At 40.7% G+C, this 288,358-nt stretch overlaps 1 protein-coding gene across 1 annotated transcript; it reads left to right on the top strand.

Moving 5' to 3' along the window:
* The first annotated feature begins 107,094 nt into the window (after window positions 1–107,094).
* Window positions 107,095–241,917, top strand: LOC126412130 (stromal interaction molecule homolog). The gene is made up of 14 exons (XM_050081572.1): window positions 107,095–107,520; window positions 108,426–108,571; window positions 109,174–109,293; window positions 126,456–126,568; window positions 132,706–132,821; window positions 132,901–133,070; window positions 133,154–133,306; window positions 133,394–133,561; window positions 133,645–133,745; window positions 133,830–134,002; window positions 143,356–143,421; window positions 216,711–216,849; window positions 229,771–229,864; window positions 240,260–241,917. The coding sequence occupies exons 1-14, from the start codon at window positions 107,310–107,312 to the stop codon at window positions 240,605–240,607; spliced, it is 2,118 nt and encodes a 705-aa protein (XP_049937529.1). The 5' UTR covers window positions 107,095–107,309; the 3' UTR covers window positions 240,608–241,917.
* The last annotated feature ends 46,441 nt before the right edge of the window (window positions 241,918–288,358 follow it).

Raw genomic sequence — 288,358 nt, 5'->3', positions numbered from 1 at the left:
GTGTGTGTGTGTGTGTGTCTAGAATCTGCAAGCTACCTGACGATGTGTGGCGTTCTTCGTTGGATCTTGTCTATCTCTTCTACTAATACAACTTGGTAAGAATCCCAGCCTGACGAGCAATACTCAAGAATCGATGTGACAAATGTTTTGTAAGCTACTACGTTTGTGGATGAATTACATTTTCCTGAGATTCTTCCTGTAAATTTCTGTCTGGCATATGCTTTTCCTAACTTTTTTTGTACAAGGTCGTTCCTTTTAAGTTCTATTCGGATGGTTACTCCTAGACATTAGACAGTTGTTACTGTTTCCGAGTCTTTATAACAACAGTGTAATTGTACAGCAGTGGATCTCTTCTCCTACGTACGCCCAACATCTTGCATTTATTTACGTTCAGGGTCAATGGCAGTCCCTGCACCATTCATTAATCCCCTGCAGGTCATTTTGCAAACCGCATTATTTGCGAATAGTCATAAAGAGATTCTGACGCTTTCTACTAGGTCACTTATATACATTGTACATAATAACTGTCGTATCGCATTCCTTGAGGTATTCCTGACATTACCTTTACATCTGTCGATTTTATTCTATTAGGAACGACTTGTTGAACTCTGTCTAAAAGGAAGTCTGAAGGAATCTAGCCCGATACTCGGTAAGCTCGTGATTTTTTCACTAAATGGCGGTGCCGGACGGTGTCTGATGCCTTCCTGAAGTCAAGATACGTGGCACCAAATTGAGCACCGTCGTCTACTGCGCTACGTATCTAATGGAGCAATAGAGCGAGCTGAGTTCGCAAGATTTCTGTTTGCGTAATCAATCCATTTTGGTTTTCAAACAGGAGATTTTCGTTCTCCAAAAATGTCATAATACGGGGGCACAAAATATGTTCCATAATTATGCAACAGATTGACGTCAGCGAACTCCATATATATTTCAAAAATGGATGTCCGTAGATACACTGCTCAAAAGAATTAGGGGAACATTACTCTGGGCGTCTGCCATACTCCACTGCACAATAATTGAGGACGAGGTATGTTACCGAATTCCATTCTATTGCTTCATTGTCCAGGCTTCGAAAGACATTCCTGATGACGACCGCCGCATAGCCCCTGGCATTAGAAGGAACTCAGGGCCACCATAGCATAGCGTGTATTTTGGTTCATTGAGTGAATAGTTGTAGCTATAGCTGGGGTTTGTGTTACCTTTCGTCTTAAGAGCCTTTCGTCTTAAGAGCAACTATTATTGTTCCATAACAGATCATTCAAATGCTGATCATCTGTCTCAGGCGTCGGACTTCGTTTTTTACAGCAGTTACCGGATGGTTATAATTAAACTTTCCCTAGTTAACACGTTATAACACAGAAACCAATTACCGCACGAGGACCAAAGTTGTTAGCATTAATGTCAAGGATATGGGGAAGAAAAATAACACAGAATCAATTCAGCTGAAACACTTTTAATGTGCTATTACGGTTGATCATACCATTACGTACCGATACTATGACTGTTACAAAAGGGGCTCAATATGGCGCCCATAAGTGTCCAGAAGAGTCTGAAAGCCAAAGATTGCATTCTGCACAGAAAAAAGAAGCATGTCCGTAGGTATGCCGGCTACCTATCTTGATATGCTGCACTTCAGATCAGAACATGTGTGAATGTTCCCCTAGTAAACCCTGTCCTTCAGGTAGCCCCACAACCAGAAATCACAGGGAGGGAGATCAGGCGATCGTGCTGTCCAAGAATTTGGAAACGATCGGCTGATTAATTCGATCGTTTCCAAATGTGTTTCGGAGAAGCACTTGAACTTAACGAGCGATGTGTGGTGGGGTCCCGTCTTGCATGAATACTGATGAGTTCAATGCGTCTCTCTCCTGTAGGGCGGGTATGACATGCTAGCGAAGCATATCGCAGTAACGCTGGCCAATCACACTGCACGTGTTTGGTCTTTGAGCGCCATTTTGTTCAAAAAAGAATGGGCCAATGATGAACGTAGCCGTGAAGCCACACCATACGGTGACACGATCACCATACAGATTAACTTCATCCACAGTGACTGGAGGTGAAGCCGGCCTGAGTGACAGAGCGGTTCTAGGTGCTTCAATCTGGAACCGCGGGACCGCTACGGTCGCAGGTTAGAATCCTGCCTCGAGCATGGATGCGTGTGATGTCCTTAGGTTAGTCAGGTTTAAGTAGTTCTACGTTCTAGGGGACTGATGACCTCAACAGTTAAGTCCCACAGTGCTCAGAGCCATTTGAACCATTTTTTGACTGGAGTTGAAGATCCCCACACTCGGCAATTCAAACAAACCAGTAAGAGAAAAATGTGGTTCCTCTGTCCATAGGATGGTCCTCAACATCAAAAACTGGAGAGCGAAGTCAACAAGCTGTTGTGCGTCCTGTGGTGCAAGCTCCTGTAGGATATGGATCTTGTACGGATACGATTCGAGAATGGTTCGATGCACCTTACGTACAGTGGACCACGAGATGTCCAACTGTTGTGACACAGCAAGCGCATTGCCCGACGATCGGGCTTGCGCGCAGCGTTGTCTGCCATAGCAACAGCGATTTCATCCAGCACCTGCGGTGCAACCGTCTTAGACCTCTTCCCGCAGCGACGTCCATTTCCCCAGTTGATTCGAACTTCTTCATCATACTCCACACAGCGGGTGGAGAAAGAGGATCCTTCCGTAATGCTTTCAGCCGGCAATATTCTCGAAGTGCAGATGCAGTATTGCTGTTGTTTTGATAATAGAGTTTCACCAATAATGCCCTGCTCCTTTTGTCCAATCTCATGTTGACACGTCAAAAAGTGCACTGCGACTGGTCACGTGTGTAAGATTATGAATCACGATGACTGATCACGGCACCTGGTGGCCATAGTTGGAACCGGACGGTGGCGCTGTGGCGCATGGAAATCATGCACCCCATACTCTAGACATTACTACCACCAAGTTTGTAACTCGTACGGTAATTAGTTTCCGTGTTATAATGTGTGAAATAGGAAAAGTTTAATTATAATCACCCGGTATTTCGTCGCCTAGTAAAGAACTGATGAAATTGACAACAGGGAAACTACAGACCAATAAAAGTCAGTATCCTCTAACAAAGAATCAGTTCAAAAACGGACACAGGAATTAGAAGTCGCCCACCTAACGTACCACTCACAATGGCAGCCACTTGACGAGCAGTGGACTTGTTGTAGGACAAGTCAAAAGAACAAAAGTTCACATAAACAATACTGTCTTCAGCATAAAGATCAGTCCCTAGAGAGAGCGCAGAATGAATCAATGCGAACCACTATAACAAAGAAGCGATCCATAGGACAAGAATGCGGTCACAAAAACAGGGCTCGGACAGCAGAGCCTACAACGCAGAGTGCTTGTTTGCGGCGCCCGTATCTCGCGGTGCAAATAAAACGACAGCACAGACGCAACCACTGTAGTTGCAGCGCCCTTCGTGATATTTAACATCACGAGCAGCTCGCGAATGGTTAACGCAAGCTGCCCCCAAGGTAACGGAAAAACAGCACTTGCTATACAATGGCGGTAGCTGCTGTACAATGAACCTCCTAACGTTGACGCCTGTAGTAACTGCAACGGAGTGGGGTGGAGAGCTGCCCTCCGGTCTATTTCAAGACTCGGTCTAAAAAACTACAGTGCCGCCTCCGCGGAATACCGAAAACCCGTTGCGGCCAACCAATAGAAGTGGCTTCAACGACGATTTGAAATAACGCCCAGGGAACCAAACTAGACTTTGCCAACTTGAGCATTTACTGTGTAAGTAGCGTGAATAAAAGGACACTATGTGCAAGAAGCATGAAGCGCCCTTTGAATGTATCCTGATAGCTAAAAGAGCCACGCGCACTTTGAATAAGAAAATGCTATTTGACACTGAAATCAGTATAAAAGATAGGGTCGCCACCAACTCTAGCCACACGACAAAGAAGAGGTAGCACTGAGTCGGAAAATTACTTAATTTATTAATAAGAAAAACTCACAAAAGAACATTCATTGTAAAGTCATTGATAAAGAATGGGATGTAATTATTAATGTGATCCAGGCATTCTTCCCGTGAATCAAATATTGAGTAAAGTAAAGAGGGTGTGAACACCATGCGTAAGTGCAGCCTGCAGCAAGATTCGTAAAAACACGATCTATTCCAGAGCATTTGTTTCAGATAAAAAAAAGGGACACTAATCACTACACCTGTGCACATGGAAACGCTATAGATGGGCCAACAAGGAAAACTACAAGGTAAATGGCGAAGGTAACGGCGACGTAACATCGCTACACAAGATAAGATTGAAGGCAAAATTATTTATTCCTTAAAACATTGATGTAGTGCATCTATAGACTGCTGTTGCATGCTAACTATGTACAATTGCTTGTGAAATACTATACGTTTCATAACAGACTCGCGTGCCCACTCGGTCCGCGGAGACAATTTCTATGGACCGTGGCCAAATTTTAATCACACGAGACAAAGAAAATTCACAAATACACAAAAATTTCCAAGATCCGGAAAAGATTAGAAGCATACACTCACAGTTGTAGGCACATAAACATTCACACTGAACCGAGGGCACTTCAACATTTGCAACTCCTTTGTGCTGCGTTCCTCTCACGGATCAAAGTCAAGACTGCATTGGGAATCAAACTGAAAGTCTACAAAAGCCTTGCATTCCCTGCTGCAACCCAGCAAGTAAATCTTTATAAGACGAAATTCGAGACCAAAAGCTAAAAGCTCCCCTCTCTATGTGACAACGCGCCACGCGGTCAGTCCAACTCACCCTTCTTCGACTGGAGCACAGCTGTGTACGCTTCCCGTACCGGCGGCAGACTGCCTCCCGCTTCTCCAGCCTCTTCCACGCTCCGCGTGGACCGGAAAACCCCAGGATGCCATTTCCGCCACCAACCTAACGCAGGTGGATTTCTCCCAAGTAGCGGAAACCTCTTTGCCGACTTGACCACTACGAGAGTTGGCAATGAAAGGTGGCTACAGGACCCTTTCATCACCCCAAACGTCCCGGAGAAGACTGTGCCGCGAATTTTCTCGCCATGCTAGGAGATTCGCCAACAGTCTTCGAAACAAACATACCCTAACGAGTAACAATTGCAACAGTAAACAGCAGCACAAAGGAGTTGATTAATCTCTTATATCCAAGTGAGCTTTATCCGACCTTAGTCAATAATTGTGACCTCATGCGGTCCGCAAAGCAAACAGAACAAATTAAATTAAGCGTGATATACTACGCTAACATCATGTCGTCTGACCTACTACGACCACAACCATGAGATATTATTTTAAAATTGCTTTAACCAACTATCAAAAGTTAACATAGAGACATAGGTGAACAGGTACATAATATATATAAATATATAAACAAATCAATGATGCAAAATCATTATCACGAACCAAAGCAGTATCATCTGGTGCTGACATACATAAAAACATGCAAGTGAAAGTGCAAAATACAATATTCACAACAAATACAGTGATACAAAATCATTAATGATCCCAGTGGTATGACAGCTGGTAAATAATCACCTATGGGAAATAAGAGATGAGTACAAAAACACATCCAGAAATCAACTCGTTGACACGCTGTCATTTTTCAGTTTCGCCACATGGTTTTTTCACTGGGTATTCTCTTTAGGTGCTGGGGTGGGCGACTCTTCTAAAGGCGACTTGGAGGATAAGCTACTAGGGGATCACAACACTGAACTGTGGAGTTCGCAGCGGCGTTGATTGTAACGTCCGTTGTAACCCAGGTTGTTCATCCTAGACAGCACCCCGCGACGTTGCCTCGTGCCCGTTTCCACCCTCTGCGTCCATACTGTGGGATGGTTCGGCGTTGCAGATTTGCAGGACATCGCCACTTGTGGGCCCTGCCTCATCATCGAGAAGGCGGCTTGGCGGTCGTCGTCCGTGTGTTGTGGAGGAATGTGTTTTACCAACACACGCACCCGTCTCCTGTCGTGTCAATGGGGAGACACGCGCTCTTCTGCGTCGCATCGAGGTCGACGTAAACTCGTGCGGGTGTCGGGCTTGAGACCCGCTTATCACCTCTTTGCACCGTCTCAGCTGATGCGTCAGTGGTGGGACCCGCGTCCGTCCGGGCAGTGGGCGTTACCTCACCGCAGCAGCCGTCTGGACTAGCGGCGCTCAGGGATCGGCGGCCTCGCCTGGTGTGCGTCATACTTTCCCTTTCGCTTGTCAGATGACTAGCGCATGGGGTGGAACGCCAGCAATCAGCTGGCGCTGCCGTGGTGACACGCCTGCGGGCTCCGGTGTGAGCCTGCGCCTGGGGGGGAAGACCAGCATCCCCTCCCCTCTGACGGGGAAACAGCTGTGACCGCTCGCCGCATCACTGCTTCGCCGTTGATACCAGGGTTCGGCAACGCTGTGTACGCTTCCCGTACCGGCGGCAGACTGCCTCCCGCTTCTCCAGCCTCTTCCACGCTCCGCGTGGACCGGAAAACCCCAGGATGCCATTTCCGCCACCAACCTAACGCAGGTGGATTTCTCCCAAGTAGCGGAAACCTCTTTGCCGACTTGACCACTACGAGAGTTGGCAATGAAAGGTGGCTAAAGGACCCTTTCAACTGTAATAAATAAACGGGGAATACCAAAATTATTCTGCCCCCTCCAACCGATATTCCTCAATTTATTACACTACTGGCCATTAAAATTGCTACACCACGAAGATGACGTGCTTCAGACGCGAAATTTGACCGACAGGTGGGCGCCGACGACGTTTGCAGCAGCACGGACTATCAGCTCGGAGACCACGGTTGCGGATACCCTTGACGCTGCATCACAGACAGAAGCGCCGGCGATGGTGTACTCAACGACGAACCTGGGTGCACGAATGGCAAAACGTCATTTTTTCGGATGAATCTAGGCTCTGTTTACAGCGTCATGATGGTCGCATCCGTGTTTGGCGACATCACGGTGAACGCACATTGGAAGCGTGTATTCCTCATCGACATAGTGGCGTATCACCGGGCGTGATGGTATGGGGTGCCATTGGTTACACGTTTCGGTCACCTCTTGTTCGCATTGACGGCACATTGAACAGTGGACGTTACATTTCAGGTGTGTTACGACCCGTGGCTCTACCCTTCATTCGATCCCTGCGAAACCCTACATTTCAGCAGCATAATGCACGACCGCATGTGGCAGGTCCTATACGAGCCTTTCGGTATACAGAAAATGTTCGACTGCTGCCCTGGTCAGCACATTCTCCATATCGCTCACCAATCGAAAACGTCCGGTCAGTGGTGGCCGAACAACTGGCTCGTCACAATACGCCAGTCACTACTCCTGATGAACTGTGGTGTCGTGTTGAAGCTGCATGGGCAGCTGTACCTGTTCACGCCATCCAAGCTCTGTTTGACTCAATGCCCAGGCGTATCAAGGCCGTTGTTACTGCCAGAGGTGGTTGTTCTGAGTACTGATTTCTCAGGATCTATGCACCCAAATTGCGTGAAAATGTAGTCACATGTCAGTTCTAGTATAATATATTTGTCCAATGAATACCCGTTTATCATCTGCATTTCTTCTTGGTGTAGCAATTTTAATGGCCAGTAGTGTAATTAAGATTGACGACTTGTTAATTAATTGACCAACCGATCTCTGTTTGGTATGAGTTCACTCGGAATTTTTGTGGGAGTTCGAATCTGTGATCAGAATTTAAGTATTAATTTTATTAACCTCTCGTCCCTTGTGGTGACGACTGGTCTGGACAGACGATATGGCCCGCCACGTGCCTTATGTGCTTGACGAAGCCACTGCGTTACAATCGTTTGCAGCAGCCACCAAAATGTCCAACAGGATCTGCTCTATGTACTGCCTGGCGGTAAGGCGACCAGCAACTGCAAGCTCCGTATGGCCGTCATCACTGAAGCAGCCCCACGATATCACAGAACCTTGGAGAACATTTGGCAGATACTGCTCACCACTGGTCTCCGCATACGAATACGGCCATCACTTGGATCAGAGGATATCTGGACTCATCTGTGAATAACACGTTTCGCCAGTGCGAAGTTGCCAGTTGACATGGGAACGGCAAAACTGAAGGCGAGCTGTAAGATGTCGTGTCAGATGGGGAGCTCGAACGGGATGTCTGGGTAGTAGAATGAAAGTTTCACTCTGATATGAAACTTCCTGGCAGATTAAAACTGTATGCCGGACCGAGACTCGAACTCGGGACCTTTGCCTGTCGCGGGCAAGTGCTCTACCATCTTTTTTCCGTTGTTGATCGTTGTCTTTGGTCGTTGCGCACGTCACTTGACATCCGTTCAAGCTCGTTGTTGATCCCTTCACTCAGTTCTTTATATTACAGAGGCCAAACAGCTCTTTGACCGAACACGCTGAGCTACCATGCCGGCGCCATCATCTGAGCTACCCAAGCACGACTCACGCCCCGTCCTCACAGCTTTAATTCCGCCAGTACCTCGTTTCCTACCTTCCAAACTTCACAGAAGCTCTCCTGCGAACTTGCCCGGCAAAGGCAAAGGTCCCGAGATCGAGTCTCGGTCCGGAGCACAGTTTTAATCTGCCAGGAAATTTCATGTCTGGGTAGTAATGTCCTTTCTCATAACCTGTTCATTACAATCTGATGGGACGCAGCGGATCCAGTGGTCCTTCTGGGATCGTCTTGTACTGCTCTGGTGGTATTCGTACGACGCCGCAATGCAGAGGTGGCCAGATATCGGATTTAGCGTGGGGTTGTAAGGCGTCGGCAACCTTGTCCAACTCGTTTTTTGTACAGAACTGTCTCTCTGTAGCGTGTCGACAATCTATGGATAACACATGGAAAGCCACTGGCATCTCAGCAATTCTAGCGAAAGTCCATCGTTTTTTAATCAAACGACCCCTTTTAACTTTCACTACATTACGATGTTGCATTCCATGTGCGTGATTGAATACAACGCTGTAATGCATAACACAGCCAATAGAGACGACGAATGATTTTTCTTGTTGCCCACACTGAAAGCGAACATCTCATGCCATGGAATAAGACCACACGTACTACCTGCATCAAAATAGATTCGACGTACCGGACGTTGATAAACGTGTTCTCCTAATTCTTTTGTACAGTGTATGCACGTATGTATGTTCCACGCCTCCTCCTAAACCACTGGACCAATTTCAACCAAATTTGGTACACATATCAATAACTGTCCGGAAATTGTCGCTGTGCTTCTCCGCCGTACGTTTGCTGCAGCTTTTAGTAAGTTTCAGAGGCTCTAGGGTTAGGAAGAACACAGAATTTTAATGCGCCGTATTGTTATTTCACACGACCGGTTTCGGCTTTTATATCAGACCATTATCAAGTACATCTGAAACTCTATATGTTAATACATATTATGATAGCTTATAGATATTCTCGTTTTTTATAACAGCAGATGAGAGACAATGCTGACATATGTACAGCACAAGTGCAGAAATAATATAAAACTTACATTATGCTGTAGAGAAGCCACGTCAGACGATAAAAACAGCAGAAATCAAGCGATTTAAAAAAAAAAAAAGTTTCACGTCCAATGACGTCATGAAAAAAATGAGCGTGTCGCAGTTGTAAATACAATCCCAAAATCTTTCAGCTGTTATTTTTACAAATGTGCAGATGTAATTCTGAAACTCATCAGAATATAACGCTTTTAAGCCACAGCATTTGAATAGATTTTAGGAGTGCACATTTTCCAAACACACTATAAAGAGAATAAAGTATGAGGGTGGGGGGGAGGGGACATACACTCATGCTCATAATGTAAGGATAATTGCAGAATGTGGTCCCACACAACGTGGCACTATACAAAACTGGCGCTAATAGCATAGGCACATAGGGAACACACACGACACAGATCTGTAAGTCCACGGTATTGATAAGTTGAGAAAACCGTCCCGAAACACATGTGCTACAAAACGCCACTGTTTCCTGCGCATGTACCCCAACATCAATATGGGATATGATCACCATGCACACGCACACAGGCCGCACAACGGGTTGGCATACTCTGGATCAGGTGGTCGAGCAGCTGCTGGGGTATAGCCTCCCATTCTTGCACCAGTAACCGTCGGAGCTCCTGAAGTGTCCTAGGGATTTGAAGACGAGCAGCGATACGTCGACCGAGAGCATCCCAGACGTGCTCGATGGGGTTTAGGTCTGGAGAACAGGCAGGCCACTCCATTCGCCTGATATCTTCTGTTTCAAGGTACTCTTCCACGATGGCAGCTCAGTGGGCCCGTGCGTTATCATCTGTCAGGAGGAAGGTGGGACCCACTGCACCCCTGATGCAAAATGACGTCCTGGTACATCTGACCTCTTATAGTTCCTCTGTCAAAGAGATGCAGGGGTGGACGTGCACCAATCATAATCCCACCCCACGCCATCAAATCACGACCTCCATACAGGTCTCTTTAAAGGACATTAAGAGGTTGGTATCTGGTTCCTGGTTCACGCCAGATGAAAACCCAGCGAGAATTACTGTTCAGACTATACCTGGGCTCGTCTGTGAACATAATCTGGGACCATTGTTCCAATGACCGTGTACTGTGTTCTTGACACCAGGTTTTACGGGCTCTTCTGTGACCAGGGGTCAGTGGAATGCACCTTGCAGGTCTCCAGGCGAATAAACCATGTCTGTTCAGTCGTCTGTAGACTGTGTGTCTGGAGACAGCTGTTCCAGTGGCTGCGGTAAGGTCCCGAGTAAGGCTACCTACAGTACTCCGTGGGCGTCTGCGGGCACTGATGGTGAGATATCGGTCTTCTTGTGGTGTTGTACACTGTGGAAGTCCCGTACTGTAGCGCCTGGACACGCTTCCTGTTTGCTGGAATCGTTGCCATAATCTTGAAATCACACTTTGTGGCACACGGAGGGTCCGTGCTACGACTTGCTGTGATTCACCAGCCTCCAGTCGCCCTAGTATTCTACCCCTCACAACGTCATCAATATGTGTTCTTTGAGACATTTTCAACACACAGTCACCATAAGCACGTTTGAAAACGTCTGCACACTTACTCGCTGCACCGTATTCTGACATGCACCAACACATCTCTGCTTATGTGGACTGCTGCCAGCGCCACCGTGCGACGACCGCAAGTCAAATGCACCGCATGGTCATACCCCGAGGTGATTTAAACCCGCAACCCGCCCACCAGAACGTTGTTTCGCCATGTATCAGCATCATCCTTAATTTATGAGCATGAGTGTAAACACAAGAACTTCCGAAGGTTTCAGTACTTCAGGAACAGGAAAGATATGGCAGAAGAAGACATTTTTGTTCTTGGGTTATACTGATGGACAGGTTGTCAGGGGAGCAACATATAATTTCCCCTTGGTATACTCGTACGTTCTTTGTTCTACATTGTCAGTGTCACATTAAGCATCGTTGTCCGCTGTACTTATTGTTTTACCCCCTTTTGTTTAATGAGCGGCACATGATCGGACTGTTTTTGCTTTGGATGTTTCTTTATTTAGACGACTTTTTCTTTTTCGGTACTCTAGTGGGAACTTTTGAACAACTACGAGGGCTGAACAACACATACTGAGACTGATTCTCTTTTACAGAAGTTTATTACTTCATTTCCTTGTTCACATTGAAACAGGTCTATTGGAAGTTTGTTATTTGCATGTGTGGACCAGTACATATTATGGATGACTCAAACGCTAAGCGACAATTTTGAATCGCTTATTATACGCGAGCAGTATGTGGCCAGAGTAGCTGTGTCTCTGCAAGATGTACAGTTTTTGTCATCGCAGCCCGATAGCGAGGAGCGCCGGAGTTCTATGGTTAGAGTAGTAGTGAGACAGGCGCAGGACTCGCGCCATGTAGATGAAAAAATAAGTGCATCGGTCTTTAACTATTAGTGATCTACAATGAAAAGAATAAGAAGAGGAATGAAGATAATATTTTCATTTATTGGCACTGCAGTCGTGAGTAGTTAGAATCATTACTGAATGAGATATCCATATCAGGGAAGTTTAGAATTTTCATTAAAGGTTGAGTAATTTTCACTGCATGGTATTTTTCATGTTTATTGATGATTCGTCTAACATTTGTGAGAGTAAGAGTTTGGTATCAATGTTGCCCTTTGTCAATGTTAATGAATGTTGTAACTGATTTGCACGCACGTAATAATATATCAGATGGTTTAAAAACAGTTTTTTAAAGGAATATTTCACTTAAGAGTACTGTCCACATCCTCAATCCAAGTCATTTTTAATTAAGGGAGTGTCTCACTCGATGATGTGTATAAAACAGTGTACTTATCGTCTGGAGAAATGCACTAAGCTCACAGCAACTGTATTTAGCAATTTGCAGCTGACGCACAGAGAGCAGCAAGAACGGCGTCTCCATGCAGTTACATTACGAGGTAAGATATTTTCGTTTCAGGATCAGTTTGATTCGAAAATTATCGACGTTCATAGACCATTTCATGAACAGCACTGTTACACAGATCATTAACGTACAGGGACCACTTCATTTGATTAAAGAGATTAATAGTAAAGTTCGGGATTTAATCAGTTTGCACATTTTGTTAAAATATTATAAAACAGGGGCAAATGCATGTTGTATTCTCGCAGGCAGATGTATTTGGTTCCTCTCGCAGTTGGAAATGGACGAAGTCACCCAAAACTAAACAAAAGCAGAGTTACAACCAACCGACCAAACCAGTGCTAGTTAAAAAAATAAAAAATAAAACAATATTTGAAGCTAACTTTCAACATATACTTTTTGAAAGTGCTCCCTTCCCACTCGAATGCAAACTTTATAGCGACCCCGCCTTTCATCGAACACATAGCGCAGGACCCTCTTCGTTGGGTCCTTCAGAATCAAAACGAATTTTTGAAGCAAACTTTCAACATGATCTTTTTAAATTACTCCCCTCCTACGAGAATCCATTTTTTAAAGCGACACTGCCGTTCTTTGAACACATGGTGCAGGAGATTCTTTGTCAGTTGCTTCAGAGACGCATCATTTTTATTCAGCGCTGCCACAAGTCGAATGGCTGGTCAAAGGTTTGCCTTTCGTGCTGGAAACTAAAAAGAAAAAAATAATTACAGCTACAAGATCGTGGCTATAAGGCGTATGCGGTGCACATGTAATATTGAAATGAGCCAGAAACTGCATGACTTTATTTGCGACATGGGGTCGTGCGTTGTGTGTGTATGTGTGTGTGTGTGTGTGTGTGTGTGTGTGTGTGTGTTGGTTTGTGTTGTGTGTGAATTCCTGAGGGACCAAACTGCTGAGTTCATCCGTCCCTAGACTTACACACTGCTTAAACTAACTAATGCTAAGAGCAACACACACACCCATGCCCGAGGGAGGGGTCGAACCTCCGGCGGGAGGGGCCGTGGAATCAGTGAAGTGGCGCCTCAAACAACGCGGCCACTCCGCGCGGCCCGTGCATTGTCATGAGGAAGTCACCACCCCAGTCTGATGAAGTTTTCGTCGTTTCCTTGCGATGTGCATCCTCATTTTAGCCAATACTGGCGTGTAGCATGCTGCTGTAACAATAGTGTGAGGGGAAACTCCACTTTGGTATATCATTCCGGGACAGTCAAAAACTGTGATCACTATAACTTTCACCTCAGATGGGACAACTTTCGCCTTTTTTGGTGTTAGAGAACCTGGCGGTTTCCACAACTTGCTGGTTCGTTTTCCTTCAGGATTATGATGATGCAGCCACGCCTCACCACCAGCGATAATCGATTCCAGAAGTGGATCCACTCCAACAGCAAAGCGACGCAGCGCCTACGCCTTGTCTCCAACCGCACAGCCTTTAGTTCAGGAGTTAACAGACGTGGCACGCAAAGGGCACAATTACAGTCATGTAGAGATGATCACGCATAATCGTAAAGACACTGCCAAAGGACATTCTCACCACTGTACTGAGGTTACGTAATATTATCATTCATGCCAAAGGATAATCACAGCAGATATGTTGATGTTGTTCTCAGTCACAGCAGAAGCCGTAAACACCAAGCCCAACTTAACACAGACAAGTCGGCCTTCTTTGAAGTGCTTGAGCCACCTTAACAATGTTGCACGAGGAAATGCTCTTTCATCGTACGCTTGCTGCGGCTTTTCGTTAAGTTTCAGTGGCTCTGTCGTTTAGAAAGAACACAGACTTTTATTGCGCCGTACCGCTCCTCTCGCGTCACTTCCACCGTTTGATATGCGAAATGCAAAGAGCGTCTATAAAATTGAGCATTACTACCAACCTACCGATACGAATTTGTTGTCACCTATGGACGCTATACATAAAAACCTGCTCTTTTCAAATGTTCATAGTACAGATAGGAAACTACCACGGAAACTACAGGGAAAAAAATCGGAATCTTTGTAGATCAGCCCTCTCAGCCCTCGTATATTTGTCGAATTATTGGTGGTGCTAATATAACCTGTTAAAAAGCTCTCTTGCAGATTCGCTATCTGTAGCTTATAAGATATGTAAGGTGTGCATTCGTGTTCAGGTTCTCATTGTCGAACTGCGCCGCTCCTAGTGTGCGGTAGCCGTTGTCAATGGAGCCCCGACCACTAACATTGTTCCCAATCCAACTGCGCCTTCTATGCGGACGCTGCCCAAGATATTTTGTGCGCTCTAACTGTTGGTTGCCAATGAGAAACGGAAAGATGTCTGTTAAGAATTACCAGGAGATACAGGAAACCCAACAAATGCACCAGCAAACTGAAATGGATGATGAAATTATGACTGAAATTTAAGCGAAATGGAAGTACTCAGAAGATTTAGTCTGGTGAGTGAATGACAGATGGACAAATTGAGTCTTCCACCTGATTGCAAGAGATGTGAACAGACCTAGAAGAGTACATAATCGAAGGCGAGTGGATGACATTAGGGCTCAAGAGCAACACTGATGAGTGCAACTTACACACTTTACGGTGTATGTAATGTTTCATTGTGACTCATTTACTTAAAGTCCACCGTTAGTGTAAACAAGGCACTGAATTCGAAGACAACTGCTTATCTGTAGAATAGAAATAGCTACAACATGATTGGTATCGCAAGAGTGTTTGTAACAGTTCACAACAACCAACGAAATGTGAAAAATGGTAATAAATTGAAGTAACATTGCAGTCAGCTGTAATTTTGAATAACATAATATGGTTTTAATGAATTTATATTGCGGAATAAAACGTTGCCCCCAACTTCAAAAAAGAGCAAAAATTAATTTTGGTAATCAAGTACATATCGTGTGAAAAGACAAAACAGCAACTGTATAAAATGCAAACGCGCTAACTTACGTGTAAAAGACACGTGTGACATTAACACAAAAGGCGTTAATTTGGATTTCAATTATGTTAATTGCCTACATGATGACAAGTAAGAACCAGTGACTAGCAACAATTTATGGAAACTGTACTGTCTTACGTAACTCACGATAGTGCTGTCTGTTTGAAAATATGCTTATTTGTGATAAAACCTGATTATTATTCCTTACTTATTACTCTGCAACTTATTGCTTTTCAAGTAAATGCAGTAATAACTTTCATTCAGTCAAACAACGGTTTTTCAGTATTAATGTTGCCTAGTCGTACATACGTAGTGTTGTTGTTGTTGTTGTGGTCTTCAGTCCTGAGACTGGTTTGATGCAGCTCTCCATGCTACACATACAGTAGAGCTGCATGTCCTCGGGAAAAATTACGGCTGTAGTTTCCCCTTGCTTTCAGCCGTTCGCAGTACCAGCACAGCAAGGCCGTTTTGGTTAATGTTACAAGGCCAGATCAGTCAATCATCCAGACTGTTGCCCCTGCAACTACTGAAAAGGCTGCTGCCCCTCTTCAGGAACCACATGTTTGTCTGGCCTCTCAACAGACACCCCTCCGTTGTGGTTGCACCTACGGTACGTCCATCTGTATCGCTGAGGCACGCAAGCCTCCCCACCAACGGCAAGGTCCATGGTTCATGGGGGGACATACGTAGTATCATTTACAAAACAGAACATACAATTCTAAAACTACTTTGACTACAGGTAAACCAGCATCTTTTTGTAATAGAAAATTAATTTCTATTAAATCACTTTTGATTTAATCAGATTGTCTACTGTAGTAATGCGATAGTACCTGAACCATTATAGTTGCTACTGCTTTTTATTACGATAATCATTCGACTGAAAACGAACTGTAAATTTAATTAGATTTGCCTTGACTATTTCTTTCACTTGTGACTTTCTCGAAATTTATGGTGAAAGAACTCTGACGGTGATTAACGTCTCGGGTCAATGAAATTTTCTCTCGACGAGTTTGTTCTTTGACCAAACACACTATAATGTTCCAAAAGAGTTATTAAGATCCTGCTATGCCTATTACGCAGCTACGAAATACTGGTTGGGTCTTACTTTGCGATGCGTTACTTGTGGTGTAGAGTAGTGCTTATTATGAGACCCATATTGGCAACAGGCCCTTCCTGATTAGCGACCAGCTTAAATAAATTTGGGTCGCACAGTGGTCTCCAATACTTCCAAAATTTTCTTGTGACCATAAATTGAGCCCACATACTTGCTCGCCCATTAATAATTTTCCTGGTCACTTATTACAACAATTCCGACGCAAAACTTTCTGCCGTTTGCACGCCAACACAGATGCTTCGTAAGAACTTTTCTGCCTCCATCTCTACGACTGAACCTACACTTGCCAACATTGTTTTTGTTGCACGAAAGATATTCTTCGTGTTTTCTACAGTAAACACTTCCCTGATACAGGCAGCGTGTTTACTACAATGATTTGACATAAATAATTCTTACTTATCCTATCAGCATACGTTATATTTTCATAAGTACTTAATGCATATATTTACAAAAAATGGTTATTAATTCGAGAAATCAAGTAGCTAAAAAATACGTGAGGCACTAGGTTGTGGTGTTGCAAACTGAATGCAGGAATGCATGTAAGAGCTTTTAAGAGATCGTTATCCTGCAGTGCATGTCGCAGGGCTAAGAATCATTCATGGTGATTGTAATCTTGACGAGCAAAGGCAAAAAGTTAAAAGCCACCGTGTGGGTGCAGTTTTTACTCACACGTGTCGATGCATAGCCCACTTCGGGCTCCATATCCGCAGAGCTTCTTATCTGGTGCACCTGATAGCAGGTACCGCAGCTGCAATATAATTTTTCAAATGAAAAGTGTCCAGTCACTGGTAATTCAGATAAAAGCCTTGAATGCTATTTAAAATCTCTTATTCACGCCGCTGCACAGAATTTAAAATTGTTTCTTAGCAAATGATAATCCGTTTCATGCACTTGTAAAACGATCGACTGAATTGGATTCTGCTGGAGACACTTTCACTGAGATTTCTCAATGTCTGTGGAGAAATGGCAGCCCATTCTTCCTCAAGAGCCGAATCCAGAGAAGATGGTGATGTCGGACGGGGATTTGGAGCGACGTTCCAGCTCATTCCGATGGTGTGCCATTGGGTTCAGGTCAGAACTGTGGGCAGCCAGTCCGTTTCAAGAATGGTTTTCTCCATAATCCATTACCTCATATATGCTACTTTATACAGAGTACATTGTCATGCTGATACAGTTGCGGTCTCTGAACTATTCCTCTACTGTAAGCACTACACAGTTTTGTAAAATGTGTTCATATCCTTCCGCGTTGAGCGTAATTTTTTTATGTGCAATAAGAGAACCATATCCTAACCACGAAGAATACCCCCATACCGTAACATCACCTCTGTACTTTACTGTTGGCACTACACTTAATGACAAGTAACGTTCTCCGGGCATTGGCCAAACCCAATCAACACCTTCCATCGGACTGCAGCAGGATATAGCGTGATTCATCACTACAAATCACTTGTTTCCAGTCACCCACTATGCAGCGGCGACGATCTTTACACCTCCTCAATCATCGCTTAGTATTGACTACAGAAGTACACTATGTGATCAAAAGTATCCGGACACACCCAAAAATATACGTTTTTCATATTAGGTGCATTCTGCTGCCACTTTTTGACAGGTATTCCTTCTCAGCGACCTCAGTAGTCATTACACACCGTGAAGAGCAGACGGGGGCGCTCCGCGGAACTCACGGACTTCTTACGTGGTCAGGTGGTTGGGTGTCACTTTTGGCATACGGCTGTACTCCTAAACATCCCTAGGTCCACGGTTTCCGATGTTATGGTGAAGTAGAAACGGGAAGGGACACGTACAGCACAAAAGCGTACAGGCCGACCTCGTCTGTTGACTGACAGAGACCGCCGACAGTTGAAGAGCGTCGTAATGTCTAATAGGCAGACATCTATCCAGACCATCACACAGGAATTCCAAACTGAATCAAGATCCACTGCAAGTACTATGACAGTTAGGCGGAAGGTGAGAAAACTTGATTTCATGCCAGTAAATGCGAAACGACGCCTCGCTTGATGTAAGGACCGTAAACATTGGACGATTGAACAGTGGAAAAAAGTTGTGTGAAGTGACGAATTACGCTGCACAATGTAGCGATACTATGGCAGGGTGTGGGTATGGCGAATGCCCGGTGAACGTCATCTGCCAGTGTGTGTAGTGCCAACAGTAAAATTCGGAGGCGGTAGTGTTATTGGTGTGGTCGTGTTTTTCGTGCAGGGGTCTTGCAACCCGTGTTGTTTTAAGTGACACTATCACAGCACAGGCCTGCATTGATGTTTTAAGCACCTTCTTGCTTCCCACTGTTGAAGAGCAATTCGGGGATGGCGATTGCATCTTTCAACACAATCGAGCACCTGTTTATAATGCACAGCCTGTGGCGGATTGGTTACACGACAGTAACATCCCTGTAATGGACTGGACTGCACATTTTCCTGATCTGAATCCTATACAACACCTTTGGGATGTTTTGAAACGCCAACTTCGTTCCAGGCCTCACCGACCGACATCGATGCCTCTCCTCAGTACAGCAATCAGTGAAGAATGGGCTGCAATTCACCAAAAAACCTCCCAGCACCTGATTGAACGTATGCCTGCAAGAGTGGCAGCTGTCAACAAGGCTAAGGAGGGGCAACACCATATTGAATTCCAGCATTACCGATGGAGGGCGCCACGAACTTGTAATTTTCAGCCAGGTGTCCGGATACTTTTGATCACGCAGTGTATGTGGCTTACAAGGAACAGCTCGACCATTGTAACCCATTGTTTTTAATTCCTTAAGCACAGTCATTGCGGTAAGTGGACTGCTGGCAGCACTTGGCAACTCACTAGTGATTTCTTCCGCTGATTTCAAGCGAATTGTTGTAACGTCGACCGGAACGGTCGCGGCGTTGAAGTTGTAACCTCCCCACAAAAAATAATAAAATAAATAATAATAATGAATAGTGATTCTAATTTTATGTAACCTCCCCACAAATTTTGTATAAATAATAATATGAATATGATTCTAATTTTTTTTGTGTAACCTCAGAACAAAATTGGTTCCCATTTATAACCTGCCTACAGAAATTCATTCACATTTAACCTCCATACAAAATTCGTTCTTTCACATTTAATGTACCCACAAAATTCTTTTTTTTATTTTTATTTAATGTAAGTTCGAAATAGAAAAATTCCTAAACCGCGTAATAAAAAATAAATTCAGTAACGTGGTGAATTTTGGACGACAGCAGTGCTGCGTCATGGCCCTGTATGATCATTCTGAATAAAAAAAAGCAAAAATTCTTACCTCAATAAAAACGGCGAATATATCTGCTCTTACCTAAAATTTTTCCGACACAGCTCTGTGCAATGCTGGCCGATAGATTTGTCATTTATGAAAGGAAGCAACTGATTTTTCTTTTGCAACAATAGGAATGATCATGGATTGAAGAAATTAGTAAATTCTTTAAATTGAAATGAATGCTTGTTAGAAATTACTTTATATCACAAAGATTATTATTACGACATTTTTTTAAAAGATTTACATGGGAGTTCACATAACATTACTAGATAAGCGCGAGGCTGATTTTTTTACCTTATACAATAATACTCAGGCTCCGGCATCGCTGCACCGCGACCGGCCCAGCCAACATGATACACTATAGCAGACCAGAGCAGACTCCAGACAAGTGCAGACTAGCGCAGACTCGCGCAGACAAGTGCAGACTAGCAACTTACTGCTACAGCTACACAGTACCTACTCAGACAACACTGCTCTCTGGTCAGCGATTCTCTTATACCTTGCATACTCGCGCAGACTAGCAACTTACTGCTACAGCTACACAGTACCTACTCAGTCAACACTGCTCTCTGGTCAGCGATTCTCTTATACCTTGCATATCACAGGCAGCGCATGAGCAATACATCGAAATTACATCTGCTCGGACCTCTTAGATAAAATTACATCTGCTCGGACCTCTTACATAACCCTCGACTGGGGGGGCAAAAAATTGGCAGCGATGGTGAGTCAATTGGACTTGCAATGAGCAACAAATTTTTCTATAATCTACTTAATTAACTAAGTTTACAGTCACAGAGTATATACATAAGTGCAGAACATGAAATAAAATAGAGTGCACATGCACTGAGTACAGAACATATCAAGAAATCTCAAAATGTATACGCAATGAGTACAAAACATATTAACAAATGACATAAAGTGCACACGAACTGTATATATTTTTTTACCATTTTACAAGAACTAGGATAGGAAAGGGAAGGATTGCATCATGGTTGTAGCACAGTAGGTTGCACGTAGCTGCACTGAAAGTCCATATCTTTGTACAAAAGCACAACACCAAGTGAGACAATCTGAAGTTCTCTTCCCTGAAGTATTAATCAGTGTAGCCAAGACACTGAAATGTCGTATTAATATTCAATGTTATCATTTTAGTAGTACATTAGGTACACCAAACAGTGGGACCATAATAACATTTCCATCGTTCAAGGTGGTGGACAGCATGTCGTGTCAACACCACAGTCTTGTAAGGTATACCAACGTAGAATTAGTGCAAAAACCAAATATAGTGCTCCATGATCATGAGGATGGACAGGACAAACGGATAGTGCAGTAATTTCTGGTAATTAGGTCAGAAGGTGAAGGACATTAAGTCTTAAGCTAGTCATCATTGAGAATTACACTAGTCTATCAACCAATTTGAGTAATTGGTGGCACTCATTGCCTAGTTACTAAACATTTCTGTACTATGTACGAGGTATTACAGAATATTATTCATAAGTCATCTGATTACAGTGAACATTGTCACTCATTGGCCAGTTACAAACCATTTTTTTATGCATTATTCAGAAGTGATCGTTCAAAACAAGAATTAATTAATGGCATAGCATTAACATAATTCATCTAGTTATAGTAATCATTGGCACTCATTGGCCAGTTAGAAACCATCAGAAGTCATCACTCAAAACAGGAGTTAGTTAATAGCATAGCATTAACATAATTCATCCGGTTATAGTAATCATTGGCATTCATTGGCCAGTTACAAAGTATTCATATAGTTTTATAAAACATTATTCAGTATTATTCAAAAGTCATCATTCAAAATGAGAGTTAATTATTGGCATAGCATTTATAGAGTATAACAAAAATATTATTTACAGAAATTATTGGCATAGTATTTATGCACTATTACAAAACATCATTCAGTATTACTCAGAACTCATCATTCAAGTGACATAGGACATATTTAAAAATGTAACACTCTGTAACTATTACTCAAGGTATCATTCAGCATTACTCAGAACTCTCTTAAACTGGTAGCATTATTTGGGACCAGTAATACATTTTTTTGTGCTAGCAATGCATTGCGTTGGGATCGATAATTAATTGCTGGGGCATGAAAATATTTGCTTTTGACTTATTGCTGTAAATAACGATTAGTAACATCATTCGTCATGAGTCAGCTGTAGCAAGGTTATGAAACAAGTAGAGTATATGTGATCACATTCATGAATTACATACACAAATGGGTAAAAAATGCAAGTACTAGAACAGGTTTAATAATTAACTGCTTATAACACATTAATTTCATGAATAACTTCTCCTGGAAAAAATACAAAATGGATTATTAAGCTGAAAGAAGAAACGCATATTATGCTGAAAAGTAGTGAACGTCGAATTAACAGGTAATGAAACGTGTACTCAATATGTATGTACTCTAGCTGTCCTTTCCAAAACATTCAGTCATTATACCATGCGACATAAGACATACTGTCAAAAAGAACTGCAACAAATACTTAAATAACTACATAGCACCTCTTAACTAGTAGTAAATATATAAACTTCATCATTATTCTCATCTGCAAAGAAAAACTTCATTATTCATATTACCATAACTTCATTACTAACATCACCCACAAAGAAAAACTTCATTATTCATATTAGCATATTCTTCATACAACTATTCATCACCATTCATTATCATCTGCAAAAAAGACACTTCATTATTCATATTACCATTTACTTCATACAACTATTCATAGTATAGAGTTTCTTATTTCTAGCATATTTGATCACTAAAACTAAGATGTGTAGTTCTGTCTGACAGCTTGCATCAATCGCCTCGTATTCTGAAAGAAAAAATTAGTTAAGACTGCTTTCATACGATGTGTATAGTATATTCTTGTTACTGCTTGTTAATTCCGATCCATTTACTCTTTATGACGAGGTATTACATCTTCTTTCGACCATTCCGAAGGTGAAATTCCCATTTCATAGTAATCCATTGTGGTTTGTTTAATTTATTTCTTTTACACGTTATTGCTTTCTGAAAATGATGAATAAGGATTAATATCTTGCATTTAAATCATATACCCACTAAATAAAAACTGGTTTCTAGTGATATAATTAAGCATACACCATAGCATGACAGAAAACGTATTATGTCAAAAACATAGAGAGTGTTCAGGTGCAAAAAATGTACACAGAGTATCATAATGTAGTAGCAAAAAAAATGTAAAATAGTCACGATGTTGAGATATCATAAGGCAAAATGTCAAAGACAACTGGTGTTTGTTATATCTTAAAGATTTCGTAGTGCATACAAACAAAACAGGAAAACAATCATACATACACGAAAAATGGAAAATGTGCGCGGTCTGATATATAACGACAAGAAAAGCGACCTATTAACCTTACCTTGCCAGGCACTTGCCAAGAAAAAATATGATAATCATCAGTAAGTAATCACATAAATATAATTGCATAAGTGGCCATATAAAAATCAGAAAATGGCATTACAGTGTGATAAATCATAAAGTATGTTCATTCAATAAAGGGTTTCATATTGGAGACATGGTGATTACCTTTACTTTCTCAGAGTTTCGACGTGTACTGCATTGGGGTGAGGAATGCTGCGAATTCGATATGGACGTGCGTATAGAAGCTCAAATTTACTACATCCAGTTTTTCCTCTGTTGGATAAATAGTGTGTGCGTACTAAAATCTTCTGTCCAATGTGAAAGTCACGGCGTGTAAAAACCTGTTTTTGCTGTCTTCTCCGGCGCTCTGAGGCACATTTGATGTTGTCGAGTGCAATGCCAATTATTTCATGGTGTCGTAGTCGACGAGGTGTAGGAAAGCATACTGATTCTTTAATTTTGTTAGGTAGTTCAACATTTTTCATTATAACAGTCGGAGATAGCATAGTAGATTCATTTGGTATTGAGTTAATTACATTCTGGAATGACAGTATGTGTGTATCCCAATCAATATGTTTTTTGTGGCAGTATATTCTACATAGTTTACCAATTTCTTTCATTAGTCGTTCACAAGGGTTCGAAGAAGCGTGGTACATGGATATATAGATGGGATAAATGTTTCTAGCTCGTAACATATGTGTCTATATAGCAGATCGAAACTGTGATCCGTTGTCGGAAATTACTTTAATACATGCCCTACATGGAATAAAAAATGTTTTACAAATGCATTCGAAATAGATTTAGCAGTAGCTTTGCGTAACGGAGTGAAGGTAACAAATTTTGAAGTGAGTTCAACAGCGACAAAGATGTAGCAAAAACCTCTATTAGTTCTGGGAATCGGACCAAAAATGTCTACAGCGGCCATGTGTCTCAATTTAACAGGTACAATGGGATCTAACGGAGGAATATGTGAAGTCGTGTCTGACTTAGCTTTCTGGCAGATTTTACATGACGCTAAAACTCGTCGAATACGTTTCTCCATGTTGGCAAAATAACAGTTCTGTCTCAGTATAAGAAAACATTTTCTGGCTCCGTAATGAACGTAACTTAAATGAGTATACCAAATTAATTTGTTAACAAGTTCGTCAGGAATACATAATAACCAATTGTTGCTGTCAGGGTGAGAGCGACGAAACAGAATGTTATTGCTTACAGTGTAATGGTTTCTAATGGTAACATTATTCCTATCTTGCCAAAGGTGTTTAATTTCTTTCCATACGTTGCCTTTGCTCTGCTCTTGTGCTATGTCTCGTAATGACTACGAAATGAAATTTTCAATTGCAACTTGTTGAATATACATGACGCTGAAATTTGCTTTGCAGAAGTTGGTTGCGATGTCTTGCTGATTGTTGCTGAGAGAACGGGACAGTGCGTCTGCTACAATATTTTGTGTACCGGGAATATGAACAATTGTAAAATTAAATTCCTGTAGATAAAGTTTCCATCTGCTTAACCTGTCGTGTGGAAATTTAGCGGAAAGTAAAAACTGTATAGCTCTATGATCTGTGTAAACGGTAGAGTGTCTTCCATAAAGAAAATGCCGAAATCTCGTAAATGCCCATACAACACATAATGTTTCAGGCTCTGTAACAGAACAATTACGTTCAGCAGGTGACAGAATGCGTCTCGCAAAGGCGATGTTTTTAATTACTGTACAACCATCTTCTTCAATTTCCTGAAAAATGTGTGCGCCTAAAGCTGTGTTCGAAATGTCGGTGGCAATGGAAAAATTTCTAGTAAGATCTGGGTGTGATAAAAGTGGTGCATTCAACAAAGCTTGTTTCAGATTAGCAAATTCAGACTATTGGTTTTTCATGTAAAAGTGTGTTTCCGATGTCGTCAAAAGTAATAACATTTTCGTGAATAAGTTTCTCTGTGTCAAAAGTATTGCTTGCGTTGCTGGAAGATGCAACCTGTACTGTATCTAGTCAAATTCTATTTGACGTGCTATTATTTGCGGGAGGATGCTGTGGCATTTCGACTATTTGTACTGTTCTGTTATTTCGTCCTGACGTATTACGTTCGGGATGATATCTACTGTCTGGTTCATTCATGATAATTTGTTGTTGCGGATGATTCTGCTGCTGGTAAGACCGACTGTTATTAAACGTACGCTGAAAATGTCATGATAGTCATTTCTATACGGTGCATTGCGATATGAGTTGAAATTGTGTGTTTTCTGTACGTACTGATTCCTTGTTGCTGTGCGTTACTATTCGGTGTGGCCGACGCTATACGTGTAGGCGGCGAAACATTAAAGCTTGGTTGACCTTGCACATTACATTGTTGGTTAGGTATGCTAACCGGCTGGCTTTGATGCTGTTGCGGGGAAAACCCTCTATTGTTGCCAAAAATGCGTCTGCGATAGCTGAAAATTTTGTACATACTGGTGATTACAGTTCTGTCTTTCATTAAAATCACGCTGATAGTTCTGGAGTGTCTAATGAAAATTGTCACTTTCGATAAAACTTGTCATATCAGATTTTCTTTACACATTCTTAATCCTAGATAGATCGATAGTTGAAGAGCTGTTTTGATAGACATAAGGGATAGTGGAAGAGAAGGCAGCAGTGCAGAAAACTAAAGATGAAATAGCACTACTACGGCTCAGGGCCCTGTGCACGCTACGGCACATATTCATCGAAGTGTAATGAATCCCCTGAGGTCAATTACACGCTACAAATAAATTTTAGTTTCTGCGTTACAGGCTATGCGGATGAAATTCAAAAGCAAGTTTTTGTATCCAACCCAATTCTAGTTTCTGCATTACAGGCCAAGCTGGAGAAAATACAAAAGCAAATTGTCGTATCCAGTCCAAAGGATGTATTTGTGTTCTGTCACTTTTAAATACTTTAAATTTTCTCACGGATAGAAAGTGCTTGTAATCAAAATTATCGTCTCTGTATGTTTGAACAGGTTCAGGATTGTATGATAATCTGTTTGTCTGTGACTGTTCGGAATCTAACTCACGTACTCTCTGTAAATTACCTGAATTATACATGCTGTGTGAGTGTGACAAATGTTCGGAAAGTGGCGTATACTGTGGTGTGTTAAAGGCTGAAATATTTTTCATCTCCGTCAATTCGTGCTGTAAAGATGACAATTTTCTACGTAATGTATTAGTAGACGAACCTATTTCACTGATTGCTGTAAATTTTGGAATTCGGGTGTTTGATGAAACGAAACAGGTGACGTATCGACTGATTTGGTGTCATTATTACTTTCGATAACGTCAATACGACTGGCCAATTCATCATATTTTTCAGTCAGTGCTTTTACCTGATCATCGTTTTTATTATCACAAGCATTAATTTGTTTTTGTATTTTACGTGTGGTTCCGTTCAATTTTTTAATGTTTGCTTTGATGGCATCGGGATCCTGTATTAGTTCTAATTGTTCAAGTCTGTCGGTCACTGTCTGAAAGTCGACTGTGTGTGTGTGTCTGTTTTTGTTTTAAGATCAGAGATTTCATCATGTAGTTCAGTGTTCAACTTTTTGATAGTATTAATTTCGTCTGATACTGTAGCAATATTGTTGTCTACCTATGTTTTTCCTTTCGTAAACAATTTACGCTTATCTTCCTGTCTCTGAGCAGTAATTGTTTCCATGACTTGTCGCTTTACTTTATTCTGTTCCTGTATAAATTTACGGTAACGCGTTTCACTGTTTTGTAGCTGGTGATTAAAACGTTTGTCAATTTGGCTGTTCTGTTGGTCAAATTTAACGTGTACTTTCGCATCCAGTGTGCGTGAAAGTTCTGCTGACATTAATTTAAACTCGTCACGTAACTGTGTTGCGTTTTCAGAGCATTGTTTAGCGACTGCACTAATTTCATCTCTAAGTAATTTCGTTGTAGCTGCTTGCGTATTCCTTAATTCTTGTGCCACAGATCTAATTTCTTCACTACTGTTCCTAGCACAAGCCTTAATTTCCTCACGTAATTGTTCCTTAGTATCATGACATTGCACAGCAATGGCTGTAATCTGTTCACTAAGCTGTTTGGAATTGTTATCTAGTTTTTCATTAATTTCATTAATTTGTTGTTTAAAATTTTCATTAAGTTGTTTGAAATTGTCGTCTTGTTCTTTCTTAGACTGTAGCAATACTGCCATAATTTGATCCAAGCCAAAATTACCGATTCTATTTTCTATGCTGTGAGATGGTGTATCTACATGTGCCACATTTTGTGTAACCATTTGGTCATCCTCTGATTCTTGAAAAGGTTTGCTAATCAGATGTGCACTATTGGTCGCTAAATCGGAATCAAATAAATTTGACGTACTTTGAGTACATTGTTCACCTATGTTAGAAACAATTATTTGCTCACAATTCAAATTTTGCAAACCGGGTGTGATAAACCGAGCAGCATTCATTGTAACGGAACGTGCCGCATCAACAATTGTCGTTGAATTAACAGAGGACACTATTGAATTTGTTTGCTCATCATTAGCATTAAAATCATTACTAGTGATCAGTACGCACTGATTGTCTGTATTTAGACGATTATCACTATTACACTGTGTGTCGCAATTATTATCGGTCAAATTATTTGAGTCGGCTATTTCACTCATTGCACATCGCAATATATTGTTAAGAGTTTCTCGCGCCATTTTCACAAATCAAAAATAAGCACAAAAATGAAACAAAGACAAAGCAAAAATAGAACAAACACAATTACAACAAAGAGCAATAAATTGCCGATGACCTGTGAAAGAAAAAGTGACAAATTAGTAAATGCGTTGCGCCAGATGCAAACTACATTAAGTAAATAAGAGCAGATATATGACTACTTCTCAGAGATTCACAAAGAAATCCGATCCTGGCCGGTTGTCGCCAAGTGTAACCTCCTCACAAAAATTATTAAAATAAATATTAATATGTTAATGATTCTAATTTAAGTGTAACCTCCCCACAAAAAATAATAAAATAAATAATAATATTATGAATACAATTTTTTTTAGTGTAACCTCCCCACAAAAATTTAATAAAATGAGTAAATAATATGAATAATGATTCTAATTTTTTTGTCTAACCTCAGAACAAAATTGGTTCCCATTTATAATCTCCGTACAGAAATGCATTCACATTTAATGTACCCACAAAATTCTTTTCTCATTTAATGTAAGCTCGAAACAGAAAATTTCCTAAACCTTGTAATAAAAAATAAATTCAGTAACGTGGTAAATTTTGGACGACAGCAGTGCTGCGTCGTGGCCCTGTATGATCATTCTGAATAAAAAAAAAGCAAAAATTCTTACCTCAATAAAAACGGCGAATATATCTGCTCTTACCTAAAATTTTTCCGACACAGCTCTGTGCAATGCTGGCCGATAGATTTGTCATTTATGAAAGGAAGCAACTGATTTTTCTTTTGCAACAATAGGAATGATCATGGATTGAAGAAATTAGTAAATTCTTTAAATTGAAATGAATGCTTGTTAGAAATTACTTTATATCACAAAGATTATTATTACGACATTTTTTTAAAAGATTTACATGGGAGTTCACATAACATTACTAGATAAGCGTGAGGCTGATTTTTTTACCTTATACAATAATACTCAGGCTCCGGCATCGCTGCACCGCGACCGGCCCAGCCAACATGATACACTATAGCAGACCAGAGCAGACTCCAGACAAGTGCAGACTAGCGCAGACTCGCGCAGACAAGTGCAGACTAGCAACTTACTGCTACAGCTACACAGTACCTACTCAGACAACACTGCTCTCTGGTCAGCGATTCTCTTACACCTTGCATATCGCAGACAGCGCATTTTACATTTGCTCGGACCTCTTACATAAAATTACACCTGCTCGGACCTCTTACAAAGTGACGGAAAGCGCGGCGGGACCCGCGGAACAGCCCGCGAACAACACAACGGGAGAGGACGGACACGACCATCGAAGGACAGAACGAACAACAACAGGCCAAACAACGGTGTCACAAGAAAACCCAACAACCACGTCCACTCGTACACAGAACAAGAAAGTAAATAAGCTGTCTAAGTCGAGGCGATGTGTCCAGAGACGTACGCAAGGTTAGACTGGTTCGCTGAGCGAGAGGCAGGCGCTTAAGTACTCTATAGGGGGCGCCCCTATTGGCCGCTGGAACCACGTGTTCCACTGTGGCGCCCTCACACTACATGCGGGCCAGGAGGCGCGCGCCGCCACAGCTTACGGCGCGATGGTGCAGAGACCTCTAGGGGTCTTCGACGTCCATGACGTCTGGCGGGGATTGAAACTCCGCGGCGCGGGGTACCAGACGAATTTTTTACAACCATCTTCCATGATGCTCAACGATCCCTGTCCATCAGGACTTGATATTTGCCTGGTCTTAATTTAACTATGGCTGTTCCTTCGCGTTTCCACTTCACAGTCCCATCACCAAAAGTCCACTTGGATAGTTTTAGAAAGGCTGAAATGTCCCTGACGGATTTGTTACTTAGGTGACATCCAATTTCTAATCCACATTCAGAGTCACTATGCTCTCCAGTTCGATCCATTCTGCTGTTGCTGCGTCTCTACAGACAGCACAATACTCCAAGCTTCCTTTTATACTGACGGGTCCATCTCTCATGACATCTAGTGCTCAGTTCCGCACTACGTACTGTTGTTGTCATAAAGAAGCCGGCGATGCATTGTGGACGGGCTTCATAAGACCCAAAACTCATTGCAGAGCCAATCGGATCCATGGCTACTCAACCACTGCACACTTTGGGCGACTGCTCCAAGCTGGCTCCAAGGTGCACAAATCTCTTTCAAAAGCGTTTCAAAGGAGAGCCGTAGGAATGAAGAGAGATTATCTGATAACACACTAGCTACTTCTTCTTCTTCTTCTTCTTCATGGAGTATTCCTCAAGCAATGCTAATATAACTCGGGGAGGATGCCGTAGTGTAGTGTCGTTCTGAAATTACAGTTTGCTGATGGAGTGCTGTAGGTGAATACACATATGTATGTGATGTCCACCAGATTCCTGTATAATTACGAGTGAAAAACAATGTCAGACCTCTCGCTGTTCCTTTTCATCACATTTTAATATCCCACAGAAGAGACACACCAGCTGCCTGAGTGGTGCCATCGGCAATGGGATGCATCACCTCCTGCAGTTTTTGGGCTATTCATACGCTACGCCGCCATTAACATATACTAACGGCTACTGCGACTATCAGTCTATACGATTTTTTTCCACCCTTCAATAGGCCAGCGCCCATAGTAATTTCTGTGGCTGTACCGCATCCTGTGGTATGAAGGTGGGACGTTGATTTCCGTCCTTTACAGTGGAAAGATGGTTGATTCTGGGTTGTATGGCGCTCACTGGTTTCCTTTCCAGCTTTGAAATGCTATGTGATTTGCTGCGAAAACGATCTTAGTCAGGCGTGGATCCAGAATTCGATTCTGGGTACCTTAACCCCTTGGGTCAAATTGAAACAGGTGATAGTGGATCCACAACCGATTACAATGAGACAGAGAACCAATGGTCGGAAACGCATATTTATTGTGTTATGGACATAACAGCGTATACCGCATAACAACAACATAGTTCGTAATAATCGTTCAAAGTGGCGAACGCCAGTCTCAGTTCGTGCAGGCAAAGGCGCATGAAGTTCCGCCTCACTCTCTAAAAGATTCCTGGCGTCTGTTGTACCAGAAGACAGGCAGCTTAGGCCCTGGCAACCAAGTCTTCATCCGCTCCTACGGAAGTTTCATACACCAACGTCTTGACAAACATTCGTGCTGCTTTACGGGTTCTACATCCTGCAGCCGCGTGTCGTTACATGCATATCTGCCAGTTCTCGTGACTAACGCGTCATGCACTATACACAGTAACACATCTCACCATGGACATATCACAAGCTGTCTGATGCAATGGACAACTGACACGGGGTAGTGGTGTGCCTGTGGGACAGGTTAATGCGCCGGTGCGATATATGCGGTGGTCATGCGGCGGGTTGGTTGGTCTCTCACTATCCTTTAAACAATAGGTTTCAGATTGTCTGCCCCTTAACTCTGCGATGGTACATACTGGTTTAGCCGACAAAAGCAGCGTTGATGAAAATTCGCCTAAATGCCTACCACACAAAGGCCACGTAACTGCAGTCCATAGGCAGTAGCTGAAAGTTGGTTAAACCATCGAGCGTTCGGGATTCTTGCATGACTCGTTTGAAAATATGTCTAAAATTTCCTTTACGTTGGTTTATTGTCTTTAAAACGCGGCAAATGGCAATCAAGTACGTATTTAATATCCCGACATCATTTATGCAATGTCACTGGCTGATCTGCTACAACTTCACACCCGAAAGCAATCAGAAGATATTTCGTCCGATCCCATATTTTGAACGACCTAAACTGTCGCTGCACACGACTAATTGCGAGTTAATGCATTCAGTCGTTCAGTAGGCTTCCTGTAAAGAAGTGCTAGCCATAATGTAATCTGCACGAAACACGTCATGCGGAGTTTGTGTACGACATGAAATGGTCACAGGCGAATATCTCCTAAAGCAAACCACTTACAAAACTCAAACTTTCTCAGAATATTTACGAGGCTTGCCCTGAAAGTAATGCACCGCTTTTTTTTCAGCATAAAAAAAATGCTACAAAAGCGAAACGTTACGTATGTATTATTTGAAGTCTCGTGAGTGAGCACGCCAAGTTTCCGTCGCTTCCGACTAATAGTGTAGCTGCAGGACAGTTTCAAAATGGCGTCGTTGCAAGCAACGTGCCATGGCCATCATTGAATTTCTCACTGCAGAGAAAGAAACTGTGGGGAATATTCACAAACGCTTGACCAAAGTCTATGGAGCATCTGCTGTCGACAGAAGTACAGAGAGTCTCTGGGCACGGAGTGTGAGGTCATCAGAAGGCGGTTCGGCGGAGCTCCACGATTTGAGCGATCTGGGAGACTATCCAGGGCTCTCGCGCCAGACATGTTGCAGGGAACTGATGTCATTCGCGAGGACAGACGCGTTATGACCCGGCAGTTGGTGCTGCATCTGTCATTCATCAAAGGAAGTGTGGACGCAATTATCCGCACTCTTGTATATTCAATAGTGTGTGCAAGATGGGTTCCGCGTTGTCTAACTGTGGATCACAAATCGCAAGGAAAAAACATTTGCCTTCATTTGTTGCAACATTTTGAAGCTGAGGGGGAGGTCTTCTTGTCTCGGATTGTGACAGGTGATTAAATCTGGGTTCAGTGTTTTGGACCCGAAACGAAAAGATAGTAGATCGAATGACGCCATTCCCATTCCCCACAGAAGAAAAAAAATTCAAAGCAACTACTTCCACCAATAAGGTCATGATCACCGTGTTCTGGACTGTGAAGATGTGATTCTCATTGATGTGATGCCACGAGGCGGTACTATTAATTCAAAAGCATATGTCAATACATTAACAAATCTCAAGACGCGCTTCCGGCGACTTCGGCGCCACAGCATCCCAGGAGATGTTTTACTGCAACACGATAACGCCCGGTCCCACAGAAGTCTGAGGACTGGACAAACAAAACAGGGTTGGACAGTGTTACCCCATCCATCCTACAGCCCTGTCTAGTCCCCTCCGACTTCCACTTGTTTGGGCCATTAAAGGAAGACATTTTGAGGATGATGAGGAGCTGATTTACACAGTGAAGCACTGGCTCCGCCACCACGGGAAGAATTGGTACCGACAGGGCATACAAGCGCTTGTTTCGCGCTGGAGGAAGGCCATAGAACTGGATCGAGATTACGTAGATTAATAGGATGCGTGATAAAACAGCATTATTTCGTGTGTCGAATTTTCACTATATTAATAAAGAATTGTTGAAGAAAAAATGCGGTGGATTACTTTCTGGGCGACCGTCGTAATACTGTAGTCGGTTTTCGTCAACGACACGAGAACCCGCGATGTCTTGATTTTGGTACAAATTTGACCAGCGTGGTTTAACTTAGGTGTTTACCAGAAGTCGGCTCCCAAGCGATTCTCTCGACTCATAGATCTGAGACACAAAGCCCGGCCCCCACGGGAAATGCTGAATTCCCATTGGCTAGCTAATCAGATCATTTCGAGCACTTCTATACTCACGGCATTTCTGATGTCAGCCAATCACATTACCACAAGTAATGACGACTATAAATCTCTTAATTTCGAAAGTAGATAAAATTTAATGAAAACAGAATACGATTTCTTTACACAAAATAAATTACTAATGAGTTTAACTCTCAACGCCCGTTCTGGCTGTCTTTTACAAAATCAAGCTCACTCGGGAATACGTCACAAATTCCCCTACGGCACAACAACCTTCTCACATCCATAGTTTTAATAAAATGTCACATTCTCACTTTACATATGTCCTTCACTCACTCTCTCAGTTTCTCCAAAACACCCGCACAACCAAAACACGACGAAATAATAATTATTCAAAGTACTTTTAATAACGTCAGAAGTCTGTTAATGAAACTAAAGAAAATTCCATAAAATTACATTATGTGCACCTATCCTCTTGGCTGTAGTTTCAATTGATACTATAGATAAATCCGTTAGAATCCCTGACTCAGTTTCACAATGTCAGCTTGGCTGTTATGTGTTTTAGGTAAAAATTTGTAGCTCCGAAAGTATCGAAGTTATTGATTTAAAATTTTAGCAATAGGGTCGTGTTACATACAGAATTTGGTATAGAAAGTATGAAGAAGATCGATTAATATTTAATAGTACTTCTTCAGATTCATAGAAAGTATGTGTAACGTATTGCACGTAGCATTAGGCAAATACACGGCTCGTTCGGCTCAGCAACCAGCGTCAGCTGTGCCAGCGTGAGAACCGAAATCAGCTCTCCTCCCTACTCCATGGCAAGTCAAGTTACGCTTTCAATGCAAGATGACAACTCGTAATAATTTGCTACGCTATAGTTACATGACATATGTACTACGAGCTAAGCTGTGTACAGTATGTCTGCTTGGTGGTAGAGAGTCTACCCTGTTCATAACCCGGTGCCCGTTCCAGTGTACAAGAAGCACCCAGGAGGTTTGCGAGAGTAACCTCCCCGTCATTCACTAATTGCGACACGCGAAGTACACCCTTTATTGCGCCAAACAGATGGAAGTCGGAAGGTGCGAGATGCGGGTGAACGAGGAAGAACAATCCAATGAAGTTTTGTGAGCTCCTTTTGGGTGCGCAGACTTGTGTGAGGCCTCACGTTGTCATGGGGAACGAGAAGCGCGTTTGCATTTTTGTGGCGACAAACATGCTGAAGTTGTTTCTTCAATTTCCTGAGACACGATACATATCAGAGTTGATCGTTGCACCATGAGGGAGGACATCAAACAGAATAACACCTTCAGAGTCCCAAAAGTCCGTCGCCATGACTTTACCGAACTTTTTCTTCGGAGGAGAGATGGTGTGGCGCCATCTCACACATTTTCGTTTTCGCTTCTGGTTCGCCTTTGACGACGTTCGACAAAAAATTGTCACGATCAACCTCGTAACTCGTACGACGGTCCTTTGTTGCTCTTTATGCGTAAGTAGGCTGTTTAGGTTTTTATGTTGGTAATGCCACGTAGTGGTGCGTATGAAAATCGCTGACTGCGCCGTGTGCAGTCTGCGGCTGGTTTGCATTTTTGGAATATTTGCTAGTGTGGTGTTGGGCAGTTGGATGTGAACAGCGCGTAGCGTTGGGCAGTTGGAGGTGAGCCGCCAGCAGTGGTTGATGTGGAGTGAGAGATGCCAGAGTTTTGAGAGCGGACGATCTGGACGGGTGTCCATCAGAAAAAGGAAATTTGTAAGACTGGATGTCACAAACTGATATATATATATATATATATATATATATATATATATATATATATATATATATATATATATATATATATATATATAATGACTTTTGAACGCTATTAAGTAAATACATTGTTTGTTCTCTATCAAAATCTTTCATTTGCTAACTATGCCTATCAGTAGTTAGTGCCTTCAGTAGTTTGAATCTTTTATTTAGCTGGCAGTATTGGCGCTCGCTGTATTGTAGCAGTTGGAGTAACGAAGATTTTTGTGATGTAAGTGATTCATGAAAGGTATAGGTTATTGTTAGTCAGGGCCATTCTTTTGTAGGGATTATTGAAAGTCAGATTGCGTTGCGCTAAAAATATTGTGCGTCAGTTTAGTGATGATCAGAATAAGTAAAGAGAAAACTGTCTGAATACGTTGAGTTTTGCTCAGCTGTTTGAAAATCAAATAACGTCGAGGTTTACCAGCACAGTCATTCATAATTTTTCAAAGGGGACGTTTCATGTGGTGGAACCCAGCGGGCATACACCTCTGAATACCCCAGGTGGTGGACGAGTGTGTCAGCACTATCAATAGAGACGTCCAGTTGTGCAGCGAGGTGTTTGATTTTGATCCGTCGATCGCCTCGAAAGAGTTTCCGCACATTCCAGCATTGCAGGACTCACAGCAGTGCGCGGCGGGCCGACACGCGAAAGATCGCAGGGTTTACGTGACCTTGTTGCGGTGATGACAAGACGCATCGCTCGACGACGCACCGTGCTTTTGTTCACTGTTAGGTCTCCACAGACATTCTACAAGCGCCTACGAACATCTGCGATGCTCTAGTTTACCGCCAAAAGAAACTCAATGACAGATCTTTTCTTGGAACGCATAACCGTTACAGATGCCATTTTGAAGGCCAAGTATAGCGCCGCCAGCCGTTGGAACTTCATGAAGCTATAGGGGCTGAGGCGGGAATATTCCACGACGACCCACAACAAATTCCACGTTTTTCCAAGTGAAAGTGACCGAGAAAAAAAAATGTGCTGCATTACTGATCGAACGCCCCTCGAAATTAGCTATGTTTTAGGCCTTAACTGATCCCGTACAAAATATAGATGAAAATTCTAAAAAGATTTTAGTCTTGAAATTACACTGAAATGTATCTCCGTGCATGAGCAAGGGGATGTGATGTAAGTAAAAGTTCTGGCACCGCGCACTGTCGCGATACAGCGTCAGCTGCGGCGCAGCTGTTGGCTTCTGCGCAGCCATTTGTCTGCTGCGCCCGCCGTAGCTGAGTTTCCAACGAAGATTAACCGCAAGCGTTTAGTCGCTTTGTGCTTTCATTGTCGACGACAGTGCCAGACATTCTATTGGGTTCATCCGATTAATGAAAAAAAAATCGTTCCGTGCTCCTAATCTCCCGTCTGAATTAGCTAACCAGCAACAAGAACAAGCTTTTAAATTTCAATAAGATGTACGTTGCAAGCTTCCACAAAATACGCTATCGGTAGAAGAAATGTCTAAAACTGCAAAATTTCAAGATGATGAACTGTATTCTGGTTACTGAAATATTGGCCACTACAACAAGGTACACGATAATATCGAAAAAGTTGTTACAGTACTGAAAGGATGATCACTTTCAAGGGAAGACTGAACGTTTACGACATGACAGAACTACTGTAAACTGACGCAGAAGAAACCAATGCAGAGACTAGTGTTGATGTGGATAGGTTGATTGGATCAGTGGCCACTTCATGTTCGCCGGCCGCGGTGGCCGAACGGTTCTAGGCGATTCAGTCCGGAACCGCGCAACTGCTACAGTCGCAAGTTCGAATCCTGCCTCGGGCATTGATGCGTGTGTTGTCCTCAGGTTAGTTAGGTTTAAGTAGTTCTAACTCTAGATCTGACTGAAGAAACTGCAAAAAGTTTCCAGAATGAGATTTTCACCCTGCAGCGGAGTGTGCGCTGATATGAAACTTCCTGGCAGATTAAAACTGTGTGCCCGACCGAGACTCGAACTCGGTCCCGAGTTCGAGTCTCGGTCAGGCACACAGTTTTAATCTGCCAGGAAGTTTCAAACTGCAAAAAGGTGGGAATTTAAGGAGATGGGACCTGGATAAACTGAAAGAACCAGAGGTTGTACAGAGCTTCAGGGAGAGCATTAGGGAACAATTGACAGGAATGGGGGAAAGAAATACAGTAGAAGAAGAATGGGTAGCTCTGAGGGATGAAATAGTGAAGGCGGCAGAGGATCAAGTAGGTAAAAAGACGAGGGCTAGTAGAAATCCTTGGGTAACAGAAGAAATATTGAATTTAATTGATGAAAGGAGAAAATATATAAACGCAGTAAATGAAGCAGGCAAAAAGGAATACAAACGTCTCAAAAATGAGATCGACAGGAAGTGCAAAATGGCTAAGCAGGGATGGCTAGAGGACAAATAATGTAAGGATGTAGAGGCTTATCTCACTAGGGAAAAGATAGATACTGCCTACAGGAAAATTAAAGAGACCTTTGGAGAAAAGAGCTCAGATGGAAACCCAGTTCTAAGCAAAGAAGGGAAAGCAGAAAGGTAGAAGGCGTATATAGAGGATCTATACAAGGGCGATGTACTTGAGGACAATAATATGGAAATGGAAGAGGATGTAGATGATGATGAAATGGAAGATACGATACTGCGTGAAGAGTTTGACAGAGCACTGAAAGACCTGAGTCGAAACAAGGCCCCGGGAGTAGACAACATTCCATTAGAACTACTGACGCCATTGGGAGCCATCTGGTGAGCAAGATGTATGAGACAGGCGAAATACCCTCAGACTTCAAGAAGAATATAATAATTCCAATCCCAAAGAAAGCAGGTGTTGACAGATGTGAAAATTACCGAACTATCAGTTTAATAAGTCACAGCTGCAAAATACTAACGCGAATTCTTTACAGACGAATGGATAAACTAGTACAAGCCGACCTCGGGGAAGATCAGTTTGGATTCCGCATTTCTAGCATTTGTAGACTTAGAGAAAGCTTTTGACAATGTTGACTGGCATACTCTCTTTCAAATTCTGAAGGTGGCAGGGGTACAATACAGGGAGCGAAAGGCTATTTAAAAATTTGTACAGAAGCCAGATGGCAGTTATAAGAGTCGAGGGGTATGAAAGGGAAGCAGCGGTTGGGAAGGGAGTGAGACAGGGTTGTAGCCTGTCCTCGATGTTATTCAATCTGTATATTGAGCAAGCAGTTAAGGAAACAAAAGAAAAATTTGGAGTAGGAATTAAAATCGACGGAGAAGAAATAAAAACGTTGAGGTTCGCCGATGACATTGTAATTCTGTCAGAGACAGCAAAGGACTTGGAAGAGCAGTTGAACAGAATGGACAGTGTCTTGAAAGGAGGATATAAGATGAACATCAACAAAAGCAAAACGAGGATAATGGAATACAGTCGTATTAAGTCGGGTGATGCTGAGGGAACTAGATTAGGAAATGAGACACTTAAAGTAGTAAAGGAGTTTTACTATTTGTGGAGCAAAATAACTGACGATGGTCGAAGTAGAGAGGATATAAAATGTAGACTGGCAAAGGCTAGGAAAGCGTTTCTGAAGAAGAGAAATTTGTTAACATCGAGTATAGATTTAAGTGTCAGGAAGTCGTTTCTGAAAGTATTTGTATGGAATGTAGCCACGTGTGGAAGTGAAACATGGACGATAAATAGTTTGGGCAAGAAGAGAATAGAAGCTTTTGAAATGTGGTGCTACAGAAGAATGCTGAAGATTAGATGGGTAGATCACATAACTAATGAGGAGGTATTGAATAGAATTGGGGAGGAGCTTGTGGCACAACTTGACAAGAAGAAGGGATCGGTTGGTAGGGCATATTCTGAGGCATCAAGGGATCACCAATTTAACATTGGAGGGCAGCGTGGAGGGTAAAAATCGTAGAGGGAGACCAAGAGATGAATACACTAAGCAGATTCAGAAGTATGTAGGTTGCAGTAAATACGGGGAGATGAAGAAGCTTGCACAGGATAGGGTAGCATGGAGAGCTGCATCAAACAAGTCTCAGGGCTGAAGACAACAACAACAACAAACAAGTCTAGGGGACTGATGACCTCAGATGTTAAGTCCCATAGTGCTTAGAGCCATTTGTACAATTTTGAACCACTTCATGTTCTCTGTACTTCAAGTGAACTTCAAATGAAAATCGGGATTTTAAGGCATTGTAACACTTACTACATTCGATTTACAACTACAAATAATACATAAAATTAAAGAGAAAATCGAACAGTTTTATTTTTACTCTTATGTGCAAAGGGAAGAATACGGGCGATCATGACTCATTTATGAAGGTGTTGAACGAGTGATAAAATCTTTCAATCGCAGTTCCAAGAAATCAGTTCGGAAGGCTAGTAGTGAATTATCAGTTCCAGTGAAATCTGTGTGGAGACTTTTGAGGAGACGCTTACAACTACGCGCTTATAGTTTGCAGCTGTTACAAGTTGGAAACACTGCAATCTACGGTTTACGTGCCCAGTTTGCAGACGAAATGTTGCTGCATGACAATGAAGATATTCTGGATCGTGTCGTCATCAGTGATGAAACGACATTTTACGTAAGTGGGAACGTGAACACATATAATGTGCAAATCTCCACGAGTTGGTACAGCTGCAACTAATCTCCCCTAAAATTTAATTTTTTTTTTTTACCGTATCCCAGTGGAAAGTTTACGTGCCTTTCTTTTTCGGTGAAGCAAAAGTAACTAATGTTTCTTATCTTGATGCGCTAGAATTATGGCTCCTTCCTCAATTGGAAGAAGGAAAACCAGAGAGCTTTATTTGGCAGAAAGATAATATAACTCAACAGGCGATTGGTTAAACTACGTTGTACCCGCCCGCTGAATTGGCCGTAAGAGGCTAGACGCCAGAGCTTCTCTCGCATAGTCTCCACCTTCAACCGATTTGACGTCATGAGATTTTTACCTGTGGAGGTTCATGAAGGATCATGTGCATGAGCCTTCGTTACCAGTTGATCTATCCAACTTAAGAAACAGGACTGAAGCATTTGTGCGACAATTACTCCAGACGCACTGATCAATGCTCAGGAAGAGCTCGCCTATCAACGCGCAGTGTGCCGTGTGACGAATGGAGCTCACGTTCAACTCTTGTAAGAAACACAGTTGCGTTGCTCTTTCACTTGAAGTATTATTTATAAGTTGAATGTATTAAATTCTAAAAACCCTTAATGACCAGATATTCAATTTGAAACACCCGGTACTATGAAAGATTCCTTGGGACCTGCTCTTTTAGAAGACGTTGCAGTTCAAGCAGCTATTCTTCTGGCCTTCTGGAAATGCATCTGTGATCTGGTTGCCCTGACAACCTTTTTTTTTTATATAGAGGAACCCGCCGAAAGCATCCTATTTGAAATCTTTTATTAGTTGCTCACTGTGTGCATTTTTTTCCCTGAATCTAGGTCTTCAAATTCTTAGTTTAAGACATACACTCCTGGAAATTGAAATAAGAACACCGTGAATTCATTGTCCCAGGAAGGGGAAACTTTATTGACACATTCCTGGGGTCAGATACATCACATGATCACACTGACAGAACCACAGGCACATAGACACAGGCAACAGAGCATGCACAATGTCGGCACTAGTACAGTGTATATCCACCTTTCGCAGCAATGCAGGCTGCTATTCTCCCATGGAGACGATCGTAGAGATGCTGGATGTAGTCCTATGGAACGGCTTGCCATGCCATTTCCACCTGGCACCTCAGTTGGACCAGCGTTCGTGCTGGACGTGCAGACCGCGTGAGACGACGCTTCATCCAGTCCCAAACATGCTCAATGGGGGACAGATCCGGAGATCTTGCTGGCCAGGGTAGTTGACTTACACCTTCTAGAGCACGTTGGGTGGCACGGGATACATGCGGACGTGCATTGTCCTGTTGGAACAGCAAGTTCCCTTGCCGGTCTAGGAATGGTAGAACGATGGGTTCGATGACGGTTTGGATGTACCGTGCACTATTCAGTGTCCCCTCGACGATCACCAGTGGTGTACGGCCAGTGTAGGAGATCGCTCCCCACACCATGATGCCGGGTGTTGGCCTTGTGTGCCTCGGTCGTATGCAGTCCTGATTGTGGCGCTCACCTGCACGGCGCCAAACACGCATACGACCATCATTGGCACCAAGGCAGAAGCGACTCTCATCGCTGAAGACGACACGTCTCCATTCGTCCCTCCATTCACGCCTGTCGCGACACCACTGGAGGCGGGCTGCACGATGTTGAGGCGTGAGCGGAAGACGGCTTAACGGTGTGCGGGACCGTAGCCCAGCTTCATGGAGACGGTTGCGAATGGTCCTCGCCGATACCCCAGGAGCAACAGTGTCCCTAATTTGCTGGGAAGTGGCGGTGCGGTCCCCTACGGCACTGCGTAGGATCCTACGGTCTTGGCGTGCATCCGTGCGTCGCTGCGGTCCGGTCCCAAGTCGACGGGCACGTGCACCTTCCGCCGACCACTGGCGACAACATCGATGTACTGTGGAGACCTCACGCCCCACGTGTTGAGCAATTCGGCGGTACGTCCACCCGGCCTCCCGCATGCCCACTATACGCCCTCGCTCAAAGTCCGTCAACTGCACATACGGTTCACGTCCACGCTGTCGCGGCATGCTACCAGTGTTAAAGACTGCGATGGAGCTCCGTATGCCACGGCAAACTGGCTGACACTGACGGCGGCGGTGCACAAATGCTGCGCAGCTAGCGCCATTCGACGGCCAACACCGCGGTTCCTGGTGTGTCCGCTGTGCCGTGCGTGTGATCATTGCTTGTACAGCCCTCTCGCAGTGTCCGGAGCAAGTATGGTGGGTCTGACACACCGGTGTCAATGTGTTCTTTTTTCCATTTCCAGGAGTGTACTTATACTTCTCTCTAGGTATTTGTTGTGGCATTGCGATTTTAGTATATGTCTGTAGCTTTGTCAGATGGCACAGGCTCTTGCCGTAGTAATATGTACACTGTCTATATCTACATCTACATGGTTACTCTGCAATTCACACTTAAGTGCCTGGCAGACGGTTCATCGAACCATTTTCATACTACTTCGCCGGCCTCTGTGGACGAGCGGTTCTAGGCGCTTCAGTCCGGAACCGCGCGCCTCCTACGGTCGCAGGTTCGAATCCTGCCTCGGACATGGCTGTGTGATGTCCTTAGGTTAGTTAGGTTTAAGTAGTTCTAACTCTAGGGGACTGAGGACCTCAGACGTTAAGTCCCATAGTGCTTAGACCCATTTAAACCATTTCATTCTACTTCTCTACCATTCCACTCTCGAATAGCTCGTGGGAAAAAGGAACACCTAAATCTTTTCGTTCGAGCTCTAATTTCTCTTATTTTATTATGAAGAACATTTCTCCCTACGTAGGCGGGTGTCAACAAAATATTTTCGCATTCGGAAGAGAAAGTTGGTGATTGAAATTTCTTAAGTAGATCTCACCGCTAGGAAAACCACCTTTGTTTCAGTGACTGGCACCTCAACTCGCGTATCGTATCAGTGACACTCTCATCCCCGTTGCGCGATAACACGAAACGAGCTGCCCTTCTTTGCACTTTTTCGATGTCCTCCGTCAATCCTACCTGGTAAGGATCCCACGCCGCGCAGCAATATTGCAACAGAGGACGGACAAGTGTTATGTAGGCGGTCTTTTTAGTGGGTTTGTCGCATCTTCTCAAGTGTTTCTGCCAACAAGGTGCACTCTTTGTTTCGCCTTCCCCACAATATTATCTATGTGGTATTTCCAATTTAAGTTGCTCGTAATTGTAATTCCTAGGTATTTTGTCGAATTGACAGCCCTTAGATTTGTGCGATTTATCGTATACCCAAAATTTATCGTATTTTTTTATTACCCATGTGGATGACCTCGCACTTTTCTTTGTTTAGTGCCAATTGCCACTTTTCGCACCATACAAAAATTCTCTCTAGATCATTTTGTAAGTGGAATTAATCGTCTGATGATTTTACTAGACGGTAAATTACGGCGTCATCTGCAAACAATCTAAGGGGGCTGTTCAGATTATCACCTAGATCATTTATGTAAATCAGGAACAGCAGAGGGCTTATGACACTACCTTGCGGAACGCCAGATATCACTTCTGTTCTACACGATGATTTACCGTCTATCACTACGAACTGTGACCTCTCTGAGAGGAAATCTCGAATCCAGTCACACAATTGAGACGACACTCCATATGCACGCAATTTGATTAATAGTCGCTTGTGAGGAGCGGTATCAAAAGCCTTCTGGAAATCTAGGAGCCGGCCGAAGTGGCCGTGCGGTTCTAGGCGCTGCAGTCTGGAACCACGCGACCGCTACGGTCGCAGGTTCGAATCCTGCCTCGGGCATGGATGTGTGTGATGTTCTTAGGTTAGTTAGGTTTAACTAGTTCTAAGTTGTAGGGGACTAATGACCTCAGTAGTTAAGTCCCATAGTGCTCAGAGCCATTTGAAGCGTTTTGAAATCTAGGAATATGGAATCGATCTGAGGTCCCTTGTCGAGAGCACTCATTACTTCGTGGGAATAAAGAGGTGGCTGTGTTGCACAAGAACGATATTTTCTGAATCCGTGTTGGTTATATATCAATAAGTCATTTTTTTTTAAAGGTGAGTCATAATGTTCGAGCACAATATAAGCTCCAAAATCCTACTGCAAGTTGAGGTCAGTGATGTGGGTCTGTAATTCAATGGGTTATTCCTGTTTCCTTTCTTGAATATTGGTGTGACCTGTGCTACTTTCCAGTCTTTAGGAACAGTCACTTTAATTTGTGCATCTGTCAAAAGCCTGAATAACTACCTTTTGCAGAGGGGGTCCTGGAAGGTACCGGCGGTGATCTGGAGCCAGGCCGAGCCCATTGCCGCGGCCAACTGCGCTAGGTGTCGGCTGAGGATCCGTGGCACCATCAGCCCGAAGGAGGTGTTCCACAGATTCTCGATTGGGTATAAATCGGAAGAGTTTAGTGGCCAGAGAGTACGGTAAACTCATCCTGGTGCTCTTCGAAATACACACGTAGTCTGCGAGATATGTGGCACCATATATTGTCCTGCTTGGAGATGCCGTGGTGCCGAGGAAAAACAAACTGCTTGTAGGGGTGGACATGCTCCCCAAGGATAGATGCATACGTGTAGTGATCCATTGCGACTTGCAGCATGACGAGATCATCCAGGGATGCCATGAAAAGATTCCTCGGACGACAACGCTCACTACAGATTGCAGGGTGCTTGCTTTTAGACGTTTCACGTCGTACATGCCAATGGCTATGTGTCCCGTGGCATTTAATACGTGATTCATCTGAAAAAGCCAGCTGTCGTCACTCTGTGGACGCGTAGTTGCGGTACTAATGCTTCAGTCCCAGCCTTCGCCGCCACGCCAGCCACGCTTCACGAGCCAGGCGTGTTCTGTGGAAGCCCGTAAGCAGCAGCTGAACGGTCATTGAGAGGGCACTGTTGCTAGCCCCTTGATTCATCTGGATGGTCAGCTTCTTAACAGTTGCATGTCTATTCGGCCGTGCACAAGTCCGCAACCGTCGTCCAGCCCTGTCATCAATGGCCCATGGTGCACCATAGTTGCCCCTGCGCCGGTTTCCGATAGTGCAGTCGCAACATAGCGCAGTTATGTAGTGATGTGTCACGCGTGCCGGATGCACATTTTACAAACACCACGCCGTCAAACATTTCGTGCCAGATACCAGAGGCACTGTGTTTTATATGTACATGTGTTTTAGTTTTGCTATTCTTTGATTATGTTTTTTATGTTTTTGTATCTTTTATGCTTGTAGGAATTCGTTCATAGTTCCGAGATAACTCTGATGTTTGCTTCGTTCATGTTAAGTTATTACGAACTGCAAGCCGGCCAGTGTGGCCGAGCGGTTCTAGGCGCTTCAGTCTGGAACCGCGCGACCGCTACGGTCGCAGTTTCGAATCCTGCCTCGAGCATGGCTGTGTGAAATGTCCTTAGGTTAGTTAGGTTTAAGTAGTTCTAAGTTCTAGGGGACTGATGGCCTCAGATGTTAAGTCCCATAGTGCTCAGAGCCATTTGAACCATTTGAACGAACTGCAATCCCGTAACGATCGAATAAGCCGTATATTTTTCGTCGTCTCCTGTGGCTTTAGTAAGTACAAACAGGTTCCAATTGTCGAACGACAGTCTGCACAGCTTGCACCGACGAAATGTTGACCCCGACATGATTTACCTGCGTACTACCACTGGATTAACGAGCGCTTGCGAAAGAGATTTGCAAAATGACGGACGCGAATCCCACCATGTCACGACTGGCTGTTGGACTACTACCTTTCTCGCCATACAATCCATTTCTGTGGCTTGCGCAAGTGGAGATCTTTTTTTCTATTCCGGAATTTCGGAAGATCCTCTCCAGTTTGCGCAGGTGGTAAGCCAATTAGACCATCAGTAAGCCACGGAAGTGCAAGATGTATTTACCTCGCCACCAGAGGCTAACTGCTGTGACCACCTTAAAGCAGAATTGATCCGGCGAGTGTCACCACTACAGGAGAAGCGAGACAGTCAGGTTCCCACTCAGGAAGATGTTAAGAAGCAGAAAGTCTTTGCAGTACTTACGGCACCTAAGAAGCAAAGCTGACATGGGAACCGTTCCGGACAGCTTACTGCGCACAATATTGAGCAGTCGTTTGCGACCAATCGTCATAGCAACCACAGTGTCACATTCTGGCACACCCTTGTGCGTAACAGCAAATTTGGCAGATAAAATCCAGGATGCAATGACTCCTGTTAGCACAATCACCGTGCAGTGCGCCAGCGCAACGCCAACTGTTCCTCGCGCAGTTCAAATGGTTCAGATGGCTCTAAGCACTATGGGACCTTACATCTGAGGTCATCAGTCCCCTAGACTTAGAACTACTTAAACCTAACTAACCTAAGGACATCACACACATCCATGTCCGAGGCAGGATTCAAACCTGCGACAGTAGCAGCAGCGCGGTTCCAGACTGAAGCGCCTAGAACCGCTCGGCCACAGCGGCCGGCCCTCAAGCAGTTTACGACGCATTGGCGGCCATGGTGGATCACAAACAAACAGGTGCAGAGATTCTGATCAGCAATCGGAGAAGGCCCTACTTTCAACCAGAGGTGCAATTTAAATTGGTGCAGGGGGTTGTCCATCTGCGCACTTGATACCCGAATTTACGCTGGGATTGCAAACCACTCAGTCATAACAACATACGGTACTCTGCACTTGGAACTAGACCTGGGTTTACGACGAGCCCTCGCATGGGATTTTACCGTTGCAGACATCGCCGGACCTATCATCGGAGCGGTCTTCTTCGCCCATTACAATCTACTGCCGAGCATAAAGAACTCACCCCTAGTTGTTAACACCACAGGCTTAAAAGCGTCCGGATTTCGGTTGGGTGCAGCCGTTCATACTGCCAAAGTAATTCGGGCGGCGGAGCTGCTACATGGATTCACGACCCCCTGGAGCAGCTGAGGAGGTAAGGTACCACACTGTCCACTACATAGAGACGACCAACGGTCAATTCACGTCTTGCAGTCCACGACATTTGGTTCCAGATCGTCTTAAAATTGCGAAGGTGCAATGCAGACTTCCAGTAGCCCATGATCCTCAACGCTACATTTGGTCCTGAAAAATGGTGGTGCATGGCGGCCTTGTGGTGATTACAGAGCCCTGATTACAAGATCAATGCCTGACAAACATCCAGTGATTCTGTTACGTGACTATAATAATGCACTGAGTCGTGCAGCTATTGTTAGCGTCCTGGACTGCGTAAAAACGTACACACAGATCCATGTAGCTAAATGAGACATTCACAAGACGGCGATCATCACTCTTTTGGCCTGTTTGACAGCAAATCTATGACCTTGGACTCAGGAACGCTTCTCAAACGTGGCAACGCTTCATTCACTCAGTGCTAGAGCCTAACTTTCCCTTTCGTATACCTGGACGATTTTTTAGTTTTCCTTATCATCGGCAGAGTAACATCGGGAGCGTCTGACGAAAGTGTTCAAGCGGTTGGAACACCATGGAGTCATTCTAAACACTGCTAAATATGACTTTGGCCAACCCAAAGTGGATTTCCTAGGGCGCAGAATAACAGCGATAGGGTCGCTACCACTGTCAGAGGAGGACGAAGACATCTTACGGATTTCACGCCCAAATACGTCCAAGGAATTGCGTCGATTTCTCGGTATGTTAAATTTTTATCACCGTCACTTGCCACACACTGCCGAGTTACAGGAGCCGTTAATTGCAGCGCTCACCGGCCCAAAGAACAAGGGTAACTTGTTTGTACCGTGGACTGATAGCATGTGCACTGCGTTTGAAGCAACCAGGGCATCGCAGACGCACAACTGCTGGCGCACCGTGAGCCTACCGCGTTTTTGGCACTAGAAGTTGACGCCCGCCAGACGGCGATCGACAACGATGTAGTGACTCACGGCAGCCACTCGCGTTTCTCTCGCGCCAACTATCGCCCTCACGAAAACAGTGGAGCACCTACGACAGAGAACTTCTGGTTGTTTATGAGTGCATCAAATACTTCAGGCCTCATCTGGAGGTTAGAGACTTTATTATCAACAATCCACAAACTGCCAACTTACACATTTCGCCAGAACAATACGATCTGTTCACCAAGGCAACACAATCAACTAATGATCATTTCGTAATTCAGCATGGACGTCCGGCACATCTCCAGCATCGACAATGTGGTGGCCGATTGTTTGTCTCAGGTCGGAAGCATTACTAGCACCATCGATCACATCAAACTCGCCGCTGATCAAAAGCCAGATCAAGAACTACAAGAACTTTTATCAGCAGGAACACCGGCGTTGCATCTCCAACTTATCCAGATTCCGAGGAGTGATGTCAAGCTGTATTGCGAAATGACCACTTCAAAACCGCGGCCGTTCCTACCTATTGCCTTCCGAAGGCACGTCTTCAGTATGCTGCACGATTTGTGTCAACCCGGTCATAGACCGACGACCCACTTGGTGACGAATCGTTACGAGTGACAGGAATACAGAAAGACTGCCGTGAATGGGCGAGGTGTTGTCTTAAATGCAAACGCAGCAAGATACACCGCCACATGCAAGCACCGATAGGGAATTTCCCTGTCACAAAGGCCCATTTCAATCACGTTCACATCGAAGTCGTTGGTCCATAGCCATCGTCAGACGGCCAACGTTACATACTTACAGTGATAGACCGCTACCCTCGCTGGCCGGGAGCTGCACCAGTGGACAAAGTTACAGCAGAAACTCTGGCTTCCGTTTTCGTGTCATATTGGGTGCCACGCTTTGGCTGTCCGTTACACATCAGTCACGACAGACTGAGGACTGAAATTTGAACCTGACCTGTTCAGACAACTAACAAAGTATTGATGCACAGCTCACAACAAACTGACGAGCTATTGGTCCATCATATTTCGTGCTTGCAGCCGGATCACGTTGACATCTTGGCACGATATTTCGGCTAACAAACATGCAGCCATCTTCAGGTGAGTACGAGACTGAAGATTACTGATGCGCATCGTTCTATATATACCGAAAATTGGCGCGGCGGCGCCTGCGCAGTGGAGAAGGCTAATACCGCGCCCCCTATCTAATTTGGCGCGCTCTGCAGCAGAAGCGGGCAGCGCATGCGTAGTGGTGTACCTACATTTGCGCTATCTGTCGTAAAGCGCCTTCGCGCAGCTGAGGCGCGGTAGTCGAAAGTATAAAATCAATTTTCGTCAGCCGTCGCACTAGATGCAGACCCATGTCTCTGTGAAGCGATTAAAGAAATTACAGGATCCCATGCTTTATCCATCCGAAAGCCGCCGTCTCGATTAATAAGATCTTTTGCCAATCGTATCTCCACGGACTCCTTGATAATGGATTCCCAAAAAGATCTAGTTGTCGCTAAAATTTTTGTTCCACAATAATCCATGGAGTGTCCCGTCGAAATACAGTGTTATGCTATGGCTGATTTGTTACACTGTAGTAGACGTGTGTGGCGCTCATGCTCCACGCATCTTTCCCGTAATGTGCGAGTAGTTTGGTCAATGTAGGATTTGCCACATTGACAAGGTATCTTATAAATACCCGCCTTCCTCAGACCCAGATCGTCCTCCACAGAGCCAAGCAAAGCCGATATCTTCGTAGGTGGTCGAAAGATCACTTTAACACAATGCTTCTTTAAAATCCTCCCTATTTTAGAGGAGAGGTTACCCACATACGGAAGAAACGCCCTGGACCTGACCACCTCTTTGTCTTCTTCTTCTTGTTTCTCTTTACATTTCTTCTTTGTTACAGCTGTGCGGATTTGGCGTGTAGAATGTCCATTCTCCCTGAAGACGGATTGCAAATGTTCTAATTCTTTAGGAAGGCTGTCCTTATCAGATACCACATGTGCCCGGTGCACCAGAGTATGCAGCAAACCCATGGTTTGTGCAGGGTGGTGGCAGCTTGTCGCCTTTAAATACAGATCTGTGTGTGTGGGCTTCCGGTAGACGGAGTGCCCCAAAGACCATCGGTTCTACGATTGACAAGGACATCCAGAAACGGCAGACACCTATCTTTTTCGACCTCCGTGGTAAACTGAATATTCTTGTGAATGAAATTCAGATGTTTTAAGAATCCTGCCAGTTTTTCTTCTCCATGGGGCCAAACTACAAATGTGTCATCCACATAACGCCAGAAGACTTTCGGTTTAAATTCAGCCGACTCGAGTGCCTTCTCCTCAAAGTCCTCCATAAAAAGGTTTGCTACCAGAGGGGACAAAGGACTGCCCATGGCAACACCGTCAACTTGTTCAAAATATTCATTATTGAATAAGAAATAAGTTGAGGACAGGCAATGATGAAATAATGCTGTTATGTCGGCTTTGAACCTTCTGCTAATGATTACCAGTGAATCCGTCAGTGGAACCTTAGTAAATAAAGAGACGACATCAAAACTCACTAATAAGTCAGAATTGTGGAGTTGGAAGGACTTCAGTCTACTACCCAGCCGGTAACGGGATAATCGAGAGATGGCACCGCTCACTTAAGGCAGCACTACTGTGCCGCGACAATCAGTGGACCAATGCCGTCCTCATGGTCCTATTCGGTCTCAGAAACGCTTTCAAATCAGATCTAGACGCTTCCTAGGTGGAACAGGTGCACGGCGAGACGGTGAGGCTCCCAGCAAAATTTGTGTAAACACACGATCTATCACAACAAAGGAATGATGAAACAGAATTCGTAAGCCAGCTGCTAGAGCACGTGGTCTGAATCCGCCCCGCCCCAGGCTCAGACACGGTACACTTATCGCCTGCGTTCACCAAGACTTGAAAATCTGTTCACACGTCATGTTACACACTGTAGGCATCAAATCGTCACGGCAGCCGCCATACTCAGGACCCTATCGTGTAGTCGCAAGCTGCATTTCAACTAACGGTAAGGCGACCACTGTTTCTGTTACAGGGTTAAACCGACTTACGTCTTCCAACTAGCAACAATACCAGAGCTTCCAAGACCACGCACGGCTTCGCCCAACAAACGCTTCACCACCACCTTCACAGCCACCAGCGCAGATTACATCAGAGGACCTGACAACACATACCTCAAGATCAAGTCGCCCGCTATTTGGAATAACTCCTCGCATCATCGAAAAGTTGTGTGCTGTATGCGTATGTTTACAGACACCACACCGTCAAACACTTCGCGCCAGACACCAGAGGCGCTGTGTTTTATATGTGTATGTTTTTAAATTTTTTATTATTTTATTATGCTTTTGAACTGTGGTTGAGCTAAGCTATCTTTGCTTTTCGCGTGTCTTATCTTCCAGGCCGACGGGCGAAGGGATTGGGGTTGTAAGCCTTCGAAGGATAACCCTCGAGATCTCGTACATTCGCTGGGAGACGAGTGTCAATGGCTGCCGGAAGAGCGTGATGACCATTATAGGTTGTGGTGTGAAATTGGTCAGACGTTTTAGCGACATGGGCAGTTTGGAGAAACAAGTTCTGTGACTTCGCTGGGAACAAAATTTGAGGTGAAGCGGTGAAGCTGTGTAACCCGCTCCTTCGTATTGTGTACGTGATATGAAGTAAGTGGTCGTAATTGTGTTTTGTTGACCGACGCACTCAGAGGCATTTAAATTTTATTATTATGGTGAGACTTTCATAATCTAACTTTAAGATGGTGTGGAAGAGTTCAGTTGGCGTTGTTAAATGGTGGCCATTATTTGAAAGTTTTCTCAGAAGTTTTACTAGTGCTCTGTGTTTCTTGTAATCAAATGCTTTTATGTTGGCGTTTTTAAAGCTTGCACTCTATTAATACAGTTATCCATGTGTAAAATGCTTAAGGTCAAGGTTGCGAATTTGTCAGTAATATAACGTGTTCCTTTACGCGCTTACTCATATATCGAGTGAAAGGTTCTGCCGAGTTCTGCCGATGTTTCAGAGTTATTGGAATGTCTTTGTGATTCGCGCAAAAACCTTCGATTGTGCCAGCACCTTGGCGGGGAGCGAAACGTAATCCGAGGTCTAGGTCTGCAAGTGTTTAAGAACCTGGCCACTACCAGGAGTTGTTCACATACCGCCTTCCAAAGCTTAGTATTTATCTTCCTTCAGCCAAGGCGGGTTAAGCTGGTAGATATATAAATGTATATTGTATGTAACCTGTTCTTATACGAACCCGTTTAGCGACTGGCAACTTCAAAAATGGTTCAAGTGGCTCTGAGCACTACGGGACTTAACTTCTGAGGTCATCAGTCCCCTAGAACTTAGAACTACTTAAACCTAACTAACATAAGGACATCACACACATCCATGCCCGAGGCAGGATTCGAACCTGCGACCATAGCGGTCGCGCGGTTCCAGACTGTAGCGCCTAGAACCGCTCGGCCACCCTGGCTGGCGACTGGCAACTGGCTAAACTTTAAATTGCATAGCATCTGCTGAGTTCCTTGCCCAGCTCTTTCTAGTAGTCTTTTATTAACACGTCTGAGCACGTGAACACTCATTTTTAAAGATCAGTGTTTCTGCAGTAGGTTTTTATGTAAGTGGTTCTATCATGTTATGTAATTGTATCCTACCTTGCCACTAGTGCTGAAGTGTCATTAAGTCACCCTTTATTGGTAACTGTTTTCATTATATGTATTTTGAGGGAAATCCTATATGGGAGCTTGAATTTCTGAAGTTTGCCAGTAATTCTGTTTTCTTAATAACGGAAAATAAAGCGAGGGGTATTAGTGCCCGGCAACGTTAAATTTGTTCAAATGGTTCAAATGGCTCTGAGCACTATGGGACTTAACATCTGTGGTCATCAGTCCCCTAGAACTTAGAACTACTTAAACCTAACTAAACTAAGGACATCACACACATCCATGCCCGAGGCAGGATTCGAACCTGCGACCGTAGCAGTCGCGCGGTTCCGGACTGAGCGCCTAGAACCGCTAGACCACCGCGGCCGGCGTTAAGTTTGTAATTGACCATTTAACAAGTGTTTCTTTAACGGACTGAAGTAGTAAGTTGATAAGGGTATTTTAGTGAAGAATGTTAAATGTGGCCATCTTAGTGTAACAACTGATTTTAAGGAGTTTGATGAAGTGGCTATGTGAAATAATTGATAATTAGCTATGTTTAAGGTTTCTATAAATGTCTGACACATTAAGTTTTTTATAGCTTTCTGTTAGGGGACAGTTTATTTGAGTACCGAGTACGTTGGGTTTCTAACTGTATTTTCGAAGCTTTTTCTAGTGGCTCGTCCATTATTTGTAAGTGTCAAATTCCTTAAAAGGCGTAATGTCAATAAACTGTCTTAATTATAAACTGTAACTACCAACCATGATTCCATCCCGCTTCCTCTTTTATGGTATCTAAGATATGGTGGGTGAGGTACAAATAGGGAACCACGTACCAGCTTTTTTAAAGTTTTGTAACTTCCATGCATGAAGTGAGTTCGTGACTAGTTACGAGATAACTTTGATGTTTGTTCCCTGCATGTTAAGTTATTTTTAATTGCAAGTTCGGAACGACCGAACAAGCCGTGTATTTTTCGCCATCTCCTGGGGCTGCGGTCAATAAAGACAACGTTAATTGTTCGAGGGAGTTTTTGTGGTCTTGTTCTATCGCATTAAGTACACACAAGTTCTAATGGCCAAACAACAGCCTGCAGAGCTTGTACCGTCAACACCATTTTGCCATGCACTGTATACTTTAACTACAGCGGTACGCGAACGGTTTACAAACTTACCCATATCGGTAAAGTTTCCACCCTTGATCCGAAGGCCAATAATCATGCCCTTTTTGCATGTCAGATAAATCGCACCGTTTCACTTAATGGCAACGGCTGCACTGATTTCTCCGAGTCTCGCCGACGCTCTTTATATACCCTCCGTTGTTAGAGCTGCTATCTACCGTCTGTGAGAGATTAATGCACTTTGACGTCGAACATAAGCGATGGTCACATGGTCACATTGATGTGACTGGACTGCGTAATTCCTCTGTGTCGATTTCATAGTCCATTTTCCCACAGAACCACCGTGCATACAATGAAGAACGCAAGCAGTGGTGCAGTGTGTGGCTTGACAACTGGTCCGCAGTCCAGTTTTCTTCACATTGTTTGAAATCTGACCGCCAAAACTGCCTCACTTACACCACTACAGGCAGACACAGCAACTCTGCAGTGAGGTGGCAGTGGTAAGACAGTGATACATTTGTTCTGGCCACTTGCCGTAGTCCTTTTAAAATTCGCATTTAACGCTGTGGGCTATCAAAAAGTCGGTGATTTGCTGCACAGTGGAAACCACTGCAAGTGAAACAGGCCTCAGTTAACTGACGGCTGTGATAGGAAAAGCATCTGACCACTTAATTTAAAAAGTTGCAAAATCAGGATAAAGTGAACACCGTATGGCGGACTAAACGCTAAGAAAGAGACAGAGGCTAGGTGCTCGAAAATAAGATGGCCCCTGCACAGACTCGCATTGTCATCACGAGCGCTGGGCGAGTCCAGTCCATTGTTCTAAATGGGAGGCCTCCTCGTTAGCTTGACGCCTACCAACCTGTGCGCTCGGAGCGTTCTCGTTGCTGTCTCGTTACTACAAAGCAAGGCACAGCAGTCTTCGTGCACCATAGGCACAGAGGAAGTTCTTTATAATCAGGCACATATGAGTATTAAGAATTCCATAAAATTTTTGTTCGAAGAAGCAAGCGAGAACGCAAAAGTCTCAATAAAAATTGAGCCTAAGAGGGTTGAAGGAGCATCTAGCGATTCCAGTCGTTCAATAGAGAGAATAAAGAAGAGACTACCCAAGATTTTTGAAAAGACATGGAAGAAGAGGAAGAAAATTTTATACACTACTGGCCATTAAAATTGTTACACCACGAAGATGATGTGCTACACACGCGAAATTTAACCGACAGGAAGAAGATGCTGTGATATGCAAATGATTAGCTTTTCCGAGCATTCACACAAGGTTGGCGCCGGTGGCGACACCTACAACGTGCTGACATGAGGAAAGTTTCCAACCGATTTCTCATACACAAACAGCAGTTGACCGGCGTTGCCTGGTGAAACGTTGTTGTGATGCCTCGTGTAAGGAGGAGAAATGCCTACCATCACGTTTCCGACTTTGATAAAGGTCGGATTGTAGCCTATCGCGGCTGAGGTTAATCGTATCGCTACATTGCTGCTCGCGTTGGTCGAGATCCAATGACTGTTAGCAGAATATGGAATCGGTGGGTTCAGGAGGGTAATACGGAACGCCGTGCTGGATCCCAATGGCCTCGTATCACTAGCAGTCGAGATGACAGTCATCTTATCCGCATGGCTGTAACGGATCGTGCAGCCATGTCTCGATACCTGAGCCAACAGATGGGGACGTTTGCAAGACAACAACCGTCTGCACGAACAGTTCGACGACGTTTGCAGCAGCATGGACTATCAGCTCGGAGACCATGGCTGCGGTTACCCTTGACGCTGCATCACCGACAGGAGCGCCTGCGATGGTGTACTCAACGACGAACCTGGGTGCACGAATGGCAAAACGTCATTTTTTCCGATGAATCCAGGTTCGGTTTACAGCATCATGATGGTCGCCTCCGTGTTTGGATACATCGCGGTGAACGCACATTGGAAGCGTGTATTCGTCATCGCGATACTGGCGTATCATCCGGCGTGACGGTATGGGGTGCCATTGGTTACATGTCTCGGTCACCACTTGTTCGCATTGACGGCACTTTCAACAGTGGGCGTTACATTTCAGGTGTGTTACGACCCGTGGCTCTACCCTTCATTCGATCCCTGCGAAACCCTACATTTCAGCAGGATAATGCACTACCGCATGTTGCAGGTCGTGTACGGGCCTTTCTGGATACACAAAATGTTTGACTGCTGCCCTGGCCAGCACATTCTCCAGATCTCTCACCAACTGAAAACGTCTGGTCAATGGTGGCCGAGCAACTGGCTCGTCACAATACGCCAGTCACTACTCTTGATGAGCTGTGGTATCGTGCTGAAGCTGCATGGGCAGCTGTACCTGTACACGCCATCCAAGCTCTGTTTGACTCAATGCCCAGGCATATCAAGGCCGTTATTACGGCCAGAGGTGGTTGTTCTGGGTACTGATTTCTCAGGATCTATGCACTCAAATTGCGTGAAAATGTAATCACATGTCAGTTCTAGTATAATATATATGTCCAATGAATACCCGTTTATCATCTGCATTTCTTCTTGGTGTAGCAATTTTAATGGCCAGTAATGTATTTATGCAATGTTGCCGAACAGGTTGTCAGGGGACTGACGCATAATTTCCGTGTGACACACATTCGTTGTAATTTTGCATTGTCAGTATTGTAGTAAGCGATGATGACCATTACACAACGTTTTTACCTGTTTCGTGTCTTACGTGTGTTATGAGAACCCTTTTGGCAGCAAGTAATCGGACTTTTTTGTCTTTCGGATGATTCTTTTTTTATCAGACTACTGCTTTTTTGCTACTCAAGGGAAAACTATTGTCTATGAACATTTGTACAGCGTGGTCAGAAACTGTCTGAAAAGCTTGTAAGGATGTTTCAGGGTAGGTTGTGCTGAGAAATAACAGTCAAGAAAAAATGTCGATACTTTGCGCCGTTTCTTAGTTAATTAGCACTGAAGTTAGCCAATCAGGCTGTAGCATGCGCAAATTCAAGCGGCCCACCAGAGACGTTAATACCAAAAGTGTTCCTCGTTTGGTTTCCTAAAACTGAACAAGAGAGCGATACAGAAATTGGACATGGGGTGGTAGTAAGGATTGAGCCAAAGGCTGAGCAGTCTCGGATGCTATCATGTATGCTATGAGAAAAACTGACACCAATTGTATCCGGTAGACCTCATGAATACGAATGCACAACGGCCTGATTGGCTAAATTCAGTGCTGATTAACTCTTTTAACAATTATTTTTCATCACACTCTACCCTACTACACCCTTACAAGCTTTTGAAACTGTTTCTGACCACCCTCCCCGCATTGCACAAATATAACTATTTAAAACGATCTTTTGATGACTTGCTAGCTGCATCTTACAAATTATATTATATATGAATTTTTTCGCAGGCTTTTTGTTGTGGAAATGTCCTTCCGCTACCGTGCGGTGGTCGCGTAGAACGGAGCCTCCAGCTCTACAGTTGTCGGCTCCCTTGCCGCTCAATCTTCGCAACTACGGACCATGAGAGTCACGACCCCTTGTCGGGAATAGTAACAGTCATTACTCCACTCTTTCTTAAAGAGAGTGTTTTAGTCTGCATGTAAGAATTCTACATGACGAGTAGATCACAAGTACTACACGCTACACAGGGTGTTCGGAAATTCCCGTTACAAACTTCTAGGACTTCTGAACAGGAAGCCATGTCCGGAAACGTCAAGTTTCCGTTCTACAATGGTTTCATTACAGATGTGTAACGCGCCCACGTCTCCTGATGGAAAGAGAAAACTTGAAAAAGTTGCCTGTCCTGGTATGCAATAGATTAGACAGGAAGACGTGTACTGCGTCAGACGGTCACCTGATGTCACTTAATGTCTGCCTTGCTGCGAGACCTATCCAATGGCTGTGCGTCTCCGATTCGGTAAACATGGTTCCTTACACGTTTTCTGAATACATAGACATGCTCCTCGTGTATGGTGAAACACGAAGTGGCGGAAGAGCTGCTAGTCGGCTATATCACGAACGTTTTCCGCAACGTAGCACGCCAACGCACGAAATTTTTGCCCAAATTACGCAGCTGCTAAGAGAAACACGTAACTTCACCGTGAGGAGGCAGGACTAGTTGCTCCACAGCAACGCCGCAGGTCCGAATTAAAAGAAGATGTACTGCATAGCGCTGAGCAGAACCCGTCAACGAGTACTCGAACAACTGCGCGGGCAGTAAGAGTTGGTCACTGTATCGTCTGGGACGTTCTGTGTGGTGTCACCGCCAGACACCACACTTGCTAGGTGGTAGCTATAAATCGGCCGCGGTCCATTAGTACATGTCGGACCCGCGTGTCGCCACTGTCAGTGATCGCAGACCGAGCGCCACCACGCGGCAGGTCTCGAGAGACGTACTAGCACTCGCCCCAGTTGTACGGACGACTTAGCTAGCGATGCAACACTGACGAAGCCTCGTTTATTTGCAGAGAAGATAGTTAGAATAGCCTTCAGCTAAGTCAATGGCTACGACCTAGCAAGGCGCCATAGCAATTGATAGTTATCGTATGATGCATGTCTCATCAAGAACGATGTATACAAATGATGGATTAAAGTTAAGTATTCCAGCAGCTACGTACTTTTCTTTATAGCATTCATTACGTACCCTGTTTCAGACCTCACGCCATCCTGCGTGAGCTTATAGCGTGCATTTCGGCCTTCTCTAGCAATATAGTAAGTGGCGACGAGGCTTAAAAGAGGATTTCGCGTTCGTATTGCTCTAATTTACTTGTGTCATGGCTTCGCCACAATCTCCAGATGTACTGTCCGAATTTTATCGCTTGCAGAATCAGCAGACGCAGGCGTTATTGGATGCCCTTGGACAGCTCGTACAGGGTCAACGTGCAATGCAAACCGATGCGGCAGCCGCCGCTTCACCGCTACTGCAGCCACAACATGCTGTTGCACCCCCGTTTTGGCACTACGATGCGGAGGTGGAAACCTGGACGGAGTGGTCACGCCAGTTTCGATTTCATCTCGCCGCCTACAGAATTCAAGGTAACGAGCGGCAGCCTCATTTATTGGCGTGTGTTGGGGTGCAAACGTACCGTGTGATAGTGAAATTATTTCCCTGACGCGACGTAGCAACTCTGTCCTACGAAGAAATTTTGTCTGCTTTAGATGCCTATTTCAAAGAAACGGTCAATGTAGTTGCAAAACGGTATACTTTCTTTCGTACAAAACGTACGGCCGGTCAAACTAATCGGGAGTGGGTTGCAACTTTGCAAGGCCTTACCAGGGATTGTGCTTTTGAGTGTGAATGTGGACTCCCTTATTCAGATACTATGGTGCATGATGCAATTGCACAGAACGTTTCTGATGTTCGTATACGGGAGCAAATTTTGAAACTAGTCAATCCCCCCCTTCAACAAGTGATAGACATATTGGATAGGCAAGACACACTTGACTTTGCTCAGGAATCATTTGCAACTTCGCCAGCTGTGTGTCACATTAACCGGCCCGCTGGGCGAGCTGCACGGAACTGTAAACAGCTCTCGCGCACGTCCGCGCAGCCCCGTGTCCCGCGCCAGCATGCAAATGCCGTGAAATCATGCCCGCGGTGTGCTACTAGACATTCGCGTGAGAATTGCCCGTCACGCCAAGCTATTTGCTTTTTCTGTAATAAAAAAGGACATGTTCAGAATGTTTGCCAGAAAAAGCTCAGATCGGACACTAAAAACCATTCCAGGCCCTTTGCTTCGCGCCGGAGCCGAACCAAGAATACTCAGGCTCGTGAACCTTCGCCCATGGACATTCATGTAGTTAATTCCACTCCGCCCAGTGCCACTCTCTCTAACAGTGACTGTGTTCGTCCCACGAAAAGTGTGCGTCGACATCAACGGAAATCACGTAAAGTCGCGAGCGATTCTGTACCAGTGTCTGTTCACGTTGCACAAAACAGTCGCTCTTGTCGTCAGCAGGACAATAAACTTTTTGTAGACTTGGACATTGATGGCAACGTGATCCCATTCCAGCTCGATACCGGAGCTGCAGTTTCACTAATCAATAAAGACACGTACAAACAACTGGGCAACCCTCCGTTGCGTGCCGCAAATGTTAAGCTCACTAGTTATTCAGGACAGCATCTCCCTGTGTTAGGACAGTGCGGCCTTCTTGCAACATACAAAGGACAAACAAAACTTGTATCAATTTACGTTCTTCGTTCTTCTTCTGCAGTGAACTTGTTTGGTTTAGATTTATTTCAGTTGTTTAACTTGTCTATAGTCAATCAGGTCCTATCAGTGAACCAGACTGTCCCTTCAGACAGTGTTTCTCGTCTATGTGAAGAATTTAAGAATTTGCAGACATTTTTGCACCGGGCCTTGGTTGCGCTAAGAACTATAAAGCACATTTGGAAATGAAAGTAAATGCGCAACCGAAATTTTTCAGGGCGCGCAATGTTCCCCTCGCATTGCGTGATGAGGTCGCAAGAACGTTACACGATTTAGAATCACAAGGTGTAATTGAATGTGTGCCGGCTTCTCTCTGGGCCTCACCCTTAGTAATTTTGTCAAAACCTTCCGGAAAATTGAGACTTTGTTTGGACTTCAAGGCAACAGTGAATCCCCAACTAGTGCTTGCCACTTTTCCTTTCTTCCGAACTTGCTTGCATGTTCATTGATTCGGACACCGATGACGTGGTCAAATCGTTTCCGATTGATTTTCGTCGTGTAGCTACAGCCACAGCTGCTGACCCTGTCCTTGCTACCGTTTTGCGTTTTGTTGCTACGCAATGGCCCTTGTCAAAGTCACGGATAGAGGATCCGTTGGTTCGCAGATTTTTTGCTCACAAGGTGACTTTTTGTGCGACATGGTGTTTTGTTGTTGCGTTCTGATAATGATCAGTCCAGAGTCGTGGTCCCACATTCGTTACAGTCCTCTGTCTTACGGCTTCTCCACCAAGGACATTGGGGTATAGTGCGAACGACACAGCTTGCTCGTCAGCGCTGTACTTGGTTTGGAATCGATGCTGCGATTACGAATATGTGCTCTTCTTGCGTGGCGTGTGCCGAACAACAATCCGCACCGCCACGGAACTTCTTTGCATGGCCAAAAGCCACTTCCCATTGGCAACGCTTGCACATCGATTTTGCTGGTCCATTCTGGAATGCTCGATGGTTGGTTGTTGTCGATTCATTCAGTAATTTTCCTTTTGTTGTCCGGATGTCCACGACGTCATCTGCCACCATCCAAGCGTTGTCTGCTATCTTTTGCATTGAAGGTCTTCCACAGACTATTGTTTCCGACAATGGCCCACAATTCATGTCCGCAGAATTTCAGTCATTCTGCAAGGCCAATGGTATTCAACATCTGACGTCCGCGCAGTTTTCGCCTCAGTCAAACGGTGCTGCTGAACGATTGGTCCGGACTTTCAAGTCACAGATGTTGAAGTTGAAAGAGTCGCATTCTCGGGAGGACGCGTTGTTGCTCTTTTAGTCATCATCTCGCTCTCAGCCCCGAGATGGTCGCTCGCCGGCTGAGTTGCTCCACGGTCGTCCTCATCGAACCTTGATGTCTTTGCTGCATCCGCCGCATCAGGTTCCTGTGCAGCGGCAGACTCCTGTTTTTGCTCCAGGCGACGTTGTATTCTATCGCAACTATCGAGGTTCACGGCGTTGGCTCGCAGGGCGCATTCTTCGCTGCCTCGGCCGCGCGATGTATTTGGTTTTGGGGGCCTCTGGTGAGGTGCGTCGGCATCTCAATCAGCTGCGCCTCTGTCGCCGCACGGGTTCTGCCGCTTCCCGTCTGCTTTCAGCGACGGTGCCGTCCGGTCCGCGCCCTGGGGACCCATCTACTGGCTCGCCTCATCCCCGGGTGTTACCGACGCTGCCTTCCATTTTGCCCCATGGCGACGCGCCGCCTGTTCTCCCGCCGACGCCGACCGCAGTGGACACGTCGCTGCAGCCGCCAAGCGCCTCCCTGGGTCACGCGCCGCCGATCGCTTCCCGTGACCAGCAGTCCTCCGCCATGGAACTCTTGCCCGCTCCGGACCACATGGCGTCTTCGCGCGTCGGGTACCCGACGCGATGGAGGTGGACCCTTCGGCCCCTCCTGTCTCTTTACGGGCGCATACACCGCATGTTGGCGTGCACCCTGGACTAGGTTTTCAGGCGTTTCCTAGCTCCCCTCGGACTGAATGGCCGGGTGCGGGTGGCACAGCCTCGCCTGTTGTTAGGCTCCCCACCTCATCGCATCCGCCAACATGGGGTCCTCCCCACGGCGGGCGGAAGCCTTATAACACGACCGTTCGCCGATTTGCGGGGGAGGCATGTGGTGTCACCGCCAGACACCACACTTGCTAGGTGTTGTTGTTGTTGTGGTCTTCAGTCCTGAGACTGGTTTGATGCAGCTCTCCATGCTCCCTCTACGATTTTTACCCTCCACGCTTCCCTCCAATACTAAATTGGTGATCCCTTGATGCCTCAGAACATGTCCTACCAACCGATCCCTTCTTCTGGTCAAGTTGTGCCACAAACTTCTCTTCTCCCCAATCCTATTCAATACTTCCTCATTAGTTATGTGATCTACCCATCTAATCTTCAGCATTCTTCTGTAGCACCACATTTCGAAAGCTTCTATTCTCTTCTTGTCCAAACTATTTATCGTCCATGTTTCACTTCCATACATGGCTACACTCCATACGAATACTTTCAGAAATGACTTCCTGCTAGGTGGTAGCTTTAAATCGGCCGCGGTCCATTAGTACATGTCGGACCCGCGTGTCGCCACTGTCAGTGATCGCAGACCGAGCGCCACCACACGGCAGGTCTCTAGAGACGTGCTAGCACTCGCCCCAGTTGTACGGACGACTTAGCTAGCGATGCAACACTGACGAAACCTCGTTTATTTGCAGAGAAGATAGTTAGAATAGCCTTCAGCTAAGTCAATGGCTACGACCTAGCAAGGCGCCATAGCAATTGATAGTTATCGTATGATGCATGTCTCATCAAGAACGATGTATACAAATGATGGATTAAAGTTAAGTATTCCAGCAGCTACGTACTTTTCTTTATAGCATTCATTACGTATCCTGTTTCAGACCTCACGCCATCCTGCGTGAGCTTATAGCGTGCATTTCGGCCTTCTCTAGCAATATAGCATTCTGCATGAGCAACAGTTATATCCGAACCATATACAAAGCGTAGACGTTATGGGTCCAGCCCATTCTCCATAACGCGTTGCCTACTGCAGGTTCTTGCACCGCTAAATCGACATACCCCTGTTTCCACTCGAGTTCTGTTCATAGATGAATGTGAGTTCACTAGGAACTGTGTTCTGAATTCGCGAAACAGCTATGTCTGGATAGACGAAAATCCTTGAGTCACGCATGTTCAGGGATTTCAGCATCGGTTTGGTATTAACCTGTGGGATGTCATGTTATTGGGCCATACCTTCTTCCACTAAAGCTAGTCGGTCCTGCATACTTTATCTTCCTACAAAATGATAAAATGTATAGAACCTGTTCTTGGAAGTTGTACGTTTGAATGTCAGGAAATATGGTTTCAGCATGATGGCGCGCCACCTCACTTGTCACGTGCGATTCGGAGACATCTCAACAGACGATATGTTGAAAGACAGATAAACCGAGGTGGTCCAACCGCGTGGCCCCGTGGTTACCGGATTTAACTCCCATGGACCACTTCTTGTTGGGTTGTATGCAAAATTTAATTTACAAGACACGTGTTGAGACAGAGTAAAATCTGCTGGGACGAGTTCTGGCCACTGCACTAGAAACTGAAGAGACACCAGGTGGGATGAAGGGCGTGTACCAGAATATGCTTCTTAGTTACAACGTCTGTAACAAAGTTGGTGGTCGCCATATAGAGCCGCTGTTGTAATGCATTGCTACTGTTATGTACATACAGTATGCTGGCTTTTTTGAAATAATGTAGCCACGTAACATTTAAGTGTTCACACAAACAAATGTTCTTAAGTGACAAATGGATGTCTCGTTAAGTTTCCTTTCGAATTGTTACCTGATTTTTTCACTGTGTCACACCTAATTCAGTTCCTCAAGCAGACGTGGATAAGCTAAACATCTGAACCGAAACGGTACGTTTCCGGACATGAGTTCCTATTCAAAATATTATGTACTCGAACCCCCCCCCCCCCCCCCCCAGCCCTACTAATTCCAGAAGTTTCTAACAGAAATTTTCAAGCACCCTTTATTTTCCATCATCACTTATACTGTACTTTACAATTATGCGCATGTACAGTCATCTAACAAAAAAATGGGTTGTTGGCAGTGTGGGACGCAGTGCGCTGCGCTGAGCAGAGGGGGGGGGGGGACTCATTAACTTTTCCATCCCTAACTGACACGGTCGCGGTTAGTGGCAGAAGATTACGAGCGAAAATATGTCTACAGAGTATGAAGTGCAGGAAATAGAGATGCTTATCGCAGTAGGGGCGCTTTACGAATTCCTGCACTTAGCAGTCTTCCTGGTCATACTGCTTTTCAGCTTACATAATACGTTCCGGCGGTGTTTTAAATCTATCTAGTTGAATCCATCAAATCCAGTTACAATCCAGAAGTAGCGATCGACCGTCTGCGAGGATTGGAGAACAGGACAGATTATGTAAAATAGTCTACGAAATTGAATTCCTTGACTATGGCATAAATTGTAAATCATTAAGGGTAAAGTGAGCTATAATCCGCTGAATAACCACCTTGAACTGACGAACATACAGCACATCTATTAGCTGAAGGTACGGCGTACTTCCTGGAGAGATGACGTATACACCAAGACTTCAGGTTGGATACCATCGGCATGAGTTCAGTCACTATCTGACCCGAGCAAATCAACCAGGAGAAGAGACGCTTTTGCTGCATATGGGAAGCAGACGTCTTAAAAGCTGCGTCAGGATTTGTCTTACGAGTAGACCGGGCTTTGTGTCTACTTGAACCAGTTGTTTGTAGGTAAATTACCAGCATCTTTGGAAACACATACCCACTTGCTGATGTAACAGGTTCGGTGGTGTAAGAATGAATTGTCGCATGATCACTCCGCACCACACTTTTTACTAAACTTTTTTTAATTTCTTCTAATGCTCAAACTAGTGTTTGTAAGTTTCAAGGTGGTATCTGAGAAATGTGTAAAACTTATTTTCATATCGAAATATGTAAATCTCCATCGAGGGCGACAAAATCATTAGAAAATTTAATTTTGAACTGAAATATGTGGAGCTCACGCTAAACGGTGCAAAATCCACACTAACCGGTGCACAAAACAATTCGCCTACGAGAAAGCAATCCGTTTTCAATGAAATTTATATATGCTGTTTGACGGAAAACAAATGACTCACTAAAATTCTGGCCCTGAATATTGCTAACCTTTATCTTAGTCATAGAGTAAATATCTCTCTCATGCGTTCTGCGCATGTTGTCAACATTAAACCAGGATTGTCACGTGTTTTCGGGACTTCGTTGTGCGTGTGTGCTTTCCGCAGCGTTTGAAGTTTGTAATATCAAGAGTTTTTGATGTATTTCACCGTTTGTTGATAGTGTAATAGCGATGGTGAATTACTGTTGTTGCTACGGATGCAAAGAAAAATATGTAGAAGGAGGGATAGTAACTTTTCATGGGTACATACCATGTAGCTCTAATTATAGTTATCATATTAGTAAGAGACACTGTATATGTTAAAAATTTCGAGACGCATTATAATTAAGGTTTGATTCTGTAGACCTATTTTTCTACCATTTTATGACTATATAATAGATAATACGGCTCGTACAAAAGCTTACAAACAATCGCTTCCTCTCGTAAATTTGCTAGTGGAACAGGAAAGGGAATGGTTAGTTGTTTCAGCAAATACTATCCTCCATGCATTTATCAGTGACTTTTCGATTATGTATATAGATTACTCAGTCTACTATTTATTTAATAAACTGAGAGCAAGTACGTAAAATGCGTTAAATAAATACTTCGAAGTGTCACCAGTAAGAAAAATTGCGCTTTAGGTCGCAAAAACGAGAAAATAAATACGCAGAAATAGCAGAATAAAGGACGAATTAGCAGGGATATAATCGCTAGTGTGTTGCAAATTCGGTGTTTTTACCAAAAATCGAGTCCATCTGAACTGTGACACCTATCGCAAAGAAGCAGAATGCAATATCACTTGCCCTTAAAAGTTACGTAGCTGGTTTATTCCCGATATCAAATGGATACTGTTAAAATGTCCGCGCAACATATATAAATAATCCACGACAAGTACGAAAAGAATCCGTCTGTACTAGGGATGTAGTGACATTCTAAATATACAGGGCACTATACGGACAAACACACGACGTCCCGAGAACACGTGACCAGGCTGGCAATGTATGTTGACAACACAAAATCTGTTCTGCGCATGTGAATGCTCACTCCAGAGATATTTACTCCATGATCTTAGTCTTGTAAATAATCAATTTACCAGAACCGTTTTTGTAACTACACAGCAAATGAACATAAAAATTAATGCATCTGACTTCCTGATAAACTGCTTGAAAATTGACAAAGTAGCAATTTACTGAATTATTTTATTGACATTAAGCCTCTGAACTGATACTGATATTTTCACAAAAACACTCTGATAATCATTGTGTCTTACAGTGTACATGAACTTTGATGGTGATTAAATTTATTGGCATACCTGTGCGCACAGAACGCTCGTCTGCTCTGCAACCTGTCACTATTAGGAATATTGATCTGACTGTCCAAAACCAAATTTCATTAGCCGTACTTGGCGATGTGCAGTGCGAGACGGTATCATGCCAATTTTCATGAAAATGCTTCTCAGTACACAGCTCGCGATGTGTAATGCGAGTATGCAAACACAGTCACGAAAGTAAATGATAATGAGGATCTAATCTCAGCGACTGATAAATGAGAACAAGACTCCCAATTTAACTATGCTTCATAAAGACATGACAACAATGCACTTTTTCACGAAGTTCTCACAACTAGACAAATTAGTAGAAATTTTCGTAATAACTTTCCTATGTATAATTGCCTTCCTTAACACTTGGTTCAACTATAAGATGCATAATGTCGCATTATATCTACAGCGAACTTCAACTATATGCAACCTTTTAACATAAGAAACTGCATAGTTATAAATATAAAAATAACTGGATTACCTTAAAATTTGACTTTTGTCATTATTCCAGTCATATCATCTCATTTCTTAATATTTTTCTTCAAAACATATTATTACAAAAATCTTTTTTAAATAATGCTGTTTCCACTTCACGGGAGACCCGTTTCCATCCTTTTCAAACCAAATACGTTTGCCAGCCTGTCTAGCACATACTGCTACTACTATTCAAAAGAAGCAACCTCTCTAATCTCTTACTAAGAATATAATATTACAGAGGTTGAGTACATTTATTAAATTCGCAGCTTCATTAAATTTATGGCCAAAACTACCTGAAAATTGTCATTACATACAGGACAGTACCCTTCCAACGTTTCTCCCTTGAAACGGAGAGTTCTTTCCTTACATCATTTTCATCAGTATTATCAATGTACCTATGTTCCATGGTGTTCATTAAGGAACACCTTGTACTCAAGTCACCATCTCTGCCGCAGGCTTTGGTGGCGAAGGGGAGGAAGAAACGAAATGAAATTTCACGAGATCAGATGGTATATGCTGTCAGTTCAGTGATTAAAAAAATCGAGTCAAATTTATATAGAACTTGGCAGTATGAATCGGCTTATCAATATGATGTGAACTCCCTCTGGCCTGAATGCGAGCACTGAATCCGCTGTGAAGGGCGTCATAAAGTTGATGAATCCTCTCTTGAGGCAAGTACGCCCACAAGTTTTCTAACTGGTCCCTGGCAAAGGCAATGGTACATAACTGACATCCGAACTGGACCAAACATGTTCTGTCGGGAACAGAGATGGGGATCTTCCTGCCTGCAGGTGTACGTCTATATCACGCAGACAGTTCATAAAGACACGAGCCTTCGGTGGACGACCACTGTCCTGCTAAAAAGTGACACCACGATACTGTCACATGAGAGGAAATACCTGAGGATGCAGGCAGTCCGTTGTGCCGTCAAAGGTCCCTCAGTCATTACTAGCCGCGACCTGAAGTCATATGCGATGGTTCCCACAGTATGATGCCAGAAGTAACATCACTGTGCCTATCCTAAACACTTGAAGAGTGGGACGCCTCCCCTGGTCGCACCATACTCGCCGACGATTTTCAAATGGTTCAAATGACTCTGAGCACTATGGGGCTTAACATCTGTGGTCATCAGTCCCCTAGAACTTAGAACTACTTAAACCTAACCAACCTAAGGTCATCACACACATCCATGCCCGAGGCAGGATTCGAACCTGCGACCGTAGCGGTCACGCGGTTCCAGACTGAAGCACCTAGAACCGCACGGCCACACCGGCCGCCGACGATTTTCACCATTGGTGGTGCAGAACCGCGATTCATCGCTGATCATAATGCGACGCCTTTCATCAGCAGCCCATGCTTCTCTGCCATACCCGCCTGTGCGGCTGTCAGGTCCAGTAGAAGCTGCTGTGGAATATCTCAGACTAGCCACTACAAATAACTACAATAATGAGTATGACCCTCACAACACTGGTAGAAGTAATGTCCACCATAAAACACTAAAAATCAAAAATATTCTAGTGGCTATGATAATATATCAACAAAACTGATTAAACAGTGTGTCTCTGAGTTCAGTGACATTTTAATTTATTTGTGTAACCGGTCTTTTATCAGTGGAACATTTCCTGAATAGTTGAAATACGCTGAAAGTAAGCCTTTGTATAAGAAAGGAGATAAGGAAATACCATCAAACTTCCGTCCAGTTTCACTTTTGCCCGAATTCTCAAAAATTTTAGAAAAAATAATAAACATCCGTCTCCTTAACCATCTGACCGCAAATAAAATATTATCCAAGTCACCATCCGGTTTTCTAAAGGGTTCTGGTACTGAGGAAGCTATCTACACATACAGTGAGAATATAATTAATTTATTAGATAATAAATTGTAGGCTGCTGGTATATTTTGTGATCTGTCACAGGCATTTGACTGTGCAAATCGCCGCGCGGGGTAGCCGCGCGGTCTAGGCGCCTAGCCACGGTTCGCGCAGGTCCCCCCGTCAGAGGTTCGAGTCCTGCCTCGGGCATGGGTGTGTGTGTTATCCTTGGCGTAAGTTAAAGTTAGATTAAGTGGTGTGTAAGCCTAGGGACCTCAGCAGTTTGGTCCCATAGGAACTTACCACCATCACTGTGTAAATCACAATACCCTTTTAAGTAAATTAGCACATTGCGGTGTAACGGGAAATGCTGCAAAATGGTTCAAATCGTATATCTCTGGCAGAAAACAAAGGGTATCAACAGGAAAGAGACGTGTATTAAGCTATTAGGCATCATCTAACTGGGAACCAGTACATGTGGTGTCCCCCAAGGTTGCATCTTAGAGCCCTTACTTTTCATTGTGTATATCAATGACCTTTCATCAGTAACATTACCAGATGCCAAGTTTGTTATTTTTACAGACGATATAAGCATTTCAATAAATAATAAATGAAGTATAGTCTTAAAAAGTCGGCTAATGAAATGTTCACAGTCGGTAATAAATTGTTCCCAATCAATTCTCTGTCAATAAACTTTGAAAAAATATACCATATGCAGTTTATAAATTGCAAAAGGTTTCCTGCCAGTATATGCCCAAAACATGACGACAAGCAGACAGAAGAAGTTGACTGTGTTAAGTTCTTGGGATTACAGCTTGATAAGAAATTTAACTGGGAGGAGTATATCAAAGAATTGCTGAAGCGCCTAAACATCTCTCTATTTGCTGTGCCAATATTGAGAGACATAAGTGACATAAAAATTATAAAGCTAGGGCACTACGGTTATTTTCATTCCATAAAGTCATACAGTATTAATTTTTGGGGCAACTCATCAAGCCAAGCTAAAGTATTCCGAGCCCAAAAACGTACAATACGAGTTATTTGTAGTGTGAACTCAAGAACGTCCTGCGTAGGACTGTTTAAGGAATTGGGGATAATAACTACTGCTTCCCAATGTCTTTATTTCTTAACGAAATTTGTCATTAAACATATATCTTTTTTTCAAAGCATCAGCTCAATACGTGGAATCAATGCTAGAAATAAAAATAACTTTCACAAAGATTTAAAGGCACATACTTTGGTTCAGAAAAGTGTCCACCATTCAGCAATACACATTTTCAATAACATGTCGGCAGCCATAAAAAGTTTAACTAATACTAAAGTTCAGTTTGAGAAGAGTCTAAAGGATGGCCAACTCCTTCTACTCCACTGAAGAATTTCTTAGCAGAACCAATTGATGCTTGTATGTTATTAATAATATCAAGTAACGTGAATATTGCGTAGAATCTGGCTTCTATACCAATTTTGTGCAGCAATTCGATGATTGTAAATAAGTACTGTAAAACGCTTTTTTTTAAATCTGATGATGCGAGACTACAAAAGCCGAAGAATTATCATATGCACCTAAGTGTATTGAACATTTAATATATGGTCACAAGTTTTGTATCCTTTTAAATGCAAATATGTATTTTTACCGATTCCATATCCACAAGGGCAATTTCATTTTGAATATATGGAAGATACATTAGCATATATGTTCTTCTTTTGTAAATATTTATTGTGTATGCACTATGGATCCATTGGAACGGAAAGTACAGCGAATCTAATCTACAGTATGTACGTGTATGTATGACCATGCTTTGTAGACACTTCACTTTTTTGTCTGGAATACTGAAGCTCATAAGACCAGTCTCATCATGAAACCACTACGGACGATCCAGAGCCTGACAGTGAAGAAGTGTCGTTAGTAAGTGATGGAAGCCAGACTTCCATTTATCTGACAAACCCATCAAAGCGGAAGGAGAGAGGTATTATTTCATAAGAAAAGTAAAGGAGGTCACCGCCATCGAGGACTCTGACAAAACGAAAAGACTGAGCTTCAAGAAAATACACAAATGGTACCGTATGGTGCATGCAGGTAAGACATTGACGTCACTTGGTAGAAAGAGTCGCGCGTCCAAAACTTCACTTGCTTGGCTATTACGTAGGTGAAAAATTCAGGTTGGCGAGAACTGTTCTAGGCGCAGATCTTCATTATTGGGATATCCGTGCTTGGGGTTGCAGAACGCCACAGGAGCAGACCTCACTCAATTCACTGGATCTGTCCGTGGTTGGCTTTCAAGATTTTATCAGGTAGTGTACTTTATTACCATTGTTTGAGAATGCTGCATCAATTACGTTGATTATAAATGCAGTCTCATTTCTCTCCTTTAATGTAATTTCTGTGAATCTCCTTTTGTATTTATAATCACTAATAATTGTGCTCACTATATTTACAGTATTTCACGTGTACTTTCCAAATCTAAGTTGGCCTTCCTTACGGAAAAATTAACTTAGAACCCGGACTCACCGTGCTACGTCCGCTAAAGATGAATTCAATACCTTAGCCCTGTGCCACAAAGGTAATTTTTCCCACCATCACAAAGTTGTGATGTCGTAAGACTAGGTGATGAGCAGCACCACCACGTCTCCTAGCGGTTACACGATGCGAGCCAGAGTACAACAGTCATACTGCACAGGTCATTTGGGAGTCAAATTCATTATGTTGCTTTTAGCAACGCAGGCCTACCTTTCGCAATACTTACTTGTCAAACGTCAAAGGAAGGTAAGAGTATTATGGTTTAACGTACCGCCGATGACGTGGTCGTTAGAGACAGAGGCCAAATTCTTTTTGGAAAAAGGTAAGACAGAAAATTGTCCGTGCCCTTTGAAAAGAACCATCGCAGCATTCGCTTTAAGTTATTCAGCGAAATCAGGGAAAACCCAAATCCGAATGGCGGTGTGGGTACTTCAACAGCTGTCCTCCCCAGAACGAGTTCACTTTTTTACCTTAGCGCCACTTCGAAGATTTAAACTTCGAACTTGGCCTGGCGGACAGGCTGTTCAAAATCTGCAGATCTTTCACTTTGGAACAGTTTTTGCTTTCAAAAACACAAAATTCCACTGTGAGATATTTAATACATGGCAGGAACATAAGAACTCACTGCTCCATTCTACTTAGTCTGTGGCGGTTCTCTTTTCTAAAAAGTGAGTAGATATTGCAACCAGAGGTCTAAGATCAAGTTTTTACCATTACAGTGAGTAATCGCTGTACCAACTATGTCTGAAAAGGCCGAGCGCAGAATCATGATTATTTTTTTTTTTTTTTTGGGGGGGGGGGGAGAGTCTTGGTTCTCGCTCCCTATTTCAGCTAGGAACATGGGGTGAAAAATTTTTGATTTAGCCCGGACCATCGGCCTTTTGTATAACCATTCGAACATCTGCCTTATGGTAGCTATGTTTCAGTACAGTACGCTAGATTTGAGCGACGAACCGGAGCTAGCGCCCAGGCAAATTGTGCGATTAGATTAATTCTTTTTGCAAAAGATTTTAATTGGCTGAAATTAATCATCACATCCAATGGCACCATTTGTATGTGCATGTTGTGTCATATTGCACGACGTGACAGATACCATGTTGCATGACAAGATGGAATGTATCATGTTATATGACGTGACATCATGTATTATGTTACTTTACTTGCCACGACGCATTACATTACATGACATAGGTACTAATACTAACAAGTAAAAAAGCGAGGATATATTAAGATGTTTTGATTCAAAAGTCTTTGAGTCTGCCAAAACATAGAAAAGCTACTTTCCTTCTTTTAGATCCCTAACTCTGCCCAAGACATATTCGCCTTTTTTATGCTATGATAGGAGCATTTTTCATTCCGGTATAGTATGGCTCCAGCTGTTAAGTGCCTACAATAAAAATCCACTATAAATGCTGACTAACCAGCATAAAAATCGTGATTGGTGCCCTATAGTACGATGCGGGGGAAAGGGGGGTGGGAGCTAGGCAAACGATACTCGCGTACGAACGACCTCGAGACTGCCCAATACGGCACAGAACTTGACACAGTATCGAGTGCTACTGGAACAACCACTTGACGTTTGACTCACGTGGCACGAGACCAAGCCATCGCGAGCAGCTACAAAAACTACCACACGAACAAGTTATAGCTCTGCTTTAAATTTGACAGTTTCGTGAAATACAGGTGGAAATGTCAATAAATCCTACCACCATACAAATTTCTGCTATATTTGAACTAATTTACAATGATAGAGAGTACTCTTGCAGTATTTATGGAACAGTATATTAACATTTATGTTTTATATAAAGCTAACAGTCAAAGCCGAAAGAATAGTTGCTCAAAAATATTACTCGATTCTGAACACAATACAATGTTCTATTTGGTTATCAGTGCCTATAATAATTTACCAGATGAGTTACAAATGAGCATTTCGATTTCTGTTCACATATTACAATAACGAGTGAAAAAAGTAAACAGTTTTTAATCATCTTTCAAACAAGATGATAACATTCATATGCAACAAGGAAGACCCTAAATTGGGAATTAAACGCCTAATATACGAAATAAATTATATTAAATGGGCTGTAATGGGGGTTGAGAAAGTAAATGATAGTGACATGACCCGTTCTGGAGATAGTATTAACATAAATTTTCGCTGGTGAGACATCTGCAATTGTTATATGTAACGGTCTTGATGAAGTCATCCGCTACAGTTGTAAAATTATTTATTGACTGAAGTCTTAACAACATTAGGTTTCACACGTGGCACCGGAAGAAGGGGTTGTGTCTCTGAAACCTAGTCCTGTATAGACATCAGTCAGTAAATAATTTTACACCTGTAGCGGTTGATTTCAATATAAACATAGTACCAACAGTCACTAAGTTGCAAGGCGAACGAAGACTCGAGGATTAAACTGAATCGTTATTGTGATAATTTATTTTCCTTATTCTTCTTCTTCTATTGGTTTGGGCCTAATTAGGACCACAGTGGTCCTCGCCCAGAGAGCTTTTATTTTAGGGCTGCGAGCAAAGTTCTTCTCCTCTGTCCACTCCAGCTTGCTGGTTCTTGTACTCTTTTTGCTGGTAAGGGACACCGGTAATAACACTTGTAGGGTGACCTGCCGGAATTTGGGCGGGTTCTATAAGATTTGTTATGGAATTTCGGGCTGCTCCGGGTTTGATATCACCGTGACAATCCATTTTCTCTTGGTGGCTTTCCCTCTACCTGTCGTCCTCTGGATCCTATTCATGAGCCTGCAGAAGTTCATGAGGGTCAAACGTCCATAATCTGATTATGTCTCCTTGGAGACTGTACAGCTCACAGTTGTGTCCGATTCTGTTGGTGTCATGCTCTTCTCTAATTGGCCCTAGAATTCTCCTTAGAACTTTCCGTTCCTTGAGCTCTAATTTCCTGAGTGGACCCTTCCTGTTCACAAAGAGACATTCAGATGCGTACAGTGCGGAGGTTCCTAACTACTGATTTGTAACGTTTGAGTTTAAGGTTCTTGGAAAAGTACTTGGAGATGTAAATGTTCTTGCAGGAATGTTAGGCCCTCTCCAACTTGGAATATCTGGTATTTGTTGCCAAGTTCGCACTCTCATTTGTTGAAATTCGCTGTCCGAAATATTTGACTGTAGGGCCTTCACGAATGGTGGTGCCTTCTAGTGGAATTGTAGATGGGGTTCCCTTTATAGGAATAAACTCAGTCTTTTGTATACAACTTCCAAATCAGTCTTAGCCGCTATGCTGTAGAGGCTCAATAGCTGACGAGTAGCCTCCTCTGCACTGTTGGCTAACAAGAGCATGTCATTAGCAATAGCTATTCACTGAGGTTGTCTTTCTTGTATCCATTGCGCTTCCCGATGGTTGTGTGCAAGTCCATTGCCGATAATGTTCTCCAGTACATAGTTGAAGAGTATGCACGAGAGGTCATCACCTTGTCTATAGGTAATTCCCGTTTGAATAGTGAAACTCTCAGAGAGCGCACTTCTAAGATTGATTTTGGAGATGGTCTTCTTCAGAGTGACGTGGAGTAGTCTGTTGGTCTTCTCTTCTACGCCCAATTATCGTAAGGTGGGGATCAGGGTCTCTCTGACTGTCGAACCATGTGCCTCTAGAAAGTCCTCTAGGATGGCTACACATGGATGTCCACTGCCACGCCAGTATGTAAGGATGGGCTAGAGGTTTTGTATTTGCTCTGTGATAGATCTACTAGCTCGAAAGTCAGTCTGCTATTCATCTAGTTGGGAGTCAAGATGGTTGATGACTCTAGTTACCATGGCTCTATCAGTGATATGCCTCTGGTAGCTGTCGACGTCGATCTTATTACCCCTTTGTGAAGAGGATTGATCATTTACTTAGTTTTGTGATTCAAGCGCATAATATATTTATAACATTATGACACGCTGCGAAGATCCTGCCAGAAGAAGTTACTAGGTAGTACAGTGATCGAAAGTTCGAGCAAAGTCCAAGGTTCCTTGAGCTGTGACGTGGACTGCTTGAACAATTGGACTCATGCTCAAGCGCAGCACTACTCATAACAATGTACCACTACACCTGGCAGTGCTAAGCTCCAAAGAATACTAAACGGCAAAATCCGACAAGTATATCTGGTTACCACAAAACACTAGATCGTCCAAAGTATTCGAGCGAATCGCCCTTCCCAGAATACGGCCACCTCTCGCTGAACACGATGTAATAAGCCTAAACCAGCTTTCATTCAAAACAAAGTTATCAGCACACCTACAACCGTTACGGATATCGGAAATTGTAGCATATAATATGAAAAGGGCGAATTCAGAGCGGTAGCGTTCTTGGACATCCAAAAAGCGATTGACGTAGTGAGAAAAGATCTGCTGCTGACTAAACTATACGGCACTGGCGTCATACATGATTGTTAACGGAAACTGACAACTTCCAGAAAGACAGAAGTATTTTTGTTAAAATGGATGGCTAAAAGTCAAGCACTAGACTCCTAAAAGGGGGTATTACACAAGGGTCTGTGCCTTCGTTGGCTTTATTTAATCTGCACGTCAACGACCTTCCTGTTCTACCTCTGATTTTTCTTGCCCAATTCGCGGATGATGTAGCCCCTGCAGAGGTGATGTGGTGGCCCACAGAATGTAATGACAATTGGCACTCATGGAACAATGGGCGACTGAAAAATCACATAACAGTGAAAGAAGAGAAGGCGAAGTCTGTTAAGTTCCCACGAAAGCGACTATAACTCAGAGATACACTCCGAAACAACAATAGAGACGTCAGCTGGGCTGACCAGGTTAAGTGTCTCAGAATAACAATTGACAAAAAGGTAATAAACAAAACACACATACTGGACAAACGGGTAAGTATGATCGAACTAATACACAGGTTGTACCCCTTCCTCGCAAATACAGATATGACCACCAGGACAGATCTGCGGCTCAATAAGGCACGCGTCCTCCGTCAGTATTTTACGAATGCTCAACATGGGGAACAATATGTCCATCTAGTATGAAACTGCCCCAAACAATAAAAAACCGATGCCTCCAAATCATATTGAAAGCACCTCGTTGGACGGGAACAAAGGAACAAGGTATTTGCACTAGGAATTAGGGCTACAATTCACCTAGGATTATATCAGAGAAAAGTTTATATATATATATATATATATATATATATATATATATATATATATATATATATTTTAGGCGAAAGTCTTCTGACTGGTTAGATACAGCCCGCCACTAATTCCTCTCCTGTACCAACCCCTTCATTTCAGAGAGTAGCACTTGCAGCCTATGCCCTCAATTATTTGCTGGATGTATTCCAATTCTGTCCTCCTGTACCATTTTTATCCTCTACGGATCGCTCTAGTACCGTGGAAGCCATTCTCTGATGTTTTAACTGATGATCTACCATCCTGTCCCTTATTCTTGTCAGTGTTTTCCATATATTCCTTTCCTCACCTATTCTGCGGAAAACCTCCTCATTTCTTACCTTATCAGTCCATCTACTTTTCGACGTTCTTCTGTAGCAGCACATTTCAAATGCTTAGATTCTCTTCTGTTCTGGTTTTCCCACAGTCCATGTTTCACTACCATACAGTGCTGTGCTCCAAACGTACATTCTTAGGAATTTCTTCGTCAAAGCAAGGTTTATATTTGACACTAGTAGACTCCTCTTAGTCAGGAAAGACCTTTTTGCCAGTGCTAGTCTGCTTTTTATGTCCTCCTTGCTCCGTCCGTCTTGCGTTATTTTGTTGCCTAGGTACCACAAATAACTTCATCTACCTCGTGATCACCAATCCTGATGTTAAGTTTCTCGCTGTTCTCTTTTCTACTACTACTTCTCATTACTCGGTCTTTATTCGATTTACTCTCAATCCATATTCTGTGCTCATTAGACTGTTGATTCCATTCAACAGATCTTGTAATTCTTCTTCACTTTCTCTGGGGATAGCAATGTAATGAGCGAATCCTATAATTAATATCCTTTCACCTTGAATTTTAATTCCAGTCTTCAGCCTTTCTTTTATTTGCATCATTGCTTCTTCGACGTATAGATTGAACAGTAGGGGTGAAAGACTACATTCCTGTCTTAGACCCTTCTTAATACGAGCACTTCGTTCATTGTCTTCCAGCCTTATTGTTCCTTCTTGGTTCTTGTACGTACTGTATATAACCCACCTTTCCCTATAGCTTTTTTTTTTTTTAGAATTTCTAACATCTTCGCCGTTGTACATTGTCGAACGCTTTTTCAATGTCGACAAATTCCATGGAAGTGTCTTGATTTTTCTTTAGTCCTGCTTCCATTATCAACCGCAATGTCTGATCTGTCTCTCTGGTGCCTTTACCTTTCCTAAGCCGAACTTATCGTCATTTAACACATCCTCAGATAAAAAAGACAGACTAAGTCCAACAACTAGACATCTCGAATACTCCGGTACTGTGGAATGCAGTCAGGGAGCCTCGAGCAATAATAGAGAACCCAATATGACCACACTGCTATGGAGAAATGACCCCAGTAGGCCTAAACAGCCGTGAGCCCAAAGATCTGCTAAAGCTGAAAAATGGAAGGGAAATCAAATACAATCCATTCAGAAAACCCAGCCACCGAAGCCGGCAGTACTTTTTAACAAATAAATAAATAAAAGAAATAGCTAATTTCCCAAAGAATACTAAATGGCAAAACTCTGTCCCGCTTCCGCTCAGTAATTAATTAAAAAATTGCGTTCTGCCCTCTATTACTGGAAACAAAATTTTCAATTCGGTCCGCTCGCTAAAGAAAAGGATCGACCACTGAAAACAAAACATCATACATTCTATAAACAATATCACAGGCACGGCGGCGCAAAAAATTAAACTTTCTGTCTTTCAAATCACGGATCACTTAACTTCAACAGCCCTAGCTTGGCGCGAAGATAACCACGGCAGTCCAAAACGGATACATAACAAAGACTGACGAATTCATAACTGAATCTGTCTGCGGCGCTTCGTGATAAAGACGGGTTGTATATGCTGTGTCTCGTACAAAGGGGCCATCGGACATGTTAATCACAAATTTTGATGAGTCTTGGGAATGTTGTACAGGGACCTGTCCTGAGTACCCGGATAGTGGCTTTTCATGAGACGACTCCTAGAGTCTGAGAAAACCTCCTACATCCGTAACGTTAACCACGCTTCAATTGAGCGAGCTTTGTGCACGAATTATCATTCGCGACTACCAAGCTGGTGATATGGGATCGAACCCTTGCAGTATTTTTTTTTCACTGCCATTAAATGTCATGCAAAATTATTCAAAGATAGCCACTTTGCCGCAGTAATTACGAGGGCTATCCACAAAGTACATTACGTTTTGGAATTAAAAATAAATTAAATATTGGACATTTTTTTTATTATATACAGATGAAAGCCACACTTAAATATTACTTTTCTACATAGTTGCCATTTAAATTAAGGCACTTATCGTAGCGATGGACGAGCTTGGAAATTCCTTCGTCGTAAAATTCGGCCGCCTGCGCCTTCAACCACGTGGTTACCTCTTCTTTTGGGACAGAAAAGGCGTGATTTTTGTGGATTTCCTGGAAAGAGGCACTACAATAAACTCTCAAGGGTATTGCCAAACTCTGCACAACCTCAGAAGTGCAATACAAAACAAGCGCAGGGGAAAGTTGGGCTCAAAGATCTTGCTGATTCACGACAACGCCCGGGCCCACACGGCAAATGCCACTCGTGAAGTTCTCGAATCTTTTAAGTGGGAGTTGTTTCCTCATCCGCCGTACAGTCCCGACCTGGCACCGAGCAACTTCCACTTTTTCCCAGCAATGAAGAAATGGTTGGCTATGGCTCTGAGCACTATGGGACTCAACTTCTGAGGTCATTAGTCCCCTAGAACTTAGAACTAGTTAAACCTAAGGACATCACAAACATCCATGCCCGAGGCAGGATTCGAACCTGCGACCGTAGCGGTCCTGCGGTTCCAGACTGCAGCGCCTTTAACCGCACGGCCACTTCGGCCGGCGGTTGGCTATGCAGCGTTATGATGACGACGCACAGCTTCAAGAAGAGGTAACCACGTGGTTGAAGGCGCAGGCGGCCGAATTTTACGACGAAGGAATTTCCAAGCTCGTCCATCGCTACGATAAGTGCCTTAATTAAAATGGCAACTATGTAGAAAAGTAGTATTTAAGTGTGGCTTTCATCTGTATATAATTTAAAAAATTTCCAATACTTTATTTATTTTTAATTCCAAAACGTAATGTACTTTGTGGATAGCCCTCGTACATTAATAAATCAGTTATTACAATACACTATCTACGAGTACAAATGTGTATTCCGTTTGTGGTTCGTTGTTAAAATTCCAGATATTTGGACTGCTCCAAAGATTTCCACATACAGATGAAAGTAATCGTCTCCAGTTTTGATAGCGATTATGTAATTAATACCTATCAAGCCGGTTGGCCGGTCGTTGTGGCCGAGTGGTTGCAGGCGCTTCTGTCCCGAACCACGCTGCTGCAACGGTCGCAAGTTCGAATCCTGCCTCGGGCATGGATGTGTGTGATGTCCTTAGGTTAGTTAGGTTTAAGTAGTTCTAAGTCTAGGGGACTGATGACCTCAGATGTTAAGTTCCATAGTTCTTAGAGCCATATGAACCAAGCCAGTTGCCAGTACCAATCAACGTACAATAGATCCCTTGAGGAATCAGGAGCTAAAACCGATGTGAACTAGATTAGTAATCCATTCACAGCACAGTATACTGTAACTGCGTCAGGAAAGATATCCATCATGTTTTCTTATAAACGCTGAAACCACTCTGGAAAATTTGGTCGGAGTGTTCAAAGAGGAGTTGACTAGTTGACTCATAAATTAAAACATATAATTCTGCAGTGCACGAAATCAGAGAAGTTCACGAAAGTGCTGCACGAAGAGCTTATAAAATTGGTCATTCTTCCGTACGTGGGACAAGAAAAACTTCTTTACGTTATTAATTCGTAGGGCGTACAGATTGATCTGACACTTTACGAGCCAATCTTTTTAGATGAAAAACAAGCATCCTCCTTCGCCGTAAAAATTATCCAACCCAAATTTACTCAATTTTTCCAACCTTAAGGTGGTTATTTTTACAGGCAGGTTACAATTTTTGCGAAAAAATTCAAAGTGTTCCCGACTTGTTAAAGACTAACAGAGAAATAGCTTTGAGTGTAGATTCCGCACAAATACTCGTACATTCTTTAATGCTGCATCAATTTCATGCACTTACTTTCACGAGAACGATCAAACACGTGTTGTTCGGATCGAAGTTGATAGAAGAAATAACAGTCTTTTCAAATCCAAGTGAACTGTGTTTTTCGGTAACGCTTCTGAAAAATCTGTGTACCTGCACGGAGGTAGCTTACATTAAACGTGCGTGGTGCTCTACGAATTTGTCTTTTTGGTTGCAATCCGGAATATTGTGTCCTACCACAACAAGGGATACAAGCGATAGCGAGTAAGACTTTTCTGTGTTCCATTCTGTAACAAACGAAAAATACTTCTGAAGGAAGTTTGCTGTAATTATTGATTTATTAAGGAAATTACTATGTTGAATGTGACTGTTCTTGAATAATTTTGCTTGATTTATGCTATTTGATGATATTATGTATGATGAAATTGAAAACCAAAGCTAGGTATACGGGCAGGATTTTAACACGTACTGCCAGCACAACGTTCCCTCAGTCGAAACACATTTCGCGTTACGAATATAGGGGATGCGCATAGAACATCAACATCGATTTTCTCGGAAGCTAGGAACTGTAGCACGAAAAGCCGCTAGCCAGGTACACAGAAAAGGCCACTCTACAAATTACCCAGGACTCTCCAGAATCAATGATTGACGGGGTCTGATGGCCCCTTATTACTTGATTGTTCCGCATCCCCACCGCTTTCACCTGTCACCCGGCTACTGCACTGCCCGGAGCTCGAAGTTGGGTGGCGGCTCTGAAGTTTTTTAGTGATGAGAAGTAACATTTTTTTAACAAATCATTTGTTGGGCGAACGCCAGGCGACGCCAGAGATATCAGGGCCCTATACATTCTAACGGAAGATTCAAGCAGCATGACGCAGGTACTTTCTTTTTTATGACTCAAAGAGCTGAGTGCGAGAGCCGGCTTGGTGCCCACAGGTGAGGCAAGTGTGCAGGGTGTTTATAATTAAAGTTAAACTTTTAAAGCGCTGTAGAAATAACACCACCTGTCAGAACGACGTCGAATTGCAACGCAATATTATCGGAGATGGGGGAAAACGTATGGCAGAAGAAAAAAAATAGTGTGAAAATTGATCAATAGATGGCGCTGTATGTGACTGTAAATGAAACACCTGTCATGCGCACGACCCATTTAAATTGGTATAAACACGCCGGGTTCACGGCTTTTCCTCCTTTCGCGTCTGCGACGTTCGCCATAACTGTATCAATGCAGGATCGCGCTCTGCTAGTAAAAGCTGTATTACAAGAATGATGACGGTACACACGTCGCTCTGCAGACGTTCGGGGCACAGAAGGGTTTGAAAAAAAGCATTGGTCCGATGACTGCCGTGGGCCTGGGGAAAATGATTCGAAAATTCGAATAGACACCAAAGTGTACAGCCTGGTAGAGGGAGGAAACGAACTGATTTGACGTCAGTGGTAGCAGTGGCCACAGCAATGCATGAGGAGACGAGTGGTGGTGTGCAAACGTGTAGTGCACGTGGAACTGCCCGAACATTGGACATACCCGTGAGCACGGCGCGTAAAGCCCTACGAAACATCCTTTTTTCCTATTCATTCAAAATTACCGATGTGCACGAATTGCTTACTGTTGACCAGCCAGCAAGAGAGACCTTTGCTTCAGAATTTCTTGCTCGCAAGGAAGTGGATAATGATTGGCCGCGGAGGATTTTGTGGACAGACGAAGCCCACTTCCATCTGACAGGACGTCAAAACACAGAATTGTCGAATATGGGCAACGGAAAATCCACGCGCAAATCAACCAGTACCACTTCATCCTGAAAAGGTCACTGTGTGGTGCGGATTTACGGGATCATTTATCATAGAGCCATATTTTTTTCGAAGAGACAGGTGCCTCCAGTCCTGTCACCCGTACCGTCACTGGGAGGCGCTATGAGTGTCTTTTGCGCAACCATGTCATTCCAGCTCTTCAACAGCGTGGATGTGTTGATGGGATCATTTTAATGCAAGATGGCGCACCTCCGCGCATTGCAAAACCAGTTAAGCAGCCGCTGAAGCTCCATTTCGGAAATTCTACAATTATCAACCGCCTTTTCCCTATAGCCTGGACATCCCGATCAGGTAATCTTAATCCGTGTGACTTCTGGCTGTGGGGCTACCTGAAAGATGTTGTGTTCAGTGTTCCGATTGCAAACTTAGCTGCATTGAAGGCACGCACTGCGCAACACATTCTGAACGTGACCCTGGAAACACTTCGATCAGATCGGGTTGACGGAGGAGATAGAGAAGATCCAAAGAAGAGCGGCGCGTTTCGTCACAGAGTTAACTGGTAAACGTGATAGCGTGACGGAGATGTTTAGCAAACTCAAGTGGCAGACTCTGCAAGAGAGGCGCTCTGCATCGCGGTGTAGCTTGCTGTCCAGGTTTCGAGAGGATGCGTTTCTGGATGACGTATCAAATATATTGCTTCCCCCTACTTATACCTCCCTAGGAGATCACGAATGTAAAATTAGAGAGATTCGAGCGCGCACGGAGGGTTTCCGGCAGTCGTTCTTCCTGCGAACCATACGCGACTGGAACAGAAAAGGGAGGTAGTGACAGTGGCACGTAAAGTGCCCTCCGCCACACACCGTTGGGTGGCTTCCGGAGTATAAATGTAGATGTAGATGTAGACATGTTGTTTCTCGATTTCAACTTCTTGCAGAAAACGGTGGACAGCATATTGAACATGTTTTGCGCCAGTCACACGGAAATTAATAATCTGATCTGAATTTGATTGATCACTTTTATGACGTTTTTAGTCTCCGGACAATTAAAAACCGATGTGATTGACGCTTTTATGCGGTTTTTGGCCTCAGGACAATTAAAAACCGATATGATTTATACTTTTTATGCGGTTTTTGGTCTCAGGACAGTTAAAAGCCGATGTGAGTGACGCTTTTTATGCGGTTTTTGGCCTCAGGACAACTAAAAACCGATTTTTCCCATCCGATGTGATATGACCTTGCCGTGGCGGTGGGCTTGCGTAACTAACAGTATCACACCTGTATACCCATGCACACTGAGTAGTACAGTTTGTTTAGCGTCAAACGTACACCTTAGGCGTTGTTGTATGATTCATTTGTCATTTGTAGTCGACTACTATTAAATTATGATGCTTACAGCGCCATCTGTTGCTATGTTTTGTATCCACTTATTTTTCTTCTGCCGTACGATTTCCCGCTTCTCCGATAATATTCCGTTGCAATTTGACGCCATTCTCACCAGTGGTGTTATTTCTACAGATGTTTGAAAGTTGAACTTTAATTATAATTACCCTGTATAACACACCAAAAGAGAGGTTCGTCGGAGGCACTTGTCTGTACCCTCGGTTTGAAACTAAATTGTTGAGCCAAGCGCTATCGTGAAACTTGCTCCATCTGCTGCGGTCTGTGGCGAGCACCTCACATCTGTTGCAGTTAATATTAAATGCATTCATATCACGCTCGACGCAACCTTTAAATCAAAAAGCAGGTCATCCAGGCGGTCCCATGGCAGATGCTATCTCATTAAGCAGTGTACATCACGGAACATGGGAAGGGTCCATACGACATAAGTGTCCTAGCCATCGCAGGCGACGTTCCTTGAGAGTGGCCGTGATTCTAGATAGATTCACAGCATTGAAGACCATCTCATTTGTCACATGGTCCCTCCACGTTATGCCTAGAATGCTTCGTAAGCACTGCAGATAAAAGATGTTGAGCTTATGTACTCGTTTGACGTATGACATCCAGTTGTCAGTACCATATAAGAGGATGCTCTGGACGCATGGTGGATAGACGAGTATTTTTGTGGTCACCGTAAGGTATTTATTGTCCCATACTCTTGTGCGGAGCTTCCCAAAAATGTTCGCCGCTTTGCCATTTCTTACGTTTACTTCGTTGTCTAGAGAAAAATCGTCTGACACTTGTGAACCGAGGTAGCAGAATTCGTCGACTACATTCAATAAGGAGCCGTCTAACATTATGGTAGGAAAATCTGTGTATGCTTGTGCCGTAATCACAGTCTTCTTTACGTACACAGACATGAAGGAGAGCTTGCATGCAGAAGCAGATCTGTTTACAAACCTTTGATGATCGTCTTGAGTATATGCTATGAATGCTGTATCATCAGCCAGTACTTACATATAAGTCCTAACGACAGAGCTTGGATCTGATTAACGAGATGTTAAGTTTCCCGTCGGCCCTGGTATGTAGATGGATGCCCAGGTATGTTTCTCCGAAAGAAACTTTGAGAAGTAACGAGAAGAATACACCAAACAAGGTAGGGCCCAGTACTCCTTTTCGCACAAAAAAAGATGATGTGTCTCCTACAAATATCACAGCACCCTTGAAAAGCCTTGATCATCTTCAGGAGTCTTGGAGACACCGTATCTTCATCGACAAAAGCAATGACAGTGCGGTCTTCTGTTCGCGGCTTTTTTCCTGAATCTGTCTGAGTGTGAAGATCATATCAGCAGTAGATCGCTGAGCTCGAAATCCATATTGAGACTCAGGGTACACACGCTCGGCAAGTTTCTCTAGTCTGCTCAGCACCACACGGGCAAACACTTTTCCAACGATCCTCAGCAGTGAAATTCCGAGGTAGTAATTGTAGTCACCGCGATCGCCTTTACCTTTGTTTGGGGTGACGATGTGGCATCCCGCGCATCCTGCGCCACGGTATCCTCAGCCCAACATTTCAACAAAAGTTTGTACAGCACTGGGAGGAGCGGTGTCACTTTGATAAGTTCGGTGTGCCATTTCCTCCGCTTAAGCGACACGACAGCTCTCTGAAGCTCCTCCCTAGTAGGCACTGCATCCAGCTCGTGGAAAGGTGGCAGTTGAGAAATTTCTCATACTGCTTTTGTGCTGACGTTGACGGGATGTGAGTAGAGATTAGAATAGTGTTGCACCCATCTTGCAACTGTCAACTGCAGTCAGTGATGACTGTTCCATCGATCTCCGTAAGTGAGGCAGTCCTCAGGGATTTCGCTTTCACAGTGCCAAATGTAGCGCAGGCCTTAATGGTAAGAAGTGTCTTGATTTTCAGCCAGTCTTCAGCAACGGGTTTGTTTGCATCACAGGTCCCAACTTCTTTCAGAACTCTGCCACCAAATATTTCTACTGTTATAGGGTCCATAATTTTGCAAAGACTGATCTCGGTTTTGCTAGATATTTTAGCAGGGTGAATCTTTTTAGGCATAAGCACGACACTAAATTTTGTCACTGCTAGTGTATGATTAGTGTCGCAATCCGTACTATGGAAGGAGGGCGTGTGGAAAAAATGGCGGAGATCATCTCAATTACAATAAGATCTAGCTGATGCTAATGTTTGGAACGACGATGCATTCAGGAAACCTTGTGCCTAGACTTGCCTTTGAAGTACGTGTTAGTAACCCACACTTGGTTCTTGGCACAAAATTTAAGTAGCCGTAAACCGTTTTTATTTATCTTGCCCACTCCATGTGTGCCTCGGCAGTCTGGCCAAGCAGCGGAATCACATCTGGTATGGGCTCTGAAGTCGTCTAGAGGAAGCTCCCTGCACCACTTCGCTGTGATTTTCATAAAACTGAGCCTTTAGGTCCGCAGTCGGGTGCCTACCCAGCTGTCAGTGTCATTCGTCCGCTGCTAGTTGACAAAAGCAAAGTCATAATACGAGGGTAAGTCAAATATTACCCGCAATATAGTTAAATTTTTGTTTATTTTGGTAGTACTGTCGTTTTGCGTTGATGACGCATGCTTTGTTTATTTGTTGTTATGTCTTTGAAATTTTCAAGCTTCTAGGTTAGTTTCGTTATCGCTGCCGTGCCGTTAATCACGGCTGCTCCGCTGTCTATTTGCACCAAAGAAGAGCAACGTTCAGTGATCCGTTTCTTGTGGTCGGAAGGCGTATCAGGGGCCGAAATTCATCGAAGACTTCCGGTACAGTACGGGAACAGTGTTTTGCCACAACGGAGTGTCTACGAACGGATTGAGAAATTCGGAAATGGTCGCAAAAGTGTTACGCACGATGAAGGAGCCGGACGACCATTTACCGCCACAAATGAAGAGACCATTGAGCGTTCACGTGAAATGATTCTCTTAGACAAACGATTAACTATTGACGAAGTGGCACATCGTCTGCAAATTAGTCACGGTTCTGCCTAAGAAATCATCCACAACAGACTTGGGTTTCATAAAGTTTGTGCAGGATGGGTCCCAAAACAACTCACACAGTTGCATAAACAAACGCTCTTGGACATCTGCAAAAAACATTTGGATCGCTATGGTAACGAAGGGGACAACTTTTAACACATGATCATTACTGGTGACGAAACATGGATCCATCATTACGAGCCGGAGAGTGAACGGAAGAGTATGGAATGGAAACATCCAAATTCGCCGTGCAAGCAAAAGCTCAAGACCCAACCGTACGCAGGAAAACAGCTGGTTACGGTTTTTGGGACGCACAAGGTCCAGTACTGGAACGTCATGCGAAAAGGGTCACAACAATAAACAGTGTATGTTACAGTGAGATGCTTACTGCCGGGCTAAAGCCAGCAATTCGAAGCAAACGCCGAGGATTGCTGTTAAAAAGTGTTGTTTTGTTGCACGACAATGCCCTTCCGCATACTGCTGCCCACACTGCTGAAACGCTCCAGAAACTCAAATTTGAAGTACTGGATCATACCACATATAGTCTCGATCTTGTCCCTTCTATCACTTGTTTGGTCCACTCAAACAGGCATTAAGAGTGCATTCCTGGCTCGCAGCTCAACCGAGAACCTTCTTTTATCATCAGGAAGCTTGTACTACGATGGACCAAGTGCGTTCAAACGCAAGTAGACTATCTCGGAAAATTATGTACTTGTAAGTTTGCTGTTTGATTACAATAAAATGTTATAACTACTTCGCGGATAATAATTGACTTACCCTAGTACATTCTGAGATCCCAATCTGGCTTTCAGTGGCGTGTGACCGATCGTTGTGAGTGGAAAAACCAACACCATGTTGTCTGGAACTGGCAACGTCCTTTCCAGAAAAATGTATAATTTGCCGCCCAAATAGAACCCTCATCTGGTAACATGGTTTCCTGCAAGGCTGTTACACGACCATTAAGCCTGGTTCATTGCAGGTAGATAATTTGTGGGGATCATAAGAGCTTCCACAGGTGTTTGGGAAGTATTGTGTCCATGTTCCAAAACACAGTGGTGCTGATTTATACTTCTTTTTTGTTTCAGCAAGTGTCGATCTTATAGTGACCACTTCTAGCGAGGCTGATGTTGCGTACAGCTAAGCGGAACAGTTGACGCCAGGACAGGCTATTACCTATTCGACTAGAGGCAGCACAACTTGGAGCGGGTGGTGACTGGCCGGTGGACCTACGACGGGCCTTCCCACTGTCGGTAGCGAACCCTGCCGCCCGCACATACCGTCGTTTGTGCGGACTTATAACCGGTAAACTGTGTTAATTCCACACGATTGCAGCTGGACGGAATGTACTCTCCTTGGATGCTACTGCTCCTGGGAAGCGTTGTTTTAGGTGTCGGCGAGCTTGCCCTCTACTCGTGCCACTCTCTCGGCATTGCTGACTGGTTCCATAGGAGTGAAAACACGCGACGTGTGGAGTCATGTGGGATGCAGGCCTTTGTCGCTCATTTCTAGTTGCATCGTACACACGTGTAACGGAAATGACAATTTCAGGATTTGCTTTGGAGTTACTAGTTTTATATCCGTATTGACAAAGACCATATCTCTGAAATAATGGGGTAGGAATCAGGATAGGATAAAGGAAGCAAGGGCGTTGTGAGACACATATTCTCTGACTCACCCGCCGAGACCCGTCCGGCGTGGGCAGTGTCGCCAGAGAAGCAGTCTGCAAACACTTAATCCTCTTTATTAATGCGTCTTGCCGCAACACTTTACAGGATGACTGCGACTAGGCCGAGGAATTTTTTGTTCCCTCGGGTCTTGTTGCCGCCCAGTCTTGCTGACGGAGCACGGCGTCGACTGACAGTGGCCTTCTTCAAGCAACCTCCTTGGAACAGGTCACAAAGGTCAACACACGAGGCTCTGGAGTGGGAGGATTAGTCCAGCAACAGCAACATCATTCACAGTTTGAGTAATGACTATTTATTTGTACAAGTTTAACCACTGAGTGCATGGACACAATTAAGCAAATTTCTTCCTGTAACACTCGAATGAAATGCTGATTGCAGAGTAAATAATTTGTAGTTAGGAAAAATATGTCACAACACTCACTAAAGCAGGTGTTCGTAAGAATTTCAATAAATTTTAGATTGAAGAAAATATCTACGTCTACGTGATTACTCTGCTATTCACAATAAAGTGCCTGGAAAAGGGTTCAATGAACCACCTTCAAGCTGTCTCTCTACCGTTCCACTCTCGAACAGCGTGCGGAAAAAACGAGCACTTAAATTTTTCTGTACGAGCACTGATTTCTCATATTTAATCGTGATGATCATTTCTCCCTTTGTAGGTGGGTGCCAACAGAATGTTTTCGCAATCGAAGGAGAAAACTGGTGATTGAAATTTCATGAGAAGACCCCGTCTCAACGAAATACGCCTTTGATTTAATGATTCCCACTCCACTTCACGTATCATGTCTGTGGCATTATCTCCCCTATTTCGCGATAATACAAAACGAGCCGCCCTTCTTTGTACTTTTTCGATGTCGTCCGTCAGTCCCACCTGATGCGGATCCCATGCCGCACAGCAGTACTCCAGAATAGGGCGGACAAGTGTGGTGTAAGCAGTCTCTTTAGTAGACCTGTTGCACCTTCTAAGTGCTCTGCCAGTGAACAGCAGTCTTTTGTTTGCTGTACCCACAACATTATCTATGTGATCGTTCCAATTTAGGTTATTTGTAATTGTAATCCCGAAGTATTTAGTTGAATTTACAGCCTTCAGATTTGTGTGACTTATCGCGTAATCGAAATTTAGTGGCTTTCTTTTAGTACTCACGTGAATAACTTCAAACTTTTCTTTATTCACACCGACGGCTGTGACCGAGTGGTTCTGGGCGCTTCAGTTGGGAACGCGCTGCTGCTACGGCCGCAGGTTCAAATCCTGCCTCGGGCATGGCTGTGTGTGACGTCCTTAGGTTAATTAGGTTTAAGTAGTTCTAAATCTAGGGTACTGGTGACCTCTGATGTTAAGTCCCATCGGGCTTAGAGCCATTTGAACCTTTTTTTTCTTTATTCAGTGTCAATTGCCACTTTTCTCACCATACAGATATCTTATCTAAATAATTTTGCAATTCGTTTTGGTCATCCGATGACTTAACAAGGCGGTAAATGACAGCATCATCTGCAAACAATCTAAGGCGGCTACTCAGATTGTCTCCTATGTCGTTAATATAGATCAGGAACAATGGAGACCCTATAACACTTCCTTGGGGGACGCCGAATATTACTTCTGTTTTGCTTCATGACTGTTCGTCTATTATTACGAACTGTGACCTTTCTGACAGAAAATCATGAGTCCAGTCGCACAACTAGGCGATATTCAAAATGGCTCTGAGCACTATGGGACTTAACAGCTGTGGTCATCAGTCCCCTAGAACTTAGAACTACTTAAACCTAACTAACCTAAGGACATCACACACATCCATGCCCGAGGCAGGATTCGAACCTGCGACCGTAGCAGTCGAGCGGTCCCGGACTGCGCGCCTAGAACCGCGAGACCACCGCGACCGGCTAGGCGATATTCCATAGGCACGCAGTTTGGTTAGAAGACGCTTGTGAGGAGGAACGATGTCGAAAGCCTTCTGGAAATCTAAAAATATAGAATCAATTTGACATCTCCTGTCGATAGCACTTATTACTTCGTGAGTATAAAGAGCTAGTTGTGTTTCGTAAGAACGATATTTTCTGAATCCGCGCTATTTTTCAATAAGTCGTTTTGTTCGACGTACTCCATAATGTTCGAATACAGTAATGTTGAAAAACCCTACCGCAAATAGACGTTAGTGATATGGGTCAGTAATTCAACGGATTACTCCTACCTTCTTTTTTGGGTATTGGTGTGACTTGAGCAAATTTCCAGTCTTTAGATACGAATCTTTCTGTGAGCGAGTGGTTGTATATAATTGCTAAATATGGAGCTATTGTACCAGTATAATCTGAGAGAACCTGACCGGTATACAATCTGGACCGGAGGCCTTGGCTTTATTAATTGATTTAAGTTGCTTTGTTACACCCAGGATATCTACTTTTACGTTTCTCATCTTGGATATTGTTCTTGATTGGAATTCAGGAATATTTACTTTGTCTTCTTTGGTGAATGAGTTTCGGAAAACCGCGTTTAATAGCTCTGCTTTAGTGGCACTGTCATCAGTGACTTCACCGTTGTTATCGTGCAGTGAAGGTATTGATTGCGTCTTGCCACTGGTGTGCTTTATGTATGACCAGAATCTCTTTGGGTTTTCTGCCAGATTTCAAGACAGAATTTCCTTTGGGAAATTATTAAAAGCATCTCGCATTGAAGTACGCGCTATATTTCGAACTTCTGCAAAACTCTGCCAGTCTCGGGGATTTTGCGTTCTTTTAAATTTGGCATGCTTTTTCCGCTGCTTCTGCAACAGCGATCTGACCCGTTTTGTGTGCCATGGGAGATCAGTACCATCTCTTATTGATTTATGTGGCATATATCTCTCAATTTCTGTCGATACTATCTCTCTGAAATCATTCCACAACTTTTCTACGCTTGCATGATCAGATCGGAAGAAGGGAAGACTGTCTCTTAAAAACACTTTAATCAGCTTTTTTTTTTTTAAATAGATATACTTTGAATTTTTAACATGTTTAAGAATTTTAAACATGTTGCAGCCCTGTCAGCAACTGTGATAAATTAATATATCAAAAATCTGTCTCAGTCGCGAAATGTTACTGGTCTTTAGCAGGTTTCAGCTAGAGTAATCTAGCCTTCTTCAGAAGCATAGAATAAACTAATACATGCCAAAATAAGGTACGGTCAAACATAAAAAGCTAAAGTACCGTGGTACCATGTCAAGCTGTATTACTTAGCTAAGGAACAGCTCCGGTCCCACTTCGTGGAAAGCGGTCGGTTAGCCGCGGACGCTACGTTGGAACTGACTGTGCCACGCGGATATGTACCGAGCAAGACGACGGATCCCGCCCATGCGCGCACGGAATATACTTACTTTGCGCTTCTTTTTGATGGTTGTAGGTGTTACGGTATTCAGCCTAGCAGCAAGTGCATTGTGGTCGCTTATCCCTGTATTCGTCACGTAACTCACTATTTGCTCACGATTATTTGTTGCTAAGAGGTCAAGTATGCTTTCACAACCATTTAAGCTTCGAGTGGGCTCATGAACTAATTGTTCAAAATAATTTTCTGAGAAAGTATTCAGTACAATTTCGGATGATGTTTTATGCCTGCCGTCACCATCGACTATGATTGTATGAGTGGGGTTGTTGCTGTTGTTGTTGTTGTTGTTGTGGTCCTCAGTCCCGAGACTGGCTTGATGCAGCTCTCCATGCTACTCTATCCTGTGCAAGCCCCATCATCTCCCAGTACCTACTGCAGCCTACATCATTCTGCATCTGCTTAGTGTATTCATCTCTTGATCTCCCTCTACGATTTTTACCCTCCACGCTGCCCTCCAATACTAAATTGGTGATCCCTCGATGTCTCAGAACATGTCCTACCAACCGATCCCTTCTTCTAGTCAAGGTGTGCCACAAGCTCCTCTTCTCCCCAATTCTGCTCAATACCTCCTCATTAGTTATGTGATCTACCCATCTAATCTTCAGCATTCTTCTGTAGTACCACATTTCAAAAGCTTCTATTCTCTTTTTGTCTAACCTATTTATCGTCCAAGTTTCACTTCCATACATGCCTACACTCCATACAAATACTTTCAGAAACGACTTCCTGAGATTTAAATCTATACTCGATTTTAACAAATGTTTCTTCTTCAGAAACGCTTTCCTTGCCATTGCCAGTCTACATTTTATATCCTCTCTACTTCGACCATCATCAGTTAGTTTGCTCCCCAAATAGCAAAACTCCTTTACTACTTTAAGTGTCTCATTTCCTAATCTAATTCTCTCAGCATCACCCGACTTAAGACGACTACATTCCATTATCCTCGTTTTGCTTTTTTTGATGTTCATCTTATACCCTCCTTTGAAGACACTGTCCATTCCGTTCAACTGCTCTTCCAAGTCCTTTGCTGTCTCTGACAGAATTACAATGTCATCGGCAAACCTCAAAGTTTTTATTTCTTCTCCATGGATTTTAATACCTACTCCGAACTTTTCTTTTGTTTCCTTTATTGATTGCTCAATATATAGATTGAATATCATCGGGGATAGGCTACAGCCCTGTCTCACTCCCTTCCCAGCACTGCTTCCCTTTCATACCCCTCGACTCTAATAACTGCCATCTGCTTTCTGTAAAAATTGTAAATAGCCTTTCGCTCCCTGTATTTTACCCCTGCCACCTTCAGAATTTGAAAGAGAGTATTCCAATCAACATTGTCAAAAGCTTTCTCTAAGTCTACAAATGCTAGAAACGTAGCTTTGCCTTTCCTTAATCTTTCTTCTAAGATAAGACGTAGGGTCAGTATTGCCTCACTTTTTCCAATATTTCTACGGACTCCAAACTGATCTTACCCGAGGTCAGCTTCTATCAGTTTTTCCATTCGTCTGTAAAGAATTCGCGTTAGTATTTTGCAGCCGTGAGTTATTAAACTGATAGTTCGGTAATTTTCACATCTGTCAACACCTGCTTTCTTTAGGATTGGAATTATTATATTCTTCTTGAAGTCTGAGGGTATTTCGCCTGTCTCATAAGTCTTGCTCACCAGATGGTAGAGTTTTGTCAGGACTGGCTCTCCCACGGCTGTCAGTAGTTCTAGTGGAATGTTGTCTACTCCGGGGGCCTTGTTTCGACTCAAGTCCTTCAGTGCTCTGTCAGACTCTTCACGCAGTATCATATCTCCCATTTCATTTTCATCTACATCCTCTTCCATTTCCATAATATTGTCCTCAAGTACATCGCCCTTGTATAAACCCTCTATATACTCCTTCCACCTTTCTGCTTTCCCTTCTTTGCTTAGATCTGGTTTTCCATCTGAGCTCTTGATATTCATTTTACAAGTGGTTCTCTTGTCTCCAAAGGTCTCTTTAATTTTCCTGTAGGCAGTATCTATCTTGCCCCTAGTGAGATAAGCCTCTACATCCTTACATTTGTCCTCTAGCCATCCCTGCTTAGCCATTGTGCACTTCCTGTCGATCTCATTTTTGAGACGTTTGTATTCCTTTTTGCCTGCTTCATTTACTGCATTTTTATATTTTCTCCTTTCATCAATTAAATTCAATATTTCTTCTGTTACCCAAGGGTTTCTACTAGCCCTCGTCTTTTTACCTATTTGATCCTCTGCTGCCTTCTCTATGTCATCCCTCAAAGCTACCCACTCTTCTTCTGCTGTATTTCTTTCCTCCATTCCTGTCAATTGTTCCCTTATGCTCTCCCTGAAACTCTGTACAACCTCTGGTTCTTTCAGTTTATCCAGGTCCCATCTCCGTAACTTCCCACCTTTTTGCAGTTTCTTCAATTTTAATCTACAGTTCATAACCAACAGATTGTGGTCAGAGTCCACATCTGCCCCTGGAAATGTCTTACAATTTGAAACCTGGTTCCTAAATCTCTGTCTTACCATTATACAATCTATCTGATACCTTTAAGTATCTCCAGGATTCTTCCATGTATACAACCTTCTTTTATGATTCTTGAACCAAGTGTTAGCTATGATTAAGTTATGCTCTGGGCAAAATTCTACCAGGCGGCTTCCTCTTTCATTTCTTACCCCCAACTCATATTCACCTACTATGCTTCCTTCTCTCCCTTTTCCTACTCTCGCATTCCAGTCACGTATGACTATTAAATTTTCGTCTCCCTTCACTTCCTGAATAATTTCTTTTATCTCATCATACATTTCATCAATTTCTTCGTCATCTGCAGAGCTAGTTGGCATATAATCTTGTACTACTGCAGTAGGCGTGGGCTTCGTGTCTATCTTGGCCACAATAATGCGTTCACTATGCTGTTTGTAGTAGCTTACTCGTACTCCTATTTTTTTTATTCATTATTAAACCTACTCCTGCATTACCCCTATTTGATTTTGTATTTATAACCCTGTATTCATCTGACCAAAAGTCTTGTTCCTCCTGCCAACGAACTTCACTAATTCCCACTATACCTAACTTTAACCTATCCATTTCCCTTTTTAAATTTTCTAACCTACCTGCCCGATTAAGGGATCTGACATTCCACGCTCCGATCCGTAGAACGCCAGTTTTCTTTCTCCTGATAACGACGTCCTCTTGAGTAGTCCTCGCCCGGAGATCCGAATGGGGGACTATTTTACCTCCGGAATATTTTACCCAAGAGGATGCCATCATCATTTAATCATACAGTAAAGCTGCATGCCCTCGGGAAAAATTACGGCTGTAGTTTCCCCTTGCTATCAGCCTTTCACAGTAGCAGAACAGCACGGCAACTTTGGTTAGTGTTACAAGGCCAGATCAGTCAATCATCCAGACTGTTGCCCCTGCAACTACTGAAAAGGCTGCTGCCCCTCTTCAGGAACCACACGTTTGTCTGGCCTCTCAACAGATACCCCTCCGTTGTGGGTGCACCTACGGTACGGCTATCTGTGTCTCTGAGGCACGCAAGCCTCCCCACCAACGGCAAGGTCCATGGTTCATGTGGGGGATGAGTGGGGTAAATATTTGAAATGAGACTCAAGTTTTCTTTGAACTGTTCAGCGACTGTATCTTCTGAGTCGGGGGTCGGTAAAACGATCCAATTAACAGTTTAGTCCGATTGTCAGGTATAGCCTCTACCCATACTATTTCGCAGGAACTATCTACTTCAATTTCACTAAAAAGGCAAACTACTTTTGACTGCAATAAAATACTCCACCACCAACTGTAGTAATCTATCCTTTCTGAACACTGTTAGATCGTTTAAAAAAATTTCGGCTGAATTTATTTACGGCTTTAGCCAGCTTTGTGTACCTATAACTATTTGAGCTTCAGTGCTTTCTTTTGGGCTTGGATTGGAGCTCTTGTTCTTTCCCAGCACAGCTACGACAATTTACAACTACAATAGCGATCTTTTTTACAACTATCTTTTTGTGTTTTACCTGTCCCCTTTTAGACGGACGTCCTTTCTGTTTTTCCCTGAGACCCTCTAACCTAAAAAACCTCCCAGTCCCTTCCACGCAGCCCCCGCTACATGTGTAGCCGCCTCCTGTGTGTAGTGGACTCCTGACTTATTAAGCGGGATCCGGAAACCCACCACCCAATGGCGCAAGTCAAGGAATCTGCAGCCTACACGGTCACAGAATCGCCTGAGCCTCTGATTCAGACCCTCCACTCGGGTCTGCACCAAATGCCCACAGCCGGTTCTAACGACAATGCTACTTACTTACTAAACTATCTCGACGATGCCTAGCGCTTACTAAACTATCGGCCAATAACAATTTATCTTTTCAAGGCAATCTAAACGAAATCTGCAATTTTAAAAAATGCGCACCTGGTGCTTAATGAACCATCTGTCAATAACAATTTATCTTTTCAAAACAATTTGAATAATATGTGCAATTTTAGAAAAACGCGCGTCTTATGCTTACCAAACTCTGTTAATAGCCAACCAGTTAACATCTATAATTAAGAAACATGCGCCAACACGCTCACTAAGTCTTTAACTGATAGCAGTTTATGTTACAGGATATTTAAGATCAAAACGCGCCACTGCGCTCAACAAATGATTAATTTGATACCAACAGGTCAGTGTGAAGTGAGCTCCGAATTTAAATGTTAACAACTATCAGAATAAAGCCAGATTTGTTTAAGAAAGTAAGATACATACAATAAGTTACTACTGTTTCACAGCAGACCGACATGAGAGGGCTCGGCCTTTTCTGACACCGGTACGTCGGACGGTCGGTCGCTACGAGAGTGGCGCCAGACCCGTGGCCGACCAGGGCAGCGGAAAAAACCTGGACAAAGCTCTCGCCCGTTAACTGGAGAGATGACACAGGCCAACGGATGGACTGAACTATGACAGACTAAAATTCAAAATTATCAAATTATTGTTAAACACAAGGATGAATAATTACAAGTGGGTAACAAACTAATTCCACATAGGGGAATTGAGAATGACTTTGCTACATTGGTCTGCATAAACAGTGTTGATACATATTGCATTGGCTTTGAATTTAAGCTACAAGATACTGGGAACCCAACTACAAGTCAGGCAGTCAATATTATTCCCGGAACATCAATAACGATCACCAAACTCTAGGTAGGATATTAGGATTATAAAGGGACAGTGATCTGTCTAACAGTTATGACTATATAACATTTTGACTATCACAAATTATATTGTATATATATACAGGGTGTTTCAAAAATGACCGGTATATTTGAAACGGCAATAAAAACTAAACAAGCAGCGATAGAAATACACCGTTTGTTGCAATATGCTTGGGACAACAGTACATTTTCAGGCGGACAAACTTTCGAAATTACAGTAGTTACAATTTTCAACAACAGATGGCGCTGCAAGTGATGTGAAATAGATAGAAGACAACGCAGTCTGTGGGTGCGCCATTCTGTACGTCGTCTTTCTGCTGTAAGTGTGTGCTGTTCACAACGTGCACGTGTGCTGTAGACAACATGGTTTATTCCTTAGAACAGAGGATTTTTCTGGTGTTGGAATTCCACCGCCTAGAACACAGTGTTGTTGCAACAAGACGAAGTTTTCAACGGAGGTTTAATGTAACCAAAGGACCGAAAAGCGATACAATAAAGGATCTGTTTGAAAAATTTCAACGGACTGGGAACGTGACGGATGAACGTGCTGGAAAGGTAGGGCGACCGCTAGTGCAGCAGGTGATCCAACAGCGGCCTCGGGTTTCCGTTCGCCGTGTTGCAGCTGCGGTCCAAATGACGCCAACGTCCGCGTATCGTCTCATGCGCCAGAGTTTACACCTCTATCCGTACAAAATTCAAACGCGGCAACCCCTCAGCGCCACTACCATTGCTGCACGAGAGACATTCGCTAACGATATAGTGCACAGGATTGATGACGGCGATATGCATGTGGGCAGCATTTGGTTTACTGACGAAGCTTATTTTTACCTGGACGGCTTCGTCAATAAACAGAACTGGTGCATATGGGGAACCGAAAAGCCCCATGTTGCAGTCCCATCGTCCCTGAATCCTCAAAAAGTACTGGTCTGGGCCGCCATTTCTTCCAAAGGAATCATTGGCCCATTTTTCAGATCCGAAACGATTACTGCATCACGCTATCTGGATTTTCTTCGTGAATTTGTGGCGGTACAAACTGCCTTAGACGACACTGCGAACACCTCGTGGTTTATGCAAGATGGTGCCCGGCCACATCGCACGGCCGACGTCTTTAATTTCCTGAATGAATATTTCGATGATCGTGTGATTGCTTTGGGCTATCCGAAACATACAGGAGGCGGCGTGGATTGGCCACCCTATTCGCCAGACATGAACCCCTGTGACTTCTTTCTGTGGGGACACTTGAAAGACCAGGTGTACCGCCAGAATCCAGAAACAATTGAACAGCTGAAGCAGTACATCTCATCTGTATGTGAAGCCATTCCGCCAGACACGTTGTCGAAGGTTTCGGGTAATTTCATTCAGAGACTACGCCATATTATTGCTACGCATGGTAGATATGTGGAAAATATCGTACTATAGAGTTTCCCAGACCGCAGCGCCATCTGTTGTTGAAAATTGTATCTACTGTAATTTCGAAAGTTTGTCTGCCTGAAAATGTACTGTTGTCCCAAGCATATTGCAACAAACGGTGTATTTCTATCGCTGCTCGTTTAGTTTTTATTGCCGTTTCAAATATACCGGTCATTTTTGAAACACCCTGTATATACACTCCTGGAAATGGAAAAAAGAACACATTGACACCGGTGTGTCAGACCCACCATACTTGCTCCGGACACTGCGAGAGGGCTGTACAAGCAATGATCACACGCACGGCACAGCGGACACACCAGGAACCGCGGTGTTGGCCGTCGAATGGCGCTAGCTGCGCAGCATTTGTGCACCGCCGCCGTCAGTGTCAGCCAGTTTGCCATGGCATACGGAGCTCCATCGCAGTCTTTAACACTGGTAGCATGCCGCGACAGCGTGTACGTGAACCGTATGTACAGTTGACGGACTTTGAGCGAGGGCGTATAGTGGGCATGCGGGAGGCCGGGTGGACGTACCGCCGAATTGCTCAACACGTGGGGCGTGAGGTCTCCACAGTACATCGATGTTGTCGCCAGTGGTCGGCGGAAGGTGCACGTGCCCGTCGTCCTGGGACCGGACCGCAGCGACGCACGGATGCACGCCAAGACCGTAGGATCCTACGCAGTGCCGTAGGGGACCGCACCGCCACTTCCCAGCAAATTGGGGACACTGTTGCTCCTGGGGTATCGGCGAGGACCATTCGCAACCGTCTCCATGAAGCTGGGCTACGGTCCCGCACACCGTTAGGCCGTCTTCCGCTCACGCCCCAACATCGTGCAGCCCGCCTCCAGTGGTGTCGCGACAGGCGTGAATGGAGGGACGAATGGAGACGTGTCGTCTTCAGCGATGAGAGTCGCTTCTGCCTTGGTGCCAATGATGGTCGTATGCGTGTTTGGCGCCGTGCAGGTGAACGCCACAATCAGGACTGCATACGACCGAGGCACACAGGGCCAACACCCAGCATCATGGTGTGGGGAGCGATCTCCTACACTGGCCGTACACCACTGATGATCGTCGAGGGGACGCTGAATAGTGCACGGTACATCCAAACCGTCATCGAACCCATCGTTCAACCATTCCTAGACCGGCAAGGGAACTTGCTGTTCCAACAGGACAATGCACGTCCGCATGTATCCCGTGCCACCCAACGTGCTCTAGAAGGTGTAAGTCAACTACCCTGGCCAGCAAGATCTCCGGATCTGTCCCCCATTGAGCATGTTTGGGACTGGATGAAGCGTCGTCTCACGCGGTCTGCACGTCCAGCACGAACGCTGGTCCAACTGAGGCGCCAGGTGGAAATGGCATGGCAAGTCGTTCCACAGGACTACATCCAGCATCTCTACAATCGTCTCCAAGGGAGAATAGCAGCCTGCATTGCTGCGAAAGGTGGATATACACTGTACTAGTGCCGACATTGTGCATGCTCTGTTGCCTGTGTCTATGTGCCTGTGGTTCTGTCAGTGTGATCATGTGATGTATCTGACCCCAGGAATGTGTCAATAAAGTTTCCCCTTCCTGGGACAATGAATTCACGGTGTTCTTATTTCAATTTCCAGGAGTGTATTTAGTAATAACTATGGGATGCCTTTCCCTACACAATTGAAAGGAAAACACAACTTTACTCATTTATAGCATTAGTTATTATTACCATAAGAATGCTTTTTATAACAGTATTAGTAACAAACATATCATTCTGGAACTTACTGGCTGATTAAAACTGTGTGCCGGACCGAGACTCGAACTCGGGACCTTTGCCTTTCGCGGGCAAGTGCTCTACCAACTGAGCTACCGCGAAAGGCAAAGGTCCCGAGTTCGTGTCCCGGTCCGGAACACAGTTTAATCCGCCAGAAAGTTTCATATCAGCGCACTATCCGCTGCAGAGTGAAAATATCATTCTGGAAACATCTCCCAGGCTGTGGCTAAGCTATGTCTCCGCAATATCCTTTCTTCCAGGAGTGCTAGTTCTGCAAGGTTTGCTGAAGAGCTTCTGTGAAGTTTGGAAGGTAGGAGACAAGGTACTGGTGGAATTGAAGCTGTTATGACGGGTCGTGAGTCGTGCACGGGTAGCTCACATGGTGGAGTACTTGCCCGTGAAAGGCAAAGGTCCCGAGTTCGAGTCTCGGTCCGGCACACACTTCCTCCAGGAAGTTCCATATCAGCGCACACTCCTCTGCAGAGTGAAAATCTCATTCTGGATATATCATTCTGATCACGAATCGTCAATGGCGTCCTTCTACAATCAAGAACAAAACGAAGAGTAGTTAGTTTTGTCTCTTTCTTCCTCATTAGAGAACTATCTATTCATTTTTATCTTTGTTCACAGATTATCCTTGAAATGCATAGTTTTCGTATTAATAATAATTTTCATTGTTCTTTTTCTATATTATTTTACAATATTTCATTGTAATAATCACAACACATCGTCTTTATGGCTTTTATCAATATTTTCGTTATTACAATTGTTTTTATATCGTCGCACTAGTTTCGTAAATTTTCACAATAACGTCATGGGGATGGCGCACAGGCCACAATTGTTCGAAACTGGTTTGAGGAACATTGTGACAATTCGAGCGAATGATTGGCCATCCAGATCGCCTGACCTGAATTCCATCGAACATTTGTGGGACATAAATGTCAGTTCGTGCACAAAATCCTGCACCGGTAACACTTCCGCAACTGTGGACAGCTATAGATGCACCATGGCTTCTTAATATTTCTGCACGGGACTTACAACTACTAGTTGAGTCCATGCTACAGTGAGATGCTGCAATATGCTGGGCAAAAGGAAATCTGTCACCGCTGACATGACTAATCAAAACGTAATAACAGTTTTAGAAACAAGGTAAAGGGAACGTGAAACGGCTAAGCGAGATTCAGAAAAACATCTTTCACCTTTAATTTACGCACCTTATTCAAACAAGACCAATTTTTTTTATAATAAGAAAACATTTCCTGTGTTTTAATAAATATGATAGCAGGGTTTAAAGAATTTAAATAAAAAACATGAAGCGTAACTACAGGCGTTACTCAAGCATTTGAGAAAGTTGTAGAAGTGCCCGATTCGTGAAGGAGGTTTTTGCTATTTAACGGAAAAAACAACAGGCTTCCTAAAAATGTATTTTCAAATCCCTTAAAACTCCAAAGAGTTCAGAATGTTTAGCGATTAGCAAGCAACAGGAATTGTTTCTTTTTTAAAAAAGGTATCAACCATTTAAGAAAAACAGCCCTTCAGGGGACACCCACAATGTGTTTCAAGGCAAGTTTCGAATTATGTTTAATTACTTTAAAATATTAAATTCAATGATTCCACCACACTCAATAAAATCTTACAATCTCTCTCAATTAAACAAACATGAAAATTCTTAAGGTGTAACCATTTAAAAAACAACCCTTTGAGAGACAATTTTGCAAATACGTGTAAATTGGTTTACGTGACTCTTGATTCAGTGAGCTGTTTGCGGAGCCGTCGTCCATCGGTTGTCACAGGCCCAACTGTCCTTCCACCCCATCGGAGCGGCGTCGTCTTCTGCAAGGCGTTGCACTCACACCAGCAAACTAGAACACACTGCGGCGTGTGTTAACCGTCGGTTCCATAGCACTTGTCCAAAAGTAGTTTTAATTAATACATGCAGGAGGGGAATATAAGTCCGGTGCGAAACAGCACAGAGCCTTTGTGAAACCACAGTCAATATGAAAGCACCAAACTACCAGGGGCTCAGAAGGCAGTGCACAGAAACCAAGGTTCGCAACCCCCATGCAATCGTATCAAACCAAAATGCAGGAGAGACACTGCGGAGACCCAGAAGAAGTGGCAGACAGATGCAAAGGTTAAATCAAACAGCTGCACAACTTAGGTCAACTCTAAAGAAGACAGCAGCTTCCTCAGATCAAGGGAGGAGTTTAAGTATTCACACCCATTACCTCAATGATGTCAGGAAGTACTCGACAAGAACATCAGGAAGGTCTTCAGAGTGATTGAATAAACATGAAACAATTGCCACCAAGGCGACACTATCCAGGCTCATTCTTTCGGGAATTCAGATAAGTCATCAGTCAGAATTTTGTAACTAGGATCAAAATTCGTGTCCGGGATTACAGCATTCAGCCACACCACCGAATGCCGGAGGTTAAAGAAGATCATCAAATAGTGGAAAACGACCAGAGTGGACGATGATCCCCTTCAACCGAACGCAAACACCTGTAGGCGCCTCGTTCTGAAAACCGATGGGGCCTCCTCCTATCCGTTCTGGCAGTCGTGTGCCAACTCCCGCAGCCACTTCCGACCGACCAGAACCGCTCCACCCTACTGCCTTGCATGCGTCACTCCGTACTCCAGATCGTGCCCTCTGGCAGCCATCGTCGCTGAAATCGAGCTTCCGCAGCGCGGCCAGCGCATCCACCAGAAAAGAACAAAGGTGTTTATTCTTTTTTTGTCCGCTTCTGAGATGTTCTTTTCTTGTGGCGGCGCTGGCCTCGCTGCGGAAGCGGGAATTCGAAGGGAGCTGAGCTCCACGTCTCAACGATATTAGGAGGTATCACAAGACATTCGTCACCTCAGTGTAAATCTATTTCTATACTATGCAAGTGACCTTACGGCTTGTGGCGAAGGGTGCTTCTAGTACCACTGTCATTTCCCCTTCGTTGTTGCATTCGCAAATGAATCCAACCTTATACGGTCCAAATTGATGAGATATACTCAAGAGTAGTTCATTTCCCTCTACGTTGTTCCACTGGCGAACGAATCCAAACTGATAAAGTCCAATATTGATGAGCAACACTCAAAAAATGCTCATTTCTCCACTCGCTGCTCCATTTGCGAGTTAATCAACCTGATAAGGTCGAATATTGATGAGTAATATTCTAGAATCGCTCGAATGTTTTATAAGCAGTTTCTTTGTAGCTGTATTTCGTTCATTGAATCTCAGCCTGAAATGTACTTTTCCTCCAACTAGTTTTATACGTCATCATTCCATTTTAGGGCGTTCACCAGGGTTAAAGATGGGTTTCCACAGGCTCTGAAAACTTGTACACACATCATACATCCCACTAACATTACCTTCGGAGGCCAGTAAATGTTTACAAATGTGCAATCAGTATTTCTACTGGAGCAGATTTCAAAGGTTAAAAATTTTTTTAAAAAAGAGGGTTTTCTGTAAGGAAGTAGTCTTGGGAGGAGAATATCCAAGTTTGTACAAAACTCCTTGAGTAGGAAATAACCGGATAAATTGTCAGTTTCACTGCTCATTGACACCACCTGTGATTTGGGCTCTCTGCAGAAAGATCTTGTCAAAGAAGGCCTTGTACTGCATGATAGTACTGTGAACAGTTTATGCAGTAATCTCAACTTCACCACTGAAAATAACATCAGGAACATCACTGGAATGTTCCTCACAGATATGTCTAGATTTTGTCACACTCTGAGCGAAACAGCGATCCAAGAATGAAAAGTTCTGTCGAAAGTGTAAATCTAGAGCTTCGGAAGTTGCCCAACAGAACTGGACTATCAAACAGATTGTGATTAATGCGCGCCCCTCATATGGTCTCACGACATACGGCACGGATTTGATGCGACCCCCAGGAGCACTGAAAGAGGTATGTCATGATACTGTGCATCATATCAAGACCATAGACAACCCACTAGTTGCCTGTCAATCATGACATCTGGCCCCAGACTGGTCAGTGATGACAAAGGCAGAATTTAAGACCAAGCAGAGAGAAGGGATTATACAGCCATCCAGTAGTCCGTGGTCCTCCCCCTTTCATCTGGTGCCAAAGAAAGACAGTGTATGGCATCTGTATGGGGACTACCACGCACTCAGTGCCAGACAGTGCCAAATCGATATCCTTTTCCTCTACCGTGGCATTACAACTATGCATTACTTAGTGTGACGATTTTCAGTGTACTAGATTGTGCTAATGCATATACACAGATACCCATAGTGGAAGAAGACATTCCAACAACTACAATCATTACCTTGTTTGGATTGTTCAAGAGTCTGTGTATGACATGTAGCTTTTGAAATGCCACACATGCATGTCATTGGTTTGATGATGCAGTGCTAAAAATACTACCCTTCAGTTTAGCATACTATGATGATATTCTCCTCTTCTCATCAATCATGGAACATGAGCAACACCTAATATATGTCCTGGAATGGCTAAATAAATATGACATGGAAAAATATGACATGGCACTGAACACAGCCAAGTGTGTTTTTGGGCAGCCACAGATAGATTTTTTAGGGCTCTGAATTTCTTCCAAGGTCTCATTCCCTCTGCCTGAAAAGGTGGAAATCATTTTGCAAATCAGAAACCCAAGTACTGCTCAGGACTGACAGTGGTTTATTGGAATGCTGAACATATATTGCACACATCTGCCACACTCAGCAGCAGTACAAGAACCTCTTACCATAGCACTTGCTGGACCAAAAATCAAGGAGACTTCGCCAATCCAGTGGACTGAAGCCATGTGTCTGTCCTTCGAAGTAGCGAAGCATAGCATTGCGAATGCAGCGCTTCTCGCTCATCCATAATTAGAAGCACTCCCACACTGGTAGTTGACGTGAACCAAATAGCTTTTGGGCCACCCTACAACAGTTTCATGAGAATGTGTGGCCATCTACTCCCGTAAGCTGTTATCATCCCAATAGAAGTGGAGCATTTACGATCACCTCGTAGTATATAAGGCAATAAAATACTTCTGCCCACAACTGGAAGGGAGTTCACAATTTTCACAGAACACTAGCCACTGACATACGCATTTCAGCAGAATAACAACAACCGCTTACCTCACCAGCCCTGATAACTCGTTTTCATAGCGCAATTCAACATAGATACCAAGTACATATTGGGTACTGACTACATGGTGGACAATTTGCTGTCTTGTATCTATGGCGTTTCGAACTAGTGATGGGGAGCTCGCGAATGAGTCGTTCAAATGAACGCTTCACTCCAGTGAAGTGTGAACTAACCACTCAATTTCAATGAACTGGTACTTCAAACTCTTCACAGATAACACACTCCACACTTTTTTCTAGTTCACTCACTCTCTTCCCCTCTCCCTCATCCCATTACATCGGCGCTACGTCACTCATTCTCCCCTCTACTGCCTGTCGACGAATCGCGCGGCGTTTGTGGGAAACGAAACGTTTGCGATGGGTTGTGGATGTGAGGGGCGAGGGGAAGGCAGCGTCAGCTGCTTCCTGCAGTGCTGACATCATTACCCGTGACTATTTGTGCAGTTCAGTTATACTTCGCGTCTACCGGTAGCCTACCGTTGGCAGCGCTTGCGGACAAATGAATATTACAGATACAAATGAATAGACTGGCTGTGTGAGCACGCACAGCCAACATGAAAATAAAAGGTTTGTTAATAACACTCAAAGAGGGATTTTACCTGAAATCGTGCTTATGACTATAGGTGACAGTTTACGTTTTGAATCTGGAGGGTTATTATTCTCAACAAAAATAAAACCTACAGGAAAACTTCTGAATCATTACTTAACGTAGATATATAGACTTTGTGACAGTGGTAAACATACTCATTCTATTTTGGATTACATTTTAAAAGGAACATAAAATTGGACTGCATTTCGTTGGTAGCCCTAGTTTTCAGTCCATGAATACAACAAATAATGTTTCACTTGACAGATAAAGACTTTTTTGGGCGCTTCATGAGAAAATGTCGAGCAAAATTAAACGTAATACCTTCTTTATATGTGACAGGCTTCTCTGTTTATCTTTCCTTTGTCCCGTTCGACCATGCTCCCGTTCGACCATGCTCTATTTAAGTTAGCTCAGACTCTACAGAGTGTAAAACGTTGCGTGCACGTTACTGCATAGTTCGGCCATCTGTTGGTAAAATTATGAAGTATTACGAAGCTTTATTGTACGAGCGAGGCGAAGCGAGCGTAGCCGCGGCGAACTGGGCAACTTCGCCAGGCTTCCGTACTTCATGAATGAACTACTTCGTTTGAACGCTTCACGGCAAAGAGTGAAATGAATGAAGTAGTTCACGGGATTGAACGAGTTCGACCCATCTCTATTTCGAACGACTCAAGCGCAATGAATTTCGCCCAGCTTGCTGAGGAACAAAGTCTGACGAAGAGCTTCAAAACTACCTCAAAATCCATCGACAGTGCTGGAATTGAGGTTAATCGATGTGCTCAGTGCCGACACCAAAATATACTGTGACCTCTCGATTGGAAAATCAAGTCAGTTCTTGCTGGACGCGTTTCACAAGCCCACCTTCGACAGCCTGCACGACTTAAGTCATCCTGACGTCAGGTCAACAATTTGCCTAGTATCCTACCGTTTGGTGTACAGAGAATACAAAAATACTGCCATAGATGTGTGTCAAATGCCAACAGGACAAGATCAACCATCACGTATGTGCACCAGTTGCGAACTTTCAGATTACTAACGCGCGATTTGTACCCGTCCACGTCGACTTCATGGTTCCGCTATCTTCTTCCAACAGACGACAACATATTCTTATCACAATCGATCGCCTTACACGCTGGCTGGAAGTAGCTCCATTGGATAAGAAGTCTGCAGAAACATTGGCATCCACCTTTGCTCTCTGACTATCCACTGCACATAACGACAGATTATGATCGCCACTACCTGTCGCGGACCGCCGTTTTACAACGAGCGGCGGGTACACTTCCTGGTGCACCAACTGGACGGCGCTGCCTTTCCCACGTGGCCGGTGGATGTAGTGGTGGCGGCCGAGTTTAAGTTTCTCTCGCACTGAAGTGCAGTGTCGAGTTGCGCACTAATGTATAAATATCGATATGGCGCAGCTGTCAATCGGGTTTCCGTATCAGCCGCCAGGGGCGCTGACATCGAAGTTGAATTATTCCGAGCTTTCAGAGAGTTTTGACTTTTAGATGTGTTCGTGTGTTGTTCTTATCTTAGCGACATGAAACAGTTTTTAGTTCAGAAACATTTTATTCGTATGATCGTTGTGTATCTTCAAGCCACGAGCTTGCTGTTTCTTTATAGAGAATTCTACTCTGTAGGCGAACGCAATAAAGAGACAGTTCGCATATACAATAATGTCATTTAACGCACTTGCTGGCTACACGAAGACTTGGTCAACGACGATTCTAGCAATACGACCATACTGTGTTAACTTCAGCTCATTAACAACAAGTAGTTTGTATCAGTTTAATGACAATTGATAGTTAATGCATTCTATAATAGCTAATTCTGTCTGTTCACAAATACTTTAGGTCATGTCCCACACCTAATCAGTCTTATTCATGACAGTATTATGGAACACCGTGATTGGCGGAGCATAATTGATGAAAATAATTTAGTGGGGATCGAATAATAATGGAACTTATAAAGAATTGTTTTAATGAATACTTAATCGATTAATCACTTAGTTTTATTCTACATGAGATTGCCTTTTTTCGTTTTTTTTGCTCCCTGGTGCAGTTCTGAATTCTAACCTTCGTCACCAGAGAAGTTAATACATCTATGCATTTTCTGCCATCGGAAATTGCCAGCACTATGTGACTCTTTGCCTCTTTTATTCCTTGACCTCGGGTAAGAGCAAGAAGACCGTCAACCTTGAAGTGTGTAGCTGTGTGTAGCAGTATTTGTTTGTAATAAGTATTTTGCTGTGCGTGTGCAGTAGAGTATACTGTGAGATTTTAGTGCAAGAGGAATGAGTGGGCGAGGTGAAGTACTACTCGGTTTTGCATTAATTTGAATCAATAAAAGTGTGTTTCAACTGATACAATGCACATAGCCGTTTCCAAAACTGTGTCAGTTCTGTGCCTCCTCCTTGTGCCCTTCTGTTATGGAGAAAACAGTGAAAGTAAATCACATGAAGATGTACGACAGGAAAGAACCTTCAAATCTTCGCATTCCTCTGGAAACTTGTTAAGCAGATCTAGTTCCCATTCTGTCTTCAGTGATTCAGACTCATACACAGCTGGACTAGAAGCAGGTAACATACTAATTTGGAAATGAACGTGAACTACTTCGATGTAAACATTAAGCAGAGTAATTTGTTTGTCAGTGTGTCTGTGTTGCTCATATTAACTTGCAGAAATGACTACAAAGAGAAAGATTTTGAATCTATAAAGTTTAGTTTAATATACCACTGCAAATTGACACAGTTGTTTAAGAGACTGTGAAAAGTGTACCTGTTCTGCCTTGGCTGTTGCACGTGGTTCGTTGCCAGTTTCATATAATAGGACTTTCGTATTTTAATAAGGCTTCATCGGTGGAAAATTACACACAGCAAGAGTAACAGTTCAGCATATTTATATTAAGCTGAACGTTGTTTTTTAGTTTGCCACCTATCCGGTCAGTTGATATTATGATTTGCGGCCTTGTGTTCACGATTCAGCATTACTTTTCTCAGTCAATTGCTATTAACCCTATACAGAAACTCAACATTATATTCGCGTGTTTCATAAGAGGTAGCCGTAATGCCATTAACGTTCATAACATGTGCGTTTTGTTTTGCTTTTACCCGAATTATTGCTGTATTGGCGACCTTGTTAAATTTTCATTTAATAGAATTTTCTGTCCCGGACGCTTGCCATTTACAGTGTATGGTAAATATCTCAGAATGGTTCAGAAGGCGATGTCTGTGATCTTCAACGATAAATAATTTATCACCTTTCCTGCCTTACTGTCAGTGATCTAACATGCTTTCAAATTCATGCCTAATGTAAATTTTGTGTGTATGCATGTAATTCGTGATTAATGATCTATTGCCCACTGACAAAAGTAACATTACGAGCATAACTAGATTCGGTATGTGTGGTGTTAATATAACCTTAAAGTAGATTGAAACAGAATTGTCAATAAGAAGTATTTAATGCTAGTGTCTTTATACCACAGCTATTGGTGAAAGCTGCAGTGATGATGATGCTGCTTGTCTGACTCAGGCCTCGGAGGATCGTGTGGGTCTAGAGGCCATACGTTCTTTGCATAGGCAGTTGGATGATGATGCAAATGGGAATGTAGATCTCTCTGAATCAGATGAGGTATACCACTACTTTAATGTATAGGTTCATATAAGATGTTCAAAAATGTGTGCACCTGTAGCACTCTTGACATTGTGTTGGTGTGCTTGTTTATAAATGAAGTTCAGAGTGTTGATAAGATTTGTTCCATGTTTTAACTTTGGTATGCACAACTCATTTTTCTCAAACTATTTTTACCTTTAGCACACAGTAATTGTATTTTCTAATGTGGGATCTAATGTTTGGACATTGTTGTTGCCAGTGGTTACAGAATTTATACAATTATTAGGCTCTTTTCTTCTTCTTCCCTTCATTTTCCACGTAGGCCACATAGCCACTTCGTTTCTTGGAAATAGTGTGGCAAGATATTGTAGATTTTATTAGTCTGTATACTTTCATATATATTAGTGAATTTCTTAAACCCGTAATTATCATTTAACCTCTTAATGTGCTCAAATTATTAATTTTTGAGTGATCAGTTATGTAGGGCCTGTTGTAAGTCCTGATGATTGTTGCAAACTGTGTGATCACTAGAATTTTTGAGTGATAATGTAAAGCTAAGTTCGTTTAAATCGTGCCACAATAAGATTTCATGGAAAGAAAAACTTTATTTTTTTTTACAGTTTTTGAGAGAAGAATTGAACTATGCAGAGGGTCATGAACGGAGGCAACAAGCATTCCATCGCAATAATGACAAGCATATCTCCGTGAAGGAATTATGGGAAGCCTGGATTCGCTCTGAAGTGTGTTCCCTCATTTATTAGTACATTTTGCTGATTTTTAAAGTGTCAAAGCTTTCAGCATAATTGTTACCTTTCATTGATGCTGGATCTGAGCATGGGTAACAGTATCTTTTATTTCACTGAAAGTGTGTGTGTTACATTAGTTTTCAGAAGTTTCCCAATACAAAGTCTTCTCACTAGAAAATTGTTACACACTATAGTTTTTATTTTTATTCGTATCTAGACTACATATTCCAAACATTCATGTTTCTAGTCATATATGAATAATAGATATGTTTTATTCTTTGTTGCCAGTCTGCTAATGAAACATTTCAGCTTGCAGCAGAAACAGTAGATGTTCAGTATTATTGAGGACTTGCTTGCCTATGTAGTACGATATTTTAGTGTCTGCCAACAAGATGGGGCCCCTATTGTTAGATTTTGATTTAACAGTGAGCATAAAAAATTGGATACTAGAAATGTGTAACTGTATTGCTAAAGTGTGTAGAAGTTACTTTCTAGAGATTTGGTTATATAATTAAAAAAAGATTATGTATGTTGATTTTAAGTGCCAAAAACATACATCAGAAATGTACAGTTCAGTTAGTAACAAAACAGTTTGGCCTATGTTGGAAAATATATGGTGTTAACAGGCATAAGCCATTATTTAAATCTGAAGAAAGTATAAGAATCCAAGGTCCAAACTTTTTTACAATTTTAAACAGGAAGGTTTACTTCAGTGGTTATTCAGTAAATAGGACTAGTGAATGTTTCATTTTAATTAGCTGTGGATCAAGTGTCTATTATATTCTTTCTGTGGTGGATGCAATTTCATGAAGTGAAGTGGGAAGGTGAACCTGTTACCATTCAGAAGGCTGTCTCCTGTGTGTGTGTGTGTGTGTGTGTGTGTGTGTGTGTGTGTGTGTGTTTTTTTTAAAAACCAACAGAGATCTGGCAATTCAAGGAAAATATTCACTTACAAATGACATGAAGGTGCACACTTGGAAAGCTTGCTATGAGGTGTCTGTTACATGTGTTAGGGCTGCTAATATATTTTTAAGTGTCATTTCCTACAGTGTTTACCAAGTATGAATAACAAATTCAGTTGCTAGGTAGTTACGCCTATTTTTTTTAACGGCATCTTATCTTGAGTTGGTGATGTAGTCGTCCGAAAAGTGCTTGTTGTAACTTATAAACAAGCAAATATGTTCCTTCCAGAATGAATTTTCACTATGCAGTGGAGTGTGCACCGAATGGAACCTCCCGGACAGATTAAAACTAAGTGCTAGGCAGAGATGTGGACTTGAGACCTTTGCCTTTTTTTGGACAAGTGCTGACCATCTGAGCTACCTGAGCATGACTCACAACCCCTCCAATTGAAATACATTCTTCATTGGTCACGTTTATAGTATTACATACATTTGCCAAACCATTATTTCCTGACTGGACTTTTGAGGTTTCTGTCACTCTTTGACATGTTTTGAGATATTTTCATTTCAGCAGCCACAGAATTCCCTTTTGCTGTATATATTTTTGTAATTAACTGTTAAAAGTCGTTTATTTTGCAGTTACAGTTCACATTTTGGTTAGCTTTCAAGCTATGTACTTAATGCTGTGTGTCGCAAATTGTGCATGGGTACAGATATTTACCATATATCTTTTCAAATGTTTACTAACTATACAGTCGTTTTAAGCTTTCTTGTGTGCAGAGCAATTGTCTTCTTACTTTCTAACATTCTTCCAATGAGGCAAGGATTTGTTTAGAAAATCCTGCCTGTACTGATTTTGTGGTTATGACAATCACATTGTACTGAGCGAGGTGGCGCAGTGGTTAGACACTGGACTCGCATTTGGGAGGACGACGGTTCAATCCCGCGTCCGGCCATCCTGATTAGGTTTTCTGTGATTTCCCTAAATCGCTCCAGGCAAATGCCAGGATGATTCCTTTCAAAGGGCATGGCCGACTTCCTACCCTGGCCTTCCCTAATCCGATGAGACCGATGACCTCGCTGTCTGGTCTCCTTCCCCGAAACAACCAACCAACCAACAATCACATTGTATGCCATGGTATTTTTATTGCAAGTGCAATTCATGTAGCTAATATTCTATCTCCGCATACCAAATTAACTTTTTATCAAGTAAGAAATTTATGACCCATCTGAAAACTCAGTGACCTTGACACACAAAAGAAAATGATTGCATAGTTTTAAATACTGTGATGAAGGCCATTTCTTTTGTGGGAAGCAGTTAATAACCCTTAAAATATTGGGTAGTAGTACCAGAAGTGTCTTACAACTGGCATCGATCACACCACTTATTTGCTGCTGTCCCGTGCCACCTTCTTAATCTGCTAATAACTCCTCCAATTTTAATGACATCCAGCATATTAAATTTTCTCCCTCTCTTCTTGCTATCTTTTCTTCAGTTACCTTTGGTTGCACACAATTTGATCTTTAACGGTCCCACTGGTTTTCTTTCTCCAGCTATTTTTATTACTTCATTATTCTACTAGCCATTATGCTTAAGGGGATCTGGACATCATGTGGGCAAAAAAGGGGAAAATGTTTTATTTAATAAAATTCTGTGATTCTTCCTGAATCTAAAAATATGTATTTCATGTATAGTACCTCATCATTTTCATGTTTAAATGCCTTCCTAAAGCAGATACGGCACTTGAACACATGGCTGCCATGCTGCTGTCAAACACAAAGCCTTGGCTACAATTCTCATTATTTCATTTTGGCTCTGCCGTTTCCATAGAAAATTATTTGCATAATATCCTTGAAAATACGGATAGTACTACGAGCAGGGATTTATTGCAATCAGTCTTCCTTCTGGTACAAGTAAATTACTTGAGTTAACTTGTGTTTTTTTGTGTGCATATGTGTTGTAAACTTATTATTGTGACTGCATATGTCAACCATTTTACATCGTAAAATACCAGAACAGTAAAGCATAATTGTAGTCGTAAATTTTACATTAATCAACACAAACGTGTTGTTGGCTATCGTAAAAATGGGAAAAAAACTGTTATGCTGCAGTGAAATGAGGTTAGTCCAAAAAATTCATTAAGCAGTGCTTCAAAATGCAGTTTGAGCATCTTACGCAAATGAATAAGGTGATGGTGTTGTAAATAGTTACATTTTAATTAGTATGTGCGAGCTTTCAGAATTGCTTTTGTCTGATGCTAAATATAAAAATACTGTGGGAATGAAAATTCCCTTGGTTTTAATAAGGACAGAAGTTAGAGAAGAGGTCTAATCTGGCAAAATTGTATTGGGAAGTCAAATGTGTAAAGTAATGAATCTTACAATGACACCTCCTGTAACATGCACAAAATACAGTGAAGCAAATATTTGCCTTGCTAATGTCGCGAAGTGTATTGGAAACGGGAAAAAAAGGCAGCCCAGATATTCTCTACTATGAAGGAGTTGCCATTGCCATCTGTCATCAAATTTGAGAGGTAATATAAACTATTGTATAATGGCCTAACAGAAGTCAGTGAAGCATATATGCAGAGGCCAGTGAAAGTAAGTGTAGGTATTTGTCAGTCTACTGATATTGTTGCTGCGAGGATACTTCCCGGCGAAAGAGGCTGTAAATTGCTGAATAGAGTTGTCACAGTTACCTCCGTAGATACAGGCAATGCGCTATACTATGAATGTCTCACAGAACATTTTCAAGATTGTAAAAATAAGGTAAATGAACACGGATGTGACAAAAACTGAAAGGTTTCAGTGGTGGTATGGAAAGCTAGGGGCAGTCTGTTTTTTTTGTAGATTAATTACTACCCTTGGTGATGGTGACTTTTGGCTGCTAAGCCATATGGTGAATCTGAAATTAAAAAATGGGATATGTAGAACATGTGCAGAAGAGAAAGGGGGCAAGTCTTAAAGTCTGCAGGGATGTGATAGCAAAGTTGGATAACACAGATTCACTAAATCAGGAGTAGAAAATCCCACAGAATGTTATGGTCTAGCCATCAGGAGAAACTGAGAATGTCAGTGAAATGAGGAAAGCTATTTGGGCAATTTATTTTCACAGAATACCCACCATTGAGCATCCAAAGAATGGACTCTGCCCAAAAGGAAACACTTCATGGTGCAAGTATAATAGGTGTGAAGCAAGTGGACAGAAACATACACATGCACACTCCATACCAGAAACTGTTATGGTAGAACTAAAGCCAGTATGTTTCAGATTCTAAACTCCTGGAAAAATGCATACAAGGAAAACATATTCCGAATGAAAGTTTCAGTAATTTCATTTGGGAATGTTTGCCGGAAAGTGTTTCTGTTGGCCTGTCAGCTTTTCAGATTGGTGTTATGGATGCCACAGTAAGTTTCAGTGATTGAGCGACAGGCAGATTAAAAACTGTGAGCGGCCTCGGTGCCAAACTGGGGACAACATGAAAGTGGGCTGCTACAGGTCGAGAGGTAATGTGTTGCTGAAGCTGAAAACACTGCTGAAAGTATGACAAAGGAGACCAGAGTAACAAAGAAAAGGAAGAAAGTTAAAGCAGATGGAAAGGACACTAGGAATCGACAAGAGAATGGAGCTGGAATGTTTTGGCATGTTATTGAGAAGAAAAGACATGCAAATTTTTAATTTTCTGTAACCAACATTTTGGCATAATTCGGTATCGTTATCTCATCCCATCTTAAAGGTACAAAAACAAAATTTTGCTTGAATAATAATATAGCGCTCGCCTACACATTGAACCACATGTTCAACAATGTGTTAAATATTTTGAGCTGGAGCATGTCGTACATTCTCAAATTACTAAGAGAAAAAATTGACTTACAACAATTTTTTTTAAATACACAAAACAACAAATTAGTAAATATTCTCGTTTCACTGTTTCAACAAGTTAATAATTAAAAGAATTTGTTCTGACTTTTTATTTTGAATAGTGTGGCAGTACAGTGTACCTAAAATAAAAATTACATGTAATTCAGTATGTGAAATGATGATCAATATTCGCTCCACTATGAATTCCACAGTTTGTAAATTTTTTCACATGGAGACCACAATATACTAATTACGTATAAATTATAGAGTACAGCAAGCAGTCGTCCTTTTTTAGATTTTATTTCTTGTGTGTGACTGACACCGAACAACAGGGACACACGCACCGAGAATGGAAAATAGTGCATTGCGAATGGGTAGCCACTAGCCAAAACCTGGATTTGCGTAATAAAATCTAAAAAGGGATGACTGATTGCTGCAATCTCTAATTTATAAGCCACATAACAGTTGCTGAGTGCACCCACTTTCCGAATGGAAGGTAACTGGATACTAATTGCTTGCTTAAAGTTTCATTCCAATAGAAGTTTTTTAGTTATTAAATTTCAAAATCCAGTGAAAACTACAATGCCCAGGTCCACTTAAAGGTCTTTCCTCCACGACTACATTTCAAAACCATCAAAAAAAAATTCTCTTTATTCACTGCCACATATTACAACCCAAATAAAACTAATGGCAAATATTTCTTGATAGTATAGATTTTTTTTTATTATATATGGTTATAATAAAGGGAAACATTCCACGTAGGAAAAATATATCTAAAAACAAAGATGATGTGACTTACCAAATGAAAGTGCTGGCAGGTCGACAGACACACAAACAAACACAAACGTACACACAAAATTCAAGCCTCATCAGGCAACAGTTTGTTGCGAAAGCTTGAATTTTGTGTGTATGTTTGTGTTTGTTTGTTTGTTTGTGTGTCTGTCGACCTGCCAGCACGTTCATTTGGTAAGTCACATCATCTTTGTAAAATACAGGGAGCGAAAGGCTATTTACAATTTGTACAGAAACCAGATGGCAGTTATAAGAGTCGAGGGGCATGAAAGGGAAGCAGTGGTTGGGAAAGGAGTGAGACAGGGTTGTAGCCTCTCCCCGATGTTATTCAATCTGTATATTGAGCAAGCAGTAAAGGAAACAAAACAAAAATTCGGAGTAGGTATTAAAATCCATGGAGAAGAAATAAAAACTTTGAGGTTCGCCGATGACATTGTAATTCTGTCAGAGACAGCAAAGGACTTGGAAGAGCAGTTGAACGGAATGGACAGTGTCTTGAAAGGAGGATATAAGATGAACATCAACAAAAGCAAAACGAGGATAATGGAATGTAGTCAAATTAAATCAGGTGATGCTGATTAGATTAGGAAATGAGACACTTAAAGTAGTAAAGGAGTTTTGCTATTTAGGGAGTAAAATAACTGATGATGATCGAAGTAGAGGATATAAAATGTAGACTGGCAATGGCAAGGAAATCGTTTCTAAAGAAGAGAAATTTGTTAACATCGAGTATAGATTTGTCAGGAAGTCGTTTCTGAAAGTATTTGTGTGGAGTGTAGCCATGTATGGAAGTGAAACATGGACGATAACCAGTTTGGACAAGAAGAGAATAGAAGGTTTCAAAATGTGGTGCTACAGAAGAATGCTGAAGATTAGGTGGGTAGATCACGTAACTAATGAGGAGGTATTGAATAGGATTGGGGAGAAGAGAAGTTTGTGGCACAACTTGACTAGAAGAAGGGATCGGTTGGTAGGACATGTTTTGAGGCATCAATGGATCACAAATTTAACATTGGAGGGCAGTGTGGAGGGTAAAAATCGTAGAGGGAGACCAAGAAATCAATACACTAAGCAGATTCAGAAGGATGTAGGTTGCAGTAGGTACTGGGAGATGAAGAAGCTTGCACAGGATAGAGTAGCATGGAGAGCTGCATCAAACCAGTCTCAGGACTGAATACCACAACAACAACATATATATACACTCCTGGAAATGGAAAAAAGAACACATTGACACCGGTGTGTCAGACCCACCATACTTGCTCCGGACACTGCGAGAGGGCTGTACAAGCAGTGATCACATGCACGGCACAGCGGACACACCAGGAACCGCGGTGTTGGCCGTCGAATGGCACTAGCTGCGCAGCATTTGTGCACCGCCGCGGTCAGTATCAGCCAGTTTGCCTTGGCATACGGAGCTCCATCGCAGTCTTTAACACTGGTAGCATGCCGTGACAGCGTGGACGTGAACCGTATGTGCAGTTGACGGACTTTGAGCGAGGGCGTATAGTGGGCATGCGGGAGGCCGGGTGGACGTACCGCCGAATTGCTCAACACGTGGGGCGTGAGGTCTCCACAGTACATCGATGTTGTCGCCAGTGGTCGGCGGAAGGTGCACGTGCCAGTCGACCTGGGACCGGACCGCAGCGACGCACGGATGCACGCCAAGACCGTAGGATCCTACGCAGTGCCGTAGGGGACCGCACCGCCACTTCCCAGCAAATTAGGGACACTGTTGCTCCTGGGGTATCGGCGAGGACCATTCGCAACCGTCTCCATGAAGCTGGGCTACGGTCCCGCACACCGTTAGGCCGTCTTCCGCTCACGCCCCAACATCGTGCAGCCCGCCTCCAGTGGCGTCGCGACAGCCGTGAATGGAGGGACGAATGGAGACGTGTCGTCTTCAGTGATGAGAGTCGCTTCTGCCTTGGTGCCAATGATGGTCGTATGCGTGTTTGGCGCCATGCAGGTGAGCGCCACAATCAGGACTGCATACGACCGAGGCACACAGGGCCAACACCTGGCATCATGGTGTGGGGAGCGATCTCCTACACTGGACGTACACCACTGGTGATCGTCGAGGGGACACTGAATAGTGCACGGTACATCCAAACCGTCATCGAACCCATCGTTCTACCATTCCTAGACCGGCAAGGGAACTTGCTGTTCCAACAGGACAATGCACGTCCGCATGTATCCCGTGCCACCCAACGTGCTCTAGAAGGTGTAAGTCAACTACCCTGGCCAGCAAGATCTCCGGATCTGTCCCCCATTGAGCATGTTTGGGACTGGATGAAGCGTCGTCTCACGCGGTCTGCACGTCCAGCACGAACGCTGGTCCAACTGAGGCGCCAGGTGGAAATGGCATGGCAAGTCGTTCCACAGGACTACATCCAGCATCTCTACGATCGTCTCCATGGGAGAATAGCAGCCTGCATTGCTGCGAAAGGTGGATATACACTGTACTAGTGCCGACATTGTGCATGCTCTGTTGCCTGTGTCTATGTGCCTGTGGTTCTGTCAGTGTGATCATGTGATGTATCTGACCCCAGGAATGTGTCAATAAAGTTTCCCCTTCCTGGGACAATGAATTCACGGTGTTCTTATTTCAATTTCCAGGAGTGTGTGTGTGTCATATATATAAAAACAAAGATGAGGTGACTTACCGAACGAAAGCGCTGGCAGGTCGATAGACACACAAACATACACACAAAATTCAAGCTTTCGCAACAAACTGTTGCCTCATCAGGAAAGAGGGAAGGAGAGGGAAAGACGAAAGGAAGTGGGTTTTAAGGGAGAGGGTAAGGAGTCATTCCAATCCCGGGAGCGGAAAGACTTTGGGGGAAAAAAGGACAGGTATACACTCGCACACACGCACATATCCATCCACACATACAGCCACAAGCAGACATATCCATGAACTACACCAGATTATCAGTCTACTACACTAACAATTCACTATACATGCAGTATGTACTTGTATTTTAGCTGTGTTAAATACAGTCCCTCGAAAAACTTCAAGTCGATTTTTTTCTGTAAATTTATGAAAAACATGAACAACCACCTATTTCTCAGTACTTTTTAACAGTTTTCCACACACTTTTCACTATGGAGCAGGAAGCTACCTCAGCCATTTTCGTGCTGGATATTAACAGCATGACAAACAGAGCATATCAGTACAGAGACAGTGACTGTACATGATTTTTGAAATAAAAACTACATAGCTAAAGCATGATTGAGAAAAACATTAATACCTTAGAATATCTTTGTTTCATTTAATGTAACTTAGTAAGATATCCGATACATAATTAGGAGCTACTTCTAAGAGCCTAACACCAGTGTATGTGTGTTACGGCTTCTGACCAATCATCACGTTCATGTTTGTTTAATCAGGTTTTTTATATGTCTGCTTGTGGCTGTATGTGTGGATGGATATGTGCGTGTGTGCGAGTGTATACCTGTCCTTTTTTCCCCCAAAGGTAAGTCTTTCCGCTCCCGGGATTGGAATGACTCCTTACCCTCTCCCTTAAAACCCACTTCCTTTCATCTTCCCCTCTCCTTCCCTCTTTCCTGGTGAGGCAACAGTTTGTTGCGAAAGCTTGGATTTTGTGTGTATGTTTGTGTTTGTTTGTGTGTCTATCGACCTGCCAGCGCTTCCGTTCGGTAAGTCACCTCATCTTTGTTTTTATATATAATTTTTCCCACGTGGAATGTTTCCTTCTATTATATTGTCTGTATTTTTCTTTAGCCTTGTTTCCATTGTCAACCACAATGTCAGAATTGCCTCTCTGATGCCTTTACCTTTTCTAAAGTCAAACTGATAATCTAACACATCCTCAATTCTCTTTTCCATTCTTCTGTATATTATTGTTGTCAGCAACAGATGCATGAGTTGTTAAGCTGATTTGCAGCAATTCTCACACTTAGCAGTTCTTGCAGTCTTCGGAGTTGTGTGAATGGTGTTTTTTCCAAAAGTCGAGTGGTATATTGCAAGACTTGTAAGTTCTACACACCAACACGAATAGTCATTTTGTTCCCATTTCCCCAAATGTTTCTAGAAATTCTGAGGGAATTTTATCTGTACTTTCTGCCTTATTTGATTTTTAAGTCTTCCAGGGCTCTTTTAAATTTTGATTCTAATACTCCTCTATACTGCCTCGTCTCTTCTTCTGTCATGTCGTCAGGCAAGTCCACCATCTCATAGAGATCTTCAGCGTATTCTTTCCATCTGTCCACACTCAGCTGTGCATTTAACTGTGGAATTCCCATTGCACTCTTGATGTTACCACCCTTGCTTTTAATTTCAGTGAATGTTGTTTTGCGTTTCCTATAAATTGTGTCATTCCTTCTGACAATCATTTCATATTCAATTTCTTCACATTTTTCATGCAGCCATTTCACCTTAGCTTCCATGCAGCTCCTATTTATTTCACTCTTAAGTGACTTGTATTTCCGTTTCCCTGAATTTCCTTGAACATTTTTTTTACCTCCTTTTTCATTGATCAACTAAAGCATATCTTCTGTTACCCGTAATTTCTACGCAGTTACTTTCCTTGTACAGATGTACTTTCCATCTTTTTAGAGATTCCCATTCCTCTTCAATTGAAGTGCTTATTGAGCTATACCTTATTGCTGTCTCTATAGCCTCAGAGAACTTCAAGTGTACATCTTCATTCCTTAGTACTTCCATATCCTACTTTGCATATTGATTATTCGTGACTAATCTCTTAAACTTTAGCCTACTCTTCGTCACTACTAAATTGTGATCTGAGTTTATATCTGCTCGTGGGTACATCTTACAATCCAGTATCTGATTTCTTAATCTCTGCCTGACTGTGATGTGCTTGAATTGAAATCTGCCTTTAACTCCTGATCTTTTCCAAGTATTCTGCCTCCTCTTGTGATTCTTTAACAGAGTATTCTCTATTACTAGCTGAAATTTATTGCAGAACTCAATCTTTCTTCTCTCTTATTCCTGGTACCAAGCCCATATTCTCCTGTAACTCTTCTACTCCTTCCCCTACAACCGCATTCCAGTCCTCCTGTCTATTAGATTTTCACCTCCCTTTACTTACTGAATTACCCGTTCAATATCCTCATACTTCCTTTATGTCCTCATCTTCGGCTCCCAACGTTGGCTTGTACACCTGAACTATTGTTGTCGGTGTTGGTCTGCAGCTGATTCCAGCAAAAACTTCCCAATCACTGAACTGTTCACAGTAACGGTCTTTCAGCCGTGCCTTCCTAATCGTAATGAATCGTACTCCCATTGTACCATTTTCTGCTGCTGTTCTATTATCCTGTTTCACCTGACCAGAAATCTTTGTCTTCTTTCCATTTCAGTTCACTAACCCCCACTATATCTAGATTGAGCCTTAGCATTTCCCTTTTCTGATTTTCTTGCTTCCTTACCATGTTCAGACTTCTGACATTCCACACTCCGACTCTTGGAACATTATCCATTCATAGGTTATTCAGTGTTGCTCTCATGGTCACCTCCCCCTTGGTAGTTCCCCATGGAGAACTGAATGGGGGCTGGTCCAGAATGTTTTGCCAGTGGAGAGATCATCATGACACTTTTCAATTAAAGGCCACATGTCCTGTGAATACACGTCAAGTGCCTCCAGTGCTGTGGTTTCCATGGCCCTCTGCATCCTCATGCCATTGATCAACGCTGATTCTTCTGCCATTAGGGGCTGTTTCTCACCACAAGGGAAAGAGTGTTCCCTGAACCTCTGTCCACTCCTCCATGCTCTTTGAGAAGGCCGTTGGCTGAATAAGAGGTGACTACTTATGCCAGAATCAGCCGCCACTGCTCATGATTTTTGTTCAAAATTTAAGTGTTGGTGGGGTCCGAACTTGAGGCTGAGGACATTTTTATTACTAATCAAAGATGCTACCCCCTAGCCCACAGTTGGACCCTCAGCTAAGTAAATCATTGTAAATATTAAAATATGCATTAGTTGCAAACTCATTTTGTTCATTGAGAAGTTTGTGGTTCTTTGCATTTCGCAGCAAAAATTTGAAGGTCTTCTAAAATGTCCAACCATCTGCTTTTATAGATGATATATAAAATTTTTAGTTGGTGGTCAGTGCTATCAATATCATGCCCCTCCTTTTGCATGTGTAAAACTAACAATTTTATCGCTGGCATAAATGTTCTTGTTTAATCTTACATCATTGGAACTGTTAATTTGGCCAGTATACCTTTATCTCAATTGCAGCATGATAGTTAGTAGTCCTCAGATTTCCCTATATTTATTACTCCTATGTGGCATGTTATGACGCACTCAAGTTTTTATGTTATCTTCAGTCCTGAACAGAATTTGAACTCACGTTCTTTGGAATAGGTGCTCAATTCTATCTGAAGTTTTACTGTGTCTTTCAAGGTGGTGTACTTGACCTTATCGGATGCCACCTTTGCATGCCATTTATTTCTCTTCTTTATATTCTCCTTAATTTTGTTGTATATTGTGTTAACTAAGTCCAGGTCATATTAGTTTGCTGCAGCGACCTTTCGTAATTTGTATAATTCTTTCTTCTTTTCTGTTTGGCATAGGGGAAGCTGTATTATTCTGCTTGGAATGGGTGTTAATAATGACAGCCAAACATGTCAGTTTTCTGTGTATCTGAAATGATTGTCTATTGTTTTTGTTGTGTATGGTCAGATCTAAAAAGTTAATCTTTCTGTCCACTTCATGTTCCATCATGAATTCGATCTTGGCATGCATGCTACTCATTTCCTTGGTCAAGTTTTCTATTTGCTTTTTGCTCCCTTTGTGAAGCACAGCTGAGTCATCAGTATATCTTTTGTAGTATACTATGTTGTTATGAATTTCTGGATTCATCTTGGAGGTTTTGGAAGTGTATTGGTTGTATTAAGAGTCTAAGCTTGCCAAGTATCTATTTGCAGGATATACATTAGACTTAACAGTTCTTTTATCTGAAAAAAAGGATTGCACTTTATCCACATACTGATAGTCACTTAAATCAATGGCTGTTTTTCCATTGTCTGACTGGACAATTAGCACTTTTATGTTCATAAGGGTGTTTTTTTTTTTGTTGATTATGCAAAACAGCCTTGCCACTCTAAAGTTGTTCCTTGACTAATCCACAACCATTGTAATCTGTAAGACATCCGTCAGTTATCTTATTGATGCCAACAGCTACTTCATTTCAGTCAGTCATGGTTAGGTTGATAAAGTGTGGGGTCACTGTGAAAGATCAATGAATTGATCTGTTGTTGATTGGTTACACCTAACATGAACTGTTCCACACAAAATCTTCAGTGTGCTTGCAGGTCCAATTGTGTTGCTGCCTGCTTACTAACCTGGAAAACACCAATTGGGTTAAATACACCCTCATTTATGTGATCATTCCGTGCGTACAAACATCATACTTGACATCTGTCATATGTCTGAACTTTGCAGACATACTGCGCAGGCATAGTTAGTCTTTGTCAGAATAAGTGTTTTATACAGGGTGTTACAAAAAGGTACGGCCAAACTTTCAGGAAAAATTCCTCACACACAAATAAAGAAAAGATGTTATGTGGACATGTGTCCGGAAATGCTTAATTTCCATTTTAGAGCTCATTTTAGTTTGTTCTTCCACCTACGCTCAATGGAGCACGTTGTCATGATTTCATACGGGATAGTCTATCTGTGCTGCTAGAACATGTGCCTTTACAAGTACGTGACAACATGTGGTTCATGCACGATGGAGCTCCTGCACATTTCAGTCGAAGTGTTCGTACGCTTCTCAACAAAAGATTTGGTGACCGATGGATTGGTAGAGGTGGACCAATTCCCATGGCCTCCACGCTCTCCTGACCTCAACCCTCTTCACTTTCATTTATGGGGACATTTGAAACCTCTTGTCTACGCAACGCCAGTACCAAATGTAGAGACTCTTTGTGCTCATATTGTGGACGGCTTTGATACAATACGCCATTCTCCAGGGCTGCATCAGCACATCAGGGATTCCATGCGACGGAGGGTGAATGCATGTATCCTCGCTAACGGAGGACATTTTGAACATTTCCTGTAACAAAGTGAAGTCACGCTGGTACGCTCTGTTGCTGTGTGTTTCCATTCCATGATTAATGTGATTTGAAGAGAAGTAATAGAATGAGCTCTAACATGGAAAGTAAGCATTTCCGGACACATGTCCACATAACACATTTTCTTTCTTTGTGTGTGAGGAATGTTTCCTGAAAGTTTGGCCGTACCTTTTTGTAACACCCTGTATATATGGGATTCAACCACTTTCGAGCCGTTTCTTACTGAACTGAACATGTGCTTTAATATTAACTAAGGTTTTACTGTTATTTAAAAATCTAAAGAATGTCCTTACTGCCTAACTTGGTATGCTTGCATCTGCCTTGAGTACCCACTTTTGTAGTCAGAAGCATTCTGTCATTGATTTTTCTTTTCCATAGGGAAAGCAAGGGTCATTCTTTAAATATCATAGAAGGGGTTAAAATTATGCAATCTATTAGTTGTTTTCAACACCAAACCCTAAATGAACAAATGGGGCACCATAGCCTTATGGAAGTTAGTTGATGTAATACTGAGTTGTTCTTTTACCTAGTCCCCTTCTTTCCTCCAGGGTCTTCACATTTCCTCCTCTTCTGTCCCTCAACCCCCCCCCCTCCCACCCCCACCCCCCTCAACCCAGCCTTCTAAAAAAAGCACAATTGTAAAACAGTTTTACAAAACAATGATTTTAGAATTTAATTTTTAATTTTTTTATTTTTTATTCAAGGAAACATTGTCAGCAAATCTGTTCCTTCACCATGATAAATGCACGTTTTAGGTCATGAACACCCATGGTTTAAGAGTTCTTTTTAGGTTAGCAAAACTTACGGGTGTTAATAATGAAAATAATGTCAGCTGACATTTACCATTCATGCATTGCCCCAAAGACTTCAGATCACGAGCACATGCACAAGCTGTCTATAGGCTAGCATGTTAACTTTCATGCCATAAGTAAGAGACAGCATACAGTGATGTCCCCTGTTCCGTGACTGCCTGTAGACTGGAGCAGTTACGTTTTTTTCATGTTCTATTTTTCTGTCAGTAAGCTATTTACGTGACACATTTTGGTCAGGTTACTTAGAATCTCTCTGTTGTGCTGCAACTACTCCTTGTTTTTCACAAGCTCACCGCATATTGGGTCTTAATAGTTTTTCGTAATAATTTCGGCTTAGCAGTGGATCACTACTATATAATTTGTTTATGTCCCATCCACCATATTGGATTAGAATCCATGCATCCATCTATTTTAATTTATGACTTACCACCTTCTAGTGGTGTTTTATTTGGACACACAACAAATATTGGGCACGAAGTTCCAAGCTTTTCAGCTCAATTGATTTAGGTACCCAAATACAAATAGTGTAACATTCTTATGTCAAATCTTTTAAAAGTTTTTAAAAATTTCTAAAAAAACCATAAAATATTTGTAGATAAGTATGATATCAGTTGATGTCTTAGAGTTGTTATTCCTTCTTGATTTATTGTTATATAGATGTTCACCTCAAGATGTGACTCCTAGTGCCATGAAACCGGAAGTGATCTAAAAATAAATGACTAAATACGGATCAAACAGTTTATTAATATCCAAGATGATTACTCACTCATAGGTGTGGTTGGCCCTATCTACAAGGTTGTCTCCATATAAAAACAGTTCACCAAAAATTGGTGAAGATTAGGATGAGAAAGACATTGAACATTTCTGGTTGTTTGCAGATTTCGTTGTTACATAACTGATGCATATTGGAATGAATTGTGTACAAATGTCATCAGAGAATAAATACAGAATGAGACGGTTGTAAGGATTCATATTAGATTAAACAGATGTGGAAAATGGTACAGCGAATACTGTTTTAAGGATCCACAGCTAGAGGAAAACCAAAGAAAACCTACTTAATGTGTTGAACGCCATATAGAGTCTTAAACACAGTCAAAACACTGTAGCTCAAACTATTTCAGTATTTGTAATCCACCCAAGGGTTTTAAATTGTCATAAACTCAAATTATTTATAATGCTTGATCTTTTCTGATGAAGCTGAATCATAAAATCTCTATTAAGAGATGGTGGAATGAATTACGGCATTTTACACTATAAGAAAATGATACTTATATAGTTTCCAGTCATAAATTATGCATAAATTAAGTAACGTAAAAGCCATTATTTTTCATAACAAGCAGTGTCTTATGTAACTGCCTCTGAAAGCAGCAATGTGGAAAGAGGCTTAAAATGTGGTAATTGCTCCCCACAAAATGTGGATGTTGATGAAAGACAACATACCATTATGTGAGATGATGCTACATTTAGTTAATAACAGTATGAACTTGATTATAACTGCTATTACTGTCCTTTGGGAAGATGTTGCAAATTTCAGGCTTTAATTATGTTCAGCAAGATACCTGATCTCCCCACCCCCCTCCCTTCCAAAACCCCCTATCCCCTCATCCCATCCCTGCATCTTAAGTGTCGGTGACAGGATAAAGATCTGGAGATCCTACTGTTTGTTTCAGGTTGAGATATTGGAACTGACAGAACATGCACAAACAAGATGTTGCGTAAGCAGTTGAGTTTTCTCATATTTGAGAGTGCTTTTCCCCTCATTCCTGGGCAGATTGCTCTGATCTGCCAGAAGTTTTTTTATTTATATGCCTCAAAGTGAGGTCCCACCAAAACATGCTTCTGTAGTTCAATTTTTGGGGAGTTTTGAATAGTTTCTCTCAGAGTCAGTTTTTCCAGTAATAACTTTTGGAACAAAATGAGATGTGAGGTGTTACTACAACCAAATGGATTTCATTAACCAGATACTGCTTGGTTTCGAAATTCACTATTATTCCATTGTACTAGTTAGATTGTTTTCAGTTTCATTTACATAAGGTTAGCATTTATTTAAGTGTAAGAAAGAACTGTAACATTTGCTATTTTCTAAGATTTTCATTATTTCTATTAATACAGCTGTAGAATTTATGTTCGTGTCTAATACAAAAAAAATACAGAGAAATTAACATACACGGTTACAAACTCTGTTTTTGTTTTTTGTTATCTGTGTACTCAGATGTGTGGATAACTGATGATATTGCTGTTTGTAACATGATTCTGATATATGTTTGTATATACTGACACTAAGAAGGTTAATTTTATATATATTTAGTTGTCACGCAACATATATTCTCAACATGTTTACTGTGCAAAACAGTATGATTCGTGGTGGTTATTAATGGCGCTTTTATTTTTTAGTTCCAAAATACAAGAATATGAGTAATTTTAAATTGTGTTAAGTAATCATTTCATGCCTTGTGCCAGTTCAAACTAAAGTACTGAATCCAGTCATTCATTTAACTGTTACATTCCTAATAATAGCTATGAATTCCTGTAATGTTTTGTGCTGTAATGTTGTTTTCATTCTTAAATACAAGTTGACCTAAGAGCTTTTGAGTTTGAAACAATGAAAATACGCTGAATGTAGGAAGAATGGTGGTTTTGACCTTGAGAAAATGCAGTTTCATTTGTCATGCCAGTTCATTTTCTCACAAGTTGTGCAACTCTAATGTGAGTGGTAACATTCCCTTTAGGTTCATAACTGGACTGCAGAACAAACTGCTGAGTGGTTAGCAACAAATGTTGAGTTACCACAGTACATTCCAACATTTATCGTGAACAGAGTTACAGGAGCAACTCTGCCAAGGTAGGTTGAAATGAGACTTACATATTAGAGCTGCAAATTTTAAATTTATTATTCAAGCTAAATCTCTCTCTCTCTCTCTCTCTCTCTCTCTCTCTCTCTGTGTCTGTGTCTGTGTCTGTGTGTGTGTGTGTGTGTGTGTGTGTGTGTGTGTGTGCGTGTGCGTGTGCGTGTGTGCGTTTTTTTTTGTTTTTTTTTTATTCAGGAAAGTTTAAACATTTGTTTCCTGTGTTGAAAGTGGTCATTTAAAAATTTGCATCAGATAGTTTACCTGTTGTATAAGATTCAAATTTTATAAACATATAGGTATAAAAAGTAGATAGCTGTCAGTTTCCGGAATACTTGGTAAGAAGATTCTATTGGCCATGCAGTATGTGTATCTAACAAACTTCTCTCTGCAGTTTCAATATCAGAGGTATGAGTAACAAACATAAGTAATGATGGATTCAAAGTAATTGGCATTAGGAGCATGTAAAGGCTGTTTCATTATTTTATACAACACTCCCATAGCATGTCTTTTAAATTAGCGGCAGTGTTGTGTGCATTTTTCACAAAATGTTAATGCCATTTGGAAAGAAAAGAAAGTTAGTAACTATTGCAAGAAATGGAAATTAATAGAATCTCAGTAAATCACCACCCCACTGCAGTATCCTGTTACGCAGGAGACTGATTCTTAGTGTTCCTGTATGGCAGTTGTAGTGTCTTCTGGGGAAGGCCACTTTCCCACCACGAGTGCTGCTCACTCTCCAGCTTGTAGATAGACCACTATTTGATCACACCGTCTCTTTTCCATTTGCAAATGGTACATGGAAATGACAATAGTTATTAAACCTCCATATTGGCTATAATTCCTTCAACTTTCTCATTGTGGTCATTTTGTGATATGTAAGAGCGAGAAAATACAGGACAAGTCGGAAACAACTGTACACCTTTGGAATGATATAGAAATTTCTTGAGATAACTTACAGAATCAGTAGATGGGTCATTTTGTTGCACACAGCCTCAGGTTTGATTCACATAGTGAATCCGTACACAATTCCGCTACTGGGAGTGCCAGCATTGCGCATATTTAAAATGGCTGCTTTCACAGGTGCAAAAGTGTGCTTGCTGTGTGTTTTGATGTCATGAAATGAACTCTGCAACAACATATTGATGAAAATTACTGAAATGGGATGGTTTTCTACGTGGACTGGCTGCGAAGAGCCAGTTGCTTGGCCACATCGCACCCCAGAATTCATGCCAATGGATTTCTTTATTTGGGGTTTATTAAAGACCGTGTGTGTGTTCCTTCTGTAGCAAACAATATAGTCAAACTGCAAAATCAAATCTATGCTGCTATTGCACAAGTTACGCCCAATTTGCTGCAACGAGTGTGGGAAGAAATTGATACCGGTGGTATGTTTGCTGCATCACAAATGGTGGTCACATCAAACCAAAATGACACTTGACACTTTCATGTGAAACTTGAGGTGGTTTGCTACAAAATGACATCTTCCAATTCTATAAGTTATCTCTATAAGTTTCTACTTCATTCCAAAGTTCCTTTTTGACTCACCCTGTAATAGTGCCTATGTCTGCAATGCTGTAAATCACATGGAGGAGCATAGCTAGCTGAGTTTTGCAAGATCTCTTTTTGTATATCTGGATTGATTTTTATAAAGGAAATTTTTGTTCTACAAATATGTCATAGTACATGAGCATAAAACATCTTAGCAAGATGTATGAGACAGGTGAAATACCCTCAGACTTCAAGAATAATATAATAATTCCAATCCCAAAGAAAGCATATGTTGACAGATGTGCAAATTACCGAACTATTAGTTTAATAAGTCAGGGCTGCAAAATACTAATGTGAATTCTTTATAGGTGAATGGAAAAACCGGTAGAAGCTGACCTCGGGTAAGATCAGTTTGGATTGCGTAGAAATGTTGGGACATGTGAGGCAATATTGACCCTACGACTTATCTTAGAAAATCGATTAAGGAAAGACAAACCTATGTTTCTAGCATTTGTAGACTTAGAGAAAGCTTTTGACAATGTTGACTGGACTACTGTCTTTCAAATTCTGAAGGTGGCAGGGGTAAAACACAGGGAACAAAAGGCTATTTACAATTTGTACAGAAACCAGATGGCAGTTATAAGAGTCGAGGGACTGAAAGGGAAGCAGTGGTCCGCAAGGGAGTGAGACAGGGTTGTAGCCTATCCCCGATGTTATTCAATCAGTATATTGAGCAAGCAGTTAAGGAAACAAAAGAAAAATTCGGAGTAGGAATTAAAATCCATGGAGAAGAAATAAAAACTTTGACAGAATTGCGTAATCGGCAAACCTCAGACAGCAAAGGACCTGGAAGAGCAGCTGAACGGAATGGACAGTGTCTTGAAAGGAGGATATAAGATGAACATCAACAGAAGCAAAACAAGGACAATGGAATGTAGTCGAATTAAGTCGAGTGATGCTGAGGGAATTAGATTAGGAAATGAGACACTTAAAGTAGTAGACAAGTTTTCCTATTTGGGGAGCAAAATAACTGATGATGGTCAAAGTAGAGAGGCTGTAAAATGTAGACTGGCAATAGCAAGGAAAGCGTTTCTGAAGAAGAGAAATTTGTTAACATAGAGTATAGATTTAAGTGTCAGGAAGTATTTCTGAAAGTATTTGTATGGAGTGTGGCCATGTACGGAAGTGAAACATGGACGATAAATAGTTTAGACAAGAAGAGAATAGAAGCTTTCGAAATGTGGTGCTACAGAAGAATGCTGAAGATTAGATGGGTAGATCACATAACTAATGAGGAAGTATTGAATAGGATAGGGGAGAAGAGAAGTTTGTGGCACAACTTTACTAGAAGAAGGGATCGGTTGGTAGGACATGCTCTGAGGCATCCAGGGATCACCAATTTGGTATTGGAGGGCAGTGTGGAGGGTAAAAATCGTAGAAGGAGACCAATAGAGGGATACACTAAGCAGATTCAGAAGGATGTAGGTTGCAGTAGGTACTGGGAGATGAAGTTTGCAGAGGATAGAGTAGCATGGAGAGCTGCATCAAACCATTCTCTGAACTGAAGACCACAACAACAACAAAACATCTTTAATTCTAAAACTGATACACGTCAGTGAAGTAGGCATCTGGTGCTCCCCTGCACTTCTTGAAAATGTGTATGACCTGCACTTTTCCCCAATACATAGTTACGCTTTGTTACTTCAGTACCCTGGAATAAATTGCTCTTTCACATAATCCAGGTAGAATCACACGGGTATTTCGTCTGATCCAGGAACCTTACCACTACTATGAAGTTGTGATTGCTTTTCTGTTCAGTAATCACTTCTCCCAATATTTGCCACTTTGGTGTTAATGCAATGATTGAAAGGAGGGAGCATATTAAATATCTACTCTGCTGGAACTGTTTTGGAAGACCAGATTCAGTATTTCAGCCCACTGTCTGTCATCATCCATTTCTCTGGTCATTGTGGTCAGTGATTGACTTAAATAGATGATTTTGTAAAAAACTTCATAGTGTTTTTAGTCAGGTAGTTTGGCAATATTTTATTTTCAGACATTGAAAACATCTGTCTGTGCTCTTCCTTGTACTCATTTTTGATTTGTCCAATCTCCCCCCCCCCCTCCCCCTCCCATGTGTTGACTTCTCTTAAATCTGTGATGCTATTTTTGCTGACACAGGTAGATCCATGATGACTCTTTTGCATCCCAGAACCTTGCTCATAACATACTTGTCTAAGGTGTACCGAACAATGCCTTGAATTTTACCCATTTGTGCTCCAGCACTGGATATTTGGTGTTGGCTACTCACTCTGTAATTTGCATCTTGTTGCAAAAATGTTTTATTACCTTCCATAATAATCCTTATAACACATGTGTGGTCCACATTATAACTGCTTAATTTATTTGGTAAGACTTCAGCTTTTTTATTGATTCCAAATTTAATGTGAAGCTTTAACCTCGAGGACTTCTTCAAATAGTTGACTATTACTAAGTATTGAAGACTTGTGGCAGTCGCTCGCCCCCCTCCTCCACCCCCCCCCCCCCTCCCCCTCTGCGAAGTGTGCCATTTGCAGTTTGAACTCATTACATGAAAATCATGTATCTAGGATAATTGAAAACCTTTTCAGAAGAACTGGGCCTATTTATTGCCATTGCTGTGTATTAGTGGTGTGTTTGTGTGTGGGGGGGGGGGGGGCGGTATTAGTTGAAAGTTGATTGCAGTAGAAGTGCGGAATTAGTTTGAAATTGAGAAGTTGCATTGATGAAAGATCTTGTACTTTGTAAAAGTGTGGTAATAAAATTGAATGTTATTCCAGCAATGTTCTCTGTTTGCTTACACCAGTGAGTGTTTATGGCTGTACTCTTTTAATTATTTTTATTACATCCAGGACTTCACAATGTAGTATTTATATATACAGTAGTTTTAATAACACTAGACGAACATTCAGTTGATTATGATATTCATTTTTCATTTATTTGGTGAGCTTCGATTTGAATACTCATAATGGATGATGCTGTAGCCATTTCCCTCCCCCCCCCCCCCCCCCCCCGCCCCTCTCCCGCTGTACTATAGTGAGCCACCACCCTGTGTAATGAAGAGGCTGTGACATGAGATTGCAGCCTGTTGTCACCACTCAATGCCATAAGTTGCTAACCAATGACCATTAACATTTAAGCATAGGGCACAGGAAACCCTCATAGGCATTTCTTCGCCGGCCATTGTCAGTCCGTAATGATGCTGGTGCTACGGTTGCAGGTTCAAATCCTGCCTCAGGCATGGATGCGCATGATGTCATTAGGTTAGTTATGTTTAAGTAGTTCTAAGTCTAGGGGACTGATGATCTCTGATGTTAAGTCCCATAGTGCTCAGAGCCATTTGAACCTTTTTTTGCATTGCTTCTGCCGGCAGCCCAGGCGTAAGATTTATTAACATTCATTGCTGAGCAGATCTTTGCATTCGCACTTCTTAAATGGCAACAGTAAAAGCTCTCTCCTATTGGTTTGAATAAATGAAGCCTTCTGAATACAAACGCCTTTCACACGAATTTGATAATTTCAGAATTTGCTAATGGCATTAGGAATGTTACTGTATCTTGTGTGTGCCTTTGTTGTTCAGTCAGTGACAACACTTGAAACTTATGAATTCAGGATCGTGATATGAATCAGAGTAACAGCTTTATCTACTGATACAGTGCTTATAATGAAGCAATATAATATTAATTTGGATGCTTGCAAACATCAGTCACTGCAAATTGTCCTACAGAATAGTAGAGATCACATCAGAAAAACTACAGTGTACCAGATGCAAAGAGTCAAATGTACTTTCACCAGCAGAATAATTACTGATGCGCTTTAACACATTTAAAATGTCACATCCAGTAAAATTGCTGTTCCTCAGTGCCTTAGAGCCATGCAGCTAGTTTAGTCCTGATACCTCTCTAATGTCATAATCTCATAATAGATCTTTGTTTTCTGCATTCAAGGTTGTTTATCTTAAAAGGTATGTTTTCTTGCCTATATAACTTTTATAGTGCAGCTATTATTGATCTTTTGTTACATAGCTTGAACAAAAAGATTTCTGTTTTGCTTACTCAGTTCTGCCGCTTTATTCAGCATGACTGTATTGGTTTTAGTGGCACTAATTTTGTTAATGAGTCAACTAATTTCAAACCAATTCAGATACTATAGAAACCATTACATAGTTTGTATAAAATCTTGTTTATGCAATTATGTTGCATCACAAATTAATCAGTTTCATCATATCTGCAATTTGTGTAGATTGTTTTGCTTTGTTCTCATTTTACTCTTTTACCACAGCACTTAATTTTAAGTGGCTCTAATTCACTACATTATGTTGTTGACTAGAATTTGAAAGAACATTTCTAAATATGCCACAGAGAGTTAACTAAATTTGATGTTCAGTAAAGTGGACAGCAGTATGATAATCCTTTATGTGAATATATTGATCATTTAATTTATTTTTAAAGCATGTCAATCTCAACTGTTCAGTAAGCTCATTCTTTACATCTGCAAGACAACAATGCAGAAGCAGCACACGTAGGGTTGAAATCTTTCTATAGTATTGAAACTGTTATCATTTGAGTCTCAAAATTACTGTCATCAAATCTCTGTTTTACAGACTAGCAGCTAATAACATGCATTACTTAAGCAATGTTCTGGGAATTAAAGATCCCATTCACAAACAGAAAATTGCACTAAAAGCTATGGATGTTGTACTGTTTGGCCCACCGAAAGGTATTTACTTTTTTGTTGTGGAAATACAGAGCCCTTTGTAGTACTAATCATATAACTTAATATATCTATCTGTTTCTAGATTACAGCCATGGAACAAAGGACATCATCCTCATAACTCTCTTACTTGGAGCACTTATTGGATGTTATTATGCGTATCATCAAAATAAGAACTCTAAGAAACATCTAAGACGCATGATGAAAGACATGGAGAGTCTCCATAAGGCAGAACTTGCATTGGATAAATTGCAGGTATGTTTTTATTCCCTAATTTTCAAGTCTTTAGTATGGTGACATATTAACCAAGTTTTAATTTTGAACTCTTAACTATTTAGAAAGAGCTTGAGCAAGCTAGGTTTGAACGGGCTTGTGTGACGACAGAGAAGCAGAATCTGGAAAAACAACTACTAGAACAAGGTTGTGATAATCCTGAGATGCGGACATCTTATTCTGATCTTGAGGTTTCACAACTGAAAGCTGAAATTGAGGTCAGTAGTTGGGATTTTCCTCTGACATTTCTGAAGCTTTGTTTTCAGTTGAAAATTTCACAAAAATGAAATATTTTACCTGTCCAGATGTTGCGCAGAGAGCTTCAGAGAGCAGAAGGTGAATTAGAAGATCGTTGTTGGTCACCTCCGGTAGGATTGCAGCAGTGGCTACAACTTACTCATGAAATAGAAAATAAGGCTTATATTAAAAAAAAGCTTTCAGCAGAGAAGCAACTTCAGCAAGCAAGAGAAGCAGTAAGTTGAAAAATTTTAACCATTGTTTGTTGTAATGTGAAGAAGGAAGTGATGATAATTTTCTGTCTCAATTTTCTGTGCAGTGTGAGAAGCTTAGAAAGAAAAGATCAAGTTTGGTGGGAGCTTTTGTATCAACTCATGGGAAGTCTATAGATGATGTTGATAGAAGCATTGTGGAAGCAAGGTGAAGTAACGTTGTGTGTCTTATCATGAAACATTTATTCACAGAAGGCACTTAGCAAATTTGTTCTATCTCACTTGTGTGCAGGACTGCCTTAAATGAAGTTACACAGGAGCTGAAAGAACGTGTCCACCGTTGGAAGCAAATTGAGCTGCTATGTGGTTTTAATATTATCAATAATAGTGGTCTCCAGTACCTGGAAAATGTTTTATATAGAGGAACAGCAAATGGAAAAGGAGGATCCAGTGGTGGGCTAAGGGGTGAGTTTTAGCTCAAACAAAAATCACATAAGTATATGTCCCATGTCTTGTCTTTCTCAGCTGCACAGTGCAGTATAGTTATTACTAACTTATCTGTTAGCATTTGAAAAATTTCACTTCAGTGCCTGCATTAATTGTGTGATCTGCCATGAACACACTTTGGCTCTGGAAAATTTTGTTATACAAAGTTGTTGCTTAACTTTTACATTTGTACCCATGAAGAAACTATAATGGATCACAGTTCACAATACTTAAAACGATTTGTATAAGTCAGTTGTTCTTAGATTAACACAAAAAATGGATTTGAAACAGTATGAACTTTAATGTCCACATGGTATAGATTATTTCAGAGTGAACAAAACTCAACTTGCACTAGCAAAATGTTGCAGATAAAGTTGAGGGTAATTGTAATTGCCAGATCACAACTTGTTAAGACTAGAAAAGAATTGTTTTAATGGGTTTAGTTTTGTGCAAATACAGGATCAAAAGAAATAAATATTAAAGAAATGATCGTTGACATCCCCATTCTGCTGAAGTTCAAAATAATTGTATTGATCTGTTGGGTTGAGAAAAATTCCAGTGGTATGAATAATGATTGCAGCTAATAATTCCTGTAGGTGACTCATTCTTAATGGAAAAAAAGTTTCAGCAGAATAAGAAAACAAAATTGGGTCTGTTTGCACTGAACAGTTAAGTATACAGTGTTTGACAGCAGCTAATAATGACTGAACATCTCTTACAAAAATGCTTTCTAGCCTTGAATAACAATTACTACCAAATACTTGACGAGTCAGTGAACACAAAACCAGAAAATTATAAGTACCGAATGATGAAATGTGCTGAAATTGCTGTGACAACTTACATGCGTGTACAGAAATAGTAAGCACCTGTAGGTCAATCGGCAAATTTATGTCTATTGCCCATGAAGTGAATCATGTTGTACCACTGGTTTCATGCCTCAATGTGGACCTGTAAGGTCTATGTTTGATCCCAGGTCAGAATTAGGTTTTTTAATTGTCACTTATCACTTGTTTCACCTCTGGCAGTGTTTCCAGTAGGGAAAATACCAAGCTGCACAATGGACCAGAGTCCAATGTGAACTGTAGATCCACGTATCTGGGTGGGTACGTCATTTCAAATATTGGGGGAAACTAAAGGCATAACATCTCCGAAAGGAACATGCACAATAAATCAGGTTCAAGCCGACCTTCGCTTTGATAAGACATATGCTTAAACAGTCAGTACAAATGTATACCTTTGCCATACCCTCCATTTCTAATTTTTTTTCATTGTTGAGTAACAATGGCTATGACTGCAGCTCATGGCCATGTCGTTAGTGTTGCTGCCTCTAGATCATGGTGCCCATGGTTCAATTCCCAGCTGGGTCAGAGATTTTATCCACATGGGAGTTTGGTGCTGTGTTCTCATCATCAGTGACACACAAGTTGGCTAAGTGGCATCAAATACAGGCTTGCTCTTGGCTGCCAAACAACCCCACATGAAGTCTCCTGCTCAATAACGCCGTACGATCATCATTTTTTGTTTCAAACAATGGTTTTAAAACTTGTGAGCTATTGAAACTTCTGTCCCCTCAGAAAGTTATGTAAATCCACGGCCATTGATCCAAAAATGTATGTTTTCAGCATACTTAGGTAACAGCTGCAGGCCTGTTGCAGCATAATGACACAGTCAACAACAGTTTGTTCTCACTCAGATCAGTTATGGCACCTAATGACCAATACTGGTGGATCTGAATTATCAGCAGTTAAACGTTGCATTCTCTGCAGTACTTGTCTTCAGGATAATTGTGGTAACACTAAGTTTTGAAGCCACAGCATCTAATTGTATGACTTATTTTCATAGCATTCTGAGCCACTATGATGGGTAGCGTTCTGTGTTCAAGCTGAGAATTATATGGTTTCCTTTCAATCACTTTGCGGATTTTTATTTCTATGTTGGTTGCCCTGGAGAAATTTGTCCACTTATTTTCTTTTATCTTTGCAACACAAAAGCTTCCATAATAACACTGTGTAGCAAAGTACAAATAATATCTATGGTGAAAGCATGATACATGTAATGGCTAATGTACTGGCATTAACAAGTGTGTGTCATGCTGATTCAGATCAACACAGAGAAATTGTGAACTGTGTTCATTTTCTGAAATGAGGTTAGAACGTATCTTCAGTGACATATATACACTCACGTGTTAGCCTGTTGAACAAGGATTTACAACCACAAAAATTTTTGCTTGAAAACTCTCACTTAACCAGTTATGATAAGTTAGAAAAGGTTTTGAATATAACATATTTATTTTTGTATGCAGTGCAGTGAGAAATTAAATTAGCTGTATATGCTATGGGAAAGAGAACACTTCTGCAATCGAATCGAATAGTTCATTATTCATGACTGGGACCTTTTAGGAGTTACACTGTTTGTCAGTATGACAGTCTTCCATAGGATGGGCAAACGCACAATTTAGCACATTTTTCACTGCCATATGGTAGGTGTGCCGAACACATGCTTCGCTTTTGCCACTGAGATATGCAGACACTGAGTTTTCATATGTCACTGTATTAAGTGTGTGTCCCGAATACATAGATTTGGAATAAAACTTGGTTATGAGCAAAAACTTGTTGATAAAAGGGTTCATCAGTACTTGTTGTGAATGGTAGCACCAGATACACGAGTGGCAATGCAACTTGCGTGTCCAGTGCTGGTTGTGGTGAACAGCCATGACCACTTCACCACAGGTTGCCAAAAGCTATCTCACCATCCTGGTATATACCATTGCTTAATGCAAGTTGCAGATACAGAGTAGCATGATACCTTAAGGAACACATTCCGGTGAACACTTGAAGCACGGGAAAATATCACCAGGTCACTAGACGTCAGTGCTGTTCAGCACATCTGTGGAAGTATCAAGCATTGCATGTCTGGGCCCATCTCCAACCAATCTCTGTTAGTTGGAAATGGCAGTTGAACAGTTATGAATCAAAATAACTACCCAATACTTTAAGTGGGCAGTACAATTAACAACAGTGTTTCCTGATTTTTGAAGGCACAACATTCAAATGCGTGGATGAAAAGTCTGTGTAAAAAGTTCTTCAGAAATGACTAGCTGAAGATTCATACATTTGTTTTCTCTCCTGAATTCAGCTCCACTGACAGAAGATGCATATTTTTGGGGAAAAAGTCAGTAGACTGAGACCTGCAACATTCCATTTGTTTCCTCTTCAAAATTTCTTTTAAAACTCAGACCATGGAATGTAGTGTTAGTTGTGCAACATTTCTTTTACCATTACTAGCTTTTGGAAGTTACTGTTGTGCCCTAGGTAGGAATTATCATGCTTAACAATAGCCCACTGCCCTACGACATCCTGTGATCTCAAATGGAAAACCCATGTGTTTCACTGAAAATTTTTTATAACTTTCATTTTGCATTGCTGTTTAATGCTCATGTCACGCATGAGCTGCAAAAGCTGATGACATGTAATTTTCCTCTTTTGACTTGGCTTCGGACAAATTTTGGGAACTTGTAACAGACATCTGATGCAGTCCCCATTTGTTGGCAGTGATTTGACAACCTGTGTAATAAACCCCAATTTAATATGAAGACGTGGTGATAAAACTCTTTCTGGTGGAACCAAGGTCATATTTATGACATTTTTCTCACCAGATTGTAGACTCTCTCATGGTGTCCAGCCAGTTTTTGGCTCTACTAACCCATAAACAAAGAAAGCAAGGATATTTTGTATGACCTCCCTGCTGTATTTACAAATCTCCACAAACCATTTTCTAAACAATAGTAGTCAAGTTATAGTTCTCTTGCATATAAACAGTGTGTCCCATAGGAAGAGATGCAAATAAATTTCCATTATGCAGCAAGACTGCTTTGAGACTAACTGTGAAAAAATTGTTGAATATGTTCCATTCTGGTGAATCAAATTGTATTTCAAAACACTTCATGAGCACATGAACAGTATTACAACTAACCAGATTTCCCTCTTTAGAGAAATACAAGAGTAAATTCTCTTTCTTGATGCCTTTACAATGAAAATGAGGTCCCAGATAAAATTGGCTTTTTGTTTTTCAGTCTTGATCCTAGCAATTAGGCTGCATCTTTTGAAAGACCTAGGTCTCTTACTAGGTTGTTGAGCTGACTTAGAAAAAAAGTTGAGCTTTCTCAACAACAGAAAATCTGAATAGGATCCATTCTGGGAAGCTAATGTGTCTAAGTGATCTGCTTCACCCAGGATGTCATCCAAAGTAGAAGGTGACTGTGGAACTGGTGCTTCAGAACCATGGGACACTGGACGAATAGCTGAGTCAAGGTTATGCTAAGATATTATCTTTTTATTTTTTGTTTTAAAGCCTTCCAAATGAACTGAGCAGAAGTTGAGTTCAGTTCTATTCACGCCATAGCATAGGAATGCTAAAACGAAATGAATTTTTCATACCCTGAAACCACAAACAAAGATCTTCCTTGTATCTTCTGCACACTTTATGCAGAGTCCGTGCTTTATCTTGATCGCAGAGTTTCATTTTGAAATACTTACATGTTCTTCAAAAATTCACTAATGTCTCTTTGTTGAATTTTTGCTGTGTATTCACCACAGCTATAACAGAAGTGTATTCCAGAAGTAATAACACAAGCACAGCAACATTTGAATGCTGGATATAAACTGTGTGTCGCAAGATGTCCAGAGAGAGCCTGGACATGTTAGCTTGTTGAAACATGGTATAATCCACCAGCAGATTGTTTATATTTCTTCGTAGTACTACAGATGGAAACAGTGAACCATGCTCAATCTCACCAATATTCTTCACTATAAACTAATATAACCTATTTTCACATGATCATGTGGCCTTCCTCTTACACAAAATTACTTTCTGCACCTACCACTACTCTCCTCAGTCACTAACATTTTTTTTTTTTTTTTTTTTTTTTTTTTTTTTTTTTTTTTTTTTTTTCGTTTATTTCCCAGTATAGCTTTAATTGATAGAATTAATGTGATAAGTCTTAATTTTAAGACCGTTTTTAAATTTAAAAAAAGAATATTAAATTTTAGTTAATTAGAAATTTTACACTAAATAAGAAAACAAAAAAGATTGATGTGAGTTTTTTTTATTTATTTATTATTTTATTTTATTTTTTCTAAGTTGAAATCTGTAAGAAAATGAGTACAAATCGTGTGCAGGTTTTTACTTGCAGACTGTGTTACTTTCATTGATATCAAAGTTATTTGGAAAGTTCTGTCCAAACACTACAGCTGTGCTAGCTTTTGGTATTTTTAGAAATGAGTTCATTTTAACTTGCGTCAAGCGATATGAGCTGCAACATCTCCACATCAGAGAAAGATGATGAGTATTACAGTTGAATTTCAGTTTTGTGAACAGCAAGTCTTAAAATTGCCACCCCCTATGTGTTTGAACTAATTGTTTGTCCGGTTTTTCCATTGACAGTTCTGACAGTTCCAGTATTGAGTAGCATATTCCAGGATCTCAGTGTTAGACAGAGAGAGACTCTATATTATTAAACTGGTCTTTGACAGTTTTATTGAAACACTCTTGAGATAAAATATCAAAACATTTGTGTAAAGGGCTGTTGTGTTGCAACATAAAGGATGTCCAGAAAGTCCCTTTACATGTGCAATTATTTCATTGTAACTTCAATAGGACTTGCAACTACTTGGCCTTAACATCCACATGTCAACCACCATTGTACCTGTATGTTCCCTGTCATAAAGATGTCATATTCTGTTAGTTCATTGATGGCCGTTGGCGGAATGCTTGCAGGCTGAAGTGCATTTTCATGTGAAGTTGCATTGTGTTCCCTTTAATTCCAAGTTCCACAACCCACTTTCTGATCGACTTGCTGAATGAATGCATCACTGACCCACTAACTTCAGCATGTTTCCCGTCGGATTGATGGATGAGCAATGTACACACTGCAAAAATACACTATACGTTCTGCAAATTGATAGCACACGTGGACTGAAAGCACAAATCGTCGTGGAACTAAAAACATTAGAAAAGTCTAATGCTGAGGTATGATGTGCGCCATACACACTACTGTCAAATAACACCCTGAAAATTACTTTTGTGGTCACAGCTGGACTTCTGCTGCTCTTTTACTACCAGTTACAGCCATATGGACTGTAGCAGATGCTTGACAACAACTATCTCTGTCTGCAGCCAGAACAAGCTCACTGGTGCCGCATTACTATCCCTTCCAGTAGTCGCCCACCCTTCCCCAGCCCTCTCTTCCACACCTCACGTCACCTTTCCTCCAGGGCAACTTCACAAGACACAGCCCTTCAACACCAATCAAGCTACAGCGCCGTCACAGTGAAGCCAACCGTAACAGCTAAACAAGCCAGTTGTTTCCAGAATGAGATTTTCACTCTGCAGCGGAGTGTGCGCTGATATGAAACTTCTTGGCAGATTAAAACTGTGTGCCCGACCGAGACTCGAACTCGGGACCTTTGCCTTTCGCGGGCAAGTGCTCTTGCTCTTGCACTTGCCCACGAAAGGCAAAGGTCCCGAGTTCGAGTCTCGGTCGGGCACACAGTTTTAATCTGCCAGGAAGTTTCACATCAGTGCACACTCCGCTGCAGAGTGAAAATCTCATTCTGGAAACATCCCCCAGGCTGTGGCTAAGCCATGTCTCTGCAATATCCTTTCTTTCAGGAGTGCTAGTTCTGCAAGGTTCGCAGGATGGCTTCTGTAAAGTTAGGAAGGTAGTAGACGAGGTACTGGCAGAAGTAAAGCTGTGACTACCGGGCGTGAGTCGTGCTTCGGTAGCTCAGTTGGTAGAGCACTTGCCCGCGAAAGGCAAAGGTCCCGAGTTCGAGTCTCGGTCGGGCACACAGTTTTAATCTGCCAGGAAGTTTCAAGCCAGTTGTTATCTTTGCTTCTTCCATTGTTTGTATTCCACCAAGGTTGTACCATTATCATATTTGAACAGAAAATTAATAATTTTTAGTCATGAATGAATGTTCTTTCACTGAAACGAAGTATAATTATTTCCATCAAGTTACGTTGAAGTGCCACAACTTTTTACACATGATTATGTGTTTGTGTGTCAAAATGAAATTGCCTAAAATAATTATTGAAACAGTCACAATTCACACATTCCGCTCATGGTCATTCTCTCCTCATTTCACTACATGACTAACTCCATCCTCAGGTACAGACATTGCTGACATGTCATATAAGTGCCTTGTATTTCTTATCTGGGATATCATTACTGTTTTTTAAGAATAAGAACATGAAGCCACTAGTTTGCATGCTGGTTCCATTTTACTTCACACTGCAAATGATAAACAAATGTCCCTTAGTTTGTAATTATTAGAATTCATCCTTATAATCCACTTTTATGCATTGTCATTCCATTGGATAACAAAGCAGCATTGATAATTTCGAAAGATACGCGGGTAATCCCAAAAGTAAGGTCTCCTTTTTTTTTTTAAATACATTGACCAGTTTATTTCTATAATGGTTTACATCAGTTTACAGCTTGAATATTTAGCTATTTTTCGACATATCACCAATTCTGTCGATGCATTTTTGTAGACGCTGTGGCAGTTTTTGTATGCCCGTGTCATACTAGTTCGCCGCCATGCAGTTCAGAAAGTTATTAACCTCTTCTTTCACCTTGTCGTAAGAGCTGAATCGCTGGGACCACAATTAACACTGACAGGTACTGTGAGACTATGAAAAAACTCAAACAGGCAATTCAGGACTGGAGAAGAGGAATGTTGAGCAAGGGCGTACACATTCTCCATGACAACGCTCGCCCACTTATCGCTCGGCAAACAGTTGCTCTCCTGAATCAGTTTCAGTGGAACATGATCACCCACCCATCCTTTAGTCCTGACTTGGTGCTCAGTGACTGTCACCTGTTCCCTAGGTTAAAAGAAGATTTGGCCGTAAAGCGATTCAGCTCCATTGACGATGTGAAAGACTTTCTGAACAGCATGGCAGTGAGCTGGTATGACATGGGCATGCGAAAACTGCCACAGCGTCTACAAAAATGCATCAACAGAAATGGTGGTGATGTCAAAAAATAGCCGAATGTTCAAGCTGTAAACTGATGCAAACCATTGTATAAATAAACAGGTGTGTGTTCTTATAAAAAATATGTGACCTTACTTTTGGGATTACCCTCGTACGTAGTGTAAATTTTGTGTTGTGGTGGGACTGCTTCTCTAAAGACAGTTGCAGGCTGTGTTCTGTCATAGCAATGTATGACTATTAGTCTTCTCTTTTGTGCACTTGCAGTAATAGTAGTAGTTTCTGTTGCTGTAACATCATCATAATAGTAGTAGTAGTTGTCCTCTCCCTACTGCTCCATGTCACATCCACAATTGCTTCATAACTATTAAAGAATGGTATTTTATTTGTTCATTTGTTGTCAAGCACCCAGCCAAGATTCATAAAATACGCAATAAAATGTGCCTCGCAAAGTACTACAAAAACTTTCACACTCAGATTATTCCAGATTTCATTACCATTCCCAGTGTGGACAGGCAACTTTATTTCGCAATCCATTTCTCTTGTGCTGAGCAAGAATATTAATCAAATTATTATAATATTTTTTTCACTGCCTCACTGCGCCACTGCTCACAATGAATGCGTTCAGTTAATACTGTTGCTCTATACCTCTTTGTTGGTAGTCGGTGATGTAATTTTATTAATCTTTGAACACCTAGATATTAACCTGTATCTTCCATTGGTAACCAGCCATACTTCAAATGAAAGAATAAAATATATTAAAATAAATAATTTCAAACAGAAATATTACGTGTAAGAATACTCAGCCATTACACAGGGCTCTATCCTACCGTGAAATCTGCACTTTCCCATATGTCTGAAGTAAAGCTCAATCTATTTCTCCAATTCTGTAAAGTATAAAGCCATTACTTTTTATAAGCAGTAAATATTTCATAGTAGAAATGTGCAGTAATGATCCATACAACTATTTAAGTCATGCGCTTAGTAAAAGATAGCAATTGGAGCTTATATGTCATATTTAGGTACTGGCATTTGTATTCTGACACTCCAAAAATTTTATCTGATAGCAGCGGAGTAGTGGGAAAGCTTCTGTATTTTAATTCAGCTTGATTTTTCATCATGAATAATTTCTGGTGAAACTATTTCAGCAACATTCAGTTTGTGGAAACTATGACAGTTGTTTCATATAATTTTTGTTGTTTCACTGCATAATTTTATCTTCTCTGCAACATTAGGCATTGTCTCATGAAATGAATGTTAATTAAAATCTAAATGAATTTTTAACATGACTTTTCTAAAGGTATGTTCCTTGATCTGTTAGTTCTATTCAATTTCAGGTCGCATGGGTAGCAGCCACGATGATTTGGATGATGACTCTAGTTCCTTGTACTCTCCATCTGCGGGTAAGTACATTTACAAAGGAGAATTACTGGGCAGTTTGTCATTATTGGTCATTTAAATGTGTGTTGTAAACATACATATATAGTTGTTATAAGCTGGACAAAAAAATGCTTCAGTTTGTCAAATTCTTCAGTTGATAAGCTAAGCCACTTAATTTGATTGTGGTAACCTGCCTTTTGATAGTGACCTTTACCAAGCACAAAAATGTGTCTCACCTGTGGTGGTGGTAGTGGTGGTGATCATGATTGTACTCAATTATGAAAAACTGAAAGATTTCATTTCTAGCTGGTAAGTATGGAAACGTTGTATCTTAAACAGCTGTATGAACTATTCGTTTTTGCACATAATAATTGTGTGACCTCGGACAACTATACCATCGTATTTCAAAAGTTGCATAATGGCCACATAAGTTACAAATAGTAAGAAGTTGCTTGGAGAATTTCATATTGTTCAAAATTTGTTTCAATAATTTCAAAGGGTACAAGTAAACCAAGTGGCCAAAAATTGTGAGAAATGTTGTCACATTTTGAAGGAAGGTGGGCTATGTAAAATGCCCAAATGTTGTGGCTAGATATTGTGTTTGGTGCAAGTTAATACACAATATCGAAGCAGTCTGTTACAGACATACATGTAGTGAACATACCAGAACATTATGAATTAACCAACTTAGAGTATGGGATAATAATTAGTGCAAGGTGCATCTGTTGTAACATATCAGAGATAACACAAAAATGAAGTTTCCACAGTCAGGTGTCTTTTGTGCGTCTTCATTATTGCAGAGCCATTATGAGACACACATAAACCTGTGCACAAGAGATCACACAAATACGTGGCACATCACCTCCACAGAACCATACCTACTGAGAGTCAGATTGCCACCGGTGTGAATACAGTGATTCAGCAACCCATTTCTACCTGGACTGTACAGAGACGGTAGCAATGCAAAGGCTTCAGCATCTGATGACGAATGTTGCTCCCATGTTGTTCGTATGACTTTTCTCCACTCAGTATAATACAATACATAGTAGTAATGAGACTGTCAAAACAAAGGTGTTTTCATATTTGTTTTCACCTTGAAGTACAAACTCTTCAGGGAAATAATAGTATGGCTACTATATTGTCCCACATATCATGTACATCATCTCGTGGGAACTATGATAATACATTCCTAAAAAATGGCGAGTCTCATTATGAATATCCTGTTAATTGGATGTAATTTTATTACACAAAAAAGGGACTTCAAAAGGTAAGATAAGCATTATTCTAGCAGGCCAAGTAACTTTAAAAGCTGCACTATATTTTAAAGTGCCCCAGCTACATGACCCTATTCTTCAATGTAGTCATAAAACCTCTGTAAATGACGGTTGGAATGAATAAAATCTTTTTGGTTGGAATGGTTTACCAATCATTGAATTCCTCGCAGATAGAAATCTGCTCCTTGGTAAAGGAGCCATTTAATAACTTTTGTGCAACTGTCATCTTTGGAAAATTCTGTGGCTGCTGTTAATCAGTTCCTCAGCTGTCTGGACATAGTCATCTGTGTTAGATGTCGGTGGCCTTCCTTCTCGATCAGCATCACCCCTGTCTGTGCAGCCATGATCATATTTTTGGCACCAGTTCACAATGGATGGATATGACATTGCATTTCATCCTTATACTTTCATTGGGAATTCCTGTACAATTTAGATGTATTGTCCAGAAGAACAGTACAGTCCCCCATACTTCAACTTCGGATTACATTTGCAATTGCTGTGCCATTTCACTTACACACTGTGATGCAGATGTTACTATCACAGCTAGGCTGTCTGCAGGATCCAAGAACATGTACTCACTTCTGACAAAGTGCCACTTTTGTTGCACAGTGGTCTTAGGGTGGATCAACAAATGTAACTTAACTTTTTGTAGCCCCCTCATGCTATGACAAGTCAGTAGGGATAGGCTTCTCTCTGTCTCTGATCAGTAGTTTGACAGCACTTACTCAGTATTGGCATGCTTTAACTTGGCTGTTCTTGTGCGTTAGCTTGGTAGGGTTGATGGAATAGCTCTATTCTTAGTGGTTTCTGTGCATTTTGCGATGGTTGAATGAAAAGTAATGCCTCCACCTTTTTTAATTGGGTTTAGAAGCGAATAGTTTGATAAATCAAACGCAGAAATAATTCTTAGAATGTGGTCTTTAATTACCAATATTCACTTTTTCCACATAATCACCAGCCAATTGGGTACATTTCTGCCAATGATTAACAAGTTTTATGAAGCCGTCAGGGAAGAAGTCGACACTCTGTTTCCACAACCACAGTCTCACAGTTCTCTCAACGTTTTTGTTGGAAGCATAGTGATGTCCCCACAGATAGACTTTCATTATCAGGAACAGATGGGAGTCAGACGGTGCTCTAAATCTGGACTGTACGGAGGATGCTGTACGGTGGTGAGATTCAGTCTCTGAAGTTCTGGTGTGGTGCATAGATCTTCTGATAACCAAGCAAAGCAATAATGTGACCTACATGTTCTTATGAAATTCCGATTGTGCTTGCAATTTCTCTCCAAGTTATACGACGATAGCCCTGAATCAATCTGTCAACATTTTGCTTGCGAAACTCGGTGGTTGCTGTCACAGCATGTCCAACTCATTGTTTGTCATGCTGGTCAGATGTTCCCGCCTAAACATCTTTAAACGTACTCTCCCAACGACGCACAGTACTCACAGCAACACAATCACCATAAATTGCTTTCATTCTCTGTTGGATCTCCTTTGGCATGACACCTTCTGCTGTCAAGAATTGAGTGACTTTATGTTGCTTAAATCGCATTGACTTATCGTCTGCGCAACTTTCCATACTTTACTCTGTAACAGTGTAAGGCTTCCTACTAAGGCTTCCCGCCAACTGGAGCTGTAGAGAATAGGCTATGGAACAAGCCACTACCTGCGGCATACCAATGCTGCCAACTGTTGAAGAGTTACGAAGGTGGAGGCATTACTTTTCAGTCAAACCTCATATTATGGCTCTCCCTTTTTGGTATGCACCAAGGAAGAAATGAGGGAAGTGATTCATTTTCTGTACTTCGAAGGAACTAAGTTTGTGGATATTTTCAGACTGCAGCTGCAGTGTAATGATAGCTGTTTTAGTGAATGAAAAATTCACAAGTGGATAACTTTCTTTAAAGGTAGAAGTATATCGATGATGAAATGTATTGAAGTAGGGTATCTGCTTAAAAAATGGACAGGTTTATTATGACATGTTTGATGGTCTGATGATGATTGCCACAGTTACATAGAGATGACTTTCCCAACAGTGGAGGCTTTCTTCACAGATGCTATGGCCTGTATGAATCTTGTTAATAGTCTTCCAAAGACAGTGTGGTAATTCCATGCCAGCTAGTCTTGAACCAGGTCCTATGAGGTCTGATATTACTCATGGGCAGTGCTTTTCCACGTTTCTGACCACTTCCTGCTCTTGTTGAAATCAACTACTTATAGTGTGGCCCCCATGAGGTATCATTCAGCCTCTGTATGACAGTATTGTGTAATCTCAGCTTTGCTGCAATGTTTTCTGTGTGTTTCGTGTAGGACAAGGACCTATCAAGAATTATTCCTAAATATTTTTGGAAGTCTTGGTGGTGGGGGACTTGACCATTAAGGATGGTGACTTTTAGCTTTACATTGGCCATTCTGTTGTTAAGATGAAAGCGGCTAGCTTCAACCTTCATTGAATTTGCTGTTAATCTCCAGTTTTTGAAGTAATCACATGCATTTTACTTACATCTGCAGGGATCTCTATTCACCAGGTTCAGGAATTATCTGTTGAGGGCCCAGATCATCCACATAAATGAATTTCCTCAACTCTGTTTCAGGCAGATTAGATATATATAAATTGGTCAAAACTAGTGCCAAAACTGGACCCTGGGGAAGGCCATTATTAGGTTTCTTATGTCTGCTCAGTCAGTAGCCGAGGACCACTTGCAAATACCACTCAGGTAACATCTGTATGAACCTAATTATGGTTTGGCAGCGTATGACGCATAGTGTTTGTACAGGAGTCATTGTTTCCACACTGTATCATAAGCAGCTTTAAGGTCGACAAAAGCCATTGATGTTTTACTTCGTCTCACTGGAAACCAGCTTCTGTGTCTATGGTGAACCCAAGTACATGGTCTGTACAGCTCCTGTTATATATGTATTCTTGTATTCTGCTTGTTCAATGGGAATAACTTCATTGATCTTTGGACTGTTTCTATTAGGAACAAGTCTCTCCAAAAGCTTGCAGCAGCAGCAGCTCAATAGGGCAGCTGGATGGTAGCTAACAGCTTGATTCGCTGGGTTAGCAGACTTCACTATAGCTATGATTTTTGTTCTTTTGTAAGGTTGCCAGACAGCGTAATATTGGTGAAGAAACTCGCAATCCACTTGAGTCTTTTCTCCACAATCGCTGAGGAACTTAATTTTATCCCACCAAATAATGGAGATTTGTCCTTTTGTTGTTTCTTTTAGTGCTACATTGTGATACTCTCTCACATTCACACACCATATATAATTAAGAAAACCCGCACCCACAGGTACATCATTCAATGAGTTGACACGGAACTGGGACAGCTGAGGGATACATATATTTCTCACCATCTTTGGAGCAAGTCAAGTAGACTGATGGTAAAGCACTCCCACCCACCAGTCCTTTTTACTGGCAGTCTGTCAGACATGTCCCCAGGCTTTCTGGACAGTTCACAGCTGAAATATTAGCAACAGTCCAAGTATGTTTATGGTGAATTGCCATAATTTTATGGGTCGATTAATATGCCATGAGAAAATGAAGAATCACATCCCATATAAGGCATTTCGAAGGTGATGGTGATGACATCCAGTCACTATTGAAGAACCACTATGAACCACAGAATGAACGGCAGAGCAAGCACAGAAACATCCACATTTGCCTCCAGCAGAAAAGTTCAAAAGCTAAATTTCTGCTGATTTGTTGAGTGTTTTGAAATATGAATAGTCTACTGCTGATCCGTTCACTCCTTGAGTCCAAACAGCAAATAATGTCAGCTACTGGTAGCTCTGAAACCCAAAATGAAAGGAAGTGGTGGTGATGAATGCTTTCAAAAGACGTGATTTTGCTTCAGGATGATGCCCGCCTTCATGCAGTTTGTAAAACAGTCCAGTGCATTCAAAATCTTGGTTTTGAGCACACACCATACGGTCTTGATCTAGCTACATGGTGATCTTCATATTTTTGGTTTAATAAAAGATAAGTAAAGAAGGGGAAGCAGAAAGGTGGAAGGAGTATAAAGAGGGTCTAGACAAGGGCGATGTACTTGAGGACAATATTATGGAAATGGAAGAGGATGTAGTTGAAGATGAAATGGGAGATCCGATACTGCGTGAAGAGTTTGACAGGGCACTGAAAGACCTGAGTCGAAACAAGGCCCTGGGAGTAGACAGCATTCCATTAAAACTACTGACTGCCTTGGGAGAGCCAGTCCTGACAAAACTCTACCATCTGGTGAGCAAGATGTATGAGACAGGTGAAATACCCTCAGACTTCAAGAAGAATATAATAATTCCAATCCCAAAGAAAGCAGGTGTTGACAGGTGTGAAAATTACCGAACTATTAGTTTAATAAGTCACAGCTGCAATATACTAATGCGAATTCTTTACAGACGAATGGAGAAACTAGTAGAAGCCAACCTCGGGGAAGGTCATTTTGGATTCCGTAGAAATATCATAACATGTGAGGCAATACTGACCCTACGACTTACCTTAGAAGCTAGATTAAGGAAAGGCAAACCTACATTTCTAGTATTTGTAGACTTAGAGAAAGCTTTTGACAATGTTGACTGGAATACTCTCTTTCAAATTCTGAAGGTGGCAGGGGTAAAATACAGGGAGCGAAAAGCTATTTACAATTTGTACAGAAACCAGATGGCAGTCATAAGAGTCGAGGGACATGAAAAGGAAGCAGTGGTTCGCAAGGGAGTGAGACAGGGTTGTAGCCTACCCCCGATGTTATTCAATCTGTATATTGAGCAAGCAGTAAAGGAAACAAAAGAAAAATTCAGAGTAGGAATTAAAATCCATGGAGAAGAAATAAAAACTTTTAGGTTCGCCGATGACGTAATTCTGTCAGAGACAGCAAAAGGACTTGGAAGAGCAGTTGAACGGAATGGATAGCGTCTTGAAAGAAGGATATAAGATGAACATCAACAAAAGCAAAACGAGGATAATGGAATGTAGTCGAATTAAGTCGGGTGATGCTGAGGGTATTAGATTAGGAAATGAGACACTTAAAGTGGTGAAGGAGTTTTGCTATTTTGGGAGCAAAATAACTGATGATGGTCGAAGTAGAGAGGATATAAAATGTAGACTGGCAATGGCAAGGAAAGCATTTCTGAAGAAGAGAAATTTGTTAACATCGAGTATAGATTTGTCAGGAAGTCGTTTCTGAAAGTATTTGTATGGAGTGTGGCCATGTATGGAAGTGAAACATGGACGATAAATAGTTTAGACAAGAAGAGAACAGAAGCTTTCGAAATGTGGTGCTACAGAAGAATGCTGAAGATTAAATGGGTAGATCACATAACTAATGAGGAAGTATTGAATAGGATTGGGGAGAAGAGATGTTTGTGGCACAACTTGACTAGAAGGAGGGCTCGGTTGGTAGGACATGTTCTGAGGCTTCAAGGGATCACCAATTTAGTATTGGAGGGCAGCGTGGAGGGTAAAAATCGTAGAGGGAAACCAAGAAATGAATACACCAAGCAGATTCAGAAGGATGTAGGTTGCAGCAGGTACTGGGAGATGAAAAAGCTTGCACAGGATAGAGTAGCATGGAGAGCTGCATCAAACCAGTCTCAGGACTGAAGACCACAACAACAAAAGGATACTTGTTTGAAATAAAGTTATCATTGGATGACAATATTGTGGAGGAGGAGAAAGAGTGGATATGAACAATGCCACAGAGATTCTTCTAGAATGGAATTGGCTAACTTAGCTATTTGTTTTTTTTCTGTTTTTCAGTATAAAGTTTCCATTAAATTGACCACCCTTTTTTACTTTGTATATCATTTCCACACATACTCTCAGTTTATGTATTATGACATCATACTGTATTGAAATTTGTCACAGAACTTTGTAACAATGCCAGTATTCAGGCTGTTATAGCTAAGTACTAGGAAAAATTATTCCTGTAGTTGAAATGGATTCATACTTACTGATTGAAGTCTAGTACTGAAGCTGAAGTGGAAAATATTTTCACTATATTCCATATCGAAAGTTCAACAAATAAAGTGTTTTGGCAGTACTTTATAATGCATGGCATGTAAAAATTATGTTGGCAATATGTTGCAGTACATGTCATAATTCTGTTTAAATGGCTGTTATACAAAACACATCTATTGAAAATTTGGTCAAACTCATAACACGTAAGAAGTGTCATGGTTTGTATTACAGTAGTGTGACACATTAATTTATATTTTATTGAAGGTAACCTGATAATGATACAGCACTGTTCACTACAGTAATTTGTGCGGTATAAAGAGAGAATTAGAAGAATAATCAAGTTGCAATAAATACTTCGTTAATAAACAGAAACTTTTTGATAAAGTAGCAATTTGACTGTAGTTATTGTCAGTGTAGATGAAGTTCTGATTTCATGTTTCAGCTAATTGTGTTATTTTGAATAGATGTAATTAATGTTATTGGTTGTTCTTTTGGCATGAGAATGGCAAACTTTATTACAAAGATTTCGTATATATTGAATGAATACTAGTGAAAGGTGGGATGCAGTGTGTAACTTCTCAAAATACATTTTGGACTTGACTTGCATGGTGTACTACAGTTTCTTCATATATCTATCATTCTATTCCTCAGACAAATGATTGAAAAGTTAAAATTTTATATTTAGTCAATCATGCCAGTTGTATTGGTATTGCTTTGAGCAGTGACAGTATTGTATGACTGCATTATTCTCCAACAGCTCACATACATTTTTATGCTGTTTATGTTATTTGTGAACAAGGGTAGTTCACACTGTGGAAAATACTCATGTTTTTCTAATCTTGCTGTTCATATTTCTTTCTCTTGTTTTGATTTAATTTTGTTCACAGTTGGCGAGTAAAATAGTTCCTTTGTAGATTTCTTGACATCCCTTCCCAGCTTTTCTTCTGTGGTTTCACAGAATTTGTTAAATTGGGATTTTTGGGGGTGGGGGGGGGGGGGGGGTGTCCAGTCAGCTATGAATTCAATCTACAGTTTACTGAAAAATATACAGGGTGCTACAAAAAGGTACGGCCAAACTTTCAGGAAACATTCCTCACACACAAAGAAAGAAAATACGTTATGTGGACATGTGTCCAGAAACGCTAACTTTCCATGTTAGAGCTCATTTTATTACTTCTCTTCAAATCACATTAATCATGGAATGGAAACACACAGCAACAGAACGTACCAGCGTGACTTCAAACACTTTGTTACAGGAAATGTTCAAAATGTCCTCCGTTAGCGAGGATACATGCATCCGCCCTCCGCCGCATGGAATCCCTGATGCGCTGATGCAGCCCTGGAGAATGGCGGGTACCGGGGTTGCATAGACAAGAGCTTTCAAATGCCCCCATAAATGAAAGTCAAGAGGGTTGAGGTCAGGAGAGTGTGGAGGCCATGGAATTGGTCTGCCTCTACCAATCCATTGGTCACCGAATCTGTTGTTGAGAAGCGTACAAACACTTCGACTGAAATGTGCAGGAGCTCCAACGTGCATGAACCACATGTTGTGTCGTACTTGTAAAGGCACATGTTCTAGCAGCACAGGTAGAGTATCCCGTATGAAATCATGATAATGTGCTCCATTGAGCATAGGTGGAAGAACATGGGGCCCAATCAAGACATCACCAACAGTGCCTGCCCAAACGTTCACAGAAAACCTGTGTTGATGATCTGATTGCACAATTGCATGCGGATTCTCGTCAGCCCACACATGTTGATTGTGAAAATTTACAACTTGATCACGTTGGAATGAAGCCTCATCCGTAAAGAGAACATTTGCACTGAAATGAGGATTGACACATTGTTGGATGAACCATTCGCAGAAGTATACCCGTGGAGGCCAATCAGCTGCTGACAGTGCCTGCGCACGCTGAACATGGTACGGAAACAACTGGTTCTCCCGTAGCACTCTCCATACAGTGACGTGGTCAACGTTACCTTGTACAGCAGCAACTTCTCTGGCACTGACATTAGGGTTATCGTCAACTGCACGAAGAATTGCCTCGGCCATTGTAGGCGTCCTCGTCGTTCTAGGTCTTCCCCAGTCGCGAGTCGTAGGCTGGAATGTTCTGTGCTCCCCAAGATGCCGATCAATTGCCTCGAACGTCTTCCTGTCGGGACACCTTCATTCTGGAAATCTGTCTCGATACAAACGTACTGCGCCACGGCTATTGCCCCCGTGCTAATCCATACATCAAATGGGCATCTGCAAACTCCGCATTTGTAATCATTGCACTGACTGCAAAACTACATTAGTGATGAACACTAACCTGTTGATGCTACGTACTGATGTGCTTGATGCTAGTACTGTTGAGCAATGAGTCACCTGTCAACACAAGCACCGAAGTCAACATTACCTTCCTCCAATTGGGCCAACTGGCGGTGAATCGAGGAAATACAGTACATACTGACGAAACTAAAATGAGCTCTAACATGGAAATTAAGCGTTTCCGGACACATGTCCACATAACATCTTTTCTTTATTTGTGTGTGAGGAATGTTTCCTGAAAGTTTGGCTATACCTTTTTGTAACACCCTGTATAAAGTAGCAAATGCTGTTCACTGTGAGAGTATCCTATTCTGCTGCTAGACGCAGCATGTAAAGATATGATTGATTTCTCATACGAGCTTTTGAATTAGCACTGAATAAGAAAATGATGGTGGAACTGTGTTTATATTATCAGAAGCACACAGTGACAGGTGATGGCACTTATTTTTGAGATGCTGAGGGGAATGCTTGTGAAATAGTTTCAGCATAAAATTTGATGACATCTAAATCATTGTTAAACAGTGTGCTTAAATGCCCCAACAATTATACAATGCAAAGAACTTTCAAAAGAAATATATTCTTGACATTTATGAGAATCCTTGTTGAATGATACTTGAAAGTGACTACTAATATGATTGCAAGATTATAAAGGGAGATGGTTGAAAACATTTGAGATATTTCTTGTTGTGTTCATGTGTCTGCTGTTTTAGTTAAATCTTGGAGTGAACAATAGTATGTCTGTCACAGTTTGATTAGATCTTTTTTTTGTTACACCACTGGTGTAACATTCCACCATGATTAATTATCATTGTATCATTGTCCTGTGGAAGCATCCTGTGCATCCCCTCTGGGATTGAAGTGTGCTTATAATACAGAGCTCTTCAAATCAGTTTTTTTTCTAAATCCAGTTTCATGCTTTAAGCTGTAACATATATATAGCTACGAATGTTCTGTTTTCATGTTATTTTGCATTTCGTAAGTTCAGTGGGAGGGTTACCAGTCACATTGCATCACTCCAATAAGTGTGAACATATTGTTACAATTTGGTGGAGCTGCTGCTGCTGCTGTTGTTGTTGTTCTTGATATGCAGAACACAATTGTTGGGTGTTTCATTTACTTGTGTACATAAGTACATGTTTCGACACTTTGGCTCTTGAGCTATTAAACTTGAATCTATTCTGAAAAACTGACATTCTCTGTAGTTCAAACTGTGCAGCTTTTAGAAAGTTTCTGATAATAGTAGTCATGTTAACATTATAATCTGATTAAACTTCCTTGATAGTTAACATCACTTGCCACTACAGTGTTTCCACATCTGCTGCCAGCTACTACTGCTCGGTTATAGATGACACACAAACCTAGTGGTTAACTTAACAAATGCTGTTAAAGAGTGTAACACAGGGCAATGATGGAAGCAGCTACCAAGAGGTATGACTGACGTGGGAAATGCTCTGTTGACAGCTGATTTTAAGTGACCAGTGACTGAACTGTGGCAGACAACTGGTTTTGTACACGTACATGTAAAATCGTGGCCTAACGTAAACACAACCTCACAATGCGCAGTGTATCTGAGAAAATGGCGATCCACAATCTGCGCTAGAACTAAAGTCGCAATAGCTTTGTTCACAACATTTAAGACTAATGTCTACGAGCAAAATCAAGACAGAAAAATTCCATAATATGTTTATCTGCATAGCCATCTTACACATCAGAATTTCAGTTTTAGTGATAAAAGCAAACTTTAATTACTCACTGTCATTGGTTACATGAAACTATCCTCACGCAGGCTACATAGGGGTGTCAAACCACCAACTGATGAGCAGCATTGGTTGACACAAACTGATTCCAAACAAAAAGGAAAAGAAAAGAAAAATAAGAGCAATAGTCAATATGATGATGTAAATGATGCAAAGAAGTGTTAGAAATTTAAAAAAATACATTTAAATCAGTAAAATGAATAAAATTTATAATCTAAGTATATTGATTAGATTTAGAGGAATAAAAAATTTTGCTGCATTTGACGAGATTCAAACCTTCGACTTTCTTCATGTAAGGTTTATACTCTTACCACTACGCTGTGCTATTGCACTGCATAATACTCTTGTATTTATGACTCTGATGTGCCAGTTGCAATAATTGACAGCTTTCAAAAATTCAGCTTCATACAATGTCCTGCAGAGCTTATCTAATGTAAGCTAATCTCTGAGATTATACCAACTGTGTAAATGACACTGAATCCGTCTTGTGCGGAAGGATCCAGCAGTATTTGCTTAGTGCTGTGTAAGAAACTTGCATGTTTCATTAGCATCATGTGGGAAGCGAGGGGAGGGGGGACAGTTATTGTGTGTGATAAAATACAAAATAATAGGACAAAGCCCAGAATTCGGAATCCAAACACATAAAAAAAAGGAAGCCAGACAAGTAATTGGAAATGACTTAATTGTTATGGCAACCCAGCAATGGCAAATGGTTTGCGCATGATGTTGAATGCTTTGAACAGAGGAAACCACGTACAACACATGAAGTGTCAGTGATCAAGTAATTTTAATCTGACTAAAGTGAACAAATTATATCTTCTAGTTGAAAACTGTGTGCATTGACGTTGATGAAGACTACATGCGCTAAATTCAGTCATTTACACAAACATATAAAATAAGTAATAAGTAAGTTTACATGTTGTCATATGTATAAAAAATTTGTTTGGGGGATCTCTTAGGATACAATTTTCTGCTTCCTATGACATATTTTGAATCACTGTAATTCATATTCACTACACTGATAGCTAATTTTTTTGCACCTCACTTTTCCTGTCAGCTTCTTCCTTCTCATAGCACCGTACACATAGTTTTTGTTTCCTCACGGTTGTCTGAAGGTTTATTTGGAGGGAAATTATTTTTGATCAGTTGTCAGGAGGGATGTGATGTACCAGGGCATGGTTTGAGATCTTAGTCCATTTAAATGATGCTAAAAAAGGCCAAGCTGGCTATATGTTTTCAAGGGTGCTGAATCCAAACTTTCAATCCCACCAAAATTTTGTCTCGGAAATGGGTTTTTCACTTATAACTCGGAAAAAACACAATTTTTGGCAAAGTTAGCGATTTATGAAAACAGAGGACAAAATTTCCCACAAAATAGGTCAAGTGACTTTACTGTATGGTGTTTAGTGGGTGTTGAAGTTAGCGCAGTTTCAAAGCTGAGGAGATGGACCATCTCAGGACCTATCAACCATGCCCTTACCTTCCTTTGTTGCTCATTGATTGCTGAATTCTGCCCTCCAGTTGTACCATGTTGTTATTGGAATGGTTGGTAGTTGATACTTGCTATTCTGGAGATGTTTGTGACATGTCAATGTCTTCTCCTTCTCCTCCTCCTCCTCCTCCTCCTCCTCCTGATGGGGGAAAGGTCAGTCCTGTGTGTTCATCTCCTGCACTGGCAATTGTTTACAAGTTCACCCTGAAATGGTTGTTTAGAACATATTTGCAATCATAAGTTCAGTTTAAGGGTGTAAAATAGTCATACATAATGAATTAAAGTGAGTCATGTGTTATACAGGGTGTTACAAAAAGGTACGGCCAAACTTTCAGGAAACATTCCTCATACACAAATAAAGAAAAGATGTTATGTGGACATGTGTCCGGAAATGCTTAATTTCCATGTTAGAGCTCATTTTAGTTTCTTCCATCTATGCTCAATGGAGCACGTTATCATGATTTCGTACGGGATACTCTACCTGTGCTGCTAGAACATGTGCCTTTACAAGTACGACACAACATGTGGTTCATGCACGTTGGAGCTCCTGCACATTTCAGTCGAAGTGTTTGTACGCTTCTCAACAACAGATTCGGTGACCAATGGATTGGTAGAGGCAGACCAATTCCATGGCCTCCACCCTTTGCTGACCTCAACCCTCTTGACTTTCATTTATGGGGGCATTTGAAAGCTCTTGTCTACGCAACCTCGGTACCAAATGTAGAGACTCTTCGTGCTCATATTGTGGATGGCTGTGATACAATACTCCATTCTCCAGGGCTGCATCAGCACATCAGGGATTCCATGCGACGGAGGGCGAATGCATGTATCCTCGCTAACGTAGGACATTTTGAACATTTCCTGTAACAAAGTGTTTGAAGTCACATTGGTAGGTTCTGTTGCTGTGTGTTTCCATTCCATGATTAATGTGATTTGAAGAGAAGTAATAGAATGAGCTCTAACATGGAAAGTAAGCATTTCCGGACACATGTCCATGTAACATATTTTCTTTCTTTGTGTGTGAGGAATGTTTCCTGAAAGTTTGGCCGTACCTTTTTGTAACACCCTGTATGTGATAGTGTATTGGAGGATGGGAGAAAAGTTTCGTCACTTAGTCCCGTAAAGGGCATGAAGAATGTCCTTCAAACAATAAGAATAGGATGGATGGGATAGTTGCTCCTTCAAAATACAAAATTCATGTACCATGTAGAAGAAAGCACATCAATGAAAAATTAATTGCTGCACTTGTGTCAATATGGAAAATTTCTTTGTTTGTCTTTTAACAAGAAAATCAAAATGAGAAATTTGGAAATATGCGACTTCATGCACAGCAATGTATGTGGACCAATGCAGATCAAATTACTTGGTGGTGCAAAGTATTTTGTAACATTTACTGATTGTTTCAAGAAATTTGAGAAGTTTATGTCGAACTATGCTGTGCAAAACTATGAAGATCCTCAGGATTGATCGACAGGCAGAATAGATGAACAAAAATATTACAAGCTAGCTCATCGGACATGGGATAGCACTCAAGACAATAGCACCATATCATCCTCAGCAGACTGGGAAGGCAGAATGCAAAAACAGAACCATTATCGAGTCCATGAGGTCTATGCTCATTGCGGCAAATGTTCCAAAAATTATGGGCAGAAGCAGTTAACACAGTTTTTATAACTGAATGAGATTTCAGTCAAAAAGGGAAGAAAAGCAACACATTACAAATTGTGGACAGGCAAAAAAATAAATCATACACAGGAGTACTTTCGGAGAAGCAGCATTCATCCATGTTCCGAAATTGCTCTGCAAAAAGCTGGAACCAAAGGTTAAGAAAAGGATCATGGTAGAAAATTAGGGAGAATCTTGCAATTGCAGGCTGTTTGATCTGGGACATAAGAAAATCATCAAATCCTTCGATGTGGCTTTCAATGAGCGTACCCTGATCATCCATAAATCCATTTTGAAGCAAGATTGTGTCGATTTATGTCACTTGTTCCCTAATTTGGACTTCAATCCCGGAGAATCTGAAAGTGACGATGGAAAATATGATGTCGAGCCACCAGTTGGAAATGAATAGAGTAGAATCGAGATAATCAGCAACCACCCAAAGACCAACAGCAGTCCTAAAGATTATGTGACAGGAGCCAGATTTAAACCCCAGCAAGATATGATGTGAACTCTGCAGATTGTTTTAAAGAGCCAATCTTGTTTTAAGGCAATGACTAATGGAAACGAGCGATTGAAGAGGAACTCAAAAGTGCATCAAGTGAATGAAACTTGGGTGGTCGTGCCAAATGACACACAAAGGACACCAGATTCAAAGTGGGTTTTAAATTCAAGCATCGAAAACTAAAAATTGTCTCCGGGACAAAGCTCAACATGTCACTCATGGACTTACTAAATATCCTGGACTGGACTACAATGAAACCTTTTTTGCCAGTAGTGAGACATGATTCACTATGCAGTTTGCTTGAGGTTTTGGCCAAAGAAAATTTTGAAATGTTGCAATTTGCTGTGAACACTCCCTTTTTATGTGGAAAATTGAATGAGGAAATTTGTATTTTGGTACCACAAGGTGTAATGCTCAAAGTGAACAAATATGTTTGCAGGTTTAAAAAGTCAGTGTACAATTTAAATCGGGTCTCTTATTGTTGGGATCAAACATTTTGTCAATTCTTGAAGTTGGAATTCAAAGAGAGTTATGTAGCTAATTGTATTTTCACTGGGAATGTTGGAAATGAACTGGTTTTCTTGGCGTTGTATGTAGATGATGGGCTCTTGATTGGAAAAAGCAGGGAATCCCTCAGTCATTATTGACAAAATGGCAAAAATGTTTGTGATAACAATTTCCAAAGTGAGAGTCTTTTGCAAAATGGAAATTGAGTGAAATAGGGAAAAAAAAAGTTGTTTGTGCACCAAATGGTTATGCAGTGGAAATCTTGAAGCATTTTAATGGAAAACTCTTGTTATCCTGTATTTGTTCAGGTGGATCCAAATGTGAAATTGTACTTAGTGGATGAAAATGTATCATTTATAGTGAAATTTCCATTCAGGGAAGCAGTTGGTTCACTTTCATTTCGTGCAGCTTTTAGTGGACCAGATCTGGCTTTCACACAGAATGCAGTGAGAAAATACTTGAATAGTTGTAAGGAGTCATTGTCAATACAAATTTCCAAGTCCTTGTGAAGCACAAAAACACTTCAGTATCTTATACAGAAAGAGTAAAGACAAAAATATTCTGTTCACATAGAGCGACATGGATTTTGCAGGAGATGTATAAACACGATGATCTACTTCAGTTTTGTTCTTCTGTTAGTGAATGGACAAAATAATGTGTACTGTCAGAATGGTGTCTTTAAGCACCACAGAAGTGGAATATGTGGCAGCCAACGTGGCTGTAAAAGATATGAGGTGGCTGTATACGCTTCAGTCATTTCGGAAATCAATATACTGGAGCAACAGAAAACTTTTTATAATCAAGGCATGATAAAACATCTGGAATTTCACAAAAGGTCGAAACACATTGCTATCAGATATCATTTCATAAGAGAGAAGTATGGAAAGGCAGTGATCATTATCCAGTATGTTCCAAGTGAAAAACAGTATGCAGACATTTTAACCAAACCACTGAGTAAGAATAAGTTTGCGATATTGCAAATAAGTTTGAACATAGTCAAAAATGGATTTGAAGTTGCTAAACAGTGGGAGTGTTGCAATTATTATTATTATTATTATTATTATTGCATTTAAAAACTCCCCGCCTTTGACGTTGATAGTGCCAAATTGGCATTTATGTAGATGTTTCATGGGCATAGCCCCTTTTGTTTATTCTTTGTGTGTCCATTTATCTTTATATTTTGCTTTGTATTGTAAGACTCGATCAAAGTTTTGTCTGTTATCTTCCAGTTTCTGAAACTGAATTCTGTGTGTCTCATCAATTTCACATAGTTGGTATTATTATTTCCCATTGTGAAATCTCATGGGACGTTATTGTAACAAACACTGTACATTGGTTTCAACTCTATTTATTTACCTGCTATCTGGTATGAATTGAAATTAGTTATCTACTATCTTTCTTAGCTGCAACATAGCCAGATATAGTCTCATATTGCTAATTAAATAAAGGAGGGGGCGGTAGTGGTGCATGATATGTGAAGAGGATAAAACTTCTTTGAAATTTTTTAAAGTTATTGTATTAATAATATATTACTATGATTATTATTATTGATACCAAATGCAGGAGTGGTAAAACATGAACATCATAGCATATTGAGAGATGAAGAGTGGGGTTTTGTTGGTGGTTCCTGGAATTATGCTAACTTCAATGTGCACTGCATGGTATACAGTTGGTTGCTAAAAATTGCGTTGTTTCTAAGCTGTAATCGAAAAAGACCAGTTTTCAGTGCCTGTTTTTTTCCATTTTTTACCCACTTCTGGGCCAAAACTTTGGTGGGAAATTTAGATTCAGCACATTCAAAAACATATAGAAAGCTTTTCAAAAAAACTTATACAAAACTCTCAAATAAGAATCACCATTTGACATGATTATCTCTACTTATCATTAGATCTCCTCAGATTCTTGCCATATACTGGGAAATTAAATGTTCTTTGAGGTGACCTGCACCATTAAAATTGTATGGAAAGACAACTTATTCCAACAGTCTGTTGTTTGGAGATCAAATGTCCAACAACCAGAAAAATATACACCCAACTTGTTTTGATTGTAGGCTTCAAAATTTCATAGTTTCCAAGGTGACTATATAAAACTGTGGCTTCCAATTATTGCATGCACAGTCGACAAAACAAAACTATTCCCACGGAAAATGGCTAAGCCCTCATCAGGCATTATCGGTGTGTATGGCAGCGTCACAGCTTGTGACCACATTTACACCACTTTCTCGATGCCAGTGTGGTGTTATAATGACAACATATTGTACCAGTGAGAGGTACTATACTGTAACAGGATAAAACTCTAGGAAAACTTGGAGCAGAACTTGGAACAGAAGTTGGAGCTCGGAACTCTAACGAGCCCACAGTCAGACAATAGATGCATGTCACTGAACTGGGTGATCAACGCCTGTGTTATCACATCATGAGCACCAGAGCGAGCCCACAGCCCAGTGTCACATAATCGATGCAGCTTGGCCCAGCTACTGTCAATTACGCCACACCTTCTCTACAGCAGATCACTCTAGACGTTTCTACACAGTACAGAAACGCTACTGTTACCATGGAATCAGCAGGAGGAAGCATTATTTAACTTCAGTCGAACCAGCTCATTGTTTGCCCAGCTAAGTAGTAAGTGATGGCCGTTCTGACAGTATTAGCTGTAACTCTGTCACCGCTGGGTAGCAAACCAGCAACCACCACCTGTCTTCCCAGTTTAGGTATCCAACACTCTGCTAGCCTCCCTCTCTCTCGTGCTCTCCAGCCGTTCATCCACAGATAGACATTGGCCAACCAAACACCTTATAGAAGACCTCATAATGGCGTCTTGTCACCATCATTGAGTCAGTGCATCAGATCGATGCTCCACTGAGTAAGCAGTTCACCTATGTGCACCAATGGCTGTTGCCATGCTTCCACTCAATATGGAATATTACATCAAAAATAAAATGCACTGCAATGGCAGTACAAGCCAGATGGAATAATTAGACTTGCTTATTTTCATGGAGGAGTCAAGCTGAATGATTAAAAGGGGACCTGCTACATAACTGCAGTAGTCTCCAGATACTGTCAACTGCTCTATTGACAGCATCTTGAGACTTCTCTAGTTTCTGCTCCATGGATCTGTGTTTGCACACAAACACTGGAGTAGGGTCTGAAGAGGGCCTACCTTTGCACTGAAACTGGTCACCAATAAATGTGATTTATGTGATCTTGACTGTTTTTCTAAGTACAGTTGTGAAACCAATCACTTTTTCCCCAAAATGTTTTTGGAAGTATTATTTGTACTCTTTAGTAGAACTATTGTAGTATGAGGAAAGACAGTATGAAACATTTTAAACAAAATTCATCCTAGCTATATTAAGGGCCTTCATTTTATAGAAATGAGAGATTATCATCTTGTTGAGGAGTATGTGATTTTTAAATCCATCCAACTTCTAGAAGAAAATTATCTTTTATGAAGCTTGTATTTCAGATGTAGGAGGGGAAGGGGGGAAGAATAACTAATCAAATGATTATTTAGATCTTGGGCACAATTGTAATGATATACTTTTTCTCAAATTACACATTCTAATGTAAGCACAAAGCTCGACAGCAATCTTTTTCCCCTAGTCAGGTCCAGATTAAGTTCCCAAACAGAAAGTTTCGTCTACATGCATAAAACTGATCACAGAAGTAGCAGATGATCATATGGGGTATCAAGTGCAATTTGTGACTGGATTGAGGACTTTTTGGTAGGGAACAGCATGTTATCTTGGATGGGGAGTCATTGTCAGATGCAGAAGTAACTTGAGGTGTGCCCCGGGAAGTGTTGCGACCCTTGCTGTTCATGCTGTATATTAATGACCTTACAGGCAACATTAATAGTAAAATAATGCTTTTTGCAGATGATGCAGTTTTCTGTAATGAAGTACCATCTGGCAGAAGCTGGATAAATATTCAGTCAGATCTTGATAAGATTTCAACATGGTGCAGAGATTGGAAACTTGCTCTAAATATTGAGAAATGTAAAATTGTGTGCTTCACCAAAAAAAGAAAAAAGGTGGTGTCCTGTGATTATAATATCAATGAGTCACTGTTGGAATGAGCCAACTCATACAAACACCTGGGTGGAACACTTTGTAGGAATATGAAATGCAATGATCACATAGGTTCAGTCATGGGTAAAGCAGGTTGCAGACTTTGGTTTATTGTTGAATACTGTGGAATTACAATCAAGATACGAAGGAGATTGCTTACAAATCACTCGTGCAACTGGTTCTAAAATATTACTCAAGTGTATGGGACCCATACCAGATAACAGTAACAGGGGATATTGAACGTATATGAGAAGCATGAATGGTTACAGGTTTGTTTACTTCACGGGAGAGTGTCCCAGAGATACTGAAGGAACTGAACTGGAAGACTCTTGAAGATAGACATAAACTTCCCAAGGAAGTCTTTTAATAAAGTTTCAGGAACCAGCTTTAAATGATTACTTTAGGAATATACTACAACCCCCTGTGTGTCACTCACATAGGAATCGTGAGCATAAGATTAAAATAATTTCTGCACGCACAGATGCATTCAGTCAGTCATTCTTCCTGTAATCCATAAGTAAATGGAACAAGTAATGGCCCAATGGGACGTACTGCCTGCCATGCACCTCACAGTATTCTGCAGAGTATAGATGTAGATGTAGACAAATGGAAAAATAAATGTAGCAGAAAAAAAATCATGAAGATGAAATTGAGCAAGAGAGAATAAATGTTTAACAATGAGCTCATAAATTTTGCTCTTTTAGACATGCCTGAAAGAACAGACACCACACATATAAATAATATATATGCACCTTCAGTGAATGATGGTGGCTTCAGTGCGGATACACACTACTTCCTAATTCATGTGGGAATTGGATGAAATTGCAAGCAGTGAATGTAATGCACAGCGGATGGTACATGTGTAGTGTGTGACAAGTAGGTAATTTTGCTTGGACAGTGTGTGTACCAGGATAGCATATGTGGTTAAGGTGACCGCTTGTGTAAAGCAGGAAATCTGGGTTCAAGTCCTGTACCAGCACAAATTTTGACTTGTCACCATCAAATTTATTTCAATGCTCGATTGCGTCTGAGGTCTGAATCTCTCTTACATCAGGTTATAAATGTTGGTCTCAAAGTCAAATTACAGATAATACAAAATATTATATAGGACAGTCTTGATAACACAAAATCACTTTAACAAACGTCGTCTTAGGTTTTGATTCAATGTGGACCATCTTCGAGCCATCCATCAGTGATGACTTGTGGAGACGATGGCACAGTGCAGGAACAGTGGCCGATTCCATGCCATCGTCTCCACACATCATCACTGGAGTATGGCAAGAAGATTATCCATATTGTTTTTAAACTGGACTCCAGTTATGAATAAAACAATATTGTAGGGAAAGATAAATTGCTACTTACTGTAAAGAAGACGTGTTAAGTTACAGACAGGTACAATTAAGACACTTGCACTAAGCTTCGGCCACGTCCTTCATCTGCAAGACAGACAGACAGACACACACACACACACACACACACACACACACACACACACACACTCACTCTCACTCTCACTCTCTCTCTCTCTCTCTCTCTCTCTCTCTCTCTCTCTCTCTCTCTCTGTTCGTACACACAAGCAAGCACCCTCACGTACGCACGAGCACCAACTCCGGTAGCTCAGTTGGGCATTCTGGCCCAAGCTGCCAAAGTTGATGATGGTGTGTGCATGAGTGTGCTTGCTTGTGCGTACGAATGGTGTGTGTTGTTTCTCTTTTGCTGATGAAGGCTGTTGCCAAAAGCTTTGTGGAAGTGTCTTAATTGTGTCTGTCTGCAACTTAACATGTCCCCTTTACAGTTAGTAGCAATCTTATCATTTACTACATTGTTGATATTCCTACCTGGAGTTTCCATTGATTAGCTTATGAATAAAAGTGTTGATAAAGACCATTCTATGTAATATTTTATTACTAGTTCGTTGTCATCACTGCTGTTTCCAATATGTTTACAAATACTATAAAGTTACAAATATCCTGAGAAAAATTCAAAGTAATAGGTCTGAGTAAGATATTTAAATTCTGTCGGACAATATTTATTAACATGTATAATGATCACCGAAAGAGATGAAGGTGCAAAACTGCACAACCTTCCAGGTGACAGGACAAGTGTGGATTATGATTTTCCAATGGAAAAGTAATTCCTTTCTCCATAATTTGCAGGGAAAATATGACTCCAGAGTGTCAATGGTCTGTGGATATTAAATTACAGACATCAGATGACAGAATGCACTACTCTTTGTCTGACTGCAGTCAGAATTTAATTTGAGACAATGACTATGTTCTGATTTCACGTTGGTTTTAATTCACCTAAAGTGGTTTTGGGTGTAGAGGAAAGGTACCTATTATAGCAAAAGTGAGCAAGTTAGATTCTGATTACAGGATAGTGCTCAGCTATGTTCGGAAATATCAGAACTTATATAATGGTGCAGTGCTTGTGTTGGTCAGAATAACAATGAAATGTTCCTATGGACCTGCATGCACGCATGTCTTGGGCAAGCGACTTTAAATTATAATGTCTCCCCTGTATGGAAATTTGTATAATAAATGTACAAGTGCAACTTGTAACAAGGTACAGAAGTTTGAATCTGGCCGTAGAGCATACTCAGGTAGCATAATAGTAAGATGACCATTCACAATAAGTGGGAAATCCATTTAAGAGTCCCAGTCTGGCACAGATTTTCATTGTCAGCATTCCATTATGCAAGTGATGGTTGTCCACATACATACTTGTGAATACATTTCATGTGCCAGAACTTAGTTGTCACAGTGTGTGAGGCATATGAGCAATGACAATAAGACCGTTACAGAGCTGGATGTTGTCAGGAATCTCTGATTTGAATTTAAAGTTTTTTGAGTCTTATATACTTGTAGAGCTTTAATGTGTAAAATTCAGTAGCTGTTGCAACAGTATTCACAAACTACTCTTTAATTTATCTTCTGGTAAACCTTCCGGGATGTAAGGTCATGGTCCATGAAACTCTTCAGCTCCTAACGTTTCGTCCAGAGCTGCGCTGGACAACTTCAGAGGGGTGTTTCTCTGAAGATGTCCAGCGCAGCTCTGGTCCGTGAAACTCTTCAGCTCCTAACGTTTCGTCCAGAGCTGTGCTGGACATCTTCAGAGGGGTGTTTCTCTGAAGATGTCCAGCGCAGCTCTGGACGAAACGTTAGGAGCTGAAGAGTTTCATGGACCACAACCTTACATCCCGGAAGGTTTACCAGGAGATATGTCATCCGGTCATGAAAGCCTTCATACTCTTTAATTTGCTTTAATGAATTGTCTTTCAAACAGAGCAGCGTTACTATGAGGCTAGGTTTCTTGAAGAGCAGTTATAATGGAAAATCGTATAAATGGGCTCTGGAAAATGGGACTCTCTCCGGGTAACAGTCGTATACAATGACTTTACAGTACACCAAGAGTTTGACATTCAAGATGCAAAGAACAGAGTAAATGGGTGTCCATTTGGTATCTGGCCAGCCCTCCAAATCATAGTCTCATATCAAGACCCACCTGATCTAGTAAAATCATCTCTTCCAGAATCTGTTAAGAAGCTAACATTGTCTCCATACAGAGAACATTTGAAATAATTCAGAGATGAAAACTGTAGCAGAAACAAGTGAGACAGAACTGAAAGTACTGTTCTTGAAAAGGAAAAAGGACAAAGATGCAGAAATCAATCTTCCAGTCGTTCGTTGTCTGATGAAAATTTGAGAACAATGTTTCATGTGTGCAAACTGAAGAAGACGACACCGGATGCATATTCTGCAGTGGTTCGTTTCTCTGAAGAGTACCGTAAAGAAATGAGCACAGTGCATGGAATGCTATCCTTGGGCTCCCGAAGAATGTTAACTTGAAAAAGAGCTTTTATAAGATCTGACTGCACTTCTTATTGCAGAAAATGTTGGAGAGACAGTAAGGGCAAGAGGAGTTTTTTGTTTTGGTTTACCGATCCTTGTTTTGGTCAATATTAAGTGTTTTCTCTAACTGTCTCATATTAGGACACTATTTCTATTAAAGTTTGCTTGTTTGAGCTTTCTCTTTTTATCAGGAGTTAAGTTGCACACCATAATGCACCAACATTTGAACTTTTGAAAAATCTGTGTGCAGTGGGTTACCCACCAACTGACCGCTGAACAGCACAATACTTGAATGTTGCTGTCTTTGAGTCATCTGTATTATCATTAGGAGCAATATGGCTTTCTGTTGTGTATTGTCACAGGTGACAAAACATGATGTCACCATTTTGAACTGGAAAGCAAGCATCAGAGCAAGCAGTGGAAACATATGGCTTCACCACCTCAAAAGGAATCAAAGGCCATGCACACCAGTTCTGGTAAGGTCATGGTGTCCTATTTTGACCACAAGGGCCCACTGCTTATCGAGTTCCTGCAATGGAGAACCACCATCAATGCCCAGCATTATCAAACCACTTTACAGAACCTTAGACGAGCCATCAAGTCAAAACGCCGAGGCGTGTTGTCCAGTGGTGTTATCCTCCTGCATGATAATGCCCATCCACATGTGGCCAATGCGGTGAATACGATATTGCTGCAGTTTCGGTGGGAAATGCAGGAACATCCACCATACAGTCCCGAACTTTCTCCACGTGACTTTCATGCGTTTAAATCTCTAAAACGAGCTATTCACAGACATCGATTCGCAATAAACGACGAAGTATGTGACAGAGTCCAGGCCTGGATTCGACAGCATCCTACTAGCTTCTTCAAGGATGGAATTGACTGCCTAGTGTTGCAATGGAATAAATATACCAACAGTTTTGGTGACTGTCTTTGAGTACTGTGTATAACTAAATTATTGAGTTAATAAAATCGTTACCGCTACTTTACACTAGTGACTGAGTTTCATTTGAATGTCCCTTATATTTTGTGAAAATCTTACAAGGCATTTGGTAACTCACATTTTGGGTTAGGTTATATAAATGTTTTTGTATGTATCATGCTTGAAGTGTTTGCTTCTAAAAATATACCAAAAAGAAGAAGTTATGCTCTTTAAACTGATATACAAACCATAAAGAATTATTATAAATTTCTTGGGTGTTTTTTTTTTTTTTTTTTTTTTTTTTTTTTTTTTTCCCCCCCCCCCCCCCCCCCCCCCCCCCCCCCCTTACCTTGAAACTGATCAAATCTTCTGCATGTACATGCTCGACAAAATAGTCTTCAAAACAATGGCTGCCACAGGTAAATAAAAGGTTTTGCCAACAAAATATTAATCTTGCCAACACAATTTAGTGCCCTACCTAAACATATAACGGGAAAAAAATTCCTACAGAAAGATTAATTTTTTTATGATTCCCTGTCTATGTGGAATCAACACACCGCAAACTCATAAAAGTAAAATGTCCAGACTGACAGATATGTTGACACAGATAACAACAAATGTATTTTTTAAACAAAGAAGTGTCGGAAATGCATACTGAGTGCACACTAAGAACATGTATAAGGATGCCCGTAGCAAAGGAGATAAACAAAAAGTACCTTCTTCAAACATGAATATACAAGAGTAGATTTAAGATACTCAGTGTTACGATGCCCTGACATTCGCATAGAGCCTGCAGGCAGTGTGTAATAACTGTTGTGGTCAGTACGTGACACATATGACAACATATGGCCTGCAAGATCTGCGGTCTTCTTTCCCATTAGACTTCTGTCTCTGACACTGAATGAAAACAGAAATGTATTCTATCGCTGAGGACACACAGGAGGAATTAGTTGCTAGAATTCTTGCAGCAACCCCATACACCACCCCCTGTGGGTCCGGTGGTTTGAATAGGCCCGAGGTATTCCTGCCTGTCGTAAGAGGCGACTAAAAGGAGTCTCACATCTTTTGGCCTTCATGTGGTGGTCCCCTGTAGGGTTTGACCTCCATTTTTCAAAATTTTCCTGAAGAACGAGCTAACTGGGGAAGAGCGCCTTACATGGTGCATAGTGTCCATTTTTTCATCGTTGCATTTCAGTCCCACCTATTCTCCGTCTCTTGGGCAAGGACACCTTCCTGGGTGTGTTTTCCACCTTGCACTATGCAGTGTCACTTTATGCGTCGACAATGGCCATGGACTTCTTTTCACCTGATATCCAGCACGCCAGCCAGTCCATTGTGGTGAGGCCGCCATGTACTCTGTTGGTTGAAGCCCCCCTGACCACACAGGATTCGCTCTGCTGATGCCTGCGCCATTAACTCCCCACATATGCCAAGGGGTAGATGCCCATCCCCATGGGGCATCAGGACTCCTGGGAGTGCCCATCCTGCCAGGTGGCCTTTGCTGTGGCTGGGTGGTGCCTGTGGTGAGGGTCCCTGGTCAGAGTGGGTGGCATCAGGGCAGATGACACACGATGAAGCGTAATCTATCATGTCTTGCTGGTGGTGAAACACCAGCAGTCTCTTAAGCATTCAAGAGCTTAATTCAGTGCACAGAAGTACGACCCCAAATCGTTCCCCTCCCTGGCCACACCATGGAAGGAATGTCAGGCTAAGGATGGCAGCGGATCTTATTCGCACCGGTACCTTGTATGTTCGAGAGCTGATGGGGAATGTTTTATGACTATGAAGCCTCAGTTTTTTGTTGAGCATTTAGAGGACAAGTTTGGGGAGGTGAAAGGCTTGTCCAAAATGAGATCTGAGTCAGTCTTGATCAACACCTTGCTTACTGGCCGAGGCAGATATGTCGAAACTTTACTGTCTCTGTTCGACATCTGCCTCTTAAATACTGGGGATGCCACACATTTCAGTGTGGCTCATGGTAGTTACTTGGCCATTGATTTATCAATTTGCAGCCCAGGACTTCTCTCGTCTGCCCACTGGAGAGCACATGATGACCTGTGTGGTAGTGACCACTTCCCCATGTTCCTGTCACTGCCTGCCCTGGCATGAGGCCAACAGACGCCTGCCCAGATGGGCTTTAAGCAAGGCAGACTGGGAAACTTTCACCTCTGTGTCATCACTGAATCTCCCCCACATGGTAATATCGATGTGATGGTTGAGCAGGTGACTACAACAATTGTTTCTGCAGCAGAAAACGCGATCTCTTGCTCTTTAGGTGTCGCCGGCATAAAGCAGTCCCTTTTTGGTCGCCAGAAGTCTCTGAGGCAATTACGGATCATCGGCTAGCTCTACAGCAGCATAAGCGGCATCCTTCAATGGAGCATCTCGTAGCCTTTAAACAGCTCCGTGCCCCTGTTCACCAACTTATCAAATGATGGAAGCAGGAGTGTTGGGATAGATATATCTTGACCATTGGGTGCTATACGTCACCTTCCCAAGTCTGGGCAAAGATGGAATGTCTTTTCGGGTACCAGACCCCAACAGGTGTTCCTGGTGTTACTATAAATGGCGTGTTATCTACTGACGCAAATGCGATTGCCGAGCACTTTGCTCAAGCCTCTGCTTCGGAGAATTACCACCCAACCTTTCGCACTCTTAAATGGCAGCTGGAAGGGAAAGTCCTCTCATTCACTACACGCCACAATGAGTCCTGTAACGCCCCATTTACAGAGTGGGAGCCCCTCGGTGCCCTTGCACATTGCCCCGACACTACTCCTGCGCCTGATTGGAACCACAGCCAGATGGTTAAATGTCTCTCATCTGACTACAAGCAACATATCCTCGTCATTTTCAACCGAATCCGGTGCGATTACGTTTTTCTGTCGCAATGGCGGGAGAACAACCATCATTCCAGTGCTCAAACCTGGTGAAAACCTGCCTTATGTGGATAGCTATCACCCTCACCAACGTCCTTTGTAAGCTGCTGGAACGTATGGTGTGTTGGCGAGTCACGTGACTTGGTTCCATGTCAGGGCGGCTTTCTCCAGGCTTGCTCTACCACTGATAATATTGTGTCCCTAGAGTCTGCCATCCGAACAGCCTTTTCCAGACGCCAACACCTGGTTGCTGCCTTTTTTGACTTACGTAAAGCACACGAAATGACCTGGCGACATCATATCCTTGTCACATTGTATGAGTGGAGTCTCCGTGACCCCCTTGCGATTTTTATCCAAAACTTCCTGTCGCTCTGTACTTTGTGTCCCAGTTGGAGCCTCCCATAGCTCCATCCATATCCAGGAGAATGGAATCGTGCAGGGCTCTGTATTGAGTGTGTCTCTATTTTTAATGGCCGTTAACGGTCTAGCAGCAGCTGTAGGGTCCTCCATCTCCCTTCTCTTTATGCAGAGGACTTCTGTATTTTGGCCGATTGCTGTGGCCGAGCGGTTTTAGGCGCTTCAGTCCGGAACCGCGCTGCTGCTACGGTCGCAGGTTCGAAACCTGCCTTGGGCATGGATGTGTGTGATGTCCTTAGGTTGGTTAGGTTTAAGTAGTTCTAAGTTTAGGGGACTGATGACCTCAGATGTTAAGTCCCATAGTGCTTAGAGCCATTTGAACTTCTGCATTTCATATTGCTGCTCCAGTACTGTTGTTGCTGAGCGTCGCCTACAGGGAGCACTCCACAAGGTGCAGTCATGGGCTGTAGCCCATGGCTTCCAGTTTTCCGCCTTGAAGACGTGTGTCATGCTTTTCTGTCTGTGTTGTACCATTCATCCAGAACCAGCACTTTACCTTAATGACTATCCACTCACTGTAGTGGAGACATATCGATTCTTAGGTCTGGTTTTCGATGCTCGTTTGACTTGGCTTCCCCATCTCCGTCAGCTTAAACGGAGGTGTTGGCGGTACCTCAATGCCCTCCTCTGCCTGACAACACCAACTGGGATGCAGATCGCTCTACAATGCTGCAGCTCTACAGAGCCCTTGTTCAATCCCGCATTGACAATGGGAGTGTGATTTATGGTTTGGCAGGCCCTCAGCATTGTTTGCTTGACCCATTGCACCATTGCAGCGTTCGACTAACGACAGGAGCTTTTAGGACGAATCTGGTGACAAATGTACTGGTGGAGGCTGGAGTCCCTCCATTGAAGATCAGACGTGCACAACTACTCGCCAGTTATGTTGCCTTCATTCATAGCTCTCCTGAACATCCTAATTCTTCTTCTTCTTCGGTTATGAACCCACAGGTTGGTTGGCAGCAGCACGCCATTCCGTTCTTTTGTCAACTTTCTTCTTCATATCTGCATAGGTCTGGCACCCGATGTCATTTATTACTTGTTGAATGTAGCTTAATCTAGGTCGTCCTCGGCGAGTTCTTCCTTCAATGATTCCTTCTAATATTCTCTTAATGAAATTGTTATGCCGTAAAATGTGACCTATGAAGGTTATTCTTCTTTTCTGTATATTTCGCCAAAGAGATCTGTTTTCTTTCACTCTTCTGAGGACATCTTCGTTTGTAGCCTTGTCTCGCCAGCTGATTTTTTCCATTCTCCGGTAGCACCACATTTCGAATGCCTCTAATCTTCTCTTTTCTTCTTTTCCACTAGTCCAAGTTTCACATCCGTAAAGGGCTGTACTCCACACATAGGTTTTCATGACTCTCTTTCTTACGTCTAAACTAACATTTCTACTCGTCAGTAAGTTTCTTTTTCCATTGAATGCTATTTTGGCAAGTTGTATTCTGTTTTTAATGTCACTTTTGCTCCTTCCATCTGCTGTTATTTTGCTACCTAAGTAGTTAAATTCTGTAACCTGCCCTAGTTTCTCTCCCTTTATTGTTATTCGTATGGGTTCATTGTAGTTCAGGGCGCCACTCACCATCACTTTAGTCTTTTTCTTATTTATTTTCATTCCATCCTAATTAGCGTCTCCTTTTCCCAACCACGGCACTTCACCTCAGGTCATGGCTAACAATTGCGGTTTGCGTACAATCGCGTCTTGTCTGAACTGGAGTCCTTCCCTTCACCACCTCTCCTTGAGATCTATTCACGTACACATCCGTGGTGTAGCTGTAGGTCGAAGCTTTGCCTGGACCTTTCACACGGCCCTAAGGACTCTGTTAACCCTGCGGCTCTCTGCCTCTCGATTCTTCAAGTGTTCTGGGGCTCTGAAGTGGTTTACACTGACGGCTCGATTGCTGATGGTAACGTTGGTTTCGTCTTTGTCCACAGAGACCATATTGAACAGCATTCCTTGCCCGATGGCTGCAGCGTCTTCACTGCAGAGCAGGTGGCCATATCTTGTGCACTTCAGTATATCCGTTCGTGCCCCGAGGAATATTTTCTTCTGTGTACTGACTCCTTGAGCAGTCTACAAGCTATCGACCAGTGGTACCCTTGCCATCCTTCGGTAGCATCCATCCAGGAGTCCATCTATGCCCTGTACTGGTCCCATCATTCACAGGTGTTTGTGTGGATCCCAGGACACGCCGGCATCCCAGGCAATGAACTTGCCGACAGGCTGTCCAAACAGGCTACGCGGAAACCGCTTCTGGAGATGGGCATCTTTGAACCTGACCTGCGTTCTGACTTATGCCGCAGGATTTTTTGGCTTTCGGCAACAGAATGGCATAACAGTATGCACAAAAAACTGTGTGTCATTGAGGAGACTCTGAATGTGTGGAAGTCTTCCATGTGGGCCTCTTGCAGGGAATCAGTTGTCCTCTGCCAGCTCTGCATTGGCCATGCTTCAGTGATGCATTGGCCACACTTGGGTGACCCACGATTACCTCTTGCGCCGTGAAGACCCGCCTCAATGTTGGTGCAGCGCCCGGTTGACAGTGGCCCATATTCTGGTGCACTGTCCCACTTTGACTGCCCAGCGACGAAATCTTGGGTTACCAGACTCATTCTATCTGAAATGCCTCATTGGCTGATTTAGTTTTACATTTTATTCGTGAGGGTGGGTTTTATCATTGGATCTAAGTTGTAGCACATGTCCTTGATCCCTCTGAGTCCTCCACCGTTTTGTTTTTAGGGTGGAGGTTTTAATGTGTTGCCGAGTGGCTGGCTTGTTTTTTCTTTTTATTCTCGTGGTCGTCCAGCCACTGTAATCTGCTTTCTTGTTTTACTCTCTTCTGTTTCTAGTGTGTCTCTGTTGTTTTCTATTCCTCTTTTGTTCCTTTTAGTGTTTGTTGCCTTTCCTTCATTCTTGGGATTTTTCCTTTCTTTCCGTTTTGTGGTATATGTCTCGTCTGTCTTATTCTCACACTTGTGGCATTGTTTTATTAGGAACAAGGGGCCGATGACCTTATAGTTGTTGCCCCCACCACCACCCCCCCCCCACCCCCCACCCCTCTGCGCTGAGGTTAATGATGCTCATTTGAAACATTTATTGTAACATTAATAAGAACAATATAGGACTCAAACACATTTAACAGTGTTATTTTTAATTGCACCCAATGACCTGTCTACTCCTTACTTAGTATGCATTTCTAACACCTGGTTCCTTAATGAAATCCTCATATCTGTCAGTTTGGGCATTAAAATTTTGAAACACCATATATACATGTTTTACAGCTGCGCTATTTAGTGATGAAAGCTTGAACCATAATTTCTGCAGAGAAGCCCAGACAAGCAGGAACATGAAGTAAAAAAAAAAAAAAATGTAGACTCCATCCACAGGCACCAGTGGGCCCTTTGGTACTGACTGCCAATGGCATCGTGGGATGCAGTGGAACATAAAATAACATTTACAGGATGTTTCAGAAAATACGTGGAGGACAGGTTCCTTATGCCAAAACAAAAGTCTAGCAAACTTGGACTCTACAATGCGTACCATAAAAGCTATGAGCACTTGTTAAATAGATGAGATGTCATCATTTTTTCTGTTTTTCCCGCGTTCCTTAGTTGCTTCAAAATTCGTGGAGATGTGTTCCGTCTATGCAACTAATTGAAGGCAGTTTGGTTATTGCCATATGTGTTTCACTTCTTACATTTGTGAAGCATCTTCAGTGGCTGCTAATACACGTTTCTTGTAATACATGCAATAATGTATCATGTTGTAGTTACCACGTGCTACTATGTTGCGTTTTGTTAATTTCATGATGTGAAATTGTTGTTCGGTGTTACTTAAGATTTCCAGCACTGTTAGCCCATGTGTGTAGTCCTGGATATCGTTTAATAAGCCTACACATTTTGTTCAGTGCCTTGACAACTTCGTTTTCTTGGGTAGATGCGTACCAGACTGTACTGAAACAGTTAACCAATGTACTGATGTGCAATAATGTGTATCACAATGGAAAATCAATATTTTGCGTTGTACAAATAAAATATGAATGACATTTTGCAGTTAGGCTGGAAATAATTTCAGTAAAGAAAGGAAATGATCAGATTCAAAGTGTTCAGTCCTTGTAACAACTATGAAATTTATTGAGAACAGAAATAAGGATACTATACAGTGTGGTAACATAACAATACAGGTGAAGCATGTAAGTCGTTCATTACAGTGGTAGATATCTCTCTCTCTCTCTCTCTCTCTCTCTCTCTCTCTCTCTCTCTCTCTCTCTCTCTCTGTGTGTGTGTGTGTGTGTGTGTGTGTGTGTGTGTGTGTGTGTGTGTGTGTGTGTGTGTTGGGGGGGGGGGGGGATTGTCTTGTGGGTTTTCTTTTCACCAACTGCCAGCTAGTGGTAGTCTTCCCTAACTTTTGTTTATTACTCTTACAAACGAAGGGCTAGTTCCTTTGAATTTTGCCAAAACTGAGTTAATCATTGTTCCTGGAATTTTATAAAGTAAGACAATAACAGTAAGTAAAAAAAATCATTGCTTTAAGACATTTACAAAATAAAATACAGTGTTTGTTAGATTTCCTGTTGTAACACCTTCAGTTAAGTTATTTCTACTTTTGTAGATAATTAAATGAAAATAATAACTAAAGAATATAAACATTCTGAAAAATCAAAGATCTACCGTAAGAGTTCTGAAATCTGTCAAAGGAGAGTTACTCATTCGAGGTGGGGGTCTCTAATAGAAATGCATTTGGTCTTGCAGCAAGAGTACACCATATTTATGGACGTGGTATTACGATAGTTTAAAGAAGAATGGGTTTATTGATGTGGGTCGTGTTAATATTGGTTTGTGGTGAGGATACTAACAAAGCTGTAATACTCAAGTAGTAAGAGAGAAATTGTACAATCTAAAAGCAATACAAAAAGAAAGCCAATATTTGTGACAAAGAAGCATCTGCTTGGAACTGCTGAAGGATAACTAGTGGAGGGTGAACAGAAGTGCAGATTTTAAAATATTAGATGTCCCACTACTTAATCACGAAGGAGGGATGTTAAAAAAAAATTGGAAGTTAGTAGTTCATGATTTGGCAGCTTTAAATTGTATATATATTATTCTGCTTGTAGTGGACCTTCTCTTCTCTCAGAAGTTCCTGAAAATGGATCATGCTCTACAATATCATCAAAGTGTTCAGTATTCTGGATCTCACTTCTTTCTGTTCTATAGAACATTACTTAGTGCCCTTTTGTGTTACAAACATGTCCATATGGATGTAGGATTCATATTAATATGACACATTTCGTCCATTATATCACTTATCTGATGTTCCAAATACTGTCTATATTGCCTTTACCAAGAAGAGATGTTTCCTCTTTTTCCGTAATTTGTAGCTCTTAGTCCTGTTGGCTACAGTGTAAGTTTAAAGTTCATATCAGCGAACAATTGTATGTCCACTAGATTGTAGTCTTTGGAGGAATACTTTATAATAGCAGTAAACTCTTTGCCATGAACCTTGCTCTTTCCGGTTTTTGTATCTTTGTGTAATTAAAGGTTTCCAGTGTGAGAATAAAGAATGAATCATCAAAAGCTACAATAGTTATAGGCTCTAAATGTGTGTCTCTTACACTGTTCTTCAGAGACTGTTGGCAGAAGAACATCCAATAAATTAGTTCTGTTAAGAGAATCTGAAATTGGGAGGCTGATGTTGTAGGCATTTGTAGAATGTCTGGTGCCAGTGACATTTCTTTTCCAGCAACTTGCTATCAATTTATACCTAATTATGTGTCATGCAATGCTGTCAAAGCACAACTCTTCTGAGCTATTGCCAGTTTCAAACCGCTACTTAAAGCTCGGATTAGTTGACTCAAAGCTCTATTTGGATGTTAGCATGATTATATATTTTCGAAATATGTACTACATATTCTGCTGCATTCTTACCACTTCACTGGACACTAGTCACAGATGTATGAAACCATCCATAAAGTAAAACTAGCATTCTAATAAAGGTATGAAGAGGAATAACAATAATATGGAAAGGATAGACAGCTAATTCACAACATAAAGGTGTTGAGTCACAGCAGGCTCAATGGAAAATACTACTGAACTATTAAGCTTTCAGGCAAAATACTTCTTCCGAAATAGGAAGGACTTCATGTGAAAGCTTAATATTTTAGCATTCTTATTCACTGTGCCTGGAAGTGACTTAATATCACCTCCATTGGTGAGTAGCAATGTGACCTTTCCACTTTGTTGGTATTCCATCCTGGACTTTCCATTGTTTGAAGAAGATGAAGAGGCTTTTTCATTGTTGGCAACACTTCAATTTTTCCTAGGATCTTCATGAAGAGGTGCAATTCAGGAGACGTCAGTAGCTACAGCATTGTGCTCTACAGTAAGAATTTGAATTACCTTTAACATTTTCATACCCCACCAAGTCGAGTGTTTGTGCTGCAACCTTTCTGGATTCAAATGGAAATCTGCGGCCGAGTTTCAACAGTATGGATTCTTCCATGGTGTGCGTGTTCTAAACAAGTGAAATGTGGAGAACTGGTAGAATTGATTTCACAAAATCTTTACAGAAAGATTAGCTTACTGGAAGTTGTGTACGCGCTGAATGCTGAAACAGACATACAAACAGACTGCGAGAAGAATCTTTCAGTGACTTTTGCCTTAGGCACTCTTCACATATTGTGGAAGAGTGCATCGTGATTGTTGATGAAATCACACTAGACACCAGAGGTGAGACAGTCAATGCACATCACCACAAGCCATTAACAGGATAATGACAGAACCTGGCACCAGGCCACAAAAATATTACTTATGTTGGTACTTCTCATCAGATGTTTTCATCACAGGCACAGTGCTACATTTTCTAATGTATGATAAAGTTCAGTTAGACAATCAAAACAAATAGCAACCTGTAGATACAACAAGTCTGGTGCCTGCATGGCAATATTCATCATTGAGCAGCTCATGAACATTGTTATAATCTCTCAAGTGTAAAGATCGGTCATTTACAGAAAACATTCTTGGTCTTGGGCTGGAATTCCCAAAGTGTAAGAGACCTCCAAGACTTGTGCAGGATGATGTTCAGGACACTGCAGTGATGTGTCCGAGAAAGCAGGACGGAGACTTCAACAAAGCCTCTTTATACAAACTTTTCCCAGATTCTCTAAATGTATTACATATTCATAATGAATATGTGTGAACATATCTGCATATATGTTCTCAAAGCTCTGTATATAAATATAAAAATAAAATGCTCTAAAAGTATCTACTGTATTTTGTATTTTTTGGATAGCCTGTGTATTTGTTATGATGAAACAGTGTATGGACAGTGTAACACCCTTCCTCTTCACAATATTCTGGACAAATCTCAAAGGAATCAGATTAAAAGGGTTTTAACTGTATGCATCTAAATTTGTCAAATTTCATTTCATGAATTGGCCTTTCAAAGTTGTATTTCTGATTTGCTTAAAATTGTAAACTCTGTGAATCAATGAGTGTGAAACATTGATTAGCACACTGGACACGCATTTCGGGGAGTGACAGTTCAAATCCCCATTCGGCCATCCAGATTCAGGTTTTCTGTGATTTCGCTAAATTGCTTCAGGCAAATGCTAGGATGATTCCTTTGAAAAGGGCACAGCCAGTTTCCTTCTCGGTCCTTTAGTGTCCAAAGTTGTGCTCTGTCCCTAATAGTTTCACTGTCAACAGGGTGTTAAATTACAATCTTCCTTCCTTCTACCAAGAATGAATGCTGGGGGACTTCCATATAATTGGGGAATTTAAAACAATACTGACTTTTTTGAGGTGTACATATATCAAAAAGTGTTAAGCAATTTTTATTCAAAAGATTTGTTTGAATGCTATAGTGTTTTACAGTTTGTGGTGGTAGCACATTACCCTTCACCTAAGAATGACTTGATCCAGACAGATGTTAGCTTTCATACTGTTTACCTACAGTGCCACCTGTGAAGTTCCACAGACCCGAAAACCAAGCATAAGTAATTAAGTGCCAGTTTAAAAAAAATGCTACAACAAACTTAAAAAGCTGAGAATTCCTTGAGTTAATGAGCTGATACTTAACTGCGTAGTCTTTACTGATTAAAAACTCCAATCCATTCTTTACCAACTATTTTGTAATACCTGAATTGTTATAATATATCCAAATGACACACTCACCAGTTAAGTTAAATAAGCCCTAACCATAATGTTAGACAAATTTATAATACTGTTGTGGACAGCAGGGGCAATGGTTATGAAATTTTATGTTTGCTCTAAATAACATTGCCAGTACATTCAGTTTAATTTCTGATGACATGCTATTGAGGTGATGATAAACCCAAATCATAAAAACAACATTTCATTTGAATAAATGTTTTGTCCGACCTTGTGAAATCTTGATGATGTCGGTGAACTGGCATCTCAGATGTAGAAATGTCAGATGATTCTACAAAAAAACATTGTGTGATAAATAATAGTATGTATAGAGTTTTCAACAACAGGTTACTATTTACACAAAGTTCGCCACTGTAGTTGTGAGAGACGAATAATTTGTTAATACTTCAAGGTTTAGCCACTCAGAAAAATTGCTTACTCAGAAGACCAGCCATTTATGCCATTATTTTAAATGTTAGTGGCGCATTTGTATATGATATACCTTAGAGAGTAATACTCGCAAAAAAAAGGCCAAGCTTCCAGGTTTATTTTTCATTTTTCCTTTAGTTCTTTGATAAACTACAAATTTCTCAAAAGTCATTACAGAAAACATAATGAGCCTTAAAAGAAGTTTGAAGTGAATTCTTGAGCAATATAACATGTAACGGCCTTTTTTATGTAAAAGTCTGTAGTATTCTGGCATTCAGTGGGTACACTGTAGGCAGGGCAATATCAACTTGTTTCTTTCTTGATTGTTTTGCCTGTAAATTGTCTCAAATTCTTCAATCAAATCTTGAAAGGCTGTGGTGGAAGCTGCTTTGTCATGAGATTTATCTCTATAAAAGATGAGATTAAAACACACGAAACAGAACTAAATCATAATTATAGCAGCAGTATCTGCATAAATAATATCAACAATGAAACATTTTAGTAAGCTTCAGCTTCTCCACACTATTCCCACTCAGAAATTTTTCCTTCTAATCAAAAATTACTGAATTTTTCATCTTGAGCTTCCACAATTTCTTGCTCACTCAACATACTTACTTTTTAGCAGAATTACAAAACCTAATGAGTGCATCCTCGAAGCCCATGACACGAGCACACAATGACTCAGTCATGACAGCAGCTCTTATATTCACTGCTGTTCCTTTTGAAGTAATTTTAGAAGTTCACAATAGTTTAAGTGATACTAACTAATAGTGAGCTATAGCTGCTAGTGAAGTTATAGATAATTCAACTGATTATAGTATTATTGTGTTCTTAAAACAAGTTGCTGAAATAGGAAGCTTTAAAAGATAAGGCTATTTCATGTTTATTAAAGTTAACTATGAAGAGTAAGAGAAGCATGTCCATGGAGTTACAGTAACTTTATTGCTGATATCTGTTTTATGAACAATAAGGCCGTAGTCCAAGGCATAATTCATGCCTAAAATTTAATCTTACAATTCTGGAGACTTCGTGAGAAGCTTCAATGTCTGAGAAAGCAGATACAGACTCAACCAAGGTAACTACAAAAAGAAGCATTAACACCTGCCTTAAGGAACACAAGGGCAATTGTCACCTGGGCAAGAAGGATCAATCATAAGTAGTGAACCATGCATTGGGACCAGGGAAGCACCAAATTCATTTGTCTGATAGTATGGTTTTTATCAAGGTCCAATTATTGTTATACTAGGAAGCACAGAGTCCATAGAAATTCAAAAATACAAAAACAACTTTAACAGATAAAGGGACTGAAATGAGCTAAGTTGTGGTCCCTAGTGCTAAATACAGCAAACAGTGGCAACTCTTTCCCCCTACAAGCTCCATAACACACATTGGTGTGACTCCACGATCTTTGGCAGTGGCCTGATGATGATACAATCTGACTATTATGTGGATACACTGCTTGCTGAGCTTGTGGAACTTTAAATCCACTTTCAGAGTCCTTATTTGCCTCTGATGATGTCTGTAGGAATGGAAGACAAAACAGGAGGCAGAGAATTATGCCTTGGACCACATCCTTATGCCCATAAAACAAATGCCAGCTGTGAAAGCTTGCATTCTATGACAATAAGTTGTTCTGAAACTACCTGTTGCACAATGATTTGCTATGTGGTTATTAGTTTGTACTGGGGTTGATCAAAATATGAAAACCCATTTAGTGTAATGCAATACCACATTTCCATTCAAAACATTCTGTATCCTGCTGGGGATTAATAGAGATGCATCTTGAATGGTAGCAGTGGGATTTTACTTCATTTCTCATGAAGACCAAAGCCAATGTAGACATAATAATTTGTATTATTATTGTCAAACAAGTCTTGGATATTATCATCCAGGCTAAGAAGATTATTATTTTAGAACAACTACTCTCCAATTAAAAACAATGTGTACTTCACTGAATGATTCAAAGTAAAGTTATAGTTATTGGTTATAAACTGCTCACAAGTTTTACACCACATACATATCTACACATGTATGGGCTTAGATTTGAGGGAAACAGGGAATAAAAGAACAGCCCTTACCGAAAATACAAAAAGTAACTTTACTGTGAAATAGAAGCAAAGCAGCAACCAAAATAAAGGCAGCCCATTTGAAAGTGCATATCAAAATGTGCTGATGAATAACATTCGGTACTTTGTTACTCCACCATGTGCATTGTAACATGTTTATATTCTCAATGGCATGTTGTCTACAGTGTCATCAAAGTATTTTTGCTCGAGTTCCCCTCTTCAGTGGTGGCCCTGTTGTTATCCATAGTGTGAGGAGAGTTCATGTCAGCAGATACCACAGGCCATTCCATTAGAGTTATTTCCTGCCTGCTGAAGAAAAGTGTTCAGGAGGTGGGTTCATTGTGCTCCTGCATTGTCTTGAAGAAGAACCAAAGTTGACTGTAGGTCCGACAATAGAAAGGAAGGTTTTATAACAATACTCCAGTTATACAGAACATATGCCCATTAATTACCAGATGTACATATGAATGGAGTGAGCATAACTCTTATATTATTACAGTCTCTAGACTTGCCTCTCACACCTCTGCCAAAACACAAAGATATGACCAGTGAGAGATCATTCTAGTGATATTTTCCATTGACTTAATTAAATCAATTTATGATTTGTTGTTGTATTCATCCTATCACTTAATTTCAACCATTAAATCATTTTAAAGTCATTTTTTATTTCTGTTAATGTCATTTACATATCATACATAACATCCCTGTACACAGCCCAAAATGTGAAAACTATTTTGTGAGCCAATAGTGATTCCCGCAAGCAACTAAATATCAGCTCATGGAACATAATACTGCAAAAATGTTCAGATATTTATTCTCGCTTACTAACTGAAGATAGCATGAGCTCATTTTTGGTTACTTACATAAGTCATAGTTGGCTCATAGGTGGTTGCACAGAGACATTAAGTAAGCAACAGTGATGGCAGTGGTTGAAATTTAGTGGCAGGATGGGTACAGTAATAAAATGCTTGAGGCATAAATTGATTTCATTCAATCAATAAAAATAGATGTTTCAACTAGAATGATATTTTTTGTCTTTTAACAGTTTGGTGTTAGGCAAGTCCGTAGGATTTAATAATACACACAAGTGTCACAATTGCCTCATTCACAGATAGTTAACAAGGGGCAAATCATTTATATAACTGTAGCAGTTTTCCCCAGACTTATGCCTCGACATTACTTAACTGTTGCAATTAACCAACTGCACAAATGTAATAATATAAAGTCTAAGTGGGAATGGTACTCTGAGGCTATTGAACTTTATTTTAAAAAAGTAATGTTCTGATAAAATGGATGCTACTAGATGCATAATCCTGTCTAGAAGGCACTTCAAGCCCTGACAACAAATGGGCTCAACAGTGTTGTACCATTGTAGTTACCCATACCATTGTATTTCTTTACTCATTATGCTCAGATATTTTTAAGGATTTTAACAGATATTTCATCCTTTCTGGGATCCTGTCTTTCCTAAGAGCATTGAAGTATTTTCTGATACTTTATGGGGCAGATAATTAGTATTGTGTTTGAATGATTGTTATGGTTAAAGTGGCTAGTATATGCTTTACAACTTTATTTTATTATAATGTTTGCAAATGTTTATTGCTTCGTATTTGCTGACAGTGAGTGTGTGTGATCAGTTCGATGAAATTATAAAGCATAGACATCTGTAACAAACCCACCGATTTAGAAAAACCTTTTGACAATTTTGGCAAACATTCCTTGGAATTCTAGGTATCAGGGATAAAATACAGGTAGTGAAATATTGTATACAGTTTGTAAAGCAACCAAACTGTGATAGTCAAAGGAGATGAAAGGGAGTCAGTAATTAAGGAGCAAGTGAGACAGGGTTGCAGTCTAAGCCCTGTACATTGAGTTAGCAGGAAAGGAAATTAAGGAGAAATTCAAAAAGGAAAAAAGTACACGGAGAAGAAATACAGTTACTTTATGTCATTATAATTCTGTCAGAGATGGCAAATGACTTGCCTACAGTTAGCAGTTTCAAGTGGATGTAGGTTTGCAGAAGTTGTGCGGAAATGAAGAGGCTTGCACAGGTTTGAGTAAAGTAGTGATCTGCACTGTACCAATCTTCAGACTGAAGACCACAACAAAAAGATATGTGCATGTTTATTGCTGGATTTATGTTTATTAGGAAGTTAATACCATTGAAGCAGCTTTTCCTGTTGTTTTCTGTAAGTAGCTATATAAATGTGATGCCCATAAGATATTTTTCATAGTAGGAATCAAGTTCTGAAGTTATAATACAATATATTATATTTTCGGCCTTCGTGCCACATCCATTCAGAGTAAAACCTTGAGCTTTCGTCAATTGCCTGTCAACTTTGTCAGGCACAACTGACTCTCTAAACGGCTGAAGTGGTGGCTTTATATAGCCTGTAGATGGTTTCTGATTGGTCAGTAATTATGCACTGCTGTCACAGACGATGTCAGCGTCTGCACTGGTGGCACCATATTAGCCTAAACATTGGGGTGTATATCTCTGCCTCTTCACTGCATCAAGAGCTTGCTTCCATTCCACTGTTAAGATTACATTCAGTGTCACAGTTGTAGGCCACCACAGCAGCAGTTTACACAGCACTATACGTCCCCCATGCCGCCTCCTTATCCCCACCACCCAGATTGCTTCTCCCATATCGCGCTGCTACTCACATTCTGGCCTCAGCAGCTGGAGACTGCGTGTGTGTGTGTGGGGGGGGGGGGGGGGGGGGGGGGTTGCTGTCTGATTGCAGTGAAGGTCTTTATGGCCAAAAGCTTTGTTTGACAGTCTTTTTTTCGTACCTATCTGTGACTCAGTTGCTCTGCTACATGATGAGTTGTAATCTATCCTTTTCATAATATTGTCATGTTCTTTTTTTTTTTTTTTTTTTCACTCTCTTACTTTGAAATTCTTCCATTTGATACTTTTTCACTTAAACACTTCTGTCAGTATGTTTCTTCAACTTTTTTTCTAGCTTGTTGGCTTTTTATCCCACGTATTTTAAGATCTTTTTAGTTAATCTACTGTCTTCCAATCGATACAGATGTCAAAAAAAGTCTTCTTTTCTCATTATTTCTGATATGTTTCCTATTTTTCAATAACTTTTGTCATTATTTCATAATTTCCAACCTCCATTGTTTTTCCTGGACACAATATTTCCCAAACGATTCACCTTTCAGATGTTTCTAATTTTTCAGAATTATAGTTTAATGATACACATTCCCTTGCACGTAAACATTCTGTCTTCGCTGCTGTGTAGTAATGCCTTTGTTTTGTATCTTAAATAAAGATTATACCATTGCTATTCCCATTTTATGTATCCTTTCCTCTATAGCAGCTTTTTCCAAACCATTTTCTGGGATTATCATCCCAAGACTTTTTAATTTCTAACCTTTTCTATTTGGCCAATATCTGTTTTCAGCAATTTTGATACTTCACTTTTCTTTGTTACTTTGTATGCTATCTCGCTTTTCTTTCTCCACTAGATTACTATTTTGCCTCTTCCCCTTTTGCTGTCTCCTCTTGTTAGATTTTATTAATCGTCTGGTTTTGTGTGTGTGTATGAAAAGGGTGGGGCAAGGAGTGTAATTTTTTTTCTAATCTTGCGAAAATGGACATACTGTGTTTTTAGAGAAAATCTGCAATTGGTGATTGTAGTACTAATTTTTTATTCTGATCTGGTGTCTAATTATTTCAGTATTTTAAACATAGCTGCACAACAGCAACGGTTGCACGTAATAAAATTATAAACAGCCGACCAGTTGCAATGGATAAAGAATTATTTACCTAGGTTTCAACAAATTTAAATTTGTCTTCTTCAGAAGGTGGCCTAAGGACAATGAACATCATAGCTTACATTAGAAAGGCATGAAACTTAAGTCGAGAATAGATTTTAACATAAATTAGAGAGCTCTTGCATTACAGAAATATGAGAACGACGACTGGTACTTACAATTTTACATTAGTAAGGACTAATGTAGCATCGCCGTTTTTACAAATGTCGGCATAGATCCATTTGTCAAAATTAAAATATATCCCTAGAAATAGGGTTTGTCACGTAAATATAAATTAGTACATGGATCTTGCAGAGCTCACAATCGACTGAGTGTAATCGGCCAGCGTAGTTACTCTGCGACCAGGGCAGGTGGCACTCATGGCGCGAACCATGTGCCAATTGGCGTACAAAAGCACCGTGTAAATTATCAGTATTAATAACGTCCTTAGATAAAGTAACAATAAAAAGAAGGAAAGCGTTTAACACTCCCGTTATAACAGTATGGGAGCCTTGATACAATTAATGTAGTTATACATCAAAAAGGCAGGTGGCGCTTATGCTGAGAGAGTTACGCACAGTGGCATATACAGCTAAAATATAAAAATTACATTACTATATTAGTGAAGCCCACAAACGGTATATATGTCAGAACTTTAAAATTGACAATAATGGCTCTTAAGACAGAATTGCGAACCCTGGTCCACAATCTAGTTAATACACATTCGCAGGGAACCAACGTTTTAGAGCCAGACAAAATCACATAAGGGCCAATGTAGTGGCAGCCATACATCATGAGAAAACCACATTACATAAAGGGTAGTGAGCTTAAAGCATTGAAAGTGCATCATAGCTTCCTGAGAAAATAGACCACTAAGGTTGCCAGCATTAATGTTATACCATAAACAGTACAGGTTTAAAGCCTTCGAAAAATTGCCTACAAGCAAGGTTCAACTGGTCGTTCAGTATATTACCGTCCTTGAGCTCTAGATGTTTAAAAATTTGTAACTCTTCCCACAGATCTAGTCTACACCCTTTGACTTCTCTGTGGAGGATAACAGTGTCTTCTAACTGTTTAGGCGTATGGCCAGCTATCAGGAGGTGTTCAGCAAAAGTAGAGCTGTGTATATTCGCTCCTTTTTTACCTAATAGGTGTTCTTTATATCTTGTTTTCACAGCTCTGCCTGTTTGACCAATATAATATGAAGGACAGTTATTACAGGTTAGTTTGTAAACACCTGAATTGGAAAACCAATCGCTGGCAATCTCTACTGAATGTACAAGATTTCTTTTTAAACTGTTATCTGTAGAGAAGGAGACGTTACAGTTATATTTTTTTTCCTTAGAAGGCGTTTAATCCTATACGATATATTACCCAAGAAAGGAATGGAAATACATTTTTTAGCTTCTTTGCTATCAGTGGGGAGGTTGTTGCTCAAAGTCGAACAGTTTTGGGAAGTTTTCTTACTGAACAAGTAATCAGTCATATTCTGATTGTACCCATTATTAGCCGCAATCGCTTTGATGACATTCAATTCCTTTTGTTGATCGGCAGGTGATAAAGGAGTAGTTACCATACGGTGAATGGCAGAATGAAAAAACCCCAGTTTATGAGCTTTTGGATGAGTTGAGTCAGCAGGGATGACATTATCTGAATACGTTTCCTTACGGAAGATATTGAAATTGAAGGAACTATTCTGTATAAAAATTGTTAAATCAAGGAAGTTAAGTTCACCTTTTTAATTCTGAAGTTCTTTTGTGAAGGAAATCTTTTCATGTAAACCATTGAAAGTATTGAAGAGAAGCTCTAACTCATGATCAGTACCATCAAAAGCAATGATAATGTCGTCAACATAACGTGCATAATAGCGGATTTTGTGGCGTAATTCTGAACTTGAATTGAAGAACGTTATTTCCAGGGCGTTGATAAAAACATCTGCTAAAATACCGGCAAGGGGGCTACCCATTGCTAAACCATCTGGTTGCACATACATTTTCCCATTGAACGTGAAATAATTGTATTTTTAAACGACCTTAAGCAAACCAATCAATTCCGCAATCTGAATTTCACTTAGTTTTTTATGTTTTAGAAGATTCTTTTTTACAAGGTCTATGGTTTCATCGTCTGGGACATTTGTATAAAGACTGACGATATCTTATTTATTTGCCCTTTGAGCATTTTGCATAGTAGTGGAGTACTTGTCAAGTATATTTCTGAAATGTATACAATATATAAAATGGAATGAAAATCAGCTTGAATTTGATAAGAATTATGTATAAAATTAGCTGCTTCTTGGTAATGGATTTATCTCATTATTTGCTTTAATCATCTTAGGAAACCCAAAGAAAGTAAATGTCTATTGTCCAATGAAGAGATTTGACTCCCACTCCTCTCAAATGTGCCACATTCCTCAGGATATTGTTTGCATGTAGAATGAGTATCTGTATTACACCTCTAAAGATTATGAATAAATTAAATCATAAACAAATTATTACGCAGTTATAACAATGGTTGAGGTGAGGAGGGTTACAAGAATGCAAGATATCCTGCAAGAAGAGTTCCCACCTGCACTATTCAGAAAAGCTGGTGCTGGTAGGAAGGATCCAGAGGGCACAGGCTGTGAAGCAGTCATTAATATGAAGAACTTTTTGAGCAGTGTCTTGCACAGCACCTGTGAAGAATTATGGAACACAAGTTGAATAGCTCTTTTGTGCAGTACGAATGTTTTATTTAATTGACAGTTTTACCAAAAAAATTGTATATTCATTTTCAAAGACCTGGACATGAGCAATAAAAGATTAAGAGCATCACGAAAAATGAATCTTGCTTGCTGAAATCAGTCACTAGTGGTGATAAATGTAAAACACATCAGACATATATTGAGAAAAGAAGGGAAAGAGTGTAAAGTTTGCAGATTACTGTAATTAGTATTAGTACTAGGATATTAAGATCAGAATACACAACTATCATAGACATCAGATGTTAAAATAGGAAGATTGCTTTGAAAATCTCAAAGAAAGTAGGATTCAGGATGGCTGTTAAAAATATGGAGCTGAGTGCTCAGTGTAAGATGATAATGGGCCAGAACACAAAGAACAGAATTGTAGCTGAATAAAATGCTATTTATACCAGGGGTATATAAGAGCAGCAGCACAAGATGGGAGAAGCAATTTGGGTGGTGGGGATAAGGAGGCGGTGTGGGAGACAGTAAAGTACTGTGAAATCTTGAGGTTTCAACAGTTACCTTCATATTTGTCAGGAGCAACTGACTGTAAACTGCTGGTGTGGTGGCCTACAACTGTGACACCAAATGTAATCTTAACAGTGGATGGAAGCAAGCTCTTGATGCAGAGAAGAGGCAGAGATATTTTTTCCAATATTTAAGCTAATATGGGAATGCTGGTGCCACCAGTGCAGACACTGACATCGTCTCTGACAGCAGTGCATAATTACTGACCAATCAGGAGTACAGAAAACAGTGTTGATTGAAAAAGAAGCTGCAAAGGAAGAAAAGTGGATACACGTTTCCAGACCTCAGTCTCATACAAATACTGTTCATCAACTTCTCCATAACAACACTCAGAAGCTTTCATGGTACTTAGAAGCTCTTAGAATGATGAAACCATAGAGATTATTTGGCATAGTTTAGCTTTTCGTCTGCAGCAGCATATCTTGTAACTATATATTACCTTTATCTTAGCTTTTATTACTCATGTTACAACTATGTTCCTTCTCCTATAGATCATAATGTGTGCTTCTGGGTAAAATAGGAAAAGTGTAACATGTGGACCAGTACACTGTAAAAGTTTTGATTGTCAGGTTACAATACTTTTATAAATGTTGTTGTGTATTAACTGTCACTCCTGCAAGTAATTTTTATTTTTATTTATTATTTTTTTATTTCATTTTGTCAATGTCACTCCATCACATCACTGTAACAATTAAATATGCATCATATGAGTAATGTAGTAATGGCATAAACATGTTAAATTGTTCAGAATGTAAGTGCAAATGTGGAAGTTTTTCACCAGTGCAGATGATAAAGTTATGTGGTCAAATGCAAGTAATACAAGATGTGTCTCGAAGTGCAGTGAACGGTCTCAAAAATAAAAGAAACATTGAAGAGTCACAGACAAAATACCTTTACTGCCTTGAAAGTGATCACCATTAGCTACAACACACTTCACATTTTGTTTGCAAAGCTGTTGTGGAAACCGTGAGCAGACATTTCTTATGAAATCAGTTGAAGCACCATGGTCATGTGTTGTTGGATATCTGCATCACTGCAAGCAATGAAACATGGTGGTACCAGTGCAATCCAGAGACCAAGGATCAGCCAATGCTGTGGTGTTCATTGATCTTCCCTGCCTCCCAAGAAAAAGGCGGCTGACAAAATCTGAGGTTAGGACAAAGTTGATCACCTGTTTTGATGGCAGGGGCTTGGTCCATCATGAATTTCTGCCCAAGGGATGTGGGAAAAATGATGAACACCATGCCATTGGCTGTCACTCAGTCACATTGGAGCACTAGATTTTATCTCCTGTAAAGAAGCAGATACCCAACAACAAGTAGCCAAGATGCTTCGAGCAGTTCCACAAGAAGTGTCTACCAACAGGTTCCACCAGCTTTACATCCAAAGTAAGTGTTGCAGCTAATAGTGATCACTTTGAAGACCAGTAAAGGTGTTTTGTTTATAACTCGTATTTCCTTTTCTTTCTGACATCATTCACGAAACTTTTTAGGCACAGCTTGTTTGTTATAATACTTCATTTGTCTTGTTTCTCTTGTATTTCTCTCATTAATCCAGCCGGAGATAGTTTCATCATCAAACCTAACAACTACATCATTCTCTTAATGTTTAATAAAAAAAAACTGTAGAATATGTAGTGTCCATTATGTCTTATACAGTCTTTCAGAATGGACTCCAAAATGCACTGTAATTAGAAAATAAAAAATATTGTGATTGTTGATGGAGTATTGTTAATGAAATATCCATAAACTAGATGTTACAGTCACAGATAACTCGTGACTTTATATCTGTTAACCCTAGGATGCATGGTGTTAAAAACACACATGAGTGTATATGCAGGGCTTGCAAGGCTCAGTCCTTACTGTATTTTTTGGAGTTGAATTTATTTGTTTCAAATTTATTGATATATTGGAATGTTCTCAAGTTTTGCTAAAATAATCTAGTGGGCCTGAGTAATATTAAAGCACTTACAAGTCACAATTGTAAATCTTATAAGAGTTATTAAATTCAGTTCCTCGAATTACAACCACCTTATTTTTCACCCTACGACTTATCTTAGAAGCTAGATTAAGAAAAGGCAAACCTACGTTTCTAGCATTTGTATACTTGGAGAAAGCTTTTGACAATGTTGACTGGGATACTCTCTTTCAAATTCTGAAGGTGGCAGGGGTAAAATACAGGGAGTGAAAGGCTATTTACAATTTGTACAGAAACCAGATGGCAGTTATAAGAGTCGAGGGACATGAAAGGGAAGCAGTGGTTGGGAAGGGAGTAAGACAGGGTTGTAGCCTCTCCCCGATGTTGTTCAATCTGTATATTGAGCAAGCAGTGAAGGAAACAAAAGAAAAATTCGGAGTAGGTATTAAAATCCATGGAGAAGAAATAAAAACTTTTAGGTTCGCGAATGACATTGTGATTCTGTCAGAGACAGCAAAGGACTTGGAAGAGCAGTTGAATGGAATGGATAGTGTCTTGAAAGGAGGGTATAAGATGAACATCAACAAAAGCAAAACGAGGATAATGGAATGAAGTCAAATTAAGTTGGGTGATGCTGAGGGTATTAGATTAGGAAATGAGACACTTAAAGTAGTAAACGAGTTTTGCTATTTGGGGGGCAAAATAACTGATGATGGTCGAAGTAGAGAGGATATAAAATGTAGACTGGCAATGGCAAGGAAAGCGTTTCTGAAGAAGAGAAATTTGTTAACATCGAGTATAGATTTAAGTGTCAGGAAGTCATTTCTGAAAGTATTTGTATGGAGTGTAGCCATGTATGGAAGTGAAACATGGACGATAAATAGTTTAGACAAGAAGAGAATAGAAGCTTTTGAAATGTGGTGCTACAGTAGAATGCTGAAGATTAGATGGGTAGATCACATAACTAATGAGGAAGTATTGAATAGGATTGGGGAGAAGAGAAGTTTGTGGCACAACTTGACTAGAAGAAGGGATCGGTTGGTAGGACATGTGTTGAGGCATCAAGGGATCACCAATTTAGTATTGGAGGGCAGTGTGGAGGGCAAAAATCGTAGAGGGAGACCAAGAGATGAATACACTAAGCAAATTCAGAAGGATGTAGGTTGCAGTAGGTACTGGGAGATGAAGAAGCTTGCACAGCATAGAGTAGCATGTAGAGCTGCATCAAACCAGTCTCAGGACTGAAGACCACAACAACACAACATTGTTCACAATAATAGCAATTATAAACTGTATTCTGACAAATAATCATTGTACAGTCTGAGACTGTACAAAATATTGCATCCTCCTTAGTTTACTACATTTGACAAACAAGAAACACAAAGAATGCCACTGTATTCTCTATACAGATATTGTTTTTACACTTCATACATACCATACCATACCATACCATACCATATCATATCATATCGTGTATGTTTGTTATATATACAATATTTGCACCTTTTTCTCTTTCCTGATACAGCGAATTGGTTCGGCAATGAGATCAGGGATCTGAATTCAAAGCTCCATTAGTGACCTTATATTTTCTCCACTAAATCTCCTAGGAACAAACACCTGTCATTTCTGCTGCTATGGCATGTCAAATGTTTGGCAGAAAATAAAACTTCACTATTTATTTCTGTGTCCCCATATTCATCCAAATTTTGTATGGCATCTCCTTGTTTGTATCTTGCATATGTAATAGGGGTGTATTGAATATTCTGGTCCACCCTGGGATGTGGGAATGTGGGGACATCCCTTCTCCACCCTTTGTAGAGCTATAGAACTTTATTATATCTGATTTATTTCTTGCATGAGTTTGATAGATATTTTGTTATAATGTGGTGTACTAATAAGTACTACAGAGTTTTTTTCTTTTTGGGAACATAGCTCATCATTGTGACTTCACCTCTAAAGCCAAATAATGTGGAATGGATTGCTCGTGAGGCAGACAGCTTCATCTCATTGGGGATTTGTGATTTATTTTGTTTTGACTGTCCCAACTTCTGTAATTTGCTTCTGAAGTATGTCTTCTGCCGTTGAATGCTAGTGAGTAAGTTGTCAACAGTAATATTTCTGGATGAACCTTCTAAGCTTTCAGCAAGACCTTTCACCACATTCAATCCAAGATTTTTTTTTAAATAGGTTCATGTGGCTTCATTCCCCTGTAAACAATTCTGTCAGTGCATATGAAGCATTATATCTTTATGCCATATTGGCCAGATTCAAAGGGCTTGTAATGGATAAAGCTGTACCTTCCATGGAACTGTGAGTGAGTGAATCATTATAAATCACTCTGTTTGTACATTTGTCAAGAAACAGTTCCCATGCATGGTGCAATTTTGTCAGATACAGATTGGGCTTCATGTGTGTGCCTGTCATAAAATCTATTTACTGATGTTGTGGCCTTATATGTAGGATTTGCCTCCTCATCCAAGAATAATTCTCATACAGGGGCATTCCAACTCTTTACCAGCACCAGAAAACAGTAAAATAACAAGAAAACCTGCTATTCCAACAAATGAAACATTTTTTCGTGTTTTACTACATGAGGCTGCCAGTCTTCTCCCTCTATACTTGTGCAGTTGATGACTTCGTCTCGTATTTCCTTGGGGATGAAATAGCCCCAGGCATACTTAGGTTTACAGGCTTTCAATCCACATGTTGGACTGGGTGCCTTGTTTATGATATTGTGTACAGGTATAGAAGAAGTTGCAGGAGGCTCTAATTTCTAATTTATGTGCTGGCATCTTTGAACTGTTGATGTGGAGCTTCACATTTAGACTCTGCTGAAGTACTACTATATGAAGAACTGTAATCTTCCAGCTGCATTGTGGCAACAGGCAAACTAAACTAACAATGGTAGTTGCCAGTAGCAGTGGAGAACAGTAAAACTGTGTGGTAATAAAGCATATGATTACAAAAAGCTCAAAGGTATACCAACATCTCTAACAAATAAAAGTATTTCTGGTGGTCCCCTCCCCCCCTGCTAATGCTGCCACTGCCTCAGTCATTGATTTAAAAACTGATCCTAAACAAATGTAGAAGTATATATAGAATAGAAAACAAGCCCTGCAAATGCATCGGTGTTTCGACAAATATTTTGAATTGTGCAAAAGAACATGAAAAATAATTTAGCTCTGACTTGATAATAGGGAAGCCAAAGGGTAAACATACTTGAAAGGAGTCTGAAATCAAATCAAGAGTTACGAGAAAATTTAAAAAGAAAACTTTCAAGGGACTCAAAGGTCCTGTATATGCATTGCAGGGTTAATAACCATTGTTGTTGTTCTGCTGAATTTTTGTAGAATTAATTATAGGCATTGGCAATCAGAGAAGGAAAGAACTTAATCATAAGAGGCAACAAAGAGATCGGTTTGAAGAGGGAACCCTGCTATGTGAGAAAAAGTGATAAAGAAAATTTGCATTCATTACACAATGGGGCATCCTAAATGATAAAATATTCTGGTTTGAAATTAGTTAAAAACAGGGAAAAGTTCATGAGGGTTAAAATGATGTCGAAGTGAGAGGAGGAACTCGCCTGAAACAGATTTATGCTGAAATGAAGAAATCTGATTCAAACAGTGAACATGCAATTACTTGAAAGCTGTATATAAGGCAAACATAAAGTAATAACGTCTATATTTAAATGAACTGTTAGTGCTGAGTGCAAAATTGGTTCTTCTTTTTTTTTGAGACAGGAGCTCCATGACAGTGATATCAGTAACTTCAAACTGATTTACATTTCCTGCATTGCATTTATGGTTTGTGTGTTAATGTGTCAGTTTTGTCATACCTTTGAAAATTGGGCAGACTCATCATCATCTTCTTCCTCTTCTTCTTCTTCTTCTTCTTCTTCTTCTCTTGCTCCACCCCCATTCCTTTGTATTGCACCTCATATAATGTTTGAGTTTTTGCCCCTTTCACCTACCTGCACATCCTCCCCTCTGATAAAAGAAAAGTCCCCCTCTCTCTTCCAAAAAATCTGTTTGAAATAAACTTTTGTTATGGTGAGGATATGTTTCTTTATTTTTCAAGATTTGTTTATACTGGATAAAATGGAAGTGAACACAAGCAAACGAGTGTTCAACAACAGTTCGCCAATCTTCACTGTCTTTAACATGTATCTGAATAAACATTTGCACCGAAGTTAACTGAAGAGAGCATGAGAGAATTCTTCATTGCACACAGGTTTCACTCACTATAATACAATGCTAGTTACAGTAATGCTGCAAAACTGTAATATTTGTACAGAATTATATTGTATGATGTGTGCACTTCTCGTGATGAAGTAATTAAAATAACGTGGGAGCAATAAAATCTAGGTGTCTGAATAGGCATGAACCACATGATCGTTGTGCCTTTATCTCAGAGTTGCAATTCCAGCCTCAGCTTGGTTCCCCTTTTTGTTGGCTTTTTACAGCAATTGATGAGGACATTTCAAAGGAGGGGATTAAGTGCTGACAAGCAAAGTATTTACACTGTGATACATAGCAACTGAAGACAAGTATGCCAGTCTTAAGTACCTGTTTCAAATTTCAGTAACTGCTACCTCTCAGATAGCTCCTTAAGCTGAAAACTGAAGGGAAGTGACAACTTCATGTGAGACTTGCTCTTCATATGTTGCAGGCATAGCTGTGACATCATTGAGGCTTTTTACTTATTGGTTTCCAGTGAACATTTTAAATTAAATACACATTCAGTTCGTGTTCTCTTTATCTTCACAAACTGTTCCAATTTGGTGTCAATGACTTGCTTGAGAATGTGTTTGAATATGTACTGCCTTGCATTTCACTAAAAGAAATCATTTGTATTACAGAAAAAGTTCATTTATGGAATATGTATTAAAGTTTGCGCAAGTTTTGGAAGAAGAGAAAACATTGTTGAATTTCTGGGGAAAATTTTTGTATTTGTTTGTACACACTACAGAACGAATAGAAAAATCTGCAGTGTACAGTAGGTGTAACATAGTGCAGTACTTATTGCGTAAGTGTAAGCCACAGCAGCTGGAATTTAAAGTAAAGGGAAGTAATTTCACCTGTCAAAAACCTGTCCTGATTGTTGTCCACAGTGCCAGAATTGTTTAGTTCCATCACAGTGTGAATTGTGGTTTATTCATCTCATGACAGATTTGCAATCCATTCAACTTGTGTACAGGTAACTTGTCAGAAATTTACTTTATAGTTGCAATAATTTTTACACTTAGAAGTAATACAAAACTAAAATAATATTTCTATGAACAGCTATAAATACTTATGGGGCACATAACAAGTTGTAACCAATTTTAAATTACCAGGTCATCCTGCATGAATTCATCCACTGAATAGTAGCATTCAAGTGCCAGTGTCTCGTATAGCTTTCTTTTCAGTGGGCATAAATTCATTTGCATTAACTTGATCCCTTTGAATTTATTAGAAATTTTCACACCCATGTATTTGAGGAGCTTGGGCATACAGTTTGAGGCAGTAGGTTGGCCACATAGTTTTCTTTGTCATCCTGTTTATTTGAAAATGTCTAAAATGCTATGCGACTACTCTTTTATATTATTAATGAAGAATTTTGAGTTGTTATAAACATAGTAATCCTAGTCTTATTCTCACTGAAAATAAATGAGATGTGAAGTGTTTGGAATCCACAAAAACTGTTCTTAAATGGATATACTACACTCTGCTTGAAGTCAAATCATCTCCCTTTTTTTTCTGCGTAAGTTTTTTTCTTCGAGAAGGCATAGTTATTAATTTGTTCATTTGATGCAATGTTTGTGATTATTCACATTCTTTAAAATTTTAGATATGTTGTTCAGCATTAATAGTACAGTTTTGTAGGAACACTAGAGCGGGTATGTAATTTCATATTTGGCTACCTGCTGCACGACAGCCTCAGAAACAAATCTGTGTATGATTATAATGAAGGTGTTATATTCCATCTGCAGTGGGTTTTTAAAAATTATTGAGAAAAAAATGCGGGTAAGTAATACTAGACTATTGCACTGCATGAGTTCATGTCAAATAAAGGCTTTTATGTGAGTTACTTTTCTGTATTGATAAAAATCTTAAGTGAGTCTAACTCATGTGATGTGAAAAAGAAAGTTCCAGTTTAAGAATGTGTTTGAAACAAAAAGATTGAACGAATTATTGAAGTCTTTTAGTTTCCTTTCATTCTAACATCAGTACAGATAAGAAATTGCAAAAGGACACTGTATATGTGTACACAGTATGGATTTTTACATTCTTGATTCTCTGTTGACAAATGTGTGAAACACTGTCATAATCTTTTAATGTGCTTGTTAGCATGAATTGCATGTTGTCAACCATGCATAGGTCTGACGGATTTGCAGTTATTAAGCATGGTGTATAACCTGATCTCTCGTGATATAGTTCTGTGTCTCCTTTGTAGTTAACTACAGACAAAAGGAATTGGAAGAAGTTAGTGATAAAAATGCAAAGCAATGCATTAATTACAAAATTTGTTTTACATGGCACAGAGCCAGTCTGCATAGTATTGGTGTCACACCCACCATCATAACAATATTGGAACCAGTGAGAATGATTATTACCAAATTAGTTATTTAGGATTGTTGGGAAAATAACACCTAGATCCTGGTAACAAATGCTATTGGCTGTGAAAGGATGGCTGCTGTGTTTGATGCTCCAGCTTTTATCTTCAATATTAGACAGAGACCTAGTAAACCCCTTAGAGAAATTTATATGTCACAAAAAAATCCAATGTCCTTTTTAATAAGACCAAGATTTACAACCAAGTGTCAGGAAACACTACTAAAATATGATAACATGTGTAAGTAATAGAAATTAGAAGTGTGTCACTGCTTGGGATGATGAAAATGAAGCTAACTGAAGAATTAAGAAACGGTTGAGAGCAAAGGAAAAGAATTTGTCATGAGATTGAAGTCTTTGGATAGACAGCAGTGGGATGTACAAGGAACAAGTGGACTGGTGAAGAAATTCATACCTTACGAATAATACATCTAAGGAAGAATTTAGGTTGCAAATGAATAGAAAGTGGTACTTTCCTGTAGAAGGCTCCACTTCTCAAGTAGGAAGAAGTAAATGGAAGAAACAGCAGTAATGTGCTGTTAACTTTTGCAAGGAAAGGGAGTAAGGGTATGTGTAATACATACATAGAAAAACTGAGACTTGCTTGTGTTCTTTATCCTTATATTAGAAGTAGTATTAAAACATACAGAACCCCATACAAATGAATTTGGTTTGTAGACCTATATAGGATTATGTTTAAGAAATATCACAACAAAGAAATTTAATACATTACATGTATTAAAAGGTGGAAAGGAAAGGAAACTGCCAGATATGTGCAGTAAGATTAACTGCAGGAAAACTTTTGTGGGTGAGATGATAGGAAAAGAGCAGAGAAAATAGGCAGATGGTGTCCAAGAATAGTTTTTACAGAGGTAAAAGTGATCTTGTAACATGTAAATGACAACTACAAAATAGTTTGCAGTTTGAGAAAAATATGCTGTCTAAACACAAAATGCAATTTCAGAAAATGCATTAGAGTTAACTGCAACATGTGCAAGGAATAAAATGTATGAGGAATGTAAAAATACTAGTCAAAATACTTATAAATGAAGGACAAGTCAAAAATTCATGCAAAGCTGCAGTTTATTCCAGGACATTAGTGGAAGAGGCAATACAAAATATATGGTGAAGGAAATGTAACAGAGATGATGTAATGATAAAACAAATAATTTATTTTTATGCAAAATCCTTTAGGATACACATTGCTTTCCTATGGTGGAATTCCTTTTATTAAATAATAATGTTGTATTGTTTTTGAATTTATGTTGTATGTCACTTTCATGTATAGCTTAGATAGTAACTGAAATAGCATATTATTGTGAGACTCTTGCTGGTCTCATTGCTTTTTGCAGGTGCCTTCATAAAATGTTCATCTGTAGCGAAGCATTGTTTTTTTTTTTAAATGACTAAAAACCTTTGTAGTTCAGATATCAGTTTAAGTTCTAAATTTACATAAAAATTTACATGACATGTACCTAGTCCACAAGTCAAAAGAAGGCACACTGGTTTGTCCAAATCACACTCCAAATTGATGATTGCTCGTATATTGCTCTGACAGATTCTTATTGCAAAATGCTGTGCCATGTGTAAATGAAGTGTAAGTGAAAGTAATGACTCTCAAATTTCTATTTGCTAGGAGCAGTCCACACTGAGGTAATATGATATGCAATATGATTCGTTGTAATAAAGGTCGCATGAAGTGACGCTTATTGGTGCGACTCTCGTTTTCCCACTGTGACAATATGGCATACAGTATGGCAGCAACAAAAGACAGCTCCACATAGTGTAGCGCGCAGTCAACATCGAGTGTGACGTTGTAGCTTGTTGTGCCCAAACGCCAAAATATATCACGTATTTACTCGAGATTGGAAGGAGGTACAACTTTACTTCCAACATTAGGAACAATTTAGATATATCAGCTACATTTCTTATGAAGGACTAATACTTTGTAAAATGCACCAAATGAAAATTGGCTAGTGACTACATTTTTCAACACAAACAATATGCAAGGCACTGTACTTTACTTTGAAGTATCACACTAACTATGGACAAAAATTGAAAACATATACACATATTTTACACGCGAATCTCAAAACAGTGCTTTTCATTTCTTATGCAAAAAATTAAAGCCTTACTGAGAAAATAAGTGTGGAGATTGATGTAGCTTTGGTTCATCTAAGTAAAACCATTTTTTGAAGCAAGTCAGATAAATTGAAACTTCCCTTTCCGCATATCATACGATAAGAGTTGCGTGGGGTGGCCATCATTCCATGTTGTGGCAGGCAATACGATAGAGATACTTATTGATGTCCTATCGTTGTCATTACAATGTGAACCAATTAACAGAACATGTAATTTAACAACTTGGTGTATGATTGAGGTATTGGGTAGTCGACAGTCATTTAAATGACAGAAAGTGTTCTAAGCTTTCAGACAATGTTTGTCTTCAGAAGTAAGTAGCACAGATAAAATACTCTCTCTTCACTCCTTGCCGACTTTGTTGTACTGGCATTTAAGCTTGACCCGGATATGGGCTTTGTATTAGGTTGAATGAGTGAATGAATGGATAAAGGTGGCAGTATTGGAGGGAAGGGTGGGTGACAGCTGGGAGGTAGAGGCAATAAGAAAATGGGATAGGAATATGACAATAATGAGCTCATTCTGGTGCGGACATGGGGAGTTGGATTCGGCACTTAGGAGGAGCAGATTAGGAAGAGTGGACAAAATTCAGAAAGGAAGAGACTACGTAGAGGAGGGTGGGGATGTAAAATGAATAAAGAGGGCCATGGGTGCAGAGGTGGAGGGGGATGTAGCATTGACAGTAATGGAGATTGAGGCCAGGAGGCAGCTGTTCATTCCATTTGGCAGCTAGTTTTTAGTCACACCAACATAAAAGGCTATACAAAAGTTACAGCAGAGCACCAGCTGTTCTAGAAAAAGCCTTCTGTTTGTATATTCTATTTCAATTTTAAAGATGTGTCCTCATCAAAAGTGTTCCGTCACTGACATGGAAATCATATGTAAAAAAATTTAGGCAGTTTGTCTGCAATAGTTGTGTTATTATTCAGTGTACATATTTTCTCTCTATACATGTCTTATTTTGTTGCACTGACAGTGCTCTTCACAATAGTTTCACATTATTGTTTGTAGAAATAAAACTGTTTGAGCTTACCCGGAACTAAATGGTCATGGAAGTTTAAAATTTTTGTCTGTGTGAGAAAAATGGCCACATCATCTACTGTCGTGATATAGTATCAAAATAATTTTTCTGCTTTTGTATAGAATTTGCAGTACCCCACGTTCTTCAAATTATTTTGCAGTGTTTAAAGAAGGAAATTAATCAGCTACAAGTTTTTCATATCATTATATATGGAAAGGATGTGGTTTCACAATCAAAAAAAGCATAAAAATGTGAGAGAAGACAATTGACTAGAATAACTATGGTGATCAAGTAAGATGAAAACTCACTTGTCTTCAAAAGTTAAAATGGTGAGAGCCAGATAATGAAGATCTAAAATAACATTCACCATTTCAAAATCCGACATATTCTGAAAGAAAATAGGGAACCATGAAGGCCTTAGAAGCATTAAAATGATGTTGGACATGTTCCTGTTTTTGTTGTCAATTATAATATTTATCAGTGATTGCACAAGTTGTGGAAACAATTTGAGAAACCTTGTGACACTGAAAATACTATTTGCAATTTTGCAAAAAGATGTAAGTGCTTGATCAAACACAGAGGAAAGCAGTGAAATACATAAAAGAAACACACAGGAAAGAAATCTTTGTAACTGAACAGATAGACCTGAGGAATAGAGAGAACAGAAAATAAGTGTCTACTAATGGAGCTGAAATGATTTGAATCAGCCCCATGCTCTTTTTGTCTGTCATCTGGACTTAATATTTCTGATCTGTTTGCTTAACTGAAGAAATAGAATATATGTTATAGATATCATCACAGTCCAGCAAATGTCTCTGTTTCTGTTAACGGGGAATGAAAAAGCTAATTTTATATAGTGCCAAATGAAGAGATTGTTTAAAAACTAAATAGTGGTCTCAAAATCAGTGGTTTTTATGATGATGTGCGTGAAAAGGCTGCTTATTTTCGAACCTGCTCAATATAAATCTAAGATAAAGAGTAGAATATATGGAAATAAAAGAAAGATGTAGAAATAAACCCAGGATGATAATATCGTAAGTGCAAATGGAATGCATAAGTTGAGGAATGTGATCATAAATTTATAAGTTGAGCTTGTGTCTGTTATCCAGTTTCTATTTAGGATGCAGTTAAGACTTGTGTGGTATAAAATTTGAGAAGTAAATGATGTTTTAAAAGGAGTTTACTACAACATACATTACTTTTTTTCCGACTAGCTTATCCCCTTATCATTCTATATCAGTCATTGTTTTGCAGCAGCCATAATAAAAGTACTTAGTTTTCTGTTATTTTATGTTATTTTGTATCTCAAATATAGTTATTGAAGGGTTTCATGGAGTTTTACTGTGCTTCGCACAGTTGTAAATACTGTATCACTACTTTATAATTTTGGATGTACAAGCTTTGTGTATCAACAGGCTCACAGGAAAGAATCAAAACTTCAATAGCTTTTGCATGAATATGCTCTCTCTCTCTCTCTCTCTCTCTCTCTCTCTCTCTCTCTCTCTCTCTCTCTCTCTCTCTGTGTGTGTGTGTGTGTGTGTGTGTGTGTGTGTGTGTGTGTGTGTGTGTGAGAGAGAATTTATATACATTCTGCCAGAGCTTTCCAGACCATACTTTGTGTAAGAAAGTCAACATATGATCTCCATTGAATCTGATTCAGCATTAATTGTAACATATCTTGTGTTAACTACCCTGTGGTCATATACAAATTCTGTGAAAATTCTACCTTGCAGGTTTGGACACACGTTACAGTCACTGCCTTAAAAGATTTCTGAAATTAACCACTTCTTTCATAGAATCACAGAAACCAAACAGCAATGTTATTGTGTATTGTGTTCTTTGTTATATATTTTTATTGGTTACATGGATTGCATTGGTCTGTAGTGATTGAACAAATGGATACATTGTCGTGTTCACACAATAGGTAGAGAAAATCACACACAACTATATTGTCTGAAAAAAGAAATGAAGCACGTAGAAGACATGGGCAGCTGTCTTATAACTTCACAAATGTAGACACAATTGGCGGGTATTGGATGATTAGTGTTGAAATTCTCTGTTGAAATTCTCTATGGCAAGTAGAATTATCACAAGAGTGCATCAGTGCTGTTCGTGTTTAGTTTTGTTACCTGGCATGTAAGGGGTGTGAACGTCATCAGATGATCTCTGTGAAGGACATGCAGATGCCGTGTTCTCATGTGAGACAGCATTGCCAGGAACTGGTAGAGTTCGAAAGGGATCTCATTCGGGATGTCAATAGGCTGGCTGGTCGAATAGTTCAATAGCCAGAGTTTGGAGGGGGGGGGGGGGGGCATTCAGATATGACAGTGGCCCGTTGGACAGCATGGGAACGTGAGGGCAGGCATATTCATCATCAAGGCTCTGGTCGACCATGTGTGACCTCCAGCAGGGAGGACTGCACGATTTCAGAACAATTAATGGAAACAGCATATCTAGGAGTGTGTGTACAGAGTGATTTAAAGTGGAATGACAACATAAAATTAATCTGGAGTATGGCAGGTGCCAGACTGAGATTCATTGAAAGAATTCTCAGGAAATTTAACCCATCACCAAGGAGGTAGCTTACAAAACCCTTGTTTAACCGATACATGAATATTGCCCATCAGTATGGGATCTATACCAGGTAAGATTGATGTAGGAAATAGAGAAGATCCAAAGAAGAGCAGTGCATTTTGTTATGGGTTCATTTAGTTAGCACAAAAGCACCACAAAAATGACCCAACACACTCCACTGGTAGACGCTGCAAGAGAAACATTCTGCATTGTGGTGCTGTTTACAGTTAAATTTCTGAGAAATTAAGTTTCTAGAAGAGTCAACCAATATTTGCTGTCCAGCCACATTATTGTGACCACTTGTCAGAAGCCTGCCCGACTACCTTTTGCGCCACAGACTGCTGTGATACATGCCGGAAGAGTGTCAGTGAGGTTGTGAAAAGTACTGACAGGGATGTGGAGCGATGCTGACTCCAGTGCTGTGGCCAGCTGTGCTAGCTTTCTCAGTTGATGATCCATGGCACTTACAGCCTGATTGAGGTGGGCCCACAGATTCTCAATTGGGTTTTAATCCAGAGAGTTTGCTGGTGAGGTTTATATGGTAAACTCACCCAGGTGCTCTTCGAATCACCCTCGTACACTGCTATCTTTATGACACATTGCTTTGACCTGCAAGTAGATTCCATTCTGCCAAGGAAAAACAAACTGTGTGTATGGGTAGACTTGGGCCCCAAGGATAAATGCATCTTATGGTGATTATTGTACTTTCCAGTATGGTAATATCATCCATGGGCTGTCACAAAAACATTCCCCAGGCCATAACATTCCCTCCTTCCGCGTGGACCCTTTTGACGATTGTTGCGGGCTGTTTGCTTTCAGGCATTTCACGCTGTACACACCAACAGCCGTCTGTCCAATGTAGCATAAAGTGCGATCATCTGAAAATAACACCTGTCAGCACTCAGTGGACATCCAGATGCATTTGTTGCTGATGTACAGCAGTCAGCATGGATGCATGGACCAGGCACCAGCTGTAGAGGTCCATATGCAGCAATGTTCACTGAAGAGTTACTGTTAGTAGCCCCTTGGCTCATCAGTCATTTCCTCAACACTTGCACGTCTATAAACTTAGCTGTTTCAGATATGCTTCCACCTTTGGCTCGAAAGCCAGTGATCGTGTCCTTTTGGATGTCAGATAAATTGCTCCATTTCCACCTTATGACAATGACTGCACTGTTTTCTGTGCAACAATCTTTTGTGTACCCTATTTTGCTAATGCTGCTACCTGTGAGCGGTTATTGCACATTTACATTGTTGTGTTGTTGTTGTGGTCTTCACTCCTGACTGGTTTGATGCAACTCTCCATGCTACTCTATCCTGTGCAAGCTTCTTCATCTCCCAGTACCTACTGCAACCTACATCCTTCTGAATCTGCTTGGTGTATTCATCTCTTGGTCTCCCTCTACGATTTTTACCCTCCACGCTGCCATCCAATACTAAATTGGTGATCCCTTGATGCCTCAGAACATGTCCTACCAACCGATCCCTTCTTCTAGTCAAGTTGTGCCACAACTTCTCTTCTCTCAAATTCTATTCAATACCTCCTCATTAGTTATGTGCTCTACCCATCTAATCTTCAGCATTCTTCTGTAGCACCACATTTCAAAAGCTTCTATTCTCTTCTTGTCTAAACTATTTATTGTCCATGTTTCACTTCCATACATGGCTACACTCCATACAAATACTTTCAGAAACGACTTCCTGGCACTTAAATCTATACTCGATGTTAACAAATTTCTCTTCTTCAGAAACGCTTTCCTTCCTATTGCCAGTCTACATTTCATATCCTCTCTACTTCGACCATCATCAGTTATTTTGCTCCCCAAATAGCAAAACTCGTTTACTACTTTAAGAGTCTCAAAAAATGGTTCAAATGGCTCTGAGCACTATGGGACTCAACTGCTGAGGTCATTAGTCCCCTAGAACTTAGAACTAGTTAAACCTAACTAACCTAAGGACATCACAAACATCCATGCCCGAGGCAGGATTCGAACCTGCGACCGTAGCGGTCTTGCGGTTCCAGACTGCAGCGCCTTTAACCGCACGGCCACTTTGGCCGGCTAAGAGTCTCATTTCCTAATCTAATACCCTCAGCATCACCCAACTTAATTCGACTACATTCCATTACCCTCGTTTTGCTTTTGTTGATGTTCATCTTATACCCTCCTTTCAAGACACTATCCATTCCATTCAACTGCTCTTCCAAGTCCTTTGCTGTCTCTGACAGAATTACAATGTCGTCGGCGAACCTCAAAGTTTTTATTTCTTCTCCATGGACTTTAATACCTACTCCGAATTTTTCTTTTGTTTCCTTTACTGATTGCTCAGTATACAAATTGAATAACATCGGAGAGAGGCTACAACCCTGTCTCACTCCCTTCCCAATCACTGCTTCCCTTTCATGCCCCTCAACTCTTATAACTGCCATTTGGTTTCTATACAAATTGTAAATAGCCTTTCGCTCCCTATATTTTACCCCTGCCACCTTCAGAATTTGAAAGAGAGTATTCCAGTCAACATTGTCAAAAGCTTTCTCTAAGTCTACAAATGCTAGAAATGTAGGTTTGCCTTTCCTTAATCTAGCTTCTAAGATAAGTCGTAGGGTCAGTATTGCCTCACGTGTTCCAATATTTCTACGGAATCCAAACTGATCTTCCCCAAAGTCGGCTTCTACTAGTTTTTCCATTCGTCTGTAAAGAATTCGCGTTAGTATTTTGCAGCTGTGACTTATTAAACTGATAGTTCGGTAATTTTCACATCTGTCAACATTTGCTTTCTTTGGGATTGGAATTATTATACTCTTCTTGAAGTCTGAGGGTATTTCGCCTGTCTCATACATCTTGCTCACCAGATGGTAGAATTTTGTCAGGACTGGCTCTCCCAAGCCGTCAGTAGTTCTAATGGAATGTTGTCTACTCCCGGGGCCTTGTTTCGACTCAGGTCTTTCAGTGCTCTGTCAAACTCTTCACGCAGTATCATATCTCCCATTTCATATTCATCTACATCCTCTTTCATTTCCATAATATTGTCCTCAAGTACATCGCTCTTGTATAGACCCTCTATAGACTCCTTCCATCTTTCTGCTTTCCCTTCTTTGCTTAGAACTGGGTTTCCATCTGAGCTCTTGATATTCATACAAGTGGTTCTCTTTTCTCCAAAGGTCTTTTTAATTTCCCTGTAGGCAGTATATATCTTACCCCTAGTGAGATAAGCCTCTACATCCTTACATGTATCCTCTAGCCATCCCTCCTTAGCCATTTTGCACTTCCTGTCGATCTCATTTTTGAGACGTTGGTATTCCTTTTTGCCTGCTTCATTTACTGCATTTTTATATTTTCTCCTTTCATCAATTAAATTCAATATTTCTTCTGTTACCCAAGGATTTCTACTAGCCCTCGTCTTTTTACCTACTTGATCCTCTGCTGCCTTCTACTTCATCCCTCAAAGCTACCCATTCTTCTTCTACTGTATTTCTTTCCCCCATTCCTGCCATTTGTTCCCTTATGCTCTCCCTGAAACTCTGTAAAACCTCTGGTTTAGTCAGTTTATCCAGGTCCCATCTCCTTAAATTCCCACCTTTTTGCAGTTTCTTCAGTTTTAATCTACATCTAATCTGAGTCATTTACATTAAACATAGACAATTGTCACATCGATGTGACTGGATCATGTAGTCCTTGCTCCTATGTATACCTTGTAAAAAGACCACCGTAAGTTGGCTTTGGATTATAAATGTAGACGTAGGATCACAGTATTGTGCACCAGTGCCATTGTAACTGCCGTCATATCAGTGCCTGCATCTGAGGCCAAGTAATGGATTCCCAGCAATATTCTGAGTCATCTCGCATCATTGGTCAAACACTAGCAACAGCCGGACTAGAGAATTGCCACTCCATGTGTAGGCTGCCATTAGCAAACAGAAATCGCTGCTTTTGGAATGATGCTGTGACAGTGACGCATGAACTGCTCATGAAGGGCGTACTGTGTTCAGCGATGAATCTCACTTCTGCCCCACCCCGGATGACCATCGTCACCAAGCACTGGGTATATGCTGAGAGGTTCCCTTCTTTAGTGTTTTGGAGAGGCACAGTGATGTTACTTCTGGTGTCATGGCGTGGGGAGTCGTCGGGTATGACTGCAGGTCAAGGCTGGTAGTGATTGAGGGAATTGTAGCAGCACAATAATATGTCACAGACATCTTACGTCCTCCTATGTTACTTCCCATGTGACAGTATCGTGGGCCATTTTTCAACAGTAAATGTTCATCCACACATGGCACATGTCTTCATGATCTGTGCATGAAGTTGAGACACTCCCATGGCCAGCAGGATTTCCAGATCTGCCCTCATAGTAAATGTGTGGGCCAGTTCGGACTTCAACACCTTCTAAGTGCAAGTCTCCAGGATATCAAGGACCAGTTTTGCAATAGTTATGGACCAGATGGCCTCAGGAGAGGAGACAGTAAATTATGACACCCTTCCAAAACAAGTCAGTGCAAGCATCCAGCACACAGGTGGTGCCATGTCATACTGATAAGTGTGCTCATACAGCCAAGTTCTTTGTAAATTTGATTCAATATTGTAATCACTGAAAGAACATCACCTACTCTATCAATCCATCAAGTTTCATTTTCTTTCCTCCTCCCCTTCTGAGCACTCCACTTCTTCTCGTTTCAGTTTGAGTGACATTAAACATGAGAAAAACTACTTTTATTTGTACTCTTCATGGAGTTATATTTATTTAGTAAGTTACTCATATGCAGATATTCTAAACTGAGTAATTCAGAGTTGGGAAAAGTTGAAGAAACATTACAGCTATTGCAAAAATACCTTTAGTTACTAGGTATAAGGAAAATTATACTAGAATGTGCTGTTCGTACCTGACTATCAGGCAGCACCCTGATTTTGACACTGGACTTGTGTAGAGGAAGGCAGTAGTTAAGATCCCCATCTGGACATCCATATTTAGCTTTCATTGCTTCCCTAAATTGCCTGCGGCAAATACTGGATGATTCCTCTGTAAAGAACATGGTCAGTATCCTTTTGCCAGCCTGAGTTTGTGCTCGGACTCTTCCTCTTTTTATTTGAAACAGGCATCTTGAGAATTTATGTATTTTTAACTGATTCTGGCCAACCAAAATTGCAAAAAATTTTCTTGATATAAAATGTCACATGAAGAACCAAAAAATGTTATTACCACTACCTATTCATGGAAATCTTTGCTGCTTAGTTCCCCTAAATGTTTGCAAGCAAAATTGGCATTCTACAAATCGTTTTTTATTCGATTCCACCTTTAAACATTTGCTTCAGTGATACCAAATTTTTCTGCTGACTAACAGTTATTTGTGGCCCCAAAGAGTCACATCTATGACTAACCTCCATTATCAATCACAGATTTTATGATGAAAACAAATTGGATGCTGTGATTACTTTTGAGAATGCCATCATCACAAAGGACATGGTTAATTTAAGATGATTAAAATTGCAACTATATTTATAAGCAAAATGTCATTGGCAGTCAAATTGAACATTTTGTACAAATTAACGTACAGTAAGTGTATATTATGGAAGTAAGTGTACAACGTGTGTGCCGCTAAAACTCATAAATGAGTCCTGGTACGATCAAGGGAGTTACATGGTGTAGTAGACCTCTATTCTCCATTCATGGAGAAGGTTCTCATTTTTACCTTAAGGACATGCTTTTGAAGATATGAGAGCTAGGAAGTTTCGCCCTCTAGAAATTTTTAAACATTCAAGAGTATTCAAGAGCATTCCACAACATTCCAGAATGTTCCAGTGAGTTCCATGATGATCTGGAATGTTTGGGAATAGTCTGGAATATTTAGGAAGATTCCAGAACACTCTCAAATGTTGTGAAATGTCCTGTAACATGGTGGACCATTCGAAGCCTTTTTGGTATGTTCTGGAATTCACCATTGGTGGGGCTACCCCTTGGTAGGAGTATATAAAGCAAAACCCGTCGTGTATACAGATGTGAGTTTTTATCAGTGATGAAGGGAGGAAATGAAAAAGTAGTGCAGTGAGTGGATAGAAACTAATAGTGAAGTGTGAGTAGTCAAAGTGATGCAGTGACAGCATAAATAAAAAATAGTGTGGAAAGTGAAAAGTGTACTTAGTGTATTTGTTAATAAAAAGTTGATTTGATTTATATTTTAGACAATGCCCAAATGTAAAAGAGGAGGAGATCTTGTCAGTTCTGAAGCAAAACGGTGAAAACAAAAAGAAAAACGAAGAATTGAAACAGACGAAGAGCGCGATGCATGTTTAAGTTCGTAACGAACGAGAATGAGCACTGTGAGAAGCAGAGAAGCTGAAGAACAATGAAATGGATGAGTTGAAGAATCAAGAATTCAATCTTATAATAAAGACTGCAAACTCCAGCCATCCATGAAAATATCACCCTACAAGAGCACATATGAGGACAAGTAAACGGTACAACCTAACAAATGAAACATTCCACTATGATTCGAACACAAACACATTGTAATCGTAAAAATGGATAACAGTTGCCAATTTTTCAATGCAAAATAGTTCAGTAGAGAAACATCAGTATTCCGTTACATGATTGGAAAAATTCAATTCCACCATTGGAAGTGGAATTTTTGCATTACATAATGGGATCTTCCAGAATCAGAACACTTTCTTCAAAATATTAAAGTGTGCAATGCCTGCTTCTAAATGACTTCTTTGGGTGTCATTTCAATCAACATTCACAGAGATTAAATCAAATTTTTTTATTTATCCAAGGACAAATTTATCACACCATGGGATCATTACTACCACTACCCAATGAAGACTATAAATTTCTGCGAGTATATTTCATCGGAAATGAAGAAACATAAATTGATTAATGATGCACAGATAACAGTGGATTGAAATGAGTAATAGTTGAAGATGTACAGAGGATCTTACACAGATACAATCAACTGATTCACATATTCAAAACAGCTTTAGACCGTATGTTGTCTGATGACTATAAAGTTATTATTCGAGCCAACAAAACACCACCTGGAGAACATGAATGTTAATTTAATGCATCTCAGATAGTTGAAGTCGCAATCGTAATTATGGACCATGAAAATGCAGGCCGTGACATAATTGTACAAGATGAAGAGGAGGGGACAACAACACATGCCAGAGACATACCATTCATATGATGCCCTCCAATATCCATTAATATTTCTGACTGGAAAGAACGAGTATCATTTTGATGCGAAACAATCTAACCCGAAAACAGGCATTGAAACAAACAAGAAAGTCACTTCCAAGAAGTTCAGTGGTTACCTCTTAATGATCAGAGACAATGAAACATACAGTCACATTCTCAACACTTGACAGTTATTCCAACAATTCGTGGTAGATATGTATGCAAAAACAGAAGCAGAATGAATGGTTTACGCAAGACTGAACCAGAAGAAACTACACATGGAAGAACACATCCACCTTAGAAGTGCAGTTATAAATGATGGAAACATTGACAACCTCAGAACAATCGTAGTTTTACCCTCATCATATGTAGGAAGTCTGAGACACATGCGCAAATACACTCAAGGTGCCCAATGTACATAAAAAAATATGGATGACCTGACTGCTTCATAACATTCACATGCAGCTCATCATTCATGGCCAGAAATCAAAGACCACCTAAGCTACAGCCTAGCCCCCATGCATTGACATGACATAATAGCCCGAGTTTTCCGACAAAAACAAATGAGATTTACTGAAGTCATAATAAAATATCACATCTTTGGAACCATTAGATGCTGGATGTACACAGTCAAATGACAAAAACGGGGACTGCCTCATTCACACAATCTCATATGGCTACACGTCAGAATGCACCCCACAGATATCAACAAAATCGTCCAAGCTGAATTTTCCAATCAACAAGAAGATTCGGCATGTATGACATAATAATGAAAAATGTGATTCATGGACCATGCGAGCCATTAAACCCAAATTCGCCATGTATGGGTGAGGGAAATGTACAACAACAAAAAAATGCCCAAAACCATACTTGGATGACACACAAACTGGAGTTGATGGATATCCCAAACACAGATGATGATCACCCAAAAATGATGGCTACACAGCAAAAATATGAATACGTGCACCAACAAACTGGAAATAGATAATCAGTGGGTAGTACCATATAACACACTACTTTCCAAAAATGTTTAAAGCACACATAAATGTAGAATACTGCAATTCATTGAAATCCATCAAATATTTCTGTAGGTATGTGAACAAAGGCAGTGACGTGGCAGTATTTCAAAGAGCCAAAGACAGCGAACAGCAAAACAGAAACGACGAGATCCTCATGTACTAAAAAAGAAACACCAACAGTAATAAAGCAGCAGGACCCATTTTCAGTTTTCCATACACAAACACAAACTGTGTAACATGTAGCAGTACATCTGGAGAATGTTGACAGATCTCAAGCTCATTGAAGGCTACCTATTCTAGATATACAGAGAAGCACTGTACTGGAAAACGACAACCACTGTTGAATTAACACCACAAGAAGCCTCACTGACAACATCAGTTAAACAAATGATAGACTTATTTGCCATAATTGTAACAACATGGAACCCATCAATTCCAAACATCTTTGGGACTCTTTCAAAGAGAGTATGAGTGGTGACATACTATACCAAGTCTGACAAGCTTTTCCTTAACTGAACATCTGTCAGCGATGACATCTTCAATGAAACAGTCATTCAACTAGAAGATAAATGTTTACCAGTAAACAACCCGACCTTAGTACAACTTGGGATGCAAGCATCATGAAAATATGGTACCGTGTGCTAAACTTCAAAATTAAAAAAATTAAAAAAGCTACAATATGGGTGAAGTACTTCAATACATTGCTCACGACGACGACAACCAAAAGGAAATTTATAACTTTATCATGGACCAGAGCGACAACAACATTGGTCTAATTATTCACTTGGACGCACCAGGCAACACTGGAAAAAGTTTCTAATAAATCTGTTTCTGATAGAAATACAAGCTACTTGCACTGGCATCATCTGGCATTGCAGCCACACTTATAGAAGGCAGATGGACTGCCCATTCCACCCTACAACTACTGTTGAATATAGCCAAAGAACAATTCCCGGCATGTAAAATCTCAAGAGAATCTGGATGGGGTGAACTTCTAAAGCAAGTTCTGGGATAAATGCACAATGGCATGTAAAAAATCAGTTGAAGCCATGGACAGAACATTACAAGACTTGCGAGGAAAATCCGAATTGGTGGGAGGAGCTCTGCTCATACTCTCAGGACATTTTTAACAAACGCTTCCAGTTATCCTCAAGTCATTACCAGCAGACCTACACCTGATTATAACTTCATTTCTGTGACCTCTAATCCTTCCAAGAAATTTATTTTAACAATCAATACTTCATTTTAATTTAACATTATCAGTCTGCATTTTAATGCACCTACACTTTGTCTTTGGACACACAGCCGTCTTACACATGTTCCCAATAGTTTTAGATAAGGCACCATGACAATGTCCCCACTGTAATGGTTCACTGCCTGGGAAAAGTGAATTGTTATGGCATCCATCTTGTACAGATTGAGTCTTACTTTCATGACAGCAAGCAAAGGTCCTCATTGTCAGTCTGTATCACAGGCATGAAACTAACCTCGGAATCGAGGAAAATAACATGTGGGTTGCCACAAGGTTCGGTACTGGGCCTCAAGCTTAGGAGAGACAACTTAGTTGCTATATGGTCAGGCCTGCAAGTGGTTCATAGCTAACAGTTTAAGTCTTAATCTCACACAGACTGATATTATTAAGTTTCAGTTAGGTATTGGTACCAGGAGTAGATGTTAATCACCATACATTGAATGAAACATAATGTGTAAAATTCTGTGGGGGGTTCAATTGGATAACAAGTTAAATTGGAGTTGATACATACATAAACTGACCAAGGAGTTCTGTTCAGTGTTCTTCGCGCCAAAAAACATTTATCATTGTGTTGAGAGAAAGGCAAGTATGTTGGCTTATCTCGCATATTTCCAATGCCTGTTTTTGTATAGGGTTATCTTCTTGGGCAATGCACCTAAAGTTAATAAAGTGTTTCCTGAGCAGTAGTCAGTAATGAACCTTTTTAAGGATCTTGGAGTTTTTGCACTCACTGCCCAAAACATTTATGCTTTATTTAGTTTTTGTTGCTGATAATAAAAATCAGCCTCAGCAGAACTGTCAGTCAGATTGTCACAAGACAATAATTTTCATATAGACTTGACCTCATTTCTGTAGGGATTATTAGAGTGGAGACGTACTTCGGTGGCTTAATATTCAACAAACTTCCATCTAACATACAGCAAGAAATTGGGAATCCAACCAATCCAAAAGAAAATCACAAATGTACCTCATTAGCCATACTTTCTACTAATTATCAGGATATCTAGATTCAGGGATTGAAAAATTCTGTGCTACGGGGCAAGTAGCAGTGTGTATAGTAAAGCTACAAGCCAAGTGGAAATGTACTGTAAATAGGCTTGGTTTGTACAGATGTAAGTAAATATTTTCTGTCAAAAGATACCAATGTAATCAAGTAAATAATGAGCTTCCAATAGCAAGTAAGCATTTGCTGTATGTACGAGGGGGGATCAAAATAAAGGGGATTTCTGTTCCTGAACGTTAACAGTTGGTAGGACTGGCCCTGTTTAGACGGGACCGTTAGAAGTGAGGAGAGTGTGCTGTTAGATATTTCCCGCCGTTTCATCAGTAACACTCACCATGTCTGAGCGATAGGTGCACTCTCCCACTGCACAATGCATAATTATCAAATTCTTGCTCATGAAGGAGTTACAGCAACAGAAATTTGCCAAAGATTGACTGCACAGTTCTGTGATAAAAAATTATCAAGGACGTGTGTGTTTGCCTGGCATAAAAAGTTAAAGGAAGGACAAGAACGTGTGGAAAATCAGTAACATGATCGCCATCCGTGGACCAGCATTACAGACAAAAATATTTGTGCGGTTAAAGACATTATTGATGACGATCGATGGGTGAGAGTATCAGAAATTCCACAAAAAGTCAGAATCAGTTATGGGAGCTGTCAAGCAATCGTCACAAATGCCCTATAGTTCCTTAAAGTGTGTTCCAGTTTGGCTCCTAAACTTTTGACCGAAAATCTGAAGTTTAGACCTTCGGAGGTCTGTCAGAGGCTTACAGCAAGGTTTGCAGAAGAAGGTGATGCATTTTTGAGTCAGATCATCTCTTGCGATGAAACATGGGTTTACTGGTACACTCCAGAATCCAAACAAGCCAGTAAGGAGTGGCGGAGGAAAGGGGAGGCAGCACCAGTGAAAGCCAAGACTTGACTGTGAGCAGGCAAGGTTCTTTCAACCGTTTTTTTCGATCAGCAAGGCATTTTGCTGACTGATTTTTTGCATGAGCGATGCACAATCAATGCTACTTATTACTGCGAACTGTTGAACAAGGCAAGAGTTGCATATCGCTGCAAAAGACGAGACCAATCGATTCGGCAGGTCATCCTCCTCCACGACAATGCACAACCCCATACTGCGGCTCTAACTTTCTCCAAGCTACAGGAAATGCACTGGACTACACTTGATCATCCTCCTTACAGCCAGCAGTTATCGTCCTGCGATTTCCATTCAGACTGCTTAAAGAAGCTCCAGAAGGATGACGATTTGAAGATGACGGAGAGAGTGGAAGATGACGTGCGCAACTGGCTGGTGACATGACCCAGTTCTTTTTATGATGAGGTTGTCAAAAAGCTGCCCATACACTGGGACAAATGCATTTCCAAAGCAGGAGACTATGTGGAAAACTGAACTGTCTTGAGTTTTTCAATAAATGAATATAAATAAAAAATAAAATACCATTTATGTTTGATCTGCCCTTGTATAATTGAGGAGCCATCAGCTTTTCTTTCTCGCCCCACCCCCACCCTTTCCAAATAGCATATTTCTTTCGAATTTACTCAATTGCATTTTGCTATCTTATGCAAGAATGGCATTAAGCAGTATAGTGATAGTTCATTATTAAAACAGTATACAAATTACATTTTAGCAGTTCCCTTGTCTTTTGTTAATGTATACTTTGATTAATTCTACATCCCTGAGGGTGCTCCTTCTTGATGAGATCTACTGAACTTGACAAATAAATGAATAGTATACATGTCACCACTCCATTCCATAGTTGGCAGTGTCAAACCGTCATTGAAGCTTGTTCCTCATCTGTTCGAAGTGCTGCAGCTTCACTGAGTGAGGCGGCACAGTGCTCAAGACACTGGACTTGTATTCGACAGTAGTGAGATTTAAGATCTGTCTTTGACCAACCAGATTTAGGTTTTCTATGGTTCCCAAAATCATTAAATGCAATTGCTGGTTCAGTTCCTTTTAAAATGGTGTGACCAGTTTGCTTGCCTGTCCTATCCTTCCTAAGGTTGGCTATTTTTAATGACCTTGTCATCTATGAAAAGTTAAATGCTAATCTTTCTTTTGTTTCAGAGTCAAGCCAGCATTCTGAACAAAGTTTTATGGTCCACACACACACACACACACACACACACACACACACACACACACACACACACACACACATATTAGTTTAGCATCATACCATGCACAAGCTGAAACGTTGTAGTATGACAGATCCATTTCCTGGAGACTGATGTTTCTGCTCCAGTCTCACTAGCTGACTGTTACTGTGTTGTTTGATGGCGACAAGGGATACTGACACCTACTTTTATGTTTCCATATAATTTGGTGGCATATCCTTGATTGTAGTGGATGGAAAACTGACTTTTCTGGTTGTGTTTGGTAGGTCGCCTCTAGATCTATATTGTGCCATCTCCCTTCAGTCTTAATCAGCTGTTGCCAGTGTTCCATACTACATATCTTCTGAGTTTCGATTTCATTTGCACTATTCTCTGGATGCTAAAATTTTTGCAAATATTTATTTTATTCCACTTTATGGGCTGTGTATTTTCATATTGTTGTTGCAAATTAAGATTATGTCAGGTTTTAATGTATTATTAAAACACACACTATAGTATTAGATTTTAAAGAATGGGATCATTGTTTTGTCAGCAGTGGCTCAATTGTATTTTTCTTACTGCTCTCGCTGACTAATGCGCTCTCTCGCTGACTAATGCGCTAAATGGTTTTTATATATAGGAGTACTGAGCACTTCACAGAAATGAAATACCAAATGTGCCCACCATTACATGTCCTTGCTCAGAGTGCTATACAGAGTTTTATTGACAGTTCAAAATTAGTTTAGAATTTTCACATCCCAGAAACATTATTAGTATTACTTCAAATATATTGGTGTTTTGCAAGGGCATCCCACATTCTAATATGTGTATTAACAGCTTGATAACTGGAATAGTATTGTCTTTGTTTTACTGCATGCTCATTTTCAATAGTTTTTTTCATCTTTTCTGAGTCGTGTTTTCAGTAGGTTGTATGTCACAGTGTTTCTTTATGCATTGTCCCTGAGTTTGTATGTCCTAGTATGTTGTATTTCTATATAATTTGTTTTCTCAAATGAATTAGCTTAAATTTTTATAACAACGAACTGGAGTGGGCTGAAATGCACTAAACAGTATTAAAGTATCCTTGTTACTGTAGTACTATAACCTCTGTAATGACTTCACAGTTGATATTAGCTGTCTGGCACCACTTTTAAAACAGATTCTAAAAAATGTGAGCTTCATGGCTTGATCACTATACTGTTTTAGATTGTAAAATAAAGACTGTGATTGCAGCAATTTTTATTTTTTATTTTTTTCAGGTATCGTAGACAACATGCAGTGGAAGGAAACAGGAGACTCATCTGGCAGTGAGGCAGGAAAACAAGAACAGGATGATGATTTCCAGGCTGATTCTAGGAGTTTAGCTGGCAATGTACATTTTACCATAGGCACTGACAGGTAGGCAGGATGCAGTAAATGTAGTTTCAGTACTGAATACTTGATCTGTTTTATAATACCAAATTCTCTCATGATATTCTCAAACAAAATGATAACGATAATCCACAGCACTTTCATAAGTTCTCATAAATTTATTCTCTTTTACTTCATATTCATTTATTGAAATTTATAATTGCTTCTTGGAATCTGCGTATTAAATATTTTTATTTTCAAAAAATTAGAATAGGCAAACAAAATTTGCAATTTTATCTGTATGATTTGTTGACATTTGTTTGGACGTCTCTTTGATTTTAAATACCTTACTATTACATTAGTAAGTCATGTCATCTACTAACCATAATTTAAGGTGGTAATTTTATTTGAGGTAACTAGCTTTAGGTTGAATTATTGAAGTCAGTAGAGAGGTGTTGCCTGTGTTTGTCTTCTTCAGTAGTGTCTAAACATTAACGAAATGTTGTATTGCATTTGGGACCAGATATTTCTTCCTTATGAAGTAATAAACACTTAACGACTCTTGTGTGATGTTCAGAATCATATATCTTTCTTCTTGTATGTCAGTGTCATTGGAGGCTAATAATGGTATGGATATATAATGTGAGAGACTAATAAAAAAAATTCTATATCTTGAGTAAAGCTTTAGCATTTTCTTTCTCTGGGGTATTGGATAGGTAAGACAAGACCCAGCCAGACAATTGAGTTCTATCAACAAGACTTAATTATGTTGTCTTATCTTTAGTGGCCCTAGTGGATAAATAGAGGTTTCTATTAACTGATGTTACATACATACATTTCCAGAGGTCACAGGCTCTGCAGACAGGGTGTATACGACCTGGTAGATCCGGGAAAAACCTGGGAATTTTTTCATCCGGGAGAAAACCGGAATTTTTTAGAATTCCATGAATTTTTCATTGTTCTTGTTTTCAATTTTTGTGACTTTGACTGGTAAGAACCAGTACTCAAACAAAGGATATTACTACATCTCACTACTGCAAAATAATACTGCAGCAATAAAACATGAACAAGAGAAAGAAAAAAAAAAAAAACGAGAATCAAGTTGCAAAGGAAATGCACCATATACAACAACAAAACACTGCTCATTCAAGTGTCTGCCAACAGTAAAATGTGTCAAAGGCTTTAGGAAGACTATGCAATGCTTCATAACAACAAAGTGTCTCTGATGAGCATGACATCACAACTGCTTACATTAGATTTGTTCGAGCAGTTGTGAGTGAGCTCATGCGCATGCCCAGTTGTGGCAGCTGAGTCATGTATGAGTAATACCTTGTCCTGCTTCTGGCTACAGAAGTGTGGCAGTTAGCTGTATAAGCAATAGCAGCAAGCAGCCAAATGCTACCCGGAAAAATTTTACTGGCTCGCCTAAGCCGCCAGATTCACGCATGCGCAACAGGCTCGAATCTAAGGGTCGGGGATCAAACTGGGGTGGCAATTTCAGAGGGGGATTCATACTCCTGAGGAAAAAGACCTTGTTTCACAAAGCGCCGAGCATCCTGCGCATGTTGGTCTATCAATTACTCATATGATTTTGAAATGCATCCCTGCTGGTTTTTGAACAAATTCTAAATTGATTTCTGAATGAATCATAAGTTGATCTTTTTATGCGTGCATAGTGTATATGATGTCTCTGCCAGGGGAATCCCCATCGCATCTAGGAATAAACTTTCCTGCAGACAAAAGGGGACGGGGCTATACAAGCTGACTGGAATAAAGCCAAAAGGGTGAATGCCTATCACTGTTTATGTGGTTGACTGGGTTTGGGAATGATCAGCGTTGTTACAATTACTAGCAAAATCCATAGATTCAGACTACCAGAGTGGAAATAAATGACTAACAGGAATAACAGATAAGAAAGATTACATATTATATTCTCAGTGTATCCAAGAAAATGAAATTTTGACAGAAAATTTTTGACGAGACTGCTACACTAGTAAGAGCCAGTTGTACAGGCCCCAGCTACCAGCTGCTTAATTTCTATTCCGGGAGTAGCGCAGAAAATGTGTTGTACGAACACATAATAATGCCTAACCGGAGAATAAACGCAAGATAACTAAACCAGTGATTGTGTCCGGGTTAGTGAAGTTACTGGAGAATAAATTTTGACACTGGCAGGAATTGTTACAGAATTAGTGATGAGAAGATTGATTGTTAGAACGAGGAAGGAGAAGAATCCTCACACAAATTATGGAAGAATATGATGATTCCAAATTTATATAAAAATTTCATACTACTGCTTTTCAATCTCACGCTTCAGAAGCTGGAGCGTATGAATGAAATGTGAAACTATTTCCTAACATAAAACTTTTTGCTTGTAGTAGGCCTTATAGCCATTTGATATTGGTACTTCATGAATTATATTCTGTCTTGTTATAAAAATGACCATTTGTGCCAAAACAGCCTAGTTTATTTGGTGTATGTTACAATTGCTGCAATATTAGGCAGGCCTATTTCGTTTTATCTAGCAGACAATTACAAAATACGCGTAATCTGGTCGATCAACCACAACAGTCTCGGCTACTATTTGTATTAAGAGCTTTTTCTGTTATGATATCTTCACGAGTTATCAGCCAAGTGGCATCGTCTTCTAGTCACAACATTTCAGTGGACTGCGTATCCATCATCTTCAGGCAAAGATGATGGATACGCCTGAAGATGATGGATACGCAATCCATTGAAATGTTGCGACTAGAAGACAACGCCACTTGGCTGATAACCCGTGAAGATTTCGTAGCTGAAATACGCGGAGAAAGCCTGCAATCGCATATAGCTTTTCAGTATTAGACAGTGTCATTTTGTTTTTTCATGTAGCAAAACATTTGACAAACTTTGATGAGCTAATAGATCCTTTTCCAGAAAGGAAAACACACCACGTAAAGCTGTAGCAAGATTATGTATATCTACCTCAAACACTCGAGGGGGAGGGAGGTGCCACTATCTAGTATTGCCCTGGTTTGGAAATATCGTAGGTCCAGGGCTGATGCACGGAGCAGTCTGAGTTGTATTGGGGAGGTGGGTAGTCTCCACACGACCCGTGTTTACATTTAGTGATTGTGATGTGTCCTTGTCGTTTATAGCTCTTACTTCAAATGAAAACAAAACAGATTTCTGGGGCTGGGAGCTATCAAGTGAATTAAAATACATTCACCTAATTACAGAAGGCTAAAATTTGTTATTAGTTTCAGATTTTATTTTATTTCCACCTTTTTGGCAGTCAAGCATTAATCGCCTTGCAGAACAATGAAGTTATTTTTGTCGATTTGCTAAAGAAATTTGTCTTTTATTAATCTTTTCCATTGAGGCAGTCAATTTATTTGAAACAACGTGTTTAATTCCACACCATTGCCTACTTTCAACTGTTCACTACATTTCAAGTGCATGTTTTCATCTACTAGCGCGTATGGCTTTATGCCATAGTAAAGAACCAAACAGGATATTATACAGTACTGGTACACCAAGAAAATTTACATCCGAATTTGGACATGAATGTGCACTTTAATCTGAATTATGCATTTTGTGTGGTTCACGAAATTCCGATGCTCTTGGAGTATTCTCTAATGTCTTGTTTCTTTTATGACATAATTTAAGATCTTTTAACATTTTACACGTAAGGGCTTTCTGCGTCATCTTAGCTGCGTTAGTGCAGTGACGCCTGTTATATGGCACTCTCTGGCAGAGCGTTTGACTCTAATTTTAAAATCAACTCTTTGAGGACGACCGTTTAGAATAATTTTGAACCCAGAAGATCGGACATTTATGTCGCTGTTAAAAATTTTAATGGCACATTTGTGTGATGTATCTTAAAGTGTAAGACTCACAAAAAAGATCAACATTATATGTGAAAAGCTTAGATTCTCTTGCAGCTTATTAATCTTTGAGACCAATATTATATGTGAAAGCTTTACTTTTCTTGTAGCAACACTATGGATATTAATTTAAACCAGCACCTTTTCCTATTTGTATGTTCTAACTACTTAACAGTGATGTTGCTATTGGCTGACTTACATCATGTGTCCTACGCTCTGAATATCCGCTGTCATCGGCTGGCGAGATCAAGTGCCTTGAGCTATGACTGGCTTACAAAAGCGCATTGCAATCTCGATTTCAATGCTTCACAAATTAATATGTGGTGTTTGGTGGATTTCAAATTTATACTTTTATAATACGAAAATATGCAGTGTATATGTTGCTGCACATCAGACATCTTTCCTGTTTTTTTTTTTCCATGAGTTTCGTTTTCTAAAGTGCTGGGAAATTCTACACCGGTGTATAAAACCATAACCATTCAGGGGATTGATAAGTTTTACAGTCCTGAGGAATAGTATACTGTCACTTAAGACGGAGAAAGTATATTTTTAACCGGGAAATGCGAGAATTTTTTTTCCTTGTCTGCGTGTACACCCAGTGCAGACAACGCACTGCTTCCACAAACTGCCTCCATTCCTTTCTGTTTTGTGCTCGTTTCTTCCAGGGGTCTTGAAGTCTGAGGGCTGTCAGGTTATTCACTAGATCATTCATCCAGTACTGCCTAGGTTGTCCTGTAGGGCATTCAGTGTGTGATTTCCCCTTAGGTGCTTTCTTCATCTGTCTGTTGTCTGGTGTATGGGCTCCATGGCCTGCCCACTTGATTCTCCTGCTCTTCAGCTTCTGTCATAGTGGGTGTTGTTGTATCAAGAGGTAGATATCTCATTCCTCCTCCTTTATCTAAGATTGGTCCCCATATCATTCTCATTACTCTTCTTTTAAATATAAATAGTTTTTCCTTTTCTTGTTTATTCATGCTCAATGTTTCTTAATTGTACATGACTGCTGGGCATATCACAGTGTTATATATTCTCATCTTAATATTTGCTGATACTGATTTTGAGCTGAATGTGTGCCTGAGTATTACATGCATTTCATTTCCACTGCATTTCCTTCCTCGTATTGAGACCTATCTCAGTCTCAAATGTTTCATTGTGACCTCAGAAACACAGTGCTACCCTTGACCCATCCTTACAAGTTTGCACCATTCTCACTAGGTTCTCAGCAATTCTGGAGACACAAAGTGCATTGTATAGGCTATTCCTGCAGATGCCTCCATATGCACGTTGAAAATTGACAAACAGGCTGTAGATATCTTTATCATATTCACATTGTTTTTCATACATTGTCTTATGGCAAGAATGTGATATTGTCAATCAGTTTAATTGAAAGCCAGCTTGATATTCCTGCATTTTGTCCTCTATGAATAGTTGTAATTTTCTGAGGATAGTGATAGACAGTACATAGTTGGTTACATTCGACAAGCTGATGCCTCCGTAGTTACCACATTCCATATTGCTTTCCTCCTTGTATATTAGACGTATTATGGCCAATTTCCATTCTTTTGGCAGTGTTTCATTCTTCCATAAGAGCTAGATCAGTTTATATGTCTCTAGGTGCAAGCTCTCCCCTCCCTCTTGGATTAATTCTGCTGCTGTTCTGTTCTCTCATGGGGGTCTTGTTGTTTCTGAGTCTTTTAATAGCAATCTTCAAATCTTCTTCAGTCACTTCTCTGTTTTTCTTCATCTTTTGCTTTCCTCCATGATGTCTGCAGGTAGCATCTCATCTTGGTCTGGGTGATTCAAAAGTACTGAGAAGCATTGTCTCCTTATTCCTACAGTTCTTACCTTGTTGTTCATCAAGCTGCCATTCTTATCTCTAATGAAAAACTTTGGGCTCTGAAATACATTTTCCGATTTTTGATGCACTGGAAATGTTGCCTTGAATTCTTGTTGTAGCACTCTGCCTCAACATGTTCTAATAAACTGGTTAATTATATTCTCTTCCGTGTTCTCAGGATTTGCATTATCTACTGTCTGATGTTGAGATGATGTTCCCTTTTCTGCTTATTCTCCCTGTTAGCCAGCCAGTTCTCACTCATCTTCCTTCTCTTTTCTGTAGCTTTCTTGCATATCTTGTTGAATTGTTTTGACTTCATCATTCTCTTCTTTCTTCCTAACTGATGTTAGAGGTTACATTCCACATAACTGCCCTAAGCCATGTTCTTATGTCAGCAAATTTGTGTACTGATTGTCAGTCATACCAGATTTCCACTGTCCCAATAAATGAAGAAGAGAGAGAAGAGGAGAGCTGGATGGAGGAAAACAAAATCCTAGTGACTCATAAGACCTAATGTGGCTGCTGTTGCATCTCCATTATCACCAGTCCCATTAAATACATTTAGTGAACAGAGTGTAAGTGGATAACATTTCTATATTAAACAGGGAGTCTTCGTAACATCTTTGTTACAGAAAGTTATCCTCAGGAATATGACCTAAGAAATGTTGAAAGTTATTTTTCAGCAAGTTCTACTGATCTTGCTTTCTGTGTGCGACTACTGGTTGTAGTGTGAATATTACTGTTTGTAGAAGGAATTGTGCAGCACTTTCATTTACTTTAGCAGGGAGAATACACCAACTTCCAGCTTTCAGTAGTCTAGCCTCTCAGTAATCTGACCCACACCTGAAATGGTGCACAACAATGAATTATTGTGCACAGCAAAGTTGTTAGTGAACAACAGTGTCGAACAATGCTATACATTTTGGCTTTCTTTACAGTTCAGTATCATGTCTTCTAAAAGGAAACATTATGCTAGACCTCAAGCAGGTCTTTGGGTGTAGTAAAGTATATGCTCTATGTTTTTAAAATAAAATTCAGAAACTCTCAATAATCTGGCACTTCCACTAATTTGGCACCCATATGTGTAAGGAATGACTGCATTAACGAGCGTCTGTTATAGTTACATTCCGTAGCAGTAACTGCATTTGGGTGACTATCAGGCTCAAGCTGTAAAATTATAGTAGGTTTGTTTTGCCACTGCAGTGATCCTTACTCCTTTATCTTTATCTTTTTTGACTTTTAGGTTGCAAAGGAAAACCAGCCTCCAGCCTTTGTGGCTCCTCTTGCTCAAATCTACCTACTCCATCAATGTACATTGAGTGTCTTCCTTGTTCTTGCATAGTGCTGTTAATAGATCTTCTCCAGCTTGCATGATCTCTCCACAAAAAGCATCATTATTGACGAGATCAAGATACTTTCCCAAACATTCCTGAATTTCTAAAGGCAGGCTCTTTATGTATTGTAATGTGCAGCCTTGTGGGATGGAGATGGGGGGAGGGGGGGGGTGCTTCATGACATTTAAAGAGTCACCAGATGCTGGAATTGGGTCATTACTAAGGATGCTCTCATCCAGTGCAGAGCTGAATTTCTCTGTGTTGCTTTCTTAAAATTATACTTCCTTCAAAATTAAACTGTCTGTGACTGGATTGCAGAATATATCTAGCACATAATGGGACAGTGTTGCATCCAAGGACATGCCAGTCTCACTGATAACTGAGCTATTTGTTTACTCACAAAGATGAGATCGTGATTAAAACCATACCACCATCATGCACCGTTGAATGATACTGGAGGTTTATCATCGTGTAGTAGATTGAAGTCACATGAATCTGCCTATACTGCCACAGCTTCTCTACTTCTGTCAGTATTTGCCAGTTTTGACTTTGAAAATGATCATTGTTTGTTAACAGTTTTAATCATTAAATTGCTTCTGGAGTGCTAATGTTCAGTTCATTACTGAATTTCTAAACCAGATACTTGTGCAGTGGTGCCACAAGCAAGAATCAGCTTCTTCGTCCCCTTGTATTGACTGTAATTATTTTGTGCTGTGGCCATTTGTCCCACTTTGTACTAAACAGTTATGTAACATGATGGAGCAGGCAGGATTTCATGGAGCATTAAAAAAGGGAAAGGCTGAGTAACGGTATAAAGGCGGTACATGAGAGGTGTCAAAGTCAGTGTAGGACCTAAGAACTCAAAGGTACATCTGTCATGGGGTAATTCCATGTAGAATCAACACAGTGATTTTACTCGCTATCTCAATCTTCAATGAAACTTGGTAGAAAGGTAGCAGACATGTAGATTAAGAAAAATACCGAATTTTATTAAAATGTGTTGATCCATTTAGAAAATAATTGTCTGAAATCACCAAAAAACATTACACTGCCATAATTTCAAATTGGTGTAGCAACTCCCCTAATTAAGCTAAAATGATGAGAGAAGTGTCATTTTACAGCATTTTCCATGAACTTGCCTATAATATACAACACAATATGAGTTCAAGATGAATTTTGTTTCTCTAAAAGTGCATCTTCAAAAAATTTCAAAAAATTGTGTATAATACTTCACATTATTTTTAACTAATTATTGTTAACTAATTCCCTAAGTATGAAAGTTGGACTGTCATGGGTTCACACGTATATAAAATTTCAAAAATTCACATTTCACTAAAAAAATTAAACTTTTGTAAAATTTATAGATTTAAGCAGAAATATAAATAATTTCATTCTTAATATACCTTTGTACACATTCAAATTTAATTTTAATACACACGTTCCAAATGTCACTAGTAAAACCTGATTTAAACAGTCTGTGTTTTAAAATTGAACTTCTTCTTAAATGTTTCTTATGTTTTTACAGTTTCATCCTCAGGAATCTGATACAGTCTTCCCGTTTGTCTTACTGGGTTTACCTTACAAAGAATATTATTTGTAGATAACCACAGTTTTGTAGGATATGCCTAAGACATTGATGGGCCAGCTGGGTGAAGGAAAGTAACTTTATCGAGATCTTTGTCTTTTGTTAATATACAAGCTAACCACCATTTCTTGTCGTAGACAGCAATAACATGGCCATGAATTTTGGTAAACATTTTTGGAAAGCAGTGATCAATTAATTGTTATATTTTGACTAAAGTTCAGTCTTGATCACATCATGTATAACCTATATTATTAAAACATACATGATGTGACCAAGACTGAACTTTAGTCAAAATATGGCCATGAATGATAAATGACGTTCAAAGACAGTCTTTCTGGAGATTTTTTATTTATGTGATACAATCATTACAAAAGCATGCAACTTCTGTGGCCCTTTTATGGAAACAGATTGACTAAAGAGCTTTTCCAAAAATGTCTCTGTTTGAGTGTGCTCTTCTTGGGTTGAAAATTGAAAATGTACAGGTGTAATGTTTTTAACTGCCCAATCAACAAGTTGTTGCAGAGTAAAATTTGCTTGTCAGATAACCTCTGCAGACTTGCTTTCGTTGCTTATCTCTTAACAGTCCCACCGACACCATCACAAGGTCCTTTTCCATGATCAAAAAAAAAAAAAAAATATGTCATTCTGTTTCTATGTCAAAATCTTCTTTGTGAAACCATAAGTTCGCAAAATTCTTGTACTGGGCTGCACTGCCATCCAAACAGTAGTATATCTTCTGCATATCTGAAATTTTGTTTTTAAAAACTGAATTAGCTTTTTTTGAAAACTGTAGACTGCTATAATATTATGCCCTAGACAGTTAAAAATTATGACATAACTCAATTGCTCTGTTTTGTTGTCTCCTTTGTAATAGTCTACAAAGGGGTGCAATGTTGCACGATCACTTGACCAATGATAACCCTGGGCCTCATCTTATATCTCAAAAGTGTAATTCTTGGAGAAATCAGATATAACAACACATTTGCCCTTGTTCAAGTTTTCCTTGATTCCATGTAGAAAAGAGCTTTGCTGCTTTGCTAGAAAATCATGGAATACTACTGTATGTAGTTTTTCAGAAAATATTTCAGTGAACTTTGATGAGGTGTTCTGCATGATTTCTAAGTTGCGTCTGTCTACTGAGAACCACTATTGAAAAGTGATATTTTCAACCACATTATCATCAAATGCACTTTTTTTGTTCTTTTTATTGAGTCACTTCATGGGCAAGAACTACAGTTTCCCATGATGCAGTGGAATGATACTGGGTTGCACAGCATTTTTGCCAGTAATTATAAGAGGCCAATTCCCCATTGGTTAAGATACCAAGTGTAGTGTTTTCTGTCATTAGTTTGATGTTTTTATGTGTAGTGCAAACACATACTGTGTGTGTTCCACTATAACCAGCTAAAATGCAGTGTTTTGGGCACAGTTCTGCAAATTTAGAAAACCCAATCTTCATTGTTGGTAATTTAGCTTTGAAACTTTTGTAGGCTGCTTTAAAATTGTACAAAATGAGTATTTTCGATATTATTGTTCTATCACCATCTTCGCCCATTCATAATTACATAGTCTTTCTTCCCTGGCTTTACTCTGTGTATTTTTTTTTTCATTCCCATAAAAATAATTATGCACTGTTTGCACAACTTCTTGTGACAAAGTGTTTCCCAGTTTTTGATCAGGACTTTCAAATATATCTCAGTATGTGCAGTGGGGTTCCAGTTGCCTAATACTGCAGTCTCTCTCTCTCTCTCTCTCTCTCTCTCTCTCTCTCTCTCTCTCTGTGTGTGTGTGTGTGTGTGTGTGTGTGTGTGTGTGTTGTTGACGAAGGCCTTAATGGCCAAGAGCTATAATTGTGAGAGTCTTTTTGTTGTGCCTATCTGCGACTCCACATCTCCGCCATATGGTGAGTAGCAACTTTCCTTCTCATAATATTATTAATATCCCTCTTTCCTTCAAAAGCTTTTTGCCTGGTGTACCGTGTAGTGGGGAGCATTGAATTTATGCATTATCTTCCTAGTACTCCCAAGATTCAGGCAAACAACTTAGTAGCATTACTTTCTTTTTCCTACTACCTGAACAAAAACTAGCTTTCAGGTTACCTATTACAGACTTTTTCAATGACACATTCATTTTCTGAGGACTCCTATGCATTAGCAAACAATTTTTTTTTTCCACCTACACTCTGTCAAGAAGCATGGGACTTCATTTACAATCAACTCAGTGGTTTTTCATTTTTTGGTGGAATATAGCTTCGTCTGAAGTTTTATAATATGTACAGGGGACCCTCCTAATTCCTGAAGAGATGTATTTAGTGTCTCCAGAACAGCTAAAGGTGAAACTAGTTTCATTAACATGCGAAGATTTTCTTGAATATTTTTCAGTGCACCAATCCGCTTCATACAACTATTCAATTTTTTATATCTTTGGGATATCAGGAAACATAACACAGGTCCATTAAGGCACATTTCTTACTCTCTTTATGTTTTTCACAAATGATTTTTTTAAAAAGCATTGGAACATTGTCATGTCCAATATCTTTCTTCCTGAGCCATTGTATAATACCACCTGCAATTAAAATTTGTAAATGTTTCTGTACAGAAAACTAAGAAAATTACTGAAATAATGAGGAATGACGTAAATAATAATTTTGTTCACTAACCAACACCTTACAAAATATTAATGAATCTCGTATCACCACATTAACCACCAACATCATTTGCATCCAACTGTCACTATATCACCATGAAGCTTATAGGTTTAAAGCAACTGAATCATAGCTGCTCCATATTCACAGCTACAGGTTGCTAGACCCTGAACTGGCATAGCAGGGCCTGGGCAGTTACAATAATAGCAGTTAGCTATTTATGATTGTTGGAATCAACAATTGGAATTTCTATCCCAGTTTGTTCTTTGTACATATAGTCATTCATCCCCATTAGGGTCTGAGGAAGGCAACGGCAAACCCTCTCCATTAAGACCTTGCGGGCGGGTGCGGGTCTCTTGCGTTGTTCACCTACACTCTGTCAAGAAGCACGGGACTTCATTTACAATCAAATCTTAATAATTACAGTTACAATTTACAATTGTATTAAAAAACTTAGTTTTAGTACTTCTGATAAAATAATCACTGATCACAGTCACTAGTGATGTTTTAAACATATTAAAAATAATTTATGAAAAAGTGTAAATTTATTTACTGGCAAATAACTATATCTCCACTTAACTCTACAAATTTTACAAAAATGTTATGAAAAAGATAGTTGCTACTTACCATACAGTGGAGATGGAGATACTGAGTCACGGATAGACACAACAATAAAGACTGTCACGCAATAAGATTTCGGCCAATAAGGCCTTTGTCAAAAACACACACACGCATTAATGATCAAGAGTGTGCACAAGAGTTTCTTTTGATCTCTGCTTTAAATTACTAAACTCTTTGTTCAAAGATTATTTTAATTAATAAATCTAGAGCAGGATCCACAATCTCCTTGTGGTAATAAAAGGTGTATAATCAAAGCTGTTAATGATGAACATTTAAAAAACACCTCACTGACCAAATTCCTAATGCATGTCAGACATGGAACAAACAAAAAAAAAAAAAAGTTAAATTGCACTTCACATTAATATTAAACTAACTTGCACTCATGGTCATTACTTTATGGATACTGTTTCTGTGCCGTGCAATAATGGGATATGTGGAATTCTTCACAGTATCTAGTTTATGGTCTGTACTTTTATGGAAAAAAGGAAAGAAAGAAGAGTAGAGTTTAACACCTCATTGACAACAAGATGATGCAATATGGAAGACAAACATGGGTTGAACAAAGACATAGGAGAAAATTGGCCAAGTCTTTTTTAAGGAACCATATTACTATTCACTTTAAGCAGTTTAGTATAATTACAGCAAATGTAAACATGGAATAAGAATTTTGACCACACTCCGTTGGGATTGCGAACAGTGATAGGATTATGGATCCACATTCAGGAGCAGTTGATATTCCACCCTCTAGTAAGTTTTCATTTTTCACTCAGTGACTTAAGCCAAATGCCAATGTGATTTCTTTATGAAAAGATACAACCAGTTTCCTTCCCCAGTCTGAGCTTGTGTTCCATTGAGAGATGGAACACAATAATAACAGGACATGAAACACAATCATAAATAGGCCATAAACTGTAATTTTCTTTCCTTCCTTTGGAATGCGAGTCTAATGTCTCAACCAGTGTGCCATTTTCGTCAGTGCTTTTATTAGAATAGTAATATCTCTTACTAGTGTGTTGATGGTAAGACACAAATACTTAAAGTGATGTAAAATGTATTTTAAATATATTTGTTAATTTTGACAGTTGGCCGGAAGAACATACAAGTCGAAGTAAATCAAGGTCCTCAATGATACGATCTTACAGCCAGGATACCAATGTGCTCATTGGTGACAGAGAGGTATGTTTTCTTATGAAATTTTTGTTTCCTTTAAACACTTGTTTGAATGGAGGGGAAACTAAGGGGAGAAAAGAATGATACACAAATACAAATAAAGTGCTTCCTACTTTAATTTCTTACACTTTACAAGGGGGAAAATAGGGTCAGCATTGAAATGGCACACACAAGTAATAAACAAAGCGAAGCGACTGCTGTAAGTTTGGTGTTCAAGTATTTTTCCACACTTGTGTACCCTGATGACACTCGCTTCTCTCTCTCTCTCTCTCTCTCTCTCTCTCTCTCTCTCTCTCTCTCTCCCCCCCCCCCCCCCTCCCTCCCCCCTCCCTCTCCCCTCCCCTCCCTCGACTTCCCTCCTCCTCCCCCCCCCCCTTCTGACTGTATCCACCAGCCCTGCTCCAACATTTATCGTGATAGGGATGTCAATAAGGAGAAAGGCAAAAATCTTCATGAAACGTTCTTTACAGTGCAATGATTGAGAAGTTATGCCTTTGTTGTCTCTGTATTTGCAAGTGCTGCTTGCATGCAGAGTTGAGCCAAATAATTTCTTTGGCTAGTGTGGGAAAATACTGTGAATAAGTTGAGTATCTACTTTACTACCCACTAAAATAATAGCAGTTGGAGTTGGGCTGACAACACACCCAAATTAAAAATCACAATTAAATTCTTAGCTGAAGAGATTTTCTTTCATTGAAAGGCAGGAGAATGTAGGAAATAATAATAAAATGTAAGATGTACACCAAAAGGAACAAAAAATCTATATTTGAAGATGGACAGAGTTCAGTCAAGTTACTGAAATTAACACAAGTGTTAAAAATGTCACACTTGTTCATAATTCTTATGGGCTGCTGAGGAGAGGCTGGGTAGGGGGAGATTGTAAATAAAATATTAAAAAAATAAAATAGGCATTGATAGAGTGTGTTTACAGATTGTAGACAGAAAAAGATCGTAGAACCTAATGGAATTTCATGTAAAGGTTCCACAATGTCTTTGATGGATATGTACAAAGTTTCAGCTCAGTACTTTGGTTCCATTCATGTCCTCTCATAAATAAGAATCCCAAGTCTGCACCGTCTGCACCCATGCTAAAGTGCCAATTTTACTTTTATGAAAGGTACTCAATTTAAAAGCCTAGCCATATATTTGTATTCGGCACAAAAAGTTGTTTAAATATAGAAAAAAAAATTATATATAACTATTTTTGCTGAAAACATATTGCTGGTTGGATTATCAAATACATCTGGTGACAGCTTTGTGTCTTCAAAAATGACAAAAATACATTGTGTGACTTGAAGAGTCATTTTTAGTCATTTTTAACCAGCTATAAATTATAGGGTTATGTGTGGATTCATCCAAGAATTGGTAATATGACAACTCTTCTGTCTTCTTGTGAATGTTGCACAACAGTCTGTGTCCTTCTCCATCAAAATATGTGTACCTGCAGAATTGAGGAAAATGTTTTGGGTGCCAATTATTGGGTACTATTCAGTGGGGGGAGGGGAAGGGGGCCATATTTCAAATCTATGTTTTTTAATCTTGCTGTATCTAGATAGAGTCTTCCTTAAACTTCAGAATCTATATAGTGTAGTTTCATTTTAGACCCGTGCCTGCTTACGGATGAAAAAAATCACTTGAAGTTATTAATTTTCATGCACATATACGTGATAGAATGTGATTTTAATGAGTATACAGAAAGAAAAATCAGCGAAAACTGCTTTTATATCAACAAAAATACAAGTGTAATTATGTGCAAATCAACTTCAAGAAATTAGCAGCAATAAGACAAATGAAAATCCAGGCTACGCAACTGTAATAAAATCTTTTCCCCTTCAGACTGAATACATTGTCAATGCTGTCTTTGTCAATTTCTGAGTAAATGTATGCCTTCGTGATGATATTGTTGATGCTTTTATGATTTTGAAAATGTGTTGCTTTGAAATCTAGCAAATATCTTTAGTAGATGACCAGTGCAAGGAAAGGTCAGGATCATGGGGATGCATAAAGGTGAAAAAGCATCATTTCGTTCCAAGAAACTTCACATATATTTTCCACCGATCAAGCGTTGTCATACGTACAAGCAACATACTCCCCGTGTTTTAATATGGTAATTGAAACAGCTGGAATTTCTCCATCTGCTTCAAATTTGTAACTTGTGAATGCTGCAGCATCATTGGAGACTCTACTTTCTCTGATCTTGTTTAAACCAAGGCCTTGTATTAGTTATTTTCTCTTGTCCCAGGGATTGTGTGCCATTTGGCAAACCTTCTTTCCTGATCAAACTGAATGTGTTCGATCAAACTGAATGTGTTAGTCTCTTTCTGTGTGTGTGCGTGTGTGTGTGTGGGGGGGGGGGGGGGGGTGTATTGATCCCTCAAATGTTGTCATTGACAAAGTTAAACAGATCAAGAGGCATCAATACTTGGATATATAAAGGCTTCTGCAAACTAGCATCAGCTACCAGTCTTTTCCAGTCCAAAACACATGCGAAATCATAAAAGTATCAACAGTATCATCATCAGCATGGCAATAAATTTACTCCGAATCTGAAAAGACAGTATTGGCAATGTGCTCAGTCGAAAGTGGAAAAGAATGAATCCTGTGATGTACTGTGATTTAAAGGTGTAACTTTCGGAATTTTCAGTTGTTTTATTGCTGCTTATTGGTTGAAATTGATTTGTACATAACTACACTTGTATTTTACCGACATAAAAGCAGTTTTCACTGATTTTTCTTTCTGAAAACTCATTAATGTGACATTCCAGCATGTACATAACCATGAAAAGTATAACTTTTTGAGAGATGTTTTTCATCTATTAACTTCTGTGGTTTAGGGGTAGCGTCTTTAAGACTTCAGGTATAAAAAGGCATCATTGTTTGCTGAAGACCTTGTCAAAGGAGGTGAAGGAACAGATAGAGGTTCAGTACACTCTCTTGCCCTTGGGGGGTGGGAAATTGCTCCTAAATGGCATGAAGATCCAGAAAGCAATGCATGCTATTGCACTAGAGATCCACAGAGCATGTGGCCTGGAACTGAAAAAGTGTCATGATGATCTCTCCATTGTCAAAAGATTCCAGACTAGATCCTCATTCAGAACTCTTGGAGGGGCTCCCAAAGAGGTGGTGACCATGAGAAAAAGATTGAATAACCAACAAAATGGTAACGTTCTGAGAGTGGGGGCACGGAATATCAGAATTTTGAACATGATGGGGAAGCTAGAAAATCTGACAAAGGAAATGCTAAGGCTCAGTCTAGATATAGTGGTGATCAGTAAAGTGAAATGGAATGAGGGCAAGGATTTCTGGTCAGTCTATTATAGTATAATATGTACAGCAGCAGCAAATGTTATAACGTTAGTGGGATTTGTTATAAATAAGAAGTTAGGGCAGAGATTGAGTTACTGTGAACAGTTCAGTGATAAAGTTATTCTCATCAGAATCGCCAGCAAACCAACTCCGATAACAGTGCTTCTGTATACATGCGAATGTTGAATGGATAATTAATTAATATTTTGGTAGGCCATTCTGTTGAGGAATGGAGGCCTCGAAAAGGGCAATCACAGAAGCAGAAAAGAAAAACGTAGCTACAAGAAAGGTAACTACAAAGAAACTTCAGTTGATTGGCGAAAGAAGGTAGTAGAAAGATGCTGAGGGAAATTCAGGAATACAGAAACGCAAGTCACATAGGAATGAAATAAATAGTAAGTGCAGGGAAGTTAAGACAAATGGCTGCGTGAAAAATATGAAGAAATCGAAAAACTTGTTGGAAGAGCATATAGAAAAGTCAAAACACCCTTCAGTGAAATTAAAATGTAGGGTGGTAATATTAAGAGTGCAATGGGAATTCGTCTGTTAAATGCAAAGGAGTGAACAGATAGGCGGAAAGAGTGCAATGAAGGCCGCTTTTTACAGAGAGGACTTGTTTGATGAAGTGATAGAAGAAGAAACAGGAGTCGACAGGGAAGAGATAGGGGATATGGTGTTCGAATCAGAATTTAAGAGAGCTTTGGGCAGCTTAAAATAAAAAAAAAAGACAGAAGGGATAGATAACATTCCACCAAAATTTCTAAAATCATTTAGAGAAACGGCAATAAAATGACTATTCACTTTGGTATGTATAATATATGAGACTGGCGATATACCATCGTACTTTCAGAGAAACATCATCCACGCACTTCTGAAGACAGCAAGAGCTTATAAATGCAAGAATTATTCTGTAATCAGCTTAATGACTCATGCATCCAAGTCACTGACCAGAGAGGCAGTTCTGAAGTTGCAGTTGATAGTAAACCAAGACTGAAGCAAAATCAGGACATAAGCCTATTCATAAGAATTGTCTACCCGGAAAAAGCATTCAACAATGTAAAATGCTGCAAGGTATCCAACATCCTGAGATAAATGGAGGTGAACTATGGGGGAAGACTGCCAGTATACAATATTTACAAGATCTTTAAGGGAACAATAAGACTGGAAGAGCAAGGCTGAAGTGCATGGATGAAAAAGGGCATCAGGGCAGCAGTGTTCAGTCCATGCATCAAAGAAGCAATGTTGGAAATAAAACGAAAGGTTCAAAAGTGGGATCAAAATTCAAGGTAGAAATATATCAGTATAAGATTTGCTGATGACATTGCTATCCTCAATGAAAGTGAATAAGAATTACAAGATTTGTTGAATGGAGTAAACAGAAGCAAGAAACTTATCATCAAAACTGGGGATTATGAAGTAAAGGGAGTCAAAGAAATTTGCTACCTAGGTAGCAAAATAAGCTATCAAGAATTGAGCAAGGGGGACATAAAAAACATACTTTTGTTGTTGTTACGGCCTTTGGTCCAAAGACTGATTTGATGCAGCTCTCCATGTTACTGTGTCCTCTGCAAGCCTCATCATCTCCAAATGACTAGTGCAACCTACATCTTTCTGAATCTGCTTGCTGTATTCATCTCTTGGTCTCCATCTACGATCCCCCTTCCCCTCACACTTCCCTCCAGTGTTAAATTTGTGATCCCATGATGTCTGAGATTGTGTCCTGTCAACTGATCCCTTCTTTTAGTCAAATTGTGCAAAAAATATCTTGTCTTCCCAATTCAGTACCTTCTCGTTAGTTACGTGATCTACCCATCTAAGTTTTGGCATTCTTCTGCAGCACCACATTTCAAAAGTTTCTATTCTTTTCTTTTCTAAATTACTTATCATACATTTTTCATTTCCACATATGGCTACACTCCAGACAAACACCTTCAGAAAAGACTTCCTAACACTTAACTTTATATTCAATGCTAACAGTCTCTTCTTCCAAAACACTTTCTTTCCATTGCCAGTCTACATTTCATATCCCCTCTATTTTAGCCATCATCTGTTTGTTGCTCAAATAGCAAAATTCATCTTTTACTTCAAGTGTCTCATTTCCAAATGTAATTCCCTCAGTATCACCTGATTTATTCGACTACATTCCATTATCCTTGGTTTTAAATATATATATCATCCTTTCAAGACATTGTCCATTCCATTCAACAGCTGTTCCAAGATCTTTGTAGTCTGACAGAATTACAATTTCATCAGCAAATCTCAAAGTTTTTTCCTCCTCCTCCCTGAACTTTAATTCCTACTCCAAATGTTTCTTTGGTTTCCTTTACTGCTCACTCAATGTGCAGATTGAGTAACATCGGGGACTGGCTACAACCGTGTCTCACACCCTTCTCAACCACTGCTATCATTTCACGCCCCTCATCTCTTACAACTGCCATCTTGTTTCTGCACAAGTTGTAAAGAGCGTTTTGTGCTCTGTGTTTTACCCCTGCTACCTTCAGATTTTGAAAGAGAGTATTCCAGTTGATGTCATCAAAAGCCTTCTCTAGGTCTACAAGTGCTATAAATAAAGCCTTGCCCTTCCTTAAATGTCTTCTAAGATAAGTTATAGGGTCAGTATTGCCTCACATGTTCCTACATTTCTCGGAAATCTAAACTGATCTTCCCTGAGGTCAACTTCTACCAGCAGTCTAGCACTGGCAAAAAGGGCACCCCTGGCCAAGGGAACTCTACTAGTATCAAATGAAGGCCTTCATTAGACGAAGAAGTTTCTGGGAATGTACATATGTTGGAGCATGGCATTGTACGGCAGTGAAACATTGGTTGTGGGAAAACTGGATCATAATAGAATCGAAGCGTCTGAGATGATGTGCTACTGAAAAATGTTGAAAATTAGGTGGAATGATAATTTAAGGAATGAGGAGGTTCTCTGCAGAATTGATGAGGAAAGGAATATGTGGAAAAGACTGACGAAAAGAAGGGGCAGGATGATAGGAAATCTGTTAAGACATCAGGGAATTACTTCACAGTACTAGAGGGAGCTGTAGAGGTAAAAACTGTAGAGGAGGACAGAGACTGGAATACAGCCAGCAAATAATTGAGGATGTAGGTTGCAAATGCTTACTCCAAGATGAAAAGGCTAGCACAGGAGAGGAAATTGTGGCATGCCGCGTCAAACCAATCAGAAGACTGATGACTCAGAAAAGTATTCCTGAATCCAAAATTAAACCATATAGCTTCTGAAGCTTAAAGAATATTCTTTCAAGATATAACAAGATAAAAAGGTCAAAAAACATACAGTTGAGAACTGGTTCCCCAAAAGTCCCAAAAATATGCAACCAAAATGTTTTCATCAATTTTGCTCCTGCATATATTTTTTGTAGAGGAGGACAGAGGCTACTGTAGAAAAAGCACAAGATGACAGCATGGTTGAGTGTCATCACCAATTCCTGGCTGAATCTGTCCATAAAATCGTAATTTATAGCTGGCTAAAAATGGCCCATCCGAGTCACACAGTGCAATTTTCAAAGTAGTACAGCTGTCATCAGATGTATTTGCCCTCCTCCTATCTCTGTTATGTACAGTTCACTTAACTTTTCACTCTTATTAACTGATGGCATGATGTTTAAGTAGTAATCTCTGTCTGCATATTATCCCAACTTCCACCTTTAAGCTCTCAGGTCTTCGAATCTCGTCTGATGCAGTCCTCAACAATCTGTCTTTCCTTCTCATTGCGTACAGTAAGTCTCCCCCGACCAACAGTTCTGGGTGACCTTCCCGAAATCTATCCGTTTTCCTAGACCTCTCCAGTCCTTTTCCTTCACCCTTATTCCTTCCCCTTCAACGCTTCTGCCTGGAGGAGTAGTCATGGCTCCGAAAGCTTGTCAATTACAACCGTCTTTTATGTATGTATTCTGCTGCTGCTTGATGAGTGGATTTTTTATCTATTAAATAATTTTTTTAAAAAAATCTACTGAGTAATATATTACTGTCGAGCTCAAAAAGGTGTGTATCCAAAATGGGCATTTTAGCACGCCTGTTGTTGCGCAAATGCGTGACTCCTATTTGGGAGGCTATGGAAATGGAACCAAAGAAGGCAGCAAACTGTAACTTTATACATATCCATCTAAGACAATGTTGAACCTACTCAAAAAAAAGTTATGTGATTCAGAAATGGCCAAGCTGGGGCCATTTCTAAAACTGGTGCACTTCTGGAATGACTCAGTTGTGATAATTAAGACTGAATATATGACAGTCAAGTATATGTTGGAGAGTCAGTTTCCCTTTTCATGATTTTAAAGCACAAGCTTCAAAATGGGGAGATTCAAATGACCCAAATGGTGACACAACTATCAGATCCTTACTAGTATGTGCATGGTGACACAAGTAACCAGACCTTTGCTGCTATGTAGCTTAACATGCCCAGTAACTAGATACTGAAATGCATCTCTCAGATATTTTCAGATATTCAGTGAGCAGGACAGGGTTATTGTGGAAGGCTAGGAAAGGGTTTTGACTGAGTAAAGTCAACCTCATGTTCCAAGAGTTCCTAAATCCAGTGGCAAAGAGGGGGGGGGGGGCACAGCTGCTCCCCTCTCTCGAGGAAAGGAGAAAATATAGTGTAGTCAGGTGTTTTTCTTTCAAGAAAATGAATTAAAAGCCTGTATTACTGAGGTTTTTAACAAGCCCAGAAATAGAACTTTTTATGGCTACTTGAAGTTGCCCTTTGTCTTCCAAGATATTAAAAATACTCCATACACCTAGATGTAAATTACTGCCTACAAACTGTGGTATGGGCACCCTTGACATGTTATCCCTCCTTTAAAGAAAATGTTGTGTGCAGAGTGGGAGGGGGCGGGGGCTGCTGCAGTAGTCAGTCTCAGGTATTGTTCATGTATACGGAGTTCATCTAGTCATTAAATACAAGGCGTGTTTTTTAAGTAAGTACCATTTTGAAATTTTAAAAAAAAAAGACGTGCTAAGATATCTCAATAATTTTATTTTTACATGAAAGCCTGTACATTAATCTACTTTTCCACATAATTTTCGTCAGTATTGAGGCACTTGTCATAATGTTGTACCAGTTTTGGAATAACCTCCTCATAGGAGTCTGCCGCCTGACTTGTTAACCTCTGCATCACCACTGTTTTGACTTCGTCATCGTCTTGAAGACGCTGACCGCCCAGGTGTTTCTTCAAAAACAGAACGGATGGTAGTCACTGGGCGCAAGATTGGGGGTGTATGGAGGATGCTCTAGAGTTTCCCATTGAAAAGATGTGATGAGATCTTTGGTCTGATTCGCCACATGCAGACGGGCATCGTCTTGCAGCAAAACAATGCCCTTGCTCAGTTCCATGGACTGTTGCTTTGAGTCTGGTGTGACGTAGGCCACCCATGTTTCATCGCCCATAACAATTTGGCTTAAGAAATCATCACCGTCGTTGTGATACTGCTCAAGGAAAGTCAATGCACTGTCTAAACGTTTGGTTTTGTGCACATCTGTCAACATTTTTGGTATCCAACGCGCGCACAATTTTTGGTAATTCAAGTGCTTGGTCACAATGCCGTACAAAACACTACGAGAAACATTAGGAAAGTCATCCCGCAAGGAGGAAATCGTAAAGCATCTGTTTTCTCTCACCTTATTGTCCACTTCCTGCACCAAACTTTCATTTACGACCGAAGGACGCCCACTCCGTTGTTCATCATGCACATTTGTGTGGCCATCTTTAAATGCTCTCACCCACTTTCTTTCCATTCCATCACTCATAATGTTTTCTCCGTAAACTGCACAGATCGCATGATGAATATCAATCGCTTTTAGGCCTTTAGCACTAAGAAATCTTATAACAGCCCGTACTTCACAGTCGGCGGGACTCGCGATTACACTCAGTACACAACGTAAACAAGGAAGAATCAGACTGTAATGGTGTCAGTGCGTAGATTAAGGTACAGGATTTCATGTAAAAATAAAATTATTGAGATATCTTAGTACCTCTTTTTTTAAAATTTCAAAATGGTACTTCTTTTTTTTTTTTCAAAAAAAAAAAAAAAAAAAAAAAAACATGCCTCATATCTTTGGATAGATAAAAAAAATCTACTCACCAAGTGGCAGCAGAACACTCTCCTGAATAGATTTTTAATCTATCCAATTACATTATATTCCCAAAAATTGATTGTTTACATTGTTGCATTAAATATATTTGTTGTACAAGAACTGTGAATTCATGGTCATAATAGAATGATGTGAGAATGTGCAATTAACTTGCGGTAAGTTTGCAGCTGCATAAAACAACCTTGGGAAAAGTAGGAGCTGTATTGACAGGGGACAGTGCTATGTAATAAACTGTCATGTAAAGGAATACGCAGAGACAGCTAAAATCAAGAGAGGAACAGCAGCATTGTGTGAAGAAGATAAATTTCTGAAAGGCACAAATGTACAAATTATAATTTTGAGATGTTCAGACAGTAATCCTTGAGCATCTAATTGCTTGCAAAGGATGTTCAACAGTGGTGCTCTGCCACTCTGTGTTTGATATGAAGTGACATAACCTAATTTTGCTAAAAGTTTGTGAACTAGTTTTAGGGTAAAAGTTGTAATTTCCTACAGCCGCATACCTCATGATGTGAAACATGGGTACATTATTTTATGGATAAGACGAAACATTACTAGGAAATACAGGACCATCTATAGCAATAAACTTAATTTCACTATTAATTATTGGACAAATACTTCTGTTAATTCTAGAATCAGCAGTAGCAATAATTCAAGCCTATGTTTTCTCAATCTTAAGAACTTTATATTCTAGAGAAGTATACTAAACTTATGTTAACAACTCACTCAAACCACCCATTCCACTTAGTAGATTACAGACCTTGACCATTAACAGGAGCAATTGGAGCAATAATGAAACAGTCTAGAGTGCATTTTCTATTCTATAATTTTTTCCTTGTTTTGTATTCTTGAAGTTATCTCTGCTTTCTTGCCATTCTGCAGTATGTCCAACAGATGTTTCATTTATTGTTTACTGTTAATAAATATTTGTGTGACCTTTAATAACTATTCTTCCACAAACCTGTTTCATGTTCCGGCAGGGTTCAGTTGGTGCCATTTCACAGTCAGAAACATGCCTTGACTCATCAGGAGCACACAGAAAGATAGTTACTTCAACAAAGAGGCAGTCAAGAGATCAGTTTGGATCCTATAGAGAATATAATCCTCAGGACAGTTATAAAGACGTTTCGTCACAAGAAAGTGTGAATAGAGACCAGATAACATCAAGGGAGAACACTACACGGGAAAATACAAAAGAGCCGACGCCATCCTTAGATGATGAAACCTACTCTACAGACTCAAATTCTACACCTGAGGATGACAATCGTCGGAGAAAGCGCAAACCATTTTTTTTCTCTACTCGTAAGCCGAAGAGCAGAATGACTTGAAGATATTTAACAAAAAAAAAAACAATTTTATGTTGTTAATTATAAAGAAACATGAAAAGGAAGACAGACTCAGTTCATATTTGGGAACTGTGTCCATGTTTCTTGAGTTAGAGGATATAGGAGAACATAATCCTCTCAGTTGTACCAGCGTTGAACTTTTTGAGCTCTGGCTGTTTATGAGAGGTAAAAGATGTGTGCTTTAATTATTTATGGTGCTGAACCTATAACACTTATACTGGAAACTGGTTTTTCAGGTATATTCTATTTAATTTCCTATCTGACAAAACCTAAATTTCCTCCTGGCTGCACAAATAATTTAGTAATCTTACAAGGTATATGTGATATGTTAAACTGCAGATTTTCATTTCTTAATTTGTCTTCCTCATTTTTGTTGTAACTATGTGATTTTAATCACTCAGGTGGGATGATAGTTAGTACTTAGGTTGAAATTTTGCTGTCACCGATATATCAGCAGCCAATTATCATAAATATTTCTAAATACCAGTAAAAGCAATATAGGCTTTATATAATTTTGGTCGTGGCTGAGCAATAATGTTAATGCAGGTGTTTCTATCTATGTTTATTTAAATAATATTGTTTGCTATTTTTATTAATTTAGACATTTATTTTAAATCAGATAATTCATCAGAACTCATATGCACATATTTATTGCCAGTGAAATATTGATTTTTTTTTTTTTCCTAGTTCATTCTCAGTTTAAGGTATCTCTTATTTATTTTCTTTTTAGAATGCACTCTGAAGCATAGGGGTCTGTAAATATGGTAAATGAAATGAAAATTCATGTGAACTCATATTGAAAATAGTTTTTGATGAGCCACATATGAATACTGATGAAAGTTTATTTTACTTTTAAAACTATGGCAGCATATTCAGAAGGAGCCAAAAAATTCTGATAATTGTTGAAACAGTATTAGATTTTCATTTTGTACTTACTTTTTTACAAAACATTTTTTGGGCAGAGTTTTCTGATCGGTTACTCATTCACAGGTATACCATTTTACTTTTACTATGTAAGATGAATGTAAGTTACACTTTGTGTAACAAGTTCTCATTTATGTATTTATTGTTAACACTCTTTCATGGAGGAAAGAAATCTTTCCTGTGAACTACTTAGAAGTTAGTGCTGGTAAATGTTTACAAAATGCTTCCGGTATTTAACTATTGAGATAGGAATGCATTTCTTATTCTGGATCTGTTACAAGGAATGTTTATAATCTTTAATATGTCTGCCATTGACTTTTCCTTCACATCCATCCCCATTCACCCTCCCATGTCTGTCTCCCCCCCCCTCCCCCCTCTCTCTCTCTCTCTCTCTCTCTCTCTCTCTCTCTCTCTGTCTGTCTGTCTGTGTGTGTGTGTGTGTGTGTGTGTGTGTGTGTGTGTGTGCGCGCGCGCGCGCGCGCGCGCGCGTGTGCACGCGTGCACTTCTTTGATGGCATGTCTATGGACACCTAAGTGTATCTGAGTGAGGCAAAGCATGTATGTATTCTTGCACTTTGTGTTTTCTAGTTTTATGCAACACTGTGTGTGTGTGTGTGTGTGTGTGTGTGTGTGTGTGTGTGTGTAATTCATACTTGCTGTATGCATCTCTTGCACCATGTCACTAAGTTGATAGTACTTTCATATTAATTTCATATCAAATGTTGTAAAGACCAGTACGAAGTTGATCTCTTTGTGTTGGAGATTTTTCCTTATTGCCATTCCCTAAGTGTTAAATAAATTTTGTGACTTGTATTTTAGATTTTGAGGTGGTATGTCTTCCATGTGTCGTGATAGGTGTGACCTTTTTTTTCCTTCCACTCATCAATAAAGGAAGTTTTATAAAAACTGACTGCAAGTATTTTTTGTTGTGGTACAAATTTATTTGTAAATATTGTAATTGTTTGTAGGTTACATTATGACTGTATATTGAAAATAAAATTGTACGAATAATTTTTATATGCAGCTGCTGTACATCAAAATAAAATACAAAACTTTCGGTATATGGTGTCACAACAATTCTGAAGTCTTCACTTGGATTAATAATTTATAACTCAGATATGCAAGAGAAGTAATTCTCACCTTGCGACTCTGTAACTGAATTTCAGATAAATTTGTATCAACTAGATTGCAGAAAGTTCCATGAAGCAGCTTGTGTGTGCTTTCATATGTTCCTCTTATAAAAACTGAATTTGTGTTTTAAAGATGTTATGTTCCTATAGATGATCACCCAAGTTCATACATGTGTATATATCAGTACTTATATTTGAAAGTATATGTTAATTTCTTTCATGTGAATGCTTATTTTTGAAGAGAATGCAGTATGATTTGATATTACAGACTCATTGGAAATTTGAATGGACCCATAGAATTGGATTTATCTGTGTCTGTAAGTGACTTGTTTAAAAAATTGTCATCACAATTGATTGGAACATATCTACAAAAATAAAATCAGAATACTTCCAGAAAACTAGATCAGAGTATCATTGGACCAAAATAACATTGTTGACCACAGAGTATGAACATTTCATCATAGTAATGAAAATTCATTAACAGTCTGTGATCCCCACCTCTCATCAGGCTGTCATTGATTCTCCACTCAGCAGTGGGATAGAATGATGGTAGCAGTCTGCTTGAGGAATTCAAACTGTGGTCTTCTGTAACGCTGACAGACAGAAAGCTCGTCCAGTAATTCACTGGCTGGCGTTCTCATATAAAGTCATTTGACTGTCTGCCACGAATTACGCCTAACCATCGTATATGAAGCTAAATTATCAAACACAATTAATATGACACAGCTACAACTATAACAACACAAAACACTACTGCACATACACACTATGGAGCCAAGTGCCCCCCTAACAGTAACACTAGAGATCACTCACTATATCGTTGTAGTGATGCAGTTACTATTAAGCAATAATGTTGCACTATTTCTGATTTTATTATAACAGTTACTTATAAAATACTGACTATTCAGGCAGGCACAATGAAAAATAATGTTAAAATATTTAACCTTTCAGACAAAGCCCTTCTTCCAAGGGGTGGGAAGGGGTAGAAAGGTAGGGATGTGGGGAGATGGTAGTGCTGACATGGTGGGGACAGGATAGGACTGCCAGGTGTAGCATTGGGAGACTGTGCGATGGATGGGGTAGGGGGAGTAGAGAAGAGGAAAGGATGTATAAATGCACTGACAGGATAGAAGGTGTGTGTAGTATTGGAGTGGGAGCAAGAAATGGGATAGGCAGGTGGAGAACAGGGACTAGTAAAGGCAGCAGCCAGGGGTTATGGGAATGAAGGATATTTGCTGGGGGAGTTCCCACCATGCAAATCAGAAATGCTGGTGTTATCCATCCTGCATTGTCCACTGTTGGACTACAGCCATTTATATTGAAACTATACTTTTCATGTTCAGTGGGTGGATGCTTTATACATACTTCTTTTTTCCCCTCCATATTTTTCAATCTCATTTTTGAAAAAAATTAAAAAAGGATCCATAATTAAGTCATCAAGAAGTTCATAAGTAGTAAAACAGTCAAATTGTCACTGTAACTAAAATATAGTTACACATTTATTGATTCATAAGTACACTGACAACAACATAATGCTCGTAATAATTAATGAAAAAGATGTTGTATTAATCAGAATATAAAATTTAAGGATGTCATTAATGACAATTATATGTAGATATCATATGGTTATTAAGAAGATATTTGCTTTCTGATATACACATGTAAGTTGATATCTTGGGGTCATTCCTTGTCATATCACGGACATCTCAGAAGGTTCTTCTTGACCCCCTCCAAATTTCATGAATTTTTTTAGTAAAGTATCCCCAGACCCCAAATGCACCTGTGCAGAATTTTTGGGTTCAGTGTTCTTTGGTTCAAGAGTTATAGGCCCATGGTTAATGGGCGGTCGTCTGGTTGATGCGCTGTGCTGCAAAAGGACCCAGTTTTGACCCCAAATCAGTTTTAGTTGCCAAATAAGAGTGAAATTTGGTACATTATATAAATTTTTAGTGTAGAATATAGCATTATAATTTAAAAAAGGATGCTTAGCATTATAGCTGTTAACCCATGCCAAAATTACCACCAAATTTTGTCGCAACAGATTTGGATTCGACTTTAAGGGCAGTCATTCACCATTAAACTTTTATATGCCATGAGTTCCGCAGCTTGTGGTCTAGGGGCTAGCGTTGCTGCCTCTGGATCACGGGATTACAGATTCGACTCCTGGCCGCATTGGGGATTTTTTCAGTACAGGGACTGGGTGGTTGTGTTGTCCTCATAATTTCATCATCATCATTTGTGAGAGTGGTTAAATTGGATTGTGAAAAGAAAATGGACTGTGTAACAATTGGGACTTTGTACGGGCGCTGATAACTGTGCAGTTGAGCGCCACACAAACCAGACATCATCATTATCTGCCATGATATTTTGCAACTGTATATAGGGAGCATCATAGTAGGCTATGCTGAAGTGACAGTGCTGTAATGTATCCAGAGATATGTTAAACAAAACTTGTCCAAAACAATTATGAGAGTGAAACTAGCCAGCTCTCTGGGCAAAATGTTGTCATTAGAGTTCTGTTCATGTGTAAGGGGAAATTTGCAATAGACTGTGTGGGGCGGCGGGTGGAATTTAATTGTTAATATATGTAGAATGTTATGCAGAAAAGATGCATTCCCCGGTCGATTAACCATATGTTGGGCGGCGGGTGGAATTAATTGTTATAAAAATGTTCCTATTATTTATGCAGTCTTTTGCCGTTCTCAACACTGGCTCTCTAACTACAATATTGGCAACCAGAAAGTGATTTAGCAAAATGTGAAACCTGTAATTAGAATCCCTAGTGCCCACTTCATCTGAGAAATACACTTATAGCTACAGCTTATAGCTCTGAGGAATTAGGAGATTGTCTGGGATTCATAATCGAAAACGATTCTCTATAAAAGGTTCGCTATATTCTGAAACTCACAAACCAAGAAGAATCCACACAATCCAACTACCAGAGCAGTTCAGAGTCTAATGTGCTGATGCAATTATAACTGTTCAAATTAAATGTTTAAGTGAATGCTCGTCATAATTTGATGATAATGTTCATCAAACGCCACGCTAAATAATGGTAGAATGTCTGTCCCGCAGCGGCACGTGAAAATACGACATATGCAAACTGAAGATAGATCATTAAAGTCATCCCAGAATTAACACTTCACTCGAAACTGATTTCATGATTACACGTATCCCGAGTAACTTATTACGGCATCCGAGGCTGTTAATAGCAATGATACTGACGCGACGCGACTCCCGGCACAGGTGGTGTGCTATTCAGCGTCTGGAGAGAACTGGGGCCTTTTTCTCTCATGCCGCGTTCTTATATATAAAGCCGCGGTGCGGACGGCTAAGGGAACGCCTGATCAAAATTGCTCTCCCGACTAGCCGCTGGGCTAGTAATGCACCACTTTAAGTTATTGAATAAATCATCGCTTCCTTTGCTGATGGCCGATGAAGCTCTCAATTTAAATGTGCATTCAGCACACAGGTAAGTAATCATTATAAAAGTCTGACGTGGCTAAGTCAAATATTTTGGGCGAGAGAATTAATTTAATTACACTACACGCAGTAGACGAGCTCTGAACTTGCCCTTTGGAGGTACGCTATTGCTATAGTTTTATAGTTATTCAATTGAAACTTCTCACATCTTTATGATTATAGCGGATCTCCCTTCTACTTAAATTTTAACATCCTAGCCTTATTTATTCGCCTACTTAATCTATCTTGCTTCCTTAATTTCTAAGACAAAAACCGGAAAATCATGAATTTCAACTAAAATTTTAATTTGTGAGATCCAGAATACTGTTTCTACTAAATTATTATGCAAAAGGAATCCAAATATAAATTTTTTACGTTTCTAGCTCTTTTCTGTTGCGCCAATGATTTTTACAGAAAAAGTCCAGATTTCGGAAATGGTTAAAGTTATTGAACTGATATGCAACACATATTGATTTAGTATTACTTCTGACATGCTAGAAATGTTTCAGGTTATTTACTTGATTTTTAAAGTATTGCACAACATTTATGACGTCAGAGCTAGTTACAGTGGACTAGGCTGGCACACAATGGAAAGACTGATGTGAATGTTATACGGCGTGAGTAGGCTGCTTCGTTACAACTGGAGTGACAATGATAATTTGGATTGAGGAGGGAGGAGTGCCAGGGTAATCTGTGCAGTTGTATGAACCGCTCTGCCAAGGTGGCTTACTGGTTAGTACAATTGTCTAGTAAACAGGAGACCCGGGTTTGATTTCCGGCCTTGGGGCAAATTTTCACTTGCCACTTCAGTCTGTATATATATAAATGTTTTCCTTGGCACAATAAGAAAGAGCAGGTTTTTTGTGCAGGAGTAATGTCTCTTTACAATGGGCTTTTAGTTTCTAGAACGGCTGCAGGACCCTAGAAATGACATAGATTTCTGCGGTATAAGAAAACTGAATTGTGATCCCATACCTGATTTGTTATCAACTGACAAGGATTTCATGCAAAATGTAATTCAGACTGATGGGTAAAATTTGAAACTTCATTAGTGAGAGAGTTTTTAAGAGAAATTCAGATTTCACATGTTTGCAGTGGGTAGCCATTGTTTCAGGTGGGTTGTGCTACAGATGTGCCAGTGTGATGCTGTTCTTAAGTCATGCTGTTTATTCATATTACAGGATTTTAAAATTTCGTTTTTCATTGATTAGAAATCTTCATGAGAGAATTCAGAGTTCTCTTGTTTTCGTTATGAATATCATTATTGTTTTATCAATTTCTTGCGTAACTGTTTTTCTTTGTGGTATTGTATGTATGATAAGTATGTCAGACATTGCTATTTATTTATTTGCTATTTATTTACATACTTATATCTAAAAACAAAGATGATGTGACTTACCAAACGAAAGTGCTAGCAGGTCGATAGACACACAAACATACACACAAAATTCAAGCTTTCGCAACCAACGGTTGCTTCATCAGGAAAGAGGGAAGGAGAGGGAAAGACTAAAGGATGTGGGTTTTAAGGGAGAGGGTAAGGAGTCATTCCAATCCTGGGAGCGGAAAGACTTACCTTAGGGGGAAAAAAGGACAGGTATACACTCGCACACACACACACACACACACACACACACACACACACACACACACACACATAACAATTCGCACATACACAGACACAAGCAGACATTTGTAAAGGCAAAGAGTTTGGGCAGAGATGTCAGTCGAGGCGGAAGTACAGAGGCAAAGATGTTGTTGAAAGACAGGTGAGGTACGAGCGGCGGCAAATTGAAATTAGAAATTAGTGGAGATTGAGGCCTGGCGGATAACGAGAAGAGAGGATATGCTGAAGGGCAAGTTCCCATCTCCGGAGTTCTGACAGGTTGGTGTTAGTGGGCAGTATCCAGATAACCCGGACGGTGTAACACTGTGCCAAGATGTGCTGGCCGTGCACCAAGGCATGTTTAGCCACAGGGTGATCCTCATTACCAACAAACACTGTCTGCCTGTGTCCATTCATGCGAATGGACAGTTTGTTGCTAGTCATTCCCACATAGAAAGCTTCACAGTGTAGGCAGGTCAGTTGGTAAATCACGTGGGTGCTTTCACACGTGGCTCTGCCTTTGATCGTGTACACCTTCCGGGTTACAGGACTGGAGTGGGTGGTGGTGGGAGGGTGCATGGGACAGGTTTTACACCGGGGGCGGTTACAAGGGTAGGAGCCAGAGAGTAGGGAAGGTGGTTTGGGGATTTCATAGGGATGAACTAAGAGGTTACGAAGGTTAGGTGGACGGCGGAAAGACACTCTTGGTGGAGTGGGGAGGATTTCATGAAGGATGGATCTCATTTCAGGACAGGATTTGAGGAAGTCGGATCCCTGCTGGAGAGCCACATTCAGAGTCTGATCCAGTCCCGGAAAGTATCCTGTCACAAGTGGGGCACTTTTGGGGTTCTTCTGTGGGAGGTTATGGGTTTGAGGAGATGAGGAAGTGGCTCTGGTTATTTGCTTCTGTACCAGGTCGGGAGGGTAGTTGCGGGATGCGAAAGCTGTTTTTCGCACGTGGAATGTTTCCCTCTATTATATTTACTAACTTATATCTAAAAACAATGATGATGTAACTTACCAAACGAAAGCATTGGTATGTTGATAGAGACACTAACAAACACAAACACACACACAAAATTCAAACTTTCGCAACCCACAGTTGTTTCATCAGGAAAGAGGGAAGGAGAGGAAAAGACGAAAGGATGTGGGTTTTAAGGGAGAGGGTAAGGAGTCATTCCAATCCCGTGAGCGGAAAGACTTACCTTAGGGGGAAAAAAGGACAGGTATACACTCGCGCGCGCACACACACACACACACACACACACACACACACACACACACACACACACACACATCCATCCGCACATATACAGACACAAGCAGACGTATGTAAAGGCCTTTACATATGTCTGCTTGTGTCTGTATATGTGCGGATGGATATGGGTGTGTGTGCGAGTGTATACCTGTCCTTTTTTCCCCCTAAGGTAAGTCTTTCCGCTCCCGGGATTGGAAGGACTCCTTACCCTCTCCCTTAAAACCCACATCCTTTCGTCTTTCCTTCTCCTTCCCTCTTTCCTGATGAAGCAATCGTGGGTTGCGAAAGCTTGAATTTTGTGTGTGCTTTTGTGTTTGTTAGTGTCTCTATCAACATACCAACACTTTTTTGGTAAGTTACATCATCTTTGCTTTTAGATATATTTTTCCCACCTGGAATGTTTCCCTCTATTATATTCATATTTACTAACTTACATATTCATAATACATTTCAATTTACATATTGCAGAATTCATTTGAAGTAGTTATATTATGAAACTTCCTGGCAGATTAAAACTGTGTGCCCGACCGAGACTCGAACTCGGGACCTTTGCCTTTCGCGGGCAAGTGCTCTACCAACTGAGCTACCGAAGCACGACTCACGCCCGGTACTCACAGCTTTACTTCTGCCAGTACCTCGTCTCCTACCTTCCAAACTTTACAGAAGCTCTCCTGCGAACCTTGCAGAACTAGCACTCCTGAAAGAAAGGATATTGCGGAGACATGGCTTAGCCACAGCCTGGGGGATGTTTCCAGAATGAGATTTTCACTCTGCAGCGGAGTGTGCGCTGATATGAAACTTCCTGGCAGATTAAAACTGTGTGCCCGACCGAGACTCGAACTCGGGACCTTTGCCTTCGCAAAGGTCCCGAGTTCGAGTCTCGGTCGGGCACACAGTTTTAATCTGCCAGGAAGTTTCATATCAGCGCACACTCCGCTGCAGAGTGAAAATCTCATTCTGGTAGTTATATTATGTTACATTTGATTTGAATTTGAATATTAATGGATGAGAATCTTGTTGACCTATTGCCATGTGCTATTGGTAGTCATCAGGTAACTGTCCTGACTGCCACCTGAAGACCTACACTTCCAAAAAGGCTTCAAGATTTTCAAGGAGTATGGTGCAGAAGATCAAAAACTGATATCGAGACGAAGTGAACTGAACTTAGATGACGGATCGTGGACATACCTTCTTCATTGACCAAATTTGAATTTTTGAAAAAAAGTTGCTAAAATCCCTTCGGAAAGGAGTTAGTGCAAAATGAAAAGATGTGCCATCAATTACAGTGGCTGCTGCAGAGAAGACAGATCTGCTGAAAGTTAGTGTTAAGCCTGGCCAGGAGTTAAGCACTTCTTGTAGAAAGGAATTTGATCTGAAGCAGTTGAACAAGATCAGTTCCGTAGATTCTGATGACCCTGCTTCTGCACAGGAAGTCTCTGGAATTGTGAACACAAATTTGTCAGCATTAGTTTCAAGGAATAAGTGCAAGGGATCAGCACATCTACATAAAACATAAGATTAGTCAGGTGCAGGAAATCATTGCTGAGCGGATTGACACAGCTGACAATATTGATCGTCAAAGCCTATAGAACCAAAGTACTAAGCAACAGTGCACAAACTGTAAAGACCATGACAAACTCTTCGAAGATATGGAGCATAAACTGCAGACAGGGAACTGCCCGGAAAAAATATGAATCTTAACACTGGTGCTACTAATTGGTCTATAAAGAATTCAGTGGAACAGTTCAAAGTTACTGAATACATGGTTCTACAAACTAGAAGGCAGAAAAAGGAATTTTAGGTGTTCCTAAGAGAAGGCAAGGTAAAGCACTTCCTGAAGAGGTGACAAGAAGAGTTACACAATTTTTCGAATGTGAAAAATTCACTTGAATGCGTCTTGGAAAGAAAGGATATATTTCAATTCGAATAAATGGAATCAAAAGTTTAAAAGCATAAATACTTGTTTCTCAGTAATTTGAAGGAGATGTTCGTTGAATATTGTGAGCATAATGGATCTGAAATTGGCTTTTCGTGGTTTTGTGGATTACACCCAAAATGGTGTGTGACAGTTAGCTCATTGGGAATGCATTCTGTACGTGTGTGTGATCCAGCAAAATGTAAAGCTGATGCTAGCAGCTAGTCCATTTGAAGATGACTACAATGCAATACAGTGATTGCAAAAATTTTGTGTACTCTAGAATCAAAGGCGCAGGTGCTCCACCAGCGCAAAAGTTTTCTGGGAAGATTAGTACTGGAAACGTTCTTGGAACAATTTTTTGATGAAAACAATCCTGACAGCACAGTTGTCTTTAAGCAGTGGATTCATGTGGATTGTGTCAGTTTACCAGAGTCATTCAACAACACAGTATATACAGTAGGCCTTACTAATGTGTCATGTGCTTCCTTCTGTTCATTGACTTTTTTTGTAATCATTTCTTGTGCCATTTTTAAATGTTCTTCTGCAGACCATTAAAGAAAGAAAGTTAAAAAAGAGACATATTCTTAAAAAATTATGTTTGCCTTGTGCCCTTGTAACTCCTCATGTGGTAGCCTCCAGATTGTATTAAAACGTGGGCTGAAATATTCTTGCCATTTGTTTTAGAGTGTGTGTACAAAGAGAGAAATTTTGATAGCACTTCCATTATGACCATAATTAGAATAAAATTTCCTTTTGCTCTCACAATCGATTATGATCTGTACAAATCTGTTGAAACTATTTGATCTACTTTCTGTGCTTTTAATGACTTTAGCTTGCTGGCTGTGACCAGTTGTTATGAGAAACTTCTTCACTCATCTGGCCATTTTAACAAAGTTCCATTTCTCTTACAGTTTGCCTAAATATTTTTCAGTCCAGAATGTGTGTACTTCAAACATACTCTTTACATTAATACATCTGTTATGTGACTTGAGAGGCATACATCTCAGTTAACAGATTTTTGAGTATGTCTTGTTCAAATTCTATGTTTGTAATGAAGTTCCCGAACATATTTTTTGCCCCCCACTCTTTGTGACATTTTCTGTATTTCTTTGAACATTGGTTCTACAACATTTAATATTTCTAAACCCTCATGTGAACATGACAGCATGTGGCATTATGTTATTCTTCCTTGCTATATAGTAAATTTCTAACTGGTATTCCTGTAACATTAGAGCACATCTTGTTGACCAATTGTGCAGTGGTTGCCATTGCCTCAAAAAATAAAGTATACTTGATATCCACTGCTGGATAAAGCTCTCTTCAAGACATTTCCACACATTATGGTCTTCAACGATATGCGTACATTTTTCTCCTGTAGATGTTCTAATATGATATATCCACTTTCCATTACATTGTCATCACAATCTTTTCTTATCTCTTGCAATGTAGCAAAGAACTTCCTTGGTCCACCTACAATTTCTCTGTCTGGCTATTTATACTGCCCAGCTCCTTTTAATTTTGTTGCAGTCATAATTACATCATCTACTCTGTTCTGTTTCTTGATCCTTTTTTTTATTTTCCTCCCTCTCCAAGTAACTGCTGCAATCTATCCCTTAATTACTCAATATCCAGCCCCCCCAAATTTGAATAGTTTCTTTATGTAAAGCCCATGTTTAATTGCCATAAGTCAAAAATGGTAAAACACACAGATTATAAACTTTCAGTTTGACACATTGGAATCTTTGTATTGAAAACTCAATACAGTTTACCAAAAGCACTGTAGGCCAATTACACATGTGTACGTGTTTATTTTGCGCCCCATAAAGTCATAATAGTTAGCACTTGTCTTTGGTGATCAGTTCTATTGCCAGTTGTGTTGATGATTTGGAAAATCAACAACTTTATGCCTGGATTCTAAAACAACTTTAAGTCGATGAAGGAGTATTTTCAGAGTGAAATTGGAGCCAAAACCAATTTCTCGGTTCATTCATTCCTTCATTCACACGTTCCCTAAATCCCATTGTTAAAGAAAGCCTTGGTTAATGTGAGAGAAGTCAAGTGGTACATTCTCAGACAAAAGCAATCACTGCTGGCTACTACTGTCAAGTGCTGATATGATGGCAGTGACAATTATTCCTCTAGATTTATTTGTGTACGTGTATTAGGTGAAAAAACAGCTGTTTTGAAAATGGCGACTGCTCATCTTCTTTATAATAATTCAAACAAAGCATTTGTGTACTTTCACACACAGCACTGCCAGCTGCTTATGTATTGACAAAGTCAAAAATGTTTAATACACAATTATTATAATTCTGTGAAATTCACATCCCTGAGTCCAGATAAATTGTAGAATTGGTTAAGGAGTTATTAATTGACTTTGTTTCTGAATATCAGGGATATTCAATATCCTCCATGATATCTTCTGGCAACCTGTTATAGTCTTCTGCGCCAGAATATAAAACTCCATTATGAACCCTAGATAGGGATGAATAGTCTACATGAAAAAAAAAAATTACTTGTACTGTAGTGCTAGTAAATTGCACATTTCATCCTATGTTCACACTCGTAATTGACCATAAATACAATTAGGGAGTAAATGTATTGCCACATAAGTCTAAGAATCCTCAGGTTATTTGGGAGTCCTACAACACACTTCTGTACAATAATACTGTTTTGATCTTAGCTGCCTTATCCCAGAAAATTCTGCCATCAGACAGGATTTGATTCTGTCTGCAGGTAAACACAATGAAAGATATTTTTAAGCTGCACTGGTGACCTGTCTAGTGTTGTCCTTTCTTGTCCTCATTGAAAATCTCCTCCCAACTTCATTGCTTCATGCTGCATTCTCATAACGCCATATCTTCACAGTGCTGCTTCTCCATTATACTGCCCATTTGGCAGTACTGTTCCCTGTGGTTACGAAAATTTGTGCAATGTGGTTCTCAATCCCTCTCTCTCCACTTGGGAGGATAACGATCATCTTTTTCATCAGTTGGTTAATCAGATCAAGTATGAGACAAATTTCCTCAGATATCACAGTGTGTCATTAATGTTAACTTCTCCCACACCAAAACAGATAGCTTGTGTGTTAAAATTTCAGTTAATTTCCTCTATTTACATGACATCATCTACATCAACATTATTCTCCCAGTGGTTTCAGTGAATTGTTTGATTATGTCGTCTTGGTGTGTAAATGTAGTTGGTACCAATAATCCAGGAATACACGTAAGAGTTTTCACTGTCAGGGAGCTTTTGCAAGTAATATGTGTAGTGTAAACAACACCAAGAGTCAGCTCGTCCGCAATGTTCAAGAGTGGGGCAAGATCTCAGATAGTTGTGCTCTGTGAGTTTAGACCTCTCGGTGTAGACAGCAACCTCCATCTCTATAGAGCTGCTCACCATAGCTCACAGACAAGAAAGACTATACCGGCATTGTCTGGAGAGCTGACAGTATTCAAAGAGTGCTGAGCAGCCATATTGCGTCCCAAATTTGTGTTGTATTTCACTGTTTGTTCACTATCACATCTTACAAATATATTTTGCCATACTCAAGTACACATTAAATAAAAGTACCTATGAAACTGCATGTTTTGAGTGATACTTAGGTGTACCTGTTGATGGTGAAACTTCTTGCTAGATTTTATAATTTTGAAGATTTTCAGTATATGTTTCACTATTTTTAAATCATTTTGTCAATAATTTTGCTGAAGTTTACTTCCACTTTTAAGCAATAAAAGCCAAGCAAAAATCATTGATAGCATATTTGCAGTGAAACATCTCTTTATTTTTACATAATTCAAAAAGCTTGAAAAATTATTCATTTGATGAAAATACTTACATCAAAGCACGAATGTTTGGAAAACATTTATTGTTTCACTTTGATAAGCAGGGCCCAGCCTAAGCACATAATCTACAGATCAGTCCGAGAAAGACAGGGATACGACGACTTCCACATTGCTCGGAGTCAGAGTTGTTCTCCTGTCAGATATTATCTTACAGTATGTTCAAAATGACCTATCACTATCATTATTACTGAGATCCACAAAGCCTTCACTGCAGCTTCCACAAAATGCCCATATTCTGATTTCACGGAAAGAAGAAAATCGATTGCATCAACATCTTTACCTTCTGTACAACTGCTAGCAATTAAGTCCCTGAACAGTGTGTATGGTTCAAGATATGCTGATGTTCAAAGTCCTTGTAGAATAGGAATTTGCTTCATTAGCTGAGATCAACATTGTCTAAATCATCTTTCATTATGTTTCTTGGATGAAACAGTTTACTTGCAGAAGTGACAATCTTTCTTGTGACAGCACTCCATTAAGTGGTTCAGTTTTGTCAGGCTTGCTTTGCCCATATACGGGAACACAGATGTTAATTGTACTTGCATTTGCTTCTACAGTTTATGAAGTTAATCCGAGATTGTCTTTTAAAAAACGGCATCGCCTAGCACTTTAAAATTCTCTGAAAGATCACTAAGCTTAAATTGTGGAACATGAATTAATGGTATATTGGGCTCTCCAATGCCAGCAGCAAATTGCAGAATTTTGAGCAAAACTCAACAAGAAAAATAGTTAGGCACTTCATTAGAGACAAAGACTTCTAGATAGTTTACAGCAACACCCTCATCTTCAAGAGTTTCAGTTAATTCCACTAAATCATTCAGATATTTTCCACTTGGTGATGACAGGAGTGGGAAAAAGTTTAGCTTTTGTGAGTTCAGCTTCATATTCCTGATTGAAGAATTGAATGTATGCATCCTTTCTCTTCTGGGTTTTGCCTGCACTTCACAGTGGTTCAGATCACTAAGTTCCATGGTCCACACACTGCCTACCAAATATAATTTATGAGCCCAGCACTGCATGTGTACTATGAATCCTTCTGATACTAAAACCCTAACTGTATTTATACACTTGCCCTCAAACGAGCTGAATCTGAAGTTACAAAAACTACATTTGGTATGGAATTTCAAGTTTCTGAATTACACTCATAATTGCTTGTGAAATATTGTAGCATTTTCATTTGCAACAACTTTCACTCTCCCAACAAACAACTTCTGAACTGGACCATTGCCACAACTAAGTAGTCTTATCAGAATCATGAACACACACTGCCCTTTTCTGTCTGTTGTATCATCTATCACAAAGAATTGAAACTCTTTCATCTTTCACAACTTCTTTTAACCTTTCCTCCTCTTTGATGATTCAAGATACTGAACCTTTCCATCTTCCAGCTAAGGGCAAGTCTCCAGCACCGTTAAAAATGTCAATAGACTAGTATTTGAGTACTATTTAAAATCGTTTAAGGAATTAAATGGTTTGTTTCCGTGTCTTTGAAATTAATGAGAAATCCAACATATATTACCTAAAGCTAAATATCACTGAACTAGAAAAAGAGCATAACCACACAGTTACTAATGTTCCAAGGGGTACTGAAAACAATTTGAAATGTTCCTTTGGGTGTTTGATTGTCATTTGTGGTGCATGTATTGCTCCTACGATTTCATTTGTGTTCAATGGTTTCAGCCAACTAATGTTCATATTTTACCATGATTAATATCAGAATAATAATTCACGTACTGAGTACGGAAAGCGCATTCAATTCAGTTCCCATTCCCATGTAAGTGTAGTAAGTGATATTATGGGAAAAAATGGGTATTGATTTCATTGCAAGGCTTCAGATGGCCATCATAATGAGTGCAGGATGAGTGCATGTCATTGTGATCAACTTGCACAGTGTAAATAGATGTTTGCCAGCATCGGGACATGATCACAAACTTCATTCTTTAAACATCATAAAATCCTGATGCATGACCATTTGGTTACGTTAGGTTAAGTAGGTCACACTATTTATATATTTTAAAATTCTTCCCACATGACAGTTGGCAGCACAGAAAAGTTTGAGTTTTGCTGATTCTGAAGGTCTCAGTCTCATTCTTACTATAAAAGTAAGAATAGTTTTCGAGGCAGGATGGTGGGTTCTAGGCAAGTTTGAAGGAATTATCTTCCCTCCCAGCTACATTTCATTACATGAAATGATGTCTGTCTATTTTCAATAACACTAGGAAAATTGCTGCTTTGAAGATTTGCAATCAAATAGGTGTCAACACAAGTTAAACTCACATTTATTCCCCTCCAAAAATGTGTAATATTACACAAATACGGTACACATTTGTTCATCCACACTCTCATGTCCTGATGAACAATTTTTTCCAGTGGAATATTGGCCTTGGCTCGTGTTTTTGATAAAATGAATTATTCTTTATCGATTTTACTGCTTCACTGACAGTGTGAGAGTAACTTATCTATTGAAACCTGTCATTGTTCGTGCCTTCTCCTTGTTCTTCTTAAGGAAAGAACTGTTATTAATATGTTTTAGGCACGTGTCCTTTCTCTGTTCGTAAATGGTTCGAGCTATTGCGGTCCTTTCTTCCTTCCAGAGCTGCATTTGCTTCCCTGTGCCCCTCCCTCCCTGCACTTGCTCCTTCCTCTCTGCCCCCTCCTTCTGCTGTTTGTGTCCTTGCATAAATCAGCCCAGCTATCCTTCTGGTTTCTGTTATTCCTCCTGGTTTTTGTTCCTCTTGCTTTTCTTTTTCACCTTCCCTTTTTGGACCCCCTTTGGGGTTTGGTCTCTCCTTCTAAATTTTCTCTCTGTGTGAGCCAACTGGGAAAGAACACCCCACATCTTCACCATGTGGCCTTACTGCTCTTTCCAAGTCTTCCTCAACACTGTTGTCCTTTAATGCTAGATGGCCAACATGGTAGCCCATCTCCGTGTGATGGGGGTCATCACATACTCTCTTGGTTGAGACACCTGACAACACAGTGTTCACACTTCTGATACGCGAGCTGATACATCCATGTGTATTACTATGTGTGGTCAGTTGTCATTCAGGAGCATCAAAATTCGCAACAATGGCTGCTGTGTCAGATGACGCTTACTGTAGCTGGGTGTGCACCCACAGGGAGAGCTCAATTGGAGTGGATGGTATCAGGGTGGACGCTTTGTGTATGAAATGCATTAAGCTTTAAGCTGGCCATTCCTCTATGGCCATTTCTTCAGTTGACAATGGATCTTTTAATGCTGCGTCTTATCACCAGCATTACATTCACTGGTTACATTCTGGGAGGAGGGCTGGGCTTGCCAGCTTGTGGTGAAACCCTTTCCTTGCTAACTTGTCTGCACTAGGACTGACGGGGCACTTTCACCGCTACCAAGCTGTTATTTTTGAGGGAACTATTGAAGACAAGTTTGGCATAGTAGACTCTCTGGGTGAGAAGTGATTGGGTTTGTAGTTGATCAAAACTATTACCGCCACCCAATCTGCTGACCTTTGTGCCTGTGACCATCTTGGTGACATCCCGATGTCCATCACTCCTCACCTGTCTTTGAATATGCCTCAGGGAGTAATATTTCATATGGAGTTCATCCTGCAAACTGATGGGAAACTCTGGGCCAATCTGGAGTGGCAGGGCATTTATTTTGCCCTGCATGTTCAGAAAGGCTGTAAGGACAATCGCATTGATACCAGTAGCTTTATTCTGGCATTTAAGGGGATACTCTCCCGGAGAATGTTAAGTTTTTGGGAGGTGTTTTTGGTGTTTACATTTCAGGCACATATCTTCACACTGTACAGTGAAAGCTCTATGCAGTGATTGTGGACACCCACTCCATGAGGGGAGCCACCGTGTTCCACTGTTCGTGTGTGTTAATTCTCATGACCATCACGTCCCAGGCTCATTGAATTACCCAGTTTATAAGGAGGAAAAGAAGATACAGGAGTAGGTCCCTTGATCGTTCACCCTACACTGAGGCTCATCAGAAATACAACCATCTTCATCCTTTGTCTATGATGTCTTAACTTTGCCTCTGTTATGACCTTTCCCCCTCCTCCCACTTCCTTGCCCCAGTCATGCCCACCTCTCCTCTACCATTCATTGCAGCTCCCACATCTTTCCCTCTGGATGCCGCTCCCCACTGCAGAAGTGTCCCCCTTCTTCAGCATCTGCCAGTGATGGTGTCTGTCCCCCTTCTTCAGCATCTGCCAGTGATGGTGTCCCCTCCCAGAACTGCTCCCTCTGATGTTTCTCAGTCTGACACAAATTGGCCACAGGACCCACGGGTTTACTCCTTTTCAGGCGGAGTCCTATAATGAATCTTGTACTGAATGGGAGTTTTGTCTGGCCCTCTCCTCTCCTCTTCTCCCAATTAAGCCCCTGGCCCCAATTCCATCCATAACCAGTCGCTTCAACACTTCAATCCTCCACAATGACGGTATCTCTTCTGGGTGTTTAAACTTATTTGGGTGAAAAGTGCTTTTTACCATTCTCACTGGAGGGACAGTATTGTAGTTCTTGTCCTTAAATCTGGTAAGGTAACATCATCCCTCAATGGTTACCAGCCGATGAGTCTGACTGATGTCCTCTGCAAGTTATTTTAACTGATGGTGGCTCAGTTGTGTCCTGGAATATTGGGATCTTTTGTCTCCTTATCAGTGTGACTATCAGGAAGTTTGGTCCCCAATCAATAACGTGCTTTGATCGGATCAGCAGGTCTTTTCTCAATGCCGCCATCTTGTTGCAGTTTTCATCAATAGTTGTAAAGCTTATGACACGGCACCATCACATCTTTCTTACACTCCATTTTTATTCACCAATTCCCCATTTTTATTCACCAATTCCTGTCCCACCTGTCGTTCCAAGTCCAGGTTGGCAACATTCTCAGCTCTCCACTGACACGGGAGAATTGTGGTCCACAAAAGTGTCCTTTTTCTCATCACTATTAATGGATTTGTGGCCTCCATCGGACAGTTAGTCATCTCTGCTCTGTATGTGGACAATTGCTGCATCTGTGCTATTTCCCACTCAGTGGCCTCTGCAGAGCGACAGCTTCAGGGCGCAATCAGGTGCACATCTGCATGGACCCTCTCAACACAGTTTTCAGTTCTCACCCCAAAAATCCTAGTGGTGCATTTCTGTCACCATACTACAGTCCAACCTGGTCCAGAGCCCTACCTGAACATCCAATGCCTGGCTGTGGTCCCCCACTTGTTTCTTGGGTCTTCTTTCTGACAACATGCTTACTTGTTTGCCCAATATCTGCCTTCTGGAAAATTGACCATTTCCATAAACTCATTTTCTTTCGCTTCCTCACCCATGCCTGTTAGGGTGCAAATCGTTTGACTCTTCTATATCTTTATCAGGCCTTAGTTTTGTTCTATCTGGTTTATGGTTGTCAAGTTTATGGCTCATCGGCCCCTTCCACACTGCTCTTCATGGATCCAGTCCAACATCGTGGCATAAGTTTGGCCAACGGTGCCTTTTGCACTAGCCCTGTCGATAGTCTTCTGGTTGATGTTGGGATCACTCCTTTTCCCAACTCTTTTGGTTCAGCGGCCCTAGATCCTGGTTTCCTATGCCTTTGCTATCCCCTCTTTCCCCGCTCACCTCTCCTATTGTATTCTTTTTGCAGCTTTGGAAAGTCGCCCACCTGCTGCACACCATCTGATGGGTTTACCAGTTGGGCTCTGCCTCACTTCTCTCTGCCATGATTTCCATCTTCCCTCTTCATCCTGTTCCCCCACATTCTTTCTGGAACAATGCTCCTGGGTTAGTTCCTTGGCCCTGGGTTTGGATGGATCTCTTCTAGGGTTCAAAAGCCTCCATTGTTCTGGTTGTGTTCCATTCTTTATTGCACTTGCTCTTACATGAGTTTTTTTTCACCAGTGGCTCTAAATCTGCCAGTTGAGTGAAGTATGCCTTAAAACCTTTTGTTGGCAAGGAATACCATCTCTTGCCTGCTAGTGTGTGGTGTTTACTGCAGAACTGATGGCCATTTACTGCCCCCTCTTCTTTATTAATTTGTCCTCCCTCATCTGAGTTTTGTAATGTACAGACTCAGTAGGGGCCTTGAGGCTATCGCCTAGTGTTTTTTTCCACTGCCCCTTGGTCTCTGCCATAACTACCGTATTTGCCAAGTTGTGAGCTGTCTGTTGGAGGGGATGTGTCATACCCTGTCTGATAAACGTAATGTGACAAGAGCATCACAGCATGTGACACTCTTCCCTCCACCTCTTCCAGTGGAAATCTACCATTCTCATATCAGCCATACCAGGCTGACCCGTGGCTTTTTTGCTGTGTGATGAGCTGCAGCCCCTTTGTAGTTGCAGGGACCCCCCTCAAGATGACCATATTTTGCTGGACTGCCACTGCCTTTTGGCCCCTTGCATTAAATAGGCACTCCCACCTTTTTTTAGTTCTGGGTGTTAGCAGACAATCCTCACATGGTTATATCTGTCCTCAGCTTTCTTCATGAAAGTTGTTTGTCTTACCAGATTTAAACCTGAAATTCCTTCTGGAATTGGAGTCCCTCAGTTAGCATTCGTGTTGGTTTGGTTGCCATTAAACTGGAGGCATTTTGTCTGATCCTTCCATTTTTTCTAATATTTTGTTTCCCCTTTCCTTGTGTCTTCTTCCCCTGGTGTTGTTCCCGTTGTGTCAAGATCCTTTCATGGTGTGGGATTGAGATGGGTCGGCGGTGCTGCTGGCACACTGTCATGCGTAGTGCCTTTGGGGTGCTCCGTGCTCTTGTTCTCTGCCACTTCCCCCCCCCCCCCCCCCCGTCCCCACCCCCCTCGCCACCTGTTCTTTAGTCTTCCTGCCGCCCTGATGTCCCTCTTTGTTCGCCTATTTTCCTTTCCTAGTGACTGAATTGTGATGTTTGTGTTGTTCCCTCCATAGTTTCTGTCACCTTAGATCGTAGGACCAATGACCTCGCTATTTGGTCCCTCCCTCCTTCCCCCAACAACCAACCAACATTCTCTGCCACCCAGTTTGCACATTGCAGTATTTGCACATAAGTGTCTTCCTAGTTTCATCAAACACATCAAATTTTAGTGAAGAAAATTCATTTTCTTGAGCAAAAGCTGTCACTACCATATTAATAAACTGCAACACAAAAACAAACAACAAAATACAAAACTGAGTGCATCAACAATCAGGAAAATTTTCCAACATGCAATACACCAACAGATCAAAGAATCCACCAGACATTGTTGAATGTCTTGAGCCAGGTTCACACAAGCAACAAAACTGTTGCCACAGCTAATGGCATACTGCAGTTGAATTCAGTTTTTAGTGGTGCAATTAAAGAGAGAGAGCTTTTGTCATGCCACTAAAAGTTCAACTTGGTTGTACTTTGTTGCACCACTTTCCTTCCATCACTGCTCCCTGGTGCCAATATTTCAAACCACAAGCATTCTGTCCGTTAGCTTTAAACATGTTTTCATTTTATTACTGAAAAAAGTGAAAACTGTGATCAGCGGGTACACATTTGCAGCTTCTGTAACTACAAGAACAGCAACCTTTGTTTAATTTTCTGCAGCAGTGCGAGGGGGGGGGGGGGGGGATGCATTGTATGCTTTTCGGCTCCCAAATATGATGTGGCAGCTGTTAAACCAAAAATTACTTATTTGAAATGCCTATATCAACGATCACAGTGAAGTCCTAAAATCTTGGAAGAATGGCATGATGATATTTACATGCCAGTTATTGGTTAGTTGGCCAATGCAGACAGCATTTTCATCTCCATGTGTTATTTCTTTTGTGTTTGCGGCCCCTGATTTATCCCTGTGCAAAATCTATTTTCAGATCCAACATTTGGAGTTCATCTTCCTTGTATTTAACTCTTGTCACTGCTCTAACATCATAACCTGCACTATAACATTCATACCTGCCCACATGATTTCAATGGATGCCATATTGAAATCTGTGCAACTATGTAGAATTTGTGGTGTCCTATGTTAACAGTAACTCATGATGCCATTACAGAAAGCCACAAGCTGCAGTGCCACATTAGTTGCATGTGCGAACCTAACTTGACTCCCTCGCGCAGGAAACGGAAGTCAGCAACACTTGATACTACGTAAGATATCAAAGTTGTCTAGATTCAATTGCCATTGATATTCAGGTTTCGTGGCCATAACTGAAACTGAATTTTCCCGGTTAACTTCAAATGATGTGATTTCACAAATTTCATCACTTATTTGCGATTTTGCTTAAAAGTAAATAGTTTTGAATTTTGAGTAAAATTCTTTGTTTCGCAAAAAAAAAATGGGGCCTCTGGGCATACGTGGCCTTGACATGTTTCTGAACAAAGAAATTGCCCATTTTACTTCCTAAAAGCCAATACATACTGTCCCGTCATGGCACTGTCACATCACGCCATCATCACGTCAAGGTGTATTCACACCGTCCGTCACGTCATGGCAGGTCAAGTTAATTCACATCACGTGATCTCATCTTGCATTGCTGTCCTCAACTGTTCTTTTCACAGAAACTGCGATGTTTGGAAGATGATTTGCAAATGTTTTTACATGCAAAGTGCACATACACAACGCTGCAGCTTATATGCATGGAACCAGGGATGTTGGAGTCCACATTTGTATGAAAGTGACATTTATTGGACTCAAATGGTTTGCAGCTTGCAGGGATAGCTTGTGTATTAGAGAAGTCAGGAAAAAGTGCAAAACAACACAAAGAAAGTGCATGGGTATGAAAAAAGTCATTACATGGTACAGAAGGGGAATTTCATACGTTATACAGGGAGCTTGAAGAAGAGGAATCTGGAATTTGCTGGTATGTATAAAAGTCTACTTTATTAATGTATTAGAGGGCAAGTAATAAAGTACGCTCATGTTGTACAATATAGACTGCTGCGTCACTACTTCAATTAGTCTGTCATCAGTTATTACAAATTTTAAGAAAATAAATTAAAAATGAAACAATTTATAGCAAGTAATAAATAATTGCCATCAACCACACAAACCACGATGAAATGAAATATGGAGATCTGCCCACGGCCGTGTATTGGGAGGAAATGAGTTTGTAGGTCACGTGATTGTCAACAGACGGATGACGTCAGCTGTCAAAAATTTCCTCCAGAGGAACCTATATGATTCCATGACATTACGTGATGTGATGGACAGTGTGGATGCAGCCATTTGAAATGCATTGTAGAATGTTTTGACATGACGGCCAGTGTGAATTGGCCTTAAACTAGCAATTAGCCAATTTTGAAAGTTCTAGACTTAAACTATGCTACGCATCAAATAACATATAAAACCATATTGCCATATTATATAGAATTAACAAACGAAAATAAAAGATTTAACTGTAGAGACACGGTCCCATATGAAAACAGGAACAAGTGACTTGCAGATTAACCATGGCACCACATCAACAGTGGAAAGACTCATGCTGTAAACATATACCAGTATCGTTTGGACTGAAATACTGTCATGATGGGATGTTCTGCGAGTGAATGTCAGCGATGTGTTGGCAGAAAAAAGTAATGAAGAAAGCTGTCAGGAAGTGGGCTCAGGATGAAGTTGTATATTTCATTAGTTTGTATGAGGAAAGGCCAGTGTTATGGAATGTACAGTTACTGGATTATACAGGAATTGAGATAAGAAGCAAAGTTTGTTGGATGAAATGGCCTAAGTTTTTAACACCTCAACAGAAGACATTTACCAAAATATCCACAATGCAACAAATCAGGCATAGTAATTTTATAACATAGATTAATTAACATAGAAAAATAAATGAAATTATGTATGAAAGTAATTGACATGGTCACTGCCGGCCGGCTGGTGTGGCCGAGTGGTTCTAGGCGCTTCAGTCTGGAACCGTGCGACCGCTACGGTCGCAGGTTCGAATCCTGCCTCGGGCATGGATGTGTGCGGTGTCCTTAGGTTGGTTAGGTTTAAGTAGTTCCAAGTTCTAGGGGACTCATGAGCTCAGATGTTAAGTCCCATAGTGCTCAGAGCCATTTGATTTTGGTCACTGCCAGCTGCTATGCATGGTCCCAGTAGTTGGAGAGACAACCAGGAGGACCTATGACGTCATATCCAGATTTATAGCTAAAGAAGATGTAAAAATAAACAGAATTGTGACCACTGAACTCGATTAAAGAAATGAATTAACAACTAAGTGGTTAGCTGTCAATTGTGTCTTTGTAATATAAGTGCAACAATCTCAACCAGAAGACACACATGAATGAAGAAGAACAAATGTTATGTTGCTATGTATATGAATATCAGTACATTTAAATTATGATGGCTAAAAAGTTTGTATGCCAGAAGCCAATAAATTAAAATAAGTTCAAAAGTAATTGTTTTGGAACTCAGAAAATTGCCTTTTTAAATTCGAATAATATTGCTGTACCTACATGGTATTTATTGATTATATTATTACGTTGTATGTTAAAGAACAGACCTTCAGGAATTTAAGAGGGGTTCTGTACAAGACAAAGTGTTGAAATAGATGTATGCTGTAAATGCGTCATTTGTCAGTATCCAGCCTACTCGGCTTTTTAATGTCTGTTATAAGCAGTCTGTCCTTAACGCTAATGAATTTACTCACAATTGTGTCTAGATTGGCAATTTTGGGTCCAATTATGAAGAGAATTTCTTCCATCTCCATCACTGTCCTTCTCATGAAATTTTGATATTGTTGTTGATTTTCCATCACAACCTCTACAATGAGGTTCCCTCTGCCTAATCACTTTATCCAACATAAAAATGATTTTTCACATTTTTCCTTTGCACTTAAGATATTAAAAATGCAGCTGCTGCCCCACGCTCTTCCATTGCAAACTTTTTCTTCGCGCCCAAAACTACAACAGAAAAATCTCACAGAAAGTGATCTCTCACAGAAACCCTGACCCTGCTGTGCACAAACACTTCCAACATCTGCCCTCACAAGACTCTCAAACACTTGCAGGAAGTACTCGTAATTCACATTTATTGTAAACAATACTGCGAGTACTAACTGAGAGTACAAACCTTTGTGATTGCATAAAGCTGTCACATGTATCCCAACCCTTTAGGATGACTTAAAAAGTATCCACTGTTGATTTTTCTAGCAACATTTACTCAGGAAACCAGATTCAAATTCATTGTAAGATTTTAGAGGGTCTTTGTTCAAACAGAATACTTTTAAATTAATTCACTGCAGAATTTGCTCATATAAAAGTATTTGAACATGTGCCATGAATCACTCGTAACTATTCTCTCTTTTATTTTTTCTAATGCTTCATCTGTTCATTTACAATCATCCATGTTGAAAAGTTGTGGTGACAGTATCCTTGTCTACTGTATCTTCCAATACCCATCTCTTCTGTTTCCTCATTCTTACCACTTATTGTGAACATTTACTTTGCTGTTGTTCTGTTCTCCCAGTCTACAACATCTTTCAAGATCCTCTGGAAGGTACTCCAATCAACTCTGTCAAATGTCTTATGCCAGTCAACAAAACAGATTAAATATCCCTATTAACTTCTACTATTCTATGTTCTATTGTCCCCAAACATCTATCACACCTCATTTTTCTTTTCCTTTCCTTAATTTTAAAACTAGTCCTCTCCCTAGTTTCCCTCAATTGTTCATTTGGAAACTTTTATTAAAACCCTACACACAGCCTTTGCTCTGTGGCAAACAACACTAATTGCACTATAAACTTTACATTCTTTGCTATTTTTTCCTTCTCCATTTATCCAAGCCCTTCTTCTAAAATTTTTAGAATCATGTTTTTATAAATATGTTGTCCATTAGGGGGTGACTGATTAGACAAAAAAATTACACAGGCCAACGGAATTTTTTTTTTTGAAAAACGTTTTTTACTTTGATAGCTGATCTTTATAGATTTTTATGAGCTGAATCCAAATCTAGCCATAGTTTTTTGTACCACTCATAGATTTCAAGCAATATGCATTTTATTATATAGTATAAAAATCCTATGGTATACAGTAAATGGGGTTATTAATGAAACGCTTTGTCACAACATAAGCATGGTTTGTACTTACAGTAAACTACTTAAAACATTGATATGTGTTAATAGAGGTTTCACTTGTCAGCTGGAATTGGTTTGTATTTTCTTTCTCTTTTTTTCTTTGAAGCTCCTTGTGTAGCTTTTTCTGTGATGAGTCACGTGCTGAACTTCTCGGTGAAGTGACCAACAGTAGTCCCCCATCATGTTGGTATTCCAGGGGCCTTGGTAGCATTTTTCCATCACTAGTTTTGGATGAATCAATACCAAAATCATTCATCAGACCGGGAATGTCTGAGCAGTACACTAAATCACCTTCTTGTTGAAAAAACTTGGAAAATTGCTGCTCTCTCTTTCTATACATGTATATGCTGGTTCCAACTGCCAATAAGTTCTTTTCTTTTAATCTAGAGCCAAGCAATTCAGCTTTTTTGTTCATTAAGCCCAGATCCCTAACCAAATTGTTAAGCTCGGACTGAGTAAACAATTTGGACTCTAGACTTTATGTATTACAATAGAATCCATCATCATCTGGTTCATCTAAATAAGATTGTACATCAGAAAACACTTCTGTTGGAATAGAAACCCGCAAATCTACACCATACCTTACTGGTCAGATGGCAGGCAGAAGGTTAGAGTAGCTTATTACCTTCTTGCTTTTCGACTTATGAGCAATAATATCAACACTGCAAAAGCAGCAATCATCGGAATGATTTCTTGGCTCCCTCCATATCATCGGAACAGCAAATCTAAAGGCTTTTTTTTTCTCTTTTTTGGACCATTTTCTCAGATCTTCGACACACACATAACGTACCTTATGTGACACCCAAGATTTATCTTGATCGCCAAGTTTAGGTCCAAAGTACGATAGATAAACCTTTTTTCACAAAGTCTATAATGTTTCTTTGGTGTTTTTTAATCACTAATTCACCACAAATATAACAAGAACTGTCAGCAGAGTTTTTACAACCACAATTACACTTTGTAGTGAGCACATGTATAGGAAATGGGAAAGTGAGGTTAGGTTGACGGTAAAGAAAATACCATCTGTTAACACAAAAATAGAATCGACCATTTTGAGCCAGCAAATGTTTTTCAGCAGTGCTACCAATGTCATCTACATTCATTACACCTCCTTTTTAAATTATTTTGACTATATAAAAGCTGTCAAATTCTTTAAAAAATCGCTTAATTTCATAAATTTAACTGTAAAATGTAAAGAAATGGTGGGTGATACAGTTTTTTAAGTATCATATTTGGATTTCCCATGCTTAAAGACGTAAAAATAAGGTATTTTCAGCAAAAAAGTCTTCCATCGTTAGCCTGTGTTATTGGTACCCTACCTTGCACACTTTTATTTTTTACATAACTGAATTTGTTTGTGGTATGGACACATGTTGTCTTCTTCACAGAGAATGCTATGACAGGAAGGTTATGTGTTGTCTTGCACTGGAGGAGAAACATCAGCGTTTTTTACAATACTTTTCTACATATGTGTGGAAGCTATTTGTGCTGCACATCTAGACAAATGTATTTACTGTATATTACCACATTAAGCTACTTGTGTTTGTCACTATAGTCCGATTCACAAATGATGGTGGCTCATGCAGATTGTGGCATGGTCGGTAACTGCAGTGTTGCCATTTCCAAGCAACAGTTGTGGTATGAGTATCCACATGCTTTGTGCTTGAAGAAAGTATGTGTCCTGCAAATTACTTATCTCACTAGCTCATGTAGAATTTGTTGCTGACCGCCATCAACAGCGATGACAACTCATATCAAATGGAGTAAAAATTCACTAAATTGCTCACTACCATCACATTTAATGCTTGCATTGTCTACAACATTCACAGCAGAGCACTCAGAACACTATTCAGTGCTCAGGATGTTGGACAATGTAGGTATTAAAACCAGCCTAAACTCAACCACAGTTGTTTGTGACTCCAACAATACACACTTTTCAATGTTACAATATTTTACAAACCTTGCAATTCGAAAATGTTGACTATCACAAAGATTCTGGACGTATGACAAGAGTTACTTCAAAGATAGGGAGATGTGAAAATCCTGTATGTTGGGTGTTTTGCAGTTTATATGTATTGTATGAAAGACACCTTGTTACCATGAGATGCACCTTAAAAGTATTTAATTTGCACACCAGTATTTGGGCATATAGCTCTTCATCAGTGGCATATATTTTGTAAGTCTGTATCAAATGATGTATTTCATGCCATAAATCCTTCAGAGCTCAACTTCTCCACATCTCATTTTCTTGTTGCAAAGCATCAGCATTTTCACATGACCACCCTGGCAATTTATGATCACCATTAGCACCTACTCCAGCAAGGGTCTTCTCCATTTTGATATCAAGACTTTCTGTGATTACAGACTTTTTGCAATCCATAGATCATAGCACTCAAAGTAGGACAGAAGTTTTTCATCCTTGTTATTTCTTTTTCAATGGCCATATTCTCCATCTACATTCTTTTATTTACCTTTCCATACTACACTTTTCCAATCTCCAACCATCATACTTTTTAATTCCCCTTTCCATTTTCTTTATAGATTTGTGCTATTTGTTCACACATTTAACCTGTTTCTTCTTCTTCCATATTGGCTGTTGCTTCGTGAACTTGAATGATCAAAATATTCACATGGCTGCTCAGCATTTTCATTTCCAGTACTCTGTCATGCAGTGGCTTAACTCCCTTAATGGTCTTATCTAATTTTTTCTTGTATTTCAATCTAGCATTATTTGCCTTTCTCTCTCCTCTAATACTACTTTTTAGTTTTTGTGTTCCTGTTCTCCTTCGCAGCACACTTACGTGGTCCTAAAATATTAATATTGTTCATCTTCATTTTTCTTCTCAGGTTCTTCAGTTTGTTTGCTCCATTCATCATTCTTATATTCCATTGTCCAGTTATCAGTCAAGATATTTCTGTTTTGCTCTCATTATTCTGTACAGTATCACACTAACTGCTCTCATAATAAAGCATCAACCCATAGATCTGAATGTGGGTTTATTATTCCCAAAATTCTTCTTCTCAAGACCTGGCATGCACGTGAGATTTGTTTAGTGGGTCAAGGGATATCAGTAGGGTCTTTACATTGGTATTTTCCTGTTGTTTTCCACACCCTATGATGTTAACCTTAGTTTGTTTTCCACATCCTATGCTGTTAGCTTTAATAAGTTTATCTACCTTTTGGAAGTGTTTCTTGTTCCAGGGGCATGTGAAAGCCCACCTTTCCTCCCACTCATGCACCTTCCTAAGAGGCTTTATATGTAACAATAATTACACCCTCATCTGTGTATTATCTTTATTTAATTGCAACCAGCCCACCATTTTTAGACTCCTCTGCAAAATAGGGTGATCATCCTATCAATGGGAATCATCACCATACATCATATAAAACGAGCAGAAACCACCACTGTCTGCAGAATTAGCATTTATGGTGAGTTTGGTTGCAGCACATCAACTCAAGTTGACCACCAGTGTCAGATGAAAGACTCTCAGATGCGGAAATAAATTATCAGTTACTATTACAGCAAATCTGTACATAAATTAGTTATATGACGTGACATATTCTTATTTTAAGAAAGCAGGCACAGTATTTGAGAGAGAATCAGACCTCAAACATAACTTTTTTGAGAACATTTTCATTAACAGTTGTCAATAAAACCAGAATGTTAGGTTGTTGTGAATTTAATAAATTTTTCTTAAGGGACATATCACTACTGCTTATTTAAAAAACTAAAGTGTTGCTGTCAGCCGGCCGGTGTGGCCAAGCGGTTCTAGGTGCATCAGTCTGGAACCGCGCACCCACTACGGTCGCAGGTTCGAATCCTGCCTCGGGCATGGATATGTGTGATGTCCTTAGGTTAGTTAGGTTTAAGTAGTTCTGATGACCACAGATGTCAAGTCCCATAGTGCTCAGAGCCATTTGAACCATTTTTTGTTGCTGTCATAACAGAGTATAAAGTCTAATAAAAGTTTACATATTTCAGGTTTCTCTGCCCACGCAGTTTCATACTATTCAGAATACTACCTGCTGCCCTATACACCTGGCTATAAAACTCCCAAAGCTCCCTAGCTGCCAGGCATTAGATGCAAAACATTGTCAATTTTTGTTCTTACAAAACAGGATAAATATTATGAAGTGAAAGAACCCAACCTCCTCCTAGTGTCAATTCACTGAAACTGGAATGTCATTCTGGAGACATTTTCTTCTAGAATAGCATGGCAGATTACACTGAAGTAACAAAAGTCATGGGATAGTGATATGCACATACACATATGGTGTAAAAGGCCAGTGTATTGGCAGAGCTGTCATTTGTACTCAGATCATAGGGTTCGAGTGTGGCACAGATCTTAAAAAGCCATTGACCCAAGTTGTCAACAAGGCACTGTGCAAGCTGGTGGTGGCTCCATAATAGCATAGGTTGTGTTTACATGGAGACCATTTGCAGCCTTTCATGGACTTCATGTACCCAAAAAATTATGCAATTTTATTGATGCCAATGCAGCATGTAACCTTGTCACAGTTGTTCACAAATGGTTTGAAGAACATTCTAGACAATACAAGCAAATGATTTGACCACCCAGATTGCCCAGCATGAATCCTTTCGAACATTTATGGACATAATCAAGAGGTCAGTCAGTTCATGCACAAAATCCAGCACTGGCAACACTTTTGCAATAATGGATGGCTACAGCATCAGCATGCGAATGGCCTTGCCATAGTGGTCACACCAGTCCCCATCAGATCACCGAAGTTAAACTCTGTCGGGCTTGGCTAGCGCTTGGATGGATGACCGTCTGGGTCTACCGAGTGCTGTTGGCAAGCAGGGTGCACTCAGTTCTTGTGAGTTCAACTGAGGAGATAATTGATTGAGGAGTAGTGGCTCCAGTCACGAAAACTGACAGTGGCCAGGAGAGTGGTGCACTGACCACATGTCCTTCCTTATCCACATCCAGTGACACCCATAGGCCGAGAATGGCATGGCGGTCAGTACCATTGGGCCTTCTAAGGCCTGTTGGGATGGAGTTTAGTTTTATAGTTACAGAGGCAGCATGGCTCAAAATTTCTACATAGGACTTCCAACGATGTTTTGAGTCCATGTCACATCAAGTTGCTGCACTAAACTGTGCAAGAGGAGGTCTGGCATGATATTAGGAAGTATCCCATGACTTTTGTCACCTCAGTGTATACTGTATCATTGCCACATTCTAAATACTGAGTTACACATATCTGCAAGCATATCATTTGTTCTACAACAACGAATTACTGTGTAAGATTCGAGGTGATACATATGAACCATCTTCCTTTCACTCAAACCATTTTATTTATGGGCTTTGCCTCATCAACAGATCACCTATGGCCACACCTTTGCTCCTCTAAAAGGAAGGCAATGTCAACAGCTGTGGCTGGGACAGTGCAGTAGCTAGGTAGTTTGGCACCCAGTGCAGTGTTTTAACTTGTCACACATTAAACTAACATAAAATAATAATTTTTTGTGATTTGGGGGTGGAAACTTTTCTTGATGCAAGTAGTTAAGTAAGCAAAATATAGTTATTTTGTAAACTTTTTTTGAATGAAAACAGATAAGTAGGATCCATCCAAGACATCCTTTTTTTGGAAGTTTGGGAGCTGGCAGAAATCTTCTGAGGTGTGAAATTTCTGCAAGGGTATGACCTTCAGAAATCTCATCATAATTCTCAACTAAACTTTTTATTATTTTTGGAAGTTTCATTTCCGAGGTTTTAATCAGGTTAGTCCATTCTAAAACAGCAGATCTGACACATGCTTCATGGTTTTGCAATGTATATCAATTTCGTGTAGAAACCTATCAACCCATTCTAACATTGACCTTCAAGTTCCTGGTGCAAGGACTGTGTTTCATCTGCAATGTTCTCTCCAGGTGCCATTTTTTTCTTCCTGATTTTTCAACTTCTTTCCATAGGAGTGTCCATCATGTCACATATGTCCTTTGAAAATCAAACTGCTTCATCAATAAGACAATTTCTCTTGTCTCTCAAAATGAATTTTGGCTCCTCATCTTAGTAATACACATTTCAAACCTGGTCCAAGGATCTGTAAATACTACTGAGCATGATGTCTTCTAAAACAATATACCATAAGACAAAAGTGAGAAATCACACAATTTAGGCAACAAAGTTACAACATATGTTCCGGTTTCTGTGCTTTCAAAAGAATCAGACAGTTTAAAGCACTGAATCACAGGTTTAATAGCTTCATATTGAGCATTCATTGTACCCTGAAGAGCCAAAGAAACTGGTACACCTGCCTAATATCGTGAGGGGCCCCGCAAGCACACAGGAGTGCCACAACACAACATGGTATGGACTCGACTAATGTCTGAAGTAATGTTGGATGGATCTGACACCATGAATCCTGCAGGACTGTCCATAAATCCATAAGGGTAAGAGGGGATGGAGATCTCTTCTGAACAGCACATTGCAAGGCATCCTAGATATGCTCAATAATGTTCATGTCTGGGGAGTTTGGAGACCAGCAGAAATGTTTAACTCAGAAGAGTATTCCTGGAGCTGCTCTGTAGCAATTGCAGATGTGTGGGGTGTTTCATTGTCCTGCTGGAATTTTCCAAGCCCGTTGGAATGCACAATGAACATGAACGGATGCAAGTGATCAGACAGTATGCTTATGTACGAGTCACCTGTCAGAATTGTATCTAGACATATCAGGGGTTCCCTATCAGTCCAAGTGCACATGCTTCAAACCATTACAGAGCCTCCACCAGCTTGAACAGTCCCGTGCTGACACGCAGGGTCCATTGATTCATGAGGTTCTCCCCATACCCGTACATGTTGATCTGCTCGAAACAATTTGGAACGAGACTCGTCCGACCAGGCAACATCTTTCCAGGCAGCAACAGTCCAATGTCAGTGTTGATGGGCCCAGACAAGGCATAAGACTTTGTGTCATGCAGTCATCAAGGGTACATGGGTGGGCCTTCAGCTCTGAAAGCTCATATCAATAATGTTTCGCTGAATGGTTCATATGTTAGCACTTGTTGATGCCCCAGCATTGAAATTTGCAGCAATTTGTGGAAGGGTTGCACTTGTGTCACATTGAACGTTCCCTTCAGTCGTCGCTGGTCCCATTCTTGCAGTATCTTTTTCCTGCCACAGAGATTTAACATTTTACATGATTACTGATATTCATGGTACAGTCGTGAATGGAAAATTCCCATTTCATCACTACCTTGTAGATGCTGTGTCCCATCGCTCATGTGCCAACTATAACATCATGTTCAAACTCACTTAAATGTTGACAACCTGCCATTGTAGCAACAGTTACTGATCTAACAACTGCGGCAGACACTTGTCTTATATAGGCATTGCCAACTGCACCACCGTATTCTGCCTCTTTACATGTCTCTGTATTTGAATACGCATGCCTATACCAGTTTCTTTGGTGCTTCAGTGTGTATCTAAATACCGCTCAACTGTAACTCCAACAATTTTCAGAAGAATTGTCCATCCATAGTTAGAAACTGAGTAAAACATGAGCATCAGACTTTCTAAGGTTCCAACAAAAGTCAGACATGATGGAACTGTTGCCGAAATGTGTAATCCACAATGATTGAGAGAATGGTTTTCACATGGTACAAATGATGCTTTAGGTTTAAGTTCACAAATTCTTCTTTGACCTCATGAATGCTCCCCAGCCATTGCAAAAGGGTTGTCACATCCTTCTCCTTGGCACATCGTTATACCCAGACCATTCAGTTAAATAACTTGTAAAACATCATGCATTACGTTAATGGATTTCTTCTCAGTATGCTCAAAATAACCTAGAAATGACTCCCATACTTCTAATTTTTTTGTTTTCTGTGTGAATATAACTAATGATTTCACTGGTTTGATCTATGCAGGAGATGTACAGTGTGCTGTCAAAGGTAATACTTAAAATTTTTTATATCATTTAAAATCATTTCCTCAACAGTTCTGCCTCAGATGTGAGATAAATTCATTTTGTGTAGGGGAGGATAAATAGTTTGTAAATAATTTGCCAGACTGTGACTGAGTGTACTATATAGTTTGAGCAAGGGTTCCTTTAGCAAGCACCGCACTTAAATAAGTGTAATCAGCTGCAGAAAATTTCCTTTGGTGTCTGCCGGCACTGGCTCTTTGGACCAAAGGGATGGAAGATTTTTTTCAGCCAAAAACATAGTGATGACTAGCAGTCTTTAAAATATCTCTTCATTTTCTTTTTTCTGTTGCAGATTCTGTCTGGGTAATAAGATCAGTTGTTCTATTGGCAATTAGACTTGTTCTCAAGGTTTCCCATTTTGATGTTGATGAAAACAGGGAACCATCATTCACATTATTGTCTCAACACAAGAAATGTCAGTAATTTCTGATGGAGAAGTCTATCATATTCACCTTTTTAAACTTTATTATGTTTAAGCACAGAGAGCAATCTCACCAATTCATCATCATCATCATCGTCATTGCAAAGTAATTCTGCAAGAATTTTCAGGAATTTTGCATAAAAATGAAACCCCCTAGTCACCTTCCTTACAACTAAGAGAAGAAAAAATGATTCACAGAGGCAGTTTAACATAAAATGGTATTGCGAACAATGACTCTGACTTCACCGTTCCAGACAAGTAGACAACAAAAGAAAATACACTGTTTTTTTTACACACTATTTTAGCAGTAAAATGTGTGCATGTGAAGGGGATATACCCACTCTGTAAGCTCTTCATAGTCTGATTTAAACTAGTTGTCACTTGAGCAGGCTGTGCAGCTCCCACCACCATTAAGCTAGTGGAGGCCTTGCACTGTTTCTCCCACTGTGTTGCCACTTGCACTGCTCTGGCTAAAGCAGTGTGCCAGCCAATCCTCAGTGACCTGTTGTATTAGGAGATCTGGGTGGCTTTTAGTTTTGCATGCCTTGTGATGTGTGATGAAAGTACCCGAAGGAGGGGCAGAGTGAGGTCGTACACTCCTAGGAAACTTCCAAAAAGTGTAGGACATGGTATGACCATATGTAGTCAGTTGCATGAGTCCATGTTTTCTTTGAGGGTATATTTTGAAAGAGAGAGGGCAAGTGAGTCATTTAAATTGGTGACACCTGGGAAGAAGTGGAGCCTTGAAATGAGGGCCACAAAACGTGACTCTTCTCAGCGAGTGCGGTTCATAACAAGATATATGCATATTAGTCAAAAATGTTTCCCAACCACTTCCACAAGGGTAAGGAGTGGAACAAAAGATTTTTTTTTTTCTTTTACAACTTGTACCACAGACCCTATAAAGTTTTGTCACTCTCATGGAGCTGATACCCACTTCACTGCAGACCACAGCCACCTCTCTGCCTCCCCTGCAGTCCCCTTGCTAGGTCTCTGTCTGGGACAAGATACAAAATTCCTGAGCATACTGCACAACAGAGGATACAGCAGAATTGGGAAACTGAAGCATCTAGTAGGCATGTGGGAACTGCATTTAGATCAGCCAGAATAGTAGAACTGTGAACATGCAGTGTCATTGTCCATATTTAAATGTGGTACACAGTTACACCACAATTACACCAACCTGTGCAGTTAATTTGCTTGTATTCTTTTCTGTTACATCAACTCTTGCAATTAACTCAGTCATTACCCTCAGAATGATTTGAGAATAAGTATTTATTTTGTTAATGCTTTTGTTGAGTGCTTCAAGTCTAATAGCATAATGTTTAATACCACTGCTGAGCATCTGAATTTTCATGTCAATGTACAAATGAATGCTCTGCCTTCCTCTCTCAGATTGTTGATGGATGGATGATCAAGTGAAGCTGTCAATGCTTTTTGGCATAATGATTTAATTACTCTATTATTTAACTATATATACACAAGCCATCATCTTTTAAAGGTGTCCTGAAAGCTCTGCCAGTTGACTGTCATTCAGCCATCTAATTTTATCAATAACTAAAAAGCTAAACTGTGAATAATTCCAGCAATCTCAACATAAAGTCATGTCCATTCCTACATGCACATGGCAAATGTGTTTTAAATTCATGTTATCCTGAAACTTCATGGCAGATTAAAACTTTGTGCCAAACTGAGACTCGAACTCGGGACCTTTGCCTTTCGTGGGCAAGTGCAAATGCAAGAGCACTTGTCCGCAAAAGGCAAAGGTCTCGAGTTCGAGTCTTGGTCCGGCACATAGTTTTAACCTGCCAGGAAGTTTCATATCAATGCACACTCCACTGCAGAGTGAAAATCTCATTCTGGGATCATGTTATCCTGTTTTAAGGCAGTAATAAGGTTCACATTACCCCTTATCAGTGGCTTTGGGGTTCTGCAACATGTCTGGCTTAGGTAGAAGAAATCAACACCTCCATGGCAGCGAAAACAAAAATTTTTGTCTATTTGATCTAGATTTTCCACTGTGACATCATCAAATATGAAAATTTGTTAGGTTTTACTTACTCAGGTGGTGGTGGGATATTGTCACTTCAGGTGAAAGTCTTATACGTAATACCATCAATACTTGAAAGTATTTCCTGAAGTAGCTTATACTTGAGCTGGACCAATGTTTTTGAAAATACACATACATTCTCAAACTAGTAGTTTGTGGATTTATTAGCAGGACATGAGAATGTTTGTCTGCCCACAGTCAGATGGGCCGATGATGATTGACATAATACTGCCCAACAGTAATGACCCTGTGACATTTGCCTGCTTTATGTCTTCATTGATAGTCCTCGGTGTTAATGTACTGCATTGTTATATTGGCTGAGAAATGGAGGATGGCAGTTCAACACTGACTATTGTAAATGATGTAGCCCACAGTTGCATTTCACATTTCTTTACTTTCACTGTTCACAACCCCCCGCCCCAATATTACACAGTTATATGGTCAGTTCACTATTGGTTAACCTTTGATAAGCGTCATTAATACATTGCAGGCAAACATCAGCATACTGCTACAATAGTTTGCTGTTGAACATCAATGAGCAGTAAATACCTACACATGGTGTATTGGTGTTGCATTAATTCCACTGTTAAGTTAATGCATTATTGTTATGCTAAGTGATACAGACTTCCTGTCTGAAAATCAGCCATGAACTGACTGTCTCAGGACCAAAAATTGGGCCTTTATATATCCTCACAATAATGGGTACTGAAACTACACATTGTTTGAAGTCTAACTTACAGAAATTACAATTAAAACATTACTCATTCGATTAACTGAATATATAGAAAAATTCCTCCTTTTTAGCAGGTTAGGCCAAATTTGTTTAAATAATGAAATTAACATATATAGTTATACAAACAATATTTTTGACAAACATGGTAATTATTTTGGAATTAATTAAGGGCTGGCTTTGCTAATACGTTTTCGAACAGAGCTAGATAAATACTTTAAGAATGCTAGTAGTTCTTCTTCCAAATGTTTATAATTATTAAAGAATTTATATTTGTTTATAAGTCAACAATAGAATCTAAGTCATGAAACACTTACTGATTTCACCCTGTAACAAAAGATATTAACCAGGAATGGTCAAAATAAATTAGGAAACTGTTTACATTCACAAAACTAAGCACAAAATAAGATCTGGTGCTATATTTCTCAAGACTGGGGACCAACCTTTCAATTTTATGAATGTGCAGATTATACTCATGTATGTTAATGGTAATTAGTCAAAAAATGAATTTAAGGAAGGTAGATGGCAAAACAAGAGTGGAAGTAAAGAGATCCCAGCTTGCTTCGTCACAACCCATTCTTGTTATTTTGTTTTTCTGGAGCATTTTCAGACCAATCAGTCACAATGAAGTTTTTGTGTACTACATGATTACAATTTGTTCACAGTGTTTTGTAGAAGCTATAAACATAAGACAGTCAGCTCAATTTCTGGTTGAGTGTACGCAGTATGATGAAACTGCCGTACATTAAATTCTAGAAGGTCAGGTCCTTCATGTAAATCAGTCCAATTTTATTAAAAAGTTGGACTGTTCATGGGATGTTACCTGCAATGATCTTGTGATCACCCATCATCACCGTACGTGGTGTCTGAGTATTTTGGTAAACATTCCTGCAATCATTATTGAGCTGTCATGCAGCATGCACCATTATATAGGAGATAATATTAATTTTATACCACAACAACGTGGGTTTTCAAAAACAACAACTGGGTTGAATTCACCATCAGAGAATCTCCCAATGATGATATGTTTTCTTCCACTTGATTTTAGGGTTAAAAGCATATTGAAAATGGATACACACTGCTGCTGAGATGTCTTTGTTATGGGATGATCCACAACATAATCTGGAAACAAGAAAATAAAATGAATTATACCATACTGATGCACCTTCAGTACACTAAACCCAACTCTAAAACCTGATGAGAGAATTTTCGTGGTCTGCTATAAACAGCTCTGCAGGTTACTACAGGGCTGAGTGCTTCATTTGTGAGGGAATACCAAGGATTGGGACAACATGTTAAAAATCTGAAGAGACAGTTTTCAGAGGTCTGCAACAAACAGCTCTGTAGGTCACAATAGGGCTGAGTTCTTCATTTACGAGAGAATAACAGGTAGTGGAAGAACATGTTAAGTGGGCTTTCATGTTTGCTGAAAGTAGTTCAGCGATATGTGTAGTAGAGTGGTTGTGTGAAATATTCACATATCCTGAAAATACCCAACAGGCAAATGCACCAAAAATCCGGTGTGTTAGAGAAAAATACCTTTGGCTAGCAGGGAGGATTCGACCTGTAACAGGAAAGAAACATCTTTGTTCTGGCTATGTACCCCAGTCATGGTCGAGCTGGTGGAAACTTGAGGTAGCAGCTGCCAAAGCCATGTAGCCCGTGTGGCCTTACAAGCACAGTCAGCAGCTGTGTTGGCAGCAGAGCAGTGGCACAGCATGAATGCATACATGGTCTGCTGTTGCAGATGGTAGTGTGGAGGGCTCTTCCCCACAGTGTGATGTTCGTTTAAAAATAAAAACATAGATATTCCCAGCATAGTAGAAGGCGGATTACAACTTAGGTTGATGTCAGAGGACTGTTTAAACTTTGGACAGCTGGTTAGCAACACTTTTAAACTTAGGGAAGTAGGCTGCAATTTTGAATTGAATTTAACTGAATTTGAAATGAACTCAATTGAAATTGAAGTGAACTGAATCGAAATTGTATTCTAATTGAATTCAAATTGTATTGAACTTAAAGTAGGCTAGCAGGTAGATTCAGACTGGTTACTAATTGTTGGGTGGAAAACGTGCTTATGCAGCCAACAGGCTCTGACTGGCATCTGTTGTCTAACAGACAGGCGTAGCCTTGCATGGGAAACAAACACCATTTATTCTGGCTATGAACAGCAGAAGGCTTGGACCTGCATTAGGGGAAATATACTTTGTCTTGGGCGAGACAATGCCCTGTGTCTTAGAATGGGTAGACTGGGAAGGAGAGAGGTCTTGGGAGACAATTCCCTTTGTCCCAGAACCACAGGCTCAGACGGGCATCTTTTGTCTAACAGGCATGCTTGGACCTGCAGGGGAAACAAACATCCTTTGTCACAAGTGAGTGACATGAGAGAAGAACCCAGGAAATCTGATAACAGTGCATGCTGTGCTTATATCCCTAGTCAGCCTATCTTGAATTCCAACATGACAATGTGTCATCATGGATTTTTAAATTTCCCGCCAGTTTATACTTAAGACAACAGCACCACTTCCACCGTGTCATCATAGGTGTGCAGGGAAATCCATGTAGCACAATTGGGATATTTTTAATTTCCTGTCAAATTTTGAAATGCCCACCAATTTTTGAATTTCCCACGATTTTTTGCATTTCCCAACATTTTATTCATAGGGAAGTTTGCTTGTGTCAGAGGGGGAGAGGGATATCTGGCAACAGTGCATGACATCACAGGGATGAGGTGGGGAGCGTGGGAGAGAATTCTGCCAACAGAGTACCCTGGACCAGAATTGTCCTTGGTTATCCACATCCGTTCTTTTACTCCTCTGTATAAATGATTCATCTGCTCATTCAAGTCACTTGTGACTTCGTGCTAGACGAGAGATTCGGGGTAAATTCAAGTGAACTGATATTTCAGTCCCGACGAGTACACACTGTAAAATCAAACTGGAATTCCATCCGGACCTAGCGATTTATTTGCTTTCCGTGTTTTGAGTTGCTTATGAATGCCAGGTATGCATATTTTTATTTCCTTCACACAGGAATTATTGCGATGGTTAAGCAATGATATGATGGTATGATCCTCATTCGTGATTGGTTTATTTTCATAGACATAGGAATATCTACGCACTTTTTGCCTGTCGACATATCTGCAGTCTTTGTTAAACGGAAAACACAGCTATCATTCTTTTTCCAGCATATTCCAAATTTTGTAATCACGATGGACGTTGTCATCCTTAATCCACTTATTCAGCATTCATTCCAAATCCACACCAACATTCATCTTTTACAACTCTAGACTGCTAGACATCAAAAATGTCGCTAAGGAGTTCAGTAAAATTGCTATTCATGTCTTCGTGAAGAAACTTCAAGGCCTATGCTGTTCGTTGTGAAAATAAGTGTCCGCTCGTCCAGTTACATTTAAGTACGCTTCGGTACCATAATGCGGTGTGTTAACGTAAGGTCACCATTTTATGTTTAAAAGTTCCTACATGGCTGCCTTAATTATTAGGTAGCGTAACGAAATGGTTTATCAATAACTGTAACAGATGTGGTATATCGAACAAAATCCCTGTATCGTCTGCTGGGTTTACGAAAAATGTTATATCAGTACCGACGCTCAATTCCTTCCAAACTTTTATATTTTTTCCACCCGTATCACATCTCACAGTAACAACATTTATTCCCGACTTCTCGACTGCCTTAATGAGACTCTGAAAGAAAATGCTAGTCATAAATAATTGTATTGAAGTCATAATAAACTGGATGCTTCCACTGTTCAGACAATCTAAGAATCATCCAAACTTGAACGTTGGGTTGTGGACTGACTACTATGTCCGGCGAATCGTAACATATGTGAATGTCAACATTGATTTCGCCAAATGTCAGAACTGCTGGTCTCTCTTGCGTAGTAAAAGTGTTTGACTGATCCTTCAATAATCATAGGATATCTTCGAGAGTACCGGTACCAGGTCTGCATTTAAATTCCTTAGTCCACATCTGAAATGTTGCCCAGCACAGCAAAGGTATTTTTCGCTTTCGCAAATAAATATATGCTTTTGGCGACTGATCAATGCATAGGCAATGTGCTCCGGGTTCAACTTTACCCATTTGCTTTCGTTCAGCAGACTATAGTATTTGTGGCGGTGTAAAACGTTTTGACAACGCATTGCTCACACTTCTGTGTAATCTGATTTTTTTTCTTTCGCGTTAGATGACCTTTTTGTCCGTTTTAATGACAGAACACGGCGAAGGGCATTTGTTTTACTTCATAAGACATCACTTTTGTTTGACGCTTCTTCTTTCTGTGTATTTAGAAGCTCAACCTCCGTCATCAGTCCCTTATTTCTAAATACTTACTCATAATTTTACAGAGAGCATGAACAGAATCATTAACTGTGGTCTAGTAGACTTTTTTTCGGGGTCACTGTTTCTAAAATCGTCAAAGCTCGTTTTTGCGAACTTATTGCTTTGCAGTGTTGTGCACGACTTCCAGATCTCTAAGGAATGAATTTACTTATTCCTGAAATAATTTACTGAGTACTACAGAACTACATTAATTTATCATTATTAATCAAATAAATAACAGACAAAAGCGATAAATAAGTAACAAAATCGCCGCAATAGCCAACTTTTATAAAATTTAAGGGTAAAATTTCAGGATGTAGACATGTTTCGAACTCACAGTTTTCAGAATGTTGTACACAGATCTTGTGAACTTCTTTTTCTTTAAAAAAAAAAAAGGGGAAGAGGTCCCGGGCGCACTCCGTCGCCAAATAGGAACAAATGGAAAGGCTAAATGGTCACTGGAGAATATTCATTAGGTTACCTTCCATTCGGAAAAGTGGGTGCACTCAGCGACTGTTATGTGGCTTATAACTTACACAGAGTCAGCAATCAGTCGTCCTTTTTTAGATTTTATTACGCAAATCCAGATTTCGGCTAGGACGATTGATTGCTGCACAAGTTATAAGAATATTCATTTATTTATGGACAAAAAATAAATCCGCTTATTCCATGACTTGTGCCTGTCGCCAAGATTTTAAAAGAAGGGATACGTACTACTCACGTGGAAAAAAGTTAACAATAATAAAGTAACACGTCTTGAGCACATACATACGGCGTCGATATTCCACGGACGCCGCCGCTCCATCTTCATGGCATGTCTTCTCGTAATATCGTGAAGTACCGTTATCTGTTCAATCTCCTACGCGTGAAAGTACTAAATTTATCTCCTGCCTGATGATCCAGCTACGGGGCGGATCGTAGAAGATGCTCCGCAAGATGTTCGAAAATTATTGGGTGTACTTAGGGTTCTTCACAACAACATAATGACGATCGTTTAAGTAGTTCCAAAAATCCATGAGTTCTATTACACCATCTCCAAACAAATAATGAATCGTGTGAGCTCTGATCCACGTGACAGCGTTGTGGTTCGTCCTCGGGTAATAAACAGCGCCCGGGTAGAGGGAAGAGCGTGAATCGACGTAAGTGGGCGACGTCCGTAAGAAGAGCCAAAATTTGACGCACAGCATACCGTATCTCTTCCACCGGCCCACGATATAGCCGGTGTTCGTCTGTATTATGAACACTGCAGTTCACACACAACGGCGAATCGGCAAGATGGAGTCTCTCTTGCAAAATCTGTTTTTTGTTCACCGTCGAGTACCAGATCGAACATACGTCTGAATCGAGCGTTGACTGTGCGCCATACTACCTTCCGATGCACGGTAGAATATGTCAATTCGACGACGTTAGGCGACCGGCTGCGAAGTAGGGTGCGATATTTGTCACTGCCCGTTAGTGAGAGACAGGGAGAACGTCCCGTAGGTAGCTATACTCTAGATAAAACCCCCCAAAAATGGCACCGGTATCTCAGTAAGCGCCACCAGAGATTCAAGGGAAGATGATGCCAGACCCTGCACCAGCAAGCCCATGAAGGGTCTGTGCACTAAAGGGTACAGCTAAAAGAGCGGCGAATCTGCAATGTATTCGACAGTCTACTATTGACTACTATTTTCAATGTTGCGCCACGGAGGAGACGGAGCACCACCTCGACGGAAGTGCACACGTAATGCATATCCTGAGGAAAAGCAGTTAAGTACATTTGACTGACGCAATTAAATGCCTTAGTGAGGGCAATCAGGTCCCTATAACGACACAGAGCGGCGCGGATATTATGAGTCCCACCCATCGATCCACTGACAGGACAGAAGACGTCGTATGCCAAGTTCGAGCTGCCAGTAGACGTAATGATTTTCACAACACAGTTCAACGAAGTTAATGATCGGCAGTCCGTAATTTATGTGGTCCTCCATGACAACACCTTCCACAAAGCCAGCCGGAAGGTGCACCTCTGGCATCATGAGCTCTTGACATATAGAACTCCCAACAGGGTACCAATAGCTTCCAGAGCGTCTTATAAAACTCCAGGGGTAACCAATCCGATCCTGGTGTCTTATTGGGTGCCCCTTTTCCTGTGTCATCCAATGTTTCTTCTTCAGTCACTGGTTTTAAAAGTTCGTCTTGGAGTTCTGCTGTAACCATAGCATGCGTCAAACCAGCGACGACAGCAATGATCTCTGGATCAGAACTCTTCTTCAGGCACAGGTGACAATAATGGGTGAAGTATGCAGTGCTTTGTCCCTTTGCGTAACATGAAGGATGCCATCATCTGTCGTCACCTCATGGATCAAAGTCCTGTTTCTGCACTTTAATTCTAGGCGTTTACCTGGAGGCATGGAGGGCCGTTCGTTGGCGATTCTGTTTGACATGTACGAATGATTGGCCCTTCCAAGTGCTGATGCGTCTTTGCTTTTGCTCGGTTGACGGTCATCTGGTGGTCTGGTGATGAGGGCATACAGAACACTCCCTGAGGATGGTGTAGTAGAACTCTGTAGCGCTGTGCTTCCACACCGCAGCTTCCGTATAAACGTCTTCAAGGTGGATTGAAGGTTCGGCTTGGCACAGTCCAGCCACCATTGTTAAGCAGATGTATACACTGCTCGTTATCATAGGCACAGTCTCCAGGCTTCTCCCACCACTGACTGAGATTCAGGTGAGGTCAGGCAAGTGGTGTTAAATTTCCATGGGCTGCGGCTGTGCCGCACCCAGTGCGATCCAAGCGTAATGGTACAGATGTATGCAGTGTGGTCACTAAATGCTGCTGACCACAACTCAGTCATGACCGTATCCCTGAGATAGTGGGAGGTAGATATCCTATCAATTCTGCTAGATGAATGTTCCGGGAAGTGTGTGAAACCCAGTCTGTCAGCATAGATTATGTCCAAAGTGCCTACCAAACCAAGCTCGTCAATGACTTCGCCGAAGGCTGGGCATGCTGAATGGTGAAGAATTTGGTCCTTGGGAGATTGTGTACAACTAAAATCGCCATCCATCATCATATCATCTATCCTGCTCTGGCACAATAGCGTTAATTCCCCAGTAAAGAATAGCGAACGTTAACGTCTCTCGCTGGCACCAGACGGTCGTGTACTCACTGATGAGGTGTACCCCTTGGACTCTAAGCACTGTGCCCCCCGGCATTCGGTCGGTAACGTATGTCGGTAGCCAATAAACCTTCTTTGAGAATATCAGACGCATGTGATTTGCATGTTGTGTATTCAGAGATGTCCAGGAAGCCAAGAATGTATACCTCTTGCAACAAGGCCACGTAAATGACGGCCGCATGAAATGACAGCTTTGCTCGCGGCCAGATAGTACTGATGTTGATAATCGTGAATCGATATGACTGTCGTTCGCCCTCTAAGTAGTGGCAGTCATCAGCGCAAGTCTCGCCACACCATCACCACCCTGTCGTCTTCATTATCAGGCTGTGCGCAGGAGATGGGGAGGGGGGGGGGAGGAAGATGTAACTCCCCCTCTTCTACAACTGCCGTGTCTGCCAAAGAGTCGTGTTCCACGTTGTCCACCCACTAGTCACTGGAGAGAGGCTGCCCCGTTGTGTTTCAGCGGCTACCAAAGAGGCCCTTGTCGTTGTTCGTAGCGGCTGCGCCGGTGTTTCGTCACCCCCCCCCCCCCCTCCCACGCCATCCCTGAACAAGTATCCAGGAGAAGAAGAATCCATCGTCTCAGTTCCTAAAGGGGGAGCAGTGTCCGGTGACGCTTCCGTTGCAGGTGCATCCACGACACAGGCGAAATCAGTACGATCGTGTGTTTTAGTTCGCAACAGACAGTCGTCAGACAGCGACTGTCAGCGTTTCTTGTGCTAGCGGGGCAAACACTGCTTCCAGACGTGCGCCTCCGTGTCAGAATGTTAGTGTAGATCTGATTCCTCTGCGCCTTCCTAGAGAAAAGCTTGGGTAGCCACGACTCGTTGGGCGCCAGCAGTTGCTATTCGGGGTTCTCTCTCTGCAGGGAACTGGCGGTACATGCTTCGTCAATATTGTGTCCATCTGACTTCGGTGGTTACCTACCCCGATCCCCACCACAAGACGACAATTGATATAATCAAAGGAGGAACATGTTGTACAGCTTCACCTGATGGAATCTGCGTGATCCACCGCTGCAAACAATCAGATGGAAAGTGACCCTCCTGTCCAAATCCTGAGCACGTGTGCAGTTGTCCATCGTACATGATAATGACAACCAGCAATGTTTAAGTATGAACAGACATACCTACCTTACTCAATTGATCACGTGATACGTTGTAAAAGTCTGCCGCTTTTCAGCCACGTGACTGGTGATAGTCCCTTACGGCTTAAGAGCAGACATAACGAAGTCGGTGGGTGCCTCAAAAGGTAGCTCGAAAACCCGGAGGGGCCCCATGCCTAGGCCTGCATGTACAATGGTAACAGCGCCGATATGGCCATTTGAGTGCCTAAACTGTAGTTTGCTGGCAGCATCGGTAGCCACCTTTGTGCATGCTTCTTCGTTAATTATCTTAATACTGACGACACTAGTTGTGAGCGAAAAGTGAATGCCAATTTTGTCCTGTGGACCTAATCGTAGTTCAGCAAAAGGTTTTGAACTTTATATGCTCCCAGTCATGGATATTCGGCTCGGAGCGTTTTCCTGATAGTGTTGTTCAAATGTGTGTGAAATCCTATGGGACTTAACTGCTAAGGTCATCAGTCCCTAAGCTTACACACTTTATCCTAAAGACAAACACATACACCCATTCCCGAGGGAGGACTCGAACCTCCGCCGGGACCAGCCGCACAATCCGTGATTGGAGTGCCTGAGACGGCTCGGCTAATCCCGCGCGGCCCTGATAGTGTTCTACCTAGTGTTCTACCTATAGGAGTTCGCTATGTTACTTCAGTGAACTTGCAGTAAGCGATTCGCGCTGGCGGGAAGTAAACAAACTCGCGGACCCCACTAGACTGGCGGGACGCCAAGCAAGCACACGCCCTAGCCGCTGACGACCAACTGGTCAACTGAGCGACACTGCCAATATGACTTACTATCTTATTGTAGAGACCAAATGTGCAGATATAAGAGCTCAATCGCAAGTTTCACCATATTCTTACACTGAAATACACTCCTGGAAATGGAAAAAAGAACACAAGCAATGATCACACGCACGGCACAGCGGACACACCAGGAACCGCGGTGTTGGCCGTCGAATGGCGCTAGCTGCGCAGCATTTGTGCACCGCCGACGTCAGTGTCAGCCAGTTTGCCGTGGCATACGGAGCTCCATCGCAGTCTTTAACACTGGTAGCATGCCGCGACAGCGTGGACGTGAACCGTATGTGCAGTTGACGGACTTTGAGCGAGGGCGTATAGTGGGCATGCGGGAGGCCGGGTGGACGTACCGCCGAATTGCTCAACACGTGGGGCGTGAGGTCTCCACAGTACATCGATGTTGTCGCCAGTGGTCGGCGGAAGGTGCACGTGCCCGTCGACCTGGGACCGGACCGCAGCGACGCACGGATGCACGCCAAGACCGTAGGATCCTACGCAGTGCCTTAGGGGACCGCACCGCCACTTCCCAGCAAATTAGGGACACTGTTGCTCCTGGGGTATCGGCGAGGACCATTCGCAACCATCTCCATGAAGCTGGGCTACGGTCCCGCACACCGTTAGGCCGTCTTCCGCTCACGCCCCAACATCGTGCAGCCCGCCTCCAGTGGTGTTGCGACAGGCGTGAATGGAGGGACGAATGGAGACGTGTCGTCTTGAGCGATGAGAGTCGCTTCTGCCTTGGTGCCAATGATGGTCGTATGCGTGTTTGGCGCCGTGCAGGTGAGCGCCACAATCAGGACTGCATACGACCGAGGCACACAGGGCCAACACCCGGCATCATGGTGTGGGGAGCGATCTCCTACACTGGCCGTACACCACTGGTGATCGTCGAGGGGACACTGAATAGTGCACGGTACATCCAAACCGTCATCGAACCCATCGTTCTACCATTCCTAGACCGGCAAGGGAACTTGCTGTTCCAACGGGACAATGCACGTCCGCATGTATCCCGTGCC

The sequence above is a fragment of the Schistocerca serialis genome, chromosome 7, assembly GCF_023864345.2.
Source record: "Schistocerca serialis cubense isolate TAMUIC-IGC-003099 chromosome 7, iqSchSeri2.2, whole genome shotgun sequence".
Lineage (NCBI taxonomy): Eukaryota > Metazoa > Arthropoda > Insecta > Orthoptera > Acrididae > Schistocerca > Schistocerca serialis.
Note: the sequence above shows the minus strand (reverse complement) of the source record. Positions and strands in the feature narration are given on the sequence as shown.

Coding starts and splice junctions, on each gene's coding strand:
- LOC126412130 (XM_050081572.1), top strand. CDS start 107,310: ATGCACATAGCCGTTTCCAAAACTGTGTCAGTTCTGTGCCTCCTCCTT. Junction 133,562..133,644: donor TTCAGCAAGCAAGAGAAGCA/GTAAGTTGAAAA, acceptor TTTTCTGTGCAG/TGTGAGAAGCTTAGAAAGAA. Junction 216,850..229,770: donor TTTACCATAGGCACTGACAG/GTAGGCAGGATG, acceptor TAATTTTGACAG/TTGGCCGGAAGAACATACAA.